Source organism: Budorcas taxicolor, chromosome 16 (genome assembly GCF_023091745.1).
Source record: "Budorcas taxicolor isolate Tak-1 chromosome 16, Takin1.1, whole genome shotgun sequence".
NCBI classification, from domain to species: Eukaryota; Metazoa; Chordata; class Mammalia; order Artiodactyla; family Bovidae; genus Budorcas; species Budorcas taxicolor.
The window spans coordinates 61,273,859-61,562,216 of record NC_068925.1 but is presented as its reverse complement, the minus strand read 5'-3'; the positions used below and the strand labels follow the sequence as shown (position 1 = coordinate 61,562,216).

Below are 288,358 nucleotides of genomic sequence, written 5' to 3'. Positions count from 1 at the left end.
TTTTTTTTAAGGATTCCAATGAAATAATACTAAGGATTTAGGTTTGAAATTTATGGAGAGTAAGAAAATAATGAGGCCCTATTTCCACCAGGGCTACTGGTTTGTAGCAACCCTGTGAGGTAGTTATTATCCCCATTTTACAGACAAGGAAAACTGTGGCTCTGATAAATTCAGCAACTTTGGGTCCCAATGCTAGGAAGTATGAGGTTATTTTAATTACAAGTCTGTACATGAACTTTTTGTTTTTGCCACACTGGTGGTTTACAAACTGGGTATTCTGAGTAAGAGGAAATGGGTATAACCAAACAAGAAGGGCTCCAGCCCTATATCCCTATCTGAACCAGAAGCAGCTATTTTTTATGTTTTATATGCTGGGCTTAAGACTAACTATTTTTTCTTAAAAGGTTTCAAAACTAACATATTTAAACTACTATTGTATTAATGTAATGTACTAGTGTAATGTAAACTACTAGTATTATTATGTATTAGGCCACCTACTTACCACAGTTATGCTAGTTTATCTTCGTCATTTTCCCCCAGAGAGAACAATGAACTTTATTCAAAATTACATAATTCTACACAAAACAAAAATATTTTTGCATAAAAGGCTTCAACAACTCATAGCTTACATCTTTTTAGCCTACGTAGCCCATGTAACCAACTTTTACAACATAAAAACATTCCGTTATATTTCCTATAAAGACTTCAGGATTCAATTTTTCAGGCAAGTATAGTTTTCATATAATGATGAAAATTTCCCATACTAAATGAATTGCAGCCTTGGTTTTCTAATTAAGCTCTAACATGAGAAAGCAACTTTACCTAGGCAATTGCAGTAATTAATCCACCAAAAACCAATAAAAGCACCCTCCATTTTCCTTCCCTATCCAGAACTGAGAATAAAAGCATCTAACAAATGTATCACATTAGAGATCTTAGTTGTTCTCTTAGGTAACACACCCAAACTAAGGATTATACTCTATAGGAAATTAATTAATTCTTTATAGGAAAGAAATTTTAAACTCATTACTTTTCAAAAGGAAAAAAAGTATCATTCCATAAGTGAAAATCATTTCTACTGCTATTAGCAAAAGAAGGGAATGAAAAAAAAAAACCTCAATAAATCTTTCTGAAACACATTAGTAAGAAGTTTCAGTTTATTTGTTTAGAAGAGTGTAAGTAGTTCTCTAAAGACTTTCGTTAAAAGCAGCTAGTAGTAAGATCATGGCTGTCAAACTGACGTCTTTCACAGAAAGTGGCTTTTCCTTTAAGTGTTTCTAAAAATATCTTAGGACAGTCTTATCATTCTAAACAGTCTATAATTATATACATATTATTTGCTGTCACTTTAAAATCTTGGGTAGAAAAAAGTACTAATAAACAAAGGGAGGATGAGAGTTTAAAAACAAACAAAACCCAGCCTTGATTAGTCTAATAAATACAGTATTCAGAATGAGTACACAGCAACAAAGTCCTCTCAATGAGAGTGAACATTCACAGTACTGAGCAAAAAATACAGACCTAAGAATTCCATTCTCTCGCTTCAATAGACTGGCTTATTCATAACCACATCTTAAACCAGTGTGCTTTTCTCAGCTCCCTCTTTATATTTAAAATGTAGTTCTAAGTTCCAGTGATTGACTCATTTTAATTTTTAGAAAAATGCTGGAAATTGTGAGCTATATTAAAGCAGTCTTATTGGAATGTTATTCCATTACAACTACAATACCACTGTACAGATAATTACTGCTTTGGAACATGTGGAGTACCTTTTAAAAATAATCTTCCTTGAGGTACGGTTTTGTCTGTTGAGGGTGGATTTGCCTAAGCTCAATTGGACCAAAAGTACAGGAAATAAAAGAGGGGACTTAGCTGGAAACTTGCAGTACACATAAAGTTATGACTATTAAGAAATTTTACTTACCTTTCTGTGAGATTCAAATTGACTTTAAATCAATTTGAAAAAGACGTCTCACAACTTTCTAGACAGCAGTAGGGCTGCTAGAATACCAAGATAATAGCTTCTCAAGTAGGCTGCTTTCCCAGTTTTGAGTAATTAAGTCTCCCTTCTTTGGGGTGGACCCACATGGTCTCCAAAGCTCCATCTTTACAGACATAATCACACCTCATAGAAACAACCAAAATAATTCCTACACACCACATTGTATTATTAGCCCTAGGCATCTTATAACATGGGAACATCACACAATAAAGAACATTTTCTTGAAAATGATCACCTATTATTTACTGTACCTAAAGTACACTACCATTAAGAATAATTGAGTGAATGCAAAAGCCAGCTTCTCTGGATCTTTAGTACTCCCTTTAATATTAATGGTGGTGATTAATACTTACGATACAGACTCACTAGTCTGCAAAATAACTGAAGTCAGTATTCATTAGATAAAACAACTATACCAATGGTTACTTCTAAATAACTTCCAAGAAATTATTACCTGAAAGTTTAAACAACAACAAAAAATTTATCTTCCACATAAGTTCTACAATAAAATAGTTTAAACACATGATTGATTCTGTCATACATTAGAAAATATTTTTCTTTGTCTGGCCTCACTTCTTTTTTTCTTCCCACTTTTGTCCCCTTCGATATATATTATGGATGCAAACTCAAGAATTCAAGGTATAAGGGATAATTTTGCTTCACAGATATCATGACTACACAGTATAACAAAAACAAGATAAAAACTGAATAGACCTGAACTTAAAAAAAAATACAAATTAGGATATGTAATAAGATTGTATTTGGAAAAATAGATATTTTCTCTACTAGAAACAGCAAAACATTCCACATTATTTTCTTTCCCAACTGCATGGTTAATTAGCAGACATTCCAATAGTGTGCATGAAAAAATTTCTAAGTCACAGGTACTTAAGTGATTTCTTCAGCAGTGTTCTGGCTAATTCAGTGGCCAAGAAAACATGACGTTTGGTCTCTAATTAGATGGAGTTAAGAAACAAAACCAAATTTCTGAGACTTAAGCTGATATGACTTAACAAAAATCTGTCGTTACATGAGCTACAAGTTTCCCTTCTCCCAAAAAAGAAAAAAATCGACTGCTTAAAAGTGTCCAAACTTCCAGTAAACTTCTAACAGCTCATTTTCAGGTGACCTAGGAATGGAGTGAGCCATCTGTAAAGCCTGAAGTGGTCCAAACAACACAGATAACTTCATGATGGCTGAAAACAGACGCTGGCCCCAAGTCAGGTAGAATACCCAATCTTCAGTGTCAAGGAAGGAATCAAAGTCCAAGCTTCTAAAACACGTAACGACAAGTCCAGGAACGTGGCCGAATATAATCCAGAAACGTGGGCTTCAAGGGGGGGAAAAAAAAAGGAAGAGTAGTTTATTTGTATGCTCTGTATATATGAGGTATGGGGTAGATTAAGGGGGTGCTGTTACGTATTGTACTGTCTTTTTAAAACTTTTATTATGTATTTGTTTATTTTTGGCTATACTGGGTCTTCGATGCTGCTCGGGCTTTTCTCTAGTTGTGGCGAGTGGGGGATACTTTCTAGTTGCGGCGTGCGGGCTTCTCACTATGGTGGCTTCTCTTGCTGTGAAGCAGAGCCTTTAGGGTGCAGGGGCTTCAGGAGCTGCAGCCCATGGGCTCAGCAGTTGTGGCTCCCAGGCTCTATTAACAGCTCAATTGCTATGGCACATAGGCCTAGCTGCTCTGTAGCATGTGGGATCTTCCCAGCTCAGGGATCGGACCCAAATGTCTCCTGCGTTGGCAGGCAGACTCTACCACTGAGCCACCAGGGAAGCCCACATCCTGTACATGTCCTAAATGCCTTCCAGCATTTAAGCTATAAGCAGCTCACTAATTCGAAAAAAAAGTCCACCATTTTTATCTACAGCACAGATTTACTTGCTTTAGAAGCTTTACATGAGGCTAAGTCCAGTAAAATTTACAAAACGGCATGGACTCCTGACCAAATTTCAAATAGACATTACCCTTTTTCTGTATCTTGCGTTTTATTTTATGAGCACCACCCAAAATCTAAATGGTGGTGGGTTAAGGATGATAATATACACAAATTACTATAATAATACAAAGTTTAAAATTTCTGAATTATCTAAATGAGGAAGAGGAGAAAGTTCAGAAATAGAAGAGACTGGAGCAAGAACTGGAAAAAGCTTCATGGGTGACACTGCATCCCAATTGGATTTTGATAAAATTTGACAGGTGAAATCTGAGTGCAAAGAGCAGACTGACGAGAGACAAGAGTTCAGAGCAACTGGTTCAAATGCACAAAGGGGATTCGTAGGGAATAAGGAGGGGGTTGAGAGCAGCACAGCAAGATCAGGGTGGGCAGCAGAAGCTTCGGGAGGGAAACTGGTTGATCTGATTTCGAGTATCTTTAGTTATGGGCTCCCCAGGCAGTGCAGTGGTAAAGAATCCACCTGCCAGTACAGGAGGTGCAAGAGACGCAGGTTCAATCCCTTGGTGGGGAAGATCCCCTGGAATAGGAAATGGCAACCCACTCCAGTATCCTTGCCTGGAAAACTGCATGGAGCCTGGTGGGCTACAGTCCATGGGGTCACAAACAGTTGCATGCCACTGAGCACACATACATCTTCAGATATAGGTGCCAGGGAGAAATACCCAGGCGGACGTATCAAGCAGCCCCCGCCCCACCCTGCCAATATTTGGGAGTTATCTCTAAGCAGCGAAAAGCTAAAGTTCTAAGAATGACACTCTCACATAATGACAAAAAAGAAAACAAAAACAAAATAACAGGATTGAGAAAGTAGCTGGCATAAGCACAAGTAAGACAGTGAGAAGCTGCTGGGTGACACGAGGAGCTCAGCCTGGTGCCTTGGGACAGCCTAGAGGGGTGGGATGCCAGTGGTGGGAGGGAGGCTCAAGAGGAATGGAATATATATATATATATATAGCCGATTAAAGCTGTAAGGCAGAAACCAACACAACACTGTAAAGCAATTATCTTCCAGTTAAAAAATAAAGGGAAATCGGCTCATAGGCACATGGTCTAGCTGAATGCTGCTGCTGCTGCTAAGTCGCTTCAGTCGTGTCCGACTCTGTGCGACCCCATAGACGGCAGCCCACCAGGCTCCCCTGTCCCTGGGATTCTCCAAGCAAGAACACTGGAGTGGGTTGCCATTTCCTTCTCCAATGCATGAAAGTAAAAAGGGAAAGTGAAGTCGCTCAGTCATGTCTGACTCTTAGTGACCCCATGGACTGCAGCCTACCAGGCTCCTCCGTCGATGGGATTTTCCAGGCAAGAGTACTGGAGTGGGGTGCCATTGCCTTCTCGGGAACACTGTTACGAAGAGTTTATTACTTCAGGAAGGAAGAGGTAAAAGAAAGATATTTGTGGGTTGGAATGGATACACATGCCACTGAGAAAACCCTGGAAAAGACCTGCACTTTCAGGGCACAGGAAGAATATTAGAAGGAGCTAAATAAAAATCAGATGAGGAGGGAAAAAAGACAGAACCAAGAACTAGGAGAGTTCATGGGAAGAAAACAAAAGAAAAGTTCAAGGACAGTACAGTAAGATTAGATAAGTTACTGCTTTTCTCCACACTTCTCTCCCCCTTAACATTAACTAATCACTGTCTCCACTACTCCCTTCCCCTTAATCCTGCCCACAACTCTCATAATCAGAGGACAAACAGGTTACTTTTCTACTCCAGTCTCATTGAAGACTCACATTTTTCAGAGGGCAGTGCTGACGTGCATACCACTCTTGAGAATAAAAACACAGGAGGACTCCATTGCCCGCAAAAAGGGAAGTCCACATCAGAACGTTCCAAATTGGTCTTTTCCGACTATCGTTGACAAGAAAGTTGAAAGCCACTAAAGTTATGAAAACAACAAAAGTTATATACAGTCATCAAAACAATCTACCAGGAGTTTAGGAGACTCAGATGTTTGCTATAATCATTCAGTTATCATAAATAGCTTCAACTGTGTATGTATAGTTCTATTCTGGCCACTGGTGATATAAGTAAAAACGAAGCTTCATTGTTAAAACTTACTAATCAGTGATTATTCGGAAATTAGTCAGTATTCCGAAAACATATATTCCATGAAAGCGTTCATATTCTAACTTGTCCCTCTCCACCCCACCCCAAAAAAGGGTTAGTTTTTTTCAGACTGTGAACACTGTGTTAAGAATGGCCAGGTTTTTAATAGTTTTTATGAGCTACCAAAGCAGTGGTATCAACAGTCTTCAAGAGGTTATTTATTTAGCTCACTTCCCAACGTCAAAGTGTAAACATCTTGCAACAGAACTGTGTATAATTACTCAGAATGAATGTTCTTACTATCTGGCAAACACAGCCTTGATATGGTACGAGTACTATCTAGTTTTCTGCATCAATGTTCTGTTTTCTTTTAGCATTATACTCAGTATTCACGAGATGCTCAGATACTCACTTCCAAAGAACATGAAGAGCACAAAGAGCACTGGATAGAAAAAGTTCAGGCACACAGCCAAGGCGTACTCGTGCACCACGGCCGACACGGCAAAGACCGCCAGCATGGCCGCTGCCTTGAGCCTCTTTGTGAAAAACTGCAGTGAAAGGGAAACATAACGGCAACTTTCAAAAAGTAAGTCATCGAATGTGCACTGCACAAGACACAATGAAAACGTACTAAAGGCACCCATTTAATTAGATCTGTTTGATTTTCTAAGTTTACTCCTCGGAGTAATACAAATGTACTAAAACAATGACAAAAAACATCTGTGCTTAAAAATCCTTATTTCACTACATGAGGCATTTCCAAAACTAATGTTGAAAGATTGAGCATATCTTCAAAAACATTAATAACTTATATCTGTAACACACTATGGTTGACAAAACATAGTTTTCATTTATAAATGGACACAGATTAACACTGTACAGTAGACTGGGCAGGTACCATTTTTACAGGTAACAAAACTAAGATTCAGAAACAAGGGACTTGCCTCATCCATAGTCAAACTACCCTTACAAGTGAAGGACACTCAAATATAATGTCATTTGTACCATGACACACTGTCATTCAGCCAATAGTGCCCTTACTTAACAATTCAAACCTACAATCCAGACATCAGTGTTAATCAGATACCAGTGTTAACTGACTACATTTAAGTCAGCCTAAATAAATTCTGTTGTAAAGAATGTCTGGAAGACATACATTAATAATTTATACTGGAGAGTTGTAAATTCGACCATAGGTGCTTTCTCCACTTCTAACAAAAGGAACAAAAACAAAAAACAAATGGAGAAAATTAGGGGGAGACTGGAGATTATCTATTATTATTATTGGAGATTATCTGACTCCTTAAAAAATATGTATCAACCATTACTAGTGGATCATTTCAGCTTCTCCAATGCCTCCATGCATTCTTACATTGCAGCTGTGAAATCCAGAGCAAAGACATGGTCTTAATCCTAGCACATGTACACACTGGTCCTCTACACAGTACTACTCAAAGCAGAAGACTTCTGAGACCTTAAGGGCTCACAAGAAAATTGCAGACAACTAAGGATAATTTCTTACAGCTGTACAATACTAATACTTTCTGGAAAAGAATCTCTGTTTCTTCAACAATTTCAACTAAACCCCACTGCTCACCCAGAGAAAGTCCTTGTAAGCATAGTAATATAGCCAGTCATGGACCACCACATTCCAGGTCCTGTAATAGTTAGAGTACGATGTAGAGTTCCACCAATCCTGAGGAAAAAAGCAAAGGTGTAAACACATAAACAAAACCAAAGCCAAACCTCCTGAATATTCCCAGAGAATAGACACACATAATGAGACATCCAGAGACTGTTATGATAAATTGCTGGTCCACCCACTGATGCAGAAAAATCTTCAAAGGCATTTTGGTTATTAGTGTTCAGTGTGACATTAATCCTAATTCAACGGATGATTAAGTTCCCAGGTTCATTGTTTCTCATCGTCATCAAACAAGTTATGATGGAAGGCACACCACATAATCATTCAAGATAAATAAGTAACCTAATGTTCATCTAAGTAACAATCACTTACCTTGCTAAAACACAATGAGAGAATTTGAAGGTCACACAGACTCAGACAGTGTGATAACCCTCAAGATCAGTCTGCTGGTATCATAAGCAGCAAAATGTTAGCTGTACAAGTGAGAGGGCAGCCACCTCCGAGTCATAGTGCTCCTTTAGACGTATCTTGTTCCCTCTAAGATCAAACCAGTGGAAGAAGACATCTAAAATTTACAGCACACTCACTGCTCTTTTTGAGAGAGGAGTGGAGTAGGCTTAGAATGTTGCCAAAACATCAACAAACAAAACTCTAGAGGACTTTGGGTAGGATTACAGACCACCACTGGGGGAGGAAATGGCAACCCACTCAGGCAATCTTGCCTGGAGAACTCCATGGACAGAGAAGCCTGGCAGGCTACAGTCCACGGGGTAGGAAAGAGTCGGACACGACTGAAGCGACTTAGGACAGAACACTATGAACCGATCTGCCTCAGCCTACAACTTAAAACCAACTTTGGAAGCATAAGAATGCTATCTGAAGCAGAATTAAAGCCTTTCAAAACAAAGGAGGGAAACGTTACTTCCTTCATGAACTGTTAAACAATCTTACATAGAACAATTTGCTGAGATCACTCCTACAGCACCAGACAGCCAATTTCAAATGAATAAAAAGTCAGCAAAGTCTCAGAATGCCCTCTGGACACATGCTTTCCCACTATAATCACCAGTATGGGATCCAGCAGAAACCAAATCTGGATCTAAGGGAGCAGATGTTAGAGGTAGCAGAAAAGACAATACTATGCCACTTTTATCAGCAACAAAATTTCTGACTTAATATTCGTAAAACCTGTGGGGAAAAATGACTTCACATTTATGTTAAAAAGCTAGTAGCCAACAATATTCAAATACTTAACAATGAGGAAACAAAACGTGAAAAGGAGAATGAGTCCAAGTACATGTTACCTTGTAAAACATCCTGTCACCAAAGCGTAACATCTCAGCAAAGGCATTGAGCCAACAGTGCAAAAAGGCAAAAAAAATAAGCAACAGTATCAGCACACCTAAAAATAAGATGAACAATATTAGAGTCTTTCCAAATAGCTCATATACCAGTAAGTTAATTACATGTTGTCATTTGCTTAGCTAAATTACTTTGTAAAATTAAAGTTATTATTCCAGCTTATCATTCCAGAAAGGATATGGTGTCTTTTGAAAGCTAATTATTTCAACCCAATAAAGAAATGACTTTCTTCCAAGTGGGTTTTATAGACGAAAATGACCCAGCTTGTTTTTAACGGAAATGCCTAAATGTATGGCTTAACTTGGTAGTAGACTTCTGTCATTCTAAAATACTCCATGCCTTTGAATCCATCCCACAACCTGGAAGCAACTTTCTAATACCTCTCCACCAGGCAAATGCCTGTTTATTTTTTAATACCAAATACTAAATGTCACCTCCACTATAAACAAAGTTCATCAGCACTTTATATACATTACACAGTATTTTAAAATATCCATTTATATGCCCATCCCTTTCAAAAATATTAGTCTACTATGTATAAGACTGTGTAGGAGAGACTATGACTGGCTGACCTGGCTGTAACACACAATCCTTGAGCTTACGGAATTTGTAGCCTAGTGAGGAAGATATACATAAGTAACACGTACTCTATCAGAAGGACAGATAGACTTACTGGAGTAAATCTTGAAGGGCAAGCGGGGAGTGGTACTAGAAAATGTCTGGGGCAGAGGGAAAGGAAGAGAGGACATGACGATACCATTCAATACCATTTAACGGGCAGAGAAAAGAGAAAGAGTAAGTAAAGGGAACTGAAAGCTGCTCACTGCTGTGTACGGCATGGCCAGAAAGACAGGAAAGTAAGAGGGGCGAGAGAGACTGTACCATGCGGTCAACAGCATTCAATGCTTCGAGATCAAACAGATCTCGAAGATCTGTGGAGATCAAACAGATTAAGGGCTAAACCAACTACTGGAGGAGATCAGTGATTTTAATAAAGGCCATTTCAATGGCCTGGTCCGATGAGGAGCAGGAGTACAGTGACTGAACAGTGAATGAGAAGATAAAGCATAGATATGGACTATGTGCATTCACTACAGTCAGAGAAAGCAAAACTTGAATGAAAGTGAGATGACAAATAGAAAGGATAGCCAGAGATAGGAAGTATGCTTCATTTGTGGGATATACGGAAAGAGATCAAAGATGGGTATAGGTGTGTAGATGAGTTTATAGTGAAAAGCAGGTCAATCAAAGGTACTCATATGCAATAGCTTTCTGCTTTCCTTGCAACTTCATGAATGACCATATTAACCAGTAACCACATTACCTGGCAAGATGGAGTTAAATATACATAAGATCAGAACACGAGCGCTAAAGGGCTCCTGTTTGATATTCCGAAATAAGGGGGTGCAGAGCCTTTCAAAGATGTAGTACACATAAAAAAGGCAACCAAAAACCTGGAACATAACAAAGATAATTATAATAATGGTGGCTTGATCAGGAAAGATAAAAAGTTATTTTTTTCCTTCAGAAGAAGATACCTACATGATCCATAAACTAATGTACACACACACACACACACACACACACACACACACACACACACACACACACACCATTTAACATAGGGTATAAGACTGAACTTTAATCCTTCAGAGATAGTACTCTGATAGTACTCAAGATAGTACTCAATATCTATCATACCCATTCTCAAGCCTTTACCAAATGGCATTTTTAAAAGATCAGACTTTGAAATCTGCTTTTCCTGTTACATGAAACCCATAACAAAAAAACCTATTTCATAAATGGGTATTTGATTGACACAAGATTTTAAAATTTGTTCTTCTGGGATTTATGATACAGATAAAGGGTTGGGAGAGTGTCAGACCACATCTACACACATATATGTATCAATAATAAAAAATAGAAAGGGAGGGGGAAATTAGTGTAGATGCAAACTGAAGTAACCATGTAGAATTACTTTAATTACAATAAAAATATTTATTATAGAAAATTACTTTTGATGTATTGGCAAAACAAATACCAGTCACTGTACTGGGAAGAGTTTCCACTTACACAAGATATCTAGAATAGTCAAATTCATAGAATCAGAAAGAACACTGGTAAATGCTTGAGGCTGGGGTAAGGAGAAGGGACGGGGAGTTAGTGTTTAATGGGGACAGAGTTTCAATTTAGGAAGGTGAAAAATTTCGAGACATGGATGATGGTAAGAGTTGCACAATAGCGTGAATGTACTTGATGCCACTGAACTGTACAGTTAAACATGGTTAAAACAGTATGTTGTACACTATGTGATTTTACCACAATATTAAAATACACACACACACACACACACATATATATACATAAAAGACTTCAGTAAGAGTTTCAGAGCTCCTGGTAGACATAAATTTACCAATATTTTAAATATATTAAGTTATTATTGTATTCAAATCCCCATCTCCTACCAACCAACAAACCTCAGGCACTTCAAAAAACTTACCTGTGCAAACTGCATAGTCACATAACCCCATCTTACAGTTGGAGTCCTAAAAAGGAAGAAACAAAACAACTTTCTCAATAAATAACCGAACTTTAAAAAAGATCCTCACAGTATTTTCCCCACACAGAACATCATTTTTGATATAGGAAATACATGTCTAAGTCTGTTGAGAATTACTGCAATCAAATCAGATTGCTAGCATCACCATTTGGGATTTCCCATGCCAGCAGTAGTCCTGCTCTGTACTCCTACAGGAACTGGCCCACCTAACAGCCTTACTCCTGGCACATTCTGGTGCTATCCCATTTCTGCTTCCTAGTGCCATTACCTGGGATAGTTGTCACGGTAGATGAGGGTAGGAGCAAACAAGAAATACAAGTACTGGTTGACTGTGGGTACTGGAACAGTGCCTGGAAAAAGGAAACTATATTAGACTGGAGGCTCTTCATTTCCTTTCAGCAAAACTGAAAGGGGAAAATAAGCACAGAATAGGGAAGACAAAAAGCTACCTCTCCTTAGCTCATGATGTTTCCTCTTGCTCTGGCAAAATGATGACTTCTTATCCCTAAATTAACTGAATATTACCAATCCCTCTGTGGGCTTCCCTGGTGGCTCAGACGCTAACGCATCTGCCTGCAATGCGGGAGACCTGGGTTCAATCCCTGGGTCAGGAAGATTCTCTAGAGAAGGAAATGACAACCTACTCCAGTACTTTTGCCTGGAAAATTCCATGGACAGAGGAGACTGGTAGGCTATAGTCCATGGGGTCGCAAAGAGTTGAACACAACTGAGTGACTTCACTTTTAATCCTTTTAAGTTAAGTTATTCCTGTGACTCCTTGATTTGGAAGGAGATGGCACATAGGCATAAAGCACATAATGGATCTATTAACATTCTACATAGGCAGAACACTCTCTGACATAAATCACAGAAAAATCCTCTACGACCCACCTCCCAGAGTAATGGAAATAGAAACAATAAACAAACGGGACCTAATTAAACTTAAAAGCGTTTGCACAATGAAGGAAACTATAAGCAAGGTGCAAAGGCAGCCTTCAGAATGGGAGAAAATAATAGTAAACGAAACAACTGAAAAAGAATTAATCTCCAAAATATACAAGCAGCTGCACGCTGCTCAACACCAGAAAAACAACCCAACCAAAAAGTGAGCCAAAGAACTAAACAGACATTTCTCCAAAGAAGACATACAGATGGCTAACAAACACATGAGAAGGTGCTCAACATCACTCATTATTAAAGAAATGCAAATCAAAACCACAATGAGGTATCATCTCACAGCAGTCAGAAAAGCCACCATCAAAAAGTCTACAAACAACAAATGCTGGAGAGGGTGTGGAGAAAAGGGAACCCTCTTACACTGTTGGTGAGAATGCAAACTGGTACAGCCGCTATGGAGAACAGTGTGGAGATTCCTTAAAAAACCGGAAACAAAACTGCCAGACGACCCAGCAATCCCACTGCTGGGCATACACACTGAGGAAACTAGAACTGAAAGAGATGCATGTACCCCAATATTCACCGCAGCACTGTTTACAATAGCCAGGACACGGAAGCAACCTAGATATCCCATATAAAATAAAATATGTAAAATATATAAAATGGGATATTACTCATTTCCCATTGGAACGCATCTGAGTCAGTTCTAATGAGGTGGATGAACCTGGAGCCTGTTATACAGAGTGAAGTAAGTCAGAAAGAGAAACACCAATACTGTATATTAAGGCATATATATGAAATTTAGAAAGACAGTAACGATGATCCTATATGCAAGACAGCAAGAGACACAGATGTAAAGAACAGACTTTGGGACTCTGTGGGAGAAGGCAAGGGTGGCATGATTTGAAAGAATAGCATTGAAACAAGTATATTACCATATGTAAAATAGATGACCAGGGCATCTATTCTACCAGTCTCCTTTGATGCATGAAGCAGGGCACCCAAAGCCAGGGCTCTGGGGTAACCCAGAGGGATAGGGTGAGGAGGGAAGTGGGAGGGGGGTTCAGGATGCAGGGGACACTTGTATACCTGGGGCCAATTCATGCTGATGTATGGCAAAAACCATCACAATATTGTAATTATCCTCCAAATAAAATAAATTAAAAAAAAAAATTCTACACAAATAATGCAAAGTTGCAAGAGTCTAATAATCAGTGTTTTTAAATTTGGGTTGCTACAAAGGTAAAATAGAAACAATCAGGAAATACCAAAAAGTCTTCCAAATTAATACAGACCATATATATATATATAAATATAGATAGAGACATAGATATATTTCTCCTTCCTAACAAGTCGGGTTTGTTGTTTTTTGGATCCTTGTATTTAAAACCAAACATAATCTCTACAGAATGTAATATACAATCAATCCCAGTAAACACCCTAAAAGGTTGAAATACCCTATGAACAATCCTTTGAATTCTGGAATTACATACTTGATTTCTTCTCGGCTGAACTGAGTACCCGAGGCACATTCTCTCTGACAAATGAGTGGGCCTTCATTATAAAACGAATCTGCAAAGGAGAGGGAAGGAAAGATGACTTTTCTATCATTGTCTTGTCTCCTATAAGCAACCACTGAACAGCACAAGATTATAATCACATAAAGAGCTATTAATTTTGTATATGCCAACTCAAGCTCACTTTAACGGACTAAAACAGTGAAGACTTCTCAAGAGGGATATGTTATTACTCAAATTATTTTGCATCTAACACCTCTATTACATGTATATTATAAATTGAAAAATTAAAAGCCTGTTCAAAGAAAGTCTCCTGAAATAGTCCTTTCTATCAAACAGAGCATTACAGACAACCAAGCAGAGTACTGCTGTTACTGCTGTTCAGTGGCCGTCATGTCCGACTCTTTGCCACTCCATGGACTGCAGTACACCAGGCTTCCCTGTCCTTCACTATCTCCTGAAGTTTGCTCAAACTCATGCCAATTGAATCAGTGATGCGAAACAACCATCTCAACCTCTGACGCCTTCTTCTCCTGCCCTCAATCTTTCCCAGTGAGTTGGCTCTTCACATCAGATGGACAAAGTATTGAAGCTTCAGCATTATCTATCCTTCCCAATGAATAGTCAGGACTGATTTCTGTTCGGATTGACTGGTTTGATTTCCCTGTAGTCCAAGGGACTCTCAAGTGTCTTCTCCAGCACCACAGTCCGAAAGCATCAATTCTTTAGTGCTCAGCCTTCTTTATGGTCCAACTCTCACATCTGTATAGAACCACTGAAAAAACCATAGCTTTGACATGATGGACCTTTGTCAGCAGTGATGTCTCTGCTTTTTAATATGCTGTCTAGGTTTGTCATAGCTTTCCTTCCAAGGAGCAAGTATCTTTTAACTTCATCGCTGTACTCACCACCTGCAGTGATTTTGGAGCTCAAGAGAAGAAAATCTGTCACTGCTTCCACTTTTCCCCCTTCTATTTGCCGTGAAATTATGGGACCAGATGCCATGAACTCAGTTTTTTGAATGCTGAGTTTTAAGCCAGCTTTTTCACTCCCCTCTTTCACCCTCATCAAGAGGCTGTGTAGTCCCTCTTCACTTTCTGCCATTAGAGTGGTATCATCTGCATATTTGAAATTATTGTTATTTTTCCCAGCAATTTGGATTCTAACTTGTGATTCATCCCGCCTGGCATTTTCCATAATGTACTCTGCATATAAGTTAAACAAGCAGGGTGACAATATCCAGCCTTGATGTACTCCTTTCCCCATTTTGAACCAATCCATTCTTACATTATAGATAGCCAATATAAGTCAGAAAATTCTGAAGGGCATACAAGCGAAATAAATCTTTTAGATGGTTGTATGACAAACAATCAATCTGACACTTTAAAAGTAGAGTTTTTAATGACAAAAATATTTTCTAATTTAGATAGCTTCTACAAAAAATGTTCAAGAACTAAATTTGAATTCATCCAGAATAGTTCAATTTATTTCAATTATCAAGAATTAGAGAACAGCGAAGATAGAACAAATTTTAAAAGATGATCTAGCTAACACTTTAATTTTATAATTAAGAGCCTAAAGAACTAGATATGAAAATTTATCCAACTAATAAACAAAAGTAATTGAATTATTATTATTAACTAAGCAAATCATTGCACTAGGCCCACTCAAAATCTTACCTGTTCAAGTATAACAATGAACCGGGAAGCTGGTGGTAGTGTATATGCTAACACAACATAAAGTGGTCCTAAACCTAGAACTCCAATCTGGAAGACTACAAAAAGGAAGCAGTGTATGAAAGAATAGACCAATGGATGAGAAGTCCTGTGATAGCCTCTGGCCCAGCGTTGAAACAGGAAATAAGGAACTATAAGTGTACATAAGAACATGGTGAACCACGTCCACATAGCAACACTAAGTTTCCCAAAAGCATAAGACATGAGATTGAACTCAAGCACCAGCCTGGGGAGAAAAAACAGAATACAGAAGTGGATTTTTTAATACATACTTATTCATAAAATTCAAAACTTTCAGACCCCAAACCCTCAACTTTAGCAAACAACACTAATAAACAGAAGTCATGGACATAACATTTGTGCTAAGCCTCCACTTCACAATTTATTTATTTTCTAAAAGCCATAGGATAATATGGTCTTTGAACATATGATATCTAAAATACTAAGACTCAGAACTTCCCAGTGAGTAGATTCTCACATTAATGGATTTTTTTTAACTCTGAAATATTCTATGGCAAAGTTAATACCTGAAAACAGCAATCAGTTATGTACAAACAATGGTTTTTCAGAAAGAAATAGTACAATCTGAAAATCTAATATACATCATTATCTCAAATTTCAAACATTAAATTCCAATAAGCTACCCTATTTTTAGAAACAAAATATAACACATACCACAGTAGAAAATTGATGTTATATATACAAAATTCTCTCCAAATTTTCCTAAAGGAAAATTACCTAGAAACAACTAATATGGTCTATTAAAACAGATCATTTAAAAAGTTGAAAGTAATAAAACTTCTAATATTCTTTTTGGTTGTACTTTTCAAGAGACAGGAATCTCACTCTTGAACCAGCTGCTCTGGGATTTTCTGAAGCAGTTTAACTGAATCTTTTTTTCCCCCCAGAATATAAATACAGGGAAAACTCTCAACACCCCATGCATCCACTAAACAGGTATGCTGTCTTACCTTCCTTCATCAATATAATCTACTGCAAGTGTGCTGAGAATGAAGAGAATGAGGAGAGCAATGAACATGTGATATATTGTTCTGATGTGGTCCACTTCTAACAGCTCACTGTAAATACAGTTCAAAGAAAATTAATATTTTTTTAATCAATATTTTAAAACACCAAATATTAAAGACTGTACTTCAAAGTAGTTCAGTTCAGTTCAGTTTAGTCACTCAGTCGTGTCCAACTCTTCGCGACCCCATGAATCGCAGCACACCAGGCCTTCTTGTCCACCATCATCTCCCGGAGTTCACTCAGACTCACGTCCATCGAGTCCATGATGCCATCCAGCCATCTCATCCTCGGTCGTCCCCTTCTCCTCCTGCCCCCAATCCCTCCCAGCATCAGAGTCTTTTCCAATGAGTCAACTCTTCGCATGAACATGCTTAATCCATGCTCCAAAAATATCTCAACAGTAATCACGAAATATTACTAATGAGTATCAATATTCTTATAAAGAAATGAATAATAATTACCTATTCACAGAGCATTTCAAAAGAATTGCTCATTACCTACTCAAAATACACTTTTAATTTTCAGTTCACAAATGAAGTTGCCACAATTAGTCTACACAGCCTATTTTTCCCCCATAAAATCTACATAACTGCTATGACTGATCCATATTGATACATGGCAGAAATTAACACAATATTGTAATTATCCTTCAATTAAAAATAAACAAAATAAGGAGGCTTCCCTGGTGGTCCAGTGGCTAAGACTCCGAGGTTCCAAGGCAGGGGGTCTGGGTTTGATCCCTGGTCAGGGAACTAGATCTCACACGCCCCAGCTAAGAGTTTGTACGCTGCAACTAAAGATTCCATGTGCCTCAACTGAAACCCAGCACAGCCAAATAAATAAATATTAATAATTAATTAAGGGAAAAAATTCTGCACAACTAGGGTTCTAAAATAAGTAAATTTGAGAAAACTATCAAGTCTCAAAGCCTAGCTAGAGAGATGAAGAAAAACTTATGTATCAAGAAGGCAGCAATACTCTCTCAAAAGGGTTTTACCTAGTTGGGAAAGTTTTGTTCCAGCTCTTTGGGTAACCAATTCTCTGAAGCACAACTTCAAGGAATTTATCAGAGGACCCATAACCACTCTTACATACAACTTCTCCTTTGAAACCAGACACAGAACCAAAAAAATCAAAGGAGGAGCATGAGATACAAAAAGAAGTATCAAAACTAATGGATTATATGAACACAGAACAAACAAACATTCATAGATTAAACAGTGATTCTAATAAACAGAATAACTTGATTTTTAAAAATTCAAACAAATAACCAAAACAACTAAAAATACTTACTCTAAGACAGATCGCCTTATAACAAAAATCTTTCCATGTTCTGGAGGTGCTCTCAGATCTCTGGGAAGATCAAAAATTAAAATAAAATATGAGTACTTCAAGTATTACAAGAAATTTAAACCTATGGATAAAGAGAAGGAATAAATACTACCAACTATAGCTTGTAATATTAATTAACTGCCTTCTCACTATGATCCAGGTACTGTGTTAGGGTTTTATGCATGTTAACGCATTTGCTCCTTCTGAACAATGCTATGAGGTAGGTGCAGATACATCTGATTACGAAGGAAGAGATGTTAGGCAAACCTAACCAGAGCAGCACTTAAGCCTCCTGGAAATGCGCAGCCACCCTATGGAGATAGATGCATTCCTGGAATGACAGGCCGACAACCACTCTTTCTTCTCCTAAATATTCCTAAGGACAAGACTCCAGTCATACTTTACTCAGTTCACATACTATTATTGATCTGTCCTCCAAAACGGCACTGATATTTATGATCCCTTGTGCCTCAGCTGGTAAAGAACCCGCCTACAATGAGGGAGACCAGGGTTTGATCCCTGGGTTGGGAAGATCCCCTGGAGAAGGGAAAGGTTAACCACTCCAGTATTCTGGCCTGGAGAATTCCATGGACTGTATAGTCCAGGGGGTCACAAAGAGTCAGACACAACTTTCACAACAACAACTCCTAAGGTCTTCCAACAATCCCCAACAGCCTCATGATCTAAAAAAATGCCTCCAGTTACTAAAACCTCCCATTTTAACATCTATCTCTATCATCTTCTTCAAGGTTTCTTGTAGTACCGCTAGCACTTCTGGTGACTCTCCTGATCAAAACTGTTCTCCAGAACAGCAGACTGTCAAGAGACCAACAAGGCATAAAACCAAGGAAAGCACAAAAGGCCCATTAGCACACACTGGCCTTTGGCAGCCCTCCCTTCCCTCTAAGGCTCTGGATGGCTGACCAATAAGAATAACTACTTGCATTGTACTTTATTACAAGTACTGTACCGAGCACGATAGGGTGGCAGGATTATGACATACAGAAGAGCACTGACGCTGGAGACAGACTCTGGGTTCAAATTCTCACTGTGTTATCTTGGACGTTTAACTGCTCTGTGCTTCAGATTCCCAAATTTGTAATATGCAGACAGTTATAACATCTGCCTCACAGGGTCACTGTTTTGTTTAAAGGTAAAGATTTCAACAAGCATTGGCCATGTTATTTTATGAGTCAGCATAGTCTTAAATGAGGTATGCTGTTTATTATAATCCACACAGTAAGATGAAGAAACCCACCCTTCAGTGGGTTGAAAGAGGTTAAAACAGCAATATACAGCTAATAAAAGGTGATGCTAGGGTGTGAACCCAGGCATTTTACCCACTGAGCTGTACTAGCCTATATGTGTGCATTAAAAGAAACTATTTGTACTTACTTAGCTCTGTGGTTGTTGTCTCCCTCAAAAATAGAAAAGGACGTGAGAGCACAACCACCATTGTCTAATGATGTGGATCTTTCGATGAGATTGGTCACAAAATCATCAAAGTGACTGCCAACTTCCTTCATAAAAAAGGGCTTCAATTCCTAGAATTTTAAGACAAAGAAAACCATTAAGAACTAACTAGTTTATGAGCTGTTAACATTTTTTAAAGAGTTCTCTGGTTGGTTTTTTTTGGCTGTCCGGGACAGGATGCAGGATCTTAGTTCTCCAACCTGGTTCCCTATGAAAAGACATCCTTGTTAAGTGAATTCACAGGAGTACAGAATTGATGATTTCTATATACATGTGACCTGTAGTTTCAGAAACTGCTACTGAAAAAGCAACATGATGATTTATGTCAACTAAATGAACTCCTCAGAATTACATATAAAACCAAAATGACAGAAATGCTAAAAATAACAGTATTTTCTTCTCTTCAAATTTTTATATGGAAAAAAAAGTAAAAATCAATATTATGTCACCATTATAAATTTTAAGTCCCCTTCTTTTCAAGCAACCCCTTCAGCACCAAGTACCCAGTGTTTATAAATCATGTCTTTACTGTATGATACCAACATTCATACAATATTTATTCCTACCTCCATAGCTATATATTTATCTACTCTATAACATATACATTTATAACAGAATTGTTTTTTAACACTTCAAAACTTACAAATTCATAGTTTTCAAAAAGCATTGGCCAAAAAAATTTCTTCAAGTTACAAGAGGCCACCTACTGTGGATGCTCAAATTGTAAATTGTGGTATTTTAAAACTGGCAGGACTCATGTATACAAAGAAAAACAAAGTATTACGTACTAATTTCCTCAAGAAAAAAAAAGCTCTCCCTTCTAATTATATTAGTTAGGTTGAACCTAAGCCTTTGACTGTGTGGATCACAATAAACTGGAAAATTCTGAAAGAGATGGGAATACCAGACCACCTGACCTGCCTCTTGAGAAACCTATATGCAGGTCAGGAAGCAACAGTTAGAACTGGACATGGAACAACAGACTGGTTCCAAATAGGAAAAGGAGTACATCAAGGCTATATATTGTTACCCTGCTTATTTAACTTATATGCAGAGTACATCATGAGAAAACTGGGCTGGAAGAAGCACAAGCTGGAATCAAGATTGCTGGGAGAAATATCAATAACCTCAGATATGCAGATGACACCACCCTTATGGCAGAAAGTGAAGAGGAACTAAAAAGCCTCTTGATGAAAGTGAAAGAGGAGAGGGAAAAAGTTGGCTTAAAGCTCAACATTCAGAAAACGAAGATCATGGCATCTGGTCCCATCACTTCATGGGAAATAGATGGGGAAACAGTGTCAGACTTTATCTTTTGGGGCTCCAAAATCACTGCAGATGGTGATTGCAGCCATGAAATTAAAAGACACTTACTCCTTGGAAGGAAAGTTATGACCAACCTAGATAGCATATTCAAAAGCAGAGACATTACTTTGCCAACAAAGGTCCGTCTAGTCAAGGCTGTTTTTCCAGTAGTCATGTATGGATGTGAGATTTGGACTGTGAAGAAAGCTGAGTGCCGAAGAATTGATACTTTTGAACTGTGGTGTTGGAGAAGACTCTTGAGAGTCCCTTGGACTGCAAGGAGATCCAACCAGTCCATTCTGAAGGAGATCAGCCCTGGGTGTTCTTTGGAAGGAATGATGCTAACGCTGAAACTCCAGTACTTTGGCCACCTCATGAGAAGAGTTGACTCATTGGAAAAGACTCTGATGCTGGGAGGGATTGGGGGCAGAAGGAGAAGGGGACGACCGAGGATGAGATGGCTGGATGGCATCACTGACTGGACGGACATGAGTTTGAGTGAACTCCGGGAGATGGTGATGGACAGGGAGGCCTGGCGTGCTGAGATTCATGGGGTCACGAAGAGTCGGACACGACTAAGCAACTGAACTGAACTGAAAATATCTGAAATAGCCTTTTTTCTGGATTCTGTTTTTGCTTTCCGGATTGTTTTGATTTGGTTTTAATATTTATTTGGCTGCACGGGATCCCGGCTGTAGCGCACAGGACCTTCTTCCTTGCATTGTGCAGGATCTGTCATTGTGGCGCATGGACTATCTAGTTGGGGCACACGGGCTCAGCAGTTGAGGAGCACTGGCTTAGCTGCTCCATGGCATGTGGGATCTTAGTTTCCCAACCACGGATCAAACCCACGTCCCCTATACTGCAGGGTGGATTCTTAACCACTGGACCATCAGGAAAGTCCTGGACTCTTAACAGTTTGACCACATCCTTTAAAAGCAAAGCCTTAAAATATTAATGTATCTAATGAAACTATGTGAAAGCTTTTCAAACTACTTTGTCCCAGAGTTCTCAAATGTTTGCATAGGGGGGAGGTGGGAGAGGTCTTGGGCAGTGAGAATACACTGAAATCCCAGCCCTCAGGACAGTGAAACTGAGCAGGATCCTATGAGGCTCCTGGGCACAAGTCTTTCTGTGTCCTAGTTTCTTGTTTGAAGGAAATAGGCTTCATTCAGCCTCCCTGACCTTCCTTACAAAGGTTCAAACAGCGGCTAATCATCGAAGGAATGGAATGCAGAAACAAGGGAGGGGCACTGAAGAAACAAGAGTGCAGGGACTTCCCTGGTGGTCCAGTGGTGAAGAGTCTGCTTCCACTGCAAGGGGCAAGGGCTCAATTCCTGGGCATTCTTGGTCAGCGAACTAAGATCCCACAGGCCACGAGAAAGTGAGAAAGTGAAGTCGCTCAGTCGTGTCCGACTCTTTGCAATCCCATGAACTGTAGCCTACCAGGCTCCTCGGTCCATGGAATTTTCCAGGCAAGAGTACTGGAGTGGGTTGCCGTTTCCTTCTCCAGGGGATCTTCCCCACCCAGGGATCGAACTCGGGTCTCCTGCATTGCAGACAGTCACTTTACCATTTGAGCCACCTATGAAAACTTACCACATTAAATCATTATAACTAGGCTCAATCACATCTTTATTATCAAAATAGGAACCATTACAATCAACACACTTTTGCCAATGAGAAAAGTTTGTTTATTCCTGTAGTGTAAAAATCTGTGCTTCAGGATTCAGTGAACTCTTGGAAAGCACTTTCTGTCTCCTGCTGGTTGTAGAAGTGTTTTCCCTGCAAAAAGTTGTTCAGATGCTTGAAGAAGTGGTAGTCAGTTGGTAAGAGGTTAGGTGAATATGGTGGATGAGACAAAACTTTGTAGCCCAATTAGTTGAACTTCTGAAGCGTTGGCTGTGTGACATGCAGTTGGGTGTTGCCGTGGAGAAGAATCAGGCCCTTTCTGTTGACCAATGCTGGCAGGAGGCGTTGCAGTTTTTGGTGCATTTCATTGATCTGCTGAGCATACTTGTCAGATGTAATGGTTTTGCCGGAATTCAGAAAGTTGCAGTGGATCAGACCAGCAGCAGACAACCAAACAGTGACCATGACATTTTTTGGTGCATGTTTGGCTTTGGGAAGCACTTGGAAGCTTCTTCTGGTCCGATCACTGAGCCATCACTGCTGGTTGTCATATAAAATTCACTTTTTGTCCCACATCACAAACCAATCAAGAAACAGTTTCTTGTTGCTGCACAGAACAAGAGAAAATGGAACTTCAAAACGACGATATTTTTGATTTGTGGTCAGCTCATTAGGCAAAAACTTTTCGAGCTTTTTCACATATCTCCAATTTGCTTCAAATGCGGAAGGACCAAAGAATGGTTGAGGGTGACGTTGAGTTCTTTGGCAACTTCTTGTGTAGTTTTAAGAGGATCAGCTTCTATGACGGCTCTCAATTGGTCATTTTCATTTCCGATGGCCAGCCACTGCAATCTTCATCTTCAAGGCTCTCAACTCCTTTGCAAAACTTCTTGAACCACCACTGCATTGTACATTCGTTAGCAGTTCCTGAGCTAAATGTGTTGTTGATATTTTGAGTTATCTCTGATTCTTATGACCCATTCTGAACTCCAGTAACAAAATTGCTCGAATTTGTATTTTGTCTAACGTCATTTCCTAGTCTAAAATAAGTATAAAATACACAGCAACTAATAAGTCATTAGTTTAAAAAAAAAGCAAGAAATGCGCATTAAAATAATGTATAACACAACCACATTTACTTAAGAATGTATTCCAATATCAAATGGCAAAGTTCAACAATGTAAAACCGCAATTACTTCTGCACCAATCTAATAGTACCAAACAGAAAAATTCAGGAAAGGTCACAAAGAGAAAGGAGATGCCAGTCCATATGTCCTACCAACCTCCCAGAATGCATCCTGGCTGAGTGTCACCCGTACCACCAGGAAGGACCCTGAGTCAGAGACAACCTGGAAACTGATCCCACCCCATGAAACCTGAGGCCGCGAGCCACGCGGCAGGGCAGTCCTCCTGGGCTCCCTCAGTCTCCCACTCTCCACCTGGGTGCTCCTTCCCAACAAAGTCTCTTGCTTTGTCAGCACGTGTGTCTTCTCAAGACAATTCACCTCCCAGTGTTAGACATCCTCGGGCCCTAGAAAGGGTTCCCCTTCCTGCTAGAGTTTTAAGGACAAAACATAGAGAACCTATGTCCCCTGGAAGAAATAAAGAGTTTTATAAAATTACTTGTTCACATTAAGGCTATTCAAATAGTATTTTTACTTTCTCTTGCTTGTTTCATTTCAATTACATGCCCCTCTTCATTCTGAAATTTTTCAATAGGTATGATGCTTTCCCAACCAAAAACAAAACACCCAAAAAAGTGGCACTCAAAAAAAAAAGGTTCTTTTCTTAGTAAACTCTATTAATGCTTTTGCACTAACCTAAAAGAATTGAATTGCTTAATACATCAAGGGTTTTCTCCAACTACAAAAATGTTGTCCAACGTAGAAATATACTGAAAGAGAAGAAAGGAGAGAATTCATTCGTTCCACTAAGTGCTAGGGACAGTTCTGGGCACTGTTGTGGCACTGTTTATAGCACTGGTGAGATATGACAATGAACAAAACCTAGTCCCTGTCCTCATGGAACTTAAAATCCCAATGAGGGTAAACAGGACATACAGGATCCCAGATGGTGTTAAGGCAAGAAATAAAGAGGGACTCAGGGAAACAGGGGAGAAGGCAATGGCAACCCACTCCAGTACTCTTGCCTGGAAAATCCCATGGACGGAGGAGGCTGCAGTCCATGGGGTTGCTAGGAGTCGGGCAAGACTGAGCGACTTCACTTTCACTTTTCACTTTCATGCACTGGAGAAGGAAATGGCAACCCACTCCAGTGTTCTTGCCTGGAGAATCCCAGGGACAGGGGAGCCTCGTGGGCTGCCGTCTATGGGGTCCCACAGAGTTGGACACGACTGAAGCGACTTAGCAGCAGCAGCAGCAGCAGCAGCAGGGAATGAGGGTGTCATTTTTCAGAGGTCAGGGAAAGCCTCAAAGATTATGATGACATTTGAGAAGATCTGTACAAAGTAAAAGCTCAAGTTAGTTGATTTATATGTGGGAAAAGAACCAGAAAGAAAAAAGCACACACGTAAAAAGGCCTGAGGCAGGAACACCCTGTAAGTGTTTGAGAAATAGCAAGGAAATAGGACATCACAGTTGAAGCAAAAGAGTGATAAGAGTTGAGGTCAGAAAAGAAGGGGAGGGTGGCAGGAGAGGGGTAAACCATTTAAGGTCTTAACACTTTACAACCCTACTCATATCAGTTCACTGAAATCTTACTCAGCATTACAAAAAGAAGCCTGGGATCCTGAGATGTGGTAATGGGGAATCAAGCCATTTCTTTTCACTAGATTCCTCATACCCTGGAATCAGTACCTTTCTCAATTAAGTACTGGGTCAAGTAGCATGGGGGAGGGGAGGGGAGAGAACATAATGTGTGTTACAAAGATATCAGTAAAAGCTGCTGAAATCAGGTCTTAATCTACCCAACTCAACTTAAACATACTCAGTCAGCTTCTCAAAGCACGAACTCTTCTTGCGCCTTAGTCACGTCTCACCCACAGATTAGCTGTTGCCACACGTGTCAAAAAACTTGCAATTTCCAAAGGCTACAGCAATCTCCTTATCCTCACCGTCCTCGGCAATCAGACCATTCTCGATCACCTTCCTTTTCCCCTCATACTCCAAAACCTCTACTGGAACAAACAATGCTGCCCACCATTCCAGTTCTATAGGGATCAAGCCACAGGCCGTGCAGTCACCCCACCCACATCCCCCCGCTACCCCCAGGGGAATTCAGAATGGAGAAAAACTCTGTGCTTTGGATATACAGACTCCTAGACAGTACGCTGATTGGCAGTAATCTTTCTATGCTTGACTGTATGTTTTTTCCAGGCAAAAATCACATATATATATACAGATCTCCTGACTTCTCCACCTGCTTCTTTTGAACACTCCCCTAAGAGTCACTGAGAGACTATGTCCTGGGCTTCAGGGCCCCTGAATAAGGTTCCTGAAACAAACTTAATGCACTTTTACATTTTGAGTGAACTCTTTCAGTGGAAGTGAAACTGAGCAGGACCCTGTGGGGCCATTCCAGGTATAAAAGCCTTTCTGTGTTCCCTATTTCTTGTCTGCAGGAAAAAGATTTGAGCTTCCTAAACCTTCCCTGCCATTCCAAAGAACGGATTCATACTAATTAGATGTTACTAATGCAGAAACACACACATTAAAAGATGTTTGCTCCTTGGAAGAAAAGCTATGATCAACCTAGACAGCATATCATAAAGCAGAGACATTACTTTGCCAACAAAGGTCTGTACAGTCAAACTATGGTTTTTCCAGTCGTCATGTATGAATGTGAGAGTTGGATCATAAAGAAAGCTAAACGTTGACGAACTGGTGCTTTTGAACTGTGGTGTGGGAGAAGACTCTTGAGAGTCCCTTGGACTGCAAGGAGATCCAACCAGTCAATTCTAAAGGAAATCAACCCTGAATATTAATTAGAAGGACTGATGCTGAAGCTTCAATACTTTGGCCACCTGATGCAAAGAGCCAACTCATTAGAAAAGACCTTCATGCTGGGAAAGACTGAAGGCAGGAGGAGAAGGGATGACAGAGGACGAGATGGTTGGATGGCATCACCGACTCAGTGGACATGAGTTTGAGCAAGCTCCGGGACATAGTGGAGGACAGGGAAGCCTGGAGTGCTGCAATCCAAGGGGTCGCAAAAAGTTGGACACGACTGAACAACTGAACAACAACAATGCAGAAACAAAGAAAAAGCAGTCAAGATACACAGCTCAACACTAAAACAGAATCCTGGTTCCTCCTCAAGGGATATACTGAGGAGTAATATAACGGCTCAGATGGTAAACAATCTGCCAGCAGTGTGGGAGACCTAGGTTTGATCCCTGGGTCGGGGAGATCCCTCAGGGAAGGGAATGGCTACCCGCTCCAGTATTCTTGCCTGAAGAATTCCATGGACAAAGGAGCCTGGGGAGGCTACAGTCCGTGGGGTCACAAAGAGTCAGACATAACTGAATGACTAACACTTCTGCTACTATTCAACACTTAACTAACTGATATCTATCTTCAAATTGTTCTTCAGGAACAATTCCAGGTGGAAGATGGTAACTTTAGGCTCACAGTGCAGACTGGTCCAACCAGAAGGTTGCTGATTTGAGATTCCTAGAATAGCACCATGTTACCTCTTTACCAATCAATCAGAAGAAAGTTACACACTCTATAGTTCTCTCCCTGTCACCCCAAAAGTTGCCTTTAAAAATTCTTCCCTGAAAACCACCAGGAGTTCAGGTCTTTTGAGCATGAGCCGCACATTCTCCTTGTGCAGGCAAGTACGGTAGAGAATCCCCAGAGAAAGAAAACTAGACATGGTTTTCTTGACAAAAGAGAAGCCATTTTTGGCCTTAATAAATTTTGTGATCTAAGCCTGGTGACAATGCTTGCCTTTGAACAGGTCTCAGTAATTAAAGATATTAAGGGAAGGGAATGCATGGAACAAAGGAAAAAAAGAGTCAAAAAACAATAGTTCAGCGATTAATCAATCCTAGTTCCTCCTCAAGGGATACATAATAAATCTTCCAGTTCAGCAGGAACTAAGGTCCTCACCAAGGTGGAAGCTGGAATCATGATGTTGATCTCCAATCAACTAAAGCTTCTATTGACCTCTGGCCCAATTTTACGCTGAATTTTCTTCAGCTCAAGCCCCTTCATGAGTCTGAATGTACCCTTGCTGCTGCTGCCGCTAAGTCACTTCAGTCGTGTCCGACTCTGTGCGACCCCATAGATGGCAGCCCACGAGGCTCCCCTGTCCCTGGGATTCTCCAGGCAAGAACACTGGAGTGAGTTGCCATTTCCTTCTCCAATCCATGAAAGTGAAAGTGAAAAGTGAAAGTGAAGTCGCTCAATCCTGTCCGACTCTTAGCAACCCCATGGACTGCGGCCCACCAGGCTCCTCCATCCATGGGATTTTCCAGGCAAGAGTACTGGAGTGGGGTGCCATTGCCTTCTCCAGCATGTACCCTTAGGTTAAAACTTTCCAAATTTCACTGTTGGAGAGACACTGTTTTGGGAAAGACCCTCCCCCAGAGTTTTCCAAGTAATAAATCACTCTCCCGTTCTTTGCCCTGGTTGTGTCTTTTGGTTCAACACTCACTCACCAGGGAGTGAACCCAGGTTTTTGAGTAACACCTGCTAGGTCCTCGCAATAAACCTTTCTCCGCTCTAAACTCTAACATTTCAGTTTGTTTGGTTTCATAGTGTACCAGGCACATAAACTTGGATTTGATAAAGGCATTTCTTAATGCTGATGACATAAAATATTTTATGGCAAGACAAGACAAACAAATTTTTTCTCTGCCTGTCCAAACCTCCTCCTTCACCTTTAGCATATATCATGCAACTGCATTAATCTGACCTCCTTAGGAGATAACATACCTTTCTAATCTCCTCCAGGGTCACAATTCCTTCAGAGATAACCTTCCCTCTTAATCTTGTAAAGGGCCCCAATGACCCATAGTTTCCATGGGGATTGTGTAAGCTGTCAACAATGTCATTTAATGCATAGCCTCTGACTCAAAATGTAACTATCTATGACCTCTCATAGGTGGAACGGTTCTTATTCTTAGAGCTTTCTGAGAGGCTGTTCCCAGGTTATAATCCTCAATGTGGCTCGAATAAAAGTTTTCATTTCTTTTTTAACAGGACTTTTCCATTTTTTTCATCAACAATAGCTTTGTCCTCTTTCTCTGAGGAATTAAAGTTGATAGAAGCTGCTGCCACTGGGACATAAGGAAGAACTCTATTGTTGACACTATTAAGTTTCTTTAGCCTCCTTCTTTCACATATCCAAGTACTGATGAAAAATAAAGAGTGACTGCTTATCTGTCATTCCTTTTGTAAGAGGGAATACAGAAAAACACAGAACAAGGAGTGTTCCACTTCAGCCTTCTTCTGAGTTTTTCTATTATACGAAATTGGTTTTAATAGACATTTCAAAACGTGACCACAATAAATCTGTTTAAAAATGTCTATCAATAATCTGAAAAGGAGACTGAAGGCTATAGGCTTTCTAATTTATCTTCTCAATCTCATCCCTATTAACAGCCAGCCACGTACTATGATTGTCCCAGCACAACAGATAGACAGAAGGATGATGGAAGGAGGCAGACCATTAACTAGAAACTATCTAACCACCTTGCTTTTCTAATCTATCAAAGAACCTCATTTTTTAAAACAAGCGGCTCATGAAGACAACCTCTAAGATTTTAATAATCTGGAACAACCACCATGAAACAAAGACCCTACTGTTAGAACACTAGTGATCAGAGATGAAGCTGGAGAAGCAAACAGGGTCTCCTTCATGACAGACCTTTAAGCCTTTTAAGATTTCATTCTTGGCCACACCACGAGGCCTGTGGTATCTTAGTTCCCCAACCAGGGATCAAACCCGCACCCTCAGCAGTGAAAAGTGAGGGGTGCTAACCACTGGACTGCCAGAGAATTCACTCATTTTAAGGATTTTTCATTTTATTCTAAGGACAACTAGAAACCACGATTTTTTAATAAGCACAAGGTTTACAAACATATTCAGATTTACACTTTAGAAGGAGAACGCTTCTACAATAAAAAGCCTTCTAAACAGAGGTTACTTTGGACTGAATCTTAAAATGAGAAAAGAGTAGGGTAAAGTAACGGTTACAGAGGTATGAAAAAAAGAGTAGGCTGAGAGAAAGAAACACCAAGTAAAAATATATACTCTGAGCACAGAGCACAAAATATTGTATTCTTGAGCTTCCGGGCTGGTGAACATATTACAATGCCGGGAGGATGGCACCCTCAGAGGGCATGGAAGCTCTGTGTCCCTTCCCCATATTTGCCCTGTGCATCTCTCCCACCTGGCTGTTCCTGAGTTATTATATCCTTTTCTAATAAAATGGTAACTTAGTAAGTAAAAAAGAAATTTAAAAATAAATTATACTCTGACTCCATAAGGTCATATCACTAGTTCATGAATTACTTGTTTCTCTGATTCACTGCCTGGCTTTGCACAGAGAATCTTTTAACCTCACAGTGGCATGGAACCAGAGACCTGACCATTTCAGGCAAAGCCGGTTAACACAATAAAATAGGTTAATACAGTGTTTAAATTGACTCTCCAAGAGAGGTCTCCCCTGACAATTCACTCTAAAGTTACTGCATCTTATTCTTTTCCATCACTGCACTTAAATGTGTACCTTCCCCACTTGGCTTTAAAACTATGTCTATTTGTTAACCACTGTACAGCCAGCTCTTAGCAAAGCGACTGCCAAGACAATAGGTGATAGACACATTTCCTAACAGTTTTTGAAATCAACTCCTGCCACCAAAACTCTTACTCATACAACAGCTCACTTTATTCAATGTCTATTATTAACATAAAGCAGAAAGTAGATACTAAAAATAATAATACATAGCCCTGACTTCTTTGTGGAAACTATTAAGTGGAAGGGAGTAAAAATCGTTATTATTGCCTGCAATGACTGTTATTAATTAAATGACTGCTTTATGCTAGATACTTTCTAAGGGGCTTTTATGTATTATTTCTAGTCTTAAAACAATCTCTGAAGTATGTAACAGAATGCCTATTTTACACATGAGAGATCTAAGCTTGAACAAGTCAAGTGATGTGACTTACCCAAAGTCACCACTTGTAGGCTACAGAACTAGGATCAGAACTCCAGTCTATGACCTAAGTTCACATTACATTATATTGCTTTCCACCATACTTTATATAAAATATTTTCTATATGATTAATGTAAGTCAAAAAAGTAAAACCTAAAAAGTCAATGATGTACGTACATGTAGCCTGAAAATGACAGGTAATACAGTAAAAAGGTGTTGTTTAGCATAAGTTTACAGTCCTAAGTAGTGCATTGTAATAAATTCCTCCTCCAAAGGAAAAAAAAAAAAAAGTCTTGAGTATAACTATTACACAGTCCTTAATAAGGAAGCCAAAGTTCAAGATAAACCAGGGACTAATGAAATCAGAGCTCTGAATTTTAATCCCTTTTTGTTTAAAATGAAATTCATCCTGGGCTATCTCCCAACTTAAGTTAGACTCTAATATTCTTGATATCACGTTGTTATCAGCCCAAACCGACCTGAAAGACACGTTTTAACCCCAATCTACTGAGGCAGCTCCCTCATCTTAACCATCCAAATAGTATACTGTACTGCTTCTCATCATCACTGCCTACCTCCTTCACGTCATTAGCCATTACTAAACGCCAGAAAATCAGAAAGGAGTAAAACTACATCCCCAGTAGTTACCAAATGATGTATCCATACAAATGACTATCATGAAATCATTTTTTAAATCACATTTTCAAAGAACATTTTAACACACAAAAAAAAAGCCCACAAAATGATGTTAAGAAAAATACACAAACTGATTATATACATTGATGTTGATTTTGCCAGTGTATCTATGACACAAATGCCTACATGTGTCTACTTGGATCTGCATGTACAATACAAGAAGGAAAACAAATTACTGGGAGGAAATAAACCAAAATATTATTTCCAAGTGATGGGTATATGGGTTGTGTTTCCTTTTTATACTTTGTCTCATATAAATTTTCTACATTGAGCCTATACTACTTCTACAATCAGAAAAAAACCTACATAGAGAAAATACATTCCTCCTGTTCTTAAAACAATCCTCCTGTTGTCATATGGTATCACAACATTAAAATAAAATCTGTTAAACCTTGTGCTTTCTTTTTTAATATGCCACTGATTTTTCTTTGGCACTAAAAAAGAAAACAAATATTCTAAAAGAAAATACCTCAATGGGTGATATGCAGAACATTACTAATTTTGATATTTTGGATTCTCATTAACTACAAAACAGAGTAACCATCACCTGTAATTTTTTCAACAGAGCTCTAACATCACATAATTTCTTATCACAAATACCAACTAACAGTAACCTCACTTTTTAGCTTTCAATGAACACTTTAAAGGCATCTAATTCAGTTGTTGCTCCTCTTGCTTATCTATTTTATATGTAGTATTATCAGCTAGCATGAGAAATGACTTCTCCAAAATCTCAGCTCCTAACGTAGTACCTGACAGACCAAGGGACCAAGTATGTGTTGTTCACAGAACTGAACATTCCCAAAGGCAGTATATGGGAGGGACATTTCTTCATTTTGTAAATAAGTGATGAAATCATAAAGAACAATGAACTTTCTCAAGGTTCCAAGTAGATTAAAGACTAACACATTTATGTATTTAAATAAAATAAGAAGAGGCAGAAAGGGAAACAGAAGAATGTAGTCACACTTACACAGCCAGAAGAAGGTAAGAAATGATCAGAAGACCAGGGGTAGTGAACTACAATAGACAGTTTTTGCAGTGACTGTTACCATTCAATCTATCATTTCCCACCCCCTTCCTTAGTATCAGGACCCTTTATTTGCTACCTGGGCACTTAAATCCCAAAATAAATAAATTTCCCAGTCTCCCTCTGCACCTTGGTGTGGCCAGGAGACTAAGTTCTTGCCAATGAGATACAAGCAAAATTGGTTTGACCAAACCTCCAGAAAACTTCCTTAAAAGACAGCTGGTACCTGTTCCTTGCCCCATTTCTTTCCCTACATCAATTCTGTTCTTTGAATCTCAGATGAAATGGCTAGAACCACTTGGACAATGAGAAAATGGATCATGGCCTACAAATGGTGAGGTAGGGAGGAGGAAGGAACCAGAGTTACTACACCAGCTGTGGAACTCTCACCTCCAGATCATTCCCATGAGAGGAAAATGTATTTCTATCTTGTTTAAGTCTCAATTATTTGGGTCCATCCTGTGTTATTCTTCAGCGTTACTGGTGGGGGCACAGACTTGGATAACTGTGATATTGAATGGTTTGCCTTGGAGACGAACAGAGATCATTCTGTCATTTCTGTCATTTTTGAGATTGCATCCAAGTACAGCATTTCTGACTCTTTTGTTGACCACGATAGCTACCCCATTTCTTCTGAGGGATTCCTGCCCACAGTAGTAGATGTAACGGTCATCTGAGTTAAATTCACCCATTCCAGTCCATTTTAGTTCGCTGATTCCCAATTCCAAAGAAAGGCAATGCCAAAGAATGCTCAAACTACCGCACAATTGCACTCATCTCACATGCTAGTAAAGTAATGCTCAAAATTCTCCAAGCCAGGCTTCAGCAATACATGAACCGTGAACTTCCTGATGTTCAAGCTGGTTTTAGAAAAGGCAGAGGAACCAGAGATCAAATTGCCAACAACTGCTGGATCATGGAAAAAGCAAGAGAGTTGCAGAAAAACATCTATTTCTGCTTTATTGACTATGCCAAAGCCTTTGACTGTGTGGATCACAATAAACTGTGGAAAATTCTTCAAGAGATGGGAATACCAGACCACCTGACCTGCCTCTTGAGAAACCTATATGCAGGTGAGGAAGCAACAGTTAGAACTGGACATGGAACAACAGACTGGTTCCAAATAGGAAAACGAGTACGTCAAGGCTGTATACTGTCACCCTGCTTATTTAACTTATATGCAGAGTACATCATGAGAAACGCTGGACTGGAATCAAGACTGCCAGGAGAAATATCAATAACCTCAGATATGCAGATGATACCACCCTTATGGCAGAAAGTGAAGAGGAGCTAAAAAGCCTCTTGATGAAAGTGAAAGAGGGGAGTGAAAAAGTTGGCTTAAAGCTCAACACTCAGAAAATGACGATCATGGCATCCGGTCCCATCACTTCATGGGAAATAGATGGGGAAACAGTGGAAACAGTGTCAGACTTTATTTTTTTGGGCTCCAAAATCAGTGCAGATGGTGACTGCAGCCATGAAATTAAAAGACACTTACTCCTTGGAAGAAAAGTTATGACCAACCTAGATAGTATATGTAAAAGCAGAGACATTACTTTGCCGACTAAGGTCCATCTAGTCAAGGCTATGATTTTTCCTGTGGTCACGTATGGATGTGAGAGTTGGACTGTGAAGAAGGCTGAGTGCCGAAGAATTGATGCTTTTGAACTGTGGTGTTGGAGAAGACTCTAGAGAGTCCCTTGGACTGCAAGGAGATCCAACCAGTCCATTCTGAAAATCAGCCCTGGGTGTTCTTTGGAATGAATGATGCTAAAGCTGAAACTCCAGTACTTTGGCCACCTCATGTGAAGAGTTGACTCATTGGAAAAGACTCTGATGCTGGGAGGGATTGGGGGCAGGAGGAGAAGGGGACGACAGAGGATGAGATGGCTAGATGGCCTCACTCACTCGACGGACGTGAGTCTGAGTGAACTCTGGCAGTTGGTGATGGACAGGGTGGCCTGGCGTGCTGCGACTCATGGGGTCGCAGAGTCGGACACGACTGAGCGACTGAACTGAACTGAACTGTGTTACTCTTACAGTGCAAGCTAACCTCAACTTACACAAATGATCAATCAATTTCTAGGCAGAAAACACTTAGACCTGTCTTTCTAGCAGTCTGCCAACAAATCAATAAACTGGGACTATCCAAAAACTTATTTAGTTTACTCAAACAAATCAAAGTGTGAAGAGGAGTACTCATCTGTAGACATTCCATTTCAGTCATATTCATTATGGATTGCTCCTTTAATGGCCAGGCAGCTGCATTAGATACTGATGTGAAAAATAAGATTAGAAATGGTATACAAGAAACAAGCAAAACATAAATGTATATTTTTAAGAAGTAGAAATAGAAAGTAAGTTTTCATCCCTTCCAATTTTCACATTAGACCTAACATTTCCCCTATAAAATCACGTACACTGATAAAAGTTCTACAAATATCAATAGTAAAGATATCCTCTTTTCTCTTCTCAATATACTCAATTTCCTCTGGAATTTGTCCTCAAATGTGAAAACAGGCACCCCAAGTCTAGGTTAGGGCGGTGCCATATGGCCCTGCCCTTCTGAACAAACTTCAATTCTCTTACTCATAGACCTGAAACTCATGAGCTTAGAAAGTTTGACTGGAAACCTTATTAACTGAAAAATTCAGAAGTAGCTGAACTCTTGCCATTAAACACCCTTTCCAAAGTCTGAGTGTTCAACTTCTCCTAGGACTGTATGACATACATTAATCCTTCAAATATACTTTCTCTTATACTTAAATAAGGCAAAGTAGGTTTTTGTTATTTGCAACCAAGAGAAAAAAAAAACAAACAATGTTAAAGATAGCTAATTTCTCTATTACTGCAGAGAATGTAGTTCTAATCTAATCATTTGAATCTCCCTTGGACTGTTCCAACAAAGACCCGTCTAGTCAAGGCTATGGTTTTTCCATTGGTCATGTATGGATGTGAGAGTTTGACTGTTAAGAAGCTGAGCACCAAAGAATTGATGCTTTTTAACTGTGGTATTGGAGAAGACTCTTCAGAGTCCCTTGGACTGCAAGGAGATCCAACCAGTCCATCCTAAAGGAGATCAGTCCTAGGTATTCACTGGAAGGACTGATGTTGAAGCTGAAACTCCAACACTTTGGCCACCTGATGCAAAGAGCCAACTCATCTGAAAAGACCCTGATGCTGGGAATGATTGAAAGTGGGAGGAGAAGGGGACAACAGGGGATGAGATGGTTGGAAGACATCATCGACTCAATGGACATGAGTTTGAGTAAACTCCTGGAGTTGGTGATGGGCAGGGAGGCCTGGCGTGCTGCAGTCCATGGGGTTGCAAAGAGTTGGACATGAATGAGTGACTAAACAGAACTGGACTGTTACAAGATCTTTAAAGGGTTGTTACAACACAATTACAAGGCTTTTAAAAGGTCATGACTGAGAGTTACACAATGCCGTATGATCCCACTAGCACCAGATTTTTTTAAATTGAGTATTTCAAAGTTTTTTATGACAGCATTTAGATCTAAAAGTGACTTTAAGAAATTCAATCAGTTCAACCCACTAATGCCATCATCTCTCTCATTTCTCTTCCCTTAGGACTAAAGAGTTTGCTTGACAATCTTCTTAACATCTTTACAAGTTCAATTCCTGGGTTGGGAAGATCCCCTGAAGAAGGAAATAGCAACCCAATCCAGTATTCTTGCCTGGGAAATCTCACGGACAGAGGAGCCTGGCTAGTCCTTGGGATTACGAAAGAGTCAGACACAACTTAGCAACTAAGCAACAAGAACAAATGTGAATTTGATAAACAACTAACTTTGGGACTAGGTTATGTCTCAAATATTGCATGATGATTAACAAACTATCTACTGTTTGTCTGAAACTCAAATTTAACCAAGTGTACTGTATTTATATCTGACAACTCTAGTTACATGGAGCTGAAAGAATTGCCCAATACAATCTATAGATTATCTATTCTGTTTACAATAGGAAGTAGAGAATTAGAAGCAAAAGTTTAAGTTAGCTACACAGACAATGATACATACTCTTAGACCTGAAGGGGAGCTTGTAGATAACTAGTCCAGTGTTCTCCCTTTAAACATTAAGGGAAAAGTGTGCCAACTGGATTGGAACATGACACCAAATAACAAATGACTAGAAAGACTGTTTATTTTCATTTATCTTTAAAATTATTTCTAAGACCCACAAGGGAAAAGAACAAGTAAATTTCATGGCTCTGAAAAATATTCACATACCTGCCATCTCAAAGGTCATTTCACATTAGTGAGTGTAGCCAATAAAAGAAAACAACAAAAAAATATAACCAGTTAGACATTATTGCTATGAAAGGGAGAATTTAAGTAAATAAGGTTACATATATAAAACACCTAGTTTAAGGCCTAGCACACAACAGGACTTCTAAATGGACTCCCTTCTCCTCCCTGCCCCTGTTTAGTCACTAGACTACTACAAATGTTACAGGAGCTTCCAATGTGGTCTCATCTTCAAACTCAACAGTTTCTTCAACTTTGGTATCAGTATAGCATTCCTAATACATCTCCCTCAAAAACACTCCAATTCGTTAATAATGGCAAGATGTTCAATCTCATTTGATATCAAATTGCCAATCAAAACACTCCTAAGTTAAACTGCCTGCAAGTTCACCAGAGGAATTTTGGTGATTCATTCAGAACAAAACAGTGTATAACAATTACAGAGTATATGCTAAGGGCATAAACTAAGAACTTAGACGTATAAAGTAGGACGGATAACATTTCAAGCTGGGGTTTCAGAAAACTTCAGAAGCACCCGCATTTGAGCGAGAATTTGAAGAATATATACGATTTTGATTGGTGAAGGTAGGAAGTTAAAGAAAATTTCACGCAGAGCTTCATGAATAAGGACATGAAGGCAGAGGAAAAAAATGCCTTACAATATAGCCCAAATTTTATTTTCTTATCATATCCCACCAGGGGCACAGATGTCAATCAAGTGTCATTTCCAAGATACAGTTTAAGTTGCTTACCTCCATACCTCTGCTCAAGCTATGCCCTGCTTATCTTACATATCTGGTTTTATCTTACATATACTGTTTTACAAAACAAGATAAAAATATCTAAATTTAAAGTATTCTATATAAATGCACGTAAGTGAAAACGTTAAAGTGTTAGTTGCTCAGTCGTGTCTGACTTTTTGCGACCCTATGCACTATAGCCAGTCAGTTTCTGTCCATGGAATTTTCCAGGCAAGAATACTGGGGAGGGTAGCCATTTCCTTCTCCAGGGGACCTTTCCAATCCAGGGATCAAACTGGGTCTCCTGAACTACAAGCAGATTCTTCACTGGCTGAGCCACCAGGGAAGCCCACACGCATGCAAGCTGACTTCAAATACAAGGCAGACCCCCCTTTTAGGGGGCTTCCCGAGTGGCTCAGTGGTAGAGAATCTACCTGCCAGTGTAGGAGACAGGAGTTTGATTGCTGGGTTGGGAAGATCCCCTGGAGTAGGGAATGGCAACTCACTCTAGTATTCCTGACTGGGAAACCCTATGGACAGAGGAAGCGGCAGGCTATAGTTCACGGGATCACAAAGACACAATTTAGCAACTAAACAACAATATAAATGTGTATATGCATGCATGCACATGTGACTAATTAATAAATGAAAACAGGGCTATTTCATCTACATCACTGGACATTTATATATTCAGGTTGGTTAATCAATTTTGGAAGTAATCTTCTTACTGGGAGATAGGGAGTCTGTCTGCCTTGCATTTGAAGCCAACTTACATTCAGGCACACACAGTAGTTGATTTTTTTTAATGAATTAATTTACTATTTTCGGCTGCACTGGATTATTGTTAGTATATGCAGGCTTTTTCTAGTTCCCATGAGCAGGGGCTACTCATCATTGCAGAGCAGAGGCTCCAGGCTCACAGGCTTCAGTAGTTGCAACACATGGGCTTAATAGTTCAGGTGCATGGGCTTAGTTGCTCTGAAGCATGTGGAATCTTCCTGGATCAGGGACTGAACCCATGTCCTCTGCACTGGGAGGCAGATTCTTACCCACTGTACCACCAGAGAAGTCCTTCATTTTTTTTAAGTGTTCTTTGTTCTCCAGATTTCTTGAAGGTGCTGGTGCATTCAAACTTGTAGAACTGTTTCCCTTGCCTGAAAGGTCTTTGTTTACTTACTTATTTCTTGGTTGTACAGAGCAGTTTGCAGAATCTTAGTTCCCTGACCAGGGATTGAACCTAGGCCACAGCAGCAAAAGCATTGAGTCCTAACCACTGCATGACTAAGGAATTCCCTGAAATCTCTTAATGTTTTTTGCAAATTGATTATTTCTATATGTTCTGTATCCCTAACAGGGAATCTCTAGTTTCAGATTCAATGTTTATTGAAGGCCCATTATTCACTATAAACCATGACAGATACTTTCATAAAGTACCTACACAAGCACTTTTACAAGCATCAACTGTACCATGTTCACTAAAACTGAGTTTTACTGGTGAAAGATGTATGACAGCAGAGGAAAAAAGTGATAATCTGGTTCTTAGGCAGAATGACAAGATGGTAGATCTTATTTTCCTGTTCATCACAGTTCAGTTCAGTCGCTCAGTCATGTCTGACTCTTTGCGACCCCATGAGTCGCAGCACGCCAGGCCACCCTGTCCATCACCAACTCCTGGAGTCTAGCCAAACCCATGTCCATCGAGTCAGTAATGCCATCCAGCCATCTCATCCTCTGTTATCCCCTTCTCCTCCTGCCCCCAAGCCTTCCCAGCATCAGGGTCTTTTCCAATGAGTCAACTCTTCGCATGTAGTGGCCAAAGTACTGGAGTTTCAGCTTGAGCACCAGTCCTTCCAATGAACACCCAGGACTGATCTCCTTTAGGATAGACTGGTTGGATCTCCTTGCAGTCCAAGGGACTCTCAGGAGGCTTCTCCAACACCACAATTCAAAAGCATCAATTCTTCAGCGCTCAGCTTTCTTCACAGTCCAACTCTCACATCCATGAGACTGGACCACTGGAAAAACCATAGCCTTGACTAGACGGACCTTTGTTGGCAAAGTAACGTCTCTGCTCTTAAATACGCTATCTAGGTTGGTCATAACTTTCCTTCCAAGGAGTAAGCATCTTTTAATTTCATGGCTGCAGTCACCATCTGCAGTGATTTTGGAGCCCCCGAAAATAAAGTCTGACACTGCTTCCACATCTATTTCCCATGAAGTGATGGGACCAGATGCCATGATCTTCGTTTTCTGAATGTTGAGCTTTAAGCCAACTTTTTCACTTCCCTCTTTCACTTTCATCAAGAGGCTTTTTAGTTCCTCTTCACTTTCTGCCATAAGGGTGGTGTCGTCTGCATATCCTGTTCATCACAGGATAATGTCAACTGATAAGAAAAGTAAATAGTTCTTTAAACAGTTTAGCATTAAAAACTGCACTGAATAAAACCGTTTACTCTAAAACTCTACATTTTTGTTTCTGGAAGAGAGAATTACTTACCTCTGCCTCTGCTGTCAACTGTATCTTCTTTGATATCAACTGTTTTAAATCAACCCGACCTAAATAAAGAAAAAATGTAATTTTTAAGTAGATGGGAGAGCTACCCATCAGCATTATTTAAACCATAAACTTAAAAAACAAGCAAAACATGACAAGTACAAACTTTGGTAAAACCACAAAACATAACACAACTTTTAAAAAGGAAGCATTGGCAATATAAATAGAAGGAAATTTATACATAAAAATGGTAAGCTGAAAAAAAAAAACACTACTATAGGTACATACCATGCTTACAACTGTATTAATCATAAGATGCTACAAGATCCAATTCTGACAGTAACAGGAAATTAGATTATCTGAATGGATCCTGTAACTATGACTAGTAAAATGTACAAGCAACAATAGAAAAATCAGATAAGTTGGATTTCACTAAAATTTTTTGAAAATCTTTTCTACTCCAAGGGGTATTATCAAGAAAGTTAAAAGATACAAAAGAGGGGAAATACTTGCAAATCTGATCAGGAACCCACATACAGAACACGTAAACAACTCATACAACTCAATGGAAAAGACAAATGGTCCAATCTAAGTGTCTGAACAGACATGTCTCCAAAAGATACACAAATGGTTGATACCATTTGAGAAGATGCTCAACATCACTGCCATCAAGAAAATGCAAATCAAAACCACAAACAAATATTGCTTTACACACAGTAGGATGGCTGTAAGTGCTGGTCACTGTACACTTAAGTTTATACAATGTTGTGTCAATTATTTCAGTAAAGCTAGAAAGAGCTGTACCAGCACGAAATTTTGAGAAGAGTGCTAGCTATTTCAGGGACTGGATGTGACAACTGTTTCATTATACAATTAGAGAAGTGTTACTACATACTTGTAAAAATGTAAGAATGGAACCACTTGGTACAAATAAAATAGTTTAAGTGAGGAGGAAAACTTTTGACCAGGATATGGAGAAATTAAAACCCTCCCACACTGCTGCTGAGAATGTAGTGCTTTTGAAAAACTCTGGAACTTCCTCAAAAAGTAAACACTGAGTTATTACCGTATGAGCCAGAAATTCTACCTCCTAGGTAAATACACAAGAGAAATGAGAACAGACTCCCTGTTCCCATTTATAGAAAAATTTTTAAAACCCAAACCCCCTGCCCCCGAAAAAATCTAACAAAATCACCCACAGCCTAATATTTTGGTAAATATCATCTGTTCTTTTACTTTGGTAAATATTAAATAGTAATATTAAATATTATAAATTACATATTATAAAAATGGAATCATTATGCACACTGTTTTCATTTATTATATTGTTAATATCTGCATGTCTTACATAGTGTTCTACATCAATTTTACTGGTCTACTATTCTATTTTTATGTCTGAAATAAAACTTATTTAATCCTCTATTTATTTGTATCTTTTCACAATAATCAACTTGGAAAAAAAGCGATGGAGCATGTGAAGGTCCAAAATATATCTAATAAAAGCCCTAAAATGAGAGAAAAAACTTGAAGCAATAATGGCTGAAAACTTTCCAGAAGTGTTAAAAAATGCCAGTGCTCAAAGAAAGATCAAAGAATCCCAAGCTGGGTAAAGATATATGATAGTAAAACTGTATAATACAGAGGTTGTTTTTTTTTATTTATCTTTTACACAGAGGTATATTTTAAAGCAAACTACAAAAGGCCCTCGAAAGCACCAAGAAAGAAAATATCACCTTCAAGAGAACTGCAATTATGCTGAGTATTGACTCATCAATTCCAACAACAGAAGAAGCCAGAAAGCAGTGCAGTAATATCTTTAATTGTTGATAATGGTGGAATTTATAACTGGGAAGGAGGCTGGAGGTCATACTGTGAATGGTCTGTATCATAACAGCTTTGAGGAAATTAAGAATTGTTTACGCAAAAGAGTAACTGATCTGATATTAGAAAAGTCCAGTCTCTGGCAGGAGAGAAAGAAAGGATCACAGAAGTGAAATGCAATAAATCCTGACAAGAAATTAATACTGCCATAAGTCAAAAAAAAAGGCACTGGGAGTGGACAGATGCGTTTTGAAGATATTCTCAAATTGGTACCTTATTAGGTAAGAAATATGAAGGTGAAACAAATACCCACTTGATTTTTCTATCAGTTGTAAAAAATACTTTTATTTACCTCTCTACTCGGAGAAGGCAATGGCACCCCACTCCAGAACTCTTGCCTGGAAAATCCCATGGATGGAGGAGCCTGGTAGGCTGCAGTCCATGGGGTTGCGAAGAGTCGGACACGACTGAGTGACTTCACTTTCACTTTTCATTTTCATGCACTGGAGAGGAAATGGCAACCCACTCCAGTGTTCTTGCCTGGAGAATCCCAGGGATGGGGGACCCTGGTGGGCTGCCGTCTATGGGGTCACACAGAGTTGGACACGACTGAAGCGACTTGGCAGCAGCAGCAGCAGCTCTCTACTATCTATGATCAGAGCACGGATTCATAAATAAATGAACACAGAAGCTTCTTCCCTTCAACTAATGACCACAGGGAGATGAGGAGGAAGACACCAAAGATTAATTCTCACTACTGTGCATCACTTCCAAAAGGAATGTGTCTATCCATAAATAACATCACCACCATTTCAAATTGGTTTTGATGAGTCAAGAGATTGGAAAGCTGGGAAAGTTTTTCCCAGTTAGACTAGAATCTCTGAAGACCCTACTCCAAGTGACAGTAAACTTATATAAAGTCAGAGAAAAATTTTAAATTCATTTTCTTTCACCTTAAAATTAACCTCATATAACATTCAGAAGAAAATTACTTTCCTGCTATCCACCGAAACTTAAATGTCATAAAAATCAAAAGAATAATGCCATAAAAGCAAATATCCAATGATTTAAAGACCTATATATAGACAACCAACCACCTGAGTAAACTCAAGGTTTCTAAATTTCTAAAATGTTGACTCTGAAGTAGTGATAAACAAGGACTGAGTGTCTTGCAGTGTCTGAAATATCTGTCTAAATCATTAATATCACTGTTAACTGATCATTAACTGTTAATACCTACTAGTAGACCCAAAGATAAATCCTTAAAGAAACTACTCTCGATTTTTTTTTCCTAACCTACTGATTTCTAAGAAGTCAGGCTTGCAACATTTATCTTCATTAACACTACCTCACACTTGTAGAATCTACGACACTGAACTGAATATTTAAAAACGCACTCCCTGAAGTATCAAAAATCTAATTTGAACCAGTTTTGATGAAGACCTTCCTAAAATTAGCACCTTTAAAAAGAGAAAGAGATTGTACTATACATAATCTTTATGTTAAATAAAAGATCATTTATTGTACCGTGCTATTATAATACTTTCATTGATAGTAAAATGGAAATGAGAGCAACAGAGCCTACACTAAACAGCTCCAGAAAATTATTCTTTTCTACCTGGGCTGCTTCTTCACGACTTTCACTAACTCTGACTCCTATAAAATCCTATACTCATACTACTAGGCCAAATTTATTGCCAGTGTTACCCAGAAGGAAAAGACAAATAACCAAACTTATTAAATTAGTAACTCATTTGTTCATTCAATTATATATTCACTCACGATGTAAAAATCCTCTGAGAACCCAATACATACAGGGTACTAGGCATGTATTTCAACTGCCCCCTCCTTTAGGATCTCAGGAGAAATATGCAAACATAGATAATTACAATATACAGAAGGGCTGTGGAATCATCAGGGTGGAGTGAGCTTTTGCAGAGGAAGTCAATATTTGATCTTTGAACTGAGTCTCAAATGATAAGGAAAAACCACAGTGAACAGGTACTAGGAAAGATTATGTCAGGCAATGGAAACAGCATGAAGACTTGTAAGGACTTGGGTCTTCTGGAACTCGACCGAGAGTCAAATGCCTCTAGGTGCCAAGCTCTCTCAGCTTTACAATACTGTACTTACGTCTCCCGCATTGGCAGGTGGGTTCTTTATCACTTGTACCACCTAGGAAGCCCTACTGTATTTAATAGAGACTTTTGCTAAAGGGCAGCTTTTAATTCCTTACTTTCTAGGTTACCAGTTACTTTCTAGATCAAAGCTGTCCAACAGATATATAAATGTGAACCACATATGTACTTTAAAATGTCTTAGGAGCCACATGAAAAAGCAAAACAGATGCAAGTGAGTCTGAAATGTGGTATGTATTTTACAGCTGTATTAAATCAGTTCAGACTAGCAACAGTTCAAGTGTTCAACCGGACCATACTGAACAGTATAGTCCTCGATCAGGTTTTATCAGCAATTTTCTTCTGTAACGGGCCAGAGAGGCTTTGGGGGCCATATGGTCCAGAAGCACTACAGGCATAAATGAATGAAAGTGGTTATGTCTGACTACTTCTGTTCTAGATGGCTAAGTTTACTCTAAGTCTGGCTGACATACACGCACAGTTACTTCTGATAATCCCATGTGACTATGGTGAACAAGGCTGGTGCTTCCCTCACAAGGGCATGTGTCTTGTTCCCCTTGCCAGATGATTCAAGAATGGGCATGAGCACTCAGTTAGAGATGGCCCACTTATAGCTACTGAAAAGAGTTTAGAAGGAACTTTTTAATAAATGTGTCAACAAATTTAAGAAAAACAACAAAAGATGATGTAGATTTTAGGGCTAGTAACACACAACCGGAAAGCTGTTACTATCCTGAAAAGCCAAGGAAAGTCAAAGAGAACACTTTGGAAAGAACTGAACAGAAGTGATGGTTACCCAGCCCAAAGGAAACTGACATGACAAAAACACTCCTTACTCTCTGCCCTTGGATCTCCTATCAGGGCTGTCCAACCCAGCCATGACCAAACCCTACCAGAAACAAGAGGGCACAGGAGCCACTGGATTGTGCCCTGGGGGGCTGACGCTATGGACTCTAAGCAGGGTAGAAAAGAATAAAGAGGCAAAGGGCAGACAGCATAATTTATAACCTAGTTCTGGCCAACGAGACATGAGAAGTCGGTTGGACAATTTCTAGAAAAGACTTCATTGCTCTAAAAAGAAATGTAAGGAAACAGGTTTTCTTCTGATGGAAATTACTCTTTTGCTTTCCCAGTTTTCTTACCCAGCCGACAGTTACTAACCCTCTGTCGTTATTTCCATCCTTTCCCCATCAGCAGCACCACTTTCCTGGACCTGCCAAGCCATATCCCAATCCCAGATATTGCCTATCTGCTTTTTCTGATTTTGAATTGCCACACCTTACAGAAATAATATAGAACATAGGCCCACTATATAAACTGACGCTGTCAAGTCTTAACCAGGCCTGCCATAAAAAATATAGTATCTGTCTTTGCCTCTTGATGAATTTCTGTAACATTCATCACAAGCATAGATCCAAACATTTTCCACCTTTTTCAAGTCCCAACCTTACCAGGTAGCCTTACCTTCAATTGATCATTTTAGGTACCAACTCCTAAAATGTCTTGTATTTTAATGTTCACTATCTTTAATCCTCTTCTCCACTACTCCTGTGTCAGAGAAAGGAGTAGCCCATCTCTTTTTCAAGACTAACCCTTTAAACTATTGCCTTGATCCTATATATGTCTTTTGAGAAACTGTTCAAATCATTCAACACATTGAGTAATTTATATCACCCACATTACACTCAGAGCCAATGTAGTCTTTAAAATTTTGCTGAAATTATGATATGGATGTCATCAATGGTACTCAACATCAAATCTGTGAATTTTTGTCAAGTAGTACATGTTTACTTAACATTTTAGAAACAAATATGTAACTGAAACAAGCCTATGACTTCACAGAATTTACTGCTTAGGAAGAGGACTTTTCAGTGATCTTTATAATAGTAAATACAGTACAGAGATAACGGCAAAATTAAAAATAACTGAAATTTTGGAAACAGTGCCCTTTGGAAACAAATGGCAGCTCATTTTCCAATGAACCTCATCTTTTGTGACCCAACCATGCTATTCTTTTCTTTTTAATAAATGTCCTAGAAAAGTGATTTACATTTTCATCTTCACTTTCTCACTAGTAATTCATCCCCAACCTGTTTTTCGAACTCCTCCTTTTCTAGAGTCACTATGGTCTCCAAATTTCCAAATCCTCATCCTCGTTAAAACTTGCTGCAAGAAGTTCCCTGGAGGCCTAGTGGCTGGGATGCTGGACTTTCACTGACAAGCCCTGGGCTCATCCCCTGCTTGGGGAATGGATATCCTGCATGTCACGTGGTAGGACCAAAAAAAAAACTTGCTGCAAAATTTCAATATTTATAAAATATTGGTCATACCTCATCATATTTATTCTTTATAACAAGCCAGTGAGATAAGCGCAGAAGCAATAGCACCCCACTCCAGTACTCTTGCCTGGAAAATCCCATGGACAGAGGACCCTGGTCAGCTGCAGTCCATGGGGCTGCTAAGAGTCGGACACGACTGAGCAACTTCACTTGTCACTTTCATGCATTGGAGAAGGAAATGGCAACCCACTCCAGTGTTCTTGCCTGGAGAATTCCAGGGACAGGGGAGCCTGGTCGGCTGCCATCTATGGGGTTGCACACAGTCAGACACGACTTAAGTGACTTAGCAGTAGCAGCAGTGAGATAAGAAGATAGGTAGGGGCTTCCCTGGTGGCTCAGTGGTAAAGAATCCATCTGCCAATGCAGGAGACATGGTTTGATCTCTGATCTGGGAAGATGCCATGTGCAGAGGCGCACCTGAGCCCATGCGCCATGGCTGCTGAACCTGTGCTCTGGAGCCCAGAAGCTGCAACAAGAGAAGCCACTGTATAGAGAGGCCCACGGCTGGCAACTGGAGAGTAGCCCCTGCTCACCGCAACTAAAGAAAAGCCCGTGCAGCAACCAAGACCCAGCACAGCCAAAAATGAACAAATAAATAAACGATAGTTGGTGTCTCATGTCTATTTTCCAAACAAAGAAATAAGATTCAAAGACACTAACCATCTTGCCCACAGTCCTATGGCCAGTAAATAAATGAGCCTGAAGTAAAACCCATCTTCTGATCTCTAGCCATGGAGATCAGGAAAAAAAAAACTGATCAGTCATAAAAAAGAATGAAATTATTCCATTTGCAGCAACATGATTGGACACAGAGCTTATCATACTAAGTCAGAAAGATAAATATCCTATGATATCACTTGTATGTAGAATCTAAAATGTGATACAGATGAATGAACTTACAAAACAGAAACCGACTCACAAACTTATAGAGAACAAACTTTTGGTTGCCGGGGGAAATTTCAATCGGGGAAGGGATAGTTTGGGAGTTTGGAATGGACATGTACACACTGCTATACTTAGAATGGATAACCAACAAGGACCTACTGTGTGGCACTTGGAACTTGGCTCACTGTTATGTGGCGGCCTGGATGGGAGGAGTGCTTGGGAGAGAATGGATACGTGTGTGTGTGTGTATATATATATACACACACATATATATATATACACATACACATATATATATATGTGGCTGAATCCTTTCCCTGTTCACTTGAAACTACCACAATACAAAGTAAAAAGCTTTTAAAAAATCATTAGTTACAATTTAAAAAACCAAGTGCTACTCATAGTGACTAAATTCTTAAAGATGACTAAGGAGTAAAAGGTAGTGACTAATAACCATTTTTCAAGTTTCACTTCTTTTAGCTGGTGTTTTCTTTGTATCCTTGTGGCAAAGTACAGAATTAGCTAATGCGTAGGCACTGACTAGCAGGTTTTTACTTCCTAGAGAAGTTCAAACTCATTTTAAAATCCTGGTTATTTTCTAAAAAAATCTCATTGACTATACCACAGAAGACCTTCATCCCAACTTTACCTTGCTCTCCACATAGATATACATAATCTAAAACCATCATGGGAAAGCCATCTCCATGTCCATAGGATGGATGGGTTTAGGAGTAGTCATTGGAAGAACCAATCATTTATCAATCTTAGAAGCAAAAGGGGAGATTAAAAAAAAAGTATAATCCATCTAAATCCTCTACTGCTCCACTGACCTCAAAAAACCTTTTAAAATTCTCTACTAGTCACATCTACACTATTGCAGAGAAATAGAATCTGAACTAGAAATGAGGGTGTAAGTATTATACAGAAAAGGAGATTTTAATAAATAATGTTGAAACACCTGAGTAGCCATTTCAAAAAACTGTAAAATTAGACCCCAGCTCACTTATTAAAAATAAATCTCAGACGGATCAAATATTTGAATCTTGAAAAACCCATAAAGGTAAAAAAAAAAATCATCCATTTTCCTTTTTCATAATCTTGGATGATTTCTAAGCATGACAAGACATCTAAAAGCAATACAGGAGTTATGTGATTACATAAAAACTAAACGTACACAATCAGCAAAGTCAAAAGATAAACAGTTAAAAATAGTCATAGTACATGATAGTCAAAGGGAGTAACTTCCTTAACATAGAAAGAACTCTTCACAAAAACAAAAGAAAAATAACAGCCACCTGATAGGGAACATAAATGGGCAAAAAATAATGGACAGAGCTTTTGAAGAAAAAATATAGTAAATATATGGAAAAAGTTTTCTGCCTCATAAGTCATAAGAACAAATTTATGCTATATATGATACTGTTTTCCACCCCTCAAATTAGCAAGCTTAAAAAAAGATTAGCATGACATATTAACAAGAGTACAGGGAAACGATATAGATAGCAGTATACACTGGTATACCATTTTTAAGAAAGACGGTAATATCTTAATTATAAAAGAAAAAAATCTTTGATCCTGCAATTTCACTTTAAAGAATGTATCCTACAAGCACAAGTAAGCAAGGACATGGTTTCAAGGATGTTCTCTGCAGCACTTTTTATAATCTAAATTCACGGAAGCAACCCAGATGTCCACCCAAAAGGGACAAGTCAAATTACTAAGCATTTATGCAACAGGGTTCTTCTGTAGCTCAGACAGTAAAGCACCTAACAGCAATGCAGGAGACCCAGTCTGATCCCTGGGTCAGGAAGACGCTCTGGAGAAAGAACAAACTACTCATTCCAGTACTCTTGCCTGGAGAATTCCATGGACAGAGGAGCCTGGCAGGCCACAGTCCATGGGGCTGCAAAAAGCTGGACTGAGCAATTTTCATTGTGCAACAGAAATGCTACATACTTTTAAGACAATTTTACTTACATATATTGAATTTAAAAGTTTAGAAAAAGCAAACTGCAGAAAAGATCCTAAGTATGATCCCACAAGTAGGAAAAAACAGAAAAGCAAAACATGATTACTTAAGGGAAGAATTATTACTTTATAACTTTCTACAGTATTTGATTTTTTTAAAAAAAGAGCATACATTATTTCAAATTTTAACATTAATAAGCCCAGTTCAGCCATTTGTTTCTTCATTAAATCAAACTGTTTTTACTTCTTCAACAAGGACAACTGAAGAGGAAATAGCCCCAATCCATCATGAGGACAACAGACTGAAATCTTAAAGGTATATTATAGGTAAACTGCAAAGGTAATAAATGGACGTACCAATCTCACCTGGTCTATAATTTTTAAGCTATAAGCAGATTTCTATCCTATAACTGAAATAACCCTGAACTACACTACTCAACCAGAGCTAACTTTGGTTTATTTTTTGTCACCACACCTGTATCAACTGTATGGATTGCCCATATACGCAATGAGAGGAATTGGTCCTATTACCATTAAACTTTTACAATATCATATAATCTTATTTTAAAATCAACAGAGATAACTTTTAATAGAAATGTTAGAAGGTTTGTCATAGATTAAAAAATTCCCAGCTGATGTAGACATAGCAGGGAGTTCCTAAATCTACTTTAGGATCTGCAACAGAGAGCTGCCAGCACCATCAGCAAGAAGATAAACGAATACCGTCCTGAACTTAGTGAAAGAATGCTTTAACAGCTGCTCTCCTTGGTTTTGCCTAAGAAAAAAAAATCTAAGTATGTCTGACAGCTGTAAGTCATCCATATAGGTACTGGGTTGACCAAAAAGTTTGTTCGGTTTTAAGTAAAAATAAGACATATTTTTCATTTTCACCAAGAACTTTATTGAACAACCTATTCACTAACCGAACCAACCCAGTAAGCAGTCAGTCAATGACTGCATATACAGTTAGTTAGACTCCAACCCCATCCTCTGATTTCCTTCTGCCTTTCCAATTTTGTCCTCTTGTCCGTAAAAGAAAAATAAAACACCACAAATCCATCTCTGAACTACCTTCTCACCCCACAATCCTCTCCAAAAGCGAACAAAACACCACACACGTTAACACTGTACAGTCTTAACTCTATGCCTTTGAAACCCATTCCTTCCTACCTGGCTTTCTTAAAAGCCCCTTCCCAGCCTTCTCCTCAAAGATCAAAGTGAAATTCTACTTCCTCTGTGAGATACTCCCTTCCATCCTAAAGCAGTGTTCCCCCTAATCCCACTGCAGGTGGTCTCGTATACCATTTAGTCACTGTATTTATTAAATTCTTTTTTTTAACACAGGACTGTTAACTCACTCTTTTGACCTTAAAAGCTATAAAAAGTACTACTTAATAGTCAATAACTTTATTGCTGCTGGTAATTATGCCTCTTTGTACAAAGCCTTTTTTTCCAAGTAAAGTAGAATCTGTCATCTCTCAAATGCCATAGTTTATTCAAAAGGTTATAACATCCATGACTGAAGAAAGGCTGAAGAAATAAGAACTCTCATACTGCTACTGGGAGTGCAATATTTCCGGAGGGCGATTTGGCAATACTCAGCCCAAAAATTTTACGAGCATTTATTCCCGCTGACCTAAAAACAATTTCTAGGGGCTTCTCTGCCAGTGCAGTGCTTAAGACTCTGTACTTTCACTGCAGAGGGCATAGGTTCAATCCCTGGTCAGGGAACTAGGACCCTGCATGCTGCCTGACGGGGCCAGTTCAGCCAAAATAAATAAATAAAAACAATACAGCCAAGGAAAAAAATCATAGACACACGAACTTCTGTTTATCTGCACTTTCTAAAACAAACATGTTTTGGTTTTACCCTAAGGGGAAAAAATGTGTTCTCAATCTACTTAGTTGATCAAAGCTCTACCTAGACCAGTCAGTTTTATGATAAGATGCATAAACTGAACGAAGGTGCCAAATTACACAATAACAATGATATTCACTTTTTTTCATCTATTTTTGCCAAGAGACTCTCAATTTTTACATGAGGCAGGTTGTTCTCTCTGTTCAAACATTTATGTATGTATCACAAAGAACCCTAAAATCAAATAAAACTAGAAGTCTACTAACCAAGTTAATATTTGTTAAACACTTAAAATAGTGCCTGGTATATGATAAACTATTAGTAGTTATTATTATGTATGCTCAAGTCACTGAGTCATGTCCAACTCTTTGCGACTCCATGGATTGTAGCCTGCCAGGCTGCTCTGTCCATAGAATTTTCCAGGCAAGAATACTGGAGTGGGCTGCCATTTCCTCCTCCAGGGGATCTTCTGGACCCAAGGACTGAACCTGCATTTCCTGCATTGGCAAGCAGATTCTTTACCAAAGAGATACTCTGGAAGCCCCAGTTATCATCATATTACCTTTACTCATTAATCAGCTATCAAATGAACAATGTAGCAAAATAAAAGGCAGTGAAGAATAGGTATTATCTATAAATTAATAGAAAGATAGACAATGTTCTCAACCTGATAAAGGGTACCTGCAGGAACCAACAGCTAACGTTAAGTATCAGAAAAACTAAAAGCTTTCTCCCTAAGATCAGAAACCACCCAAGCATGCCCAATGTGCACTCTTGCCAAGTCTATTCAGCATTTTACTGGAAATTCTAGCAAGTGCATTTAGGTAAGAAAATTGAAAATTAAGAAATAAAACTAACTCTTACGTCCAGATGGCATGATCTTGTATGTAGAAAATAGCATAAAGCACATAAAAAAACCTCACAGCTAGTAAATGAGTTCAGTAAGGTTGAAGGATACAGTATCAATATACAAAAACAAGCTTCATTTTTACTTTAGCAACGAATGATTGGAAAATGAAATTAAAATTCCACTTACAATAGCAGCAAAAGGAACAAAATATTCAGAAATAACTTAAATGTGTAAAACTTACAAACTGAAAACTATAAAACATTGTTGAAAGATATTAAAGACCCAAATACAAATATACTTCATTTTACTGTGCTTTGCAGGTATCACAGGGTTTGGTTCTGTTTTTATAGATTGAAGCTTTGCAGCAACTGTACACTGAGCAAAGATATCAACACTATTTTTCCCAACAGCATCTGCTCACTTCATGCCTCTATCATATTCTGGCAACTCTTGCAATATTTCAAAATTTCCACTATTGTATTTGTTATGGTGCTCTGTGATCAGTGATCCAGTGTTACTACTGGAAGAAGAAAACTTGAGAAAAACAGATGATGGTTAGCATTTTTTTTAAAGTTTTTTTAAGACTCCTTTTTTCTTTGATGCGGACCGTTTTTAAAGTCTTTATTGAATTTGTTACAATACTGCTTCTGTTTGGCTTTCTGGCAGGCAGGCAGGTGGGATCCTAGCTCCCTGACCAGGGATAAAACATGCACCCACTGCATTGGAAGGAGACGTCTTCAGCATTGGACACCCAAAAAAGTCCCAGTAAGAAAGGCTTTTTAAATTAATGTATGTGCCCTGTCTTTTTTTAAGACATAATGCACATTTACTAGTTTACAGTGCAGTGTAGGTCCAGGAAGACTCTACATGCCATGCGGCAACTAAGCCTATGTGCCACAACTACCAAGCCAGCGGGCTCTAAAGCTGCAACAAGAGACGCCACCGCAATGAGAAGCCCATGCACTGCAATTAAAGAGTAGTCCCCACTCGTTGCAACGAGAGAAAACTCACACGCAGCAATGAACACCCAGTATAGCCAAAAAAAAATTAAAAAAAAATTTTTAATGGCCAAAGGGTATGAATAGATACTTCTCCAAGGAAGATCCACACATGGCCAACAGATATATAAAAAAGTGTTCAACACTACTACATGAGAAAAATGCATAGCAAAACCACAGTGAGGTACCATCCTATACTTATTAGAATGGCTACTACTAAGACAAACCAGGGCTTTACTGGGGACTCAGTGGTAAAAAATCTGCCTGCCAATGCAGGAGACATGAGTTTGATCCCTGGTCCGGAAGATCCCATATGCCACGGAGCAACTAAGCCCGTGTGCCACAGCTATCGAGTCTGTGCTCTAGAGCCCGGGAGCTGCAACTGCTGAAGCCTGCAACCCCAGAGCCCATGTTCCACAAGAATGGAAGCCACCACGAGAAGCAGCCCAGACACAGCAACTAGAGAGTAGCCCCTGCTGGCTGCAACTGGGGGAAAGCCCTTGCAGCGACGAAGACCCAGCACAGACAAACCAACCAAAACCAAACAAGTAAGCACAGGTGGATGCGGTGAAACTGGAACCCTTGGGTGCCACTGGTGGAACTGCAAAATGGGCAGCTGCCACGGGAAGCAGTATGCCAGTTCCTCTAAATGTTAAAAATAGTCTGGGCATCACAGCCTCCATCTGAGCCAGTCTCTCGTAATAACGCTAAGTGTGTGTGTATATACCCTATTGGTTCTGCTTCTCTGGAGAACTCTAATACACATCCCAATTGAGAAGCTACTCTTAAGAGCTCTCTCTCAGACTTTAACCTGCGTAGGAATCACCTGGCGATCTTACTAAAATAAAATTTTTATTCAATTAAGTGTGCGATGGGGATTTCTAACAGGCTCCAGGTGATGCAAATGCCCCTGGTCCCAGCTTGGCAGGCCACAATGACAGGCGTGGCATGGTGTCCTTTAAGCCTTCACTATTCACAAGTCACATTTTACCCATCTGCTTACTCCCCCAAAGTGAATCAATGTTAAAGTAAATGGAGAAACACTATTTTCAGATCGGCATTACTTACATTAAAACAAGGAGGAGCTCAGACTTCCTGTTTCAGGCTAAATAATTCAATTTTCATTATCTGCACTAAAATCTGAACCGATTAAAACTTCATGAACTAAGACAATAAGGAGTGCTGAAAACATGTAGAAGTTATACATGTTTAAACACGTTCTTTAAAAAAAAAAAAAAAGGGACACAGAGAGAAAATCATCCGGTAGCAATTCAGTTCAGTTCAGTTCAGTCACTCAGTCGTGTCCGATTCTTTGCGACCTCATGAATCGCAGCACGCCAGGCCTCCCTGTCCATCACCAACTCCCGGAGTTCACTCAGACTCCAGTCCATCGAGTCAGTGATGCCATCCAGCCATCTCATCCTCGGTCATCCCCTTCTCCTCCTGCCCCCAATCCCTCCCAGAAGTTTCAATAAAAACAATGTGAATTAGCACCTAGTCCCTAAATCATCGAAGGGGAAGGTTTCTAACCAATGTTGGCTTACCATTCTGCACAATTTTCACATTTTAAAATCACACTAAAACTAGCTCATGTGCCAATATAAGTATTTTATAAATAGCTAATTAAGAGTCCAACAATCAAAAAACTTCATTATGCAAACTTAAGCAACAACATTTATATTTCTGATCCAGTAGCTGTATTTAATTTACAACTAAAGCTGAACAGGAAAAGCAAAATCTTTTCTTTATGAAAGAAGTCTCGGGATACCAAAGATAACCCATCTCAAAAAGTTTCACACCTATTTGTTAACCAAACAAGCTTCAAATTTCAAATCCTCACTGAAATCAAACCTATAAAAACATCACAGCAAAAATAAATAGCCTGATGCAATAGATCACAAGCGAAGTTGTGTTTACCAGTCTATCAGTCTTAAGCAGAAACCTTGACCTTAACAAACAAGTACTGTGTCAGTCTTCCTTGTATTCATGTTAAGCAAACTTGGACACGAGAACTACCACAATTCCCTCATCTGTCTCTCCCCCAAGATTTTTACCTAGGTTATGTACCCTGCTAATTATGTTCATTACGCTAATTACAACTATGAAAAGAGTAATTAGTAGCACTTATTTCTAATAATCTAATTATGTTAAAGCAGGGAGAGGGGTTCTCATTCAGTTAACTTGGAGCTCCACAAGGGCAAACACATCTGTACCGATCACTGCTGTAGCTGCAACACTTAGCAGAACACCAGTAAATACTGATAGGAATTAGGTAGTTGAAGAAATGAATAAAATGAATGAATGATGTCTAAAACATAGTACATACCCACAAAATGTTCAATGAATCGCTTTAAAAGGGCTTATTTTTCAGTTTCTTTGTTATCAAATAAATAAAACTGAACCATACACTGCAAACCCCACTCTCATCGGCAAACCCCACTCTCATCGGTAAAGCTCACCTCTGTTATGAGAGGTGCAGCAATTCACACACCAGCGTCACAACCAGCGTCGAAAGCAGCTCTGACAGGCAACAGAACGAAACCGAAATGTTCCTTCTACTCTCTTAATTTCTTTCTCTCCTCTGCGCTTTACAGTGCCTACCAGCATATCCATTTTTAAGAGCTTAAGAGGGGACTTCCTGGTGGTCCAGCGGTTAAGGTTCCAAGGTTCCACTGCAGGAGATGCAGGTTTGATCCCTAGTTGGGGAACTAAGATCCCGCATGCCTCACACCACAGCCAGTTAAGAGCTAAAGAGATGGTAATCCTTGTTCGGGAACACTGAATTTGCTCCCGATTTCATTAATTCACCTCAGAAAAAGTAAAAGCCTCACCATCACTAGGCGCCTCTCGGGACTCCTCTGCACAGTGTCTCTGGCATTCATCCTCTTCCTCAGCATGGTTACTGAACTTTGATAGCCGTTTTCGTACAGACATCTTTTCTTCACCCACTACCGTGCTGTCTAGGAAAGAAGATATCAAAAGCTTTATCTAAGGATACGGCATAGGTAAATTTCATAATATCACCATATTTAAGGGGAGGTGACAAATGATATATTTTCTTCCTTTTGTTATACGTTTAATCACATTTAAACATTTTCTGAGTGCAAGATACTGTAACAAATAATGAAGAAATCAGTCTTGATAAAATCATTGGCTGGTTTCAAAACAGAGCCCCCATTCTTAAAAAAAAAAAAAACTGAACAAACAAGACATAAGTACATAAAAAATTAAGAATTAAGTAAAGGGTAAGTTAAAAGATACCACAGGATAGAACACAATAAATAGTCAAGTCAGTGGTAAGAATGATACATACCTGAAGTGCAGAGACAGAAGAGATCATTAAAGGTGCAAAGGTTTCATAGGAAAGAATCTATGTGACCTGAGTCTTGAAGGATGAGAACGGAGGACTCCACGGGTGAGAAAGGGTGAAAGCAAGGTCCTTATAAAGCTCTGCTCAGGGGCCCATGACTGATCAGACTACTTTGCTAGAGGACAAGAAACAAGCTTCTGTTGAGTTTTACTAATTACCAAGACTCTGCTAGGTGCTTTAAGTTTTCTAATCTTCAAAATTCTGTTGAAAAAAAAAATCCTATTATTACTCCTGGTTCACATATGAGAAAAAATAAGACTCCAGGTAGTTATGGTCAATGCCTTTCAATACACCAGGAACATACCAATGGCTGGATGAGTTTATTAGGAATGTGTATCATGGGAAACTGTGGGGCATCCCAGGGAGAGAATATTTGAAGCGACTTATTTCGGGCTTGGGATCTGACTAAGTGATTTTGGGCAGAGTCCAAAGAAGCAGGGGTTCACTCTGGCTTGAGGGTTATCAGAAAGTGAGGATAGTTTGATGACTGGGTATGCCAACAAATCTTCTCTACAAGGAGGCAGAGTAGAGCTGGCTAAAGCTGTGACTGGCAAAATAGCAACAATCATTCCCAGTAGATTGGGGAGGGAGATGTTGGATTCTTTGTGACTTGGGCAACGATGATGATTACATTATCTTATTCCTGTCTTGATCCATCATGCTGACAGAATGGTCTTGTCTAAAGCTGATGTTCAGTGAAACCATTTATGTTCAACAGCATACCCTGAAGACCTAGCTGTCAAGTGCCAGGCTCGTCCACAGAAACTCCAAAGCCTAGCTGATTGCACCAGAGCAGCTCCAGGACTATTTGCTTCTTCTCATGACAGTAACTTGTCCAAGACCACAAATCTAATGGCAGGGTCAGATCTGAACCTGGATCAGATCCAAACTACAAACATCACCTGCTGTTTGGATTTTTTTTCTTAAGTTGATAATAGGAAAAGACTTGAAAAAAGAGCTGGGGTCAAACTGTAGAGACCTAACAAATTAAGACTTTTTTAAGGCAGTGGTAGGCCATTTTAAGCACTGACAAACATAATCAAAATCAAATTTTAGGCAGATCAATATCAAGACTATAATATGCTTACTCCAAAGCAGTGTTTAACTACATAGAAGTTTTCGGCAGTCTAAAGCAAAACATAATAAAGTATTCACTACATTATTTTAAAATCATAAGATTATGGTCTTTTAAAACAGTTATGTTAAAATGCCCTTTACATACAAAATGGAGTACACGGTGAATTTGATTGTTTTCTTAAATACCAATGCTCGGCAAAGTAAAAATCTGACAAATCTAGATCACTTCCCTTCTAATTTTTTTGTTGTTGAAATCAAATGAAGCAGAATTATGGAATAGTTCCAGGTAGCTCAGTGGTAAACAATCCACCTGTCAAGGAGGAGACCGATCCCTGGGTCGGGAAGATCCCCTGGAGAAGGAAATGGTGACCACTCCAGTATTCTTGCCTGGGAAATCCCACAGACAGAGGGGCCTGGTGGGCTACAGTCCAAGGGATCATGGATACAATTTGGAGACTAAACAACAATATATCAAGTAGAAATTTTAGGAGAACAATAGATCCAGTTAAGAAGAGAAACCTAGGGACGAGGTCAGGGTAACTGGTAAAATTTAAAATCATTTGTGTAACACTGACAGAGGAAGCTAGAAGAACATCTAATTCTTCAACGCGGAAGATTAGAGAACTGACATCTCAACTCTGAGGGAGGCCCTCTAGTAAGACAACAAGAGGTAGAAAAGAAATCAGGGACAAAGAAGAGAGAAAGAAAAGAACCAAGATGTTTCAAAAAGGAATTCTACAGGGGTTAACAGTGTGGAATTAAAAATAGGGACTCTTACTTTTGAGTCCTTACATGTTTTACGTGCATTATTATTTTAATTTCAATATAATCTTTAAAGTAAATAAACTATTTTATTCCCACAGTACTTTCTCTGGTCACCATGTCTTCTTATATACTCTTTCCTGTCTCAAAATATGGTTTAGGGAGGTGGTTTAGTTTACTCCAAATCATACAGGGATTCAAAACTGCAGAAAAGGGATTCAAAACCAGAACGACTGGATTCCCCAGCCCCCACCCCAATTAGCAGGTGGCCCTGACTCATCTCCTCTGCGAAGGTTTCTGATCACCTCACCTTCCCCTGTGGTCCAAATGCACCTTGTGTATCCTGTCACACTAATATACTCAGTGAGCAATACCATCTGCCTCTTCCACTCAGCATAAGCTTCTTAAAGACAGGGACTAAATGGTATTTTCTCTTTGAATTCCCCAAATCTAGTGGGAAGTATCTGAAATATGATAGGTATATATTATTACAGAAAGTGATGTATCAGTTAATACCACAACCAATTATTCTGAGTAATACGATACAGTTCTCTAAACTTAAGAGAATCAAAAGGAAAATCTACAATGGAAGAACACCAATGAACACCATCTTCACTGTTAACAGCTTTACACCTTCTACTCAACAATAAGATTGACAACTGTTCTTAATTGGGGGTGGGGGCCCCTAGACTAAGGGTCTGGGGAAGCTACTTTGGATATTTCAAACATAAACTGAAATAGACAATTATACATTTGTCACATAAAGCAAGCAGTACAGGCTATGTCACTTTGCTTGTGGCTTGAGACTGTATCAACTCAGTGAGAAATCAGTCAAAGAGGTTAAAAAAAAAACAACAATCAAGTTTGACAAACAAATGCTGTTAAACTAATCAAAAGGGGGTTAAAAATCTAAGCCTGAGTACACTGTAGAATAGCAAAAACTTAAAAGGAGTCCTTGGTGATGAGATTGAGAACCATCAACCTAGCAAGTAAAGGCTAACTTCACAAGCTAAAGCACAAGTACTGAGTTTGCACACACTGCCACAGATCAATGGAGTAAGCCAAACAAGAAAACACCAACTCTTCATAAAGACCTTTATGTCATAGTCTATACTAGTATCTTTGCCCTCAATTTCCTCCGTTAGCAGGAAAAGAGAACCATAAGACAGCAGGGAAAACTCAAGATGTGGTATCACAATACCAAGAGGTAGTCAATGTCTCTGCTCTATTACACTGCATCTTCAAGTAACTCCTCCAACCCCTGAATCCTTCATCTAAAAAGTTAAATACTGCTGCACACACACAAAAAGATAATAAAATGCTGGCGCTCTGCTGTGTATTAACAACCTAGTTTAAAAAACTAAGTGAATGCTATCCCTACATATCTGTGCCCTGTATGCCACATGACACAAATAGAAAGTTCCATTGTCCCTCCAACTCTACATGTTTGCTCTTAATAGGTGATCGATGAGGGTAGAGTTCCATAATTACACCCTTTCTCAAATGCAGCTCAAGCATCATATGGCTTCCAAGAAAACATCAATAAATTTTGTTACTGTCATACAGAATTTAGGAAGGAAAACTATTACCTATGCTTCATCTCAATTTTGACCAAATCCAAGATTATGAGATGTCTGAATTGAGTTCCTCCTGCCATCCATGTCAGTAACAGTACATGACTGTTGTGGCAGAAAATGGAAGGAAATTACAGTAACGCTCAGTTCAACTGTTTCTTCTCTACAAAGATGGGTCCCTTCAGCCTCTGTGTCGAGAGCAGACCACAGGAGGGCAAGAGTGTAAGCAAGGAAACACCTTGTAACCAGGTGAGATGAAGGAGAGAGCTGAATTTTTGACTGTTCGTTTAGATGGGACTGTGAATCCACTCTTACCAATCTAGACACAGGCAGACTACCTCAGCTACTGCCAAGTTAAAAATTCAAACTGTCATTAATTCTAAGTGGTTTCTAGGTGCTGGCATGAATTACTGCCCTTATAATGTGAGATCACAGTCTTTTCTTGCCCTTCTATTATTAACAACACAGGAGAGGAAGTTATCCTCCTCATTTCCTGTTATTTCCAAGTTACTGTTCCTCCTTCCCTTCCTTAAAATAGTCAGATTATCACACCTGATACTTTGTATGGACGGTCTTCCTGATCATTCCCGTGGTTTACTAAGACTGTGAATACATCACTCACTCCTCCTGCCTCCCTTTCAGTAACTCTCCCACACTTTTTTTACTTCAACATCCATGTTCCTAGATCTAAGCTCCTGGTCTCCAAGTTCCTAGACTTCCTTCTTTCTCCAAAAAGCTGTTCTTATGTCCCAGTCAAATCCTCCCCTGTAACTTACTGACACCAACAAGTGCACCATGTCCATAATTCTGATTTCCAGTGGCTAACCCTCTGATCACCACCAGTTCACTCACTATGATACCCTTCTCTCCTCACCAGACCCAGACTTCCCTGAGCTCCAGACTCCTATCCAAAGGCCTACCAGACCCCTTTATGTAGGTAGATGTCTTTGGGCATCTCAAACTTTAACAGGACCAAAAGTGAACTACTGATGTTCCCGCCAACTCCATTCTTCCCTCTTCCCTAATTCAGTTACTGGAACTAGCAGTCTTTGCCCAGATTAAAAACAAAAAACCCCAAGTTATCCTTCTTTACTTCCCTTAACCAAGCCAACAGCAGGGCCATTTTACTCTGCCTTCAAAATATATATCCCATTCTAACATCTTTTTACCCCATCCACCACCTTCAGCACAGCCTAAACCACCGCCACGTCTCACTGTAGTACCCTAACTAGTTCCTCTCCATCTTCTCCCTTCTGGTCACACAGGGCCCAGAGAAAATATTTTAAAAGGTAAATCTCAGCAGATCATGGCGCTACCTCAAAATCCTTTAAGCCCCAAACTGTTTCAAGTCCTCACCACTGTCGAGTAACTCCTCCACCCATGATCGGCCATTCCCTTCCCTGGCCTTCATCTCCCTACCCTCCACCTTCTACTCCAGTTCTCACTTGCTCTCCTCCTGTCACTCTGGCCTTTTGCTCTTTCTTGGTCAAGCCAACCTCATTCCCACTTAAAGGTCTCTGCTGTTGCCTCTCTCTGGCTCATCTCCCTCAGAACCCTCAAAGATCCCTCCTTTACTTCGTTCAAGTTCTCAAATGTCCCCTTCCCAGGGACTCCCTATCTACCCTCAACTAAAATAAACACTCACACCCACCTTAGTCTTATCACTTCCCCTGCTTTATTTTTCTTCAGAGCATGTGTGGGCTAATACATTAGAGGGTTAATTGCCTGTCTACACCACGAAATGGAGAAGGAAATGGCAACCCACTCCAGTGTTCTTGCCTGGAGAATCTCAGGGATGGGGGAGCCTGGTGGGCTGCCGTCTGTGGGGTCGCACAGAGTAGGACACGACTGAAGCGACTTAGTAGGTGTAGTAGTACTATACCATGAAAAGACTAATCCCCATGAAAAGCAGAATTTTGTCTTGTTCATCACTTTATCCAACTATCTAGAACTCTGCTTGAACAGTTGGTACTTAATACATATTTCTTGAATGAGTTAATAGTTATCAAGCATTTTCACACAGTAAGAACTTCCTTTCACATGTTCATGAAACAATCAAGAGGCTAGAATGAGAGCTGAAACTCATGTTCATTTCTAACTTTACCTTTTAATACTGAAAGATAAATATAGCAACCAGTTTGGGGTTTTTAAGTTGTATGGATATACCTAAAAATGATCTGTTGTAGAGCTTAAGATTTTTCATCAAAATCTGCCATTCTGGACCCAAAAACAAACTTAGACTATGAAAAAAACCTGCCAACAAATGCTATGATTTTTACTTCACTGGAAAACCTCTCAAACTTGAGAGACTGTTCTCCTGAAATAACTCAAATAATTAGAATGAACATTACTTTCTGATAAGACCTTTGTGTGTATTACCTCCTTTAAACTTAACAATAACCCTGAGGTAGGTAATCCTGCCCCCATTTTTAAAAAGAAAAAAGTAGTGACATCCAGAAGCATAATTAGAGACAATAATAAAGAAAACTTTAAAAGTAGGAAGAAAGGCGAAAGCAAGCACAGGTGTTTTCTCTGAAGGTTAAACGGCTCACATTTCTTATGAGTCCCCCAACACATCACTGCATCAGAGCAGACCTACTTCCCTGGCCACAGCAGTGAATTCGAACCACTAGAACTCCCCTCAAGTTCATGCTTTAATGACGCTGGCACACCTTTTAAAAGGCTATGGTCACTTAAACATAGAAGGCAAGGAAAAAAATCTTAATGTACACTGAAAAACAATTTTTTAAACTTCTGACACTAAACATATGTGTCAAGTTATCTGAAAATTCAGGTATTTTAAGCATCTCTTTCCACAATGATGTGAGATTTACTGTAAATAATACAGAGGTCTACCCCATTAGCTGTTCTCGCACGCGCACACACACACACACACACACACACACACAAGAGAAGGCATAACCAACCACTTGGAGAAGTTGGGTAAGTCCTCATAAAGGTGACATTAGAACCAGAGTTCAAAGAAGAAACGAAGTTTGCCAGGCATCAAAACAGAGCCAGATGAAAAGCACTATGAGAACACGAACAAGTACAGGCCTTGCTGTTATTATTTCAAACATTTTATTGAAGTCTACTACACACCAGGCCCTGGGATACAAAGATGACTGCCAACGGTCTGAACCCTCAAGGAATGAAAAATTAGCGGGAGAAAAATATAAAAACATAATTACGGGAGTATTACAGAATAGTAATTCAGATGTACGTACATAATGAAGAGAATACAAGTCTGATGCCCAATAGAGTTTAGGGGCAATTCGCAAGGGTTTGCTGAAGTAGGTAAAATCTAGGTTAGATCTAAAAGGAAGCAAAGGAAAAAGCTGGAGCACAAGGGAAATGGAAGGGCAAGGACAAAAAGTCAAGGGCCCTCCGAGGATTCTAAGAAGTCTGGAACTTAACACAAACAAGGAGTTGATAGAGGCTTTTAAACAAGAGTGACTTAATATTTGTCTGAGGTAGTATCTGTCTTTTAGTAAGAATTCAGGCAGCAAGGTGGAGGATGTGTTAAGAGAAAGCAGAGCTTGGCAGTGCTGGGGCCCAGGACAGGCTGCCCCAAAATATCCTCAATGGCACACTGACTGTATTGAAGAAAGAGCCGTTGTCAAGACAGACTTTGACCCTCCTCTCTGACGTGCTTTCCTAAAAGCAGGAAATAAAATCTCCATGTAAAAGATACCCTCCCTGTATGGGGAAGTAGAAAGACATCCTTATCACCAGAGATGGGGAATGCAGGGCCCAGAGGCCTACATAAGGAAACACCTGGCACTTCTTTGCTAATTTACTACCCAAGCCCAAACTTTGCTTAAGATTCTTACTAATCAAGCACCCAAACCTAAGTTTCCTTGTCCAGTCAATTCCTTATTGCTGGTCTAAAATATATATGAGCTGCCACCTTCACTCACTTCTTAGGTCCTGTTTCTATGAGAAATCCATGCCCACGAATTAAAGATTCTTTTTCTCCTGTTAATCTACTTTGTATCAAGAACTCAAGAGGGATTCAATCAACGATATACTCCAATATAAAATAAAGTTTTCATAAAAGGTTAATTTATGTTATGTATTATTTTATCAAAATAAAAAAAGCAAATTCTAGGGGGGGGGAAAAAGAACTCAAGAAGGGTGAAGGGGGAAATTTTGCCCTACTGGACCACAGGAAGAACAATGAGCTCTCACAAAATGATAAAAGCCTAAAGTAAGGCTCAAATGACATGTGCTTCTTAAAAGAAAAAATGATTTTATGAAGAAGAGATAAGAGAGATCAGATTAATTTACAAACATTAAGCTGAGGCATCTCTGAGACACCCAAGTGCCGACATCCAGAGTGCATGCATGCTCAGTCACTAAGATCTATCTGACTCTGTGACTCCATGGACTGTAGCCCACCAGGCTCCTCGGTCTATGGGATTTCCCAGGCAAGAACACTGGATTGGGTTGCCATTCCCTTCTCCAAGGGATCTCCCAGACCCAAGGACAGAACCTGCATCTCGCATCTCCTGCATTGGCAGGCTGATTCTTTAACACTGAGCCACCTCGAAAATACTACATCCAGAAGGCAGCTGGAAATACAGATCCCAAGTGAGTTCCTGAACTAAGCCTCCGGGTGTGCCATTAACCTAAGTAACTACAGGAGAAGAGAAATGAGTAGGTAAGTTCATACAATACGCCTATGAGTCAGTCAAGTGATGACGGTCCACAGGCAGATGAAGATACAAACCTGGACTGAAAACAGATGTGGGATTCATCGGTATACAAGCAGCAGCTAAAACCAAGCACAGGCAGGAAGTCTCAGGAGAAACCATAAGTCAAGAAAAGAGATTACTTAGAATATAATAAAGCTAACATTTGCCATAACTTTGGCTACTTTAACCCTCACAACAACCTATGCCAATAGGTGTTTTTTTTTTTTTTTTTTTTGGTGAGCTACACAGCTTGCAGGATCTTAGCCCCCTAAAACCAGGGGTTGAATCTGGGCCACGGGCAGGGAAAAGGTCCTAACCACTGGACCACCAGGGAAGTCCCACTATTACCCCACTTTAAAAGTGGTTTATGATTTTCCCACTACTACAAGGCAATTAAAGAACTGTATAAAAGGCCCAGGAAAGATGAGAGGAAAACCAGGAGCAAGCAATGTTCCAAATCAAGTTAGAGGATTCAAGAGGTAACCTACGGTCAATATCATGGAAAATTTACATAAGACCTTAAAAAGAGAAGGAAATGGCAACCCACTCCAGTATTCCTGCCTAGAGAATCCCATGGACAGAGAGGCTTGGTGGGCTACAATCCACGAGTCGCAAAGAGTCGGACACGACTAAGCGACTTCACTTTCACTTAAAAAGAGAGGGAAAATTAAAAAAAGAGGGTGGGACATAGGCTGTTTCACAATCTGGGGACATTAATAGCTACCATTTACTTGCGTTGGTTTCAGGAAGGACCAAGTAATATATTGAATTGGGTTGCAAAATGAGTTTTGAGGAAGTAAAAATCATGATCATAAGACTAGACTCAGACGTCCAGCAAGAAAGGAACCAGGCACTCATGTTTACCATGCCAGTTACATTTACAGGGCTGGGTGCCAGCGTCAGGTCATACCTCACTTAACATTTCCTTTTAAAAGATGCAAATGATTCGGAAATACTACTCAACTCAAAGTCACATGCCAGTAAGTGGCAATAGAAACATTTACACCCAAAGTGACATAAAGCTGACTAAATAGCTATTTTTAAAACACAACACACTGAACAATTATTCCTTAAGAACCCAATCAATTCAATGGTTTTGGTATGTTCAGTGTGGTAGTATCTAACTTGCCTTACACAAGCAAAACAGAAAAAACTGGACTGAACCACTGAAATGTATTGTGCTAGAAAGAAGCGTTCAAGTGTTCTCGGTTAGCCTGTCTGCAGTGTTCTTAAAAAAGCTTTCAAAAGAACCTGTAAATCTATAAAACATTGAACACCTACTCTAGGTGAAGACTTTGCTATAACACTCCCAGATAGAGTAGTGGTAAAGAGAAACACTTTACAGATGAATGTAACAATTCAAAACAGAAACTTGCTCTTCCTTCCTTCTAAAGGCTGGCCCTAGTACAACTCTGTATTTACATACCAAAGAACTAGGTCATTAAGTCAATCAGCAAAACTAAAGAACACAAATTCTCATTCAGATCTATAGGGTCAGTATAAGCACTTACCCTCTGTGGTAAATTCCAAAAATAAATTTCTCTAACTAGTCTTTGTTAAGGGGCTTCCCTGGTGGCTCAGATGGTAAAGTCTGTCTGCAGTGCTGGAGACCGGGGTTCCATCCCTAGGTCAGGACGATCCCCCGGAGAAGAAAATGGCAACCCGCTCCGGTACTCTTGCCTGGGAAATCCCATGGACAGAGGAGCCTGGTGGGCTACAGTCCATGGGGTCCCGAAGAGTCCGACAGGACTGAGCGACTTCACTTTGAACCTTTGTTAAAAACCTTTTCCTTTTCCAAGGAAACAGATAACCTTCTCTAGAGAATATTTTTCATTCAAAAGTCCCCTCCTCGGTCCTCCAACTCTTTCACTGTGCAAGGTACTGAGTCTTGAGAATTAAGACCTAAATAAGATGGACCAATCCAGCCTTCATGAAATGCTAGTAGAGGAAACAAGCACTGATGTAACTAATGCAGCTCATTACAACTGATAATGAACTGAAGCAAAAGAAAACAGAATGCTGGGAGGGATTAACCAGGACAGGGTGGGTTTCCTGAAGAGATATTTGGGCTGACACTAAAGGAAATTAGAGAATCAGAGGTGGAGTAAACCCCTAAAGACCAGGAGATAGTAAAGAGAAACTTTTTAAAAACAAAAATAAAGCTGGTATGGCTTGAGCCCAGAGACCCAAGAGAACACCTGCTCAAACTTTACTGGAGATGAGCGTGGCAGTAGTGTTTTGATCTTTACCCTAAGAATGTGAAATCTTTGCGAGCTCTCAGCACGTGATGCAGTGAGACACGTGCATTTAAAATAATTACGCATTAATGCTCCTTGCAAAATCCGTCCTCATGCCTAGACAATCCACAACTTCCCTAATAAGCCATGCATCGATACTCTCCAAGTTAAAACAAGGGGGGGGGAAATGCTTCAAGTTGAATTCTACTCAACAGACTCTGAAAAAACAGTAGCTTAAACAGCTAAGCATCCACTTTAATATTAAGTGACCAATACACTTAATCCATAGACAAACGTGGAAGATAGAATGCATCGTTGTTTCTCGCTTACAAATAATTTCTGAGTATACATATCACTTAAACTGCATGCCTATTAGCATTTAGGAATGACAGAAACTTAATTACATCCTAATACGGCAAAATAAAATATGAGCTACATTAAACTCATTGACACCCAGATTTACCACACTTTCTTCCCCCAAGTCAATCAGAAGCTGACTCTGAGTGCGTTTTTGGTATCGCTTTTTCAGGAATAAAATGTTTTCTAATTCATAACTTTCTTTACCACTGGCTTGATAAAGGCCACAGAATCTGAGGGTGGACACCAAACAAACCTCTAAGGTTTAAAAGACTGCCAGCCACCCCCGCGCCCCAAGGTAACTTTCTCGCCCGCCACAACCCCCAAAATGACCAGAACCCGCGGAGCCTCCCCCTCCCCCGCAGCCCCGGGGCAAGGCCAGGCGGGCGGGGCCGGAGTTGCAGCAGACACGTCTCTCTCCTTCCTCTTAGGCAGAGGTGGGCGGACCCAGGCGGGAAGTGAGGAGGGGGACAGGGAAGCATGGGCCGGGGGCCGCAGAACCTCACCACGGAGGGCAAATCCGAGAAGCTGTCCCAGCCCCGCTGGCAGGCAGGTCGGCTCCCCGCTAGCTCTTCTGATGCCCCAGGCTGGCAACGCAGCCAGCCCAACCGCAGACGAAGATAAAGCTCCCGACTCCTCCGCCTCCAGCCTCTGAGCCCGCTACGCAGCGTCACGCGCACGGCCAGCGCCGGCTGAGGATTTCATTGGTGGTCCCGCCAGCCTCCAGGCTCCGCCCACCGCCCACGGCCGCCCCGCCCCTTCCCCGGCGCGCGCGGTGCCCCGGGCTAGAGCCCGGGGCTGACGTTGGTCAGTTGACGTGGTTAGCTTCGTGCGAGCAGATTGTGACTCCCACGACAGCCGCTTGCTTTCCACTTCTGCCCAAGGGATCTAATGTGCTGCAGAAATAGGACCGAGCCAACTTGGGACAAACAGTTCTTAAGTATGTCTTTCAGGGAACTGGATAAGGATACAGTAAAATGAAATAACGAGGCAATTAATAAATTTAAAAGGGAACTTCACAGTTTAAAAAATGGTGCAGAGAGGTTTGGGACATAAGTTAGATTGTATGTATTTAGATCGCTTAGGTTTTAGGAAGATAAAAAGTCGGTCAGAAGTCTCTGACTCTTTGTAGCCCATCAATCTCCATCAATCTCCTCTGTCCATGAAGTTGTCCAGGCAAGAATACTGGAGTGGGTAGCCATTTCCTTCTCCAGGGGATCTTCCTGACCTAGGGATCGAACCTGCCTGTCTCCTGCATTGCAGGTGACTTCTTTTACGGACTGAGTCACCAGGGAAGCCCTTTTTGAACACCAGTTCAGTTCAGTTGCTCAGTCGTGTCCGACTCTTTGTGACCCCATGAACAGCAGCATGCCAGGCTCCCCTGTCCATCACCAACTCCTGGAGTTCACCCAAACTCGGGTTCATCTAGTGGGTGATGCCATCCAACCATCTCATCCTCTGTCGTCCCCTTCACCTCCTGCCCTTAATCTTTCCCAGCATCGGGGTCTTTTCAAATGAGTCAGCTCTTCACATCAGGTGGCCAAAGTATTGGAGTTTCAGCTTCAACATCAGTCCGTCCAATGAACATCCAGTACTGATCTCCTTTAGGATGGACTGGCTGGATCTCCTTGCAGTCCAAGGGACTCTCAAGAGTCTTCTCCAACACCACAGTTCAAAAGCATCAATTCTTCGGCACTCAGCTCTCTTTATAGTCCAACTCTCACACTCATACGTGACCACTGGAAAAACAATAGCCTTGACTAGACAGACCTTTGTTGACAAAGTAATGTCTCTGCTTTTTAATATGCTGTCTAGGTTCATCACAACTTTCCTTCCAAGGAGTAAGCATCTTTTAATTTCATGGCTGCAGTCACCATCTGCAGTGATTTTGGAGCCCAGAAAAATAAAGTCAGCCACTGTTTCCACTGTTTCCCCATCTATTTCACATGAAGTGATGGGACCAGATGCCATGATCTTCATTTTCTGAATGTTAAGCTTTAAGCGAACTTTTTCACTCTCCTCCTTCACTTTCCTCAAGAGGCTCTTTAGTTCTTCAATTTCTGCCATAAGGGTGGTGAAATATAGGTAAACTTAGGGTGAGGATATGTGAGACGGGAATGATGAGGGTAGCAGTGACTGAAGGGTCACACTGACAGCCTAAAACAAGCTAACCCAGCCCCTGTAATCACTCCACCCTTAGGGCAAGCAGGTTTGAGATGGCCACCCATGGCCTAATCAAGCAGCCGTGAACAAATGGATCAAGGTTACCTGAACTGGCTACTCTCCATGGATCTTTGAACAAGATTTGTATATTTCCCCTGGCCAGCCAGAACAGCCAGTGTTGTTCACCCCAAAGCAGAACCTGGCCTCAGCTTTCAATCAGTTCATGACTCCCAGTTGTTGGCAGACCCACCCAGTTTACCTCTTCTGATAGGAACAGAGTAAAAGGACAAAACAGGGGATTAAACAGTTAATCCCAGTAGGAATTAACTAGAAAGTAGTTGAAAGTAGTAAGTTAAAAAAATATGGGAGACCCCCTTTAAGTTAATGATTACTCAAGAGAGTAGATTTACTTAGCAACAAAACCATGCAGCAGAAGCACAAGCTATGCCCCAAAACAGTAAAACAGTGGTGGCTCGAGACACACATCCTGCCCAGGATGACAATAGGATCTGATAGATCCCAGTGGCTTTTGTCCTTCACCTCTCTAAATCACTTCTTATCTACCATTTTTCCTCAAGTGTAGTTCTTGCTAAAACCTAAAGGACTGGGGTACCAGAGCTCTTTGTTGTGTATGTGCTCGTCACATCCAACTCTTCGCAACTGCACGGACTAGATTCTACCAGGCTCCTCTGCCCATGGTATTTTTCTAGGCAAGAATACTGGAGTGAGTTGGCATTTCCAGCTCCAACCAGCTCTTTAGAGCTGCTAAAACAATTCCCAAACAGTTTCACTTCTACCGTTGCAGTTGCTATTTGTGTCAACTGGATAACAATAGAATCTGATAGATCCCAATAGAGTTTGTCCTTCACCTCTCCCCTTCTATCAGTTTAAGAGCAGTAGGAACACAGCGACTCCTTTCTTTGAGACTCAGCTTGCCACTATATACACACTTGTTTGACTCGTTTTCTTCCTCCATTTCACTTATTCATTCGAAAAATATTGCATTTTGTGTTCGGCACTAGGGATACTGTAGTGAATATAACAGAAACCCAGCACTTACGTGTCTAGTGGAAAATATAAATTTTTTTATAAAAGTAAATAGGATAATTGCAGGCAAAGATAAGTGCTAAGAAGAAAATCAAACAGGGAGTTCGTTTGTGGTCCAGTGGTTAGAACTGCAAGCTCTCACTGCTGGGGACGTGGGTTCAATCCCTGGTCAGAGAACTAAAATCCCACAATCTGAGCAGTGTGGCCAAAAAAAGAAAAACAGAACAGAAGAGTCACTAAAGGACTTTTTGAGGAGATGATCTGAACTGAGACTTAAATGAGGAGGAGCCAGCTATTCCAAGTACGGGGAAGAAAACCATTCTAGACAGGATATGGTGTGGAATGCAGATGCTGAGCAACTTTGGCTTATTTGAGGAACCAAAGACCAGGAGGCTTGAAACACTTTATATGGAGGGTATGAGACTGAGGTTGTCAAGTTAAGCAGAGGCCTAATCATGGGATTTCTTTGGAAGGAATGATGCTAAAGCTGAAACTCCAGTACTTTGGCCACCTCATGCGAAGAGTTGACTCATTGGAAAAGACTCTGATGCTGGGAGGGATTGGGGGCAGGAGGAGAAGGGGACAACCGAGGATGAGATGGCTGGATGGTATCACTGACTCGATGGACGTGAGTCTGAGTGAACTCTGGGAGTTGGTAATGGACAGGGAGGCCTGGCGTGCTGCAATTCATGGGGTCGCAAAGAGTCGGACATGACTGAGCGACTGAACTAACTGAACTGAACTGAAATTTCCCGTGATTCCCTTAAATTCTTTTATGTTGCTGGTGAGCCTGAAAGTCCACCAATTATTCTAAGTTGCAGATATATTCAAAATGTAATGTTAACTCTTAATCAGACAGTTTTCCTCATCATATGAACTGAATTAGGAATAATCAACATCCATGTTGATTTCTGTGGGTCCATGGGGTCTCAAAGAGTAGGACATGACTGAGCAACTGAGCACACACACGTGCACAGAAACGAATTTAGTAATGAGGTACTGTATAAAAGGGTAAACATGAAGTTGGAACATGAGGTTAGGAAGAGCCGTGGGCGTTGGGCACCTGCAGAGTATTATGAAAGGTGGACTACTTGGGGTTATGCTAAAGGTTGTTTTAGCAAGTAGGAGGAGGTAAAGAAGAGGTGAGAGGCCACTTATACTGAACCTCATGGTTTTAAAAGCCTTGCCTTGGACCATTCTGAGGAAATCTGATCCTAATAAAAGTAACATTAGTCTATTCCTAATTTTACATAGAAAGACAATATGACGCCTGTATGTATCAGTGAAGATTCACTGTTTTTTCTCAGTTTGCTTATGCAGTTGTGAAGTGCAAGAAGTTAGCCTGTTAAATGCACATGCTAGTTGAAACTATAGGAAATATCTTCTAATAAATATTGAAGATTCCAAGATAGGATTTAGAGCTAAAATTATGACCAGTGACTGACAACACAGAATGATAGCACTTAAAAGAGTTGGAGATCACTAAGCCTCTTTAATTCTATGGATGAAGAAACTGAAAGCAAGCAGGTTTACATGGATTTCTCAACTTCAATCAGGTAGTTAATGCAACAGTCTGAACTTGAATATCACAACTCTCGACTTTTAACCACAGGCTTTCTATAATATGGTGTAAAAGTCTGAGAAACCAGGTTAAATTTTCCTGAAAGTTTTCACATTTTCATTTCAATAAGTTTTTTTTTTTTAATGTGAAGAAGCATATTTGTGCTTAATGATTTTATAGTTAGTAGTTCAATTACTTTTGACAAATTTCCAATTTTTTGAAAATTTTTCTTTCTTTCTGTCAAGGGTTCCACTTTTTGGATAATCAACAAGGACCTTCTGTCTGCTCCATGTTATGTAGCAGGTTGGATGGGAGGTGAGTTAAGGGAAGAATGGACACATGTCTATGTATGGCTGAGACCCTTTGCTGTCTACCTGAAACTATCACAACATTGTTCATCAGCTATAATTCAATACAAACAAAAAGCTTAATAAAAAAATATAAAGAGCTTTATTTTTAAAGAAATTTCTAGAAGACCTATGCAATTTATAATAAGATCAACACCAAGATAAATCCATTTATTTTCTGAATATATTCCAGATGTCACCAAGAGTCTTCCTTTTGATAAAACAATAAAATCTACTTTCCTATCCTGAACGTAGCCTGGTTTTCTTCTGAAATGCCTCTGTCTACTATACATATTTTCCCATGTCTGGACATGGATAGCCAAAGGCAGAAGCGAAGTAGAAGTTCGAATCAAATGAGATATACTTGTGAGGCCTGACCTCTGAGGCTACTCCACCTGTCAACTTAGTCTACTTACTCAGGACACACTTCAAAGCATTTGGAAGGTAACTAAACAAATAAAGGTTAGAATGTTCTAGTTCACAATGCAGATTGTAAAGCAGTGACATTTCTCACCAGGAAAGACACAAACTAATACATTACTTTCCCAGGCTCCATCCTCCCCCTTATCAAAAATGCACTATGAGGAACTTCCCTGGTTGTGCAGTGATTAGGACTCTGCACTTGCACTGCTGAGGTTCAATCCCTGATCACGGAATTAAGATCCCAGAAGCCATTCGTCACTGCCCCTCCTCTAAATGCATTATATCAAACTTTCACACTCGAATGTGAGTTTTAGCTCAACTTACTGCATCTTCTAAGACAATTTGGATCTATATTCCCTGGTGGCTCAGTCAGTAAAGAATCCATCTGCAATGCAGGAGATGTGGGTTTGATCAGTGGGTAGGAAAGATCCCCTGGAAAAGAAAATGGCAATCTATTTCAGTATTCTTGCCTGGAGAATCCCATGGACAGGGGAACCTGGCAGGCTACAGTCCATGGGTCACAAAGAGTCAGATACTACTCAGTGACTAAATCACAGCTATCTCAGCTCTACTCTAAGTAAGAGTGACAAAAAGGTGAGGTTTCCAATCTCATCTATCACTGACATTGGTAGAGAACAAGAAAGCATTGTGGAGAAGCTGTCTAGAACCCCGGAAATCTCACTTGGTAGAGAACAGGCTATTCTGGCATTACGGTGTAATCCACATGTCTGTGCCTGCAGGTTAATTCACTGGGTAATAACAGAGTTCACTACAGTTCACTGAAAAGGTGAATGCAAAATTTTGGACTCAACGTCTCTGAAAACAAGAGCATATCTTTTCAAAGGAATTTTTTAAATATAAGTGAATTTATGTTATGCCAGCAGGACTTTCTTTTTAGTGCCCCATTCAATGCAATTTTAATTGGAATACTTCTGAATGTCCATTTAAATTGTCTTAAGGGTCTATGTCTGGAGAAGGCAATGGCACCCCACTCCAGTACTCTTGCCTGGAAAATCCCATGGACAGAGGAGCCTGGTAGGCTGCAGTCCATGGGGTCGCGAAGAGTCGGACATGACTGAGCGACTTCACTTTCATGCATTGGAGAAGGAAATGGCAACCCACTCCAGTGTTCTTGCCTGGAGAATCCCAGGGACGGGGGAGCCTGGTGGGCTGCCGTCTATGGGGTTGCACAGAGTCGGACACGACTGAAGTGACTTAGCAGTAACAGTAGCAGAGTTTATGTTTAAACAACATGTTTTTAAATAGATTACCTTAGAGGCTGATGAATCAAAATAATAGAAATAAGAAATATATACCTTCATCTCTCAGAGGAAGGGCAATAGATAAACCCACAGTAATGTCGTTATTGTTTTAAGATTGCTCTTTCTTCTCCTAGCTCAGGAAAATCTATTTAATAATTTTCTGAATGTCTCTAAAAGTCCAAATGTCATCTCTTTATGTCGAAATTTTGTCTGTTTTAATGAGATTTAATTTATAGCAAAACTCACCCTTCAGAGATAGTTAATTGTCCTATAAATTGATTTGATAAGCTAATCCCTGCTAATATTTTAACATGTATGAACTTATCAATATGTTCTCTAGTAGAATTACACTTCTAGAAACTTTTTGAAATAGTATCCTATCCAAAGTCAAGATTCTACTGGACATAATTCCAAGTTCACTGGCAGATCCATAATCAGAGTATTTTGGAGCGGGCAGATCTCAAAGAAGTTTTACTGCACAGACCTTTGACTAACAGTGCAATTCCTTAAACCAGTTTTACTGGACTGCCCTATAAAAGTTTCCCCTAGAAATGCAGAGGTAAATGAGAATTCCCCTTTCTGATAGTATATGTAAAGCTTTTCACAGATCAAAGATGAAAGAGTAGAAAATAAATCCCTTCAGTGTGAAAGCCAGACCATAGCATGTTGATATCTGTGCTTTCCTTTTTCCTTTTTAAAAAAATAACTAGCAGACATCCCTCTGTTAATTTTTAACCAGAATATCTTCAAATACAATTATTTGGCAAATGAATAAACATTTACTGAACACCTGCTATGTGTCGGATACTCTGCTGTGTGGCATTAAATGTGCATGAGCACATTTCATTATTCTTACTTTTCTAAAGCCTTTTTATAAAGCCTTCCTTTTATAAAGCCCATCCAGTGTTTATGATGTTTACAATCAAGGCTCTAAATTTCATATGAAAGTGAAAGTCACTCAGTTGTGTCTGACTCTTTGCAACCCCGTGAATTACACAGTCCATGGAATTCTCCAGGCCAGGATATTGGAGTGGGTAGCCATTCCTGTCTTCAGGGGTTCTTCCCAACCCAGGGATCAAACCCAGGTCTACCGCATTGCAGGTGGATTCTTTACCACCTGAACCACCAGGGAAGCCCCAAAATTTCATATATGTAAATATAAATAAAATGGTTACATGGTTTATATATCCATTAGGCCACATTCCTTGAGGTAGAAGACTACCTGTTTATTCTTCTGTCCTCTGAGCCTGAACCTAGTCCAATGCCTGGCACTTAGTAAATAGACTCTCATTAAATCTTTTTGGAAAAATTATTTTTAAAAATATTTATTTATTTAGTTGTGCTGGGTCTTGCTTGCGACACTTCGGATCTTCAGTCTTTCTTGCAGCATGTGGAATCTTTAGTTGTAGCATTCAAACTCTTAGTTGCAGCATGTAACGTGGAATCTAGACCCCTGACTAGAGACTGAATGGGAATGCAGAGTCTTAGCCACTGGACCACCAGGGAAATCCCTGGAATAATTTCTCAAATAAATTATGGAACATTTTAGTGGACAGATCATTTTGATTAGTTCTCCATAAGTGTGTCATTGATAGTAATGGTGTTTTGAGTAAAAGGAATTGATATGTGACCTTGTTCTCCCCAACAGTGCTGTGTAATAATGAGCACCCAATTGATGCTTTTGAACTACGGTTTTGGTGAAGACTCTTGAGAGTCCCTTGGACTGCAAGGAGTCCAACCTGTCAGTCCTAAAGAAAATCAGTCCTGAATATTCATTGGAAGGACTAATGCTGAAGCTGAAGCTCCAATACTTTGGCCACCTGATGCGAAGAACTGACTCACTGGAAAAGAACCTGATGCTGGGAAAGATTGAAGGCAGGAGGAGAAGGGGATGACAGAAGATGAGATGGTTAGATGGCATCACCAACTCGATAGACATGAGTTTGAGTAAACTCCGGGAGTTGGTGATGGACAGGGAAGCCTGGCGTGCTGCAGTCCATGGGGTCGCCAAGAGTTGGACACGACTGAGCGACTAAACTGAATACAGATTTAATTGAATGAGAAGCTTTTTTTAAAAAAAAGCATTGTGAGGGGTACAGAGCTGTATATGACATAGTTTTATAAAAAATTTTAAAATGTCTTATACAGCTCTGTACCCCTCACAATGCTTAAAAACAAAGAAAAAAATAGGGCTTCCCTGGTGGCTCAGACAGTAAAGAATCTGCCTTCAATGTGGGAGAATCTGCCTGCAATGTGGGAGACCCAGGTTCGATCCCTGGGTCAGGAAGATCCCCTGGAGAAGGAAATAGCAACCCACTCCAGTATTCTTGCCTGGGAAATCCCATGGACAGAGGAGACTGATGGCCTACGGTTCATGGGGTGGCAAAGAGTCAGACATGACTGAGCAACTAACTTTATAAAAATATATGTAACCAGAGACTCCACTTCCCTAGTCCCCAAGGTTGGGGTTTATGAATGCCCTCATTTTCCCTCGGAGTGTGGATACTGGATCCTAGTAGTCCGGGATGCTTAGAGAATACAGGGTAATCAGTACACAGAATTTCTTGCTGCTCTCACATGAAATGGAATGCTGACAGTAAATGGCAGCTGGCTTCTACAGGGTGCTGGCTGGTCCTCTATTCTGGCTTCTGCCACGGCACTGGCAGGATGCTTGTTCATAACAAGCTTCTCTAGCCACCTGCACTGCTGCCTTATGGGCCATAATCTGGCCCTTGACCCAGAATCAGGATGTGCTGAAGTGTTTGCCCCTTTATGGACCCAAGGCTCTGGCTAATTTTACTCTTTTCCTCTTTAGAAGCCTGGTAAGTTACTTCTAAATTTAGCTCCAAATAGAAAGAGACATTGTTTTTCTAGCCCGAAATTCCAGCCAAGCCTTCATCCTCAGAGTTATGACCATCTTCTAAGTCTCTGGGCCCCACAGGAGAGAAGAAATAGCTCTTTATTTATATTTATGGGCTCATGCCATACTCTCCATGGTTCCCACCATAGGAGTCAAAGAGTGGACAGCAACTACTTTTTGGCAGACAAGTAGGAGAGAGTCTAGCTTGAATATGACTAGCCCCCAGACTGCCTTTTTCCTACTGTTTTGTGAGCCTTCAAGCCTCTTTTCTCGTTCTTGGGTCCTCTGAGACAGACCTTCTATCAGTGTTGGGACACTCTTTTCTCTGGGTTCACCTTTGTTTCTTGAAAACTTCAAAATATGTCTTAGCTTTTATGGTTCATCCTTCTATAAATACGCACCTTTTCCAGAGTGAATAAAAGCATAGACATAGCTGGGCAGTTCCTTCTGGCCTTAAAAGTCTTTGATGATTACTTCCAGACAAAGTTCAGAGCTGCTGACATTCCCAGTTGATTGCAGGCACCTTAGAGTGAGTCTTGATGGTGCTTTCAAAAGTGTCATCTTCTTTTCCTCTTTCAGAAGTAGTGTCCTTGATTCTAGAAATCATGGAGGCAATCTTCACAGCTTTAGCCTACATCTCTGCCCTTCACTAAGAGCAGTGTCTCTGATGACTTGATTTCTCCATGACATCCATTGGAGATAAATTTTTGGAGCAAAGCCCCCAAATGTGTATGATATCTTAATAATTTTGAATCTGGAGACTCCCCTTTCTCTGAATCTAGTCTTAAAAACTTTTTGAACAGAGAGATCTGATGAGTTTCTATATTCTGAAAAATAATTTTATTAATTTTTTGGTCTTAAAGATCACTTCATGGCAAATACATGGGGAAACAGTGGAAATACTGGCTGACTTTATTTTTCTGGGCTCCAAAATCACTGTTCATGGTGATAGCAGCCATGAAATTAAAAGACACTTACTCCTTGGGAGTAAAGTTATGACCAACCTAGACTACATATTAAAAAGCAGAGACATTACTTTGCCAACAAAGGTCCGTCTAGTCAAGGCTATGGTTTTTCCAGTGGTCATGTATGGGTGTGAGAGTTGGACTATAAAGAAAGCTGAGCGCCGAAGAATTGATGCTTTTGAAGTGTAATGTTGGAGAAGACTCTTGAGAATCCCTTGGACTGCAAGGAGATCCAACCAGTCCATCCTAAAGGAGATCAGTCCTGGGTGTTCATTGGAAGGACTGATGTTGAAGCTGAAACTCCAATACTTTGGCCACCTGATGTGAAGAGCTGACTCATTTGAAAAGACCCTGATGCTGGGAAAGACTGAGGGCAGGAGGTGAAGGGGACGACAGAGGATGAGATGGTTGGATGGCATCACAGACTCAATGGACATGGGTTTGGGTGGACTCCGGGAGTTGGTGATGGACAGGGAGGCCTGGTGTGCTGTGGTTCATGGGGTCGCAAAGAGCTGGACACAACTGAGCGACTGAACTGAACTCAAAGTCCCAAATCCTAATGCATGCAGCAAAGTAGATGGATTGAAAAAGCATTATCTGAAGTGAAACAAATTTGCATGCTCTATGATTGCATTTGGATGTCATTCTAGAAAAGGCAGAGGTAGTAGGGACAGAAGACATGTCAGTGGATGTCAGGGACTGATAAGGCTCGGGGGAGGGACCGATTATAAGAAGATAGGGCAGGTTTTTGGGAGATGGGAAGAAATGTTTTATATCTTGATTTTGGTGGTAGTTCAATGACTCAGAACTCACAGAACTGTACTAGTGTACAGTGTTAGTAAAGAATGTTTTTTCATATATAATTATGATTTTTTTAAGTGGAGAAAACTGTTTTGCCCAACTGCTTTTAAGAACCTATGAACACTTCACCACATTACAAAGACATTTCCTACCTGGGGTCATCAACAACATTTAGGGCACCATTGCTGGAGCACTTTGTTGATATCTAGTCACTTTCTAATATCTGCTTCTTTTGCAAGACTTTAGCAATTTGTTTAAAATTTTATTTCTTTCCTGGGAATGGAAAGGTCATTACAGACAATACCCTCAAATTCTAGAAATCATTATTTCTAGAACAGGCTAAATGGCCTTTCCCATAGGTTATTATAACATGGGCATATCTCTGATGCCTTGTCCAGGCTTGGGGTGATTTGAGTTTTCTTGTATACCAAGACTTGCCACAGTCCATGCAAGGAGATCAAATCAGTCCATCCTAAAGGAAATCAGTTCTGAATATTTAATGGAAGGACTGAAGCTGAAGCTGAAGCTCCAATACTTTGGCCACCAGATGCAAAGGATTGACTCATTAGAAAAGACCCTGATGCTGGGAAGGATTGAAGGCAGGAGGAGAAGGGGATGACAGAGGATGAGATGGTTGCATGGCATCACCAACTTGATGGACATGAGTTTGAGCAAGCTCTGGGAGATGGTGATGGACAGCAAAGCTTGGTGTGCTGCAGTCCATGGGGTCACAAAGAATTGGACATGACTGAGCTAACTGAACTGATGTTTCAAGAAGAGTGCTGTTATTTTTTAGAAATCTCAGGGGTCTGAGTTAGAAACTTTAGAAACTACCTTCTGTACATTATACAAACTCTCCAGGGATGGGGATCAGAAAGAAGAAATTAATATCATGTCCTCTCTCCTGCATATTCTGCCAAGCACTCTGTATTTGTCTGGTTTTAAAGGCAAATAGCTTAGAATCCTCCCAAACTCAGACTAATCACAAACTCTAGTCTCTACCTACCATATTAGCAGGGACTTTAAGTATCTCACCCATTCATGTGCTCTAACCTATCTGTAGCATCATAGTCAATATCTAAAGAACACTCAATTCTTCCCACTTTGGGAATTTCAGTTGGTCCATAGTACAAGTATATGCTAAATGGAAATTCATCAATATCCTGGGATAAGGCCATTGGTAATATAATTTATTGTCTCCATGAACATGTGATACAAAGATTGTCCTACTTTTTCATCTTCCAAAATAAATTACACTAGTTCCAAACCCACTTACCAGGAAGTCTAGAATTGCTGCTCTTCAGGCTTCTTCCTCCCTCTGAATTTTCAATTAACTCAAGGCCTTAAGGAGTTCAAAAGATCAGTCTAACACCGTTCTGTGACAAAGACTGTTAGCTGATCATCAAAACTAAGATTATTAGATTTGGCATGTATATAAGATGCCCAAATATTACATGGGACATACTTATACTAAAAAAAAATTATTGTTTATCTGAAATTTAAACTTGACTATATTTTATCTGGCAACCTTACAATAACCATTTCTTCTCTCTGGATATACAGTGCTACTGTATTTCCCAGCTTCCCTTGCAGTTAGGTGGGGTCATGTGACTGGGTTCTAGCCATCAAAGCCTCTTAAGCACAATCTTCATTTCTCTTTTTCTTTCTGTCTGGCTGGGGAATCCATCTGGTAAAGATGATGGAACAGTAGGATGGAAAGAATCTGGGTACCTATCGCAACTTGGGTAGGAGCTGCCCTGGAGAACCACCAAGGACAGCCATGTGCCATGACTCCTGAACACTCCATAAACTGTTGTTTTTATTGTTAAGCCACTGAAATTGAACATTTATTTATTGCAGCAGTTTTACCTTAACCAATACAGATCTTTAGTATCTTGAAATGGACGAAATACCACTGTCATCTGCTCAGCTTCTATAACATAGACTAAGTGGCTTAGAAACAACAGAAATTTACTTCTCCCAGCTTCAGAGACTGTGAAGTCCGAGATCAGGGTGCTGGCAGGTTCCGTTCTGCTTCCTAGTTCATAGAAGGCCATCTTTTTAGTGTCTCTTCACATAGTAGAAAGGGGAAGGGATTTCTCTGGGGTCTTATTTAAAAGGGCATATATCCCATTCATGAGCGCGCTATATCTGTCATAACAATACCCTAAAATTTGTGATGAGCTTAGTGAATCAGCAGTGGGAAGATACTATAAACCTAGGAAAATAGAGATGCATATTATGCACTAACAAAAGATTTGATAAGGTGTCACTTGAAATAACTTAGAAGGATGACTGTGTGATTAAATGAATTTATAATTCTAGGGCAGAGAGGTTTAATCTTTTCATCTGTTTCTCTTTTTTTGCTTTCTTCTGTCCGTCCTTCCTTCATTTTCTCTTTTTGGTACCATGTACCCCTTTGGCAGTTTGGTGAAGAGGACAGACCCCTTTTCAGAGTAATATTTTAAATTTTTATTTAGTTTTTTGGCTGTGCTGGATCTTCATTGATGTGTGGGCTTTCCTCTAATTGTGGTGACTGGGGGCTACTCTCTAGTTGCAATGCATGGGCTTCTCATTACAGTGGTTTTTCTTGTTGCGGAGCACGAGCTCCAAGGTTGGTGGGCTTCAGTAGTTGCAGCTCCCGGGCTCTAGAGCTCAGGCTCAATAATTGTGACTCACGGGCTTAATTGCTCCATGGAATGTGGGATCTTCCCAGACCAGGGACTGAACCTATGTCTTCTACATTGGCAGGTGAATGGTTTACCACTGAGCCCCCAAGGAAGCCCCAGAGTAATATTTTTAAATGTATAAAATAAAATGTGTACAAGAATACCAAGTATATTGTTAAATACTTATCAAAATACTTTCAAAAAACAAAGATATAATACAGTAACATATTCTCATCTTTCTTAATCCATTAAGTATCTAGAAAGAGAAAGTGAGAAAGTGAAGTCACTCAGTCATGTCCGACTCTTTGTGACTCCATGGACTGTCGCCTACCAGGCTCCTCCATCCCTGGAATTCTCCAGGCAAGAGTACTGGAGTGGGTTGCCATTTCCTTCTCCAGAGGATTTTCCTGACCCAGGGATCGAACCTGGGTCTCCCGCATTGCAGGCAGATGCTTTACCATCTGAGCCACCAGGGAAGCCCATCAGCAGGCGCCTGAACAGGACTTGAACCCTGGACCCTCAGATTAAAACTCTGATGCTCTACCGACCGAAGTATCTAGGTACCCAGATATTTGATCAAACATTCTGGGTGTGTCTGTGAGGGTGTTTCTGGATGAGATTAGTATTTGAATCAATAGACAAGCAAAGCAGATGGACCTTCCAATGTAGGTAGGCCTCATCCAATCCAATGGAGGCCTGATTAGAACAAAAATGCTGAGTAAGGGAGAATTCATTTACTCTCTGCCTGACTGTCTTCATGCTGGGACATTGGTCTTTTGTCTTGAGACTCAGACTCAGGCTGGAAGTTACATTCTTGGCTCTCCTGGATCTCAAGCCTTCAGATGCAGAATAGAACTATACCATTAGCTCTCCTGGGTCTCCATCCTGCCAACAGCATTTCTTGGGACTACCGTAATTTCAAAGTACTGATTGGTATAAACAATATTTTGAGATATGTTACAACATGTATGCAACAACTATAATATTATATGAAAATGTTGTTGTTGTTGTTCAGTTGCTAAGTTGTATCCCACTCTTTGTCCTTCACTATCTCATGGAATTTGCTCAAACTCATATATATTGAGTCAGTGATGCCATCCAACTATCTCATCCTCTGTCATCTTTTCCTGCCCTCAATCTTTCCCAGGATCAGGGTCTTTTCCAGTAAGTTGGCTCTTTGCATCAGGTGGTCAAAGTATTGGAGCTTTAGCTTCAGCGTTAATCCTTCCAGTTCATAATCAGGGTTGATTTCCTTTTAGGATTGACAAATTTGATCTCCTTGCTGTCCAAGGGACTCAAAGTCTTCTCCAGCACCACAGTTTGAAAGGATTAATTATTTGGCATTCAGTTTTCTCAGCCAGCTTTTTCACTCTCCTCTTTCACCCTCATCAAGAGACTCTAGTTCCTCTTCACTTTCTGCATTACAGTGGTATCATCTGCAGATTTGAGGTTTCTGATATTTCTCCTGGCAATCTTGATTTCAGGTGTGATTCATCCAGTCTGGCATTTCACATGATGTACTCTGCATATAGGTTAAATAAACAGGGTGGCAATATACAGCCTTGACATAATCCTTTCCCAATTTTGAAACAGTCCATATTATATGAACCAAGTATTATATGAAAATACCTGGGACATAAATCACAGGTGCTGCTAATACTACTGTGATTTGTTGCCTACATTCATAATGAATAGAGGAAATGCTAACTTTCAGCTGGAGGTTAGTGATACAGCCACTATGGAGAACAATATGGAGGTTCCGTCAAAAACTAAAAGTAGAGCTACCATATGACCATACAATCCAACTCCTGGGCATATATCAGGAGAAAAACATGGTCCGAAAGCATACATGCACCCCAATGTGCCTTGCAGCACTGTTTACAATAGCCAAGACATGGAAACGACCTAAATGTACACTGACCGAGGAACTGATAAAGGAGATGTGTACATATATACAACAGAATATTAGTCAGCCATTAAAAAGAACGAAATAACACTATTTGCAGCAAAATGGATGGGCCTAGAGATTGTCGTACCAAGTGAAATAAGTCAGAGAAGGAGAAATATTGTATAACATCCCTTATACATGGACTCTAGAAAAAAAAAAGGTGATACAAATGACCTTATTTACAAAGCAGAAATAGACTCACAGGCTTAGAGAATGAACTTATGGGGGTGGGGAAAGGATGGGGAAAAGGGACAGTTAGGGAGTTCGGGATCAACATGTACACACTGTTATATTTTAAATGGATAACCAGCAAGGACCTACTGTATAGCACAGGGAACTCTGCTCAATGTTATGTGGCATCCTAGATTTGAGGGGATTTGGGGGAGAATGGACATGTTTATGTATGACTGAGTTCCTTTGTTGTCCTACTTGAAACTATCACAACACTGTTAATCAGCTATACTCTTTATATTAGACTATAAAAACTTAAAAAAAAAGATATAATTTGTTTCCCATATTGGTGGACACTGTTGGTGCTCTGCCCAGTCTCCCCAGATCCTTTTTAGGGGTTCCATCTGCTAATTCCACAGTTTCTATTACCTTTGCTTTGCCAGTTTTCACCTGAGATTTATTTCAGAGCACTATCCTTGGGCTACTATAGCCCTTTGTCTACAGATGTATAAATTTGGGAATGCTTGTGTGTTTCAGTTCCCAAAGGGTGAATCATAGTCATTGACAGGTGAGGATGATGACAGCCCAGTTTCTTTGCTTTGGGAATGTAACATATGCTCCAGTGGGATCAAACTGAGGCTGGAACTTGGCCTAAAATTTCATTCTGTCATTATTCTGCTTTTCCCTCAACCCTGGTTACTCACTAGTAAATCACTTGCACATGAATCCTCATTTCAGGGTTTGCTTGCAGAGAACTTGACTTAATACACCATCCAAGTTACGAATTCCTGGGTCAAAAATCCCTGCCCTAGGGAGAGTGGTTAGAAAGAGTTTGAATGCTAGTATATTTTGAGTTTTAACTTTCTGCTCTCAGCAAGTTATTATTCTTGAGAGAGATGGGCGTAGGTTAGAACTGAGCTGATCTCAATTCAGGCAGAGGTCATAGAGGATGAGGAACACCCAGATATCATGAACTTTATCAGGCTGGGAAATCCTACTACTTCTAGATTCCAAATATCAAAGGATAAGATAGAAAAAGCCTTGAGCGAAAAAGGCTCAGTGAGACTGTTGAGTAAATAACATGACAGCTGTGTGGCAACTAGGTAATTAAGGATGTTGTCTTCTCTGCCAACCCTTAAGGTAACTATCTTTTAGGTGAAAGAGCAAATCATAAGAAGCAAAGAAAATGACCCTGAAAACTGCATCTAGATATGGTTGCCAAATTTAGCAAATAAAAACACCGGAAACCCAGTGTTTTATCTGGCAACCCTAGGTCAGGTAAAAACTTTGAAAGTAGTTACTGGCACCTGAGTCTTTTTGAAAGCAAATAGATCAGAACGTCCAAGTCTTTGAGGGAATTATATTGATAAAGAACCCACAAGCCTAGTCTATAAAGCTTTTGCCTATCCAGGAAATTTTATTTTTTAAATTAATTTCTATTTCAGTATAGTTGCTTTTCTTCCCCAGTGGCTCAGTGGTTAAGAATCTTCCTGCATCGTAGGAGACTCAGGAGATGTGGATTTGATCCCTAGGTTGGGAAGATCCCCTGGAGGAGATCTGCCAATGCACTATTCTTGCCCGAAAAATCTCATGGACAGAGGAGGCTGGCAGGCTACAGCCCAAAGGGTTGCAGAGTCGGACATGACTGAGCAACTGAGCAGACAAGAGTATTTGCTTTATAATGTTGTGTTAGTTTCTACTGTACAGCAAGGTGAATCAGCTATATGTTTACATGTATCTCCCTTTTCTAGATTTTCTTCTCCTTTAGGTCACCACAGAGCCCTGAGTAGAGTTCCGTGAGCTCTGGTTCTCAGTAGTTATCTACTTTATACATAGCTCTAAGAGTGTGTATATGTTAATCCCAATCTTCCAGTTCATCCCACTATCCCCCTTTCCCATTTGGTGTCCATATGTTTTTATCTCTATCAGGAAATTTTAAAACAACCCTCAAGCCTCCGTGTTTGCATGGGCAGGGAGCACACAGTGAAAGTGCCTAAAGAAGACACATTCTTCAACGTCGTCTTCAGATGTGACCGTGAAGGATAATGGGAAAGGGAGAGGCTTGCAGAGGATGGAACCAGTAATTATAGAGAAAAAATGGTAACAGGAATCCCACCCAAATAGCAGGACCATAGTCTAACCAAGAACAATTTTTTCCACCCGAAGATAGATATCTATCTGCACAATGCCTGTCCAGCTGTTTTTTACAGTTGCAAAACCAGCAATCTCCTGTTCTTCGTTTTCCTGAATGAGGGTTTGTTTGTTTTAATGAGGGTAGTAATGTCCCAGCTCCACCACTGAATATAGGGGAGCGAAAAGGACAATTTACAGAAAACTTGTTTTTCTAATTCAAAAATCCTCTGATCATGAGAACCTATATCCAGACCCAGTGGAAAATACTGTGTCACCCAGAGATCCTGGATCTGAGATTGATGTAATAACTGAAAGATTACGTTAAACCACAGAGATTCTGAGGATTCATCTAAGACTAAGGCTAAATTGCTCCTGAAGTATGGTTCCAGACCAGCAGCATCAGTATCACCTGGCAACTTGTTAGAAATCCAAGGGAATTCCCTGGTGGTCCAGGGGTTAGGACTCTGGGCTCTCATTGCCAAGGGCACAGTTTCAATCCCTGGCTGGGGAACTAAAAATCCCACAAGTAGTGCAGGAAAAAAATTAGAACTCTAAATTTTCAGCCTCCACCCCAAATCAGAAGTCTGGAGGTGGGACCCAGCAAGACCTTCCAGCACCCTGATGCACATTTATGTTTGAGAACTATTGACTAAAGAAACAGCTAGTGTTAAGTAGACAAAACTAAGAATATTTACTGTCTAGATTCTGTGGTTCACCCACTTTCTCCTTGGCTACCATAGGAGCTGTCCCTCCTTCAGAGGGCTTTAGAAGCCATGAAGATCTGACTTCTGCTGTCAAAGCTTCCCTGAGGGCCCAGGTCACTGGCAGGTGTAAGGTACACCCTGATTTCTCTGACTCTAAGGCTACCACTGTATCAGGCCAACTCCTTCATTCAGTCACTGGACAAAGATTGTTTGTGCTCTTATTATGTTTTAGGAATTGTGCTAAGCACAGAAAAAAAAACAGCTAGTGTTAACTAATATAAGAAAAAAGCTGGTATTAACTAATAAAACATCTGAGTGGGCAATCCTCAAAGTGGATCCGTCTACTGTTCCTATTGTTTCACAGGAATACTATTGATCACTGGTCTAACTCTGCTGCTGCTGCTGCTGCTAAGTCGCTTCAATCGTGTCCGACTCTGTGCGACCCCATAGACGGAAACCCACCAGGATCCCCCGTCCCCGGGATTCTCCAGGCAAGAACACTGGAGTGGGTTGCCATTTCCTTCTCCAAAGGAAATTATGGTTTTTCCAGTAGTCATGTGTAGATGTGAGAGTTGGTCCATGAAGAAGGCTGAGTGCCAAATAATTGATTTTATATGATAAAATGTTAAATATTTTATACTATATTTTAATAGTTCATGTTAAACCTCTTAGGTAATTTTGATTTGTCTCTTTTCTTTTGGAAATCATCATTTTAGAGTAGGATTTCTCAACCTCAGCAATACTGACATTTTAGGCCTGATAATTTTTTGTTGTGGGAGGAGGCTATCCTGTGTTTACAGAATCTTTAGCAGCATTCCTGGCCACTACACACTAGATTCTCATAGCACCACATCCTGAGTCATGTCTCCAGACAATGAAAACCCAGAGGTAGGATTGCCAGAAAAGCTACAATATGCAGGACATGTACATGTATGTGGGACATACTTATGCTAAAAAAAATTCACTGTTTATCTGACATCCAAATTTAACTGGACAGCCTGTATTTTTAATTGCTAAAATTGGCAACCCTACCTAGAGGGCAAAATTGCTCCCAGCTCAGAACCACCTGAGAACTAGGCTGGAAATGGTTATTAAAGTCATAGATAAAAATAAAACCAAGTATAATTTAATATCCCTTTATTAGAGATACATTTTATTTATTTAAAAAATATTTACTTATTTATTTGGCTGTGTCAGGGGTTAGTTGTGGCAAAAGAGCGTAGTACCCTGGCGATGTGTGGGATCTTAGTTCGCAGGTGGCACAGTGGTAAAGAATCCTCCTGGTAATGCAGGAGATCCAGGAGATGTGGATTTGATCGCTGGGTCAGTCAGAAAGATCCACTTGAGAAGGAAATAGCAACCCACTCCAGTATGCTTGCCTGGGAAAGTCCATGGACAGAGAAGCCTGGTGGGCTACAGCTCATGGAGTTGCAAGGAGTCGGACATGACTGAGCACACACACAGAGTTCTCCGACCAGGGATGGAACCCAGGCCCCCTGCATTGACAGGTGGATTCTGGACCACCAGGGAAGTCCTAGAGATACATGCTTTAAAGAAAGACAGATTTGTCCATATATTCCTCAAATAAATAGCCAGACAAAAATTGTTTGAATGATAGGGACTCAGAAATGTAACTGGAGCTCTAGAAACAATATATAGTCTATGAAGGCAGGGATCCTTGTTTTTGTTTACTGATACATCCCACCTGCTTTGAACAGTGCCTGGCACATAGTACTCAAACAATACATATTGTAGAATGAATGAATGAAAGCATTGGGAGTGTTGAGTGTGGGATGAAAGTGTTTGCAAGACTGTATGCATGTGTGCGTGCTAAGTCATCTCAGTTCAGTTCAGTTCAGTTCAGTCGCTCAGTTGTGTCCAACTCTTTGCGACCCCATGAATTGCAGCACGCCAGGCCTCCTTGTCCATCACCAATTCCCGGAGTTCACTGAGACTCACGTCCATAGAGTCAGTGATGCCATCCAGCCATCTAATCTTCGGTTGTCCCCTTCTCCTCCTGCCCCCAATCCCTCCCAGCATCAGAGTCTTTTCCAATGAGTCAGCTCTTCACATGAGGTGGCCAAAGTACTGGAGTTTCAGCTTTAGCATCATTACTTCCAAAGACATCCCACCCAAAGACATCCCACGGCTGATCTCCTTCAGAATGGACTGGTTGGATCTCCTGGCAGTCCAAGGGACTCTCAAGAGTCTTCTCCAGCACCACAGTTCAAAAGCATCAATTCTTTGGTGCTCAGCCTTCTTCACAGTCCAACTCTCATATCCATACATGACTACTGGAAAAACCATAGCCTTGACTAGATGGACCTTAGTCGGCAAAGTAATGTCTCTGTTTTTGAATATACTATCTAGGTTGGTCATAACTTTTCTTCCAAGGAGTAAGCGTCTTTTAATTTCATGGCTGCAATCAACATCTGCACTGATTTTGGAGCCCAAAAAAATAAAGTCTGACACTGTTTCCCCATCTATTTCCCATGAAGTGATGGGACCAGATGCCATGATCTTCGTTTTCTGAATGTTGAGCTTTAAGCCAACTTTTTCACTCTCCTCTTTCACTTTCATCAAGAGGCTTTTTAGTTCCTCTTCACTTTCTGCCATAACGGTGGTGTTATCTGCATATCTGAGGTTATTGATATTTCTCCAGTCAATCTTGATTCCAGCTTGTGTTTCTTCCAGTCCAGTGTTTATCATGTACTCTGCATGTAAGTTAAATAAGCAGGGTGACAATATACAGCCTTGAAGAACTCCTTTTCCTATTTGGAACCAGTTGTTATTCCATGTTCAGTTCTAACTGTTGCTTCCTGACCTGCATACAGATTTCTCAAGAGGCAGGTCAGGTGGTCTGGTATTTCCGTCTCTCTCAGAGTTTTCCACAGTTTACTGTGATCCACACAGTCAAAGGCTTTGGCATAGTCAATAAAGCAGAAATAGATGTTTTTCCGGAAGTCTCTTGCTTTTTCGATGATCCAGCAGATGTTGGCAATTTGATCTCTGGTTCCTCTGCCTTTTCTAAAACCAGCTTGAACATTAGGGAGTTCACGGCTCATGTATTGCTGAAGCCTGGCTTGGAGAATTCTGAGTATTACTTTACTAGCATTTGAGATGAGTGCAATTGTGCGGTAGTTTGAGCACTCTTTGGCATTGCCTTTCTTTGGGATTGGAATGAAAACTGACCTTTTCCAGTCCTGTGGCCACTGCTGAGTTTTCCAAATTTGCTGGCATATTGAGTGCAGCACTTTGACAGCATCATCTTTCAGGATTTGAAATAGCTCAACTGGAATTCCATCACCTCCACTAGCTTTGTTCGTAGTGATGCTTTCTAAGGCCCACTTGACTTCACATTCCAGGATGTCTGGCTCTAGGTGAGTGATCACACCATCGTGATTATCTGGGTAAGACTGTATACTTCCTTGTAAATAATGTATACTGATATCCTTTCTCCAGGAAAAAGATAGTTCTATCTCTGCCATGTTCAGGACATTCCAGAAACAAGTTGAAAGAACTATAGTCTATGTGAGCTATGTGTGGGAAAGGGGTGGGGAGAAGAATTGGAGTTGATCCAGTCCTTCAGTCTACCTAGCCTCTTTTCTAAAAAAGAAATAGAGATCTAAACAAAGTATTTTGCTTTGACTTAACTACAGCAAATTTTTTACTTTAAGACTTTAAAATATTTTTATCAATAAGGGAATGAATTCAGATGCAATAAATGGCAGTTCAATCAACTCTGCCTCATTCCAAGCCTCTTCTTTCCCATTTGCCCGGAGTCCTCCCCTTCAGTGAGGTGGTACAAAAGTGCTGATTGGCCCTTAGGTTCTGTTTACTTCAAATTCATTAAAAACCTGGGGTTGGTTTCGGGACCAACTTCAGACTGGGGACCAATTCCATTTTAAATAAGAACTTTAATGTTCAAACTCATATACAGTGACATAAAGTTTTAGCAGCTTAGGAAACGAAATTCTAAAATGAACTCAAATAGTTTGGATTGATCTAGAACATGAAGATTAAGTGATCTCTTAATCGCACACATAGCACTATTTTAATCTTATATTATGACCTTGTTGTAGTAAGTATCTGTGAAGAAAAAGAATGATAACAATTGAAGACGAACTCATTACTTTATAATGGCTTGATAGCATTGTGAAAAACAGAAGTTCATGGACTGTGAAGCCAAACTACCTGAGTTGAACGTTAACTCTGCTACTTACTAGATGTGTGATCTTTAGGCAAATAATTTCATTTCTCTATGCCTCCATCTCCTCATCTGCCCATTTAACTGAGGAGTTATAAAAAAGGCACAATATTGAGCAATAAAAATAACCTTTTAAATAGGGATGGACCAGCACAACCAAACATGAATAAAGACACATTTTTTTTAAAGGGATGGAAGTGGGGGAAACAAGTCTGAATATTTACACTTATTTTTGCCCTGTGACTGATTTATTATCCTCACATCTCCAAGTATGCAACCTAGTTCATGTGTGCGAAATGTTTCTAGAACCATATAAACTGAGCTTTATTTATGTTCTGTTTAGAATTCTGAGGCATTATTACACTCTTTGATCTATGTTGACCAAAGAAAAATGTGTGTCTTCAAACGAGTGCTCTGGAAAAGTCCTCTGTAACAAATAGCTACAGATTTCTTCTATCCAAGGAGGACACCTAGAGGCTACTTTTGTGATGTGATTGCCAATCCTGAAATGCTTTCCAAATTGTTTTCTTCACAGATCCAATCATAAATCATTCATTGCAGGTCCAGTAAGTCCAAGTAAAACAATGAATAACTAATCTTTAAGGAGAGGAAAAAGGCGAAAATAAGTTACATTTATTTTCCAGGCACAGTAGAAGTACATTACCAGGTACAGAAGAACTCTTAAAGGTAATAGTTGGGGGGAACAGTTATAAAGGACATCTGGTGAACACTTGGGAAAATTTGAGTGTTAACTAAATGTTGGGTGATGTGATTGAGTTCATGATGATATTCTTAGGTGTAGTTAGGGCATTGTGTTCTTGTAGGAGAATATTTCAATTCTTAGGAATTTCAGACTGACATTTTCAAGGGTAATGTAGAATGCCTGAAACCTAGTTTCAGATATTTTGGCAAAAGGGAAGCGTGAGTACACATATGGAGAGAGCTGAAGCAGGTGTAGCAAGATGTCAACAGTTGGTGAATCTAGGTAGGGAGGAATATGGATCTTCATTATACTGTTCTCCCAATTTTTATGCACATCCATTTCCCCCCAAAAGTTTCAAATTATAATGTAGAAGCATTGAGCTAAGTCACTTAAAATAGTAACTGTAGGATGTGAAATTAATATATAGAAATCTCTTGCATGCCTATACCTAACAATGAAACATTAGAAAGATAAATCATGGAAATAATCCCATTTACCGTCACTTCAAAAAAGAATAAAATATTCAAGAATAAAGCTACCTAAGGAGGCAAAAGACATATGCTCAGAAAACTATAAGATACTGATGAAAGAAATAAAAAGATGAAACAAACATACATGGAGAGACATACCATGTTCTTGGATTGAAAGAATCAATATTGTGAAAATGACTATACCCCAAGGAATATATACCCCAAGCAATCCATAGACTCAGTGCAATCTCTATCAAATTACTAATGGCATTTTTCACAGAATATGAACAAAAATTTTTACAATTTGTATGGATACACACAAAAGACCACAAACAGCCAAAGCAGTCTTGAAAGAGAAAAACAGAGCTGGAGGAATCAGTTTCCCTGACTTCAAGCTATGCTACAAAACTAGTCATCAAAACAGTTTGGTACTGTAGGCACAAAAAATAGAAATATAGATCAATGGAACAGGATAGAAAGCCCTGAAATAAACTCATATACCTAATGGTCACCTAATCTATGAGAAAGAGGCAAGCATATACAATGGAGAAAAGACAGTCTCTTCAGTAATTGGTGCTGGAAAAACTGAACAGCTACATATAAAAGAATAAAATCAGAACACACCCTAACATCACATGTAAAAATAAACTCAAAAGGATTAAAGACTTAAATGTAAGGCTGGATACAATAAAATTCTTAGGGGAAAACATACACAGAACACTATGACATAAATTGCAGTAAAATCTTTTTCCATCTACCTCCTAAAGTAATGAAAATAAAAGCAAAAATAAACAAATGGGACCTAATTAAACTTAAGAGCTTTTGTGAAGCAAAGAAAACCATAAAAAAATAAAAAGACAACCCTTAGGATGGGAGGAAAGATTTGCAAACCAAGCAACTGATAAGGGATTGATTTCTAAAATGTAGAAACAGCTCAATATCAAAAAAACAAACAGTCCAATCAAAAGGTGGGAAGAAGATCCAAATAGACATTTCTCCAGAAAAGACATGCAGATGATTAAAAAGCACATGGAAAGATGCTCAACGACACTATTAGAGAAATGCAAATTAAAACTATAATTGGGTATTATCTCACACCAGTCAGAATGACCATGATCAAGAAATCTACAAACAGGGACTTCCCTAGTGGTCCAGTGGTTAAGAATCTGCCTGCCAATGCAAGGGCAGGTGGGTTTGATCCCTGGTCTGGGAAAATCCCACATTCTTCAGAGTAACTAAGCAGGTATGCTGCAACTATTTACCTGCACTGTAGAGCCCGCGAGCTGCAAATACCGAAGCCTGTGTGCCTAAAGCCTGTGCTCTGCAAGAAAAGAAGCCACTGCAATGAGAAGAAGCCTGCGCACTGCCACAAAGAGCAGGCCCCACTCCCCACAACTAGAGAAAGCCCTCACTCAGCACTGAAGACCCAGCTCAGCCAAAAAAAATTTTTTTTAATAAATAAAACATCTACAAACAATAAATGCTGGAGAGGATGTGGAGAAAAGTGAATGCTCCTACACTGTTGGTGGAAATGTAAACTAGTACAGCTACTATGGAGGTTCCTTAAAGTACTAAAAATATATATCTATAGCTACTATATGATCCAGCAATCTCACTCCTGGGCATATATCCAGAGAAAACCATAATTTGAAAAGACAGTGTTAGTCTCTCAGTTGCATCTGACTCTTTGTGACCCCATGAATTGTAACCTGCCAGGCTCCTCTGTACATGAAATTCTCCAGGCAAGAATATTGGACTGAGTAGCCATTCCTTTCTCCAGGGGGTCTTCCCAACCCAGGGATCGAACCTGGGTCTGCTGCATTGTAGGCAGATTCTTTACCATCTCATCCACCAAGGAGACCTCAACCTGAAAAGATACATGCACCCCAGTGTTCACTGCAGCAATGTTTACAATTGCCAGGACATGGAAGCAACTTAAATGTCCCTTAAAAGAGGAATGGATAAAGAATATGTGGTACATATATACAGTGGATTATTATTCAGCCATGAAAAGAATGAAATGCTTTTTGCAGCAACATGGATAGACCTAGAGATTGCCATACTGAGAGAAATGTCAGATAGAGAAAGACAAATATCATATGATATCACATGTGGCATTTTTTTAAAAAGGCTACAAATGAACTTGCTTACAAAACAGAAACAGAGTTACAGATGTAGAAAATAGACTTATGGTTACCAGGGGATAAGGAAGACAAGGGTTAAGTTGGTAGACTGGGACTGACAATATACACCCTACTATATATAAAATAGATAACTAATAAGGACCTACTGTGGGCTTCTCAGGTGGCGCCAGTGGTAAAGAACCTGCCTGCCAATGCAGGAGGCTTAAGAGACTCAAATTCTATCCCTATGTCAGGAAGATTCCCTGGAGGAGGGCATGGCAACCCTCTATAGTATCCTTGCCTGGAGAATCCCATGGACAGAGGATCCTGGCGGGCTACAGTCCACAGGGTCACAAAGAGTCAGGGATGACTGAATGGACTTAGCATGTATGCATGCACATAAGGACCTACTGATAGCCCAGGGAACACTACTCAACACTCTGTAATGGCCTATATGGGAAAAGAATCTTTAAAAAGAATGGAGATATATATATATATATATATATATATATATATATAGAAGAGATTTACTTTGCTGTACACCTGAAACTAACACAGCATTGTAAATCAACTATACCCCAATAAAAATTTAAAAAATAAAGAAGAGGCCAGGAAAAAAGTTAACTGAATTTATATCTTAACTTGTGACATCTCTTGCACTGCTTTGTTCTCCTGTGTTAGTATTTAACTTTTTACGTCTTAGATTCCCGCTGTATTGTAACCACTCACACGATTATCCACTGCTGTTTGTATCTCTCATAAGGGACACAGCAAATATGGATATTTGCCGATGCTAGAAAAAAATCTGATAGGAAACTTCATAGTTCCCTACTTATGCTCTCTCTGACCTTATTTAGGGACTGGAGGATGCTTCTCTCTGCCCTTTCCCCAACCCTCAGCTTCCTCTGGCTGATTCATATTCATCTTCCAGATTTCCATTCTAGTGGAAGCCTTCCTTGCTCTGCTTCTGTGCTCTTAGGTCATTTCCTTTCTCTTAGCACTCATCACACAATATATTACAGCGTCTGTTATCTCAGCTGAATACCCCATTAGCCTCTAGTTTCCCTGAGAAGGGAAATTTGTTTGCCTTTTTACAGCTGTAAACGTAGACACTGACACAGTATCTGGCACAGAGCAAGAATTTAGTAAATATTTAGTGAAAGAATGGCCAATGCTGGAGGGAGTGACTAGAATCTCCTGACCAATGCAGGAGACACAGGTTCAATCCCTGGGTTGGGAAGATCCCCTGGAGGAGGGCATGGCAACCCACTCCAGTATTCTTGCCTGGGAAATCCCATGGACAGAGGAGCTCGGAGGGCTGGATCCATTGGGTCGCAAAGAATCAGACACAACTGTAGCGACTAAGCATGCATGCATGTAAACTATACACATGTGTTTTATTACTTTTATATAAAATATTTTAAAATAGATTTCTATTTTATATAAAAGGATTTAGAAAAATATAATGCATTTATTATTGGCGTATAATTGCTTTACAATGTTGTGTTAGTTTCTGCTGTACCACGGAGTGAGTCAGCTATATGTGTACATATACTCCTCCCTCTAAAGCCTCCTTCTCACCCCAAATAATGCATATTAATCCTTGTTAGCTTGTTTACTATGGCTTAACTAACTCAGCTCAGTCTATTTTAGACTGGGTATTGATGTCTTTGGGGGAGTGGAGATAACTTTTGATGAATTTAGAAGTATTTGCCTTTCTCAATCTTGATTGGTGAGACTCTCAGAGTCAGAACTTTCACTTCCTCTTCACCACGTTTAACCTCAAATCCTTTTCTGCGAATTGTGTAGTATGCTCTGTTTTTGTTATTTGCTTTTTTAGTCCGGCTACATGGCTCCTTTTATCTGTCTCTTATTAAAATAATCACAGTTTAACTTTCTTTTTCAGTGATGTTTAGGTTGTACTGGTGTAGGTATTGTCATTGTTCACTCTCATTATCTGAATCCTTAGGAAATATGGTCATAATATGCACAATACTACTACTACTAAGTCGCTTCAGTCGTGTCCGGCTCTGTGCGACCCCATAGACGGCAGCCCACCAGGCTCTGCCGTCCTTGGGATTCTCCAGGCAAGAACACTGGAGTGGGTTGCCATTTCCTTCTCCAATGCATGAAAGTGAAAAGTGAAAGTACACAATACTGAAAGTTAAACTAGTACTATCTTCATATGAAGCATAATAGGCACAGCCAAAAGTGAATTGTTATAAGGCTTTTAAATTGCCCACTTAAATTGCATCAGAGTAAGGCAACAATGCTGCTGGGCAGGAAAGCTATGACAAACCTAGACAGTGTGTTGAAAAGCACAGACATTACTTTGCCAACAAAGGTCCATATAGTCAAGGCTATGGTCATCCCAGTGGTCATTATGGTCGTGAGAGCTGGACTGTAAAGAAGGCAGAATACCAAGGAACTGATGCCTTCCAACTGTGGTGCTGGAGAAGACTCTTGAAAGTCCTTTGCACAGCAAGGAGATCAAACCAATCTTAAGGAAAATCAACCCTGAATACTTGTTGAAAGGACCAATGCTGAAGCTGAAGCTCCAGTATTTTGGTCATCTGATGTGAACAGCAAACTCATTGGAAAAGTCCTTGATGCTGGGAAAGATTGAGGGCAGAAGGAGAAGAGGGTGTCAGAGGATGAGATGGCTGGATTGCATTACTGATACAATGGACATGAACTTGGGCAAACTTCAGGAGATGGTGAGGGACAGGGAGGCCTGGTGTGTTGCAGTCCTTGGGGTCACAAAGAGTTGGATACGACTGGGCAACTGAATGACTGAACAACAACAAGGCAAAATGGATGATCCTTACTGTGAACTGGTAATCAAGGTTGCAAACATCAGCCTAGGAGTGAAAACAGCCATCAGTGACTACATAGGTGGGGTAATTCGTGTTGGAGCCATCTGACAACTAAAACAGTCTTGCTTTTAGTATCTGTTTCCATCCTATGGAGGAGTTTCCTATTTAGTGGGATTTTTCAGTGCTACAACTCCAACAAACTAGAAAGGTTGATCTCTCTAGTACTGGCAGCAATCCCTAAAATGTCAGGAGAGACATAAGAGATTGGCAATGCTCAATTTTCAGAAATATATTCCTCTGAGACTATAATCAATTCCTAACCAATAGATGGAGCATTCCTGCTGGCTCAGTGGAAAAGAATCCATTGGCCAATGCAGGACATTCAGGTTTGATCCCTGGGTTGGGAAGATTGATGGAGTAGGAAATGACAACCCACTCCAATATTCTTGCCTGGGAAATCCCATGGACAGAGAAGCCTGGTGGGCTACAGACCATGGAGTGGCAAAAGAGACATGACTTAGCAATTAAACAACAAAAACTGATAGATAACTTGTCAGCATACATCCAAAAAAAGCAGTATTCACTGAAGCCATTTTTCATTGTTTTCACAATTCTAATATACTGTTGTCCATTTTATTTTATTATCATTTTAAAAATATTTACTTTTATTTATTTATTTGGCTGTGCTGGGTGGGTCTTAGCACACAGGGTCTTTCATCTTTGTTACTAACACAACATTGTAAATCAACTATATTCCAATAAAATTAAAATATAAGAAAGGAAAAAATAAAGTACCCTTGTTTCTTTTCTTGATAAGGTTATTAGTCAATGAAGTTAACTTCATAGACTTATATATTTTGGTTTTTTTGGTAAAGCACTGAAACTTTCGACTGAAAAAAATTTGCAGCATAAAAACTGAGAATATGCTTCACTCAAGGACATTAATTGAGGACTCTAGCTTGGGAAATCAGCCTCTCAAACAGCTTTGATGACTCTCCCAAAGAAGTAAGGGAGGAGCCAAGATATACAGAAAATTTTGCTGAAAAAAATGTAGTCAAACATTAAAAGATTACTGCTAATCACATAGGAAAAACAGACATCTCAGGTTAATGAGTGTGGGCTTTTTCTATGTATGCAAGAGTCTTGGCTTGTTAAAATTATTCCTTTGATATGGATCTTAATAATCTAGGGCCAGTTTTCTGTATTTCTTCATCCAAAATACCCCTCAGGGTACACCTTTGGGTATGGTTGCAGTGACTGATGGCTTTATGGCCACAATATTCTCTTTGTTTACTGAAAATGTAGGCAACATTCTCTGTCCATCGAACTATTTGAGAGTAAGTCGCTGATGCAATGTGCTATTTTTCCTTAGATGTGTCATTATTCCCTAGTATATGCATGCGTGCAAAATTGCTTCAGTCATTTCTGACTCTTTGCGACTCTATGGTCTGTAGCCCCCCAGGCTTTACTGTCCATGGGATTCTCCAGGCAAGAATACTGGAGTGGGTTGCCATGCCCTCCTCCAGGGGATCTTCCCAAACCAGGGATGGAACCCACATCTCTATGTCTCCGTCATCGGCAGACTTGTTCTTCACCACTAGCGCCACCTGGGAAGCCCATTCCTTAGTATATTCGTGTGCATTTCCTATAAACATTCTCCTATGTAATCACAACACAATCATTAAAATCAGAAAATTAACACTTGTGCATAGGGATCTTCTATTTCAGAAGCTATTCAAGTTTTGCCAAATGTTCCTTAGAAGAAACAGAGCAATCCAAGATGATGTTGTCTTTAGATTGTGATGCCTCTTTATTCTCTTATTCTGAAATAGTCTTTCCTTGACTTTCATGATGCATTTTTGCAGATTAAAGAATGTAGAATGTCTCTCATTTTGGATTTTCAATGTTTCCTCAGTCAAACTCATTTTTGGTAGGACTATCCATGTTTCCTATTTGTAACCTGTCAGCGGGATTAGTTATGGTGATGTCATTTTATTTTGATCACTTCATTAAGATGATATCTGTTTTCTCCATTGTAGTGTCTTTATTAATAATTACTTATTAATAAGTATTTTGTAGGGAGATTCTTGAGAATGTATATAACTCATGATGTCAAACTTTCAAATTATTTATCTATTAATTCATGTAAATATGGACTTATGGCTTCTTATTTTATTCAATAGTTTTCTCCATTTCCTTATCTCTAACATTCTTCTCAAATAGTGAGCAACCTGGCTCTCATTATCTTGAATATATTTACTTTTTTCATAATTATTTATTTTGATGCTCAAATTTTCCAGGTTTGTAAATGAGAGCCCTTTCACACCAACCCTTGTGTTCTTTCAACATGCCTCACTCTCTGAGCATTGCCTTCTGGCATAGCTCTAGAGTCATCTATTTTCCTGCCCCAGGCTTGTTTCAGACCATTTTCCTAAGGAACTCTGGTTCTTTTCAGTAGAGACTGGTGTTTAGAAGCCAAGATCTAGGTACTAAATGTGTTATTGCTATTGGGGTGTTTCTGATCTCAAATCTTTTCATGGTCAGAGTAGGGAATATTATATATTTTAAATTATATGTCATATTTCCTAATTACTAGTAAATACAGATGTACATTTCAATCTATGTAGATAGAAAAACCATCAATACACCCAGGGCTGGCATCATGGGTATGAGACCTGTGTGGTTGCACTGAACCCCATACTTAGAAACACAGCTGCAACTTTGTTTAAAACTCTGCTTTCACCATCTTGAAATTTTTAATTTTGAACAAGGAACCCTCCATCTCCATTTTGCGTAGGGCCCTACAAATTAAGTAGTCGGTTCTGAATATACATAAAACCTTCCAGTATAGTGTAACACCATAGGGTTCCTTTTAATTTTTCTCTTTCTGTATTTGTAACTCCTTCCTCTGGTAGTGAGAACCCTGGTTGACATTCTGAATAAATTATAAATTTACCTATTTGATTATGCCCCTTGTATGTAACTAATCTCCCATGACTGCTGCTTCCTCCCTTATGTGGATATGCTCCTCATAGCATTTAGACTCTGACACCCCAGGCTGAGTTACCCCTTCCACATGGTTGCACTTCTCACAATATTCAGGTTCTGACAGTTCATGCGAGACTGTTTCTCCATGGAGACACCCTGCTCAGCCTACTTGGGCTCTGACACTCCCTCTCCCCACTGGCTGGCTGTCTTCCCAACATGAATTCTTCTTCACCCTCCTGTGGCTCTGACAGCTCAGAATGAGCTCTGGAGGTACAGTTTTTATACAAACAAAGAAACAAATGGATATAGACTAGACTAGAGAGTATGAGTATATCATAAGAGTATATATTGTTTCCTGAAATGTTTAAATTTCAGTCATATACCAATGTGTGAGTATGTGAACATACATCCATGTATGTGTGTGTATCACTGGACTGTAATGTAAAATATATGCTTTTACTATGGAGCAGGGTAAAATAAAATTCAAAACCACTGATACATGCAGTATGATTCCAATTTTGCTTTAAAAAAATGGAATCCACCCCCACACACAAAATAACAACATGATAACACAGGGTGCCCACCCTAGGACACTCTGTGATGACCTAGAGGGGCAGGATGGGCAGGGAAGGAGGATGGGCAGGGGAGGGAGGCTTAAGAGGGACAGGAGATATATATATATATATATATATATATATATATATATATATAGTTATGACTGATTCTCAATATCATATGCATAAGCTAATACAGCACTGTAAAGCAATTATCCTTCAATTTTAAAAAAAGTAACTATGAGGTGATGGATGTGTTAACTTTATTGTGGTAATCATTTCACAGTCTAAACATGTATCAAATCATGTTGCATGCCTTAACCTTGTCTAGTTTTATATGTCAATTATATTTCAATAAAGCTGGAGGAAAAAAGTGAACCAACTTTTAGCAATTGAGGGGAGGCTTAAAGGACAACTTTGAGTTTTTAATCTATGTTCTGTATAACTCTAATTCTTAGGACAGAAGAAGTTGTTTATTATTTATTTTAAAGATAAAACTAACAAAAACATATGTGTATGTGTGTGTATCTATACACAAAAAATTGAAAAGAAAAACATCAAAATATTTGTCTTTTGGGTGTTATAGACATGGTACTACAGGCAGTATTTGGTATTATAGACAACATGGTGGTATTATAGACAACCTTTGCATTTTTCTGTATCATTTTCTACATTTTCTAAATCTCTTGAAATGAGAATTTATTGCTCTGGTAGTTTTCCATTTACATTTTCAAAAGAAATGTACTTGATAAATTATTTGTAGGAAAGATAGAAAGTAGAGATTTCTAATGTTCTATTTTACTTAAAGGCCACTTTGCATAAACCAGACACTGTACTAGAAGCTGGGGATACACTGGTAAATGAGACCAACTCTGCCCTCAGGGAGCTGAGAATCTAGTGAGGAAGACAGCTACAAGACAAGTAATTACAATAATGGGGGATAAGTGTTAGTAGTGGGTAATGAATTGCGTTGGAAGTGCATAGGATTTTGAAGGCGAGATAATCTAACCTAGATTAGGGGTTGGGAAGTCTAACCAGGGGAAGACTTGGGCTAAGAGACAAGTAGGACTTAGCCAGTCAACCTGAAAAAAGTACTACATTTTAGGCAGAGGGAACATTGAGAAATAAACTCAGCTTGATTCTTTTGTAGAAAGCAGAGTCATGAGAGATACAGTTAGAAAGCTGGAGAAGAAACAAGGAAGCTAAGGAAAGTCTGTCAAGCCCTCTCATGGAAAACCTGTGAAAATATCTTTGCAGCTTCTTCCTCTGCATTTGCAGCCTTTCTACATAGCTCAGGGGGAAATACAGTAGTTTTGAAGTCAATAATCACTTATTTACTACAGGAAGACACTTGTGTGTACAATAAAGGATGGCATTTCTATGAAATTGTCAGCTTTTTAAAAAAAGTCTTCATTTATTGCTAAAAGTTAATTATCAGTCACTTCAAAACATTAACATGTTGGGAAAGATCCTAATGGAGTATCATAATTTACCTGCATTATAGACGTCATTCTCCAACCTACCATTTATGTATGAGTGTGCGTTTCTTCTCAGTCATGTCCGGCTCTTTGCAAACTCATGGACTGTAGCCCACGAGGCTACTCTGTCCATGGGATTTTCCAGGCAAGAATACTGGAGTAGGTTGCCATTTCCTCCTCCAGGGGATCTTCCAAACCCAGGGATAGAGCCCGTGTCTCCTGTGTCTCATACACTGGCAGGCAGATTCTTGGCAGGCCCACGTATGAATGATACACATTAAATAAGTAAGACTGAAGCACGGCATTTGGCATTTGTATTGGCTGTATTGGTTAGGATCGCAACAACAACAAAAAATCTCAAACCAGCGTAAGCAAAAAATGGATTATAAATATAAATGCTTGCTTTTCACTCTGCTTATCAATTCCCTGTTCTTCGCTGCTGCAAATGAGGGGAAACATGGCTGCTGAAACATCTTGGACATTACATCTCACAGTCCAAGTTCTCAAAGAAAGGGTGCTGCTGCTGCTGCTAAGTTGCTTCAGTCGTGTCCAACTCTGTGCGACCCCACAGATGGCAGCCCAAAAGGCTCCCCCGTCCCTGGGATTCTCCAGGCAAGAACACTGGAGTGGGTTGCCAGTTCATTCTCCAATGCATGAAAATGAAAAGTGAAAGTGAAGTCGCTCAGTCGTGTCCAACTCTCAGCGACCCCATGGACTGCAGCCCTCCAGGCTCCTCCATCCATGGGATTTTCCAGACAAGAGTACTGGAGTGGGGTGCCATTGCCTTCTCCCAAAGAAAGGCTAGCCCCTCTCAATTTCAATTCCAAAATGTTTGGGGAAGGACTGGAATTGGCCATGCTTGGGTCAGCTGATCATCCCAAGACCAATCATTTTGGCTGGGGGTGAAGAGTGAAGCAATTTTGTGTTATTCTGAGAGATTCACATATATTAACTCCTCATACAACCTCTGAAGGTATACATTAATATTGACCTCTTATTATAGATAAGGAAATTGAGAGAGGAGTCTTCAGAAGGAAGGCATCAGTTCAGTTCAGTTCAGCTCAGTTCAGTCGCTCAGTTGTGTCTGACTCTTTGCGACCCCATGAATTGCAGCACGCCAGGCCTCCCTGTCCATCACCAACTCCTAGAGTTCATACAAACTCATATCCGTCGGTGATGCCATCCAGCCATCTCATCCTCTGTCGTCCCCTTCTCCTCCTGCCCCTAATCCCTCCCAGCATCAGAGTCTTTTCCAATGAGTCAACTCTTCACATGAGGTGGCCAAAGTACTGGAGTTTCAGCTTTGGCATCAGCCCTTCCAAAGAACACCCAGGACTGGTCTCCTTCAGAATGGACTGGTTGGATCTCCTTGCAGTCCAAGGGACTCTCAAGAGTCTTCTCCAACACCACAGTTCAAAAGCATCAATTCTTCGGTGCTCAGCTTTCTTCACAGTCCAACTCTCACATCCATACACGACCACTGGAAAAACATAGCCTTGACTAGACGGACCTTTGTTGGCAAAGTAATGTCTCTGCTTTTGAATATGCTGTCTAGGTTGGTCATAACTTTTCTTCCAAGGAGTAAGCATCTTAATTTCATGGCTGCAGTCACCATCTGCAGTGATTTTGGAGCCCCCCAAAAATAAAGTCTGACATTGTTTCCACTGTTTCCCCATCTATTTCCCATGAAGTGATGGGACCAGATGCCATGATCTTCATTTTCTGAATGTTGAGCTTTAAGCCAACTTTTTCACTCTCCCTTTCACTTTCATCAAGAGGTTCTTTAGTTCTTCTTCACTTTCTGCCATAAGGGTGGTGTCATCTGCATATCTGAGGTTATTGATATTTCTCCAGTCAATCTTGATTCCAGCTTGTGCTTCTTCCAGCCCAGTGTTTCTTATGATGTATTCTGCATATAAGTTAAATAAGCAGGGTAACAATATACAGGAAAAGGACATACTCCTTTTCCTGTTTGGAACCAGTCTGTTGTTCCATGTCCAGTTCTAACTGTTGCTTCCTGACTGTATATAGGTTTCTCAAGAGGCAGATCAGGTGGTCTGGTATTCCCATCTCTTTCAGAATTTTCCACAGTTTATTGTGATCCACACAGTCAAAGGCTTTGGCATAGTCAATAAAGCAGAAATAGATGTTTTTCTGGAACTCTCTTGCTTTTTCCATGATCCAGCAGATGTTCAATTTGATCTCTGGTTCCTCTGCCTTTTCTAAAACCAACTTGAACATCTGGAAGTTCATGGTTCACGTATTGCTGAAGCCTGGCTTGGAGAATTTTGAGCATTACTTTACTAGCGTGTGAAGGAAGGCATACATCATAGCAAATGCTGAAGTTAGCCCAAACAAACTGGTAGCACTTCTGGTATCCCCCACCCACCATTTCCTTTCTGATAATTCTTCCCATTACCCATCCAGAGAAACTCATGTTATTCTGTGTCTCGCGGTTTTTTTTTTCCCCCAGAGAAACTTTGGAGATCTTTTTAAGCCCTATATACCTATTTCATTCTTTTTTTTTTTTACCCAGTGTTTAGTATTAACTATTTCTATGTTGATGAACATTTACTCTGGGTTCAATTTTTCACAATTAAAAACAATACTGTGACCATACTTGAACATGTATCTTTGTGTAATTTTTAGAAATTGCTGGGTAAAAGAATATATGAATTGTATACACAGTATGTATACTGTTTTTAGGAACCAAGGTTATGTATTGACAGGTCCTGCTTCAAAAATGGGTTTCAATTTATGCATGGCCCAGTTTGTCCTTCATACTAACCTCAACAACTCTAAACAGGTGACTTCTAAATCCTGGGGCATAGATAAGAGTTAATGTGGGCTCAGAGAAGGGACATCTATTCCAGCATGTCAGTTAAGGCTTCTAGGAGGAAGTGACTTCTAGGCTGAGATGGGATGATGCTAGGTGCCAAGGAACACCGGAAATTACTAGGAAATCACGAGAAGCTAGGACAGAGACAGAGAACAGATTCTCCCTTGTAGTCTTCAGAAGGAACCAGCCCTGCTGACATCTTGATCTTGGACTTTTAACCTCAAGAACCATGACAAAATAAAATACTGTTAAGTGAGATGTCTGGATGGCATCACTGACTCGATGGACGTGAGTCTGAGTGAACTCCGGGAGATGGTGATGGACAGGGAGGCCTGGCGTGCTGCAATTCATGGGGTCACAAAGAGTCGGACACGACTGAGCGACTGAACTAAACTGAACTGAACTGAACCTCGTTCTCCAGTAGGTTAGATTGTTTACACTTGTTTGCTAAGACTTTGCCATAACAAAGTACCACAGAATGGGTTAGTTAACAGATATTTATTTTCTCAGTCTTCTGGAGGCTGAAAGTCTGAGATCAAGGTGTCAGTCGGATTGAGGTTTTTCCTTATTCTTAAAAAAAATTTTTTTCTTTTTGCTGTGCTATATGCCATGTGGGATCCCAGTTCCCTGACCAGGGGTCAAGCCCATGCTGCCTGTGTGGGAAGTGTGGAGTGTCAACCACTGGACCACCAGGGAAGTCCCTGGGTTGGTTTCTTCTGAGACCTCTGTTTGGTTTGTGAATGACTATTAAGAAATGAAATATTTTCTGCCATATCAGTAATCAGGGATGTCACAGTCATCAGCAATTGCAGCCCTCCAGTGTGAGCCAGTGAACCCTGAGGACACTCAGGAAGGAAAGAATACCTGCCATTTAGCAGCCATCAGACTGCAGCCACTCCCTCTGGTGAGCCCTGAGGAAACTCAGGATGTGAAAACACAGGATATTGGCCCCAGATAGCAAAGGTGCACGTCAAAGGAATGATTTCAGTGAGCCCCGACTCTTGCATCTTCCCATACATAGGAAAGCGCTAAATTCCCTAACTTGGGATAGCTGATTTTCTTTAATTTACAAAAATCTTTTGATTTTCATACTACTTGCCGTTTGTTGCAAAGCTTCTATATATCCTGGCTCCCTTCCCCACTCTCACCTCCTCAGAGCAATTCTTTCAGGGTTACTGGAGATGCTGCCTTTCAGGCTTGAAGTCCTAAAAATTCCCACCAAATAAAAGGTAACTCTCAACTTTCGTGTTATGAATATTTTTTAAGTCTACACTGTCTTCTCCCTGTGTCTTCACATACTCTTCCCTTTGTGTGTCTGTATTCAAACTTCCTCTTATAAGGACATCTGCCATACTGGGTTAGGACCCACCCTTAGGGTTTCATTTTAACTTGTTTACCTCTTTAAAGACCCTATCCTGAACCTTTGGCTCAGTGGTAAAGAATAAGCCTGCCAATGCAGGAGGCATAGGTTTGATCCCTGATCCAGGAAGATCCCATATGCCGTGGAGCAACCACGCCCGTGTGCTACAACTACTGAGCCTGTACTCCAGAGCCCAGGAACCCCAACAACTGAAGCCCACGTGCCTTAGAACCCATGCTCCACAACAAGAGAAACCATTTCAATGAGAAGCCTGCACACCACAACTTGAGAGTGGCCCCCACTTTCTGTAACTAGAGGAAAGCCTGTATAGCAATGAAGACCTAGCAGCTATAAATAAATAAATAAAAAGTGTTCTGACCTGTTTATTTAAAAACAGACCCTATCCTCAAATACAGTCACTCTGTGAGGCACTGGGGGTTAGGGCTTTAACATACGAATAGGGAGGGAGGTGTAATTCAGCCCACAACAAGAAGCCAATGGAAGAAAACTGATACATTAGCCCCAACTGCCAGACATGTGAGTGAGGCCATTGCCAAACGTGCAGCTTGGCTGAGGCTCTAGCCAAATGCTGCTACGTGAGTGAGCTTAGGTGAAATCAGCAGAACTATTCAGATAATCCACACAAATTGCAAGAAGTCAAAAATCACTGTTGTTTTAAGCCACTGGATTTTGGGATAGCTTCTTATTCAGCAATATATAACTGAAAAAAAAAACAAACCCATTTCACATAAATTCTAAACTGGGCTCAGTTCCACTACACCAGTTAGTGATAGGTTACCTGTTAAATGGATTGTTCAGTCAGCTATTTCATTATTACCATAGAAAAGAAGTGGTGCTAATTTCTTAATTTAAAATGAATAGACATTATTGCTACTAGTGATAATTTATATAGCATTTTGCCCATTGTTTGAGATAGTCTCTTAATAATTTATAAAGTTTTTTAATCAAAGCAATATTGAATTATAGACCCCTGGGACTGAAAGGAACAAGAGGTCATTTACTCCATCTCTTTATCTTCAAAGAGAATGACAATTCTATTCCGGCCAGATAAGAATCCTCCTCCTCACTGACATCCAAAAAAACTTTCAAAATGTCGATCTGTAAATGGAATGGTATTTGGCACTCTCTAGGCCTTTAAAGATTTAATACAATGATGCAGAGACAAACCACACTTAAAACTCAAAGTGCTGCATGCATAAACAGCTTAAAAAGAACAGATAAAAGAGATGTGATAGATACAGGCATCCTTTGAGCATATTGTGGGTTCATTTCCCAACTACTGCAATAAAGCAAATATTGCAATAAAATGAATTGGACAAAGTTTTTGGTTTCCTAATGCATGTGAAAATTTATGTTTACATTCTGCTGGTGTCTACCAAAGGTGCAATAGCATTATGTCTTAAAAATGCCACAATGTACATACCTTAATTAAAAAATACTTTGTTACTAAAAATGCGAATCATCATTTAAGCTCTCAGCAAGTCAGAGTAGTAACATCAAAGATCTGAATCACAGATCACCATAACAAATATGATAATAATGAAAAAAATTGAAATGTTGCCAGAATTACTGAAGTGTGACACAGAGACACAAATTCAGCAAATGCTATTGGGAAATGGTGCCAACAGGCTTGTGCGATGTAGGATTGTCACAAACCTTCAATTTTTTTTGTTTTTAAGCAGTATCTGTGAAGCACAATAAAGTGAAGTAAAATAAGGTGTGCCTGTATATATAATGGAAATTTATTTACGAAAACGAAGAAAATCATGCTATTTGCAGCAACATGAATTGACCTTGAAGGAAGTGTGTTAAGTGAAGTAAATCAGACAGAGAAAGAAGATTACTGTATGGTATCATTATATGTGAAATCTTGAAAAGCCAAACTCGTAAAAACAGAGGCTAGAATGGTGGTTAGCAGGGGCTGGGGGTAGGGGGAGAGGAGGATTGCTATTGGTCAAATGTACAAACTTTCACTTCAGTTCAGTTTAGTTCAGTTGCTCAGTTGTGTCCGACTCTTTGCGACCCATGGACTATAGCATGCCAGGCTTCCCTGTCCATCACCAACTCCCAGAGCTTCCTCAGATTCATGTCCATTGAGTTGGTGATGCCATCCAACCATCTCATCCTCTGTCATCCCCTTCTCCCCCTGCCTTCAATCTTTCCCAGCATCAGGGTCTTTTCCAAAATGAGTCCGTTCTTTGCATCAGTTGGCCAAAGTATTGGAGCTTCAGCTTCAGCATCAGTCCTTCCAATGAACACCCAGGACTGATCTCCTTTAGGATGGACTGGTTTGACCTCCTTGCAGTCCCAGGGACTCTCAAGAGTCTTCTCCAACACCACAGTTCAAAAGCATCAATTCTTTGGTGCTCACTTTTCTTTATAGTCCAACTCTCACATCCATACATGACTACTGGAAAAACCATAGCTTTGACTAGATGGACCTTTGTTGGCAAAGTAATGTCTTTGCTTTTTAATATGCTATCTAGGTTGGTCATAGCTTTTCTTGCAAGAAGCAAGCATGAGTAACTTCCACCTACAGGGTGAATAAGTTTTGGGATCTAATGGTTATTATAGCTAATAATAATGGAGAAGGCAATGGCACCCCACGCCAGTACTCTTGTCTGGAAAATCCCATGGATGGAGGAGCCTGGTGGCTGCAGTCCATGGGGTCACTAAAAGTTGGGCACGACCGAGCAACTTCGCTTTCCCTTTTCACTTTCATGCATTGGAGAAGGAAACCCACTCCAGTGTTCTTGCCTGGAGAATCCCAGGGACGGGGGAGCCTGGTGGGCTGCCATCTATGGGGTCACACATAGTCGGACATGACTGAAGTGACTTAGCAGCAGCAGCAGCAGCATAGCTAATAATACTGTATTATATACTTGAAAGTTGTGAAGAGAGATTTTAAATGTTCTTATAATAGAAAAGAAATGGTAGGACTTCTCTGGTGGTACAGTGGATAAGAATGCACCTGCCAATGCGGGGGACATGGGTTCCATCCCTGATTCGGGAAGATTCCACATGCCACTGAGCAACTAAGCCCAGCACCACTACTACTGAACCTGTGCTCTAGAGCTGGGCAGCCACAACTGCTGAGTCTGCGTGTTGCAGCTGCTGAAGCCTGCATGCCTAGAACCTGTGCTCTGCAGTAAGAGAAGCCACTGCAATGAGAAGCCCATGCACTGCAGCAAAGAGTAGCCCCCACTCACCACAACTGGAGAAAGCCCACAAGCAGCAAGAAAGACCCAGCACAAACAAAAATAAATAAATAAATATTATATAAAAAGAGAAATAATAATTACACACCCGCTGGAGGTATTAACTAACTCTATGGTGGTAATCATTTTGCAATATACGTGTATCAAATCAACACACTGTACACCTTAAACAATGCTGTATGTCAGTTAAATCTCAATAAAGCTGAAAAAAAATGAAAAGTGCTGTGTATGAAATTATATTTTTCTTCCAATTTATCTACAGAAACATTCTGAGTCCATGTAGATAATTTAGACAGAGGTTTATATAACTATACAAGTATATGCATTATATAGGTAAAAGATTTCGAGAAACATGATAGCTGCCAAATATTTGAAGGGCTGTTATGCGGAAGAAAAGTGAAAATTAATCTGTGTAGTTACTGGGTAGAACTAGGACTAGGGGTGAAACAGATGGAAATTTCAGGGTGGCACGTATCATTTTATCTTTAGGAAGAACTTTTTGACAATTAGAATTCTTGGAAATAAATGGGCACCCTCACTGGAGTTACTGTACAGGGAATTCCAGAAGATTATCCTAGATGATCTCTGAGGTTCTTTCCAACCCTATGACATTGAGCCATGTGTCAAAATTAAACATATTTGGGGGATATGCGTGAATGTGTGCTAAATCACTTCAGTTGTGTCCGACTCTGTGCGACCGCAAGGACGGTAACCTGCCAGGCTCCTGTGGCCATAGGATTCTCCAGGCAAGAATACTGGAGTGGGTTGCCATGCCCTCTTCCAGGGGATCTCTTCCCCACCCAGGGATCGAACTCACAACCTGCATCTCTCACATCTCTGGCACTGGCAGGCGGGTTCTTTATCACTAGTGCCACCTGGGAAACACTTGGGGGAATGTAGAAGAAGGTAATTGAATTTTACAGGCAAATAATCATTATCAGCTGTGGTTGTTTTAGGTATCGCCTGAGTAGAGTACAGGGGAACTATTGTGTGTCTATGGATAAGTCTGATTTTCCTAAGAAGGAGGCAAGATCTGAGTAGATTTTGTAGCTTGTAAATTCAAGTCCTGAATGCTGTAAACGGAGTCACTTCAGCACCGTATTGGGGAGAATCTGAGTATCGCAAAAGTGAAGCGAAAGTCACTCAGTCATGCCCAGCTCTTTGTAACCCCATGGACTTTACATTCCATGGGGAATGTAGGCCAGAATACTGGAGCGGAGAGCCTTTCCCTTCTCCAGGGGATCTTCTCAACCCAGGGATTGAAACCAGGTCTCCCGCATTGCAGGTAGATTCTTTACCAGCTGAGCCACAATGGAAACCCAAGATGAGTAGCCTATCCCTTCTCCAGGGGATCTTCCCAACCCAGAGATCGAACTAGGGTATCCTGCATGGCAGGCAGATTCTTTACCAACTGAGCTATTAGGGAAACCCTGAGCATTGCAAAAATCAGAGCTAAAAAGGAAGAAATCCTAAAGTAGGCTTATTGAATAAAATATACATGCCTACCATAGAAGGGGTGAGGGTTTGAGGAACATTCGGCAATTATAATCCAGGGTATCCTGGGAAAGAATTTTGAAACATCAGGTGAAAATTTTAGACCTTGTACATTATGAAGGGTAGGGGAAGCACAGTCAAAGCAATGACAGGAAGAGGTATTTTTGTTTTAGTGAATTGTTTGGTGCTAAAGGTGAGGAATCTCAAAAGAAAAGGCTAGTAGCAGGAGAACCCAGCAGAAAGATGACCCGGATATCCATACAAATGTAGAGAAAGAAATATGGACTAAGATGGGAGATAATGTAAGACTGGCAATAATACCCTGGAAATCCACATCAGTCAAGACAAGGATCAGTGAAGCACTGCTTACCTGTTCCTTGCTTCTGAAAATTGTGGTATTACTTCTATTACAGGGAAGGTAAAGATGATGAGTATCTTTGTCTTCAATGTGCCTTGTTGATGATGATGGGTTTGATTTTTTGTGCCATCCCCCGGCCATGGCTCAGGTGAGGCTGTCCCTATGCTACTGTGCATCATGCACTCTACTTTTTTTTTTCATCTGGTTTCTATACCTGCCTGGTCTTCATCTGGTTTTTGCACCTGCCTGGAGTTCACAGCTGCCCTCAATTAAGCTTGGGCTAGGGCACCCCACTCCAGTAGGCTGGAGTCCATGGGGTCGCTAGGAGTTGGACACGACTGAGCCACTTGACTTTCACTTTTCATTTTCATGCATTGGAGAAGGAAGTGGCAACCCACTCCAGTGTTCTTGGCTGGAGAATCCCAGGGACAGGGGAGCCTGGTGGGCTGCCGTTTATGGGATCGCAGAGAGTCGGACACGACTGAAGTGACTTAGCAGCAGCGGCAGCAGTACTACCTGGGATAATTTAAAGTGTTTCGATTGTCTCAAGTGTGTAATTCTCAGGTGAGTCACTTGGGCTTGATTTTATTGAGATGAAATAGTGTCCCACACCTAAGTAGGTAGGTTTCTCCCTGGTCTACTGCCCCTCACCCCCATTCTGAAAATTCCCATTTCACTTTGAAAAATCTCTCTTATATTTGCCTTAGTTTCGTGCTCCATTGTGTCTGACTTTTTGCAATCCCATGGACTATAGCCCACTAGGCTCCTCTGTCCATGGGATTCTCCAGGCAAGAATACTGGAGTGGGTTGCCCACTCCTCCACCAGCATCTTCCCAACCCAAGGATCGAACCCGCATCTCATGCATTTCCTGCATTGACAGGCAGATTCTTGACCACTGGGAAGCCCTTGCCTAAGTCTAGGCAGGATCTTAAGAATCCATGGTAGAGGAATCTTCAAAAAAAAAAAAAGGAATCTTCATATGCTAAACAAAAGTAGTATTTCACATATAATAGTTCGCATGTGCAGGTACTCGTGATGACCAGGTAGGGATGCCTAATAAAGTGATATATGATTCCATGTGTTTTTATTGGTAGATTGGTGTTTTTGTTTTTAGTTAGTCAGGTGGTGGTGGTGGGTGGCTCACCTGAATAAATACTGTAGAATTTGTTCCATGATCTAAGCATATAGCTTTTGAAAAAATTAGGCCTGGAAATTTGATGAACTTCTGAAAACATTACTTTTTTTTTGTACTAATAGTGCTTTTTATATGCCAAATATTGTTTTAAGCGCCTTATTTTACATTAACCAATTTAATTCTCACAACAGCCCTATAAGGTAGGTACTATTGCTATCACCATCACGTCACAGATGAGGAACTGATACACAAAGAGGTTAAATATTTGCCTAAGAACATACAGCTAACAAGTAATCAGAGCTCAGTTTTGAACTTAAGCAGTCTGGCTTAAGTGCCTGTCCTTAACCATTGCACTATACTATACCCATCCATTGCATACTGTTAAAGAATTAGCAGAGAACCCAGATCTGTTTCCAAGTGACATTCTCTCAGATAATAAAAATCAAACAACAAAACCAATTCTGTCTCTATGATCACCTTTATCCCTTATCAGTGATTTCTTTTTTTGTTTTGCAAACACTTTGGGAATTAAAAGGAAAAAAAGTATTTAAACACAGGAAAACTTTGATCCAAATGAAAAACTCATATTGTATCCGGTGCAAAAGCACAGTGTTTCTTTTGCCATTTGGTGGGCAATTTCAGTTATTTCTGGTGATATCCTGGATGGCAATGGAATAATTTCATAGAGCTTTTATTGTAGTGAATATTAATGGTTCATCTTTCATCCTGTTCTTGGAAAGATGTGCAAAGAAGAGCTCATCCACCTTTTCTCCTGGACCTTATCTTCCCAATGGTTGTTTTGTTGGTTTTTGCAATGGCACCTATACTCTGCTTTCAAGCAAATATTTAGTAAGGTAACTCCAATAACTGATACTTTTAATAAAGGACATAGGGAAGCTAATTGAATACCCAAAAATAATTATCAAGTTCCTTAAAATGTAAAAAACTGAATATTAAGATGCAATAGTGTGCAGTGAGGGGGAGATAAGTGAATATACAAATGTATGTCTGCGTGCCTGCGCTTTAAAAACATTTCTCTTTTCTGCCTGAGTCACTCTCTTTAGATAATACAGGCAAAATATAAGTAAGTTCTGACTCAGAAACAGGGTCAAAGGTAATTTTATTTTTCTCCTTTGTCATCAAAAGAAGACTTGACCGCGTGCACTGTATATAAAGCATGCCGGTGTGAAGATTAGCTTTACTGACAAGCGAAGTAAGGTTAACAGAAACACATACGTGGTCAGATGGTAAAGAAGTTCAAGAGGACTTCATGATAATATAAGAGGAGGAATCGGGTTATAACTGCTTCCCCAATGAGATTGTAAAGTACAGACAACCAAGGTGAGTGCAATTTCCCACCATGAAATAATTTCAAAAAATTACAATGAAATAATGTACTATATTATGTTCACGTAAACCTTGTATCATTTAATTTTGACTGTATGTCTGCTGCTGACACGGGTGTTCAAAGGAATCCTCCAGGGTATTTTAGACAGCCTCACCTGGATGGCAAGCACCAAACTTCTTGTGCTATTCCGTCCCAGCTGAGTCGGCTAAAGAACTGTGCACCTGGGGCGCTCAGCGCAACTGATTGATTTGACAGGTGGAGGGGTGACAGGGAAACCTTTAAACCGACCGACCCCCCAAAAGGCGGTAAGCGCGTTGAACCGAACTTGGGAGGGGTCGGCTAAGGTGGATTCGGACGTGGGAGGCCGAGCCGCCGCGAAGGAACAGAAGGACCTGAAGCAGCTGTAGACGTGCCAAAGAGGTGGGTACCTGGGGTGGTGGCGGGGGTGGCCCCACCCTGAGAGGAGGCGGGGGCGCGCGGGAGGGGCGGGGCCGCCGGGAAGCCCGCCCTCTGAGTAGCGGAGATGACTGGTCGGGTTGCGGGCAGGAGACGCTCTGTCCCACGCTCTCCCAGTGCTCGGTGGTTTAAAGATGGCGGCGGCGGCAGCAGCGGCAGCCTTGGGGGCGCGGAGCCGCGGGATGGGAAGGGAAAAGGAGAACCTGTGAGGCGTCGGGAGGCGGCGCGGCGCCTGCTGTGAGGAGTCGGGTGCGGAGCCGCAGGCGGCCGGACCGCTCAGGGCCGGGGCCTGGGTTGGGAAGGAGAGGCCGGAGCAGCGCCTGGAACCCCGAGGCCGGAGCCGAGGACGAATGTGACCAGGGGTCGTCGGGGGCGCGGGAGTAAGCGAGCGCAGGGATGGGGCAGCAGGTGGGCCGCGTCGGGGAGGCTCCGGGGCTTCAGCAGTCGCAACCCCGCGGGATACGGGGCAGCAGCGCAGCCAGGCCCTCCGGTCGCAGGCGGGACTTGGTGGGGCGCACCGCAGAGGCCGGCTTCAATATCTTCACCCAGCATGGTGAGTGTGTCCGGGAGCCGGCGTGAGGACGTGGGGGAGGCCGGAGGTGGAGTTGGGGCGGGGTGGGAGGCAGACAGGCAGCCCTAGGGGGTCGAGCGGGTGGAGGGGTGCCCGAGAGTGGGGGCGGAATCGGCTGCCATCTGGGCCAGTCACGGGAGGCGAGTCACACCCCTCCCCCTTCCCGTCTCCAGCCTGGCTGGCAGCTCCCGGGGGCGGAGGAGGAAAGAGAAGTGGTCTTAGGGATCTTGGATGGACTGTCGTCTACACTGGACACGACTGTGCGGCTCGGGGGGGACGGTGCATGGTATCCTCAGGGGAGAGGAGACTGAGGGAGGTGTGAGCTTAATCCAGGTGTTAGCATAAATCGCTTGTTACCGAAGGGACAGTGAATTGTGCCTCGAGGGATTGGTAAATAGGAACTGAATCTCAGGACGTAGTGGCCTGTGAAGTAGACGAACAAGCCAGGCAATGAGCGGTGTTAGGATAGTGAACAGTGCCCTGAAATCCCCTTCTATGGGAAAGGTAAGGATAGTAACTCAGCATTTGAATTTTTTTTTTTTCCAAAGTGGAAGTTAAGGGTTTTGCCAGACCATCCTCTGTTCTGCTCCTTTTGAAGTGAAAGTGAAGTGGCTCAGTGGTGTCCGACTCTTTGCGACCCTATGGACTGTAGCCTACCAGGCTTCTCAGTCCATAGGATTTTCCAGGCAGGAGTACTGGAGTAGGTTGCCATTTCCTTCTCCAGGGGATCTTCCCGACCCAGGGATCGAACCCGGGTCTCCCACATTTGTAGGCAGATGCTTTACTCTCTGAGCCACCAGGGAAACCCTTGGTGGGGTTTTTGAGTAGGACACAATTCTGAGATGGCTGGCAGGGGTTTGACGTTGGTGGGCATAGTTAGGACTTTGGGTAGGAACAAGTTTTTCTGCCAATCATGTGTACATGTATACAAACATATATCCTCTCTATGGTCTGGAACCTATTACTTTGGCCTCATATAAAGGTATTTTTAAGTTGTCTCCAACTCCAGTTTTTAATATCTCTTGATCATATAATACTCCAAGAATTTATGTATAATATACTTGTCCTACTATACTAATGTGTAACATACAGATGTACACAGAAGCAGAATTTAAGAAAGGATGAGATGAAAAAATAAATATAACAAGAGTTCTAATATATTCTTTCCTGCAGTCCAGGGAAGAATGGACTTTTTTGTACTCTTCTTAGCTGCACCCACACCTTTTGAGGCCACTTGTCTAAAGGAAGAAGGGGAAAAAAAACTGACCTTCATGGAGTTGAGACACCCTAAAATCTGAGGGAGGCTGAAGAAATAGATGTGACTTCTATATAAAGGACTGGATAGTTGAGGTTGGCTGAGCAGCGGCAAACTGGACTTTCACTGAAGAGGCATAAGGAAAATAGTAGAAAAGAGGGTGTTCTTTTCTGCGTAGTGTAGGGAAGAAGAGGAAGGAAATGTGAACTGTTCCTTAGAAATGGAGTTTTGGAGGAAGTTAAGACAAATGGTCTTATGCAGAGAAAGAGATGGTGAGTTGTATCAGAGTTCTGGGTTTGGACTTCGTGAACAAGCTTTCTTAATGGAAGAGAGGTGATTTGGGCCATTCGAGTGTTATATGTCTACTATTAAAGATGCTAGTGAGCCTCTCTTCCAGAGATATGAACATTTTATGAAGGTGCCATATAAGTTAGTCTTTATTGAAATCACTTCCTGCATTGCAGGAGAAAAGAATGGGTAAATAGTTTTCAGGGAAGAAATTCTCTAAGTAGCTTTGCATTATGGAAGGTGTTCAGTTCAGTTCAGTTCAGTCGCTCAGTCGTGTCCGACTCTTTGTGACCCCATGAATCACAGCATGCCAGGCCTCCCTGTCCATCACCATCTCTCGGAATTCACTCAGACTCACGTCCATCAAGTCCGTGATGCCATCCAGCCATCTCATCCTTGGTCGTCCCCTTCTCCTGCCCCCAATCCCTCCCAGCATCAGAGCTTTTTCCAATGAGTCAACTCTTCTCATGAGGTGGCCAAAGTACTGGAGTTTCAGCTTTAGCATCATTCCTTCCAAAGAAATCCCAGGGTTGATCTCCTTCAGAATGGACTGGTTGAATCTCTGCAGTCCAAGGGACTCTCAAGAGTCTTCTCCAACACCACAGTTCAAAAGCGTTAATTTTTCGGCGCTCAGCCTTCTTCACAGTGGAAGGTGTTAGTATGTATTAAACTTCGCCCGGTAGGCAGTGGTGATCCTCTTTGTTTAGTCTCTATTCAAGACCTAAGATTGTCTGAGGAGGAGGAGGTCATGAAGAAGGGAATAGGAAGAGATTTTGAAGGATGGATAGAATTTGGATCTATGGAGCAAGAAAAAGGGCAGGCTGTGCAGGAGAAACAACTTAAGTGTGGACAATTGAAGTGAACTTATTTTGTTGATGAAATAGTGAGCAGACATCTGTCATGAATGAAGTAAATCTTCCAGGAGTGAATCCTTGAACAAAAATTGCAGGAATCAAGTTCTGATCCTGGCTTCACCTGGCCGGGTGGTTTAGCTGCTTACTGTCTTTGGGTTTCTTGTTAAATGTTAGATTAGATGATCTCTAAGGTACCTTCTGACTCTTAAGATATTATGATTATAATTGAGAAGCAGTGGGAAGAAAACTTTGATTACGTTAGGTTATGGACTGAGTTATCGAAAATGTGGCAGAGGAGTTTATATCTTTTCACTTGATTTGTTAGTGAATAGGATATGTAAAGAAACCTAAGTATGAGGTGCTCAAAGACTTGGCCTTGAGTGGCGGCAATGAAAACAGGTGGGGTGAGCTTGAGAGATACTTCATTCAACAAACAAGTTTTTTGAGCACCTATTATGTACTGGACTCTGGGGATGCTGCTGTGAACATAACAAGGTCCCTGTCCTTTGTGGATTTTAAGGATCAGATCTTTATGATCTGATGTAGAGGATGAAGGAAGAGAGATGACTCTGGAATACTTAAGGTTATGAACTGGAGCCATTCTGTCTGGATTTGAAACCAGACTTGACTGCTTATTATCTGTAACCCTGGGCAAGTTATTTAACCTTTTTGTGCCTTGGATTCCTCATTTGTAAAATGAGGATAATAAGAATACCTGGTAATAATAGTACCTAGATTAATGAGTTAATATATGCAAGGCACTTAGAATATGCTTGGCATGTAGTAAGGGCTGCATATGTTTTGGTCTGGCCATTACTCCTCCTCCTATTATTAAAAATAAGGATGAATCAAAGACAAAAGATTTTGAAATTGGTTTTATTGACGTTTGGAAGTTAGAAGTTGATTGAAAAGATGGGAACATGGTAAGTTTGTTGCCAGAGACTAGTATGTAAAGAATAGAATTGGCAAATAATACCTAAACAAAGGAGAAGTGAGTACTATTTTTAGACAGATGGGTATTTATAAACTTCTAAAGCTCAGAGTTTCTCAACTTCTGCAGTATTGACATTTTGAGGTGGATAATCCTTTGTTATGGGAGCTGTCCTGTGCTTTGTAACGTGTTTAACATCATTCTTGGCGTCTACTAACTAGATGCCAGTAGCACCTCTTACTGGTAATCCCCACCCTCTCCTGTTGTAACAACCAGAAATGTTTCCAGACACTGCTAGATTGCCCCTAGGTGAGAACCAGTGCTTAGAAACATGATAAATTCTGGTTTGAATGAATAAATTGAGTTAGCTTCAGAAGCTTCTTAGTGGACCTATTGTTTGACATTTACACACAAAACCTGGCAACTAGTGTGCAAATCACTGTCTTGAATTTCAGTATTGATGTATTAGCACATAATTTCATATATGAAAGCTAGGCCTGACAGACTATTGCGTTTACATGTAGGTTTCAATGTAGATTAAATATTGTATGTAGTCAGAAATGTATGTACGTTATAGAAATGCTTTATCAGAGTCCATGATTTTTTGGTATTTTCTCATTGGAAATGAGAATAGTATTTTTTATTAAAATGTAAGTTGTTATAATAACTTGCCAAAAAAGCTTTTTGTGAATGTAATGTAGAAGGAATGAAAATAGTTGGGCTGTTTTTGGTATGAAAGAGGTGAGTGCTGTGACTTTTCTGAACTCTGTTATTGAACCTTTTTGGTGAGCTGACATTTCATGATCGGTAATCTAGTGTTGAATACTTTCGTTGTCTTTTTAATATCTGACATACCTCACAACAATTGAGTGATTTCACTTCAACTTTACTTTCTTCTCACACTCATTTGCTGTAAATGCTATTAAAAATAAACCTTAAGTTGTGAAGTTTTGAATAATAAAATTTTCCCCTTTTTAAATCAAACTCATCATTTTAAGTGGTCTCATTTACTTATTTAGGATCTGTAGTTCATGTTTTAATATTGCAGAATGCACCACAGGTTGAACATGATGCACTAGAAAAGAACAGGAAGGCTATTTGCAAGGGAATTTTAATTATGGTGACCTAGTATAGTGGTCACTGATTCTTACGAGAACTAAACTTTTAAAAGTAAGTCAGCTGTTACATTTTTATTAGCCTCCATATCTATGTAAGATACAAGTATATAGTTGTGTATGTGTGTATTTTTAGAAAAGTAACAATAATTTGTGGCACAGATTCTTTTATTACAGCCCAGTTGACAGTAAGGTCACAGTAAGGTTTTGAAATCTGAAGTTTCTCCTTAAGGGTCTTCAACCTGCTTTAATAAGGAAATAAAAGCCAAACAAAAGAAAAACCAGTATCTTTACCCCTTCCTATCCCTATACTGTATTGTTGTTTTCTTTCCTCTCTTCACTCTTTTCTATCAATATCAGTAATGATGATAATTTATATTTGTGTAGTTTTTTAAAGAGCTTATGAACACCTTTTATGTCCTTTATCTTATTTTGATCTTTACAATTATAATTGACCCTTGAGCTACACGGTTTGAACTTTGAGAGTCCACATGTAGGCAGATTTTTTTCAATAAATATGTACTGTAGTTTTATTGTGAGAGGTTGGATCCACAGATGCCAGCCCCCGATGTGGAGGACCCACCTGTAAAGTTATAAGTGGATTTTGACTTCTTGGAGGGTAGGCACTCCAACCCCCAAGTTGTTCAAGGGTGAACTGTACTCTGAAATAGGTGAGCACAGATACTAATCTTCCCATTTTATAGATGCAGAGTAGAGAGAATTGAGTGACTTCCCAAGTATTTCAGCACACAGCTCTTTAAGTTATGGTGCTGAAACTCAAGGCTTTGTCTCCACATCTTGCCATTGTGTAGAGATTTAAAGAACATAAGTTTTAAGATTAGGTAGAGTTGGATTCAGATGTTGCCGTGTCTTACATTAGTAAATGGTTATAACTCCAACCTCAACAGTTGAATTAAATAATAAAATTTTGTAAGGCTTGTAAGTAATAAATAGTAGTTTTGTTGTTGGCACTGTTATTTACCTCAAAATGATTGTGAAAATTACAAGTCTCATATGAAAATGTTGTAAGCTGTCGTAAAGCGTTCTGAAGTGTAGAATTGTCTTAGCATTTACATTTTAAATCTGTTTTCTCTAAGTCTGTTTTTCTCTCAAGCTACTCTTGATTCTTAAGGGACTTTAAGAAAGCAGCAGAAAGATAGGGAAATTTTGGGACTCTGAAATCACCTTAGGCCTGTCTTCCTTGGGGTTAAATGTTATCCTCTTAGGATGATTGGTTTTATGGTTCTTTCTTACTCTTGCTGTACTGGTGTTTTTCTTCCTTCAGAGAAGTTGAACCAGAAACACAAGCCAAGGCAAATGTAAAGCTTAGGTTGAGACCTAATTTTAAGCTGGCACATTCATTTGCTAGTTAGTATATAATCACTTTTTATGTTGTAATGACCTTCATTTAACATCCTTTAAGACCTTTTTGTGTCTCCTTACTTAATGTTAACCTCATGAATCTTAACAGGTTTCTTCTGCAATAGATAAATTTGAAGTTTCACTGTTGATACTTCACCTAATTATATAGAGCTGGTCTCAAACTTTTGGGTGGAGACCCAGATTGCTGGGTCCCACTCTGAGTTCTTGTTTAGGTCCGAGGTGGGATTTGAGCATTTGCATTTGTAACAAATTTCCGGTGTTGCTGGATGCTGCTGGTTGGGGCCCCAGGTTGGGCAGTGTTGGTAATGTGAGAGAGGAGTGGGGGATCAAAAGCAGTTCAGAGATTGTCCGTTGTCAGAGGGCATAGTGTGTTGACCCTTCTACTTAAAATTGGTTTATAAATCCCTTTGTTCCAAGTCTGGTGTCCACATGCAAGTGTCCACTGGTCTTATACCACCTTTTTGTGTCAGGAAAAGATGCTTTGGCCTCAACCTTTTTTTTGTTGTTGTTAATCTCTAAAAGTTTATATGTTGAAATTTTGTTGAGAGATGCACTTTTGAAAGAATTTTGTGTCAGGAAAAATGGAGAGAAGAGACATTGAGTTCTGCTGACAGACCTAGAGTGGGCCCTAGTCCCTGGAAGAAGCCGTGAAGAAATAATTGCCACTTATTGAGTGCTGCTGTGTGGCAAGCATGTTCTAAGTACTTAATATCAGGGTGTTTTTTTTTTTTTACTTAAACTCCATAAAATCCTGCTTGTCCAAATTGAAAAAGATTAGAGGCCAAAGACGGGATACCTATTTGTGATTCTACAGTTACGGTACAATGGTGCCTAGTTTCCTTTCGAGGTTTGTGTTTATGTACATATGTATTTGTATGTGTGTGTATATGGGAAGATTATTAGTTTTTCCTTTTTACCCCATCTCTCTTGAGACCAGTGATGAGGTTTTCAGCATGGTAGACCGGGGTTGGGCTTCTCAAGTGGCTCAGTGGTAAAGAATCCACCTGCCAGTGCAGGAGACAAGGATTCGATTCCTGGGTCAGGAGGATCCCCTAGAGAAGGGAATGGCAACTGATCCCAGTATTCTTGCCTGGAAAATCCGAGGAACAGAGGAGTCTGGCAGGCTACAGTACATGGGGTCGCAGAGTCGGCTGTGACTGAACACACAGGAAACCAGCATTGGATCTGTATATTGACTCTGTGACTGCGGATTGAGACTTGGGTATCCTGGTCTAACACAGGGAGCAGTAGGCAATCACAGTGCAGTTTGAAACCTCATGATAATGTTGAACTACTGGCCTAACCTCTAGATTTAGTATTACTAACAATTTCTTATTTAAAGACTGACACCCCCACCCCCGTTGATAGATTATACCTTTCCTTTTCTCTTTGTATTGGTATGTTTATAGCCACTTAAAGTGATCTGTTTATCATTGCAATATGCAACTTACAAGGATGTTTCTCCTTTTTAGGTAACGTGACAATCTTTTTGAAAAAATTAATGTGATATTCCAGAGTATTTTGTATATTTCTATGTTCAGTTAATAGTAATTGCCTGTGTTAATGTTGCAAAGAAAATTTTAGGTACAATTTAGGCAGAATTGTTGTCTCAAAGAATGATGCTGCTTTAGATACTGATGAAGACTCTGATGAAACAGTTAAAAAACTAGCCTTGTTTTGTGTGTCTATGTGTGGAGAAGTACATATTTTGTATAATAACTCTTGGTTATTAATCTCTGCATTTTGGGGTTGAGAGCATAACTTTAGTCTATAAATTTGTGATTAGTATACTAATTATAGTGATTTCTCAGTTCAGTTATTTTCAATTGAACTTTCACTCAAATGTACAGATTAATATACCCATTAAATATAATACCATGCCAAGTATAATTTTGGTTGCTTTAAAAAAGAACTCTGTCGAGCCTTTTCTGTCTCTTTGCTTCATGGTATAAATGTGCTGAGTCTATGGTGGTGGTACTTCAGGCCCTTCTGTAGTGAACTCTGCCAGTATTGGCTTTTGATCCAGCAGAACACAAAGCTCACCAGCAGGCCCAGGCAATTTATATTCCCTGACTTGCTTTCCAAGGAAAGGGAGGGTCTAGAAACCTTTCAGTTGATGTGGTCAAGGTCAAAGAAAATGTTCTGTTCTGGCTTAATATACAGTATGTACACAGACAATTTTGTTAACATATTCCTTTCTCTATGCTAATTCCAGCAAATTAAAATAATACTTAGTTAGGACTAAAGAGTGCCACTTAGCATCTTGTGGTTCCAGGTAATTACCAAGAAAACATTTTCTAAAACTAACAGTGCTAACCGGCACAATTCTTATCACTCATCTGTTTCTTATGGGGAAGAAAGGTTGATACTTGAAGGTTTTTGTTATATTAGCTTGCTTTTATTTTGAAATTTGCATTTTTAATTGTATAAAAATCTGTAAAGAGGTACGTGTGCGTACTTAGTCGCTTAGTTGTGTCTGACTCTTTGTGACCCCATGGACTATAATGTGCCAGACTCTTCTGTTTGTGGGATTTCCCAGGCAAGAATACTGGAGTGGGTTGCCGTTTCCTTCTCCAGGGGATCTTCCCATCTCAGGAATTGAACCTGTGTCTCCTGCATTGGCAGTTGGATACTTTACCAGTGAGTCACCGGGGAAGCCTATATATAGTACATATATCTAAAGCATATGTAGGTGTTACTTCACACTGTTACTTCTCCATGTTTTGCAGAAAGAAATGTCATTTGTGACTAGCATCTAGAATAAAGCATGCAATTTATTGTTTATGTATGCACTGAGGAAGATATTAAGTTTGGTAAATACATTCCTAATGTTGACAATTCATAGTCACAGTGCTACATCAGTAGTTGAGACCTCTGAGCATTGATTTTTGGTAAATGTAAACCTTTTTGCTGTGAAAAAGATGTGTTCTGTGGATACTACAGAGCAGTTCCAGATTCTCTCCAGATTGCATTGGGACTTGTGTTTAGCTTCTGAATCAATATATGTATTTTTAATATTGATAATCCATTAGCTAACTCTAAGACCAGATTCCTGTGCTATGTTTAATTCTGTGAAACTGAGATTTAACTTTTAAGGAGGTATGAGGAAAGAATATTTTCTTTGATAAATATGTATTTTTATCAGAAGTTAACTTTCTGATACTAATAAACTCTGGTCTCTTCACAGAAATAGACATAAAATGTGAAGAAAGCATTTTTTTTAAAGGAAGTATTTCAAATATACAGAAAAGTTCATATAGCACAATGTCCAGGTACCCATCACCCTGATTTAACAATTGTTAGTTATGTTACATTAAAAAAAATTATAGAGACAGTTGAATACGCTTTTCAGACCTTCTCAAACCTATTCTTCTCTCCTTATCCTGAGGTTAACACTACGCTGATGGTGTTTATCCTTCCCTTCCACATAGTTGGATTTTATTCCACTTGTAATTATCTAGAGAGTGTATGTGTGTGTGAACTCCAGTTTGTAACTTTGTATGTTTGAAAATTTACATAAATGCTATGCCAGACGTATCATCTTGCAGCTGTACTTTTTATCCTGTGTGATTCTGAGATATATCCGTGTTGAAACAATATAGTTCAGTATTCCATTGTATACCACAGTTTATTCAGTTTTCATATTGATGGTAGGTTGTTTCCAGTTTTGCATAAAATAGATGGTTGGAGCTGCTATTTGTTCTGACCAGAAAGCTCTTTTTAGTTATTTTTATCAGAGAAATATATGCGGACAGTTTATAAATAGTCAAAGATTATGACAAGTTTTGGCAGGGGCGGGAACAGCCCCATCCCTCTTCCCAAGTCGGCAATGTCCAGTATGGCAGCTACTATCCCCCTGTGACTTCAGTAAATGTTCTTTGTCCTAATTGAGAAGAGCTATGTTAAAATAACACTACATTTTGAAAACTCAGTATGTAAACAAGAATATAAAATATCACATCAATATTTTTATGTTCATTACATGTTGACATGATAGTGTTTTATATGCCAGATTAAATAGATTATTAAAATTTAATGATTAAAAAATTTAACTTCACTGCCATAATATGTAAAATGACATATTTTTGCTTACATTTGTGGCTCCCATTTCTGTTGGACAGTCTTGCTTTAAATGATAAGCTCTATGAGAGCAGGAACTTGATCTTGCCCACCACGAGAGCAGTGACAGGCACAAATCTGATGCTCGATAAATTTAAATGAGTTGATGCATTCAGCAGGTAGAGAGAGGCTTTTTCTTTTTGCATTGTTCACTTAGGGTGCTTTGAGTTTTCTTTGCTGTTACTGATTGGTATAAAAGTTACTTTGAATTTGGCTTCATTATCCAGTGTATGTTTTTCCTTTTACTACCCTATTTTTAGCTTAACTACACTTTCAAGTCTTAGGATATCATAATGTTTTCATTCTGTCTTTATCATTATATTTTTAATTTTCTATTTTGAAGTGAAGTGAAAGTTGCTCAGTTGTGTCCGACTCTTTGTGACCCAATGAACTATATAGTCCATGGAATTCTCCAGGCCAGAATACTGGAGTGGGTGGTCTTTCCCTCTGGGGGATCTTCCCAAGCTAGGGATCGAACTCAGGTCTCCCACATTGCAGGCGGATTCTTTACCAGCTGAGCCACAAGGGAAGTTAACGCTGTTGTTTGGGAAAATTCTAATGGATTTGTAAATTCTTTGATTTAATTATTTCAGGTGATCGGTTTCTTGAGATTATTAGGTGTCTTCAGAGAGAAAAGTCATCTTGGCCATGGCGTGTGTCAGGATGGCTTTAGCTCTGTTAAATTTTCTACCAAGCTGTTACTTTCTCAAGTCTGGGGTCATGGTTATCCTTTTATATTTATCTGTTTATTCTTTTTTCGTAGCATATAAAATCTTTTTATTTTAAAAATTCTTCCTCTTTTTTTTCCTCTAGCTTATTGGAATATAATTAACATAATAATGTATAAGTTTAAGGTACATATACAGCTGTTGATACTTCTATGTATTGTAATGTGATTACCATTATAGCATTATCTAACAACACTTCCATCAAGTCACATAATTATTCTTTTTTGTGGTGAGAACATGTAAAATCTACTCTCAGCAATTTTTGAATATATAGTATGGTGTTATTATAATCACTATGCTGCTGTATATTAGATCTTCAAAACTTCTTAATTTTATAACTGGAAGTTCGTACCCTTTGACCAGTGTCTCCTCATGCCCCTACTTCTTAAGGCCCTGTTAACCATCACTTTTCTCTCTTGCGTCTCTGAGTGCAGCATTTTTAGATTTCCACGTATAAGTGATATCATATAATATTTGCCTTTTTCTGTTCGGACTTATTTCACTTAGTGTAATGCCCTCAAAATTCATCCAAGTTGTTGCAAATGGCAAGGTTTCCTTCTTTCTCATGGCTGAAGTATTCTGTTGTGTGAATATATATACACATGTATTTATCCATTCATCTCTTGATGGACACTTAGGTTGTATTCTGTCTTGGCTCTTGTGACTAATGCTTAGTGAACATGGGAGTGCAGATGTACCTTCAAAATCTTGTTTTCAGTTCCTTTGGATATAAACCCAGAAGTCAGGTCATTGGCTCATATGGGACTTCTGTTTTTAGTTTTTTGAGGAACCTCTATACTGTTTTCTGTGGTGGTTGCACCAGTTTACATTCCCGCTAACAGTGCAGAACAGCTCCTTTTTCTCCACATTCTTGCCAATCCTTGATATCTCTTGAGCTTTTTTTGGTGGCTTTTTTTCCCCTCCTTTGGTTAAATGATAGCCATTCTAACCAGAATGGGGTGATAGCTCTTTGTGGTTTTGATTTGCATTTCCCTGGTGACAGTGATGTTGAGCACCTTTTCATATACCTATTGGCCACTTGTATGTCTCCTTTGAAAAAGTGTGTATTCAGATTTCTCTGCCCATTTTTAATTTCTTTCTTTCTTTCTTTTTTGGCCTCATGGTGCAGTTTGTGGGATCTTAGTTCCCGGGATTGAGGCCATGCGCTTATCAGTGAAGCACAAAGTGCTAACCACTGGGACCACCAGGGAATTCCCTGCCCATTTTCAGTTTTTTTACTTTCTTTACTTTTTTGGGTGTGCTGCATGCATGTTACTGCGTGTGGGCTTTCTCTGGTTGCAGAGAGTAGGTGCCACCCTCTGGTTGTGGTGCACGGGCTTCTCACAGAGATGGCTTCTCTTGTTGTGGAGCACAGACCAGTTTCAGTAGTTGCAGCGCCTGGGCTCATTAGTTAAGGCACACAGGCCCAGTAGTTGTGGCACAGCGGCTTAGTTGCTCTGAGGCATGTAGAATCTTCCTGGACGAGAGATTGAGCCCGTGTTCCCTGCATTGCCAGGTGGATTCTCATCCTCTGTGCCACCAGGGAAGGCCTCTGCCCATCTTTTAATTGAACTGTTTTTATGCTATTGAGTTCTATAAAATTCTTGCTCCTAAAGATTAAGAGCTTGGTACATAGATGCTCGAGAAGTCTGTCTTAAATGATTATTTCTCAATTTTTGTGTAATGCACCACGTGTCTGTGGTTTTTGGTTGTCCTTCTAGTTTAGGAAATTTTGACTCTTCGCTGGTTTCCACATTATTTGCCCTATTTTCCCTGTTTTCCTTATATTTATAGATAGTCCTTATTGATCTTTTTTCAATACCTCACCATTTTTTTTTTTTACTATTATAAAGTTTCATCAGATTTATTTTTGATTTACTTATGTTGAACTATAGGTATTACATACTCTCTGTAGTTACTTTTCCCTTAGCAGTTTTCTGTGGGTAATATGTGTGAGTAGGACTCTTGGTTACAAGTGGGAAAGACCAACTGCAGATTATGTAATGCACAGAAAATTTGTGTGGAGATAGTGGAGACTCAAGGACAGGAATGTAGTTAGGCCGGCCCAGAAACAGGAAGTGGAAGGCTGCTAAAATCTCAGGCAGTATTTATTTATTCTCTCTCTTGTTTTGTCTTCTGTTTGCTCACTTTATTATCTCTTAGACATTTAATTCATACCACGATTTCCTTTTTTTTTGGTAATCTTTTCTGGTCAAAAGGATGGTCCATATTAAACTAATACTTCTTAGTCTCAGTTACAGATTCTCAGAATTGGAATCACCACTGTGATTGGTGGTCAGATCACCTCTGTAACATTGACATTTTAGGCTGAATGATCCTTTGTGGAAGTTGTCCTGTGCATTGAATTTAGCAGTGTCTTTGGCCCTGTCAGCTAAACAGTAGCACTCACCATCTAACTGTAACAACCAAAAAATGTCTCTAGATATTGCCAAAATTCCCTTGGAGGTAAAATCACCCCTGATTGAGAACTCTGATCTAGAGCGTAATTTGACTGCTCTGGGCCTACGACTGTGTGAGAAGGATGTTTCAGAAAAGCCTTGTGAGCTAGACAGGTCCTCAGAATGTCTGAAAAGTATTTCTAGTTTTTTGTAGCAACTATGAATTTAACATTGTTTTTCATTATTTTAGGTGTTTCTTTTTAAAATATTTTTTTCTCATTTAAAGTATTTACTATTAATATGTTTCTTACTAAAATCTTAAACTGGCACTGTAGAACTTGCTGTTTTGGTCATTACTCTGAATCTCTGAATTTCTCAATCTCCTGCTGATTTGTTTCTTTTCCTTGAGGGTGAGTGTATATGTCTGTGAGGGTGTTGGTTGTTTTAAGATAAAATTTATGAATTTGGTAGCCAGATAGGCATAGGTAGAATATACTTTTTTTGGGGGGAGGAGGGGACGCCGCACAGCTTGCATGATCTTAGTTCCCTTGTCAGGGATTTAAACCTGGAGTTCTAACCACTGGACTGCCAGGGAATTCTCAGTATTCTGATGTATTTAATTTACAGATAGATAAACTAATGCTTAGGTAAATGAAACAAGTTGATCATGGACTTGTAGCTTAGTAGAAGAGCACAAAAAATTAGGGTCTAGTTTTTATTATCTTTCTAGGTTTAGTTTCTAGTTAATCTTTGCTTTTGGTAGTATTATTTATGTAATAATATTCAGTATTTACGTGCCAAACTCCATGCTTCAGATGTTATCTCATTAGTCCTTGGCAAATAATGAAAACGGGTCTCATAGTAAGACATGTCTAACTCTTAATGCTATTCTCCTAACCATGGTGCTTTAATAGTTACCTAAAAGCATTGGGAAAGGATTGGGTGCTTGTGTCCCAGACCCTTTATTCTATGATATCACTTAATCCTCAACACAACCTTGGAAGCTATACATATTTCCTGGTTTTACATATAAAGGCATTTAGCTGAGAGGGAGTAAGTATCTTACTTACCTTAAGGCCACATAACTGATAGGAAGCAAAGCCTGACTTAACTTTTGTGGTTTTCTCAAGTTTCTGCTGCACGTAGGGGGAAATACTCTTACACTGATGCTCCACTGTCTTCACAGAGCTTTCATGATAATAAAATAGAAGGAAAAATACAATATAATGTGTATAGTTCACTTTATTAAGGATTAATACATATTACCATTTTGTTTATTTTGAGACTAGTCTTCGTGTACTTGTTTGTGCCTCCTTAGGTATTTTATAGAATTGAGTTTAAAAGAAATACTAATAAAAGAGAGCTAGATAATTACTGTTAACAGGAAAATAGTTTTTTTTAAAAAATCATATTTAAGAGATTATTATTTATCCTATGAGGAATGACTTTTTGTTTGCTCCCTCATTTGATATAAACAGTTTTCACACTTTGTAGTTCTTGAAGCTTTTGGATTTTCTAGTTGAGTGCTTTCGATTATAACAGCAGTCAGTGCCATTTATAAGTATGCTAATATTGTGGTTGCTGGTGTTAGACTATGTAGGTTTAAATCCTGGATTAAATTTATGATTTAACATACCAATATTTTGATGTGAGTGGAAAATAAATAGCTTGCTGGGGTAATACATAGTTTCTAAGGTCTCTTAGGGTTCTGAATTTTTTATATGTATCTGTTTCCTCATCTGTAAAATAGTCATGTGAAATAGTCCCTGCCTCATAGAGTTATGAGATTATTATATGTAAAATCCCCAGAGGGTACGTGATAAATCTTAAGTCCTCAAAAATTGGGTTTCCCTGGTGGCTCAGATGGTAAAGAATCCGCCTGCAATGCAGGAGACTTGAGTCTGATCCCTAGGCTGGGACCTGGTAGGCTGCAGTCCATGGGGTCGCGAAGAGTCGGACACGACTGAGAGACTCCACTTTCACTTTTCACTTTCAGGCATTGGAGAAGGCAATGGCAACCCACTCCAGTGTTCTTGCCTGGAGAATCCCAGGGATGGGGGAGCCTGGTGGGCTGCCGTCTATGGGGTCGCACAGGGTTGGACACGACTGAAGCGACAGCAGTAGCAGCAGCAGGCTGGGAAGATCCTCTGGAGGAGGGTGTGGCAACCCACTCCAGTGTTCTTGCCTGAAGAATCCCCATGGACAGAGGAGCCTGGCAGGCTACAGTCCATGGAGTTACAAAGAGTCGAACACAACTGAGTGACTAAGCATAGCGCAGTATGTTTTTTTAAAGTTGCCTTTCTAACATGTTTGTTGCTTAATGTACTTAACAATTATGGTAATGTTAAAACTGAGATAATTTTGATACCTTAATACCAAGCAGTATATTATATTTAGGTTTCTTCTGTGTCTAAGTGTAATTCTCAGATTTCAGTGCTTCTGAATATATAGGTAAGTTTAATGTATAGTTTTATTTTGGTACAGTTGTCAGCATTCTGATTGGATATTTCTAGCTCTTCAGTTAGATCAGTCTTTCTTTCCTCTTTCACAGAGGGCACTTCGAAAGTATCCTGAAATGCCTTCTCATTCACATGAATAGAATAGTTGTAGGGTCCTTAAGAAAAAAAAAAAAAGAAATGGTGACGCGGTGGAGTGAACGCCAGTGGAAGCCTGTGCTGTATGTGGGTACTCTGGGGATCGTGACACTCCCGTGATGGGAATCATTGTAGACCTGGGCCTAATGGAAGCTGGAGCTAGTAGACCATTAGCAATCAAGACTGCATACTCCATCTTTCTCTTTTAGGGGCTGTAAGGTTTTGACAACTTTTTTTTTTGCTTTGTACATCTGTTCGGTTTTTCTTTCTTCCAGCTGGCTTTCTCTGTTTGAGCTTGTGGTATACAGAGTGGAATGGCTGCTCAGCTTCTTCATCATGACAGCTCTCAGTGTATTCTTTTGGCATTTATCCCTGCTGCTAAATGGCTCAGTCTTTTTCTCCTGTAAAATTTAAGTCATTTATTTACTGAATGCTCAGTACCTTTGTATAGTTCAGAAATCAAATGGTGCAAAAGTGTTTCTGAGACCACGTTTTCCTTGGCCAGTAAGATTTTGGCAATCCAAACCAGTTTCTTGTGTATACTTTCAGAGGTACGTGTGTGTGTGTGTGTGTGTGTGTGTGTGCGCGCGTGTGTGTATGCATGCATGCATGTATGGGTATCCCCCCAGTCCTTTTTTTCTTTAAGACCAATGGAAGCATATTGTATAGACTGTTTTGCATCTCACTCCTACCCCTCCTGCTTAATTTGCCTTAGAGATTCTTCCATGTTAATAAATAAAGAACTTGCCTTTTTTTTTTTTTTAATGCATGGCTTTTCATTGTGTGGTTGAATTATTTGTTTTCAAACGGTACTGTAGTGAAAAATATTTATCATTTTAAGCATATGCTAGGAATAGCTATAGAATAAAGGCCTTGAATTGGAATTGCTGACAGGATATAGGGATTTCAGAATAGCCACTTATTGAATAACTGTCTTTACCTCTTTGTATACTAAAATTCTGTGTGCATTTGGTTTTGTTTCTGGATTTTCTGTTCTTTCTGATTTGCCTCATGTGTCAATATCACACTGTTTTAATTATTGTGTTTTTATGATGTGCATTATAGCATGGTGGTTAATAATATATAGACTTTTGTGCTAAACTGCCTTGCTTTAAACCTTTACTTCCTTAGCTGTGTGATCTTGGGCAAGTTACTTAATATCCCTGTAATTCAGTGTCCTTATTTGTAAAATAGAGATGATAATACCTATCTAATAAGGTTGTTATAGAGAATAAATGAATTAATAAAGTGCTTAGGAATAATGTTTGCATGTTATTAGTGCTATGTAAGTATTAGCTCTTTATTGTTTCTACCATCCAGTCTGGCTAGTTCATTTCTCTGTATTTGCAGAATATTACTGGCTATTCCTCCTTGCTTATTATTATTTTTTTTGTATTAACTTTAGAGTCAGTTGGTTTGTCTAGTTAGGATAGAATAGTTTATGGGTTAGTAACAATAGCTCCTCCCCACCCAGTCTTAGGGGATTAACATGTCAAAAGTTTGTCATTCACACTACCTGTTCAGTGAAGATCACTGTGTGTATTGGGGGAGGGGGGTCTTGGCAGAGGTGGGAGAGGGATTCTGCCTGTTTGGAGCTTCCCTGGTGGCTCAGACAGTAAAGCGTCTGCCTGCAGTGCAGGAGACCTGGGTTTGATCCCTGGGTTAGGAAGGTCCTCTGGAGAAGGAAATGACAACCCACTCCAGAACAGAACATGTGTCCCATGGATGGAGGAGCCTGACTGAGTGACTTCACTTTTGTCACCCAGAGACCCAGGCTGACAGTCTTACACCATCACTCTAGAATGCTGGCAGTGGGAAGGAGGGATTGTTAAATCAAGTGCTAGTGGAAACTTTAAAAACCAGAAGAGGCATACATCATTTCTTATATTTCATTGACCAGAGCAAGTCGTTTGTCATCACATCATGCCGCGGGGATGAGGAAGGTACAGTTTTGCTACGTGCCTGGGAAGACGGAAAGCAATAATTAACTACCTTAGTTTGCTCTCTTGGTTGCTAAGTATTCCGTCATTCTTTGTGTTATATGCAACACACTTTTTGTTGTTTAGTTGCTAAGTCGTGTCCGACTCTTTTGCAACCCCATGGACTATAGCCCGCCAAGCTCCTCTGTCCGTGGGATTTCCTAGGCAAGAAAATAATGCAACACACTAAGCCATTCCTTTAGAGAGAAGACCCAAATTCTATCAAGTAACTATGCTGAGCTCAAAATCTTTAATCTCTGAGTCTGTTAGTCAGATTCAGGGGAGTTTCCTTTAGTCCAGACAGATGTGAATAAAAGATGTTATCAGCTGGTCTGTTAGAAAAGCATCTTAGTATCTTCTTAGGCTCTTTGGTTGTGGGAATGGAGATGTGAAAAGAACTTCCACTTTCAACTCTATATATGTCTATATTATTTGACAAAATTTTTTACAGTTAGCAGATACTGTATAAAGAGAAATATCTTAAAGACAACCTACCACAAAAGAATCCTCTTACATTCTATTTACATTAATTAAATGTTTAAGTGACACAGCCAGAGCTGGACTGTAATGTAAGACTTATTCTAGCCCACTGTGCTTTCCAGTGTACCAAGCTGTCTCTGTTAATGCATGGACTTTGGTGTTAGAGCTTTTTAACAATAATATGAATGTAGTTTTTGTTGTTGTTGTTATTTGCAATGAATACAGAAAGGAGAAAAGTTTACTTTGAGGAGGGTAATTTTGGGGAAGATAATGAGAGTGAAGAATGATCTAAGACAGTTCCCTGTGTTATTTGTACAGGCATAAAATTTTCATTTATTACAGAGATCTTGCTTCATCTTTAAACTAGAAAAGGGGGTGAAAAGCCAGGTATTTACTACTCATTTCCTTTATTTCTCTAAGGGGAAAGGAAAAAAATTAGTTTTTTTTTTTTTTTTTTTTTTACTGTAAAAGTGGCATATTTCATTATAGAAAAGAAAGAACATGAACAAAAAGTAAAACAAACCCCAAACCCACCTTCCTGTTCTGGAGTGTATCCTTTTAAACTTTGTTTTCATAGTTTGTGTTGTTAACTAAAAAGTATATAAAACGTGTGTGTTTAGTCACTCAGTTGTGTCTGACTCTTTTGTGACCCCGTGAACTGTAGTCCACCAGGCTTTTCTGTCCATGGGATTTCCCAGGCAAGAATATAGGAGTGGGTTGCCATTTCCTTCTCCAGTGAATGTTCCCGACCTAGGGATAGAACCTGGGTTTCCTGCATTGGCAGGCAGATTCTGTACCACTGAGCCACAAGGAAAACTGTGTATTAAACATTCATGAAGTTTTTTTGTTAATTATTTTTTTTTACTTTATATATTTCAAAACTTGTAAATTTCTCTCTCTTGAACTTCTATTTATCCTCATTACATTATTTAACTTTCATGCTTTTGTCTTAGATTTTTGTTATTCCTGTTTCTTTAGATAAGTTCTTCATTGAAGCCCTCTTCTGTATTCTTTGGAGCTCATATTAAGTATATTTAAGGCCAGGAAACATTAATAGGAGAGACTAGAAAAAAAAGCAGAAGGCATTTCAGCAACTATTTCGGGGTACTGATCAGGATACAGATCAGTCACTAAATCACTTACAGTCCAGCGTTGCTTAATTTGCTGATATAAACCAAAACTAAGAAAGTGTAACTTTCTATATGTGCATTTAAAAACCTTTCCCCTTTTTAAGCTGAAGTAAGATATTCCTATGGTCTTAATTTTACTTGGAATAGCACATACTTAGTATGAGGAACTGGCTCGAAAATAAAAGTGTGGAGGAGGACAGCAAGGTTATGTTCTATTCCCTTTAAAATGTCATAAGTCGTTTAACTTCTTTCAAGAAGAAGGAAGCGTGGGTTTGCTGTCTAGATTTTAGGTGATGATTTATAAAAGAATAGAGAAGGCAATGGAGCACTCCTACAGGGTTAACAGCTAACTTGCAGCTAATTTGTTACTATACATAGCAATGTGTAGAAGTGGAACAGAGGCTTCCTTTTTTCTTTTCCTTTTTAAAGTATTACAGTTTACTGGGTCTGTTGCAGTATAAACAATCAACAATATAAAATTGCATCGCATAATTTTATCCCAGTGTGCTAAGATTTAATTGTCTTAAGTCTTAAAAGGATTTTTTTCTCATAAATGTTCTCCTTTAGGATAGATACAGAATTTAATCATAACATTGTGTATCTAGTATACTTGTGGCTTGTGAAAGAATTTTAAAAGTTGGGCATAGGTAGCTGATAAGTTATTAAAAAATATAAATCTCAGGAAAGGAAGTTTTAGTTAAAATGATAGGAAATGGGGACATATTTTGGATAGAAAGCAGCGATTGCCAAAAACAAAACAGCAAAACATTGTTTCTAAAGAGAACATCTAAGTGGTACAGAAAAAACTGAACATAGCCGACTTGAGATGATAATCCTCAGAACCCCCTGCTTACAAGGTTGGCTCTTGACTGGCATCTGGTAACTTGGATTTTGAGAGAGTTTATTTCCACCATTCCCAGAACTGTGAAGAGTAGTTCACTGTCAAACTGTTAGCACAAACAATGTGGTTTATGCTAAACACCTACTTTCCTTCTGGGAATCCTACGAAGTAGGTAGAGGGTGTCTACGTGACCAGTCCTAAGAAAAACCTTGGATACTGAACCTCTAAGGAGCTTATTGGGAGAAGGCAATGGCACCCCACTCCAGTACTCTTGCCTGGAAAATCCCATGGACAGAGGAGTCTGGTAGGCTGCAGTCTGCGGGGTCGCTAAGAGTCGGACACGACTGAGCGACTTCACTTTTACTTTTCACTTTCATGCGTTGGAGAAGGAAATGGCAACCCACTCCAGTGTTCTTGCCTGGAGAATCCCAGGGACAGGGGAGCCTGGTGGGCTGCCGTCTATGGGGTCCCACAGAGTCGGACACGACTGAAGCGACTGAGCAGCAAGGAGCTTATTACTTTGTGGACAATATTTTCACGTATTGTTAAAACTGAAGACTGGAAGAAGCGTGTGTCTTTTGCGACTCCCCTGGGAGAAGACTCTTGGAAACTTGTCCCTGGTTTCCTGCATCCTTCACTCCATCTGACTTTTCCCTTTGTTGATTTAGCTCTGTATCCATTCACTTCAATAAATCATTACTATAAGCACAACTGTGTGCTGAGTCATCCTTGTGAATCATTGAACCTGGGAGTGATCTTGGGTACCACTGCCCACCCTCCAACACAGCAGTGGATCTGAGAAATTTAAACTGGATTGTACCATGCTCATGGGAAAAGCTTTTACATGGAAGCGAGCAATAATGTCGGTTTTTTTTTTTTTTTAATGTCTAAATAGGGCTTCCCCGGTGGCTCAGTGGTAAAGAATCCGCCTGCCAGTGCAGGAGACGTGGATTTGATCCCTGGGTCAGGAGGATCCCCTGGGGAAGGAAATGGCAATCCACACCAGTGTTCTTACCTGGAAAATCCCGTGGACAGAGGAGCCTGTGGGGTCACAGAGAGTTGGACACTGAACAACTGAGCACACATGTCTAAATAAATAAGTGAAATTAAAAGTAATTTGGGGGTCTGCAGGAGAGGGAAAAAACTCAATCTATGACTGAGAAACTTCTGTCCAAGATTCTATTATTGTGAAAATGGATCTTGATGGCAGGCTGTCTGCTAAGGTTCTGTACCTCATAGAAATTTTATTCTAAAAGGAGAGCTTAAAATGAGACAAGTATGATGCAATGCACTATGATATAAAAAGCACAGAGATTTTGGAGCTAGACAGATTTCAGTCAGAATTGTGGCTTATTAATTGTGTGAATTGTTTGAACTTGCTTATTTCCTCATTATAAAATGAGGATGATAATACTGGCTGTGTGGGTGGCTTGACTGTTAAACAAGATAATGTATACAAATCTTCTACCACTATATGTTGCACATAAATGACTTTAAAAATTGTTAGTCTTTTTCTGTTTTTCAAGATTTAGAGAGATTGGAGAAATTTAAAGGGGAGAAAGGAGAGAGGGAAGTGAAAGGTGAAGCTTGTTTTTCTCTTCTTATTGGTTTGATGGGAAATTGGGTAGGAAGGTTAGTGAGGAGAGATGAATCATTAAGTTTTAGAACATGGAATTTTAAATTTATCTTCAAAATCACACAGGAACTTTTTATAGTTTAAAAACTAAGAATATTTTAAGTGCAAACTCAAGCAGGGATGAGGGGAGGCATAGCAACTCGATGAATGTTTTTCTGTACCTTTGTGATGAGATTGTTATGAATTAGTTGACACTTGAGTGTTAGCAAGTTTCAGTAACTGATTAAACACATCCAGTCTCTCTCTAATCTCTCATGATGAATACTCCCTGGTGATAATGGGACAGTTTTGACTAATTTATAGGCATGATTTCCTATTAGAATTTTTAGAACCAGTGTTTAGAAATAATGGCATCTTAAAATAGAATTGTGTAATTCTGGTATATATGTGTTTTTGTCCTTTTTATAACTTTATTTTGAAAGTTATGAGTATAGAATAATTGCAAGAAAAAATGAACTCTTTTACTCTTTGCGCTGTTCCTCTTGTTGTTAATGTTTTCTGTTTTTTTTTTTTTAAATTGTTTACTTTTGGATGTGCTGGATCCTCACTGCTGCTCAGGCCTTCCTCCAGTTGTGGAGAGTGGGGGCTACTCTCCAGCTGTGGTGCTCGGGCTTCTCACTGAGGTGATTTCTCTAATTGTGGAGCACGGGCTCCAGGGCACACGGGCTTCAGGGCTTACGACACATAGGTTCAGTAGTTGCGCAGGCTCGTTAGTTGTGGCACACGGGCTTAGTTGCTCCATGCATGTGGGATCTTCCTGGATCAGGGCTCGAACCCTGTGTCTTCCGCATTGGCAGGCAGACTCTTTACCACTGAGCCACCAGGGAAGCCCATCCCAGGTTGTTAATGTTATATCTCGTTTGTTTTATTATATTGCCTCCTTCCTTTTCTGCCCTTTCCTCCTTTGCTTCCTCTGCTTAACTAGAAGTATGTATCAAAATCATCTATAAAATATTAAAAAGAAAAAAATGTGTTCCTGCTAAACCAAGGAAAAACACCCTGCCGGGTAATTTGGATAGGTACATTAGATTAAGAATTAGTTCACTGTAATATGATAATGGGGGCTTCCCCGGTGGCTCAGTGGTAAACAATGCTGGCAGTGCAGGAGATGCAGGTTCAGTCCCTGGGTCAGGAAGATCCCCTGGAGAAGGAAATGGCAACCCACTCTAGTATTCTTACCTGGAAAATCCCATAGAGAGAGGAGGCTGGTCAGCTAGAGCCCATGGGGTTGCAAAGAGCCAGACACATCTGAAGTGACGGAGGACAGCGCAGCCGTCGTAATAGATGTGAGGTGCTAATGTCACTGTGGTTTCAGTTTGCACTTACCTAGTGATTAATGATGTTGAGCATCTTTGCATGTGCTTATTGTTCATTTATATATCTTCTGAGGAGAAATGTCTAGTCAAGTCTTTTGCCCAAAAATAAAGCAGGTATTTTTGTTGAATTGTTGGCCTTTTTTAAAAAAATTTACTTACTTATTTTTGGCTGCACTGGATCTTGGTTGCTGCGCATGGGCTTTCTGTAGTTGTGGCAGGTGGGGGCCACTCTTCATTGTGATGTGTGGAGTTTTCATTGCGGTGTCTTCTCTTGTTGCAGAGTGTAGGCTCAGTAGTTGCGGTGCGTGGGCTTAGTTGCTCCAGGGCATCTGGGATCTTCCCAGGCCAGGTATTGAACCTCTGTCCCCTGTGTTGACAGGTGGATTCTTAATCACTGGACCACCAGGGAAGTTTCTCTTGGTCTTTTTTTTTTTTTTCTGTTGATCTTTTTTGAAATGTCTTTTGTTTCTTCATTTAGAATCATTAGTCTCACTCACTGGAAAAGACCCTGATGCTGGGAAAGATTGAAGGCAAAAGGATAAGATGAGATGGTTAGATAGCATCACTGACAGAGCCTTCTGAGTTCTTTGATCATCTTTATGATCATTACTCTGAACTCTTTCTCTGGTAGATTGTCCCTTAGTTCTTTAGGTTTTTCTCTTGTTCCTTTATCTGAAACATATTCCTCTGCTGCCTCATTTTGTCTAAATTGTTTTGTATTTTTATGTATGTAACAGGTTAGTTATTACATACATGTGTATGTAATAGGTGTGTAATAGGCTTGTAACCTGTATAGTCGGTTTCTCGACCTTGGAAAGGTGACCCTCTGTGGGAGATGTCCTAAGCGTCCTAGCAGTTCACGTCCCTAGCAGTGTCACCCAAGGACCAGGCACCAGCTGGTTTCAGGCTATTGTCTGGCTTGAGTTTGTGGATTTGGTCTGCAGGCTGCTGAACTGTAGTTTTCTTGGCTCTAGTGTCTGCCCCCTGGTGAGCGAAGCTGGTCTTGTGCAGGCTTCCTGGCAGGAGGGGCTGGTGCCTGCCCACTGGTGGGTGGAGCTGGGTCTTGGCCTTCTGGTGGGTAGGGCCATGTCGAGGGGTGTGTCTCGAGGCAGTTGTGGGCTTACGAAGTCTTAGGCAGCCTGTCTGATGATGGGTGAGACTGTGTGCCTACCCAGTTTGTTTGGCTTGAGGTGTTGTAGCACTGGAACCTAAAGGCTGTTGGATGGGGCCACGTCTTAGTACCAAGGTGTCAGCCTCCAGGAGAGCTCACTCAGATGAATTCTCCCTGGTATGGGCTTCCCTGGTGGCTCAGAGGTTAAAGCGTCTGCCTCCAATGCGGGAGACCCGGGTTCGATCCCTGGGTTGGGAAGATCCCCTGGAGAAGGAAATGGTAACCCACTCCAGTATTCTTGCCTGGAGAATCCCATGGACGGAGAAGCCTGGTAGGCTACAGTCCATGGGGTCGCAAAGGGTCGGACACGACTGGGCGACTTAACTTTCTTTATGTTTGCTACCAGTGTCTATGTCCCTAGGATGAGCCACAGCTGGCTCGCCTGCCTCTCCAGGGGACCCTCCAAGACCAGCAGGTAGGTCTGGTCCAGGCTCCTGTCAGTTTGCTGCTTTTGCTCTTGGTTCCGGTGCATGAGATATTTTATGAGTGAAGTGTTAATTTCCTCTAATTCTGTGGAGCTCCTGCAATCAAGCCCTGCTGGCCTTCAAAGCTGTATGCTCTGGGAGGTCATTTTCCTGGTGCTGAACCCTTGGGATGAGCTGTCTGATACGGGACTCAGAATTCCCACTTTGTGGGAGAATCTCTTTATTCTCCAGCTTGTGGGTCGCCCACCCAGGGATGGGAGGGTATGGAATTTAATTATATTGCAGGCCCATCCCTCCTACTTGTCTTGTTGTGGTTCCTTCTTTATGTCTTTAGTTGTAGAGGATCTTTTCTGGTGGGTTTCTGTTTTTGTCATTAATGGTTGTTCTGCAGTTGTGATTTTGGTGTGCTCCTGAAAGGAGATGAGCTTAGGGTCCTTCTACCCTGCCACCTTGGCTGCTCTCCTTTTTACGGTATCTACAATTATATTTGTCATATGTTGAAATCAAGCTGGGATCAAGATTGTCGGGAGAAATATCAATAACCTCAGATATGCAGATGACACCACCCTTATGGCAGAAAGTGAAGAGGAACTAAAAAGCCTCTTGATGAAAGTGAAAGAGGAAAGTGAAAAAGTTGGCTTAAAGCTCAACATTCAGAAAATGAAGATCATGGCATCTGGTCCCATCACTTCATGGGAAATAGATGGGGAAACAGTGGAAACAGTGTCAGACTATTTTTTGGGCTCCAAAATCACTGCAGATGGTGACTGCACCCATAAAATTAAAAGACGCTTACTCCTTGGAAGGAAAGTTATGACCAACCTAGATAGCATATTCAAAAGCAGAGACATTACTTTGCCCAACAAAGGTCTGTCTAGTCAAGGCTATGGTTTTTCCAGTGGTCATGTATGGATGTAAGAGTTGGACTGTGAAGAAAGCTGAGCGCCGAAGAATTGATGCTTTTGAACTGTGGTGTTGGAGAAGACTCTTGAGAGTCCTTTGGACTGCAAGGAGATCCAACCAGTCCACTCTAAAGGAGATCAGCCCTGGGATTTCTTTGGAAGGAATGATTCTAAAGCTGAAACTCCAGTACTTTGGCCACCTCATGCGAAGAGTTGACCCATTGGAAAAGACTCTGATGCTGGGAGGGATTGAGGGCAGGAGGAGAAGGGGACGACCGAGGATGAGATGGCTGGATGGCGTCACCGACTGGATGGACATGAGTTTGAGTGAACTCTGAGAGTTGGTGATGGACAGGGAGGCCTGGTGTGCTGCAATTCATGGGGTCGCAAAGAGTCGGACACAAACGACTGAACTGAACTGACTGATGTTGAAATGCCCCACGAACACTTTGGGTTTATCATGGGTTACTCCCATGAAATCACTGCAGAATACTGCTGAACACAAAGCCTGAGGCTTCAGATACTCTGCTTGGCCATGGGCTTGGCAGTCTCCTTCCAAATAATTTTCCTAATAAACTTCCTTTGCATTAAATTGTATTATTAGAAAACTGTTAAAGGAGATTGATTTTGAATTTCTAAATTGATGCTCATTTTATGTAACAGTTCTTGAAGGAAACTATACTTGAAATAGTGGAAACAATGTTTTATCAAGAAACAAATTTGACTCTTGCAGGGCCCCCGTTGAATTCACAATTATGAAATTTACAAAAAATTTAAAACATTTTGCTTTGACCATCGGACGCTTTTCAGGTAGGATTGTTAGTGAATTTGTTATGATCTAATATGTAAAAATTTAATTTAATAACCTAAAAAAAACCTGTTCCTCACCAGTCCACTAGGGGATGCTACAGTACTTAAGAAAATTGAGTTGCTATGATAGTTTGAAAATTATCTCTTAATATAATTATTACTTTCCTGTTTGCTTACATTTAAAAAGAATACACTTTTTAGGACTGGTTTGGGTTATTAATTTGACAGTAATAATCATCTTTCGGAGACTTTGCAGCATTTCAGCTTTATTAAAGTATAATTGACAAATGGAACTTGTGCATATCTAATTAAGGCATCAAATTGTATGTTTGCTATGTTTTAGTGTATGTTCGTGATACAACATGCATGATGTTTTGATGTTTACATTGTGAAATAAGCACTGCAGTCGAGCTAATTAACAGATCCAGCACCTCACGAGGTTATTTTCTTTCTTTTTTTTTTGTGGTGAGGACACTAAAGATCTACTGTCCTAGCAGATTTCAAGGATACAAATACATTTTCAACTCCAGTCCCTATGTGGTACGTTAGCTCTCCAGAGTTTATTCACCTTGCATAATTGAAATGTTGTACTCTTCGACCAACATCTCCCTATTCCCTCCACCTTGCCTGCACAACGACCATTCTGTTCTCTGCTTCTGAGTTTGACTATTTTAGACTCCATGTATAATTGAGGTTATGGAATTTCCTGCATTTTTTGTAGTCTGGAAATTCATAATGTGATTTGTCAGCTGCTTTTTCAGATAGTGTTGCTTAGACTTCGAGCATTTTAGAAAAACTGGTTATTTTTTCATCCTTAGAAGTAATGGTTCTAATTTATTTTGTAAGTTGTGTTCTTCCTTGGAAGGTCAGAAAAGCTGATATGTGGTTTTAATTTGTTACCGTTTTCTCCATTATATCATTATAACAACATACATCTTAGCAAGAATATAATATGACCTTAGTTGCATGTAATGCAGAGGATAATTTAGGCTAAAGGAATTCAGCAGAGTTTAATATTACCTTGATTTCTTTTTAGTAATTTGAGGAGACTGGATGCAATTACTTATTGCCTTAAAGAAAAATGTATAAAAAGTTGAGTTCCATTTTTAAGTTAGCAAAGACTCAAGAAAATAATTTAGACTCTTTTGTGTTTATTAGGAAAAGGTTATCACACTTAGTATTTCAGAAAATACTTTAGTTAACCAAAAATTTATTGTTTTTCCTAAGCCATTTTTTGATTTTTGTGTGATGTGATTGTATGAGTTTTCTACAAAGCATGAAATTCATTCCTATGTACCTTGAACATAGATTCTTTTTTTTATAGTTTTTTTCAAAGATTTTTTTTTTTTTTTTTTTTTTGGATGTGGACTCTTTTTAAAGTCTTTATTGGGTTTGTTACAATATTGCTTCTGTTTTGTGTTTTGCTTTTTTCACCCTGGAGGCCTGTGGCTTCTTAGTTCCCTGACTAGGGATCGAACCTCCACCTCTTGCATTGGAAGGTGAAGTCTTAACACCTGGACTACCAGGAAGTCCCTGAACATAGATTCTTTAAAGTGACTTGTCAGATGTAACTCATCAATTCATCTGATTTCTGCTATTTATAAGTACAACAAATGGGTCAAATCGTGATAGCATGATTTGAAAATAGAAAGTCAGGCAATCTGGAATAAGAGCAAGTATATATATTTCTCCAATGAAATTGAAAGTGGTATAGGAATTACTGAGAATTTGTTTTAATGTGAGCTTGGGTGATAATTTGATAGGATATTATGATGATAAGTGTTGTATAGAAGGATTGCACTGTATTTTCTCTTTATACCCCTGGCAAAATGGGGAGAGAGCTAGAGAGTGTTGGGATAATCTAGCCTTTTAGTTACGCATCTGGTTAGGTTTCCATGGTGGTTCAGTGGTAAAGAATCCGCCTGCCAGTGCAGGAGACATAAGAGACACAGGTTCGATCCCTGGGTTGGGAAGATTTCCAGGAGAAGGAAATGGTAACCCACTCCAGTATTCGTGCCTGGGAAATCCCATGGACAGAGGAGCCTGGTGGGCTGTAGTCCATGGAGTGGCAAAAGAGTCGGACTTGACTTAGGCTCCAGTATTGTTACTTAGTTGCTATCTTAGAATATTCTTTGTTACTGCTGTCCTGGTGACAGAATTTCTGGTAACAGTGTATTGGACAAACAACCTCATAGTTACTTAGTAAAGATGTTACCACACTTGGTGGTTTGATGGCTGTTTTACCCTGTCTGAATGAACTAGTGAATGTAGTTAACAGTTTGCTAGTGATACTAGAGTAAGATAATTAGTTAATATGATTCAAGAGTAAGGGAACATTTAAGAAGGAACATAAAACTTCTTGGTTGTGCTCGGAGAAATTCCTGAAGAATCTTATTAAACTATCCTAGGACATGAAGAATGTCATACTTTTACCATTAGTATTCTACATCTTGAAAATACAGAATGAACTGGGAAGGTTATGTTATTCCAGCATTAATATATATATTTTAGTTAATTTATTTTTTAATTGAAGGATAATTACAGAATGTTAATTTCTGCCAAACATCAACATGAATCAGCCATAGGTATACATATGTCCCCTCCCTCTTGAACTTCCTTTCCATCTCCTTCTACCTTCCACCCCTCTAGGCTGTTACCCAGCATTAGTATTATTATCAACTTTTAAAATGTTATTAAAATTAATAGAAAGTTAACATATTAATATAGTTCAAGATTGAAATTAATGCATTAATATAATAAATGAAAAGTTAACGTACTAATATAGTGTTAACACGTTAATACAGTTCAAGACTTAAGAGAGATACATTTAATCGTCCTGTATCTCTCTCTCCAGCCATCCAATTCTCTTCTCTAGAGGCAATCAATATTCCCAGTTTAAATACACTTTTAACATTTATTATTTAAAGGACTTCTTTGGCATGCATGAATAATTAAAGTCGATAGCATGGATTTTAGACTCAGACGTTTAAATTTTTCATTTACAGTTATCCCTCGGTATCTGCAGGGTTTTAGGGCCCTCTGCAGATGACAAAATATGAGGATGCTTAAGTTTCTTTTATAAAATGGTGTAGTATTTGCATATAACCTACACATGCCCTCTATGTACTTTAAATTATTTTGTGATTAGTTATAATACCTAGTACGTCGTAGATGCTGTGTAGGTAGTTGTAAATACTGTGTACAATATTTTCACCCTGAAAGTCTTTGCTGCAGAGAGTTTTGCTGCAGTTTTACCACACAACAACTTGATCATAAAATAATTTTGCCTCAAATGATAAAGTAGCAAAAAAAGAAAAAGAGACATTAAAAAGGGCCTAATGAAATGTGAAAAATTGAAAACAAAAATTTAAAGCAGTAATACTCTTATTATGAAATGTGAAAATAGAAAAATACTTGAATATTATGTGAAATGAGATAAGCTTCATTGTTACAGTTGTATTCAGATGTATTGGGAAGAAAGCAATACCTCTTTCTCAAAGTCAGTCATTAAGGATATAGGATATAATGTTGAATGTAAGTTCTTTATACTATAAAAAAATTTGCTGTTAAATCTCTTCAGGTCTCTCTGGAAGTAAAATGGACAAGGGAGATGGCTATTCCTTTACAATACATGAACTGGTAGTATTTGTCTGTAATGGTTAGTAATCTAATCATTCCATCACATGTCCATCCTTATAGTTTACCAGATCATTTAAGCTAGATTAAGTGCCAAATACCAAAATTCTGTCCGCATCACTTTCTTCACTGTTAAATAACAAGAAATTTTCACCATTTTCAGGAAACTTACACTCATCAAGAATCATGTAACCATTTCTTTTTGGGAGGATAGGAGTAACTTGAGTCGTCTTTTGTCTCCAGCTTCTAATATCAAGTGATAAAACTGGTAAAGATGGTATTACAGAACAAGCTGTTGTGTCTAAATTAGCTGAAGAATCAATAGTTAATGCTCTTGAAGACTGATGTGAATTATTAACCGCCTCTTTTGTATTTGCCATACCTTGGTAAACTTTTGGTTTGGTGGGTGGAAAGGATGACTGTGCCCACCAAAAGATTTGGAAGAACTGATAGGTTATCATTTTCTAGTGTAATAAATCCAGAACTGTTGATCAGTTATCTTTTAATGCAAAATGGCCTTATGGCCAATAGGTTGTTGGGCCAGATTGCTTGCCACAAAGTGTGTCATGGTGAAAATACCTAGAACCTGTAAATACAGTGTAAATGTTTTGTAAATAGATGCTGGCATGTTGCAGACTCAAGTTTTACTTTTTTGGAACTGTATGGTTCATCCTTTTCATTTGAAAAGACCCTGATGCACTGAAAGATTGAAGGCAGGAGAAGGGGACGACAGAGGATGAAATGGTTAGATGGCATCACCGACTCAATGGACATGATTTTGAGGAAACTCTGGGAGTTGGTGATGGACAGGGAGGCCTGGCTTGCTGCAGTCCATGGGGTGGCAAAGAGTCGGACACGACTGAGTAACTGAACTGATGGCTCCCCCCTAAATATTTCCATCCATGGTTGGTTGAATCTTGTCAGTGTCTAACCCATGGATATGTGGGCCGACTACATTTAATATTTGCACCATCTTGTTACTGGTAATGTGGCATTGAACAAGTGAAACTACCTGCCTTCTTGGAGACTATGTTGTAGTGGGTAGAGACAGGCTCTAAATATTTATTTACTATATCATTTACTATATCATGAGTTCTGAGAGAAAAATAAAGCTGGGTAAAAGGACAGAGTGATAGGGGAGATGCAGGTTTGGATAGAGTGATCAGAGAAAGCTTCTAGTAGTGTTGATCCCAACCAGAATTCTTGGCCTTCCCTTATCAAAAGAAATAAACTAGAGAGGCCAGACCAGAGCCTTTGTTGAGGGCTCTGTTGCAGCAAGGGGGGATGAAAACACAAAAGGTTTCCTTGCTTGGTTACTCACTGGTGGTGGTGGTGGGGAGTGGTGGGACGGTGGCAAGAGCATAGGGATTTGTCCAAGGATTGGGTCAGAGGGGTGACTTAGGTGTTTTGCCCACCCCTCTGGTGTTGTTGAGTGCAGGGGGTCATGCTCAGTTCAGTTCAGTCACTCAGTCGTGTCCGACTCTTTGCGACCCCATGAATCGCAGCACTCCAGGCCTCCCTGTCCATCACCAACTCCCGGAGTTCACTCAGACTCGCATCCATCGAGTCAGTGATGCCATCCAGCCATCTCATCCTCGGTCGTCCCCTTCTCCTCCTGCCCCCAATCCCTCCCAGCATCAAAGTCTTTTCCAATGAGTCAGCTTTTCGCATGAGGTGGCCAAAGTATTGGAGCTTCAGCTTTAGCATCATTCCTTCCTAAGAAATCCCAGAATGGACTGGTTGGATCTCCTTGCAGTCCAAGGGACTCTCAAGAGTCTTCTCCAACACCACAGTTCAAAAGCATCAGTTCTTCAGCGCTCAGCCTTCTTCACAGTCCAACTCACATCCATACATGACCACTGGAAAAACCATAGCCTTGACTAGACGGACCTTAGTCGGCAAAGTAATGTCTCTGCTTTTGAATATACTATCTAGGTTGGTCATAACTTTTCTTCCAAGGAGTAAGCGTCTTTTAATTTCATGGCTGCAGTCACCATCTGCAGTGATTTTGGAGCCCCCAAAAATGAAGTCTGACACTGTTTCAACTGTTTCCCCATCATGTTCTTTTAGCTCTTGGTTCTTCAGAAGTTGCAGTAGGGATTTGGGGCCTTTTTGCATCTTTTGTCCAGAGTTTGCCCCCCACTGGGCATGAGTGAAGTTATTGGTTGTCCAGGTACAAGCATTGCAGCAAAGGGTCCCAGGTCCCAGCCTGTCTAAAGATGACATTTCAGTAGAGAATTGAATGATCTGAAGGACTGTGACTTAGGACTTTCAGGAGAAGTATTCCAGAAAGAAGACCATCAGAGAGAAAATTCTGAAGGATATTTGTAAAGCAGAGGTTTTTGTCCATCAGGTATGGCAGAGGAGGCTAAACTGGCTAGAGAGGACTGGCGTTGGGGGAGAATGCTAGGAGATACATAGAGGGAGAAGGGAGGTAAAAGCCATGTGTAGGATGGGAATCTACTGTGGTAGGGGGTTAGATTTTAAAAGATTCAGTCTGGGGACTTCCCTGGTAGTCCAGTGGCTAAGGCTCTGTGCCCCCAATGCAGGGGGCCCAGGTTTGATCCCTGATCAGGGAACTAGATCCCATATGCTGCAACTAAGATCTGGCACAGTCAAATAAATAAAAATAAAAATTTTTTTTTTAAAGGTTCAGTCTGTCTGCTCTGTGGAGAATAAACTTGGGGGCAGAGGTGAAAACAGAGAGACTAGTTATGAGTCTGAAATAGCCATAGAATATATGGCAGTGTGCTGGATACAGTGACCTTTATCAAATTTAGTTTGGTATCATTTCTCTCTAGGATTTGACTTTAGGTTGAATAATAGGGTAAGAACGGAAAAGTGAATTCATAATGAATAGCTATTTTTAAATGGTAACTTTAGATATTATAGTTAAACTCTGTAATAATTTAAATTTGTTTGTATAGATCCCCAAGCATCACTTGCATCTTAAATACGGTAAGATTCCTCAAAGAACCTCCAATACCTTTTATAGTAATATTACAGTATATAGTAAGTTTTTTTCTTAGGTCTTCCAAAAAAGGCTGTGTTGCAGAGTTTTGCCAAATATTGAGTGCTATTTTTTCCTCCAATTTGACTAGGTGACATTTTGAATTTGAAGCTGTTTTGGTTTCTTCAGCATGTATCAACACGCTGAAAAGTATTTAAAAGTCAAAGTTCTTAGACTTTAAGCAAGTAGGTTGCTGGTGGTGAAAATAAATGGAGTATAAAAATGTCAACTTGTAAAATTTAAACTTTCAAGTGACTGATAAATATATCTCAATTTGTTGGCAAACCTGCCGTGTTTGATATTATGGAAAGGCGTTGCATCAAAGGAGATTTGAGGATCTGAGAACACTTAATATCCAACTGGATGAATAAAGGCACTTTGAATCAGAAATGAAATCATGGATAAGGGAGACGTAAAGATCAGACATGGTGAAGATGTAGGAAATACAAAAGCAAAGCAGACGTTGTGAAGCCTACATAAATAGTTAATGTTGGAAGGAGAAGAGGACTAGAGTATGAGAGTTAAAGGGAAAGCCAGTATATTGAGAGTTTATGAAAACTTTTAAATAAGGAATTGCTGGATCCAGTCAAGTTTAGGGACTATGTTGAAATTGAGATATGAGATAGATGGAGCTGCTGGGCTAGATAGCTGGTGTTTGGCATGTGGAATAAAACTGAAACTTTGTTCTCACAGGCTCCTCAGGTTCAGTTCCTGGCCAGGGAACAAAGCTCTCTCTTCTGGACAGCTCACGGCTGTCTCTCTGAATGATCTGTTTGTTTCCAAGGCAAACCATTCAGTATCACAGTAATCCAAGTCTATGCCACGACCAGTGAGGCTGAAGTTGAACGGTTCTATGAAGACCTATAAGACCTTCTAGAACTAACACACAAAAAAGAGGTCCTCTTCATTAGAGGGGACTGGAATGCAAAAGTAGGAAGTCAAGAGCTACCTGGAGTAACAGGCAAATTTTGCCTTGGAGTACAGAATGAAGCAGGTCAAAGGCTAACAGAGTTTTGCCAAGAGAATGCACTGGTCATAGCAAACACCCTCTTCCAACAACGCAAGAGAAGACTCTACACATGGACATCACCAGATGGTCAATACCGAAATCAGATTGATTATACTTTTTGTAGCCAAAGATGGAGAAGCTCTATACAGTCAGCAAAAACAAGACTGGGCGCTGACTGTGGCTCAAATCATGAACTCCTAATTGCCACATTCAAACTTAAATTGAAGAAAGTGGGGAAAACCACTAGACCATTCAGGTATGACCTAAATCAAATCCCTTATGATTATACAGTGGAAGTGACAAATAGATTGAGGGGATTAGATCTGAAGGGATTAGAGTACCTGATGAACTATGGATGGAGGTTTGTGACATTGTACAGGAGGCAAGGATCAAGACCATCCCCAAGAAAAAGAAATGCAAAAAGGCAAAACAGTTGTCTGAGGAGCCCTTATAATAGCTGTGAAAAGAAGAGAAGCTAAAGGCAAAGGAGAAAAGGAAGGATATGTCCATTTGAATGTAGAGTTCCAAAGAATAGCAAGGAGAGATAAGAAAGCCTCAGTGCAAAGAGATAGAGGAAAACAACAGAATGGGAAAGACTAGAGACCTCTTCAAGAAAATTAGAGATACCAAGGGAACATCTCATGCAAAGATGGGCACAATAAAGGACAGAGGTGATATAGACCTAACGGAAACAGAAGATATTGTGACGAGGTGGCAAGAATACACAGAAGAACTATACAATAAAGATCTTCATGACCCATATAACCACGATAGTGTGACCAGTCCTGTAGAGCCAGACATCCTGGAATGCAAAGCCAGGTGGGCCTTAGGAAGCATCACTACAACAAAGCTAGTGGAGGTGATGGAATTCCAGTTGAGCTGTTTCGAATCCTAAAAGATGATGCTGTGAACATGCTGCACTCAATATGCCAGCAAATTTGGAAAACTCAGCAGTGGCCACAACACTGGAAAAGGTCAGTTTTCATTCCAATCCCAAAGGAAGGCAATGCCAAAGAATGTTCAAGCTTCCGCACAGTTGCACTCATCTCACACTCTACCAAATAATGCTCAAAATTCTCCAAGCCAGGCTTCAACATTGTGTGAACTGTGAACTTCCATATATTCAAGCTGGATTTAGAAAAGGCAGAGGAACCAGAGATCAAATTCCCAACATGTGTTGGATCATCAAAAAAGCAAAAGAGTTCCAGAAAAACATCTACTTTTGCTTTATTGACTATGCCAAAGCCTTTGCCAGTGTGGATCACAACAAACTGTGGAAAATTCTCCAAGAGATGGGAATACCAGACCATCTGACCTGGCTCCTGAGAAATCTGTATGCAGGGCAAGAAGCAACAGTTAGAACTGGACATGGAACAACAGACGGGTTCCAAATCAGGAAAGGAATAGGTCCAGGCTGTATATTGTCACCCTGCTTATTTAACTTCTATGCAGAGTACATCATGAGAAATGCTGGACTGGGTGAAGCACAAGCTGAAATCAAGATTGTCAGGAGAAATATCAATAACCTCAGATACGCAGATGACACCACCCTTACAGCAGAAAGCGAAGAAGAACTAAAGAGCTTCTTGATGAAAGTGAAAGAGGAGCATGAAAATTTTGCTTAAAACTCAACATTCAGGAAACTAAGATTAGGGCATCCAGTCCCATCACTTCATGGCAAATAAATAGGGAAACAATGGAAACAGTGACCGACTTTATTTTCTTGGGCTCCAAAATCACTGCAGATGGTGACTGCAGCCATGAAATTAAAAGACGCTTGCTCCTTGGAAGAAAAGCTATGACCAACCTAGACAGCATATTAAAAAGCAGAGACGTTACTTTGTCAACAAATGTCCATCTAGTCAAAGCTATGATTTTTCCAGTAGTCATGTATGGATGTGAGAGTTGGGCTATATAGAAAGCTGAGCACCGAAGAATTGATGCTTTTGAACTGTGGCATTGGAGAAGACTCTGAGGGTCCCTTGGACTGCAGGGAGATCCAACAGTCAATCCTAAAGGAAATCAGTCCTGACTACTCATTGGAAGGACTGATGCTGAAGCTGAAGCTTCGATACTTTGGCCACTTGATGTGAAGAACTGACTCATTGGAAAAGACCCTGGGAAGATTGAAGGTGAGAGGAGAAGGGGAGAAAGGGATGACAGAGGATGAGATGATTGGATGGCCTCACTGACTCAATGGACATGAGTTTGAATAAGCTCTGGGAGTTGATGATGGACAAGGAAGCCTGGTGTGCTTGGGGTCCATGGGGTCGCAGAGAGTTGGACACAACTGAGCAACTTCACTTTCACTTCTCACTTTCATGCATTGGAGAAGGAAATGGCAACCCACTTCAGTGTTCTTGCCTGGAGAATCCCAGGGACAGAGGAGCCTCGTGGGCTGCTGTCTCTGGGGTCACACAGAGTCAGACAAGACTGAGGCAACTTGGCAGCAGCAAGCAGAGTGACTGAACTGACTAACACTCAAAAAAAGATCTCCGAATGTGAGTTCCAAAACTGTTATATTACACGTTATGTAGTTATAGCCTAGAAAGACATTGATAAGTTTCTCTAGTCTTAATTTCTAGTAATTTCATCTCCTTGTATAGGATTCCTATAGTAATTTCATCTCCTTATATAGGATTTCCTTTGAGAAACCCACTCAGGCATTCTTGCCTGGAGAATCCCATGGACAGAGCAGCCTGGCTGGTTACAGTCCATGAGGTCGCAGAGAGTTGGATATGACTGAAGCGACTTAGCAGTATAGGATTCCTAAGACTTATAAAGTAGCTATTGAGAGTTTCAAGTTGATATTTTAGAAGATAACTTCAGATATTTTATAAGTACTTACAGAAGGAACTTTATCCCGAAAAGTAGTGTATATTTTTATTAGTAAGTTCTCACTTGTTTTTATGAGTTTTTATTTTTGACATAGTCTTTATCAACAGCTTCTATCTTTCAGATAGTACAAGGCTACCCTTAACTCCAATTATATAATTATTTTTATTTCTATTTAAGTTAAAACAAAATAAGACGTAGCTTCAGTTTGGTTCATGGTATTAATAAGGTTTGAACTGAAAATAACCTTAGGATGATCTCTTCCTTTGCCAGCCTTAATTTTGCAGATGGGGAAATGGAAATAGTAGATTTTCATATCTATGATGGAGAAAAGATTGTACCTTAGGTCTTCTGATTTTTGATTCAGTGCTCTTCTGTAAGTTTTACTTCTGTTTGTTTTGCATTACGATTTTTGACTATTTCAATGGTACATTAATAAAGACGAGTTATTTTTTGTTGTTAAATTGCTGCTTTATAATTATCTTGAGTGGTTTGTGCATACATACAAAGGTGCTCTCTTTACATAGAGATGCTAACCGCCTTAATTATCTTCCTCCAAGTGGAAGTCAGTTGGACTTTCTAGGAATATAGTATCCAAACCATTTAATCTTAATTTCCAGCTTTCTGGTTGTGTTTCTTGCTTTCTTACTTATTTTGATTTGAATTAAATTTTGCATTGCTAAATTTATTTAGAAGAGTTAAATTTGTAGTGAATAAGTAGAAATTTTTTTGTTAAAAGCTTAGAAGGCCTTACTAATTTTAATAAGGATCAGTTTCACTTTATAGGTGGATTTATGACATATTTTAGGAGATTCATTATTATTTTTTTAAGGTATAGATAACTGCAAGTGGATTCAATGGTTTGGCTCATAAGAATCATTGAAACACTTGATTTGACAAGTAGCCGAGGATGTTTTTAGTAGCATTTTAATGTGCTAATTGTTTAAAAAATTAAATGGAGAATGTATCTTTATAATTTAAAATTTTAAATACCTTTATCCTTAAAATTTTGTTGATATTATTTAGCAAGCCAAATATTTGTAGATATGTAGAAACAAACTTTGTTAATTCCTAAGAAAATATTTACAGTTTCCAAAACTTTGAGGTAATGAGGCTGTTAAAATATGCATAAATATTGAACCCTAAAGCCACCTGTTGGTATGTAAAATGGTATATCTAATGATTTGAGCCAAAGTGGAGGAAAAAATGGAAGCTGGTTATAACTGAAATGTGCTCTTTGTGAAAGTGTTGTGAATGAAATTACTTTCTTGAGCAATGTTTGCATAGCCAACTATACTCAACATTGGTTATAAAATTAATGATTGGTAGGAAAAATCACAACTATTAAGTGGAAAGGAATGATCGCCTCACTTCTTGAGCACCCACCACCCGAGTCTTGAGTGATGCTCAGTGTTTTCCTTGATTGTGAATTTTAACCAACGGCTGTATGTAATGGGCTTCCCAGCCGGCTCAGTGGTAAAGAATCTACCTGCAATACAGGAGGCTCGGGTTTGATCCCTGGGCCCGAAAGATCCCCTGGAGAAGGAAATGGCAACCCACTCTATTATTCTTGACTGTGAAATCCCTTGGACAGGGGAGCCTGGCGGGCTACAGTCCATGAAGTTGCAAAAGAGTCGGAAATGAGTTAGTGACTAAACAGCAACAGTAAATTCTTTGTGATATAATCGTGTTCCCTTGATTAGTTGTATCCAGTTTGAGTTTTGAAAACTGCTGTAAGAGAAACATCTGTGCCTATCACTTTTACTTGAAAGATTTTAACTGGAAAGTACACTACAACAAGAAGTTGGAATTATTAGTAGAGTCACATATTGCTCTGTAGGTAGTTTCCAGTAAAAATAACACATAACAAATATGTAGTCAAAAGTTTCTGAAACTAAAAAAAGGATAGTTTCTTATACAGTAAATCAGTTTGATGGCAGAGTGGTTACATTTAGCATTAGTGGTATTATTAAACTAATATCAGTTTTAATGGTTTAAAAATAGTCATTCTGTTACTTTTTTACTTTTGAAACATCTTTCCTGGCCCTTACTTAAACATTTTGATGCAGTGGTTTTCTTATAGTAGTGTATTTAAGAAGCTGACTTAAATGTAATTTATATCTTTTTTGGTTTGTAAGTTTTATCTTCTCAATTCTGAATGTAGTGTAGTGGAAACAGTGACTTGGGCTCCAAAATCACTGTGGATAGTGATTGCAGCCATGAAATTAAAAGACACTGCTCCTTGGAAGGAAAGCTATGACAAACCTAGATAGCATATTAAAAAGCAGAGACATCACTTTGCCAATAAAGGTCCATCTAGTCAGAGCTGTGGCTTTCCCAGTAGTCATGTACAGATGTGAGAGTTGGACCATAAAGAAGGCTGAGTGCCAAAGAACTGATGCTTTTGAAATGTGGTGCTGGAGAAGACTCTTGATTGTCCCTTGGACAGCAGGGAGATCAAACCAGTCAATCCTAAAGGAAATCAGTCCTGAATATTCATTGGAAGAACTGATGCTGAAGCTGAAACTCCAGTACTTTGGTCACCTGATGGGAAGAGCTGACTCATTGGAAAAGACCCTGATGCTGGCATAGATTGAAGGTAGGAGGAGAAGGGGATGACAGAGGATGAGATGGTTGGATGGCATCACCGACTCAATGGATATGAGTTTGAGCAAACTCTGGGAGACAGTGAAGGACAGGGAAGCCTGGCATGCTGCAGTCCATGGGGTTGCAAAGAGCTGGACATGACTTAGGGAACAACAACTGGAAGGAACGAGTTAAGAAGGTAGAATCTGTATTCAGAAGTGGTTGCATGAAATTGAGATTGCTGAGAAGGGTGCATTGCAGGGTGTGACTGAGGTAAGGTTACATTTAGTTCTTTGATCTTCACAGCAGCCCTGATGTGGATAGTGTAAGCATGTTATATAGATGAACAAACTGAAGTTCAGAGAGGCTGGACAATTTCCCCAAGGTCACAAAGCCAGTCAGTTGGCTACCTAGGACTTAGACTCTATTACTCTGACTCTCACTCAGTACTCTATCCTCTACCATACTGTATCAATTTTCTGAAAGTTGGTGACTTGTTGTTTTCTCTTTGAACGTAAATGGCAGTCTTGAGTAAAGATTTTTGAGAAATACACATAAAAAATTACTTTCCTCTTCAGGAATCTTCAGAGACTAACTTAGGCATAAGGGTGATGTTAGAGGGGTTCGTTGCTACTGTTATTGCATAACTGATGTTATGGAGCACACACACACACATTAAACACTTGAATAAGACAGTTTTTGTTTAAACTCCCTTTTGTAAGGGGGTTTAAGGTGGGTGGGGGACAGGACAAAGAGAAATGTACTGTTCTTTCAGCAGCATGCCTGGACAGACAGCTGTGCTGTTAGAATGTGTCTGCCCAAATCCGTGTGCATTCTTTATGGTGGCAGTTTGCACCATGGCAAGTCTCTAGGAAAGCATAGTGGGCTATTGGATGGGGTCCGTTTGCGATATGATTCTCTTCTCTTTTACAGTAAGATAGTAAATATCGTATTTTTTTTCTTTGTGGTCTTACACATTTAGCTTTGTGGTAGGGTCCAGACTTTGAAGAGTTCTTAAACTTTGAAGGAAGAATGAGGGAATTAAATGTAATATGAACTCATACATTTATACATTTTTGTAAAAATGTTTGCCAGAGTAGAAAAAATTGGGTGTCTAAATTGCAGATTTTTTTTTTTTTCTCTTCTTTAAAAAGTTGTTTTAAATTGTGGCAAAATACAACGTAAAATCTACCATCTTATCAAATGTTTTAATATGCTCTGGTTTTATTTTGTTAATACGATATTCTGTTTAAAATGAATAGTTCTTTGTGGATGACTCTAATGCACTTTGGCCAGACGGACTCCGCTTTCCTCTGTTAGCACTCTTCTATCTGCTACTGGTACAGAAACTTTTTACCCTATGAGTGGAGTCTGGTGACAGAACAAGAGAAGAGGTAGACCTTCGTTAGCTCCTGATGTTCATATGGTATCTTTGAAACGTGGATCATACCAGCTCCTCTTTTCCCCATGAAGCCTTCATGCCAGCTCTCCAGAGAGATGTATAGGAAAGCCTGAATCAGAGTATAGCGAAGTCTGATCTTGTCAATTCCTTAGCAGCTTTTTTCATTTCTTACCATCTTCAAGATGAGGTCTAAACTCCTCAGCAGAGCATCCAAGGCTTTCATAATCTCGTGCCTGCCAGGTTTCATGCATGCTCTCTAGGCTTCGGCCATACTAAGATACATGTTGTTCTTTAAACATGGTCTATGCCTGGCAGGTAGTAGGTAGTCTAAAAATACTTCTTGAAAGAATGGAAAAAATACATGTATGTGCACATATGTACATATGCATGTATCTCAGTTGTACTTTTTTACATGTACTTTTATTCCAGGGCTGACTTGGCTTTCCTTTTAAGACTTGGGCTAAGAATCCTCTCTTAAGAGGCTTCTCTGCTTTTGGCTACACTAGCCAGCACTCTTGCTCTGAGGTACCAAAATATTCAGGCCACATCTCTGTATATAGCCACTAGTTACTCTTTTATTTCTCCCACTAACATGTGAGATTCTTGAGGGCCAGGGATCATGTCTTATTTACCTTATTACTCCCTAGCTCTTTACTTAATCTTCACAGGTACTTTCTGTTACAGAAAGTGTTTAAGATAGCGGTTGCTCTTGTTTCCTAATATTTACATTTTGTAGCGTTATATATTGAATATTCCTGGCCTTTAGATTTGCCTTCCCAAAGTGAAAGTTGCTTCGACACTTAACTTGTGAAATAATCAGTATTCCAGTGAGTATATATCTTAAGTCACAATTAGTATAATATGATTGCTTATTATGGGATGAGATGTTAGGAAGATTGGAATTGCAGACTTCATCTTCATGTGGAGGAATTATTTGAGCTGTTCAAATCATTGAACAAGACTATGTAAGCCTTACCCATCTAGAGCAGTACATCTGAGTTTGTGAATTTTAAATTGTTGACTCATTAAATTATTCCTAATTAATATGTAACTTTTAATGCACGTATTTCTTAGTTTCCACCCTCTTTTTGTCAGTGTTGCTTTGCTTTCTATTCTTGATGTCAAAAGTTGTGTCATCTGGATATTCCTTAGCATTTAAGACTTAGTGGGTGATACATCATCTGTTCTTTCAAGAAGGCTTTACTGGGACTTCTGTGGTGGGCTGGTGGTAAGTCTCTGTGCTCCCAATGCAGGGGGCCCAGGTTCGTTTCCTGGCCAGAGAACTAGATCCCACACACTGCAACTAAGACCCAGCGCCGTCAAGTAAAAATAAAAAATTAAAAAAAAAAAAAAGGCTTTACTTTAGATGTTCTTCCTTTTTTAGAGTCCAGAATCTTAATCATTCTACCATAAATTTTGACTCTGTTCCTAAATTTAGTTGTGAAATCATTAGGTGAAACGATATTCAAGGAGACTATGAGCATACTAAAAATGTCTTGGAATTTTTGGCATGAATCTAGGTACCATAAATATTTATTATATAAATAGCAACTGTAAAGCCCCAAATTTATTTAGATTTATTTGGGTAATTTAAAGGGCTTCCCAGGTGGCGCTAGTGGTAAAGAACCCGCCTAGTGATGCAGGATGCATACGAGACATGGGTTTGATCCCTGGGTCAGGAAGATTTCCCTGGAGGAGAGCGTGGCAAACCACTCCACAGGGAGTGGAATTGCTGGGACGTGTGATAAATCAACGTTAAGCTTATTGAAGAACCACCAGAATGTTTTATTCGGAAGCTGACCATTTCATATCTCTTCTGTAGTGTACTGGGACTCATTCTTAGGAGACAGTTCTCCCTGTAAGGCCTTTGCTGTGCCATTCCTGCTGCTCTGTCGTGTCCGACTCTTTGTGACCCCGTGGACTGTAGCGCACCAGGCTCCTCTGTCCATGGGATTTTCCAGGCAAGAATACTGGAGTGGGTTGCCATTTCCTTCTCCAGGGGATTTTCCTGACCCAGGGATCGAACCCATGTCTCTTGTGTCTCCTGCACTGGCAGGCATATTCTTTACCATTGCACCACCTGGGTATCCCATTTAACTAGTAATATATTACCTTGCATGAGTCTGTTAATTTCTGTTTGTATTTCAGTTCCTTCATCCTTGAAAATGGTGCTTGAGTTAAGATAATCTTTAAAATTTCTCCTGAGGATTCTCAGATGGCTCAGTTGTAGAGAATCCACCTGCCAGTGTAGGAGACCCGAGGTCTATCTGGGTCTTAGATACTTCTCGCTGTATTGAGTATTTTATAAGTATTTTTTATCACTGATAAGAAAGCAGGTTACTTTTAAGAATGTAGCATCATTTGCATGTAGATAATTATCTCTAGATGCCTAATAGAAGCTTGAAATAAAGGGGCGAAAGGCATCAAGGAAAACTGAACTGAGAACACACACAACTACGGTTACACGTAGCAGTGCAGTTACACCAGAGTGTATCACACACATAATGAGTAGGGATGCCAGGAATCTTGGATCCTGTGTGAGGGACATTCTGTTAGAAGGCCATAACACTTTAATAGGCCATAATGAGTTAAGGTAAAGAAGTTTTAGGAAGAATTTTTCCCTTGGTTACTGATGACTGAACAGGGAGAACAGTCTGAGTAGCTCTTATTCCCTGATCAATAGCTCACTTTTAAAGTGGTTATATAACCTGTTAATATACAGTTTACTCCAGCTTTGCAGGAAAAGGGCTGTCTTGCATACTTAAGTATTTTACAAGTTGATTTTTAGTACCTATTTTCCAGGTAGCCCCAGAAAAACAAGATTTGTGAGAGAGATAACAGTTTTAGTCTATCCTTGCTTTCCCCAGTGAATTACATGAAGTAATTGCTATTCAGTTAAATGAACTAGGAATTCCCTGGTGGCTCAGTGGTTAGGACTCCATACTTGCATTGCTTAGGGCACAGGTTCCATCCCTGGTTGGGAAACTAAGATCTTCCAAGCCACATGGTGCAGCCAAAAAAAGAAAGACAAATAAATTAAATGAATTAATTGCTATTAAATCCAAGGTTCCTTATTTTCCTGTTTATTTGGGTTTCAGTGGATAAAGAAGGAAGCAGTGTTAACAGCTCATTGCCCTTCTGATAATGCCCTTAGTCCCAGAACAAGATACCCCGAAAGACTGTAGTTGGAAGGGGATAGTATGTCATGACTATTCTTGGAACTTCACTTGGCTGTTTCTATGAGGCTTTGGCAGAAGCCAAAGGGTTGGGTTGGATCTCAGGGCATCTTTGAAATAATCAAGATGCTTAGTATAGCAGCCCAGCCTGCAGCCACTTTTTATTTGTTTGTTTGTTTTCAGATCTCTCTAAATCCTTGGTCTTCTTGATAGTAACATAAACCTGCACTTCACTGCTGCTGCTACTGCTAAGTTGATTCAGTCTGTGTCCGAGTCTGTGCAACCCCATAGACGGCAGCCCACTAGTCCCCTGCCTTTTCCCCAGGGTGTTTAGTTACAGATTTTCTTTTCTTATTGCTATACTCCTAAATTTGGTTCATCAAAATCTAGAGTTTTACTTTGAAAAAATGATCAACTACTTGTATTTTTTTTTGAATAGGAAAATGTAGCAACATTAAAAATGAGCTTCTTTTAATAATAGCTTAATAAGGGTTTTTTGAATAGCACTTGGTTATCCAGATATTTGCCTTCATTTCCCAAAGTAACAGATTCAGAATTTAAGAACTCTTTAATGCATGTAGGTAAAAAGGAGCTATGATTGATTTTAGTCTGTTTCTTATAACCTCTTTTGATTGTGCAGACTGGTAAGAATTTTTCTAGCCTGTAATCTCCTTTATTAATTTGATTCATCATTTCTTTCATCAGCTTTTATGTTTTACTGGCTAGGGCATGAGCTCACATTCTCATTTATTAGACTTACAGGAGAGCATGCCAGACAGTAGTAAAGCTTCCTAGGATGTTTGTCTGCTAGGAGATTAAAATTAAGAGCTAGATTCCTTAAGGACATCCATCTAGGGAGAGTACCTCCCCCCTCCCATCAAATAACTAATTTATTTCTTTCATGTAGCTTCAGATTTGTCTGTTCTTATGTTCTAAGTAAGCCACCAGATATTCGCTAAGCTTTTACTACTGAAATATCCTTGGCTGTGGAAGTCTAGCCTTTACCAGCTCCAAGTGACTGGTAGTGGTTTTTCTTTTCTAAGGCTAGTCAGGAAACAGAAGGCTAATTTCAAGGAGTAAAGGGAATAGGGTAAAGAAGCTGGCTCAACATCTATATCAGTCTGGTCTAGCATTTGTCCTTTTTCTCTCTGGTTTTGGCATCCCTAACTTCCTGTTGTTGCTGTGGCCATGCATGTTTTCTGCTTTGCCTATTTGTGCCAAAACCCAGAAACAGACAAATCCCCCCAAAACCCCCTATCCTTTATATTTTCTAAAAGTGCTTTAAGAAATTTCACAGGGAGTAGCCAAAGGAAAAGGCACTAAGAGACGGTCGAGAGATAATCTCTTTTTACTTCTCTGCTGTCTCCTTTTTGCTGAGAGTCAATAGAAAAGTTGAGGGACATTGAAAAAGAAAATTGTAGAAGGTTATAAGACTCTATGTGGACTGAATAAAGTGTAATATTTATATATATTTAAAAAATTTTCAAACTGATTCTCAGGTGTACATAAGCAGGGGATTTCAGGGGGGAATATCAAAGAAACAAACTATAGTACTTGATACAGGAATATCAATAACCTCATATATGCAGATGATACCATCCTAATGGCAGAAAGCTAAGAGGAACCAAAGAGCCTCTTGATGCAGGTGAAAGAGGAGAGTGAAAAGCTGGTTTAAAATGCAACATCCAGAAAACTAAGATCATGGCATCTGGTCCCATCACTTCATGGCAAATAGATGGGGAAAAAATGGAAGCAGTGACAGACTTTATTTTCTTGGGCTCCAAAATCACTGCAGATGGTGACTGCAGGGCTGAAGTTAAAAGACAGTTGCTTCTTGGAAGGATGACTAATCTAGACAGCATATTAAAAAGCAGAGGCATCGCTTTGCCGACTAAGGTTCATCTAGTCAAAGCTATGATTTTTTTAGTCATGTACTTCTGTGAGAGTTGGACCATAAGGAAGGCTGAGCACCGAAGAATTGATGCTTTTGAATTGTGGTGCTGGAGGAGAAGACTCTTGAGAGTCCCTTGGACAGCAAAGAGATCCAACCAGTCAATCCTAAAGGAAATCAGTCCTGAATATTCATTGGAAGGACTGATGTGGAAGCTGAAACTCCAACTCCGGGAGATAGTGATACAGGGAAGCCTGGAGTGCTGCAGTCCATGGGGTCGCAAAGAGTCGGACATGACTGAGTGACTAAACAACAGAACTATAGTACCGGAAAGGTTTTGGGTGTCTGCGGGTAGTAGAGATGGGCTGCGCTGCTCACTCCTTGATCCAAGATGAGGAGGGTGGGAGTAGGGGAGTAGGTATGTTCCCAGGGCCTGCAGGGGCGGGGAGGGAACGCCAGAGACAGAGGGGGAGAGCGTGTTGGCAGCAAAGAGGTGCGCCGCAGCTGTGTCTAAGGCGTATACCTAGGTCAGAATACAAAACAAAACAACAAGGAAAGGGTATTTTTTCATATTTATCTGAAATTTGATACAAATACACACAGGCACACACACAAACGATTACTAAAGGGAAACTGTAATAAAAATTCCATTTTACTAATATAGTTGAATCTTTTATCACCTTGTAAATAACAGTATCATGCTTCAGGGTGTTTTTGAGTGTCATTGTAATTTATTCTTTTGAAAAACATTTGATTTGCTTCTGTATAGTCAGTCACATATCCCCTTAGGTTCAAATGTCATGCTTTTTTAAATTAGTATCCAGATAAGACCTATTTATCTCAAGGATATTTTAAATAATTGATACAACATATCATATCTAATGTAATTGCTATGTATCTTTAATCTTCTCATGATCTATAGGTTCTCTGCCTTCATTCTTAATATTTTGTGCAAAGGAAAAGGTTATTTCTAAAAAGTCATTGAAGGGTTTGTAGCTTTAAACTTTCTTATGTTACTCTGATTATATCAGCTGCTTTCTAGACTATGCGTCAAACTTTCTTGATGGTATTGAAAGAATGTGTGTGGAAGTTTTTTAACTAAATATTTTATTTATAATTTATCATTTTTTTAAAGTTATTTATGATTTTTAATACGAGTTGCTAAATGTCCAGATGGGGCTTGTTGCATATTTATTTTACAGTGTAGAGTTCTCCATAATATTCTGAGTAGACATTTGTCTGACCCAGTATTTTTAGGAGAGATTTGCTTGCTTTTTGGCCAAAGTTAACAGAGCTAGTCCGTGTGTACTGAATATTTTTTAATAGGAATAGGTGAATAGGCTTTATGACATGATTTTAGGAACACCAGCAGTCTCTTTCTGTCTGCCAATTAATGGCTAAAATTCTTTGGAGGAATTTCTTTCATTTTTAACTGTGTAACCTATTAAGATGTAGATATCACTATTTAGGGAGGTGGTGGGATTCAGTGCCATTATTTGTGCATTAGCATGTTAATAGAAGTTACTTATTATATGATCTTTAAATTCTAATTTTTCTAGAGGCTTTGCCTGGGGGAGTGAAAAAGTGAAAGTGAAGTTGCTCAGTCATGTCTTGACTCTTTGAGACCCTGTGGACTCTAGCCTACCAGGCTCCTCTGTCCATGGGATTCTCCAGGCAAGAGTACTGGAGTGGGTTGCCATTTCCTTCTCCAGGGGATCTTCCCTGACCCAGGGATCGAAACCTGGTCTCCCGCATTGCAGGCAGCCGCTTTAACCTCTGAGCCACCAGGGAAGCCTGGGGGAGTAAACACCCTTAAGTTGTTGTTTAGTGAAAATAAATGGAGGCCATTCTCTTCCCCTAATACCACTCTCCAATCGAAGATAAAAGCACTGCAGTCCTTCAAATAGAAAGAGATTGACCTGGCACAGTCTATGTGCATTCATGTATGTGTGCATACAGAAAATAGTAGAAGTATTTTAGGGATTAAAGTCCTTGGGAAAGAAGGAGACATTCATAAGGGAAGTCAGGAAAGGGGTGTCAAGGACTACTCTATGACTTTGCTTAGAATGAGACCTGGTTAAGGAGTTAGCTTCTCTTGAAGTGCAGCATATACTAACTTTTAATTCAGTCTTTGTTTGGTCTTTGAAAATGCTGATAACATTATTTATTATTTTTAAGGTGAGTTGATTTGCTTTTTGCTTTGTCATGGATTGTTTTAAGCTTTTGCTCTATGATTACTTTTAGTGAGGAGAAAGGTATTTATGTGTGGTCTGTGTTGTGATTTCCCCCACTGTGGGGAGGTTTCTTAGCATCAATAAGGAACATTTGTGACCAAGAGTTGTTAGTTGGGTGACTTTATTGTTCTTTTTTTGGGTACATAAAAACTGATTCTGTGAAGTTTGACAGAGTTCCTTATTGTATTTTATGTGCATTTCTTTGTATGTAGGTGTAGTACTATTAAGTACATGTACTTTATTTCCTAACAGTGTAAAATGAACCTATTCTAACCAGATCTCTAGCTTAGATGTTAAGTTCCTTGAGCAGTCTATATCTTTCATCTTTGTATACCCCTTAGTATCTTGCCAATGGTAAAACCTGCTGTAAGTGGGTCCAAAATATGTGTTATGAAGAGGTTAGTAGAATTATCAATGAGCTTCTGCACACATTGCCAGTCAGCAGTTATGTTATATCACAATTATAGTCCCTTGAACAGAATAGTACAAAAACTTGAATGAATGAGGATTTCTGTATGTATTAATCAGTGCGAACAGATTACTGAAGTTTCCACTTTCTACTTAATTCTTTGTTCTCAAATACAACTATGTTGGGGATTTGTATTGTGTATTTTTTTTTAAAAAGAGGTACTATTTAATGTTTGGTCTTAATGAATAAAATAATTACCTTATTACCAGGTTTTCTATAGAGTTAGACATAATGAAATCAGTGTTCTTAAGTAATTCAACAGGAACTACTTTTTTTTTTTTTTTTCTATATTTGACTTTTCCCTGCTTATATTTTTCATAATCATTTAAAGTCTCTTGGTTTTGGCTTTTGATCCTTCTCCTGAAATGCTTGGTGTTTTGAGAGACTGGTTGGATTCCATATGTGTGCAAAAGGGTTTATTCTCATTTGTATTGTACTTTGATTTTCATCTGAAATTGCTGTTTTGAAGTGATATCTATCTAAGTCTCAATTTTCTGAAAAATTAAGGCAAGCAGAAAATAGAAAATTTCCTAACTCAGAGGTATTTTAATACTTAGTATGAGCAAGCAGACCTGTTTAAAGATAAGAATAGTTTCCAGATTAAGTTGACCTGTGTCATCCACTGTGACTATGTGGAAAAACTTGTCTCAGCTGTAGTGTGAGTCAGTATATTAACCAACTCAGTTTTGACTGCTTGATTATTTGGTCCTCAGAGTAGTTTTTACCGTTACTTATTGGATATTTTTGGCATGGTTAATATTACTAAATGAACTAGAACTTGGCTGAAAATTTGAAGCCAAATTTTACTGGATGAATAAGTCATGCTACTACTACTACTAAGTCGCTTCAGTCGTGTCCGGCTCTGCGCGACCCCATAGATGGCAGCCCACCAGGCTCCCCGTCCCTGGGATTCTCCAGGCAAGAACTCTGGAGTGGGCTGCCATTTCCTTCTCCAGTCATGTTGCTGCTGCTGCTGCTAAGTCGCTTCAGTCGTGTCCGACTCTGTGCGACCCCATGGACTGCAGCCCACCAGGCTCCCCCGTCCCTGGGTTCTCCAGGCAAGAACACTGGAGCGGGTTGCCGTTTCCTTCTCCAGTCATGCTAGTTAGTGTCATATAGCAGTGTTTTCATACTGTTTTGTTCACATGTTTCCTGAAAGGACTTTTGGAGAATCTAGGTTAGAGAATGTAACTGTAAAGGAATAGTATGAGGGAGATGTATGTATCTAATACAAACAGATGTTGGTCACATGAATCTATACATGTATTAAATTAATAGAACTGTACCCCAAAAGAAAGGAAAGTAGATGTGTACTCTCTTGCACATGTTTTGGGTGACATCTAAAAAACTTTTTTCATCCCAAGTTTAAATAGTTGCTGATTATATGATTTTTGATGTGTTATAAATAATGATATTTTAAAATAAAACTTACATTATTTTTTAAAAAAGTAAGAATCTAAATATCACAGTGATTTATCACTTACCATTACCATCTAACAGCTGAAAGGTGTTGGTTATTCTTGTTTTCTTTGGATTTGTGTTTCTGTCCTACTTCCCTTATTGAATTTTATCCTAATGTTGCATTTTTTTGACCATCCAAAATCATATCATAGTTCTCTGCATCTAAGATAGGTATATAAATTGAAATTGAATGTCTTTTAGTTTCTCTGTGTTTAAAAAGTTGTATGCTTGATTTAGGATTCTAACCTGTTAGTACATAAGTGTGTTAGTTGCTCAGTCATGTCCAGCTCTTTGTGACCCCATGGGGTCACAGTACCCCACAGTAGCTCTTCTCAGGCTCCTTTGTCCGTGGAATTTTCCAGGCAAGAATACTGGAGTGGGTTGCCATTCTCTTCGCCAGGGGATCTTCCTGACCCAGGGATCGAACCGAGGTCTCCTGCATTGCAGGCAGATTCTTTGCCACTGAACCATGGGGGAAGCCTGTTAGTACATAATCAAAACAATATACATTTTTGATATTTAAAAGTAAGATTTTATTGGAAATACATTATATCAGCTATTGCTGCAAAAATGCTGTGTAGCAAATAATCTGAAATTTTCAGTGGTTTGAAACAGCGTTTCTTTTTCTCTCATGAGTCTCTGGACTAGCTGGGCTTTGGTTGATCTCAGCTGAGTTTTACTAGGTTCAGCTGGATTTGGCTCCAAACTCTGAGGTCTGCTCTGCATGTCTCAATCTTGTCATGAGGATAGTGAAAACACCAGAGGGGTGAGAAGCACACATGAAGGCTGTTAAGGCTCTTAATTCACAGTTGGCATACTGCCCACACGGTTGGGCCAAGAAAGTCATATGACCAAGCCCAACCTCAGTGGGGCAGGGAAATATTCTTTCTCTGTTCTAGTGGAAGAAAAGCTGTGACAAGCCTAGACAGCATATTTAAAAGCAGAGACATTACTTTGCCAACAAAGGTCCATATAGTCAAAGCTGTGGTTTTTCCAGTAGTCACGTATGGTGTGAGAGTTGGACCATAAAGAAAGCTGAGTGCCAAAGAATTGATGCTTTTCAACTGTGGTATTGGAGAAGACTCTTGAGAGTCCTTTGGATTGTAAGGAGATCAAACCAGTCAATCCTAAAGGAAGTCTCTCCTATTCATTGGAAGGACTGATGATGAGGCTGAGACTCCAATACTTCGGCCACCTGATGTGAAGAGCTGACTCATTGGGAAAATGCCTGATGCTGGGAAAGATTGAAGGTGGGAGGAAAAGGGGATGAGAGAGGGTGCGATGGTTGGATGGCATCACTGACTCAGTGGACATGAGTTTGAGCAAGCTCTGGGAGATGGTGGAGGACAGGTAAGCCTGGTGTGCTGCAGTCCATGGGGTAAAAAAGAGGCGGACCTGACTGAGTGACTGAGCAGCAACAACCTTCTAGTGGTAGATAACTGCCAGGTCTTTGGGCCAAAGACTCGGATGTGTATTTTTGTAACAGGGAGGAAATGAAAAATTGAGAATAATAGTCCAGCCTGTTTTGTGCATTAAACAAAGATAACTTTATTGATAAATTTTTGGCTGTGCTGGGTCTTTGTTGCTGCATGGGCTTTTCTCTAGTAGCGGGGAGTGGGGGCTTCTCTAGTTGTGGTACATGCACTCTTCACTGCGGTGGCTTCTCTTGTTGCAGAGCATGGGCTCTGGAGTGCACAGGCTTCAGTAGTTGCAGTTCCCAGGCTGTAGAGCACAGGCTTAATAGTTGTGGCACACGGACATAGTTGCTCATGGCATGTGGGATCCTCCCAAACCATTGATCGAATCTGTGTCTCCTGCATTGGCAGGTGCATTCTGTTCCACTGAGCCACCAGGGAAGCCCTATTGTGTGCATCTTTTAATGAGATACTTTCTCTCATGTCTGTGGATTTTATTTACTAGAATTTCTGAGATATCTAAATTGAGATCAGAACCTGTAGAAGTTAGCCAGGCAAAATCTGGGTAGAAGCAGTGGGCCACAGTATTAGGGGGTGAGGGAATAATATTTGACAAAATAAAAGAGGGTTTGGGGAATTAGAGAGTTAGGTATGTCACAAGCATAAGATGAGAGGCTGGCTATTTACCAAAAAGAGAATGTGTAGTAGAATAAGGCCCAGGTCCCCACAGAAGAACCTGTTATGCCATGTGAGGGATATTAGACTTTAACCTGATGCAGTGTGGGGAAATCACTGGAAGGTTTTAAGCAGAGCGGTTATGTGATCAGATTTTCCTGTGCTCTAGAAGAAAAAATCATCTTTGTCTATTTGTGCATTTTAGATAGATGTTAGAGAGACCGTGGCAAAAACTTAGGTGAAGAATGAAGGTGGCCTAAACTAAGGTTGTGGAATTAGAGCCTGAAAGAGATGATGTTGAGGCACAGAGAATTAAAGTATTTTTATCTAGGGAGTACATTGGTCATTCTCTCATTTATATGCAATTTGAATGTTAGAATAAGGGCAGTTTTTCAGTTAACATCAGTCCTTAGTCTTTAATTTTTAAAACGGTATGAATGCTAGCCTGCTTGCATGCATGCTAAGTTGCTTCAGTCATGTACGACTCTCTGTGATCCTGTGGACTGTAGCCCGCCAGGCTCCTCTGACCATGAGATTCTCCAGGAGTGAATACTGGAGTGGGTTGCCGTGCCCTCCGCATGGGGATCTTCCTGTCCCAGGGATCAAACCTGTGTCTCTCGCGTCTCTTGCATTGCAGGCAGGTTCTTTACCAGTGGTGCCACCTGGGAAGCCCAACAATGCGTGTTAAAAAGGATTTTACTATTTACTACTTGTAAATTTTTTTGTTGTTCAGTCGCCAAGTCATGTCGGACTCTCTGTGACCCCATGAACTGCAGCATGCTAAGCTTCCCTGTCCTTCACTCTCTCTCTTGAGTTTGCTCAAACTCATGTCCATTGAGTCGGTGATGCCATCCAATTATTTCATCCACTGTTGCCCCCTTCACCTCTTGCCCTCAATATTTCCCAGCATCAGGGTTTTTCCAGTGAGTAAATAGTAAGGGATGTTTTTTTGAATCCCTTGGGAAAAAGAGTTAATATATGAATATGTCTTATTGAAGCTAGAGAAACACTGTTTAGCAGTTTGTGCAGTGACCTAGTGTATATTATCTATTTCCTTGGTTTAACTGTTCCTTCCACCATAATTCATGATATTCAGAATACATATTTGGGGGCTTCTCTGATCCCAGGGACGGGGGAGCATGGTGGGCTACTGTCTGTGGGGTCGCACAGAGTCGGACACGACTGAAGTGACTTAGCAGCAGCTGGTGGGCTCAGTGGTTGAGAATCCATGTGCCAGTAAAGTAGACACAGGTTTGATCCCTCATCTGGGAAGACCCCACATGCCACAGAGCAGCTAAGCCCGTGTGCTGCAACCACTGAGCCAGTGCTCCAAAGCCTGGGAGCTGCAGCAACTGAAACCAGAGAGTAGCCGCAGCTAGAGAAAAGCCTGTGCAGCAGCGAAGACCCAACACAGCCAAAAAATAAATGGATGGAATTATTTGTCTGGAAGAAAAATTCTTGAAATCGTTACTGCTAGGACACGACTGAGCAACTGAACTGAACTGCCAGCAAGATAAATCTGAAATTCTTGGTATGGCATTCAGTGTTCTCCAAGATTTGGGTCTTGCTTACCTTTCCTACTTGAGTTTTCTTAGCACTTCATTTGATGCATATATACCCTCCTCCACACAGAGAATAAGTGGAAACCCTGGGGTCACACTAATTTTTTTTTTCAGTTCCTATCATGTGATAATGCAGTTTGCTGTCATTAATTCCTTTATTTTTAATGCCTTCATCCTCATTCACTTTACTTCAGATGGTTGATAGAAAAATGACTTGTATGTCTTTAAACTGGAGGTAATAAATGAGGCCCAGATTTCATTTTTACAGTTTACAGATATATCTCAGGTACTTTTTATTGTGCTTGGTACAAAGTGGATGTTTGATAAATATTTGAATAATTAATACATTGATGAATTAATATTGAGAGTTAGGCATTTTAGAATCTCCTGTGGATTGAATTATTTTGTTTATGTGGGCACAGACATCATATACATTCCATGCAGAAATGTGTATGTGTGTGTGTGTGTATGTATGTGAGTGTATGTAAGCAGTTGTTGCATGCTTCCCTAGTCTCAGTGAAACAGCTGACTCCTTGGATTACAGAGGATTGTATTGTAGATCTTTAGGGATGATCTAGGTTTGTTTGTGAGTCCCTCCCTAGGAATGTTAGCTCTGAGCTTGCATTCAAGTCATTGTACCAGGTGTTAGTTACACTGACTTTGAGAATTCCATGAGGGAAAGAGGATTGGCACATTCTTTTCATCCCTCAGATATTTCATTATCTTCTGCTTACGTTGGCAGTGACAGATTTCTGTTAACATGCAAAGATCTTAGAATGCTGAATTCCACAAATTTTGTGTGTTTAGGCAGGTTATTAGTTTCCTCTAAACTTTTAGCACAATTCTTAACAGAAAGGTATTTATTTATATCTAAAATAAGTGTGGAAATTTTAGATTCTCAAGTTAAGATGCAAATTCTCATTTGTAGGTATTTCTAAAATTTAGTGTTCTATGATATGGCATGACTTTTTATTTTCATAACTGGTGTGAAAATGTATATGCTTCAGCTCCATTTTTTTCCTTTTTTCTCTTTATTTTAAAAATCATCACATAGTAAAGGTTTTTTTTTTTTGGTTTCTTTTATAGTTCTGTGATTTTAATCTCTGCAGATTTGTGTAATCCAATAATTAGAGCAATTACATCATTTCAAAAAACTTTCTTGTGCAATCTCTCTGTAGTCACGTCTTTCTTCCAGTCCTGTACCCTGGCAACCACTGGTCTGTTCTCTGTCATTATGCAGTTGACCTTTAAATATTAGGTTGGTGCAAATGTAATTCCAGGAAGACTGCAAGGTAATACTCAGTTAGAAAAACAATCTGAAATGGCAAATTTTGAAGGGATAGGCAGAGTTCCCACCATGTTTTTGAAATATAGATCATTTAAAGTGTTGTGTTAATTCCTGATGTATAGCAAAGTGATTCTCTTTGTGTATGTATATATCAATATATATGTGTGTGTATGTGTATATATGTATTCATATATATTTTCAGGTTCTTTTCCATAAGCCATTTTGAGTTTATTCTAGTATATGGATGAGGGAGTATTCTATCTTCATTGATTTACAGATGTCCGTTTAGCTTTCCCAACTCCACTTGCCAAAGAGACCATCTTTTCATCATTGTATATTCTTGCCTCTTTTGTTGAAGATTGATTTTAGGTGCGTGAATTTATTTCCAGGGTCTCTGTTAAGTTCCATTGATCTATATGTCTGTTTTTGTGCCAATATCATGCTGTTTTGACTATTGTAGCTTTGTAGTATTGTCTGAAGTCTGGGAGGGTTATGCCTCCAGCTTTGTTCTTTTTCCTCAGGATTACTTTGGCAATTTTGGGTCATTTGTAGTGCCATATAAATTTCAGTATTATTTGTCCTAGTTCTGTGAAAAATGGCATGGACAATTTGATAGAGATCACATTGAATCTATAGATTGCTTTGAATAGTATTGCCATTTTAACAGTATTCTTCCAATCTCAGAGTATGGGATGCCTTTCCGTTTCTTGACTCATCTTCATTTTTTTAAATCTGTGTTTTATACAGCATATAAGTCTTTCACCACTTTGGTCAGGTTGGTTCCTGGATATTTAATTTTTTATATTTGATTGTAAAAGAGATTATGTTTTTAGTTTTTCTTTCTGATATTTCATTGTTAATGTAAAGAAATACAGCCAATTTCTGTATGTTAATCTTGTATTCTTCTACCTTGCTGAATTAGTTTATTAGTTTTTGTAGTTTTTGTATGAAGTCTTTAGGGTTTTCTATGTCTAGTATGTCATCTGCATAAAATGACAATTTTACCTCTTACCTTCCAATTTGGATACCTTTTATTTCTTTTTCTTGTCTGATTACCGTGGCTAGGACTTCCAATACTGTGTCGAATAGAAGTGGTGAGAGTGGACATCCTTTTCTTCTAGATTTTAGTGGGAAGTCTAGCCTCTTTTTTAAACAGACTGATCTCTTAAACTCATAGGGAGAACATCAAGAAATCATCTGAATCAGAAATCCCATTATAAACAGCTGTTGCTGATAATTTGTGAAACAATCTGTTAGTACATTTGAGTCACTATCTTGTATAGGACTACTTGCCACTCCTTCACTAGCAAGATGTGATAATCTTCGTGTGCTCTGTTACTGTTACACCATCCATTAGTTTAGTTGTGAGAAGAAAAGAAGTTAGCAGAGACCCTCTCTGTGTATTGCAAAATTAATTGGTTTTGGACATCAGGTTCTAAGGATCATAGCTAAAAAGAGATTATCTGTCCTTTGAGTATGCATTTTAACCACATTAACCTGGATGAAACCAGTTTTCATTGGAGCATCTAGTATAGTCTGATAGAAAAGGCAGAAACTTCATTGCTAAGGTCTGAATATAGGGCTTGGTATACATTCCTTCTAATCAGTATTTTCATCTTCATCAACCAAATAACTAACTACTTATGTAGCTCTTATTTTGTATCAGACACTGTTCTAGCATCTTTACATAGAATAACATTTAATTCTTCTGCCACTTCTATTAAGAGTAGGTATTATCATGCTCTCCTTTTTGGATGTGGAAACTGAGGCATAGAAATGTTAGCTTGACGAAGGTCACACAGTTAAGTATAGAACTAGTATTCAAACACAGAGAATCTGGCTTGAGAGTCTGTGCTCTTTACTATGCTCAGTCAGTTCATTCAGTTGTGTCCGACTCTGTGACCCCATGGACTGCAGCACACCAGGCTTTCCTGTCCATCACCAACTCCTGGAGCCTGCTCAGACTTGGGTCCATCAAGTTGGTGATGCCGTACAACCATCTCATCCTCTGTCGTCCCCTTCTCCTGCTGCTTTCAGTCTTTCCCAGCATCAAGGTTTTTTCCAGTGAGTCAGTTCTTTGCATCAAGTGGCCAAAGTGTTGGAGCTTCAGCATCAGACCTTCCAATGAACGTTCAGGACTGATTTCCTTAAGGATTGACTGGTTTGATCTTCTTGCAGTCCAAGGGCCTCTCAAGAGTCTTCTCCAACACCACAGTTCAAAAGCATCCATTCTTTGGCACTCAGCTTTCTTTATGGTCCAACTCTCACATCCATACATGACTACTAGAAAAACCGTAGCTTTGACTAGATGGAGATTTGTTGGTAAGTAATGTCTTTGCTTTTTAATATGCTGTCTAGGTTGGTCATAGCTTTTCTTCCAAGGAGCAAGTGTCTTTTAATTTCATGGCTGCAGTCACCATCTGCAGTGATTTTGGAGCCCAAGAAAATTAAGTCTGTCACTGTTTCCACTGTTTCCCCATCTATTTCCCATGAAGTGATGGGACCGGATGCCATAATCTTAGTTTTCTGAATGTTGAGTTTTAAGCCAACTTTTTCACTCTCTTCTTTCACTTTCATCAAGAGGCTCTTCAGTTCTTCTTCTCTTTCGGCCATAAAGGTGGTGTCATTTGCATATCTGAGGTTATTGATATTTCTCCCAGCAATCTTGATTCCAGCTTGTGCTTCATCCAGCCCAGCATTTCTCATGATGTACTCTGCATATAAATTAAATGGTAACAATATACAGCCTTGACATACTCCTTTTCTATTTGGAACCAGTCTGTTGTTCCATGTCCATTTCTAACTGTTGCTTGTTGTTGTTGCTGTAAATAGGGTGGCTTTATTTGTTTTCAGAGTTATTAATTGTTCAGTTTCCAGGCTCTTAAGTGCCAGAGGTAGAATTTCAATCTCAATGCAAAATTGTCTGAGTATAGTCATGCATTAAAATTAAAAATGCATATAGTTTGCATTATGTAGTCTGTTTATCTGAGAAATTGAACATTTCTATCAGAGTTAAGATGAGGAGTAATAGTGGTAATAGATGTAAGTGGTTGGCTTAGATAAGCAAGTATTTATCAACTGTTAGATGTTAATTTTTTCCTATTCCCTATTTTCTAAATTGCTCCTAAATGATGTGGTGCTCAAAAGTCCAGAATTTAAGTTTTGTTTCTGTGGGTTTGGTATAACATTGCTTTTTTCAGCCTCTTACTTATTCTTCCCTGTCCTTTATTTCTTTTTCTCACAGTCTGGCTCAGCATTTAGAAAATGTTTTGATATCTGATTTGTATTCTTCCTCAGTCTATCCTGTAAATGTTATTCAGTCGCTAAGTCATGTCTGACCCTTCGTGATCCTGTGGACTGTTTGTAACCTGCCAGTCTCCTCTGTCCATTGGATTCTTCAGGTAAAAATATTGGAGTGGGTTGCCATTTCCTTCTCCAGAGAATCTTTCCCATCCAGGGATCAAACCTGTGTCTCGTGCATTGACAGGTGAATTCTTTACTACTGAACTACCAGGGAAGCCCATAATGTTATTAGTGAGCACGATATTCTGTCCTTCTACCATCAAGATGGAATTAGTGGAAATCTAGCAAAACTGATCAGGGAAATGGATATTAGTCATACTTTTGGGTTAATTTAAATACACAAAGCCACTACTCTTGACCTGGGCCTGGTGTTCTGGTGAAGAAGTGCTGCTGGCTCCTGCTTGTAAGAACTACATGTTTTTATCTTTTATACTTTTACCTCTAAAGTATTCTTTTTCCTTCCTTTCCGCTCTTCCTCCCCTCTTTCCTTTTTCCGCCTCCTCTTTCTTCCCTTTTCCCCTACGGCTCTCACCTGATCTTTGATCTTGTAACCTGGAAGGACCTTATTGGTAATGGTGGTAGTGGTGTTAAAGCAGAGTTTTTTGCTACACCATGTTGTAAATTAAGCTAGTGATAAGAATGAAGTTTGAAGAAAAAAACGAAGTTTGAGTCATGGTAGACAGTCATGTAATACATAGTATTTATGTAGTACTTACAGTACTGTGTATTTTCAGACAGATCTTCTAGTAAAAATAACTCTAATAGAGAGCTTTATTAACTAAGATTATCATTAAAATTTTTCATTGATTTTGTAATTTTATTGATATCTTGTTTTAAGCTGGAGAGTTTAGCAATGAAATCATAGGGATTGAATTCTGAGTGTGTTTTTATAGATTATTTGAACAAATATGTATATATGTATGTATTTATTAATATGAGCCCTAAATCAAAACTTGAACTTGTAACTTCAACTTGTAACTTGAAGTATGTTTTTTCCCTTCTTAGCTCTAGTCATTCATGCTTTAGGGAGAGTTCTATTGGTTTGGACAGCCAGCGCTGCTGAAATAAGGATAATGAATAAGGTCTTTGTTTCTTTTAGTTAAGGCCATTGGAAATATGAGTTCAGCCAGCAGGAAATAGCTTGCAGCCAGGACTCAAGTACAGGGAGTGTAGTGTGTACACACACACATGCCTCTTCACAGATGTTGGAAAACTAGCTCCACCAGTCTTAAAGAGAAGTCAGCTTTTTTGATTTTTAACATCACATGAAAGGATAACATACCAAGTTACCTGCAGGGCAGTGACAAGTGTCCTAAAAGGTAAGGTTCGAGGATCTTAAGAGCTCGAAGAAATATTTCCTAATGATACCCACATATACAGTTCTTTTTGTTGTTTGGGATGTTTGTGAGATGAGCTTTACGTTAAGGGAAAACTTCTGTTCAGCTCTTTCTTTCATATATGAGGATAAATCAGAAGGAAAGACACCGTCGGTTTTGGTCTAAATATAAGATTCTTCAAAGAAGAAATGAAAGTTCTTAGTTAATTAGAGAAAAGGTTATGTTTTTTAATGCATTTTGAGTTCTGGCATGACTTATACAAATTTTTAAAACTCTTCTCTGAGTTATTGTGCCTTGACTGTGGAAAAATTTGTAATTGCTCTGCTGCTGGAAGTAAATTCCAGAAATTTTCAGTTTCTTTTGTTGGAGTAGACTGGTTGGTGAGCACATGTATGTCATTCTGATTCGTCTCTTAGGTTTGACTTTAAATGTCATTCTATGTATAGATAGATGAATTGAGGTCATTCCACTTGCGGAGTCTGGCTGTCTTAAAATTCTTCTCCAGAAGGTTAGAAAAAAACATTTCTCAGTAGTTTCTGTACCACTCTCTATTGAGGCAGCCTCAAATAGTAAAAGGAGCATGGGCTTTGGGGTTATAGAAGACCTACACTTTCGAATCCTGGCTTCACCAGCTTACTTTGGAGCTTGAATAAGATACTTAGCATTTCTGAGCATTTGTACATTGGTGATAACAAAAACCTGTCCTTCAGGGCTATAGTTAATATAAATTGTAAAATATCAATGAAGATATGTAAAAGTGTGTAGTTTATAATGGGTGTTCCACAAATGGTAGCTATTATAATCATACTATAGAGGGAGCTAGAATTGCTTTGAGTTGTTTTAAATTTGCATGGAAAACATGCTTTTGGGAGTTTTGCAAATATTAAGTAAAAAATACTTGACTGCTTGCTATGTGCACAGTGCAGTTGTTAGTACAGAGAAACATTAGTGATCGTATTGTTGAATGCAAACAGGTATCTGTTTAAAGAATCTTATCTGCAAATGGCTGGGTGACTGTTTCCCAAATGCAAATACCTTAATACATCTCACAACAACTATACCTTCAAAAAAAGGACAAATGATAAAGTGAGAAATATTGAGAAGGGGATGCTATTAGGGAGATATTAAAGAGTTCTCTTAGAGACAACACAATCCCTGAGTTCCGCTTAACATCACTGCTTTAAACTCTCTTGAAAGAATTCTCTTTCAAGAATGACATCTGCATGTGGAACTAATTAAGCAAGGCAGATACACTTTCTGTTAATAGAAAGAGTTTTGCCCTCAAGCCCATTGAAGAAATAGTTAGCTAGGACCAAACTGTAGATCATACCTCCATAGTTGCATGAAAAGACCACACCTTCTAATAAAAAATAGGAGAAACACACAGTAGATAGAGAAAATGTGGCCCAATCAAAAATCTCTGAATATAATAAATTATAGCAAGTTTTTTGGGCAAGGTTTTGACAATTTTTTGGACTCCAAAATCAATACAGGTGGTGACTGCAGCCATGAAATTAAAGGATGGTTGCTTCATGAAAGAAAAAGCTATGACCAACCTAGACAACATATTAAAAAGTAGAGACATTACTTTGCTGACAAAGGTCCGTCTAGTCAAAGCTATGGTTTTTCCAGTGGTCATGTATGGATGTGAGAGTTGGACTGTGAAGAAGGCTGAGTGCCGAAGAACTGATGCTTTTGAACTGTGGTGTTGGAGAAGACTCTTGAGAGTCCCTTGGACTGCAAGGAGATCCAACCAGTCCATCCTAAAGGAAATCAGTCCTAAATATTCACTGGAAGGACTGATGCTGAAGCTGAAGCTCCAATACTTTGGCTAACTGATGCGAAGAACTGACTCATTTTGGAAAAGACCCTGATGCTAGGAAAGATTGAAAGATTGAAGGCTTGGGGAGAAGGGGACAACAGAGAGGATGAGATGGTTGGATGGCATCACCGACTGGATGGACCTGAGTTTGAGCAAACTCTGGGAGTTGGTTATGGACAGGGAATCCTGGCGTGCTGCAGTCCGTGGGATCGCAAAGAATTGGACACAACTGAGCAACTAAACTGAACTGATAGCAAGTTCTCCATTTCCTTGAAGGTGAAGTTGATAGTCAAGATTTGAATTCTGTTTTGTGGGGAAAATGAAGATCTGTGAAGGGAGAGAGGAGACCTCAACATCTCTTTCACAGAGACCAATACATAATTAAGTATGACATTTAAAAATAAAACTATAAGCTCATTAATTCCTGAAATAGACTTTGAAAACTTTGCTATTTGGTTTTAAGAGCATATGATGGCTACTTTTACTTTTGGGTAGTTGATGTTTTGCCCACAAAATGAGTAAAATGCTTTAAGAATGGATTATAACATGTTTCATTTTCAACTTTGTTCATCCTTGAAAATTGAAATTGTTTTGCTTTATAAAGGTATAAAAACTACTTACCTTTTGATAAAGTTGCTTTGAATTTCTTTCTAAAAAGCATATTGTGGGACTTTGCTGGTGGTCCAGTAGGGTAAGACTCCAGCCTTCCAATGCAGGGGGCCCAGGTTCGATCCCTGGTTAAGGGCTTAATCCCACATGCAACAGCTAGAGACCTGGCATGAGTGAGTGAGTGAGTGAAGTTGCTCAGTCATGTCCGACTCTTTGCGACCCCGTGGACTGTAGCCCACCAGGTTCCTCCGTCCATGGGATTCTCCAGGCAAGAATACTGGAGTGGGTTGCCATTTCCTTCCCCAGGGCATCTTCCCAACCCACGGATCGAACCCGGGTCTCCCGCATTGCAGGCAGATGCTTTAACCGTTGAGCTACCAGGGAAGCCCAAGAATACTGGAGTGAGTAGCCTGTCCCTTCGCCAGAAGATTTTCCCAACCCAGGAATTGAACCGGGGTCTCCTGCATTGCAGGTGGATTCTTTACCAGCTGAGCTATCAGGGATTACTTATTGACGTAAAGAGAGTTAACCTTGTACAAGTTTAGGGGCTCATCAGTTGTTTGTTTTTATTTCTGTACCTTTGACTTCTTGTTAGTCATGCAAGTCTTCCCGCTTGAGCTCAGCACATTTATTCTTTCAATGAATTTAGTTTCAAGGAAGTGACCACTTTTAGACTACAGAGGAACTAAAATTTTAAATTATGGTGTCAAGTTCACTAAGCACTTTACATGCATTTAATCTCATTTAAGGTTGCTGTAGAGTACTTGCCATTAATTTTCCTGTTTTACAAATGAAATTTGTAAGATATTTAAATAATTTAATGAAGGACACCTCACTTTTTAACTGGCAGAGCACAAGGTTTCTTAATACAGAGTCTGAAGTCTTGGGTTTAAAAAACAAAAAACTTGTTAACATTAGGGATTGAGGTCTTTGTGTAATCAGAGAACAGTGTTTATTCCTAAAGACCTGACATCACAAAAGGAAAGATGAAGATGTGAGTGTTGAGAGTAAAGTAGTGTAGTGTGAAATTGATGCTCTTTCTTCTTAGAATGCTGGGTTAGCTGCTCTGTTGGGAGGTTGAGGGTTAATAACAGGCACAATATGGCCTGAGATCATTTAGTTTTTACATAGCTTTGTTTCTTTGTCTCAATAATAATGGAATGGAACATATTTTAAGGACTGCCATTATATAAATATTAGTGAAAGTACCCCTGTCTTAAAAGGGGAAAAAGTGGAAGCAGTGAGATTTTATTTTCTTGGGCTCCAAAATGACTGTGGACGGTGCCATGAAATTAAAAAGATGCTTGTTCCTTGGAAGGCAAGCTATGACAAACCTAGACAGTGTATTAAAAAGCAAAGACATCACTTTGCCGACAAAGGTCCGTCTAGTCAGAGCTATGATTTTTCCAGTTGTCATGTATGGACGGATGTGAGAGTTGGATCATAAAGAAGGCTGAGCGCTGAAGAATTGATGTTTTTGAATTATGGTGCTGGAGAAGACTCTTGAGAGTCTCTTGGACAGCACAGAGATCAAGTCAGTCAGTTGTAAAAGGAAATTGACCCTTAACATTCATTGGAAGGACTGATGCCGAAGCTCATTTAACCTACTTGTATGATTATATTTGAAATGAGTTGCCTGTAGCTGGATCATATATGTGTGTTTAGGCTGTTGTCGTATAATGTAATTAATATGTGGATTTAGGTCTGCCTTTTTGTTTTTTTTTCTGTTTGTTCCTCTGTTTCCCTTTTTTTTTTTAGTTTTGCTTTTTTAATCTGTTGTGTTTTTGGCTGTATCTCTTTGCATAGGTTTTCTAGTGGTTGCTGTATGGGTTTCAGTATACATATTGAACTTTTCACACTCAGATTCATCATTTTACCACCTCAAGTAAAATATGGAAGCCTTACTGTCACACAGTTTTCTCTTCCCTCTTTGTTACAGTTGTTACATTTACATGCATTGAAAAGTCCCTGCAATGGTGTTAACATTTTTTTGCTTCTAACCAGTAAGCATATTTTAAAGAACTCGAGAAGAGTAGTCTATATGCTATTTACTATTTTTGTTTCTCTTTCTTTACTCCTAATGAATAGTTTCCTTCTGGTATTTTCCATTCTGTCTGAAGAGCTTCCTTTAACAGTTCTTTTAGAGGAGTCTGCTGGTCACGAGTTCTTCCTTTCAACTGAGAAGTCTTTATTTCATCTTAATTTCTGAATATTTTCTGTGATTATGGAATTTGGGGGTGACAGGTTTTTTTTTCTCAGCACTTGAGATCATGTTTTTTCATTTCTTTTTAGCCTTCAAGGTTTGAAATTCAGTGTTGTCAATATTCCAGTTCTCTTGTAAGTGTGATCCTGCAGTGAAGTAGTGAAACTCCCCACCGTACCTCAGTCTCTTAATGGATTTACTTCTGGCCTAGCACCTGATGTATCCTGCCTAGTAGATACTTTGCACATCATATCCACTCAGTAATTAACTGGATGAATGAAACATAATATAGATTAAAAGAGCCAATATTTTAATAATTTAATAAGTGTGGATGTAGAGTGGGTGGTGTGTTATTGTTTGTTTATATATAATTCTCAGATTTCAATGAGTATATATTTTATGAAAACAATTTAGAGCCCATCATACTAATAACTTTGTTGCGTTTAGTTTTATTGGCTCTCATTTATCATTTTTGATTATTTTTTCATGTGCACTTTCATTTTATTTATTCTCTAAAATGTTAAAGGTGGTATTTGGTGGCTTAGGTCATTAAAAACAGCATAGAATGAAAGAAGTTTAAAAAAAAATATTTTTAGAGTGTCTTTTGTTAATTTTTATAGTTTTCTAACTTAGATGGCTGTTGTCATTTAAATTCATTCCCCACAGAGCTGTTTGCATATTCTTTCAGTGCCCTTAATGACTTGATGAACCTTGCCTAATTTTTATTGTGGGAGTTGTGTAGGCTTTTTTCTTTTCCTTTTTTCTTTGAGCTGTGTGACTACAGACAAGCAATATTTAATGTAAGCTCCTGAATGTCCTGTCATTGTAGCTATTCTTTTCTTATCCACAATAATAAATGGAAAGTAATTATTGTCTGAACAATAGTTGCTTTTGTAGAAAAGTGTTGAATTATTGAGAATTTTTTTAGGGGTCCCTTATTCAGTGCTGGATAGCAGTTTAGAGGGGTTGACATGTTTCAGCAAAAAGTGTTTGCATTTGTGTGCGTAAGTTTATAACATAAATGGAAATGTCTAGTTGCTAATTAGGAACTGAACAACATAAACAGTACTGATTATATTTTTTTCCAACTTCACGAATGAACCACTTAATTGGCATTTTTTTCACGTTCATGATCCAGAATTTAAAAACTTACTGTTTATTTTCAGTTGTCCTCACTTAAGAGTGTGTGTGGCATTTGGCATGAAATATTATGCAGCTGTACATAGGAAAAGAACTATTTCTATGTGCTACTGTGGCGTGATCTTACAGTTAAGTGAGAAGAGCAGAGTGGAGAAAGAGTGTGAAATATCCTACTGTTTAAGAAGAAGGGCGGGGATGTGAGTGTGTATCCATTTACATTAAAACAGTGTAAGAATAAAGCATAGACTGCAGCCATGAAATTAAAAGACTCTTACTCCTTGGAAGAAAAGTTATGACCAACCTAGATAGCATATTCAAAAGCAGAGACATTACTTTTCCAACAAAGGTCCATCTAGTCAAGGCTATGGTTTTTCCAGTGGTCATGTATAGATGTGAGAGTTGGACTGTGAGGAGAGCTGAGCGCCAAAGAGTTGATGCTTTGGAACTGTGGTGTTGGAGAAGACTCTTGAGAGTCCCGTGGACTGCAAGGAGATCCAACCAGTCCATTCTGAAGGAGATCAGCCCTGGGGTTTCTTTGGAGGGAATGACGCTGGAGCTGAAACTCCAGTACTTTGGCCACCTCATGCGAAGAGTTGACTCATTGGAAAAGACTCTGATGCTGGGAGGGATTGGGGGCAGGAGGAGAAGGGGCCGACCGAGGATGAGATGGCTGGATGGCATCACCGACTCGATGGACGTGAGTTTGAGTGAACTCTGGGAGTTGGTGATGGACAGGGAGGCCTGGCGTGCTGCGATTCATGGGGTTGCAGAGAGTCGGACACGACTGAGCGACTGAACTGAAGGAAGGAGTGGCTAGGATAGAGGGAAAGGTACCTCATTCTGTAGATTCAACTTTGGAACCATGTAAATATTTTATGTAATGAAATAAAACATATAAAGCAGAACTGAAAAATTGAAAATAAAATGAAGCAGATTAACTCATGTGGATATCCTTGTAGCAGCAGTTCTCAAAATTTGATAGTGTGTTCAACAGATCCCTCTGTTGACATTTGCGCTGATGGTGCCAAAGCACTATTGATAAAACTGCTTAGTCCTTAGTAGAAATCAAGGTAGTGATATTAAACTGTACCTAGCCATCATTGCGTTGTCACCGCCACTCTCTTGCTAAGAATTTCCTTGATGAAGCAGTAAAAATGATTATGTTTATAAAAAATCTTGATTCTCAGCTACTTGTCTTAGAATGGAAAGCATGCAGAAAGCAGCTCTGTTGCTCACTGGATGCTGTGGCTGTTCTTAGAGAGACCTGTGTCCAGGTGTGCTGTGTTTCTAACTGAACTGGCTGCTTTTTTCTGGGAACACTTACTTAAAAGATTGAATGACAGACCATTCAGAATTGGAATTTGGTAGACATTGTCTCGAAAATGAATGAAATAAATTTGCTATTTCAAAGAAAACAGATAGGAATTGTTGGAAATGGTAGAATTTGGGCTCTTAAACAAAAAATAGAATTTTATAAAATTAGTAACAACCATTGTGATTGTGAAAACTTACCTGGTACTCAAAACTTTTGTGGTGAGATTGATGGTGATAGTAATGAACAGGATATATCAAAGTTACATAATAGAATATATCAACATTTAGTAGCTATATTTCCAGATGATCAATACATGATGTTAAAAAATGCAGAGTACAAGATAGACTTATTTCAAGTACAAGATAAAACAATAAGTTTTAGTTTGACAGATTATAAAAATTTTATCTATTTGGTTTCAGATTTCAGTATACAGTTAGCCTTTAAAGAACTACTATTTGTTGAGTTTTGGTGTAGTATCAGAGAAGAATATCCATCATCATCTGAAAGATTGTTAAAATATCTTTCCCTTTTATACCTCCATATCTGTGCACAGTTAGATTTTCATATACTTCAACATAAATAACATCACAGTGGATCAAATGCAGAATGAAGGTTCATCCATCTTGTTTTAAGATGGATATTAAAGATATTTGCAAAAAATGACAGTGTTACTATTACCTCTTAATTCTTTTCAAGAGTAATTATTTTTAATAAAATGTTAACATGAGTTTATTGTTATTTTGAAATTAATATTACAATTTCTGTTTTAATTTCAAATATGGTAGATAATGGTAGATACAGCCTACATAACAGAGGTCTTTGGAGAGTCAATACTAATTTTTTTTTTGTTTTTAAGAAATATTTATTTATTTGTAGCTGTGCTGGGTCTTTGCAGCGCACAGGCTCTCCGTTGCTGCTCATGGACTTTGCTCTAGGTGCGACAGGCTCTCTAGTTGCGGTGCATGGGCTTCTCATTGTGACGGCTTCTTCTGAGGCAGAGCACAGGCCCTAGGGTATGCGGGCTTCAGTAATTGTGGCTCTCGGGCTTAGTTGCTCCTCGACATGTGGGATCTTCCTGCACCAGGCATCGAACCCGTGTCCCCTGCATTGGCAGGTGGATTCTTGACCACTGTACCAGGAGGGAAGTAAAATACTTATTTTTTTACTTTAAAAACTTTAATTAGAAAATACGCATAGCATAAAACTTACCTTTTATACTGTTTTAAGGTATACAGTTTAGTAGCCTTAAGTACATTCAGTGTTACATAGCCACCCAAGTGCAGAGCTAGATTCCCAGAGCTAGAATAGCTTCTACATATTTCATATAAGTGGCACTGTACAATATTTGTCCTTCTGTGTCTGACTTGTTTCACTTAGCATGATGTTTTCAAGGACCATCTATATTGTAGCATGTATAAAAATTTTATTCCTTTTTATCGTTGAATAAATTCCATTGTGTGTACCATATTTTGTTTATTTGTTCATCCTCTGTACTCCTGGTTACAATATAGGAGGTTTAAAAAATGTAACTTCATTATTGATAATTTAAATGGCAGATTTACTGATTAAATAGTAAATCATATGGTATAGATTATAGATATCTATAGAACATGAATTATGGAGCCTCTTTCCCTTTTATTTTTTGTAATTCAGGGAAGGAGAAATTCAACCTGGTATTTGAAATTCTGAGTCATTGATTTGAGGTAACCCGTTAGTCATTTGACTCTTACTTTCCTCATTATGTTAACAGTACTGGCTTCATAAAAGGTTAATTTCTTTGAGTGCATAAGCTTTGTTTTTTAAAAAACTGTTAATTATTACCTACACCAGAGTCATTCTTTTTTTAAGCTTGCATTATAACTTTTGTAACATCTTTATTGAAGGCTGTGTCAGTTTTACTATCAATAATTTTACCCCGTTAACTTTTGTTGACCTGGAACCTAGCACAGTAGCTGGTACATAACAACTACTTAACAAATATTTGTATAATAACAGACATTCTAGAATTATTTTTGTAGGTTATATCCCTAAAGTCATCCATCATTGGTACATTTCGCTAGTTTCATTCTTATAAGGCTCTTGAGTTTTATTTAACTTTGTTCCTATATATTAACAAATATTAGGCTTTTACTTTCAAAACTTTTAAAGTTTTCAGTGCTATCATGCCATGTTTTTAACCTTTATTAAGCAATAGAGCCAAACTTTTACTGAAGGCCGTCATTTCCTGGCTTCTGTGTTTATGAATCAGATTGCAACTATTTCTTTAACTTTGGATTTGTGGTTTCTTGAACTACTTTAAGTGATGCAAAAGATGACTCTTGTTAGGCGTTTCCTCTCTTTTAAAAGTGTATTTGGTGTTTTATTGTAAACACGTTTTCTCCAAGGAAACTTCTGTACAATCTCACTCCATCATCACCTAGGAATGAAATCCCATCTACATGCACTGACGCCTGTGTATTTTATCATTTGTTACTCATGTGCGTTGGTTTTTACTTATTTAGTTTTTCAAAATATTCCAGAGTTTTTTAAGTAACTGCATTCTGACTCAATGTTTTGCTGATTACTAGACATTTCCCTTTAGGTAACTCTCCACCCACACTGGACTTGTAAATGTTACCCTGCCATTGGTCCCCTCTGGCCACAGAGTACATGAATAAGTGTCACATGCATGTGGTATTGCTTGTCAGAGAGTAGAATTCCAAGACTTCCTCCGTACATAGAACAGTTAAACTTGCGTGCTTCTGGGCAGAGGAATGGTCTTTGGGACAGTTCTGCTTCCACCTAATTGTTATGGCAGAGATCAGGACACATCGCTTTGCTGTCAATGCAGTGAGGCCTCAGAAACGGCTCTCCCCAGCTTGACAGGTATGATAACAGGGGTGATCATTTGGGGGAGGGTAGATAACCACAGTAATCAAGCATGAAAGAGATTCCAAAAAATTTGTACTGCTATTGTGGTTAACATCTTTATTCTTGGCCAGTGAAGCTTCATGTGTCTTTTCCCTGGTAGGGCCTTGGTAATGAAAGAATAAATGAATAAACGAATAATGTGCAGTATTTTTTAGTTTTAAGATATGTGTGGCTTGATATTGAGAACAATTGAATGATTTATCCAACCACCCTACATAGTTTTTAAAAGCACTATTAAAAAGTATTAGCTTCCTTAGGGAATTGCCTGGTGGTTTAGTGGTTAGACTCCATACTATCACTTCCATGGGCACATCTGGGTTTAACTCCTGCTTGGGGAACTAAGATCCTTCAAGGCACGTGGCATGGCAAAAAAAAAAAAAAAAAAAAAAAGTATTAGTTTTTAAGAATATGCAGTCAGACAGAGTAGAATTCTGGCAAGGTAAGTGTTTATAAAAATGCCTGGAAATGCCTGCCAAACTGAAATTTTTTATTAATTTCTCCAATTAATAACTGACAAATTTCTACTTAAACTGATAAAATTTATTGAATGACTAATTGGTAAAAGTATTTTTAATAAAATTAAACATTAAATTTAGGAATTATCTGTAAATTTGAGTTTGAGTCTTATTTAATCCTGATAATTTTCTGTACAAGCTACTCTCTCTAGTTTTACCTTATTTTTATTGTATTCTACAGGCATATCAGTAGAAAAAAATGACCTTTTCTTAATAGTCGTAATATATTTCTGCTGGGACCTATTTCTGGGTTCCATATTCCATAAATAAAAATTAGAGTCTTCTGCTGCCTCATCGTGCGTCCATGATGTGCCTCCATAATAGTGATTAATGAAGGATAACTCGCTATCTAAGGTACCTTATATATAGTAGTCACTTAACATTGTTCAAAAATGAAACCTTCCCAGCCTGCGCACCTGTATTTGGGCGGATGCAGTGGCTCTGAATCATCCGGATTTGTCTGTCTTAAGCTGACGAGGAAAGGAGCATAGGCTGGATCTACAGGATAACACCGTGGCCTTTACTTTCTGTAGGCCCTCCTCCCCTTTTTGTCTTCATTCCTTAGCTTTTTCGCCTCCATTTAGCTCTTTAACTCCTTATGATTTAAAACATGTTCATTCTCAAGAAAATGTTAGGATGTTTCTTGTCTTTGGAAAATTTGCTCTTTTGTTTGGTGCTAGTGGGTAAGATGGTGTTTAAGTGGATATCCTGTGCAGGCAGATTGTACAGGAAACTGACCCTTAGTTCTGCGAGAACAAAAGAGTGAGTGGGAAGAAAGCAGAAAGGAAGGAAATAAGATCTTTTGACCTGACCGAAAAGACTGTGAAACCAGAGATGGGGAGAAGGGGATTGGAGAATAAAAGGGATTGTTTTCCAAGTTTTGGTTCTTTTTGTACTTTGGCCTCTGAAATGATTGTCTTCCTGTATTTATTATTTTGTATATTTGAGAAATGTACAGTATTGTTTGGCATGTGTATGTGTTTTAAGTTTTCATAAAATTGTGCCGAAGGTCTCATTCTCTTTTCTCCTTTTGTCACTTAACATGGTTTTAAGAGGCTGACTTGCCTTTAAAAATCCTCCTTTGAGTTTGGTGGCGCTCCTCTCCAGTGCAGATGAATCACATGTCACAGACATATCCTTGCATTTTGACAGTCTGTCATTCTACTGGCATCAGTGCAAACTCCAGTTTAAATGTGCTTGTCTAATTTAAATGCTTTCTTTTCTCTGAAACCTTTTCTGACTGCGGAGTTTTGTCTTCTGTCCTCAGTGTATACTCTGTAAGTATAGCAGAATGTGTGATTCATTTATTCAATAAATTGTTTTTGAGAGCCTCTCATATGCAGTAACTGTTCTGGGTGCTTGGAATTTATCAGTGTACCAAGCAGATAAAAATTACCTGTCCCCATAAAACTAATATTCTAGTGGGGTGGGATAATAGCTCACATGAATAGCCACCCGGGAAGCCCATATATATGATGATAGACAAGCAAATTGCATTTTGGGGGGTGATAAGATCCATGGAGAGAAATTAGTAAAGGAGACACAGGGGATGTGGAAGTATTGTCAGGAACAGATGCATTTGAAAGTAGGATGGTTAGAGAATGCCGTACAAAGAGGGGACATTTGAGTGAAGGGCCGTGTCGGTGGCTTAGGGAAGGATGTTTTGGGCAGGTGGAAAAGCCAGTACAAAGGTCCTGAGGTGGGAGTGTGCCTGCCTTGTTCAGGTAACGGCAGGGAGGCCAGTAGTCAGAATGAGGTAAAGGAGGGAAGGAAGAGTAGGAAGATGAATTGGCCAAAGGCCCTCGTAAGGACTTTAGCTTTTTATTCTAAGATAGGGAGCTGTCAAAGAGTTTCACGTTTGGTCATCCTAGTTTATTTCAGTGTATAATACAGCTGTTCCTATTCACTATGATTATGTGCTTAAACAAGAAGCAAGATACCTGTTTCAGATTATCTTTTCAGGACATTTGGACATATCTTCAGGTTTGTTGTAACTTTTGTAATATAAAATGATTTAATTAGCTGTGAAAATTAAAAAACATATTCTTTTTAAGAGGAAGAAGGAATGTGAAGAAGTGAAATAAACTGTTAGGAAAGCATCTGACCTACAAGAGGAATTTTTGTCTATAGGATATAGACAGCTATGAAGCCATTTAAAAAACACTGGTTAATGCTATTTTAAAAGATACCTCATTATTTCCTGTCACTTGTATTTTTATGAAACTTAGTTGTTCATTCAGTCAAAATTGCTGAACACATATTATCTGACTCTTGCTAGAAAAAAAGATAAAGTTCTTATGCCAAGAAGCACATTGTAAAGTTGGGGAAATCAACATAAGTTGTGGATAAAAATAAGAGGTATTACTCTATCAAGTATAATGTATGTGAGGCTTCCAAGGGGAGGTTACATTGAAGTTGAGTGTTTTTAAAATGAATAGAAGTCAACCTGTCAAAAAAAAGAAAAAAGAGGGATGAGTTCACATTCTGGGAAGATAGAACTGTGTGAACAAAGGCAGAAAGGTAGGAAGCATCATGGTGTTTGTTCAAATTTAAAATTCAAGGCGTGGAATGGGAGAGAAGGGAAGCTGGAGAAGTATTAATAGGTGGAGATCTGATTATGAGACACCTTGAAGGCCTTGTTAAAAGAGATTTTTAGCTTGATGGTGAACTATTGAAGTGACATGGTCAAATTTTTGTCTTAAATAGATCACTTTGCCAGCTGTTTGGAGGATGGATTTGAGGGAGACAAGACTGGAGGCAGTAGTCCAGGTGAGAGATGTTGGGAATCTGAACTAAGACATTGGCAGTACAAGTGGCGAGGAGGGAGTGGATTGGAAAATAAAACCACGGATTCAAGGGTTTTTCTTCTTCATGTATGATAAAACCAAGTTTAAATTAAAAATGAGCGAAAGAGAGGGAGACATACTAGAAAAGAATTGTTACACGACAGAGGCAGTGCATAGTGGCAGAGTGCCACTGAAACCCATTTTTAGTGACTGAGAAATTGCTGCTGAAAGAACAGTGTGCTTTTGGTATGATTATCCTGAACTGTGAGAAGCAGGTGATCTTTAACTAACATGGTATAAGGATCGCCTATTTGTTTAGTGTCACTAAATTTAGGAATCACAAAGCCTTGAAGAAGAAACCAGGTCTTACAAGGCTTCAACCATTACAGGTGATAGAAACTCAGTAAATCATGTCCATTGCTGGCAGTGTTTTCTAGAGTCCTAATTAAGTTACAGTATTTTATTAAAAATGTATGAAAAGAAAATAAGGAAAAATTGTGTTTTTTATTAAAACAATTAACAGTGGAAAGCTGTTGCGTTGTAGACTGTACATGGTAGAACAAAGGTATCTTGGGATGCCAAGAATATTTTGTATTAAACCACAATACTTTTCTGCTTAGTAGATAATTTTAGGATTTTTTTTCTAAAAGCACTATTTCTATAATTTTCTATATGTAAATGGAGGGCCTGGATTAATACAATCTATATATATTTCTTAAAATCCCTGTTATCTTTTCTGAAATTTGTTTTATATGAAGATAGTAAGGGGAGAAAGGTACTTTGGGAGGACTTCACTTATAAAACATAACTATTCCTTCTTAAAACCACCATCATCTAGACAAAATATCTTGTATGTTTTATAAAATGAACTGGAATTTCTTTTTGAGGTTTGTTTTTTTTTCTGAGGAAACTGTTCTTCCTATTCATTTACCTCTGATTTTCATGCATAAACATCACAGCTAAATGCTCATTTTGTGTTCTTTTCTCTATCTTATGTTTTCAACAAGTAGGTTTCTCTCCTGCTTAGGAGTCATGCCATCTGCTCTTTCTTCATGACTCCACAACCACGCGTACAGTTTTGTTCCTTGCTGGAGGCATCAGTATAATGCCAACAGCTAAAATACTGTCTGTGGACTGAATTCAAATGAATTTCCAACTGTTGGACTTAGTGTAAACTCCTTTCTCTTTATGTCTTTCAGAAGCCTTGCACCGCCCCTATGGTTGTGATGTTGAACCCCAGGCCCTGAACGAAGCCATCAGGTGGAGCTCCAAGGAGAACCTGCTCGGAGCCACCGAGAGTGACCCTAATCTCTTTGTTGCACTTTATGATTTTGTAGCAAGTGGTGATAACACACTCAGCATCACTAAAGGTGAGCTTCTACGTAACGTCCTCTCACTTTTCAGTTTTTATTAGTGGTTAAGAAATAACGGGATCTATTCTGGGTTCTGCCTCTGACTGGAATTAGGTAGGTAATTTGGGCCCAGGTACCTCTGGTTCATTCTCTCTTTAAAACCTTTATAGGGGATAATGCCACCTTTTCTAATTCATAGGGTTTTTATTAAGGCTAAAATGAGACAAAGTACATTAGGAAAAAAAACACCGCACTATATATATATATAAACTCGACTCCTCCTCAAGATTCTGTTCTGTAGGTAATATGCCAGCCTCTGTCTGCCACAAAGGTGAGGTTTACCGTATGCCTCTCTGCAGTGGACTGTGGCTCCCTAAGAGGAGGCAGGTTTCCAGGCCCCAGTGCTGCTCTTAAGGGTCGTTTGTGGGCTGACTTCCTGTGAGAAGCATTCATTTACCAGTCTACGCTGAGATTAAGAACTTGTGCTCAAAATGTAAAACAACTACATTGCCAAGTACACTTACTATTTAGTTCAGCTGACATTTCTTTTTTTATAACAAAACTGAAGAAAGTGGTCCAGTGATTCACACTCTGGCACAAGCATCTTGCCTTGCTGTGGACCTGCTTTGGGCAGCACTGGCTTAGACAACTTATCTCTCATTTGTGTTTATATGCGTTAGTGAAAGGATGAGCAGGAAGGGTTTCTATTGCGGTAACACTCACGACAGAGTAGTAGTACTGTTTTCAGTAGTAAATCCGTAACAAAGAGAGCACCAAGAACATAATCATGTAAAAACCATCCCTTATTGGTTTTCTGAACGAGGACAGAAAATGTGGAATTTTTATGAGAAAGAAATAGGAGTGTGGGGCATTGTCATTGTATACATGAGTTGGATTGCTAATCTACTTATATTTTTCTTGTCTTTTGAATTTATGAAAGCTTCCTACTAGGAAAAAATAAGATTCTGGATAATCTTTAGCTACGTGAAAGTGTAAATTAAATGATTCTTTGTCAAACAATACTTCTCTTATTTGTAAGGTTTGAAATGAGATAGTAAATGAGAGTGGATCACCAGATTAAGAAGACAGGTTTCCACTCAAGGAATGTTACCCTGAAATAAAATATTTTTATACATCAATTTTTAAAATCCAGCCAGATTCATCAAAAGCAGAAATCCTTAAAACAGTTTCTGGGGTATATGTATGTCCCAGAGTGGGGATGATGGTATGTATACATGCATTTGATGGTATTTGTTTGTGTGTGGAACTGTGTTTTATGATGAGAGGAAAATTTTACACAGTTTTAGGATACAGGACTTGAGAAATATTTTATACTTTGTGTGGTAGGTAGTCTCTTTGGGCTACAACACAGTCTTTTACTTTAGGTGCTTCAGTGGGAAAGTTGGTGAAGGTGACTCAGAACATTCTTTCCTAGATACAGTTTTCATGTCAGTATTTTCCAAGATTGCTCAGTCACCAGGACTACATTGATAAAGAAAGCCTTTTGATTCATCAGTTACCAGTTATGGCAACTACTAGTATGCATCTCAAAAAGTGGGATTTCGTTTATCTTATAATCAATAGTGATTTCTTTTAAGGGCTTCCCTGGTGGCTCAGCTGATAAACATTCTGCCTGCAGTGCAGTAAACCTGGGTTTGATCCCTGAGTTGGGAAGATCCCCTGGAGAAGGGAATGACTACCTGCTCCAGTATTCTGGCCAGGAGAATTCCATGGACTGTGTAGTCCAAAACCTATGAAAAGCCAGGTTTTTATCCAGGTTCTTATTTTTAATTTAATATAAAATGTTGTCATGCTAAAGCTGATTTTTTATTTTAAAAGACAAAATATTTTTTAAACTTAAATAACAATACTTATTTTAGTTCTTTCTTTGAAGGCAATATTTTGCTTGAATTAAAAAATTAGGTTTCCTCTGGCAATAGGGTCAATGTTTATTCCATTGTTAATCTTCATGGTACTCAAAACTTCCAGAGTGGAAAATTCTCCTCCTAGCTGCCAAAAAAAGAGAAAAACAAATAGCCCAAAACCTAGAGTGTTCGACTATATCCTGATTATGATGACCTGTCATTATCAGTTCTTTGTAAGGAAGAATAATGTATAATAATGTACTTGGTAAAGAACTTAGTCTTCTCATTTTCTTGAGTATTAGAGAAAAGCTGCAGACTGACAAGTCTTATATAGCTTTTCTGACAGCACTAAGATTTGTTTTCCCTGCAGATATGATTGGGGAGTATTTATCAGCACATTTGTGCATTTCCACCGCCACATGTACACACACTATCTACCTATACATGTGTATGCGTGCGCACGTGCACATACCCATGTTTTTTCTCACTGAATGTCTCACAACCCAGGGTCTTGAGTGAGATAGTAGGGGCAAATAGAAAGTCATACTATGGCAAACATTTCTGTAGACCACTGAAAAAAGATAACTGGCAGAATAATAATTTTGAGTTTTTCCCCCAACAGTCTTTGCTTAATAAGTACTGGGCCACGTGCTTTTGATTGCTGCGGCTTTCTTCTGTTCTCTGACACTGAGGGGTGGATGTGAACTCTACAGGAAGGCTTGCATCTCTCAGATATGGGGGTGTAAGGCCTTATAAGGATTTATATTTTTTTATGACCTTGCCATGCAGCATGTGGGATCTTAGATCAGGGATCAGATCCATGCCCCCATGTATTGGGAGCATGGAGTCGTAACCACGGAACTGCCAAGAAGTCCCAGGATTCTTTAATTTAACGTTTACTGATAATGATCTCTCTCACCTTTCCTATTTTGCTTGGGCTGGAAGTACAGGGGAAGGATGCATGTTTAGGGAGTCTGAAGTTGATACTCACAACTTTATTCAAGAAATCAAGGACATTGAAATTGATAGCAAAGATACTCTGAGTAATTTGAGTCTTAGGCTCCAACTTTAGACTCAACTTCTCTTTGCCACGCACTAATTTGAGAGGAGCAGATGGGAGATTCATTCGTTATGGGGAATGAGAGGGAAATTATTTTAAAACTTGAGTCCTGGAAAAGATTGTGCTTTTGAGGTCCTGACTGCTGACCCCTACCTCCTCACTTTTCTTTCTGAAATATTGCTGATAGCTCTGTGGTCTGTGCTTTTTTGTTTTTTGTTTTTGCATTGATGGTTTTTGTAGCCTTGTTGCCAACTGAAATTTAGAAGTAACTTTGTGTTTTACATGTCTAATCCCTAATCCTTGATTGCTTTTAGCATTGAACCATATATATGTTCTGTGACAGACTCTTTTGAGGAAAAAATTAATTTCTTTTTTTTTTTTTGAGGAGTGAGACCATGTCCTATTCCAGACATTTGAGTGACCTTTTAATCTTTGTGTGCTACCTTAGTTACATATTTGTAGTTTCCTATAGTATAAAAGTTTTTGAAACCCTATCGATAATGACAGAAAAACATTTCTAAGTGTGCTTCTTTTGTTTAAGCTACAAGCTAAAAATATCAGTCATGCTATGATGATAGCAAAGTTCATTTTCATTATCTTTAAAAAAACTGTGTTGGTTTAAAAGTTCTTGATTCATTTTTTTCACTGAATTTCAAGCTTGACAGTAAACTGCTTCTGTTTCAGATAAAGTCTTACATCTTTTCTTTCCCTCTGTGATGATCTCCTGGCCAGGTGAAAAGCTCCGAGTCCTTGGTTACAACCAGAATGGTGAGTGGAGCGAAGTTCGCTCTAAGAATGGCCAAGGCTGGGTGCCAAGCAACTACATCACCCCTGTGAACAGCCTGGAAAAACATTCCTGGTACCATGGACCTGTGTCTCGCAGTGCAGCAGAGTACCTACTCAGCAGTCTAATCAATGGCAGCTTCCTGGTGCGAGAGAGTGAGAGCAGCCCCGGGCAGCTGTCAATCTCGCTCAGGTACGAGGGGCGTGTATATCACTACAGGATCAATACCACCACAGATGGCAAGGTAAGACTGGCCGGCAGCCACCTCTCGGTGTGAACGGGCCTGCTCTTTAGAAACAATATTCAGAATGATGAAAGAATACAATTTTTATGTCTGATATGAAGGAAACTAATCACTGATGTGAGTTTGAGCTGTTTGGCACATGAGAGAGCGCTTACTCTTTTCAAAACAGTATGGTAATGGAAATTAAAAACAGTATTACATTAAGAGTTTAAAGATGAGCTAGATTTGAAGGTGAAAAATGAAGGAAACAGCTGTATAAGTTAACCGTTATCATCAGTGTACAGATATGCACATATACATCCAATACATTGTGTGGAATTTTATAAATTAAACCGTTTATCTATGAAAATTATAATAATCTCTACCAGAAAGTTTAAAGAGTAAAACTTTAGGATTCTGAGACTGATATTGGTCATTAATGTATGTTAATGTAAATAGGTCAGTCAGTCATTTAGCACTTTGCAGGTTAGAAAGACCAACCGTATGAGAATGGCTAGGTTAGAATGGAACTGTCTTACTTTATGAACGGTAGAGAGTAGATTTATGTCCGTTCTTCTGTTGAACAGTAAATTTATAGTTAGGATGTGCAGGCTGAGTTGCTCTGTGGCCTGTGGGATCTCAGTTCCCCGACCAGGGACTGAGCCTGCTTTGCCTGCCCTGCAAGGTAAGTTCTTAAGTGTTGGACCACCAGGGAAGTCCTTGAATAGTAAATTTAGATTGAACTGTTTCTTCCACTTTTTCTCTCTTTATGGTATGCATAGTAGGGGAAAAGCATAGGCTTTAGAGCAAGCAGATCTGGTTTGCTGGGTAACTCCATCATTTATTCACATTGTGACCTTGCTTAAGCCTCAGTTTCCCATCCCATTTTATTGGCAGCATTCAGTGAGATAATTTCAATAAAAGATAATGGCTGGTAAAAAGTAGGAAACAGGAAATTATTAATTTTCTTTGCGTCACCCTATAAGACATATTTTTTTCTTCATGAAACCAAATAGAATCAGGTGAGTGATGATATAAGGGCCACTCAGCAGAATCTACTTCTGGTTGTCTTCCCAACAGAAGTGAGTGGATGTGTGTTCAGCAGACATGTACAGGAATGTTCATAGCAGCGTTACGTGTAGTAGCCAGAAACTAGAAACACTCAGCTGTCTGACAGCAGTGGACTGAATTAATAAATTGTGGTATATTTGTAAAATGGAATCTAACACAAAGTGAACGCAGCACTACTGCAAAAACCATGACCCAGTGGCTGCCTACTCTTGCAGATAAAATTGTACTGGAATGCAGATGCACCCATTTGTGTATGTGTTGTCTATGGCTGCTTTCTCAGTATTATGGCAGACTTGAGTAATGACAGAAATGCTGTGGCCACAAACCTAAAATGCTTAGTATCCGGCCCTCTAGAACAGTCATAGATGAATCTCTTACACATAAAGTTGAGTAGAAGGGATTAGTGATTACTGAGGAATGGGATGAGGGGAGTGGGAATGACCTCTAATGGGTCTGGGGTTTCTTTGTAGGGTGATGAAAATGTCCTGATATTAGTGGTAATGGTTGGACAGCCAATGCATTTATTAAAAGTCAGTGTATTGCACAATTGAAATTGTGAATTTTGTGGTGAAATATATGAATTATATCACAGTAAAAAAAGTTGGGTGAAAGAAAACAGGCACAAAACAATACTTACTGTGTGGTTCCATTTGCATAGGTACAGTTCACAATCTAAGCTAATCTAAGGTGTTAGAAGTCCGCAGAGTGGTTACCTTTGCGGGGTCAGTAGCTCGGAGGGCAGGAGGGAGGCTGCTGGGTGCTGGTAATACTATGATTCTCTTGGGTGGGAGATGTTTATCATGGGTGAGTTCACTTTGCAGGACTCATCTGTTCTCCATTTATTAATTGTATGCTCTTCTGTATACTCTAGAATCTCTTTTTTAAAAAAATAAACAAGCTCCCTTGGAAGATGAGGCTTAGAGACTGCTATCCTGCTTTATCCTTCTTCTTGCTTATCACAAATTAACTGCTGTTGTGTTTACTTTCTGAGATAAAACTGTGGCTCTTTTTAAAAAATTGCTTGGGCACTCAAAAGTGCCTCTTAATGAAATAAAAATCATAAGATATTTGAATATCCTCTCTACCAAAAAAATTAAAATCAGTGGTTTTCAAATTATGTTCTGTGTAAGATTCTGAGGTGGGAGTTCATAAACTTTTACAGGAAGCCAGTCCCCTCTTACCTACTTTAATCAGCACTTCTCTTCCTTTATCTTCCATATTTGAGCTCCTTAGTCATTTAGCTTAAAAATATTTGAAGACCAGTGATCTTGATGATCCTGAGATATAGAAGCTTTTCCCCTCAAGACTCGAGCTACTTTAGGAATCATAAGAAGAGTAGTTTAAATGAGATTAAAGTGAAGTTCTCTGCCCACCCCCACCCCCCCAACATCATGGTTAAATTCTTCCGTAATTCTTCCACTTATCTCAGTAAGATAATGCCTTATTTTCATCTTTTTTTAAATCAGCATTTTAAAAATTGAAGTATAGTTGGTTTACAGTGTTGTGTTAATGTGTGCCATATAGCACAGTAATTCCGTTATATGTATATCTGTGTTCTTTTAATATTATTTTCTATTGTGATTTATCATGGAATATTGAATATAGTAGGACCTTGTTGTTTATCCACTCTGTATATGATATTTTTCACCTGCTGTCCCCAGCGCCCATTCTATCCCTTCCCCGACTCCCTCCCTCTTGGCAACCACCAGTCTGTTCGCTCTGTTTGTGATTTTCTGTTTCATTGTGTCGTATTTTAGATTCCACATATAAGTGAAATCACAGGGTGTTTGTCTTTTTCTGACTGTCTTCACTTAGTATGATCACCTCTAGTTGCATTCATGTCGCTACGAATGGCCTTATTTTGTTCTTTTTTATGGCTGAGTAATATTCCATTGCCATACACACACACACCACATCTTCCTTATCCACTCATCTGTCAATGGACATTTAGGTTGTCTCCATGTTTTGGCTATTGTGACTAGTGCTGCTTATTTTCATATCTTGAGAGCAGTGAGATAATGACCCCTTTTCAGTTGGTTTATTTTTCTCCGCTCTGCTCACCAGGTATATGTAACTGCTGAGAGCCGGTTCAGCACCTTGGCCGAGCTTGTTCACCATCACTCCACAGTGGCTGATGGGCTGGTGACAACCCTACACTATCCGGCTCCCAAGTGTAATAAGCCTACAGTCTACGGTGTGTCCCCCATCCACGACAAGTGGGAAATGGAACGAACAGATATTACCATGAAGCACAAACTTGGGGGTGGTCAGTATGGAGAGGTTTACGTTGGCGTCTGGAAGAAATACAGCCTTACAGTTGCTGTGAAAACGTTGAAGGTGGGTTGCTGAGAATTACAGTTTTCAGGCATCTTTTTCTTTTGTGCTGAATCACTTGGAAATACCACCGTGCCCTTCTTTAACTTTGGAACACTTTCCACCTACTGGTGCCAAGCACATCAGCAAATTGTGATGATTAACCCTGGTGCCATTGCTGACAGTGCAGGGGCAGATTATTCACTGCAATGCAGTGAAACCCACATGTGGGGAAGGTTTGTCCCTGGGGGCTGTTGATAGAGATCTTGGTGGGAGGTTAGAAGCAAATTATAAGTTGTAAAAGCAAAGCAAGCTGTTTTTCTTCCTCAGAACAACCCCTGCTGGGCAGAATTCTCCATGCATTGTTGGAGAATCACTCTCTTGTTCTGTCCTTTGTCTCCCTGTTGCTTGCTTCTCCCATCTCCCTGAGATTAGATCGTCTTATTCTTCACATTCACAGGAATCTTCTTCCTGATGCCAGCCCTTCTCTCTCCTTTAAGCATCCTGGTAGTGAATTACAGGTTTTGTCACTCATCCCATTCTCTGAAGATTTTCTCATGTGCTTCAGTAACTCTGGAGGACTCCTAAGGACTGCTTTTCACCTCTGAGTAGTAGTCAGTTCTTTTACCAAGCGTTTATTAAGTGCTTGTTCTGAGTGTGAACCAGTATGCACAGCCTTGCAGACATATCTTGCTCCTTAAGGAATCTGTCAGGAAGACAAATATGTGAACAGCTAATTGTTCTGGCTCCTCTTTCAAAAGCTTAAGATATCTGGAAAGAAACTTTCAGAGAATGGAATTGTCTGTCCAGGTCTTTCGTGTTTCACGATTGCTGAATTTACTTACCCTACTAAATTTTACTTCAGTTTCAAATACTGAATAAATTAAAGGAGACCTTTTTCTTTCTTAATTGGACTTATACAGAGCACACTATGCAGTGATAAAATTTCTTGAAGTGAGTGCAAAAATATCCAAAAGATACCCTCTTTTAAAACTGAGGTTTTAGGAGTATGAGTTGACTCAAATGATTAAGATGGGGGCTTGTCCCTCTCCTCTTTTTCTTTCTTATCTTCCCCCCCTTTCCAGGAAGATACTATGGAGGTGGAGGAATTTCTCAAGGAAGCTGCAGTGATGAAGGAAATCAAGCATCCTAACCTGGTACAGCTATTAGGTGAGGGAGCTTGTCTGAACCATAGGTTTCGTCAAAGATGCTTGTCCCTCAGCCCCCTGTTGTCCCCCAGTCCTCCTTTTGTATCACCATGGCAGAAGCTCTCAGTATAAATCTATTTCAATAAATGGTTGTTATTTTAATCAGAAGTCTCTGTGTTTTAAAATTACCCAAGAAACAGTGACCTGGATTGATTGCAATGTATGAAACTGCCCAGCTTGTGCTGATTGCCCCAGATCCAAAGTTCAGAATCATTCAAAAGGATACTAAACCACAAACTATCCCAAAATATTTTTTACAAAATAAAGAGACAGTAACCAAAGGACTGTTGAAACAAATTAAAAATTGTGACCACTCAAGTGCTTTGCAGTGATCGATAGGCTTCTTACCTATTCAGGTCACAGAGAAATCTTTGACTGAAACAATTACCCTTTTCAAAATAGGGCCAGTTTCTTTGGGTGTTCATTGAGCCAAACTACCCCAAAGGAAATCGCTTCTTTTGTATTTTTACTGGGAGTCTGCTGTGTAGTAATGAAATCCTTGCAGTCAGGGCTCATATAGTCTTTACCGTGTGCACAATTGCTGTTACTTTTAGATAAACATTGTCAGCAGGAGGCAGTTGAGGATGTGAAATCATGGGCTCACACAGAACTCTAGAGGCATTGGTGGTCCTGACCCCTTATGGAATTAAGACAAGTGACTCTACCTTTGTTCAAACAGGCGCATTCTCAAAATGCATGTGAGTTTCCAAAGCATGGTATCATGGGAAGTAGAAACTCACTATCATCCAGCTTCTTAATGCTGCTGTGTTCTTTTCAGAGAATGAAATGGCAGGAAAGGAAAAGATTACTGCTGGACTAGATTTAAGAAAAATTGGCAGTTATTCTTGCCAAAGTGGTTGGAGTGTTTAAATATATACTAACAAAACAAGCTCTCTTTGAACCATCAGGTGTGTGTACCTTGGAGCCACCATTTTACATTGTGACTGAATACATGCCTTATGGGAACTTGCTTGATTATCTCCGAGAATGCAACCGAGAAGAGGTGACTGCAGTTGTGCTGCTTTACATGGCCACTCAGATCTCATCTGCAATGGAGTATTTAGAGAAGAAGAATTTCATCCATAGGTGTGTAAAATCCGATTGTCACCTGTGACTAACCAGGAAGCTGACATGCATATCAGATAACTCAGCAAAGTAGTTTTCTCTTTCACAAGGACCATTGTAATGTCATTTCCAACTTAGAAATCTACTCTGTCCTCTGATTGAAGTATTAATGCAGGGCCTTTGCTGTTCTCAGAACAGAAGGCTCTTTATTTTGCCCAGGACTAAGTCCAAGATCATTTTGCTCCATCTAGTGGCTTGATTTTAAAAATAGTTTTCTGCCTTAGTAAAGAAACTAAAACCTCTGTTACCCACCTCTGAAACTTATCCCAATGTACTTATAAATGGGAACTGGTTTTCTGAAGCCTGCTTTATTGTGGCATCACATAACTGCCTCTTGGTGAGCATTCTACAAGAGATGTATAATTAGTGACTTTCTACCATGTTAGCAATTTTCATGAAATACTACCATACCTGTCAGCACTTATCAAACCCTGCTTGCAGCACAAAGAGCTGATATGAGAGCATTCATGAGCATTTTCCAGGACCATCTGAATAGAATCACAGTAGGGCTTCTTTCCCACAGGGATCTTGCAGCTCGGAATTGCCTGGTGGGAGAAAACCACGTGGTGAAAGTGGCTGACTTTGGCTTAAGTAGATTGATGACTGGAGATACCTATACTGCTCACGCTGGAGCCAAATTTCCTATTAAGTGGACAGCACCAGAGAGTCTTGCCTACAATACCTTCTCAATCAAATCTGACGTCTGGGGTAAGGTTGGAAGGGACGTTTTTCTGTGTATCATCATTTTCTTTATACTTAAATGCTTAATTCTTTAAGAGCTGCTTTTTTTTGGTATATGATCAGTATCCTCTGCCTTTACAGCCATCCTTCTTCAGTTATTCAGCAAGCACTTATTATTAATAAATACTATCTGCTGGGCATTTGCAGGGTACTTACTATAGAAAGAAACTGTAAAGAATAAAGTTTAAAAAAACCAAAGTCCCTGCCTTGGGAGCACTCACAGTCTAGCTACTATATTGCACTGAAGTTCTAACGATCCTCTCTATAAAGCTCCCTATTTTCCACATTAGACTTTATTGCTTGTGTCTAGAGCCCTATGACACAGAGTGGTAACCTCTTTTCAAGGAAGGCATGGTGAAGTTTTATCTAGAATTTGTCTTCGTAACTGATCTTGTTTGTACTTCCCTGAAAAGGATTATTATTTAGTAGCAATTTGGGGGACAGAACGAGTCAGGATGTTTGGATTTTGGGCGTAGAAATAGTCGAGAGTTCTAGATAATGTTTTACCAGCAATCTCAAACTCAGGAGTAACCTGTGACAGAATCAAGCAAATTCTTTCTTCACATGTGAATTTTATTTGATTTCAAATGTGTCCATTTTTATATTCTTCCTTTAGTATTAGTGACTTAAAAATTGTGCAGCTCATTAAATAGATTGTAAGTTGCTTTAAGAATAGTTTTGATTATACCTCAAACTTCTTATATGGTCCTAGTTTATTCTCCCTCGTTGTAAAGGAAATCCAAATAAAAATTGGGAAACTTATTTATTTATTCTGGTCACATCTTGTGTGGCCTTTAGTTCCCTGACTAGGGATTGAACCTGTACCGCCTGCTGTGAAAGCATGGAGTCTTCACTGCTAGACCTCCAGGGAAGTCCCCAAAATTGGGAAATTTAAAGAAAACTGTCTTTAGATTATACCTAAACTTTTCCTGTGGAAAATATCTTGAAGAACAAGTCATGTTTTAAGAATTATAAGAGTATACTAATATTGTAACATTGTGAAATTTGAAAGAGAAGTTACCTAATGGTATAAAATAAATAATAAATCAGAAGAAACATAAAAGCTCTTTTTTTGCAATCCCTTCTGCAGCGTTTGGGGTGCTCTTATGGGAAATTGCTACATATGGAATGTCACCATATCCAGGTATTGACCTGTCTCAGGTCTACGATCTACTGGAAAAAGGATACCGAATGGAGCAGCCTGAAGGATGTCCCCCTAAGGTGTATGAACTTATGAGAGCATGTGAGTATTCTTGCAGGTTTTAATTTTGAAGTAGTTTAAGTTAGCAATTCTGGATGATTAACAACATTGAAAACATTTTTCCTATCAATGTTGTAAGATTGTATTCAGCCTCGTGACATAGAAGAGTTGGTCACTGATCAGCCAGCTGGGATACTGTGTGCTCTACTACTGAGTCATACTGGAATCCTAAAAATCATTGTCCATGGCCAGATACTCACTCAGTTTCCCAAAACATTTGCCTGTATAATAAGGTAATAAAAAATCGATTTGGAGATTAGGTTGGGGAGGGTTGCTCTCAGCTACACATAATGAGTGTTGAAGACTGGAGAATGCATGAAAGTGGCTTCTGTGATATGTAAACAAGGGCATCTGACTTCTTAAAGATGAAAAAGTAGGGAGGTGAGGAGTGAATTAAACTGCAAGGTATTTGAGTCTCATTATTTTCTCATTGAGCATTGATTGCCTACTGCTCTCATCAAATGTGAATTCCAGACTCCCCTTTTCTGATATACTGTTATGTTTTGGAATGTGTACAACTAATTGTGAGTGAGAGTGAGTGAGTTTGAAGACAGGTTTCACTACCTTTCATTTTTCCAACGGAAGAAAACTTCTAAACCATCTCGCCACCCCCTCTGCATCGCTCTAGTGGAGGGAACAGGGGCTGAGACTGCATAGAAGGACTGGCCCTAGGAAGTGGGTTCATCACACCTCTGGGGCTGGGACTAAGAAATAGCTGCCTCACTGTCACTGCAGACTTGCTGTAACTCTTTAGCTAGCACATGTCCCAGTGCATGGAACTCACCCTCAGGTGTGCCCTGAATATTTAATTTCTGCCAAGAAGCTTTTACTACTGTTCTCTTTTGGTTACGTAGGCTGGAAGTGGAGCCCTGCCGACAGGCCCTCTTTTGCAGAAACACATCAAGCTTTTGAAACCATGTTCCATGACTCTAGCATTTCTGAAGGTGAGAACCTGGTGATTTACTGTTGGTGGGGGCTAGTTCTGGGTGCTAGGGATAATAACATTCCAAAAATGATAGTGTCTTGTAATTTGGGACTCCATTTCAGGATATTGAATTAATTCTTGGCCTTTATTATTGTTTTCTTTTTTCTTTTGCTGTTTTAAAATGTATCTTTGTCTCTCTAGCTCATATTTTTAATAAGAGTATGAACAAAGATTTAGCTGTAAGGGTGTTACATCAGAGTGTAGTTTATAATACTGAAAAATTAAGAACATTTAAGTATCCAGTATGTTAATTATTACATCCCTATAATTAAGTAGTTAAAATGACATTCTTAAATATATTGACACAGAAAGGAGTTTAGAAAGAGAATGTTAAATAAGCTAAGCTATGAACAGTGAGAATCTTTTTCTTAGGTAAAAAACAAGTATATGGACACATACAGGAAGTTTCCTACTTCTGTTTATAATGTCTCTTTAAAATTATATGCAAAAGTCAAACAGTAAACATACTTGTTGGAACTTCCCTGCTGATCTAGTGGCTAAGACTGTGAGCTTCCAATGCAGGGGACCCGGGTTGGATCCCTGGTCAGGAAACTAGATCCGTCGTGCCACACCTAAGAATTTGCATGCTGTAATAAAAGATCCCACATGTCTCACTGAAGATCAAAGATCCTGCATGCTGCACCTAAGACCTGGTGAGGCTAAGTAAAAATAAATACTGAACACATTAAATGCCCAGTCAGAAAATAAATAAACTTACTTCTTAGGAAGGGAGCGACTGGGCTTCCCAGGTGGTCAAGTGGTTGAGAATCTGCCTGCCAGTGCAGAGGACGAGTTCGATCCCTGGTCTGGGAAGATTCCACATGTTGGGGGGCAGCTGAGCCTACGCGCCGTAACTAGTAAGGCCTGTGTGCTCTAGAGCCTATGCTCTGCAATAAGAGAAGCCGCCACAGCGAGAGGCCCACACGCTGCAGCTGGAGAGTGGCCGCCGCTCACCGCAATGGAGAATGCCTAGAGCAGCAGCAAAGGCCCCGCGCAGCCCACACTAAATACATAAGCGAATAGATGAAATTTAAGAGATAGAAAGGCTATTCCTCGAGAGCTAAAAACACAGAATTCTGAGTTATACTTGCCTATTAGACATTTTGGTGTAGTTCCAGAGTTGTATACATATTTTTTCAAATTTTTCTTTTTCTTCATAATTGAACAGAGCACTCACTACTTAAGTTCAAGTTAAAAAATGTTTGAAGAAGAAATTAGGCAAGTTGATGTTTTTTTCTGCTTCCTTTAGTGATTTATTGTGTTTTGCTAAGAAGAAAGGAAAAAGTACACCACCAGAGTTTAATGACAAGTATTTCCATGCTCGTCCTTCTATATATGGAACTTCTACAGGTTGGGGAGGGCACAGCTCGCCCTCTGGGCCAAATTAAGCAGCTCCCTATCAGAGCACTTTTCTCTGTACCGTTTAGTTCATGTGGAGTCAAATCCTGAATATCACTGGAATCTCATTGGCATGGCTTGAATTATGTGCTATTACCCACACTTGTGGGGGATCAGTTTTGAAAAATAATTACCAAAAATGTTGTAAATTACAAAATTCCAAAGTTTGACTGATCCATACTTCATTTTTGTTCAGGAATGAATAGCAAAGTGAGTCTTTGCCTTATTATTAAAAGCTGCAAATCCGATGGCCACTTTTAATCAGCTGAGGCTTACTAATAGGGTGAACACATTTTCAGGAGCCTCATTTGCTTCATCAGGATGAAATGTATCTAGCCTCCTTTTTTTTGCAAGGCACAACCTGAAAATAAAAATATCTGCGAATAGCTGTTTGCTTTGTTCAGCCTCTGAATAAGTTAGTAAATAAGCATATCCAATTGACCAGTGAACATATGAAATCACCCATCATCAGAGAAGTACAAAATAAAACAATGAATGGCCACTACACACCTACCTCTGAAATGCTAAAATTAAAATCAGACAAACAAACATCAAACTTTGGCAAGCATGCATGGTAACCAGGACTTTCCTATAAGTTAGTAGGGATGGAGACTGGGACAGCCAGTTTGGCCCTGTGACCCACCGGTCTTGCTCCTGTATCTAGCAGACGTGCACACCATTGTTGCAGTCAAAGACACATAGTAGGATGTTTCTAGCAGTGTTAATAACCCCAAACTGGAAACAACAAATATTCATCAAGAGGAGAATGGATAAATTTTGGTGTATTCACATATTTGAACAATACACAGCAACAAGAAAACCCCCTGCCACATTCAGTAATGTGGATGAATCTACAGCTAGAATGCTGAGCAAAAGTAAGCCCAGACTCAAAGGGTGCATACTTTGTGACTTCAGTTACACACGTTTCAGTACTCCTCCTTCAGGTCCTCTCAGTTGTCTGCCTGTTCTGAAAAGAGAAAACTCCCTTTTTTCTCTTTTGGCATGAAATTGTTCTTTTTCTCATTGCCCTGTCCTCCACACAGAGGTTGCTGAGGAGCTTGGGAGGGCCGCTGCCGCCTCATCTGTGGTTCCGTATCTGCCCCGACTGCCTCTGCTCCCTTCCAAGACCCGGACGCTGAAGAAGCAGGGGGAGAACAAGGAGAACATCGAGGGGGCACAAGATGCCACAGAAAATTCTGCTTCTAGTTCAGCACCAGGTACGAGTCCTGGGGAGGCAGAGGCAAACTGCCTTGTTTAAAGAGCCATGGGGCATGAAGCTTTTATTTCCACTTTCCTGCCCGTCTTCCTCAAGGAAAAGTGTGGCAGGCATCTGTTTCATTTACCACTCTAGTCCGCGGCTCTGCATTGCCAGTGTTAGTAGTCGTGATGTGTCCATTCAGCACACAACTCTGCCTCCCACTGCATTTCCTAGATTCCTGATTCTCAGATAGTTGCAGTCCTTATGGTTCTGGCAAAAATTTCTTCACTGAGTCTGATAGGTGAAGCCAGGTTGTGCTGTAGTTGCTAGGGAGAAGATGGATGTGGAGGTAAAAACCAGCAGGTTTATTTCTTTCCACTTATATCTCACATCACATTTGGAACAGCAGTGTGACATGAAAATGTGTTTATTAGTTTCCTCCAAGTCCTGCTAACACTTGACTTTTAATAGATGCCAACAACACTCTTCACAGTCCAGCCTTAGTAACTCAGGCGAGTCACTTACTTTTCACAATACTGATTGGCTGTTCTTTTTTTTAAAAAGCAGGGTTCATTAGAAGTGCACAGGCCCCCAGTGGGTCCCCAGCACTGCCTCGAAAGCAGAGAGACAAGTCACCCAGCAGCCTCTTGGAAGATGCCAAAGAGACATGCTTCACCAGAGATAGGAAGGGAGGCTTCTTCAGCTCCTTTATGAAAAAGAGAAACGCTCCCACACCCCCCAAACGCAGCAGCTCCTTCCGAGAAATGGAGAACCAGCCCCACAAGAAATACGAATTGACGGGTAACTTCTCATCTGTTGCTTCTCTGCAGCATGCTGAAGGGTTCTCTCTCACTCCTGCCCAGCAAGAAGCGAGTCTGGTGCCACCCAAGTGCTATGGGGGTAGCTTTGCACAGAGGAACCTCTGTAATGACGACAGTGGTGGGGGTGGGGGCAGTGGCGCTGCTGGGGGCGGGTGGTCTGGCATCACAGGCTTCTTTACACCACGCTTAATCAAAAAGACACTGGGCTTACGAGCAGGTAAACCCACAGCCAGTGATGACACGTCCAAGCCTTTTCCAAGGTCAAACTCTACATCTTCCGTGTCCTCAGGGCTTCCAGAGCAGGATAGGATGGCAATGACCCTTCCCAGGAACTGCCAGAGGTCCAAACTCCAGCTGGAAAGGACAGTGTCCACCTCTTCTCAGCCAGAAGAGAATGTGGACAGGGCCAATGACACGCTTCCAAAAAAATCAGAGGAAGGTGCCGCTCCGACCAGGGAGAGACCAAAAGCCAAACTTTTGCCCAGAGGAGGCACCGCTCTTCCTCTCAGAACCCCTACTGGGGATCCAGCCACTACAGAGAAGGATTCTCCAGGGTTGGGGGTGGCTGGAGTGGCAGCTGCCCCCAAGAGCAAGGAGAGGAATGGTGGGGCGCGACTTGGCATGGCTGGAGTCCCAGAGGATGGCGAGCAGACCGGCTGGGCTTCTCCAGCCAAGACTGCTGCGGTCCTCCCAACCACTCATAACCACAAAGTGCCCGTCCTTATCTCACCCACTCTGAAGCACACTCCAGCTGACGTGCAGCTCATTGGCACAGACTCTCAGGGGAATAAATTCAAGCTCTTATCAGAGCATCAGGTCACTTCCTCTGGAGACAAGGACCGACCCCGCCGGGTAAAACCAAAGTGTGCCCCACCCCCACCACCAGTGATGAGACCACTGCAGCATCCGTCCGTGTGCTCAGACTCCACGGAAGAGCCAGTCGCCCCGACTGCAGTCCAGCCCAAGTCAGAAACACAGGAGGGAGGGAAAAAGGCGGCTCCAGGGTCGGTGCCCATCAGTGGGAAAGCTGGGAGGCCTGGGATGCCTCCACCTCAAGTGCCTCTGCCCACATCTTCCATCTCGCCAGCCAAAATGGCCAACGGCACAGCAGGTACTAAAGTGGCTCTGAGAAAAACCAAACAGGCGGCCGAGAAAATCTCAGCCGACAAAATCAGCAAGGAGGCCCTGCTGGAATGTGCTGACCTACTGTCCAGTGCAATCACGGAACCTGTGCCCAACAGCCAGCTGGTGGACACTGGCCACCAGCTGCTCGACTACTGCTCAGGCTATGTGGACTGCATCCCCCAAACTCGCAACAAATTTGCCTTCCGAGAGGCTGTGAGCAAACTGGAACTCAGCCTGCAGGAGCTGCAGGTGTCTTCCGCAGCCGCTGGCGTGCCCGGGGCAAACCCTGTCCTTAACAACTTACTGTCGTGTGTACAGGAAATCAGTGATGTGGTGCAGAGGTAGCCACTGGTAGCCAGGTGGGAAGATGCACACGTTTCTGAGGGGAGAGGGAAAGGGACTTGTTTTACTTGTGTTCTTGTTTCAGAAAATGGAAGACTGATACTTGAGTGTGTTTCTGTGAAGTACCTCAGATCTCTGAGTTCTCACGTTTACAGGTTCATCTCAAAAATAACAAAAAGCAAAATCCATAAGAGGGAAAATAGATGGGGGGCAGGGCAGTTGTGGGCCAAATCAGAAGCTGCACTGAAGCATCAGGGACATGTGCCTGTCGAGCTACGAAGGACCGAGTCCAGCCCGTCCTTACCTGGAGTGATGTGAGCTGGCCAAACAGGGCTGTCCAGCGAGGCCGCTGGGTCTATGCCCAGACAGCGGGGTGGTTGTGGCTCTCACTTTGCACCATGGAAGGGAATTGACTAGGGGCTCCAGTAGGTACTAGTGGTACTGATCTCAGTGAGTGGGTGGGGACGAGGCCAAGAGGTTTTGTTCAAGGCTGTCGGAAGCTGCTGTTAGCCTTTCTTCCACAAGGTCACGGCTGCAGTAAGAGCTGCAGCTCAGATGGCTAGATGCAAAACTGGGAAACGTGGCCCTTTCTGTACATGCCTGTCCTTTTGTCTGTTGGTGTGTTAGTGGTGCCAGAGGTAAAGAACGCTAGGATGTGTGTTCAGGGAGATTGAAACCTCCTCCTACGTTGTATACTGCCTAGCAGAAGCCACTTCTCCCAGGCTAGTGTATGATTTCATAATGGGTGAGGATGGGCTTTGTGCTCATTGGTGCCTATCTGTGATCCATAGGCATAGGGGGTGTCTGGTGGTTTTTCTCTGCCCCTTGCTGGGCAGGCTGTCTTCCTCTGTCCTGGCAGCATTCAGGGCATTAACCAGCATTGAACACTATTGAAAATAACAGTCCTGGACAGGGCTCTCAGGAGAGTCCCTGCATACTGACATACTGGCCAAGGACTTGAGCAGCTATGTATGTTTCTTTATCAACTAAAGTGCCAGGGAAAGGGTGTCTTCTTGAAACCCAGCATTCAGCCGAGGAGCCTGGGACTGAGGGGAAAAGCTGGCTTGGTCCTATTGACTCTTTCTCTGTACCTTTCCGCTCCCTTATCACCTTAGACCCAATCCAGGTAGAGAGTGGGGAGAAGCATTCTCTCACTCTGTGTGGATTTCAAATGAATCACCCTAAGTTATTGTCACATGCTTTTCTTCTTTCACTGACTCCCCCTGCCAAGTGTTGTGCTTATTTGTAAAGATCATATTGGAAATACTCTTTGATATTTATTTTTTCATTTCACCTCTATTTAAAAATGCGTAATTGAAGGAGCAGGTCATTTTCAGGGGACGCCAATTAGATCTTGGAAACCTAACGGTTCCTTTTCCTTCCCTATTCAGTTATTGTTACAGAAGTTAATTAGGATCACTTCTGAATTTAGAACCAAATCTAATTGGTTAGATGTTATTAATACTCTCGATACCAGGTCTAAGTCCAGTGACCACTTCATTCTCTTTTTAAAACCTTATGCCCCCTCCATTCCTGCCTCCAAAGAGAATGCAATATTTTTTAAAAACTCATTATTTTTTTCTCCCAAAGGAATATTAACTTAGGAAGATAGGAATTCAACACTGGTGGACAGTGAGTTTTCTTCCTGGCTCTGTCATTGATCCACTGTCAGCCCCATCGCCCCTTCTCTTAATCTATTAAATGGAGGTAATGATACATGTTCTCAAGGATGTTTTGCAAGTAAGTGTATAATTATCCCTTTGAGAGCCTCTCTGGAAAGCTCTTTAGTGCTGTATTGTTATGTATGAATACATGTTTTTCATTCTCCTTTTTCATCATCTTTGCTTGGTAGCAGATGATGAACTTTAAAACTGCTGAGATTATACTAATCAGGCTAAGGGGAAAAATGGTTTTGGACAGAGTTTGGCATCTTTGACCAAGAAGAAATTTTAGTTTTCATTAGAAAGAAAGGAATTGATTCTTTCTATGGGTGTTCCAGAGGAGTCCCAGGCAAAAAGAATAAAAAGCAGGGAGGAGGCAGTATTGGGCATTCCTTTCAGGGGTTGGGTGGTCCCTCTTGACTGTTACTCGGTGGTGGAACACAGGCAACCAGAGATCTGGCTAATTTCTTTGTAATGTTTAGAAGAGTTCCCTTTAACTTGGATTTGAAAACCAACAGTCCTCTGGCCACCTGCTTCTTTGCCACTCTCCTTCATCATCTACTTCCATAAACTTGAAATTGTTTTAGCAATTAGCCTTTTAAGGGTGGGGCAGGGAAAGCTAAAACTTTAGAATATTATTATGCTGCTTTTTAAGTTTATCCCTGTCATTGTGGATGCAAGTTGAGGGATTAGAATCGTTTTTCAGGGGATTTTCTTTCTTTCTTTCTTTTTTTTTTTTTTTTTAAAAGCAAGGGGTCTTTTCTTGAGAGCTCTGAAAATAAGCCTTGGAGGAACACTACTGAGTGTATTTAAGCTCCCTGGTTTTCTCACCGAAGAGCAGTCTTTGTGGGTGAGGGCTGGGTCTTACTCAGGGGTAGCACCTGGCTCTGTCTCATTCATAGTAGGTGCTCAGTATGTCCATGAGTGGATTTTCATTTTTCCCTCAACACTGTCAAGAGTAGCATTGACTGTTGCAGCGTACTCCATCCACGTGATGCTTTAACTGCAACTTCAGGAGTTGAGGGCTCAGGGTTCGGGTTAAAGAGACACTGTCAACTTACTATGAAAATGTAACTTAGGTTTTTTTCCTTTTTCTACTTGAAAGGGACCAGATTTTTAAAAAACTAACCATATATAAATTTAAACATTTGAATTCAAAGCAGAGAAAATTACTTTTAGAAACTAAAAATGTAGTTTAATTCTGTCTAGTTTAAAAACAAAGCAGACAGCAGGAGCAAAAGCCCTTCTACAAGGTGTTGAAAACTTTCTAAAGTGGTTACATGTGTGCGTCCCTTTGGGGTTGCCACAGACGGAGTCTTCTCATGTACAGATCATACGATTTCAGTTTAGATTTACTACCTTACAATGCAGTGTTGTGTAAAATGCATCTTGTTTGTGCTTTACATGAAGTATTTTCTTAAAAGGCTTTGTGTACAATTAAAATGTGTATATTTTCCTACAGATCTCCATTGTGACTTACAGAGATATAGCCTTAAAAAAAATTGGTCCTGAGAAATTGATTCAGTGTTTTTCCAGGTAACCTCTATACATTGAGGTTATTAGGTCTCCACTAGACCCAGTGGCACCCCACTCCAGTACTCTTGCCTGGAAAACCCCATGGACGGAGGACCCTGGTAGGCTGTAGTCCATGGGGTCACCAAGAATTGGACACGACTGAGCGACTTGACTTTCACTTTTCAATGACTTTCACTCTCCAGTGGCTTTCATGCATTGGAGAAGGAAATGGCAACCCGCTCCAGTGTTCTTGCCTGGAGAATCCCAGGGACGGGGGAGCCTGGTGGGCTGTTGTCTCTGGGGTCGCACAGAGTCGGACACGACTGAAGCGACTTAGCAGCAGCAGCAACAGCAGACCCTTTTTTAGCTGAATTGTGGGGTTTAAGGTAGAATTTTTGTATACTTCAGCTGAAAGTTGACTGGTAAAATAGTGCCCAGTTAATAAAATGCTGACTTTGCTAAGGCACTACCCATATTTATTTAACAAAGTCATGCTTTAAGGCTTTTAAAGCTTTTGGGCTCTAAGGATACAGTTTAGATAAGTGATTAAGAGTTCAGACTCTAAAGCCAGTCTAGAAGGCAAGTCACAGTTAACCTTCCTCAGCCTTAGTTTCTTCATTGGAAAACAGGGATAATAATAGTAACTACCTCAGGGTTGTTGTAAGGATTAAATGAGATAATGTGTGTAAGATACTTAGCTTGAGTGTCTGGCATGTAATGAATACTCCACAGATGTTAACTACTGCTGTTATAAACACTTAATCCAATGAGCTTTTGCCAAGGATGTGCAACAAAATTTCCTGGAGTTTTAAAAAAAAGAACAACAACAAAAATCGTGATTCATTGGCCTCACCCTGTGGAATTCCCCGTGGGGCCAGGTCTCAAACAGTGTGTTCTCCAAGAATCTCTCTAGCACTGTGAGCAGTAAGCTTTTTTTCTTCACAGTTTAAGAAATGGGAAGAGAGGATGTTGAAGTTACTTGCCCATGAGCTCAGAGCAGTTACTTAGCGGCAGAGCCAAGGCTAGAGTGTGGTTCTTAATTCACTTTCTCACTGTGGGGTCTTGCCACCGTTCCTGTTGCCCTGTGAGACACTGCAGAAAAAGTGACTCAGACGACCTGTCTGCACGGGTGCTGCACACGTTCTAAAGCACACGTTCCTGGCACTCTCTGACCTTAAGGGCCTGGAATGTCAAGTAATGGCTACACCAGCAAAGCAGGCATTCAGTAGAACTCAGTAATTTAAAAAATCATGTGGGGTCATTCTTTTGCACAGACCTTAGCGACACAGCAATCTGCACTTTGTAATGAAGTAGCAACTTAAAGAAAAACCTAGTCCTACATTCCTTTTTCTTAAACAGAAACAAAAAACTTTATTGTTTCGTATCATTTTAGTAATTGACATAATATATGAAAGCACTTTGAGAAAAAGTAATATAACTATAAAGTTGTGTTATTAATGTCTATTTAGACATAGACATCTATAATGTCTATATAGATGTCTATAATTTAGACATCTAAATGTCTGTTTAGGTGATGATTGACTTACAAGTTTTGTGTGCAGGGGACCCGAAAATAGAGATACATAAACAATCAGCTCTGTGATTTATCGCATTTATAAGTATGAAACTGCCAAATGAGTATGTGCAGTTGTGGCAACTCTTTTGCTAAAATGGTAACTCAGTGCCGAATAACTTCCCAAAACTAGGGACCAACTTTCTGGCTTAATTATAAAACGTCAGCAACATGTACTCACTCCAGAACAAAGAAGCTCTTCCAGGGACCTTGACTCAAGAGTGAGGCGCTCTCACCCCCGAACATTTGTCCAACACATGCTCAGCCATTTCATGTCCTAAATATAGATGGTGGGAGCAGACTCGTTACCTGTTCAGGTTGACAGTGTCTTTCTTAACCTATGTCCTGTATAGTTTTGTTGTTTTTTGGGGGGCGGGGGGGGGGGGGTGATGGCTGTAGAACCAGTGCACTTTGGGAATTACTTTTCTAGGATTTCCTACCAATTATAGATGAGCTTGACATTTACCATCCTTTTTTTTTTTTTTTGTCTCCCAAGAGGAGTAGCGGAACGTAACTCACCTCTTTATTATAAAGATACTCAAGAGGAAGTTGCTTTGGTGGCCACTTCTGAGTTGTAGCTCACTGCTTTCGGGCCTCTCCTACTTCCATTTTTGCTACTGATGTCACTGTTACCATCAGGCTCTGCATTCAACCCCCCACGCCCCAAGGCATTCACGTTGAGCTGACAGGGTTGTCTACGTTTTTATTCTTGATGATTTTGAGGTTTCATCATCTTGCTTGCATTAACTCATTCTACCTGGATTTGGGGGCCATCTCTGTGTCCCAAGCATCTGTTAGGACCAGTCATCTTTAGGTAAGTGTCTCTGGACATAAATTTCTTCTTATATATTAATAGACTTCAGCTGTCTGTATCTCTGTGTCAGCTTCTGTCAAGCCAGTAGCTCAGTTCTTTGGTAACCTCCTGCTTCAGTTGGGGACATGTGGGAACAGGTGAGAAATAGGGAAAGGCAGCCCTGGGGTTGCCCATACCTTCCATGTGACCGCTCAGGGACATCTTCTACTAGCCAGAGCCTCACCAGTCAGAGAAGAGGCCTTGGGCTGGTTCGGAAACTTGTCCCACTCTTTTAACAGTGGGGAATTTATATTCTTTGGAGGGAGTTCCAGTTTTTCCAGCTACCAAACTTTTAAAAGTAAAGGCTGGCTTTTCTTTGGCAAGCCAGCATTGTTGCCTGGAGTGACAATTACCGTTACCTGCTTTGTTGCAGCTCCATGACAGCCAGACGTTCACTGCCATCCTCTGCCCTCCCGTGTGACTTGGGGGAGGGGGTGGGGAGGATCTCAGGGCTGTGGAATGGGCGGCGCCCTGCTCCCGAGCGTCTGAGCCCCAGTGGCCCCAGCCTGTCCTCTGTGACGTTTACTGCAGAGTCCCAGAAGATAGTCTCTGCCCTGGGGCTGCTGCTTTTCACACCACCTGCCTGAGCTGCGTGTGTTCTGTCTTGAGATAACAAGGGTGCAAGAGATTTCCTTCACTTCTGACTCCACATCCTAGACCCACATCTCCCTCGGAAGTTAGGGAAGACTCCACCCTGTGATCACCCACGTGACCATCAGTGTTTTTCTCCAGGTGAGGAGGCCAGCGTGGGGCATCTTGATTCCGGGCTGACTCGGACTGGCAGAGATCATTCCTAGAGAACTGTGCCTTTGGAGATGGGTTTTGTTTGTTTTGCAGAGGAGAGGATTTGTCAGCTAGGTTGATGTTGCCTGGTTATTGAACTAAAACTGGGGAAGCAAGCTTCCTGGTGGCGGTGGCTTAGAGCCACAGTGAGTGGGCTGTTCTCGCCACATGGGCTGCTGGCTAGATAGATGCTGCACGTTTCTGCCCCTGCTTGGTGAGCTGGTGGGGAGACGCTCTCAACTGGGCCCTTTCCACCCTCCAAGTGCACTATTACAAATTTGAAACAGTTGACCTCTCCTAGAAAATTTACACCCTTTCCCTTCCCCATTGCTCTGTGACCTGAACACAGCAGCAGGGCCTGTGACCTCAGCCCGCCGACACAGGTGACGTGTGCGCAGATCTTCAAACCTGCAGCCCATCTGTGGGAAAGGATGTCTCCATTTAAGCTGAAGGGCCGTGGTGTGCCCCTCGCCCCTCCCCACCCCCCCAACACACACTGTGTCTGTTCTGTGAGATTCTCTGTTCATCATTGTACTCAAAGCAGCAAGTTTCCAGATTCTTCCTGTCATTCAAGCTGCTGAGCTACTGTGCACACAGGGCTTGAGGTCTCTGGCGAATTCTCGCTAACTCTTCAGGACATGGGGGAGGTAGACTGTGAAATGCCAGCAGGCTTTTAGAAAGGAAATGCAGAGTTTGTCTGGTTGGAGCTTGCTTAGATTCGCCTCTAAGCCTCAGGATAGGCATTTTGAGTCATGTAATTAAGCAGTATAAACTCTTAATTGGAGAATGGGACTTCTGGCTAGTGAAGTTTTCACATCAAAAGATAATTTTCAGCATTTCTAACACAGCATAGGTAGGCCAAACAAATTTATTCTCGATTCAGAAGTTATTGGTGGAGAATCCAAATACTGTTCTGTACAATTCAGAAGTAGCGTACCATGTGTTATGAGTGGCAAGAATGCCACGAGACAGATGTTTCCAGTAGATGAGGGCCAGACAACCAGCCTTCCTCTGTTTTGACAAACCGGTTTTCACTGTGACCACTCTTGGAACTCCATCATGAAGGACATTTGCTGAGACTTTGAGAAGTCACCTTGATTAGACTGTCCTTCAGAGAAATTAGTATTCAGCAGCTGGAAGGACCCATGAGGTACTCGTCTTATCATTCTTTAGGGCGTATGTTTGGACACCACCATATTTCAGATCTGCGCCGAGGGTACATGTGATTCCACATTATGTACATACACTGTTGTTGTGCTAAGGAGGAGGGGAGTGGGAGGAGCTACTCAGATTTCCCTGTGGTGACTGGAAGCTGTGCCCTGGTTAGTGTGTGTGCTGTGAACAGGCTGACTGAGCTCTCTGTGCATGCTCAGAGCCCTGTCCCCTGGGTAGACCCCACACTTTACTTTCTTTGCAATCTTAATTCTGTAGTGACTATCAGTGGAGAAACTCCAGTGTTGTGCTCGCTTGGCAAAAATAAGTTTGAACATTTTATGGTGGTTGATAGAACTTTGTCCTTAAACCATATGATTCAGATTCTTTAGAACTTGTTTAATGTTTATACCAAAGGTCACGCTCTGCAGGTTATGTGTGAGGGGTCCAGAGGAGCACGTCTGGAGGGCCTACCCCTGGGTCCGTTGCTAAGGGGACACGGTGAGACAGTATGGGATTTAACGGAAAACACATCCGTCATGGGTCACACTACCAGTGTTGTCAGGTATTTGTTCTTGTTATTGTAATATATTTTCAGGTGTTTCGTTTTTCTAATTTAATACTTTCACCCTGTTGTCCGACTGTGAACTGCTAACAGTGTTAAACTTGATGTAAATAATGAGACCCTTGAAAGGGGAATGCTGTCTGCCTGTTGTCTCACAAGGCTTGCCAACTTGTGTTTTATTTTAAATAAAGGTTGCAATATTTTATTGTCAATATAGGCTTGTGACTGGAGTGTTTACCCAATAATTTTAATTGATAGGTAATTTAAGCATAATTTCTCTTTATATATATATAATGGTATCTGTACGGTAAAGAAGCTGATTTTGGCAAGCATCCCCTGAACATTCTTTCGAGTGGTTCTTTGTAAGTGTGGCTACTCATCCTCTGATGGATTAGTTTTGGAAATGGCCAGAGGATCATCTGGAGCCCAGCTGATACGTAAGGTGAGTGATGTGTATGAGTCTGTCCATCCATCCATCCAACATGAGCTGACTGTAAAATGAAACTTCATGCTCTCAAAGTTCATTCTGAGGACAGCTCCAAATGAAGTTCTAAAAATGTTTGGAGCCGAAGCAGCATTAATGGAGTAAGTGTAGAACCTCACAGGGAACATTCTAGTCTTCTTTGACTTGGTCTTCAATTTTTAAGAAATGAGTGATTTCATTGCTTTTAGAAGTAACATTTGAATTTTATTAATTGGAGGCTAATTACTTTACAATATTGTGGTTTTCGCCATACATCGACATGAATCAGCCATGGGTGTACATGTGTCCCCCAGCCCACACCCCCCTCCCACAACTCCTCCCCATCCCATCCCTCTGGTTTTGAATTTTTAATATATATATTTTATGAAGTGTAGTTGACTTACAGCGTTTCAGGTGCACAGCAAGGTGGTTCAGTTGTGTGTGTGTGCTTGCTTAGTCACGTCCCACTTTTTGGGCCCCCCTGGACTGTCGCCCACCATGTTCCTCTCATCATGGGACTCTCGAGGCAAGGATACTGGAGTGGGTCGCAATGCCCTCCTCCAGGGGATCTTCCCGATCCAGGGATCAAACCCGCATCTTCTGTGGCCTCCTACACTGCAAACAGTTTTTACCTCTGAGCCCCTGGGGAAGCCCCCATTCAATATATGTGTATATATAGATTCAGTTATACACAAACACTATTTTTTGATTGTTTTCCATTATGGGTTATTACAAGATATTAACGGTAGTTTCCCGTGCTGTGCAGTAAACGTTTGTTGCTTGTGGCATATCCGTGTTTTTAAATTAGAAGTCTAGTACTTGTATCTAGTTTGTTCACTTTTTCTGTTTCATATTCAGTGCTCCCGTTTCATTTGTTTTTCAATTTCTCCTTTTTGATATTCTTAATTCTTTATAAAGCGTAGTAGAAAAATTTTTGTACATACAAATAGTATGTATATTTTAGAAAACTCACGAATTTCTGCCTAGCTAAGAAATTTATGACATTTTGATTCCACTATTTGACTCAATATGAATAGAATGCTCATTTCTAATAGAAGTGACATTTTGCTGAAGGATGAGTAGCATATACTCAAGTGATGTGTGTATAATGTTCGATTAGAATGGCTGTTGTAGGGGAGCAGAATTTGCCACCCCAAAATGTGCTTCTTTAGCATAAGGATTATTTTAAGTTGGTTATCTATATAAGAAATTGCAGACACAGGTGAAGCTCTGAAAACTGAGTAAAAGTTATCCTTTTGTAAGAGATTTACATTTGTGAGGGAGCTCTCCAGTTGTTACAGTATCTCCCTTGCTGTTCCTGGAAGAGGAGGATCACATCTCTAGAAACTTAACAACAGAGAAGGTGGTGACTTATCAGTAAATCTGCAGAACCACCTTACATTGGTTTACTGTGCTCTTCCTGGTAACCGTCCATAACTGACCGCCGGCCCGCACCTCCCTGCCCCGCTGGACCCAATATCTGCTTTTGTCTTTAGCTGAAAATAGTATTTAAGGTGATAATTTCTGCCATTTTGAAGTTAGTTTTCCTGTGTCTCGCCCATGTATACATTTTATTAAACTTTTATTTTTCTCCTCTTAATCTATGTCAACTTAATTACTAGGCCAGCCAAAGACTCTAGAAAGGGAAAGAGGAAAAATTTTCCTCCTTGACGCTGTTAAGCATCAGTTTATACACCTCTGTACCCTCCACTGTCAGTCCTTTTCCCCCACACATTTTTAGTTTAGAAATTCTTGTTTCAGATTTTTCTGAGAACCTCCCATTGTTATCTTTTCCCTCTTTGTATTGCTTACAATACTTTCCAAACCCGAGGCTATGGCATTCGCCAAAAAAAAAAAAAATCATTTTAGAAACAAGTCATTAAAGCATTGGAGTTGGACTCCCTGAGTTGAATTCCATTTCTCCACTGACGAGCTCTGTAAAGATAATTAAACCTCTTACAGCCCCAGTTTTCTCAGTCATTAAATGGTGATTACATTGATCCCTAAGTCATAATGTTAAGGATTACATGAGGTAGTTTAATCCTCAGTGTTAAGAATTACATGAGGTTAGGCATCACATGTGGCACATGATGTGTTTGCAAACATCAAGTTACCTGAAACAAACCAGGAGTCTGAGAGAATGGCAGGAAAGGCCCTTCCTGGGCTTTGAGTATGGTGCCAAAGTTCTGTGTCCTGAGTACTTGATAAATAACTAACTCACTTAATTCTCACAGCCCTATGAGGTAAGCACAGTCATTACCAAGGTTAAACTGAAGTTATCAACAGCTTCCTGTGGTCTCACCAGCGGGAGGTAAGTGGCTGAGCCGCTGAGCAGTTTCTGGCTCCAGGGGAGTGTGTGGAATTACCGCAGCCTGTTGCTCGTTCTGGTCCCGAGGTATGAGGTTCTGACCCAGTATTTATGACATCAGATATGGCTGACCGGTGCTGAAAGGGTCAGCTGTCCCGTGGCTTTGAGACCTAAAGCTGTACAACGTGCCTTTTAAAGTGTGTGTACAGAGTTTAGATCCAGGTATGTTATAGGCTTGGGGGGGCTGCAAGACTGTTCCTGAGATGCTCTAGACTGAGACAGGCGCTTAAGACTGACCCCCCATTTCATTGTGCAGTTAGGCCAAGTTTACTTCTGTCCCATGGATGGTGCAAAACCAAGCTCCTTTCATTCATTTGTGTATTGATTGGGTATCAAATGTGGCTCAGGCTAGGTGCTCCTAACCTTGGGGCAGCTGTTGGAGTAAATTAATGTAATTGTTAAATGGGAGAGAACCAGAAGGGTTTCCCTTTTACTCGCGCTACTGGTGAGAGGGTGGGGAGGACTGTAAATAAAAGGGCCACCTGAGGTGATGACACGAAAGCAAGCCGTGTGTGATTCCAGAAGTGTGGTAGAAGGGGAGAACCAAGGGAAGGCGCAAAACGGTGAGCACCTCCTGTGTATCTAGAGGCACAATGCCCACAATGCCATTCGGTCCTCAAGGACGACTTTAAAGCTGGGAGCACAGGAGTGCTGTTTTCATAAATAAGGGCAAGATGCTGCGGAGGCCTCTTCAGTAAGAGGCAGAAATAGCCTGGCTTAGTTGATGTGGTCCCGCAGCAAACAGAGCTAAGTTGGCAGAGCAGGTGACCCCCCTGTCAGCTCTGGGTGCCAGCACACACCCTGTCTCCACCAGTCCCCATCCGTACCACCTGGCACATGTAATTTTGCTGCGGGAGCATGATTACTAGGGCTCAATAAGAAGGTAAGTAAGCCGAGGGTTTTAGAAAAAAATACAAAATTTTAATCTTTACATATGTTAAGGTCACTAATTTAAGTCTTAAAAATCTGCAGAGCAGAAGAAATCTTCACCTATACTGATTAAAAAAAAAAAAAAACTTCCCCTGTGTCCTTTATTCTGAGCTCTGGCCTGAGCTCACAGATAGAAGCTGCTCAGCCTTCCTCTGGGAATAACAACTTGAAAGCTCACCCACCAGCCTGCAAACATGAGGTCAGCCCCTGCCACTGGTAAGCAGAAGTTAGTCTTCCCCTTCTCTGTCACTGAGCATACTGTAGCCTCAGCCCCAACACCAAGGCCAGGCATCTGCAGGCAGATGCTAATAAATCCTTGGGATGTCTCTCCCGCATGACCTCCCCCAACCAGCTGGCTCACATTTCGGAATGTGGCTCTTTAAGGCACCACGTGATCTTAAGCATTGGCTCTATCTCTGATCTAAGGCCTCCCCTCTACACACCGCTTGTGTGCTCGTGACTGCCGGTTGCTAGCCTGCCCTTCCAACCCCTTATGTCCTGGACAGTGTGCTGCCACGACAGCCCAGGGTCCATTAGAGGAAGGAAGGCAGCTTCGGGAAGTTTTCATCTAGCCCTCAGGCAGGACGTAGCTAATTCTCTGGGAGATAGATTTGCATCCCTGAGATGAGAAGAGCTGTTCCTCCTTGGGGACGTACACCATCATCCTAGCAATTTCATCGAGGGCCTCTTCTGTATACAGGAGGTCCTGGCTCAGGAAAGCGTCGCGTGCGCACAGCCTCACGTGACGGAACTCCAGTGGCAGGAAGGGGATGAAGAGGTCAATCAGGTTTTCCTTCACGAGACGGCTGTGCCCAAAGCCACTGTCTGAAATCAAGAGCAGGGTTACATGAGTTCTGACCTGGGGCTGAGCCCAGCTGGAGTTGAGGTGTTCCCCCACCCTAAGGGCAACTCCGGGAAGGCTGTCTTAAGTCTGTGTCAAGAACTATGCAACTGTGTCTCCCTTCAGGGAGAGAGGGCCGAGAGGAACTAGGCGTGTGAGAGGGAGAGATTGCGTGTGCCTTCCAGGCTATGGTTTCATCTGATGGCAGAAGGCAGAGGTGCAGCGGCCCTGCCTACAACTGGAGGCTGAGCCACTGAGACTCACATAGTGAGACTTTTCTTCTTCAAGGGGTCTGTATGGCCAAGGCCAACTATTCCCTTTCTAAGGAATAGTTTTCAGAAAAGGACTTTCCTCATGCCTACATCAAGCTGACAACAAGAATATTATATGGCGCCTCTGTGGTCCTGAGTACCCTGTCTTGTCTCATGAGCACAACTTCCAGCACGTACACGTTTTTCTCTACCTCCCCTCTCACCAGAGGCTTATGTTCTGCAAGGCTGGCAGTCACTTACCTGTGGCTGCCACAATCTCAGCTTGGAGGCGGGACTCCAAGTGTTCCACCCTGACTTCTTCCCGGGACTGCCCAGCCTTAAGCAGGTTCAGGACCACCTCGTTGATGATATTGCCCCCAAGGTTACTGAAAGAGACAAGTCCTGTTAATAGATTCTGTTGGTGGGTTTTTTAAAAATTGGAGTTGATAAATAATGTTGGGTTAGTTTCAGGTGAAACTAAGTGATTCAAACTAATCACTCTGAATAACAAAGTGATTCAGTTATATATATATATATATACTGTTTTTTTCAGATTGTCCATTTTGGTTATTATAAGATATTGAATATCGACTGCTGTGTTATACTGTAAATCCTTGTTGCTTAACTTTTATTTACACTAGTGTGTATCTGTAAATCCTATACTCCTAATATTTATTCCCTACCTCCTGTTTTCCCTTTGGTAACCACATCTTTGTTTTCTGCATCTATGGATCTGTTTGTTTTGTACATAGAATAATTCTTATAGATTCCACATATAAGTGATAGGATATTTGTCTTTCTCTGACTGACTTCACTTAGTGTGATCTTCTCTAGGTCCATCCTGCAAATGGCAATATTTCTTCATTATGGGTCAGTAATGTGCCATTGTGTGTGTGTGTTCCTCACATCTTAAAACAATCATCTGTTGATGGGCATTTGGGTCATTTCCATATCTTGGCTTTTGTAAAGACTGCTGCTGTGAGCACTGGGGTGTATGTATCTTTTTGAAACAGTTTTCATAATTTCTGGCTATGTGCCTAGGAGTGGGACTGCTGGATCAGATGGTAGCTCTATTTTTAATTTTATAAGGAACCTCCAGACTTTTCCATAGTTGACTGCACCAATTTACATTCCTACCAACAGTATATAGGAAGGTTCGTTTTTTCCATACCCTCTCCTGCATTTGTTATTTGTAGACTTTTTAATGCTAGCCATTCTGACCAATATGAGGTGATATCTCATTGTGGTTTTGATTTGCATGGGATCGCAAAGAGTCGGACACCACTGAGCGACTGGGCTGAACTGAATAATTAGTGATGTTGAGCATCTTTTCATGTGTTTGTGGCCATCTGTATGTCTTTGGAGGAAGGTCAGTTTAGGTATTCTGCCCATTTCGGGGGGCTTCCCAGGAGGCTCAGTGACAAAGAACTCCCCTGGAATGCAGGAGATGCAGATTTGGTCCCTAGGTCTGGAAGATCCCCTGGAGGAGGACTTGGCAACCCGCTCTAGTATTCTTGCCTGGGAAATCCCATGGACAGAGGAGCCTGGTGGGCTACAGTCCATGGGGTCACAAAGAGTTGGACACAACTGAGCATGCACACATGCCAGTTTTCTGCGGGGGGGTAGTTATTGAGTTGTATGAACTGTTCATATATTTTGGAAATTAATTCCTTGTTACATTGTTTACAGATTATTTTCTTCTTTTCTGTAGCAGGTTGTCTTTTCATTTTGTTGATGGGTTCCTTTGCTGTGCAAAAGCTTTTAATTTTGATTAGGTCCCATTTGTTTATTTTTGCTTTTATTTCTTTTGCTTTGGGAGACTGATCCAAGAATATATTGCCACAATTTATGTTGGAAAACGTTTTGCTTATGTTCTCTTCAAGGAGTTTCAATGGTCTCATGTCTTAGATTTCATTATTTTTATATTTGGCTTCCAAATGCACAGTCTGATCACTGGAACCGTTGGTGACTGGAAGAAAGGAGGTTGAGGGGCCTGGGCCTCCCGTCCCCCAGGAAATCTTGTCACAACACAAGTCTGTACAGAAAAGGCACTGTCCTGCTTGGTCATCCATTTTCCCTGCCTTGCTCTCTTTTGACCAACACTGAGACTGTCCTATATGCAGAGTGCACAAAGATGGTAGGATGTCGGTCTTTCCCTTGACTTCTGTAATGGAAGGAGAGGCCCATGTGTATGATTCCAGGGCAGCTGGGGCCTGGGAATAAGACTTCAGAGGGCAGAGGAGGGTTCTGGGCACACACAGACCCCGCAGTGCTCATCAGACGTGAGGCAGGAAGGGCACACGTCCAGGCATGGATGGTCAGAGGGCTTGTGGGGGTCAGGAGCTGCAAGCTGCTTGGAGAGGCGTGTGGAGCAGAGGCATGGAAGGCAGGCTGAGGCTGGCATGACGCCTTTGTCAGCCAGTCACGTGGATTTTAGCTTATAGGCCACAGAGAGCCGTTGAAGGGTACAGGGTAACAAGGTGGTCTGATCGGCTTTACTTTCTAATAAGATTGTTCCCGGGCCCACAGTGGTTGGATTGAAGAGAAAGCTAGTCAGGGAGCTTTGTGCCATAGTGCATGTTTAGAGATGATAAAGGCAATGGAGAAGGGTTTAAAGTTAGTGTAGGAGGCACAACTGAGAGGACCCTGTAACTGATGGACATGAGAAGTAAGACAGAGGAGGTCACCAAAGAGAAACAAGTGTCTGCCTGGAGTGGCCCGCAGCCTGCTCAGCAGAAGTGCGCTTTAAGAGAAGAGTGGAGATGCCAGCTTGGATTTGCACATGGTTGAATGTTGTGCCCTTGAGTGTTGTGTAATTTCACTGGAATTGTGGGTCTAAAACACAGGAAAGAGGAATGAGTTAGAGTGATGAGGGGTAGAGGAAATCTTAGAGAGGAGAAGCTGGGAAGGAGGACGTGAAGCCAGGAGCTGGCGGCAGGTCATGCTCCCCGCTCCTGGCGTCCTCCTGTCTGCTTCACAGTACTCAGGTCCCCTCCCAGGCCTTCTGCTAGCTCCTTACCCAAACCGAGCTCTGCCCTGCTTTCCCCTCCAGCCCAGTACAGTGAGGGAGTATGAGTGACGGAAGCAGGGAGGCAAGGGAAAGAGCAAAGAGCCAATATTTCCATTCTGTCCTCATCAAACTCTTGAGTGGCTGACACTCAGGTACGTTAGCTCATCTGTCTGCTCATTCAGCGTTTGAGTGTGTCCTGGGGGCTGGGTTTGGGACACAGAGGAGGAGCTGGGTGGTTCTCTGCTTGCCTGCCTGCCTCCACGATAGACAAGGAGGACACCTCCTGGGGCAGGCATCCTTTCCTGCCAAGGGATGCAGTCTTCCTTCCTGTAGGGGCCAGTGTGCCCCTTACAGCTCCATTTTACTCCCGAGGCCAGGGGCCCCCAGCTGGAAGGCCTGGCACGGATGAGGGGAATCCCCACCCCTTGTCTCCTGCTCAGCCAGACTTCCTCTGACCTCTGCAGGTAGGAAAGCTGCTTACGTTGACTCTCCTCTACTTCCTGAAGCTGCGGTCCTCCTCTTCCCATAGGAAGGCCTACTGGGCAGGTCATCTTTGTACACGCCAGACCACAACTACATCAGCTGAGGCGAGACCTGCCCATCCTGCATAACTCACGGGAGGTAAAGGCAGGTCTACACGTGCACAGGCTGCAGGGCAGGCATCCAGGGTGAAGGGGAGAGGACCAGGATTCACTCAGCGCCAGGGGCACAGACTCCAGTGCCGTCCCCATTTGCACCCAGAGGGCCACCTGACCTGACGTCTGAGATCGCCACCTCCCTTCTGACTTTTCTCCTCTAGTGCCACAGCCAAGGGTCTCTCTTCTCCCTCCATGTTTCTGGCTTTATCTCACCCACCAGTACATAACCGGGGCCCCTTTTCTATTCCAACCCAAGCCCAACATTATACTTTTTAACAGAGCTTGCCCTCGCAGTGCTTCAGTTCCCTTGCACATCCTCCCAGGTCACCTGTGGACTGGGAGTTCTGAAGGGACGAGGGACGGAAGGCCCCCCTAGTGATGCGCCCTCTGCCCTGGCTCTGGGAGGGGAGAGCCTGTGGTCTTACCAGTCCTAAGACCACAGAGGATGGGACTCAAAGGATTCTCCAGAACCGTGCTCGCTAACCCCAGCCTGGACCGCTAAGTCTTCCCTAAAGAAGAGCCACAAACTCGACTTGAGCATTATCTCCCCAAGCCTTCGTTTCCTAATCTGTAAAAGGACAGACCTGAGGCAGATGATTTAAGAAGCCCTCCTTAGGTCACCTTAGATTCGATGGTCAGTCAACAGACATTTTTCCATGAGTACTTCCTGTGTGCTGGGGTACAAGGCCTTTGATTCCATGAACAGTTTACACTTGTATAGTTCTTCTAATTTTTAAAGCCCTTTCTATCCATTCTTCTCCTGACAACAGCCCAAAGAGAGCAGGTATTAACTCTCTTCACTTTATAGCTTCAGTGGGAGGACTGTGGCTCTGATCTTCAGAGCTCCGTGTGCCCGCCCAGCCCTGTGACACCATTCCCAGAGCCTCTATACTTGGTAGAAATGGGCAAAAGTAGTCAATGGTAGTTTTCTGGTACCCAGCCAGGGGCCCTGATGCCCTCAGGCCCAGAGGCCAGACTGGTTCTGAGGGTTGGGGTGACTGGCTGCACCCACACTCCCCACGACACTCCCTGCTTCAACTGCCGCCTCCTTTCTACATTCAGACACCACCACGTTGCAGGGGGCCAGCAAAGCCACTAGCACTTCCAACAGCACGCTCAGGGTTTGTTTCAGGGTTAAACCGCCAGCCTTACACCAGTGATTTGTTTACATCATCAGTGCTTTCCTTTCAAATGTAAGAGTCCTCACCACATAGGTAAGGTCACTGTAGAAATCAAATCCAGAGACACAGTCATCCCCTGCCCATCACCAGAACACCCGATGGGGTCTAGAGGTGCTGAGCCCCAGGGTCAGTCTGGCTGGCCCTCAGGCTCCAGACAGTCCACCCAGGCCTGTTGGGCACCACGGGCTCTCAGAGGCTGGGCCCACATCAGAGTCAATGGAACTGGAGGCCATGTCCTCGCCTCCTGTCACCACTGTGCGTCCTCCTCCCCAAGGGGCTCAGAGGCTCCTCCAGGGCCAGCAGGGTCTCTGCATCCCCTGCCAGAGTAGGCCCGGTGGGGGGCAGCTTCTCCCCAGACCCTGCCCATGCTCTGCCATCTGTCTGCTCATTAGGACCCTCTGGCCTCGGACAGGGCACAGAGGCCGGGGTAATGGGGGGAAGGGCAGGCGGTGGGTTAGACGAGGGCAGTGCTGGCAGGTCAATGACTAAAATATTACAACATCTGCCTAGAGATAGCAGGGTCACCTGGGTCACATTAGGAAATCCTGCCACCAGTGAGGGTGAGTTTTTCTATGTCGAGAACTGGTGGAAAAGCCAGTGTCTGGGCACCTTGGGCTAAGTTGGGGAAAGGTTGGCCACGGCCATTGCTAGGAGGCAGGAGTGGGCTCAGCCGAGGAGGAGGAAGAAACCAGGCAGCGGAGGGGGAAGAAGCTACGCACAACGGCAAAGGATCCCTGCAACAGGAAAGGGCACCCGAGGCGGCCGGGCTCCAGGCTTCCTTCCATTCTGAAGGAAGAACCTCCTGCAGCAGTGGTTCTGGGTCCCCACCCCTGTCAGGGCTTGGGGGGAGAAGCCTTGGGGATCCAAGATGACTCCTTATCTGACCCTGCATTTTGGAGCCCCCACCTAATTCACAACAGGAAGAGATCCATACTTCCAGGCTGCCTCAAAAGGGGGTAATACACAGCTGAGGAGGAGAGCTAATTCAAAGAATTTACTGTCCTTGCCTCCTAATTCTGAACCACTCAAACCACAGCAGAAAATCTTTCCCTGCTTTCCTCTTAAAATAACCTTGGAGGCTCCTGTGCCCTCCTTCACAATGCACTGCAGATCCTGTCAGCCTTACTTATATCTATTGAAATTATCATATGGTTTTTATCTTTCAATGTTAGTAACAGACCAGTGTTACTTACAGACCAAAATCCCAGCTCACTCCTTCATACTTGCCAAGCCTTGAGGGAAAACCAGACCCCTTAATTCTCTTCACAGTGAAAGTTGCTCAGTTGTGTCTGACTCTTTGTGACCCCATGGACTATACAGTCCATGGAATTCTCCAGGCCAGGATACTGGAGTGGGTAGCTGGCCCTTTCTCCAGGGGATCTTCCCAACCCAGGGATCCCGCACTGCAGGCAGATTCTTTATCAGCTGAGTCACCAGAGGGGTCCCCTAAAGCTGGGGAAAATCCCCAAGTGAACATGTACTGGCCTGCAGGGGGAGGGTGATGGCAGGGAGGAGTGGTTTGACTTCCACTGAATGCAAGATGCTGCTTGTGGCACTGAAATAGAAGCTGTGGTCAAAAATTTCCGCCAAAGCAAAAGCCCAGGGCCAGATGGCTTCATAGGTGAATTCTAGCAAATATTTAGACAAGAGCTAATGCCTATCCTTCTAAAACTCTTCCAAAAAATTGCACAGGAAGGAACACTTTCCAACTCATTCTATGGGGCCACCATCACCCGGATACCAAAACCAAACAAAGACAACACAAAAAAAAGAAAATTACAGGCCAGTATCACTGATAACATATGCAAAAATCCCCATAAAATTCTAGCAAACACAATTCAACACATTCAAAAGATCAAAAACCATGATCAAGTCAGGTGTATCCCAGGGATGCAAGGATTCTTCAATATATACAAGTCAGTGTGATATACTAACACTGAAAGATAAAAACCATATGATAATCTCAATAGATGCAGAACGAGCTTTTGACAAAATTAGATAACCTGTTTATGATAAAAAAAAAAAACTTCAAAAAATGGGCATAGAAAGTACCTCCCTCAACTTAATAAAGACTATATATGATAAACCCACAGCAAACATTATTCTCAATGGTGAGAAACTGAAAGCATTCCCTATAAGCTCAGGGACAAGGGGGCCTACTCTCAGCACTATTATTCAACATAGTTTTGGAAGTTCCTAGCTATGGCAATCAGAGAAGAAAAACAAAAGGAATCCAGATTGGCAAAGAAGTAAAATTCTCATTGTTTGCAGACGACATGTCTTCCCAACCCAGGTCTCCCGCATTGCAGGCAGATGCTTTACCATCTGAGCCACTAGGGAAGCCTGATACTGTACATAGAAAACCCTAAAGATACCATCAGAAAGTTACTAGAGCTAATCAATGATACAAAATCAATACACAGAAATCACTTGCATTCCTATATACTAACAATGAAAAATCAGAGAAACTAAGGAATCAATCCCCTTTACCACTGCAACAAAAAGAATAAAATACCAGGAATAAACCTACCTAAGGAGACAAAACTGTAAGACACTGATGAAAGAAATCAAATGTGACATAAACAGATGGAGAGAGTCCATGTTCTTGGGTTGGAAGAATCAATATTGTGAAAGTGACTATACTACCAAATGTAATCTACAGATTAAATGCAATCCCTATCAAATTACCAATGGCGTTTTTTACAGAACTAGAACAAAAAATCTCACAATTCATATGTTCCAATAGGCCAATGAAACAAGATAGAAAGCCCAAACCCATGCACCTATGGATACCTTCTTTTTACAAAGGAGGCAAGAATATACAATGGGGCAAAGATAGTCTCTTCAATAAGTGCTTCTGGGAAAACTGGACAGCTGTGCATAAAAGAAAGTAGAACATTGCCTAACACCATACGCAAAGATAAACTCAAAGTGGATTAAAGATCTAAATGTAAGATCAGAAACACTAGGACATAAATCACAGCAAGATCTATGACCTACCTCCTAGAGTAATGGAAATAAACAAGTGGGACCGAATTAAACTTAAAAGCTTTTGTGCAGCAAAGGAAACTATAAACAAGGTGAAAAGACAACCCTCAGAATGTGAGAAAATAATAGCAAATGAAACAACTGACAAAGGATTAATTTCCAAAATATACAAGTAGCTCATACAACTCAATGCCAGAAAAACAAACAACCCAATCAAAAAGTTGGCAAAAGACCTAAACAGACATTTCTCCAAAGAAGATATACAGATGGCTAACAAACACATGAAAAGATGTTCAACATCACTCATTATCAGAGAAATGCAAATCAAAACCACAGTGAGGTACCATCTCATGCTGGTCAGAATAGCTGCTATCCAAAAGTCTACAAAAAATAAATGCTGGAGAGGGTGTGGAGAAAAGGGAACCAACCCTCTTAAACTGTTGGTAGAAATGCAAACTAGTACAGCCACTAGGGAGAACAGTGTGGAGATGCCTTAAAGAAATAGAATTAAAATCATCATAGAACCCAGCAATCCCACTACTAGGCTTATACCCGGAGGAAACCAAAATTGAAAAAGACATGTACCCCAATGTTCACTGCAGCTCTATTTACAACTAGGACATGGAAGCACCTTAGATGTCCATCGACAGATAAAGGGATAAAGAAATGTGGAACATATATACAATGGGATATTCAGTTCAGTTGCTCAGTCGTGTCCGACTCTTTGTGACCCCATGAATCGCAGCATGCCAGACCTCCCTGTCCATCACCAACTCCTGGAGTTATTACTCGTTCATAAAAAGAACACATTTGAGTCAGTCCTAATGAGGTGGATGAACATAAAGCCTATTATAAAGAGTGGAGTAAGTCAGAAAAACAAATATATACTAATGCATATATACGGAATCTAGAGAGAGGGTGCTGATGAACCTATCTGAAGAGCAGCAATGGAGACAGAGAACAGACGTATGGACGTGGCTGGCAGGGGAGGAAGGAGAGGGTAGGATGTACGGAGAGGGTAACATGGAAACATACATTACCATATCTAAAATAGATTACCAATGGGAATTTACTGTATGACTGAGGGAACTCAAACCAGGGCTTGGTAACAACGTAGAGGGGTGGGATGGGGAGGGAGGTGAAGGGATGTTCAAGTGGGAGGGGACATGGGTCAACCTATGGCTGATTCATGTTGATGTTTGGTAAAAACCAACATAATACTGTAAAGCAATCATCCTTCAATTAAAAATAATTGTTAAAAAAGAAGCTGCTTGTGATGCATTCAAGTTGGGCCAAAAGGGACCCAAACTTGACTGCTACTAGAACTTGGGGAGGACTTTCTGTTGGAGCTGCCATAAAAAGATACAGCTGGACACTTGATTTCAAAATTCACTTTCTGCAAAGCCATTTCCAGAACCTGTGGCACACAGTAGAGCAAAACAGGAAATGGAGTGCAGTGTTTATAAAGTGATCAGTCTTACATTGTAAGGTTGCAAATCTCAACACAGGAGCTGGAAAGCTTTTCATCGACATTATACCCTGAATTCCAGGCCAGTGACTTCCTCTCATGATCAGTGAAGAAACAGACTTTCCAAGGCTGGAGAAAGAATTGGCCATGTTGGACTTCATGGGCAACTATCCTCCAACTGTTTATACTTTGGGAATTTTTAAGGGTAGTTTGTACTTAAATTTCAACTCATATGCTGACTTGAAAACTTAACACCCTTCTAAGAGTCCCTTGGACAGCAAGGAGATCCAACCAGTCCATCCTAAAGGAGATCAGTCCTGGGTGTTCATTGGAAGGACTGAAGCTGAAACTCCAATACTTTGGCCACCTCATGCGAAGAGTTGACTCATTGGAAAAGACCCTGATGCTGGGAGGGATTGGAGGCAAGAGGAGAAGGGGACGACAGAGGATGCATCACCAACTCGATGGACATGAATTTGGGTAAACTCTGGGAGTTGGTGATGGACAGGGTGGCCTGGTGTGCTGCAATTCATGGGGTCACAAAGTCGGACACGACTGAGCAACTGAACTGAAGAGGGGACTCCCAGCACGTGAACTACGTTTCCAACTATATTAGAGCTTTAGCAATCAAAGCAGTATGGTACTGGCATATAAACAGACACATAGATAAATGGAATAGAGTGGAGAGCCTAGAAATAAACCCATGCATATATGATTAATTTACAAAAGAGGAGCTAAGAATATGCAGTCTCTTCAATAAATTTATTAGGAAACCACATGCAAAAGAATGAAATTGGACCACTGTCTTATACCATACACAAAAATTAACTCAAAATGGATTAAAGATGGAGATAAGATGGTAGAGTAGAAGGACATGAGCTCACTTATGACAACTAATTGCTGAACAACCATTGATGAAAAATGCTGGAACCTACCAAAAAAGGTATCCTACATCCAAAGATGAAGAAGGCACAATGAGATGGTCCGAGGAGCAAAACTGTGATAAAATCAAATCTCATACTGGCTGAATGGGTGATCCACAAATTGGAAAATAATTATATCACTGAAGTTCTCCCACAGGAAAGTTCTGAGCCTCAGGTCAGGCTCCCTAGCCCGGGGACAAGGAGACACGAGATAATCTGTCTTTGATTCCAGTGGCATTTGGGCACAGGAATTGGCAACCCACTCCAGTATTCTTGCCTGGAAAATTCCATGGATGGAGGAGCCTGGTAGGCTACAGTGCATGGGGTCGCAAAGAGTCGGACTCGACTGAGCGACTTCAATGTTAAATGTTAATGAGGGAAACAGAAGCTGGGTCTTATCCCTCTGGTGGGCAGGGCCATGTCAAAGTGTCAAGGTGTTTAGCAGGTAGCTCTATGCTCAGGAAGACTTTAGGAAGTCTGTCTGCTGATGGGTGGGGCAGTGTTCCCACCCTATCAGCCTGAGATGTCCCAGCATTGGAGCCTACAGCCAGTTGGGTGGAGCCAGGTCTTGGTGAGAAAATGGCAGCTTCCAGCAGGGCTCACACCAATGAATACTCCCCAGAACTACCACTGCAATGGTGTTTGTCCCTGCAATGAGCCCCAGCCACCCTCCGCCTCTGCAGGAGGCCCTCCAATATCAGCTGATAGGCCTTGCCCAGGCTTTTATGAAGTCCCTGCTTTTTTCCTTGGGTCCCGGTGCACATGAAACCTTGTGTGTGACCTCCAAGAGTAGGGCACAAGCCTCAAACCTACACAAGCCTATTAGCCTCATCCACCAGGGGGCAGACAGCAGAAGCAAGAATTACAGCCCTGCAGTCTGTGGATGGAAACTGCAATCACAGAAAGTTAGGCAAGATGAGATGACAGAGGAATGTGTCCCAGATGAAGAAACGTGATTAAAACCCCTGAACAACAACTAAGTGACGTGAAGAGAGGCAGCCTATCTGAAAAAGAATTCAGAGGAATGACAGTAAGGATAATCCAAGAAAAAGAATCACTAGAAACAGCATGGGGTCACAGACCTAGAAGACACGTGACATGCTTAGCAAAGCCCTGGAAGAAGTAAAGAACAAACAGCACTTGCTCAGCGCTCCAGTGGCTGGGAATTCACTGCCAATAGAGGGAACATAGGCTTGATCCCTGGACCAGGAAGATCCCACTTGCCACAGCTACTGAAGCCCATGCATCTAGAGCCCTTGCTATGCAACAGGAGAAGCCACTGCAGTGAGCAGCCTGTGCACTGCAATGAAGAGTCGCCCCTGCTCACTGCAACTAAAGAAAGCCTGTGCACAGCTACAAAGACCTAGTGCAGCTTAAGAAAAATGAATAAAAGTTTAAAAAAGGATAAACAAACTGATGAACAATACAATTACTGAAATAAAAATACACTAGAAGGAATCAATAGCAGAATAACTGAGGGAGAAGAACACATAAGTGAGCTGTAAGACGGGATGGTGGAAATCACTGCCATCAAACATAAGAAAAAAGAATGAAAAGAGGACAGTCTAAGAGACCTCTGGGACAATATTAAATGCAGCAACATTCGCATTATAGGGGACCCAGAAGGATAACAGGAAGAGAAAGGACCTGAGAAAATATTTGGAGAGAGAATATTAATAGCTGAAAGCTTCTCTAAGAGAGGAAAGGAAACAGTCACCCAATTCCAGGAAGTGCAGAGTCCCAGGCAGGATAAACCCAAGGAGGAACATGCTGAGAAACACAATAATCAAACAGACAAAAATTAAAGACGATGAAAAATACAAAAAGCAACAAGAGAAAAGTAACAACATACAAGGAAATTCCCATAAGGTTATCAGCTCATTTCTCAGCAGAAATTCTGCAGGCCAGAAGGGAGTGAAACAATATATTTAAAGTATGAAAGGGAAGAACCTACAACCAAGAATACTCTACCCAACAAGCCGCTCATTCAAATTCAATGGAGAAATCGAAAGCTTTACGGACAAGCAAAAGCTAAGAATTCAGTCCACCAGACTAGCTTTGCAACTAATACTAAAGGAACTTCTCTAGCAGAAAAGAAAAGGTGACAACCAGAAACAAGAAAATTACAAATGGAAAAAGCTCATTGGTAAAGGCAAACATGCAATAAAGGTAGGAAATCACCCACACACAAATATATGATACCAAAACCATCAATCATGGGAAGAGGTGAGTACAAATGCAGGATATTGGAAATGCATATAAAAGCTAAAAGACCAGGAACACTTAAAACACTCTTGTTTGTAAATATACCAAAACCTCATAGTAACCACAAACTGAAAATCTACAATAGATACACAGGGAAGGAAAAAGAAATCCAAGCACAACACTAAAGTTAGTCACCAAATCACAAGAGAAGAGAACAAAAGAAGAAAGGAAGAAAAAAAGACCTACAAAACAAAACCAAAACAATTAACAAAATCTAAGAACATATATATCAATAACCAAATTAAACGTGAATGGATTAAATGCTTCAACCGAGAGACAGACTGAATACAGAACAAGACTCATATATATGCTGTCTACAAGAGACACATTCACATCTGGGGAAGCATACAGACTGAAAATGAGGGTATAGAAAAAGGTATACCATGCAAATGTAAATCAAAAGAAAGCTGGAGTAGTAATACTCATATCAGACAAAATAGACTTTAAAGACTGTTACAAGAGCAAAGAAAGGTACTATGTAAAGATGAATGATAGATCTAGGAAGATCATAACTATAAACATACATGCACCCAAATTCCTAAAATGGTTCTATGAAGACCTACAAGACCTTCTAGAACTAACACCCTAAAAAGATGACTTTTTCATTATAGGGGACTGGAATGCAAAAGCAGGAAGTCAAGAAACACCTGGAGTAACAGGCAAATTTGGCCTTGGAGGACAGAATGAAGCAGGGCAGAGGCTAATAGAGTTTTGCCAAGAGAATGCATTGGTCATAGCAAACACCTTCTTCCCACAACACAAGAGAAGACTCTACACATGGACATTACCAGATGGTCAATATCAAATCAGACTGATTATATTCTTTGCAGCCAAAGATGGAGAAGCTCTATACAGTCAACAAAAACAAGACCAGGAGCTGACTGTGGCTCAGATCATGAACTCCTTATTGCCAAATTCAGACTTAAATTGAAGAAAGTAGGGAAAACCACTAGAACATTCAGGTATGACCTAAATCAAATCCATTATGATTATACAGTGGAAGTGAGAAATAGATTTAAGGGACTAGATCTGACAGTAATCCCAGAAATAACACATACCTAAATGTCCATTGACAGAAGAATGGATAAAGAAGACTGATACGTGTATATGATGGAATATTACTCATCCATTACATAATGAAATAATGCCATTTGCAGCAACTTGGGTGGATCTGGAGATTAGTCAGATGAAGACAAATATCATATGATATTGCTTATATGTGGAATTAAAAAATGATACAAATAAACTTATTACAAAACAGAAACAGACTCACAGACTTAGAAAACAAACTAAAGGTTACTAAAGGGGAAAGGTGGGGGGGGGCAGAATAAATTAGATGTTTGAGATTTACATGTACACACTACTATATTTAAAATAGATAACCAACAAGGACTTACTGTATAACACAGGGTACTATGCTCAATACTCTGTAATAGCCTAAATGGGAAAAGAATTTGACAAAGGATATATGTATAACTGAATTACTTTGCTGAACACCTGAAACTAACACAACATTGTTAATCAATTATACTCCAATATAAAATAAAATGAAGAAAAAAATGGATTAAAGACTTGAACTTAAGACCTGAAACCATAAAACTCCTAGAAGAAAGCATCCGTGGTAATTTCCTTGACAGTGGTTTTGGCAATTATGTTTTTGGATTTCACACTAAAAGCAAAGGCAACAAAAACAAAAATAAACAAGTGGATTACATCAAACCAAAAGCTTCTGCATAGCAAAGGAAACCATCAACAAAACAAAAAGGAAACCTACCAAATGGGAGAAAATACTTGCAAATCATATACCTGATAAGGGGTTAGTATTCAAAATCTATAAAGACCTCATGCAACTTAGCAGCAAAAAATAATCTAATGAAAATATGAACAAAGCTCTGAATAGACATCTTCCCAAAGAAGACATACAGGTGGTCAACAGAGACATGAAAAGGTACTCAACATCAGTGATCACGAGGGAAATGCAAATCAAAACTACAATGAGATACCACCTCATACGTGGGAGAATGCCTATCATCAAAGAGATCAGAAATAACCAGTGTTGGTAAGGCTGTGGAGAAAAGGGAACCTCTGTGTATCACTGGTGGGAGTGTAAACTGGTGCAGCCACTATGCAAAACAGTACAGAAGTTCCTCAAGAAATTAAAACTAGGAACTAGGACTACCACATGATCCAGCAATTCTACTTCTAGATATTTATCTGAAGAGAATGAAAATACTCAAGGAGATATTTGTACCCCCATGTTCACTGTAGCATTATTTACAATGGCCAAGATAAGAAATGAAGTGTGTCTATCAATAGATGAATGGAAAAGGAAAAAAAAATGCATATATAATGGAATATTATTCAGCCATTAAAAAGAAGGAAATCTTGCTCTTTGCAACAACATGGGTGGATCCTGAAGGTATTATGCTGCGTGAAATAGGTCAGAAAGACAGAAAACATAAGATGAATACTGTACAAACTTCAACTAGTAACTCATGGGGATGTAATGTACAGCATGGTGGCTTTAGTAAATAATACTGCATTGCATATTTGGAAGGTGCTGAGAAGAGTACACCTTGAAAGTTCTCATCACAGGATCAAAAAGGCTTTATAACTATGTATGGTGACCTGGCATGCTGCAATTCACGGGGTCGCAGAGTCAGACATGACTGAGCGACTGAACTGAACCGATGGTGACAGATGTTAACTAAACTTATTGTGATCAGCTCACAATATAAACAAATAGCAAATCAATTATACACCTGAAACTAATATGTCAATCATGCCTCAATTTAAAAAAACCACTTAATGTCCATCTAAGAGGGGACTCCCAGTATCGCTCCCTCAGGAGGCCATGTACTAACTGGGGAGTCTAAGGGAGCCTCCCGATCCTGAGAACCAGGGAGGAGGCCAGATAAGGGATGGCTGGGTCTTCCCCAGGCTGTCCCGGGAGTTGGTTGGCCTGTGCTGGTGGTGGGGGTGGGGTCAGAGTCCTTCAGAAGTGTTTGGTCGAATCAGGGCAGGAGACCTAAGGCTCCCCACCCTTGCTGCCACCCAAGCAGCTGGGCTTCTGTTTTCTCTCCTGGAGTTTGTGTTGGTTTCCTTTGCGGAAAAGGGTAGGCAGCCTAGGAGAGCATGAACCCCACCCCACCCCCCTCAGCTCCCAAGCTTGGCACACACACTGCCCGGACAGGGTTCTTCCTCCCCTCACCCAGTCCTTCTGACTTCTGTTTCTCAGGCCTTACCTGAGAAAAAGAAAGATGGTTCTCTTGGACTCGGCTCTGCGGTTGCTGGGGGCCTGGCGTTCCAGGTGTGGCCTGAGGGCCTCCAGCAGTCCTGGGTGCAGCTTCTCAGCCTCGTCTAGAATGAACAGGGTCTGGCGACAGTGCTCCTGCGTCTTCCTGATCTTGTCCGTCAGCTCCTCCTGCACAGAATACGGGGAGCTGCTGGGAAGCAGTGGGAGGCACCTCCCGACCCTGAGGGCCCTAGTGAGGTTTTCCCAGGGTGTCTACAGTGGATCACCTGGAGCTGGTTTCCACCACAGAACCACCAATCTAAACCTCTGGGGATGGAGCTAGGCCATCCTCCTTTAACAAGCCTCCCAGGTGATTCTCCTGCACCCTGAGATTGAAAAGCCAACTAGTGGAGCCAGCCTGGGAAAGGGCCTTGGCAAATGGCCCCAGCCCTGCTTCCCCCCTCCAGGATGAGGTTCCATCCCAGAACTGCTGACTCACCCCCACCATGGGTAGCAGTCAGGCTGTCACACAGGGATGACAGGTAGAGACAGGCTCAGGTGCTCAGAGGCAGCCCTGTCTTGAACTCCCAGGAGCAGAGCACCCACCAGCTTCTTCCCTGAGATCTCAGCCCAGCCTGGTGCCCAAGAGACCCAACTCAAAACTGGGATTCCCCACCCCAGGCAGGATAGTAAGTCCTGGACTGAAACGATGCTGCTCTGCAGAGTTCCCCAGGAGAACAGGGCCAGCTCCTACCCCAGGGGGAGGTGTTTTTTTTAAAAAATTAATTAATTTTTCATTGAAGGATAATTGATTTACAGTATTGTGTTGGTTTCTACCAAACATGAATTAGCCAGAGGTTTACCCACGTCCCCGCCCACTTGAACATCCCTCCCACCTCCCTCCCCAAGGGAGAGGTGTTAGAGCAGAGCCCAGAATCTCCATCTATCTCTAGCCTTCCTGGTTTTTGACTTCAGCCCCATCTCCCCAGTGTGTGGGTGTGAGAGTGTAAACGTGTCAATTTCCACAGTGGGGAGGCTGAGAGTCACAGGTGTTTTACTGCAAAGCCAGCTAGCTCTTTCTTGGGGGTCCTGACCCGCAGCCTGCCCTGCCAGGCCACACTGAAACTGCCATGGCAATCTGTCCTCAAAGTTATGTAATCTTCCCAGGTCAACACACTCCAAATACTGAAACTGAAAGCCAAAGCCAGACACAGTCACCTCTGGCAGGCTGCAGGGGGGTTTGGTCATTGCATGGCTAACATGTCTGAATGAACAAAACCCAATATAGCAGAGCAGCAGAAACTCTTTGTATGTGATGAGTCCACCTGTGGCACGAAATGAGTACTTTTGGGAAGCCGTGGAAAAACCACTTATGAGAAGCCTCTTTAAAAAAAAATTGTGGAACATGCAACTTTCTGTCCAATATAAATTATAAAGACATTAAAGAGCACAGGGGAACAGCTTGAAGGAAGTACACCATGTGGGGTGATTACGATAAAGCTTTTGCTTGCTTTGTTTCACACTTCCTGAGGCACTTCCACTCCAGTTTACAAATTGAACATATGGATTCTCTGGTTAAGCTCAGGCCCTCTTGGGCCTCACCTGTTGAGTAGCTGTCTCTGAGGGTAACAGCATCATCCCTCCTGCCCTGCTGTCCTCCAACCCCCACACCCAGGGCTGGCTTCAGCCTCTCTCCCAGCACCCAGGCCTGTGTCTCGGCTGCCCAGGCCTCCGTCGGGCCCAAGCCCTCACCCAAGCTCCTCAGCACGGCCGGCCTCACCTCGTACAGGTCCACATTCTTGGGGTGAGGGAAGTGCAACGTGGAGATGAACACCTTGACACAGTCGCTCCTCAGCCCGTCCTGGTACAGGTTTTCTGCCAGCATCCGCGCCACGAAGTTCTTGCCTGTGCCAGACCAGCCGTGGAACGACAGAGCCAGGGCCTTGTCCGGCCGGGGCCTCTCTAAGTAGCCCCTCACCGCCGTCAGGACCAGCTCCTGGGCCAGGTGCTGGCCGTGCAGGCGCACGCGCAGGTCCGCCTCGAGGCCTAGGGATGGGGAAGAGGCCACGCTGAGCAGGGGCACACAGATGCATCCCCCCCAGGCTTGGGGATGGCTGAGAGTGAGCACCACTGACCATCTCTGAGGTGGGAGCCATCCTGTCTGGGGACTTCACGACAGGAAGCCACTGGGCAGACCTTGCAGTAAAAGAGATTCAGTGCTATTTTCTGAAGAGTTTGAGAAATCCACATTGATTTCACCCTTTCTGAAGGTTCTGAAGACACCCCCCTAGTAGGGTTGCAGAGTCCTGTCTGGAGGAGGAACCCAGCCCCCCACTACCATGAAGTTGCTCCTGCCTGGAAGTTTCAGGACCCCCTAAATATTTTATGGAGACCCCCTTATTTTATTCATTTCAATTCAATTCAGCCAACACCTACTGAAGCAGCTAATGTGGCCAAAGCCCTCTGCCAAGGCCTTTCTTTCAGCCATGAGGGTGCAGGGTATGGGAGGCATGGTGGAGACAGGGAGGGTCTCTACCATGCTGCCAGCTATGGGCAGACTGAGGTTGGGGCCCTATGCCTTGGCATTCTCCTGAATTGCCCGCCCCCCTCCCAAGATTCCTGGCCCTGAGGGCCACGTGAGGTCTAACCTGTGAAGTTGTTGATGATCCTGCAGTCCCCTCTGTCGCAGCAGTCCCAGAAGCTGCAGGACCACGTGCTCAAGATATCCAGGTACTGCTGGCCCAGCAGAGCAAAGCTCCAGCCTGGAAAAGGAGGAGCTGTGAGACAGGAATGGAGCCCAGGCTGGGCTGAACACTGCCTCCTTTCAAACCACTGGAGTGGTTCTTCCGTCCTCTCTCCAGAACCACTCCCCACCGCTCTGCCCTGGGCCTTCCTCTCACTGCACCTGGGAATGGGCTCAGGTGGGCATCTCTAGTATGAGGAAGTAGATGGCCTTGCTATAGATGCAGCTCTAGTTGCAGCAAAAGCTCAACTTACTCAACAATAAATCTTATTTTGTGCCAAAGTGTAAGTTACCCAGGCCCTGCCTGCAAGGAGTTTGCGGTCTCCGAGGGAGACTAACAGTAACGTGATTGCCATGCTTCCTACTTGCTCTGGACTGCAGAATCATCTGATCACGGCCAACCCCAAGTGTCTCAATTCTTTTGCTGCTGTTCAATCGCTAAGTTGTAACCCCATGGACAGTAGCCAGCCAGGCTCCATTCTTCTATCAGATGTCAATTTGAATATACTGAGCACTGGCAAAACCAAAACAAAAACCATTCACTGGAATTCAGAATTTTTGATTTAGGGACTTCCCTGGTAGTCCAGTGGTTAAGACTCTGTACTTCCAATGCAGGAAGCATAGGTTGGATCCCTGGTTGGGGAACTAAGATCCCTCATGTCTGGAGGCCCTGCTCTCCTCTCCACCCCCCAAAAAAGAACTTTTAATTTAAATGAAAGATGTTTCTAGCACTACTGCAGGATCATCACTACAGAACCTAGAGTTAACGACATCCACTGCTAGGAGTCTGAGACCACCAGGGCCAGGACATTGATTTGACGACCCTGCCTCACAATTTATCAGTGACAGAGAATAAATCAGAACTCAGGTCTGGGGGACTCATAGCCCAGCTTCGGCTTCAGAACTCAGGTCTGGGGGACTGGTAGCCCAGCTTCAGCTTCTGTAAGCAGTTGAGGAGGACGACAAGGTACCTGGGGGGAGTGCCCAACTGGGGATTTTCCTCAAAGTCATCAAGAATGTGGGCAAGAGCAGCTCCTTGGAATAATGGCAGGGCAGGTTCGGAGACAGCAGGGAAGTGTAAGCCGTGTCTGGAGGAGCCAGGAACGGGCGGGGAGTGCAGCCAGGACCGTTTGTCTGCATAAGGACGCAGCGCCAGCGGAAGTGATGAGGGTTCCTGGTTCCGAAGAGGCTGCCCTGCTCTTAGCTCGGCCGAAAGGCTGGTGATCGCGACGGCCCGGGACAGGCGCGAGGCTCTGAACGCCGCGGCCGGATCCCAGCGGGCCTCGCGCATCCCTCCCGCCCGCTCCCGCCCTCCTGAGCCCGAGGGTCTTACCCGGGGGCCGCGCCGACGCCTCCTCATCCTTCCCACAGCCCTCAGGCCACACGCGGCAGCTGAAGAGAGCCCAGTAGCGTCTGGAGAGCGCGCCGGCGGCCCGCAGTCGTTCCCGCAGGCCCTGGAAGGCCAGCCAAGCCCCGGCCGAGCCTGCCTCCTCGGTTCCCTCCCTCGGCCTTGCCTGGCCGCCGTGTCCCCACGCACTCGGGGGCGGCAGCAGCAGCGACAGAAGCAGGAGCCAGAGCAGACGCTCTGTGCCCGCAAGCATGACCAGGCCGGCAGCAGGTCCCTCCACCGCTGGGCCTTCCCGGCCCTTTCAGGGTCCCGGCCTGAGGGCGGGCGCCCGTACTTCCGAGGCCCGGATTGGCCGGGGATTGGCGTTGCCATGGGAACTGCAGGCGGGCCGAGCTCGTCTCCCAGGTGACCCAGGGAAGAGACCGGTTCCGCCCGGAACCGAAACCGAGTGGTTCTTGAGACTGCAAGCCGAGGCCACTTGCAGGCGCCGCCCAGCCGACTGGGGCCTCGCTGCCAGGCAGCAGTCTATTCTGGGTGATCGTGGTTGCAAAGGAGTTGAAGTCAGGCCTTGAAATGGCCACTGTCAATCACCCAGTTACTTTCGTTCGGCTCCGGTGGCCCGCCTGAGGGCTACGAAATACGGGCTCCCACTGGTGCCCTGTCCTGTGTCTGCAGATCAACTTCCTGCCAACCTGTTAAATGAAACCGGGCAACCGTCTCACCGGGAGCTTGAGTTAGCCAGGGGAAGTCAGCCCTGGGCCTGGCTTCGCTACAGAGGGAAATGAAACAGAGCAGCAAGCAGTCAGCAGGTTTCCACAGCTGGGGAAGCTAATGGGCTCGACTGGAGATATTTCGATTTGGGAAACTCCCCGAGTCATGGAAAAACCAAGAGGTCTCATGTCAATGTAATCACAGCCTGTTGAAAACAAGCTAGGCTGAGTACTGAATGCACTTTCTGGGCTTAAATTTGCAATTTTGAAATGCTTGTGACTGAACAGCTTTTCAAGACACCGCTGGCAGAAGACCTCTGGGCCTCTCTTCTCCGTAACGTGAGCATGTAACAAGCTTGCTGGATTTCCCAAGTGCTTACTGCATTTTTTTCAAAGATCACCTGTTATTGAAGCTACTGACCTAAGAGCCATCTTGTCCTGGAAGAAACTGGTGAATTCATGCTGATAAAATGACTAGTATTTACCCTGGTTTCTTAAAAAAAAAAAAAAAATCAAGTTTTAAGACTGTGGAAATAATTCTCTACTGGTAACTTTCATGGAGGGTTAACTGATAATATTTGAGATTTCATTTCACAGTATAAATAAAGCAGGTCTCTTGGAAGTTCTTGGACAATTTGATTTCAAGACATCTTTCTCCTAGAAGACTCAACGTTTTTTTTCAACCAAAGTCAGTCTCAGGCAGAAACAATGAATCCAAACACCAGTTCATGGGTAAGCCTCTATTTTCAGTAAATTTGTTATTTCATTCTCAGGGCTTGGAGACTCCTGGTTGTAAAGCTAGGAGCAAGATCTCATGGATGATGGAGACATCTAGTGGCTCTTGTGAAAACTACAGGCAGCTGTGTTTCCTTAGCAAGCACTCAATCCTCCTCTAGAATAGCCCAAGAACCATTGGCTTTGGTACAGCCCTGAAGCTTGTTAGAAATGCAAACTCAGGCCCAAACCTACTCAATCAGAATATGCATTTTAGCAAACACTTTCAAAGAGCAAAAGGGCACATAGCACCTTTACTGAGGTCATCTGGATGGAACCTAGCTTTGCAGTAGACAACCTCCCCACCTGCTGCAGGCCATCAACAGCAGTATCTGCCTTGAAAACAATCTTTACAACTGTTAACTTTATTCTCTTAATTCCTGGGACTTACAAAGCAGCTTATCTTACAAAACTCACCCATGCTAAATCAGTGGTTATGACCATACTTCTCTATTTTATAAAATGAGAGCTGCTAAAAATCATTTTTATAAGAAATACACTGGGTAAAAATAAGCCCATATTAATAGAACCACTCCTTCGCTACTCCCAGCTGCCTTTAGGCTTCCATACTGGTCTTTCTGGAATGCTTGAGAAGAAAACTAAGTCTGAAATCTCACCTAGAAAAGGATTGTATAAGGTGAGTCAGTAAGGAACATGTTCTAGGCTTCAGCCTCCCTTTTGTATTCAAGCACAAATGACTAAAACTGGCACAAACAAAAATGCTACAAATCAAGTCAAAATCTTGAGAACTCGACTCAGTTGTCTGGTTGAGGTTTATGATGTCGCATTTCCATTGAAAAATTTAGAAGTCTGGTGTCCCCAAAATCACTATCAGGACCTGGTCTTGTCTTCCAGGCCTCTATGGTAATGTGCTGACAAGTCCTTCGGGATTCATAATTCTTTGAAGAAGCTGCAAGAATGGAGTTAAGTATTAAACAAAAAGCACCTAAGAGTTATCCTACTGAAAATCTTGGTTCTGTCATAACCTAACAGGCAACTTCTGAAGACTGAGATGTGTAAAGAGAAGTAAAGTGTAATGAGACGTGTAAAGGTCTTATCTGTCATTGATTCTGTGAAACAACCCCTGTGGAAGTCTATGCAGATGCAGATGTAATCTTCTGTCCCCTAACAAAAATGGAAATCTGAATTGAAAACAATAGAAATACCCTGAACCAGCAGGTGGGGTGGGGGGATAATAAGAGGAAATGATACGTTGGTATTTATTAAAATCTTTATTCATTGTCTTTTTTTTCAGAATTGAAACCCATAGAACACATTAGGAATTTAGGTGCATATCTGTCTTGTTTGATGTCTTACCAAGCACAACCTCTATTTGTGCAAGAGCTCTGAGAGGAAATCCTTGGCAGATCAGAACCGAGGGTCGTGGTTCTTAACACCTCTCTCTTAAGCAAATAAATTACTTCCCGGTAAATTATTCCCATATTCCCCCCCTAAACATTTTGTATTTTTGAGTAACACCTTAGTTCCTTAAAAACCTGTGGCAGTACAGTATCCAGCCCCCACCTTTTCAACCCAGACTTGAGGAGTGGAAGGGAGGAAAACTGGCCCTCCCCTGCTGTACAGCAGTCTTACGAAGCGGGTCTATCTGCCTCGGGCACCGGCCCTGGCTAGCACAGTAGGTGTTTCCTGAATGGTTGGTCTTTATCTCACTTAGGTTCATGCTCAGAGACTGAGAACCTTTTACTAGCTTCAGGTTCTTCAGCAACATAAGTCAGTGTTTCCCTGTGTGAAAATAAATATTTTCTTGTTAGAATACATATATGACTATATACATACATATACCTTGACTCATGTTTCCTGAAGCCCAAGCTCACAAAATGACAGCTTCTGTTTACCATCATTTGAGGTGTGGTCATGGACTGGTCAAATGAGAATATGGAAGCCGTGGAGAAGAGAGGGTGAAGGAACATGCTGGATAGGAGGGGAAGGCCAAAAGCCTCTTTTTTTAAAAAAAAGAAGAAAGAAAAGATGGATTTCTTTGGAAGAACATGTGGCTTTCAGGTGACACTGAAATTTTGCCATGTAGAGGATTCATTTTGCCCCAAACAGTATACAGTGGATGTACCTGAATTCTCCCATTTCCTTATTACATTTCATTTGACATATTAATCCTGAAAGCAAATACAGAGAAATGCCTTATTAATATATTATTAAGCAATACTCTGAGCAAGTCAGATCCTATTAATTTGTTTTGCACAGAAAATTATTTACGCCAAACTAATAATACACCTTCATATTAAAGAACAATTTTAGGATGAAACCTCTATACCCATATTCCCCCAAACTCTGGAATAAATATATTTAAAAAGTAGGAGGAGTGCAGAAATGCTACTCAGTTCTGATTTTCTTAGTTTTAGAATATTGAAATGTATCCATGTTTATCTTTAGATGTTAACTAGGCATACCCAACTTAAAGACTAACCAAAAACCCTTCCAATGACCTGATTATAACAACCCTCAATTCTAAAAGATAAACCATAAAAAGGACAGTGTTACAAAACTTTAAAAAACAATATCTACCTCTTTTTTAAATCAGAACATAGTGTTTATGAATTTTAGAACTAAGAGCTTATGGTTGGTTTTCTCTGAGATTTACCTAAACACACTTTTCTCAGCTTAATCCAGTATTGACTTAGAACATAAATTTATATTCTAAGCATCAGTTCACACCACTCTCTTAGCACAATTCTAACTTTAACCACTATACATCTGAACACCTTTTAAGATATTAAAATAGGGAAGGAGAATGAAGCAGTGTTTGGAAAAAAGAATGAGATGTTTTCAAAGCAGCCTTCCCTCCTGCATTTTTCCTCAACAGAATCTTCTGCCTTCAGCATTATGAATAAAGTTCCCGAGTTTGAGAACAGTTCTTACTCATTCCACTGGGGCATACCAAAGAACAATATCATGTGTTTGAAAGAATTAGTTCCACTAACATTTATCAAGCAAAGCAGCACTGACTACCTTCTTACTGGCTCCCTGATGCTTTGAGGTGAGCACCATCCAAGGTATTCTCAAGCTCAAATGTGTACTTCCCTGGATGCACACAGTACATGACTTTAAAACTGAAATCAGTACGCCTTCCTGTTAACATTAGCTCAGTGTTTTGATATGTCTGATATGTCTTAAATCCAAAAGCTTTTAAAAAATAAGCCTATTCTGTGTACATCTCCGAATGTACAAACTAAGTACAAAAGTATCCTAATTTCATGTTACTTTAAAGTAGTTACTGGGTACTCAGTGGACTTTCAATTTGAGAAAATTAGAGCACAAATTCTAAACCATTTTTGAAAGGGTGGTTACCTAAAATTGGTCTCCAGTGGCTGGCAGTAAATTTGTTCAACCACACTTTAATTAAATATTAGTCTTTGCTTCACAGAAGTCAAAACCCGAAGAGTCCCCAGACAAAATGCAGGAGAGAAGCTTCCAGCTCTGAGGACGCACAAGTGGACCCACCAGGCCAGCTCTCCTCGCCCTGTATTTTAATGCAACTGGTTACATGTCAAAATCACTTTGCCAGAACACACAACTAAGCCTGTTTTAGCAACCTGATATTTGAAAGTGCTAATAGAAGACAGAAGAACACTCCCTCAGGGGTTCAGAACAAGACAGGGTATGACATAAATCAAAATCTTAAGGCTCTTCCTGGTAACCACCTTAATTTTAAGGCTCAGAAGGCTTAAAATCTGTGTTTCTAGCCTTCTGTGTGGCCCAAATCACTAGACAGGTCCAGCCACCAGCAGGATGTGAACTATTAGCTGTAGGAGTGAGCTGGCTTTTCTCCAAGAAAGGCACAAATAGGATCGCCAGTCTCTCGGGAACAACAGCTTTAACAACTAAGTACCTTGAAGACAAAAGTGAAAATTCATTTTGGAAATCAGAATGGCAGGGATCGCAGGCAACCTAACTCTTACGCAAGGCATTATTGTCAGTTTGCTTTGTTCATCTGCAAAGGATTTGCCTGTTTGGGGCAAAAAAGAAAGTAAACCTCCATAACAGAATTGTACTCGGGTTGTAACAGTAGGTTCTCTACAGACAATTTTTTTGGGTTAATTTGGACATAACCATGAGAATGCAACTCTTACTTAGGTACAAGTCATGCTTGCTTTTATATATGTTAAGAACTTAAATACAGCGGAACCTGTTTTTCACTAATTCAATCACCTCCTTGATTCTGGTTCTACCAAGCAGGTCTCTCTTCTTCCCTCCTTTAAGAATCATCAAAAGCACTACCACCTTCTTACTTAAAAGCCCAAACATCCTTCCTGCTTTTGTCCTTCCTTCTAATTCTACCTTAAAAGCATAGTCCCTCCAACAGAGCATACTACTTTGGCTCAACAGAATGCCGGGTTCCTTGCTGCCGCTCCCCAGGAAGCAGTAAAATCCCCAATTTGACTAATCCTGGAAAAAAGGACTCAAGAGACTGTAAAGTGTTTTTGGAAGATCTCAAGTGTGGAGAAAGGACCATAAGGATGAACTCCAAATACACACTCCAGAACCAACCCCAGCATTAACCCAGTTGAATGTCACACCTCTCTTCATCCTTTGGCATGAGAAATTAAGACTGACCAACTGTGCTGCCCACTGCTAGGATGGGCAAACGCCGAGGAAGTCTGAAGGTGGTTCAGCAGGTACGGTTCCATGGTCTGAAGCTTGTAAGTCTTTGCTTTAGCTTCTACTACAGCAAACACCAAAGAAATCCAAGGCCACCCTATCCTCTATTACCAGAATGCGCTGCTGGCCATTTCCAATCCATCTCATACCATCTGGAATTGGTTGTGCTGTTTCTCTATCTTTGTAAAAAGCAGTTTCACTTATTTTGTGGAGAATTACAAGTGCGAGAGAGGCATCCTGTCTTCCACCAACACAGTGTCCATCCCAAACTGGTCAGTGCACTGCTTGACGGTGGCCAGGATACTCAGGAGCCGCTGGTCCACAGCGTCCAGGTGAGGATCAGAGAGCACTGGGGAGATGGGGTCGTGGGCCATGGCGGATTTTAAGGCAGACTTCAGCACACCATTCTTCAAGGAGTTCAGTCTGTTCCAGGTGGAAACACGAATGCTGGGAGAAATAAGTTTTAGAACAGGTTACATAAAGCCTCTCACTGTCAAATGGAGACTGAAGCCTGCTTGGCAGACAAATATAAAGAAATAATTATCTAAAATATCTCAACTAGAAAAGCCATTTCTGTTTTAGAAGCAGCTCTACATTATGAGTGACATTACCACATTTTGATATTTCCTTCTTGGTAACTAACAAGAGATACACACAATATTTACACAGGTTCACTGCAGTGCTCTTTTTAACAGGAAAAATGTGAATCTGAATGTCTGACAACTGAGAAATAGTTGAATAAACTATGGTTCATCCATTCAATGAAAAACCATGCAGCCATTTAAAGTAGTTATGAAAATTCAGTGGCATGAGGAAATGCCCATATAATATTGAATCAGGGGGGAAAGTTGGAAGGAAAAACTGTTTTACTTCAAATCTGTGGGGAAAGAAAATGTGTGCATAAGCACACACACAAACATACACACACAGTTAGAATGAAGTCACTAGAGTGTTAACAGAAGGTATCCTTACATTTTAGCAAGTAATTTAAATTTCCTTCTTTTTATGTTTCTGAATTAAAAATTCTAGCATTAATCTTACAAATAGAACAAGTTTATTTTAAGGGTATCTATTTTTCTTAATTTTTTTGCCTAAAGAGGATCTTCTGTTTATTTTAGAAGAAAAGTACGAAGCCCCCTGTAGGTAATGTGGGAACTATTAGGTATGCGTTAAGGCCTGACTCTGCATGAGGCCGGCAGCCTGTTCTGCAGCCATCGGAACAGTAAGAAAGTAAGGATCTTTGGCTAAAGCATGGAAGGGATGGACAAGCACAGAGGCAGTGTGGTTTTCCAATTCTGAAAAATATGAGTGCCTAGAGCATCAGAATTTCTCCTGCATGACCAAAGTATCACTTGACTTCCTTTCAGAAAGCTCCAAATCCACTTTTCATGTATGCCCTGCTCTCGTGGACAGAGGTCCTCTAATCATCTCTTCTCTTGGGCTTTCTCAGTACAGGATGCTGAGGGAGATGCTTCTGGCTGCTGTACAGGGCAGGAGTGTTCGGGGAAGGTCACCAAATGAAGCTCTTCCCTGGCTGCATTCCCAGAGCAGGCAGGTCCTCCGTGACACCGCAACTTCAGCCTGGCTTGGTAGTAACTTTCCTAAGGCCCTCTTGACATGGAAACCAGAGCCCCAAGGCCACCCACCCATGCTGGTACCCTTATTCCCTCCACAGGCCCACAAATAAGTCTTGCCTGTAGCCTGGAGGGTTCCCTACTGAGTCATGGCTCTCTCTGTACAGGACACGACCTGTGGATTGCCTGTTCCTTGCCTGCACTCTGGAGGGTTGCTTCCTGCACGCCCAGCATCTGCGAACTAGTGCACTTCTTTGCTATCAAGTGGGCTGAACTACACCTTCTCCACCGAGGACCAAACCCAGGGGCAGGGGGTGGGGGTGGGGGTCTCTTCCAAATTGGTTACTCTCCCTCAGCTCTACTTGTGTATCAGAGGGTTTAACCCTCCTTTATATTAAACTTTCCTGTTGAACACACCATGTCTTTTCTATGTTCTGACTGCACCAGACTGACAGTACTAATTAACACAAAGACATCTTCCTTCAGAGATGCAGGTTCTGACAGGATGTATCACTGCTTCCTAGTATTAATGAAGATAATTTAAGGTAGCCTAGGTAACACTTTCTGCAGAATCCTGTTGTTATTTAAGAAAAAAAGAAAGAAAAGAAAAGTAAAACAGACCAGCTGCCAGAAGGGGCAGTCTTACACGATCAGTGTCTCTCTGGGAGTTGACCAGTAGTATCCAAGCAAGGTGGGTCCGAGCTGATTCGTAGTGCTCACGCTTTAAAGTCATACTGGCAATGATGATCTGAAAAGGAGCTCCTTAGAGCTCAGTCTTTAACTCATTTTCTTGATTTATTTTTTAATTTCTTTGTTCTCTAACACAGACTTTCAGAAAATCAATTACTAAATACTTAGGGAGGGCTTCCCTGGTGGCTTAAAGGGTAAAGCGTCTGCCTGCAAGACCCGAGTTCAATCCCTGGGTCGGGAAGATCCCCTGGAGAAGGAAATGACAGCCCACTCCAGTACTCTTGCCTGGAGAATCCCATGGATGGAGGAGCCTCGTAGGCTACAGTCCGTGGGGTCACAGAGTCGGACACGACTGAGCGACGACACACAAATACCTAGGGAGATAGCTATTTTTGGTTTACACAACTTCTGACTGAGATAAGCAAACCACAGGTGGGTTGTGGCAGTGAGAGGAAGGTACACACGGCAGAGCAACTGGGGCATGGCCTGCACTGGATTCTGCAGGGGAGCAGGGCCTGTATTCTGATATTGAAACAAACTGATATACATTATTAAATAAACTGATAATTTCCATTCATATAAAACACAAAATGCTGTCTAAGCCTTGCTGTAGAAATACTTCCCTGATCCCCTACATACCAGGATCTCCAGGGGGTTCTGGGTTAGAAAAGTACGCAAAGCACTGCAGGCAGATGCATTTGATGAAGTAACTTACATGCAACACTGATAGAGAGGGGCGAGAATGCTTCTCTCATCCAGCGAGGGGTTCCCAAAGCTGAAAATTAAACGAAAACTTAGCGAATTAGATGAAAGCACCAGTTCCCTTCTCAGCATCAAGGTAAGAACAAATGCTATAAGAAACCCCAACGTGATCCTAGATAATTTTATGCCCCCACAGCTCAAATCACTTAAATTAGAAATAAACAGGGTTTATGACCAATTAGACCCAGGATTCCTAACAGCCTGCACTGCAGCGTCGAAAAACAGATATACTCCTTTTCAAGGGTGCTTTCTCCTGCCGGGACTGCAAGGTGCTGAAGCGTGACCATTGTGACAAAGTGTGAAGTCCACAGATGGAGGAGAATCTGAAGACCCCCAAACTTGAGAAAGTTTTACGGGTGCACAGAGAAATAAAGGCTATTCATATTAGGTTCTCACAAACAAGGAGAAAGTCATTTCCTGTAAAAAGAAGTCATACTTGTCCTACTCCAAAATTACCGATAAGAAAAGACTTAGATTATCCTATTCCCTACAGCAAAGAAAAAACTGCTCACAGAGGCTGAGAAAATGGTGACTGGAAGCATATATAAAAATGCCTTAAGCAGTAATTCAAGAGTAAGAAAAGAACTGACTCTGGAATAACTGTCAACCTTCCACTCTTTTCCTAGCAGCTCACCTTAATAGCTGGAGGGTCTGGTAGCCCTCAGCACAGTGCAGGCCCTTGAATAAAAAAGGGCAAAGGCAATTATTTCCATGTGTATTTCCATAGCACACATGATCACTTTTACAAGTAAGGATATTCAGGAACTGAAAATACAGTGTAAATGAAAATGAAACACACGGCACTGGCCACTTCCTGCTGGCCTCGCACTCTCTGTAACTGTCACCACCTTCCATGGAATATGAGGGGCCTGGTGCCCAGTGTGAGGTGGTGGCCTGCTTAGCAAATGCTGCCCAAGCATTCTCTGCTGAGGATCCATGGCTCAGCTTATTCTCAGCAACCGACGTTAACAGTTAGCGACCTAGAGTCTGGACAGTTCTGGCTCCAAGGAAGTATTCTATCTAGCAAACATTTAAGTGTAACTAAAAGTAGGGCACTTAACTGGGTACCATGGGGAATGCAGAGTGCAAGCTGAAAATACAATGTGTTCTTCAAATAGCTCAGATCTAAATAAGGACATTTCATTTATTCAAAATTAATAAAATTGTCTTATTCAAGATAGTGACTTGTCTTTATAATCACTAAGCAACTGCTCTCCTACTCATAATAGAAAAAATCTGGGCCTAGACTGCTATAAAAATAGCAAAAACACCCTATAAAGTAAGTTAATTTTTTAAACTGCATGAACCTTTGGATACTATATATTTAACAGTAACTAAATTTCATATTCTGTTAATTATGTATTTCTCAAGATTCTAAACTAGTCAAGAAAGAATGATATAAGTAGCAATAAATACAAGACTTTGGTTTCCAGTTGTCTGTAAAGAGAATGAGAATCTTTGACTCCTTGGAAAAAATGACTTTTCTATTTTTATTAAAGTCTTAGATCCCTGAGGATGAAAGGAGTATAAGCTCTGAACAAGCTGGAAGGATGGGTGCCCATGGCAAAGACCCTGAGTACAAACAGGAAGGACGCCCTCTATCGAGTCTGTTCTAGAGTTCTCCCAGGACATCCTAGACAGCATCCTTCTTGTATATACAAGACCCCGAATGGAGAGGGAGAGTCCTGCTGGTCCTACCTTTTGGCATTATCGAGAAGGATGAGCATACTAGCGCCTTCATCGTCTTGGAAACTCTCATAGTGATGGCGGTCAGCATTGCCAATCAGGTAATCAAAGACAGCTGTATCAATGATGTCCAAGAGGCGCGGGCCGGAGTCATAAGGAGACGTTTTCTTCACAGCATCGCAGTAGCTCTCATCATACTCCCACCTGGAGGCAAGCAGCATGGGGGGTGTTTACTAATTGTCAGCACCACATGTAGCATTGTTTAAAACACAGAGAAGAGAAAGTCCCAGACTAGCAGGTTTCCCCCGAACCATCCATAGTCCTTTTTATTTGTGGACAGAACCCCTGGCTCCTACACAGGGTCAGCACCTGACTAGGTACGGGAGAGAATAAAGTAATGGCTCACAGGAGCATTTACCTGGCCAATTTGCCCTCTCGGTAAGTCCTGCCCCATGGGTGTCGGTGTTTCTGTAGAGGCCACACATCTGGAAGCCAAAGCGTGACAGACCCCTCCATTGTGTCTCCGTCAGCACAGGCTGGCTCTGTTTCTCGGCAGTAGTAACACTTCCCATAGAAACAAGTATTATTTCCTAAAGGAGAGAATGGAACCAAATACTTTTAGAGAAAAAGGATGACTCCAAATTCTCCCCCAAACAATGCAGAAGAGAGCAGCTCTATGTGAAAACAAAGATCCTGAATTGATTTTAAAATCTTTATTTTCTGTATAGGAAATAAAAGCACATGGTGTAAAAAAAATTCAAAAGGATATACATGAAAAGGTAACTCTCCTTTTCCCTCTCTGCCCTGTCTACCCAATCCCCTTCCAGAAGTCAACTACTGTCACAAGTATCTTTCTGAACTCACTTTAAGTAATGGCCTCTTCTCCTTTGACAGGACTGACATTTTGGCCAGAATGCCATGGGGAGGCAGAGAGGGCATAATGGCCCAGGACTTTGTTTACATACTGGTTGGGGAGTGGGGTCTTGAGCAAATGAGTTAACAGACTGAGGATAATGGGAACCAGTTTTCTGACAGATAGATAAAGGAGTTTAACACATACAAAGGGAAGCCAGAGTAAATCCTTCGTTGTTGAATTATAACTGGGGATACTAGTTTGAATAGATGGCTTAATACACAGAGATAAAGAAGAAGACAAAATACGAATGTGTGTGTGTGTATATCTATGCATAGATATACACACACACACGGATATATACCACATACGTTTTCTACCTCTGCCCCTCTAGAAAATCTAGAAACAGCGACACTCAGGTAGTAATGAATACACCTAGCACTCATCTATTAGTTTCTAAATATTGTTTTACTGCTGTATTCGGAGAAGGCAATGGCGACCCACTCCAGCACTCTCGCCTGGAAAATCCCATGGGTGGAGGAGCCTGATAGGCTGCAGTCCATGGGGTCGCTAGGAGTCGGACACGACTGAGCGATTTCACTTTCACTCTTCACTTTCATGCATCGGAGGAGGACATGGCAACCCACTCCAGTGTTCTTGCCTGGAGAATCCCAGGGATGCAGGAGCCTGGTGGGCTGCTGTCTATGGGGCTGCAGAGTCGGACACGACTGAAGCGACTTAGCAGCAGCAGTAGCAGTGCTGTATTAAAAATAACCAGGGTTCCCTGGAGAAACAGATGACCCGAGGGCAGGAGCAGAGAAAGTACAAGATGAGTCTGGGTCATATTGCTATGCCAGCCATAAGGAAGCACTCAGAGAATGACGAGAACATTCCAAATGACAGGAGACAGTTCGTAGGGATTCCCCCTCGCCAAATCTGCGACAGTTTGAGTATCAAAATAAATAATAATAACATTGTTACTGAGTAAACTAAGAGCCTGTATGCTCATAGTTTTATAAATAAATAAATAAACAAAAGTGGGGCAGGGTGAGGGGAGGTCTACAGGATGGCAACCAGTAAGTCTAGAAGAATTAGCAAATCACCATGTGACAAATGTCACAGTTGTAACTGATGTGGGCAAGAATTATCAATGAATGCTAAAACTGCAGGGCAAAAGTCTGGTGACGATATAACGTTTATACAGGTTTGAGTTTCTCCCTACAAAGTACTCAGTAGTTACTTATTAGTAAGTATAAAACACTGGAGAAACCTTGCAGACACTCACCACCTTAACCAAGTGATGAGTTAACATCACAAGTAATGGGACCAACATCATGTGCCTCCTGATACTATGCACTGAGAAGTGAACAACAGCACTTTGTTGGCATTTTCACTAAAGTCTTTAAATCATAATGAAACATGAACATCAGAGATGTTCCAGAAAGTAATCAGCCTGCCCTCTTCAAAACCATCAAGGTCTTGAAAAACAAGAAGAGTGAGAAACTGTTTCAGCCTGATGGAGGCTAAAAAGACATAATAAGTGAATGCAACGGAATACAATATCCTAGATTAAATCCTGGATGTACACAGGCCATTACACAGACACGTGGCAAAATGTGAATAGGGTCTATGTGATCAGCAATATTGGATCAGTGTTAATCTCTTGATTTTGATGGTTGAATGACGTTGTTAAGAGTGCCCTGGAAGTTGTGATATACTCACTCAAGTCTTAAGGGAGCATAAGGCAGTAATGGATATTCATGTCTGCAACCTGTTCTCAACCGATTCAGAAGTATTAACAACTGAGGAATCTGGGGGCAGACTCCAGATCATTTTCTGCAACTTTTATGTAAACCATAAAATTATTTCAAAATAAAAACTTAAGGTAGGTAATTTTTTTTTGCTCTCCACCTCTATGAAATATAACCATTAAATGAGCTAATTTCCTATACCTATAAAACCTCACATACTATTTTAAAACTGTTTATGTTGTTAAAACATTAACATGTATAGGGGTCCTTGAAGAGACAAACTTATTAGTATTTCCACCCTCTGGCCTACTACACACTAAATAAAAACAAATCCACTATACACACCCCTCCCCTAAAGTTGACTCTATCACTATTACTTCACAAACTCTGCCAGATAAAAAGAGATTTGAACAGTAATTGAAAGATACACCATCCTTATAATGTTTATCATATAAACTTAAAAGTTTAATTTGATCCATCAAAAATACCAATGGGTCTTTTAGCGGGTAACTAGATATGACAATTTTAAAGGTCAGAAGAAAAAATATAAATAAGAACTGTTAGAAAACTGTTAAAATAACTGCAAAGAGAAGGGACTAGATTTATCAGATATCAAAACATAGTATAATGTCTCATAATTAAAACATAGACCAGCTGATGAACAGATATAATGTCCGATGGAACAGAACAGAAAGTCTAGAAACTAAAGCTAAATAAGCTGAAGAAAATTTATTACAGGGGAAAAACAAGAGACTCTTTAATAAATGCTACTGGGGCAACTGATAGCCATCTAGGGGAAAAAATAACAACAGTGGAGCCATACTTCATTATAGCTCCAACAATATCGAAACCTTAATGTGAAAAATAAAACTACAGAAGTACTAAAAAAAAAATTTTTTTTCCATAATGTTGGAGTGAGCAAGGCATAACTATGATTCAAAATCAGAAAATCTTTCAGAAAAAGATGGATTGATACACTAAAAACAAAAAATTTCTATAAAGCATCTATAAAGCAATTATCCTTCAATTAAAAAATAAATTTAAAAAATTCTATAAATCAAAAAAAAAAAAGAGAAAAAACTAGGCAAAGGCAAAAGAAATTAAAGAATTGGGGAAAATATTTACATCTCACATCACAAAGAGCTATTATCCTTCCTAAGTATGAACTCTTATAAATCAGGAGGACCAATGATAGAGTTAAAAATGACTGAGGATATACAAAGATAAAGAAAATACAAATGGCTCTTAAACAAATAAAAAGATGCTACATATGAAACAAACAAAACCCAAAGTCTGGTAATATGTTGTTGGTGAAGCTAGGGGAGAGGCATTCTCATGCGTCACTGCTGAGAAGGTAAACTGGTTAAACATCTACGTAAAAATGTATGTGGCTTTGACCCAGCACTTCCACTTCCAGATATAGCTGATCATGCATGAAATATGTACAAGGTAATTCTGGGCAACACTGGTTGTAAAAACAAAATATCATAACTTTTAGGTCCAACAAGGGACTGGTTAAATGAACTATGGTACATCCATGCAATGGAGCACATTGTAACTGGTAAAACAAAAAAAGAATGAGAAAGCTCTTTATATGAGATAATAGAAAGATTTCCAAGATGTATTACATAAAAGAATAAGACGCAGAAGCATGTACAGTGTGACACATGTTGTATAAAATGGTAGTTAGATAAAAATATATATTCATATTTCATACAAGAAGGACATAAAAAGAAATTACTAAAAAAAAAAAAATTACTAATAGAGATTGCCACTGGGAGTAGGGAGAAGGAATGCTTGGATGAAAGTTTTTTCATTGTTCTCCTATGGCATTTTTAAAAAATCGTGAGTTGTGGGAATATATTATTGATAAAAAAACATACAAAACAAAACAAAACAAAACATTGCTTGGTGTAGGAAACTTGCTATCTATGTAATGAAATCCAAACTCCTGAGCTTGGTAAATAAGACCCTTTAAAACTGAATGAAGTCAGGTGTACAGTGTGATCTAAGTCAGGAGTAAGAGTGTGATCTAAGGTCAGGTTTGCAGGTTCAAAAAAGAGACTATAAACAGTCATTAGACTGTAAGACATTTTGCCTGATAATTTGACTTCTCTAAGCTTCCTCCAAGGAGCGGTGGCTGCACGGGTGCAGGAGGGCCTAGGGGAGCTATTCCACATTCAAGGTCAGGAGGGGTGGCGGTGAGAAGATACCCCTCATCCAAGGTAAGAGAAACCCAAGTAAGACAGTAGGTGTTGCAAGAGGGCATCAGAGGACAGACACACTGAAACCATAATCACAGAAAACTAGTCAATCTAATCACACTAGGACCACAGCCTTGTCTAACTCAATGAAACTAAGCCATGCCCGCGGGGCAACCCAAGATCGGCGGGTCATGGTGGAGAGGTCTGACAGTATGTGGTCCACTGGAGAAAGGAATAGCAAGCCACTTCAGTATTCTTGCCTTGAGAACCCCATGCTGCTAAGTAACTTCAGTCGTGTCCGACTCTGTGTGACCCCATAGACGGCAGCCCACCAGGCTTCCCCGTCCCTGGGATTCTCCAGGGAAGAACACTGGAGTGGGTTGCCACTTCCTTCTCCAATGCATGAAAGTGAAAAGTGAAAGGGAAGTCGCTCAGTCGTGTTCAACTCTTTGCGACCCCAAGGACCGCAGCCTACCAGGCTCCTCTGTCCATGGGATTTTCCAGGCAAGAGTACTGGAATGGGGTGCCATCACCTTCTCTGTGACAACCCCATGAACTGTATGAAAAGGCAAAATGATAGGATACCGAAAAAGGAACTCCCCAGGTCAGTAGGTGCCCAACACGCTACTGGAGATCAGTGGAGAAATAACTCCAGAAAGAATGAAGGGATACAGGCAAAGCAAAAACAATACCCAGTTGTGGATGTGACTGGTGATAGAAGCAAGGTCCGATGCTGTAAACAGCAATATTGCACAGGAACCTGGAATGTCAGGTCCATGAATCAAGGCAAATTGGAAGTGGTCAAACAGGAGATGGCAAGAGTGAACATTGACACTCTAGGAATCAGAGAACTAAAATGGACTGAAATGGGTGAATTTAACTCAGATGACCATTATATCTACTACTGCGGGCAGGAATCCCTCAGAGGAAATGGAGTAGCCATCACGGTCAACAAGAGTCTGAAATGCAGTACTTGGATGCAATCTCAAAAATGACAGAATGGTCTCTGTTCATTTCCAAGGCAAACCATTCAATATCACAGTAATCCAAGTCTATGCCCCAACCAGTAATGCTGAAGAAGCTGAAGTTGAACGGTTCTATGAAGACCTACAAGACCTTTTAGAACTAACACCCCCAAAAGATGTCCTTTTCATTATAGGGGACTGGAACGCAAAAGCAGGAAGTCAAGAAACACCTGGAGTAACAGGCACATTTGGCCTTGGAATGCAGAATGAAGCAGGGCAAAGACTAACAGAGTTTTGCCAAGAAAATGCACTGGTCATAGCAAACACCCTCTTCCAACAACACAAGAGAAAACTCTACACATGGACATCACCAGATGGTCAACACCGAAATCAGATTGATTATATTCTCTGCAGCAAAAGATGGAGAAGCTCTATACAGTCAACAAAAACAAGACCGGGAGCTGACTGTGGCTCAGATCATGAACTCCTTATTGCCAAATTCAGACTTAAATTGAAGAAAGTAGGGAAAACCACTAGACCATTCAGGTATGACCTAAATCAAATCCCTTATGATTATACAGTGGAAGTGAGAAATAGATTTAAGGGACTAAACCTGATAGACAGAGTGCCTGATGAATTATGGAATGAGGTTCATGACACTGTACAGGAGACAGGGATCAAGACCATCCCCATGGAAAAGAAATGCAGAAAAGCCAAATGGCTGTCTGAGGAGGCCTTACAAATAGCTGTGAAAAGAACAGAAGCAAAAACCAAAGGAGAAAAGGAAAGATATAAGCATATGAATGCAGAGTTCCAAAGAATAGAAAGAAGAGATAAGAAAGCCTTCCTCAGCGATCAATGCAAAGAAATGGAGGCAAACAACAGAATGGGAAAGACCAGAGATCTCTTCAAGAAAATCAGAGATACCAAGGGAACATTTCATGCAAAGATGGGCTCGATAAAGGACAGAAATGGTATGGACCTAACAGAAGCAGAAGATATTAAGAAGAGGTGGCAAGAATACACAGAAGAATTGTACAAAAAAGATCTTCACGACCAAGATAATCACACTCACCTAGATAATGATCACTCACCTAGAGCCAGACATCCTGGAATGTGAAGTCAAGTGGGCCTTAGAAAGCATCACTACGAACAAAGCTAGTGGAGGTGATGGAATTCCAGTTGAGCTATTTCAAATCCTGAAAGATGATGCTGTCAAAGTGCTGCACTCAATATGCCAACAAATTTGGAAAACTCAGCAGCGGCCACAGGACTGGAAAAGGTCAGTTTTCATTCCTATCCCAAAGAAAGGCAATGCCAAAGAATGCTCAAACTACCGCACAATTGCACTCATCTCACATGCTAGTAAAGTAATGCTCAAAATTCTCCAAGCCAGGCTTCAGCAGTACGTGAACCGTGAACGTCCAGATGTTCAAGCTGGTTTTAGAAAAGGCAGAGGAACCAGAGATCAAATTGCCAACATCTGCTGGATCATGGAAAAAGCAAGAGAGTTCCAGAGAAACATCTGCTTCTGTTTTATTGACTATGCCAAAGCCTTTGACTGTGTGGATCACAATAAACTGTGGAAAATTCTGAAAGAGATGGGAATACCAGACCATCTGACCTGCCTCTGGAGAAACCTATATGCAGGTCAGGAAGCAACAGTTAGAACTGGACATGGAACAACAGACTGGTGCCAAATAGGAAAAGGAGTACGTCAAGGCTACATATTGTCACCCTGCTTATTTAACTTCTATGCAGAGTACATCATGAGAAACGCTGGGCTGGAAGAAGCCCAAGCTGGAATCAAGACTGCCGGGAGAAATGTCAACAACCTCAGATATGCAGATGACACCACCCTTATGGCAGAAAGTGAAGAGGAACTAAAAAGCCTCTTGATGAAAGTGAAAGAGGAGAGTGAAAAAGTTGGCTTAAAGCTCAACATTCAGAAAACGAAGGTCATGGCATCTGGTCCCATCACTTCATGGGAAATAGATGGGGAAAGAGTGGAAACAGTGGCAGACTTTATTTTTTGGGGCTCCAAAATCACTGCAGATGGTGATTGCAGCCATGAAATTAAATGACGCTTACTCCTTGGAAGGAAAGTTATGACCAACCTAGACAGCATAATAAAAAGCAGAGACATTACTTTGCCAACAAAGGCCCGTCTAGTCAAGGCTATGGTTTTTCCTGTGGTCATGTATGGATGTGGGAGTTGGACTATGAAGAACACTGAGCGCCTAAGAATTGATGCTTTTGAACTGTGGTGTTGGAGAAGACTCTTGAGAGTCCCTTGGACTGCAAGGAGATCCAACCAGTCCATCCTAAAGGAGACCAGTCCTGGGTGTTCTTTGGAAGGACTGATGCTGAAGCTGAAACTCCAATACTTTGGCCACCTCATGCAAAGAGTTGACTCATTGGAAAAGACCCTGTGCTGGGAGGGATTGGGGGCAGGAGGAGAAGGGGATGACAGAGGATGAGATGGCTGGATGGCATCAACAACTCGATGGACATGAGTTTGGGTGAACTCCAGGAGTTAGTGATGGACGGCGTGGCCTGGTGTGCTGCAGTTCATGGGGTCGCAAAGAGTCAGACACGACTAAGCCACTGAACTGAACTGAAGATACGGAAACCCTGGAGAAGGATATGAGAACCCACTCCAGTATTCTTGCCTGGAGAATCCCATGGACAGAGGAGCCTGGTGGGCTACACAGTCCATGGCGTCGCAAGAATCGGACATGACTTAGCGACTAAACCACCACCACCACCAAGATATGGAAACAGCCTAAGTACTCATCAACATATGAATGGATAGAGAAAAGAAACGTGGTATATATATATGTGTGTGTATGTGTGTATAATGGAATATTATTAAGCCATAAAAAAGAATAAAATCTCGCCATTTGCAACAAAAATGATGGCCCTTGAGGGCATTAAGTCAAGTGAAATAAATCAGAGAAAGATAAATCCTGTATGATCTCACTTACAGAATCTAAAGCAAAACAAAAAAAACAAGCTCATGGATAGTTGAGAACAGATGGATGGTTCCCAGAGGCTGGGGGTGGGGGGTGGGAGAAGTGAGTGAAGGACATCAAAAGGTACAAACTTCCAGTTATAAAATAAGTAAGTTATCAGGATGTAATATACAGCATGGTGATTATAGTAAATAATACTGTACTGCATATTTGAAAGTTGCTAAGTGAGCAGATCTCAAAAGTTTTCCTCACAAGAAACACAAAAAAATTCTGTACTATATATGGTGATGTTTGTTAACTAGACTTATTGTGGCAAACATTTCACAATATATATAAATACTGAATAATTATGCTGTACATCTGAAACTAACATAATGTTTTATGTCAATTATGCCTCAATTAAAAAAGTTTTGCTAGGACAGCTCCTAAGTCTCAAGAAACCGGTTTACTCCCTAGATTACTGGCTTATTACAATGGAGAGCAATCAGCAGCCAGATGAAGAGATACACAGGGGGAATTCCTGAACAAAGAAGCTTCTGTCCTTGTCTGGGGCCTGGCATAAGGACACATAGAATCTTCTGGTTCACCAACCGGTAAAATACCCCATACCCTGTACTACTGGATTTTTATAGAGACTTCGTTACCTAGACATGATCAATTACTAACTCCAGCCATGATCAGTTATTTCCAGCCCTTCGCCCCCTCTCTGGAGAAAGAGCAAGGGTACAGTCCTGAAAACGCCAAGCTTCGAATTATGGCCTGATCGTTCACAGCTTCCATCCAGGACCCACCCAGAATCATCTCAATAGAATAAGGTATGCTCCTAGTGTCCTGAGGTAGGAATTAATAAGGGTTTCAGGAGCCATGTATCAGGAACTGGGGACAGAAGCCAGTATATCTATTTCTTATTTCATTCAAGGAAACAAAATACCCTAAATTACATTCATTATCTTCCTTTACTCTATCTCCCTAAGTCTGTTCCTTTCTGTAACAGCTTCATTATCTAGCTATCTAACCCCAAAATTTTAGAGTCATTCTTAAAATTTTTCCTTCTCTCACTTTCTTCTCTCACTTGTTGCACTTAGCTCAAACGTTTACCAAATTCTTTCCATTCTAATTCTTAAAGTGAAGTGAAAGTTGCTCAGTCGTGTCCAACTCTTTGCAACCCCATGGACTGTAGCCCGCCAGGTTCCTCTGTCCATGGAATTCTCCAGGCAAGAATACTCGAGTGAGTAGCCGTTCCCTTCTCAGGGGATTTTCCCAACCCAGGGATAGAACCCAGGTCTCCCGCATTGCAGGCAGATTCTTTACCAGCTGAGCCACCAGGGAAGCCCAAGAATATTGGAGTCAGTAGCCTATCCCTTCTCGAGGGGATATTCCCAACCCAAGAATTGACCCAGGCTCTCTTGCATTGCAGGCGGATTCTTTACCAGCTGAGCCACCAGGGAAGCCCAGACCTTAATTCTTGAGTATCTCCTAGATCACTCCATACCTGGTCCCTGCTTTAGTTCTGACTCACTGCATGTGAATCTACTACAACAGCCTCCAAAGGCTCTCCTCTCATCTTGCCTCTTCCCACTCATCCACCAGTGCGGCTACAATTAATTTTCTAAAACTCAAATCTCATTTTTCCATATTCAAACTCTTTCAGTGGCCTCCCAGTGCCTGAGGAGAGAGGCTTTACTTCAGCTGAATTATGCAATTTCCTGAGCTTCAACGTCCCTCTCTCATTTCTTCACCATTGTCTCTGCTTTGCCTTCCACCTGCAACGAGGTTAACTCAGAGAGCCTGTGAACTGGATGGAAACAAAATCACATTTTCCTTTTCATTAATTTCTATCTAAAACTTAGCATTTCCTTCAAGTATGATGGTAGGGAGCAAACCATAGTATTAGCATTACCTGTGATTTTTTTTCACCAGTAGAAATCAAACATTTTCATATCATATTAGCATTGTTGCAGATACTGCAAACTATCAATTATATTTATGGTCTGAAATCATGGTAGTTACTAGGTCACTCTGCTGCTGCTGCTGCTAAGTCGCTTCAGTCATGTCTCTGTGTGACCCCAGAGATGGCAGCCCACCATGCTCCCCCGTCGCTGGGATTCTCCAGGCAAGAACACTGGAGTGGGTTGCCATTTCCTGCTTCGATGCATAAAAGTGAAAAGTAAAAGTGAAGTCACTCAGTCGTGTCCGACTCTTAGCGACCCCATCGACTGCAGCCTACCAGGCTCCTCTGCCCATGGGATTTTCCAGGCAAGAGTACTGGAGTGGGGTGCCATTGCCTTCTCCAAGTCACTCTAAATCTTGTTATTTAATGTGTAAAATAACAAAGCACATGTTACTCTATCACAACATTGCTTTTCGTAATTTTAAGTCAAAAATATATACTTCAATATTGTTGGTTTTACTTATAAATCTGTGTATTTTATGTATTTAAGAAAGGATAGAAAAGCTTCTTTCGGCTGCCAAAGGAATCACTTGCCCAAAAAACTTTAGTTAAGTGTTCTTTTCCACTGTACCTTCCTGCAGGACTGCTATTCTCTCATTAACTTGGTTAAAACTATCACCCTGTCCCTAACTTCTAGACCCTCTTCTCTTCCCTTCCACAGTCCCACAGGCTCTCTGTAAATGCCTGGCTCCTCCTCCTTTAGACAAAGCTCCTTGAACGGAGGAAGGTGTCGTTCATTTTTGTACTGGTTTGGAGTCTGCCATACAGAAGTGAAACCAAATTTTGTTCAATGAATAAATGAATGAATATAAAAATATAAGCAGATCAAATATCTTAGAGTCTTAAAATCTGGGTCTGAATCCTGGCTAACAATCAGTAGATCCGTGACTTGGAGAAAGTCTTTTAATTTTTTTAAACTTCTTTTTCATGTCTGAAATGTGGATAAATCTCCCCTATTTATTGTACTGTTTGTCAAGACGATTAAATAAGGTAACTCTGTGAAAGTGCTTTGTACAGCTGCAAAGGCTACCCCAAATTTAGTTATACCGTGCTAAGGTCATTATTATTTAAAAACCTGTCTCCAGCGAATCCCTCAAATGGCCTGCTATGAAGTGAAAGCTAATGTCCATCCTAGAATTCACACAATGAAGCCCCAGTATGGTGGTACTGGGAGCTGGAATTTTGGGGAGGGGGCCTCATGATGGGATTAGTGCCTTTAATATTCAATAAGAAGAGACATGAGAGAGCTTATTTCTCTTTCATTCTATCTCTGTCATGTAAGGATACAAAAAGAAGATTGCTACCTGTGAATCACAAAGAGGGCTCTCACCAGACCCCAACCTTATGGGCACCCTGGTCTTGGACTTCCAACATCCAGAACTGTGAAAACAATAAATCCCTATTCCTTAAGCCACACAGTCCATGATATCTTGTTACAGCAGCCACACCAAGACACTGCCCTGTGCTGCAGGGTGTATCCAGAAGCTCTTCCCTACACATATGGTTCTGTGTACTTCAGGTGTGTGTGCCCTTGTTTCTATTTACTTCTTGCTATTCTGCCCAATGCCCATCCCTCTCCACTGCCTGGGCAGCACACACAGATTCTTCAACACTCAGTTGAAGTGTGAACAACCTCCTCTGCACTCCTTTCTCAGGCCTCTCCCCTCTCCCCACACCTTGTGCAGTCGGTATATGAGAGTTAACCTCCATTAGTCTCTAGATAGCGGGCCTATTCTTGACCTCCTCTCATCCATCAGGAATGCATGTTTACCTGAGCATAAAATTGGGCAAGCAAAAGTGATTAGAAAATATACGAAACAAATCAGTGACACTGTATGCTTCTGGTTATTTGTAAGAACAGCAGAGCCGTAGCCTGTAAGTGTAAATTCTGAATGATGAATCTGTCGCAAGTGCTTTAAATATTCAGTTTCATCTCATTATAAATGTAAATACATTCACTGTAGCAAAGCAAGGTGAAGTTCATCTTGCAATGTCTATTTCAACAGTCATATCAATGCAGAGCACTGTGTTACTGAAAATGTCATCATGAGGAGGCGCAGACAGGAGACCACAGCACCTCTGAATTCCTCCTATCCTCACTGCGTCTGCAAGGAGAACAGGAGCGAGAGTTCTATGCAGACCCCTCAACTCAGAGCATGACAGTGGAGAACAGAAGCCAGAAGGGTGGCAGTCAGTTCCACACACAATGAGTTACAGGCTGACCTTCGCAGAGTAGGAGGAGGCAGTGGTGATCTTCCAGGTACAACCCGGACCCTCTTACAGAGCTGCCGTAAGGTCTGCTCAATTTTCAGGAAGCAGGACACAGTTTCCAGGAAAGTACAGGGGCATGAAAGAAACCATCAAGGCAATGATATACAGACAATAATTGATTTAGGGCAAAATTTGAGTTTGAGATTTAAGATCAAGCAGAAGGAAATAAAATTATTCCCTAACCACACTACCATAAATGATCTCACTTCCAACTTCATATACAAAGTGCACATTAGGGAAAACTTTCCATTTCCTGCCATCTACCTTTAGATCTATTTCCCCCAGTAACCTGAGACCAAGCTGCCTGATTTGCTTTGCATTCCCTTGAGTTCTTCAATTCCTAAAAGTCATGAACAAGCTTGCTCTATGATGCCCCATTTAATTTATTAACTATTGCCTTATCTAAATGTCCTCTATAACCTTCTTACCTACGGTTAGGAAGGTGCTCAAGAGCTGCTCCGTGGCAACAGGCTTGATCTCTGTCCTCAGATTAACAAATCTGCCAACCACCAAGGGAGCTCGGCGGAAACCTAGAATCCTGGTTTGGAAGGTTGAACAGAAGAGAAAAATCTTTGGGGATATATTTTATTTTTGTTTATTAAATTTTTTAAAAATATATATATTTTATTGAAGTATATTTGTTTTACAAAGTTTCAGATGCACAGCAAGGTGATTTAGTTATACATATATGCATATATTTGGAGAGGGAAATGGCAATCCACTCTAGAATTCTTGCCTGGGAAATCCCATGGACAGAGGAGCCTGGCAGGTTACACAGTCCACAGGCTTGCAAGAGTAGGACACTACGTAGCAACTAAACCAGAATATGCATATATATTATTTTCCATTATAGGTTATTACAAGATATTGACTATAGTTCCCCGTGCTATATAGTAAATCTTTGTTGCTTGTTGTGTATCTATGGTGATGTATTTTAAACAGTAGGGTGTTTTTTTTTTTTTTTTTTTCTGGCCAAGTTGAGCAGCTTATAGGATCTTAGTTTCCTGACTAGGGAATTCCCTAAACAGAAATCTTAAAAATCACAGTTAATCATGTTGTTAGGTGTGTAAAGGTACTGTTGTGTGTGTTAGTCACTTAGTCGTGTCTGACTCTTTGCAACCCCATGGACTGTAGCCCATCAGGCTCCTCTGTCCATGGGGATTCTCCAGGCAAGAACACTACAGTGGGTTGCCATGTCCTTCTCCAAAATACTGTTGATTGCTGGCAAATATTTTTCAGAGGTACATATATTTATGAATTTAATATCGAGACGTAATTTATTGAAGATATATCTGGCAAAATGTGAGCAACTGTTAAACCTAGGGAGTGGGTCTATGGGTTCATTACAATGTTCTCTCTATGTTTGTTAGAAATTTTTCATAATAAGATTTTAAAATAAACTTAACAAAGCATTAAAAAAAAAGATTGGGCCTAAACCCACACACGATTTCAAATCTTTGCATAAAGCAGAATACTGATAGAAAACTACACAACTTAACCTAAAAGGATAAACTCGTAGGACAACTTAAATATGGATACATTTTAAGATACTTCTAGTGGTCTCAAAGTACAGCCTTATGGTTGAGCACTATCATTTTTTTAAAAAAGGGAATTTTCTTGCTAAAAAAAAAATACACACTCCCTGAATAAAAGTTGGAGGGGCAGGATTCAGAATACACAGAAAATTTATGGAAGAAAATTAAAATCATCCATAATTCCACAATCCAGAAGTAACCAGTGACAATCTGGCATTCAACCATATTTTTCAGACATGTATATACAGACATACACTCACTCGTGTGTGTATATACATAACTGAAATTACACTATGTGCAATTTTGCCTCCTGCTTTTCACTCATCATTGCATCATGAGCCTTTTCTGACTCTCTTTAGAAAGTTGCCTTAAGGTTTCTACAATTACAAATGACTGTGCAATAAATAATCCATTGTTCAGGGCTGCTAACTGACTCTCTATCCTAAACTCATTCTTAAAAAAGCCGCAAAAGCAAGGAGATCACAGATCAGTCGAAATAACATAAAAATTGAGAGAACCTTCTGAGGCCAGAGGAGGGGGTTAAATCCTAATGTAATGGAGAAACAGCAACTCAGGGCAGAAAAGTGTAAGGAGCACGGGGTGGGAAAGAAAGTGGGGAAGTATCTTTTCTCCCCACTGACCACTGTCAGACCAAAGAAGAGCATCCATTTAGTGTTGGGAAGCCATATTCAGTGGTACTTGGCCTGGCTGGGGCAGTTAACAAAAGGGATAGGGGGCTAGTCAGAGAATAGCTTTCAGACTTTGAGGGAGGGAAAGGCTTCTAAATACAAGACCCCAAAGCACAGGTCATAAATTGAAACATTATTTACTTCATTAATATCCAAAGTAGTAATTTCTGTACAAAGACAGCTTCACTCCAAGTTAACAAATAGGTGCTGTGCTGTGAAAAGATGAGGAGGTATCTCTGCCAATAATTGGGGGAATATAAAGGAACAATGAGATAACACTTCACATGTATCAGATTAACAAAAATTAGTATGTTGGATAATAGGAAATATTGGTATGGTTATAGGAAAAAGATCTTCAGGCACTGCTGGTGTCCATCAACAGAGAAACAGGAAAGGGATTAGGGATGAAGAAAACAAGGAAACAAATAAGGGCTTGCAAAGACTGATTCTAATGTGCAGTTAAGTGATAAGTAGGATTTATCCAACTCTTTCCCACTAGGTCTTAATAGGGGCAGTGAAAAGTCATGGTATTATGAATGAACATTCATTTAATTTTCCCTGTCATTAGATGTTTAGGTTGCTTTCAGATTTTCAGTACTGAAAATGCTACTAGCTAAGATCTTGCTATATGTATCTTTTAATTTCTGATTCTCTAGAGTACTTTTTAGAAATATCTTCCGAGAAATGTCTTAGATGTTTGCATTAAAAGGTAGCTATTCATTCAAAAGGTATGAACATGAAGATTCTGGATTCATGGTGCAAGAGTTCTTAAAAACAGAACCAATTAACAATGACACAAGCAGCGTATGGATGCCAATCTCTTCCTGCCGATAAAGTACCATCTTCTTTCTGCTCTTTGTCACTTTCAGGAGGAGAAAACAGTGTCCCATTATTTCACTGGATTCTTTTTGGTCGCATTCTGTGGCTTGTGGAATCTTAGCTTCCCAACCAGGGACTGAATCTGAGCCTTCCAAAAGAGTGGCATCCTAACCGATGGACAACCAGGGAATTATCTGGATTTTTTTTTATTACTGGTGAAGATGAACTCCCTCTGCCATATTTATTAGCAATCAGTAATTTCTATTCAGCCAACTGTGTTCTTAAACCATTTTCTACTAGTGTTTTAGAGTATATATAAGATTTTATAAACTTATATATTAAGGCTATTAATGCTTAGATTATATATTAGATTCAGGTATTTTCCTCTCAAGTTAGTTTGCTTTTAAATTTTTACGTTTTTTAACATACAAGTTAAATTTTTTTTTTTAGTTGAATCTACTGAGTTTTTAAAAATTTATTTATTGGCTGCAGTATGCGGGATCCTAGTTCCCTGAACAGGGATCAAACCCATGCCCTCCTGCAACGGAAGCACAGAGTCAACCACTGGACCACGAGGAAAGTCCTTCTTTGTGATTTTTAAATTATTGCTTTTATACCTAGAAAATCCTTCCTAATCCTGAAAAAAGATAAAGATTCATCTTTATTTTCTTCTAGTTTCCTTATAGATTCATTAAAAAAAATATAGTGAATAATTTCTTTTAAAGTCTATCAACATGCCCTGATTAAAGATCTGATCAGAAGGAACAACTGGGACACTAGACAATTCAGTTACAAGAATCCTGACTAATAACCAGCTTAAAAAGTATTAGTTTTCCTCATTAACTTACACATTTAGAATTCACATTTATCCTGGTTATTGAAGCTGTGCATATTTTGTATGAAGGAAAATAATATTTACATACATGTCATGTTATGTTTCTGGCATATGAGGATAAATGAGTATTACTTAAAAACAGAATCAAAACAAAACAAAAACCAGGACTGCCAGGCCCAATTAATGACCAGTTCAATTTAGGGATTTGAAGTCAAACTTTGGTTTTCTTCTTGCCATTTTATTTACCCAAATAATGAGGCACTCATACAAATTTAGTGGAAGCAATCAGTTATCTAAAGTAAGTTAACAAGTCAAAGTTATTACACAAGACCTCCCCAAGATATTTTTTAAAGGAAATGAAACGAATGTAACCCACTGTGATTGCACATACCTGTCCAAATGAAAGGCTGCCACCTCCGCATTGTGTCTATCATAACCAGCATATGGTTCCCCTTCTACCACATAGTCCCGGTTATACCTGCAGAGTGAATGGGAAGCACAGATGTAGACCTGAATTACATCAGCACCAGAGGTGACAGTGCAAGAGGCAAAACAGAGACTCTGCAAGCCTGACTCTGCTCTAGCAACCTCTGTCAACCCTGAGAACAGCCATGGGTTAGCATGGATCACTAGTAGGTGACGTGAAGACGAAGTGGAGAAGCAAACCAGAATTATACACCTACCTCTGCAATCATTCTATGAATAAAACACAGGTGTTATTTCTACCCTTCCTAGAGACTTTCAACTTAGCTTAAGTAAAACTATAAGGTACTTTTCTGAACTCTTTGTATCTTCAGCACACTGCTAAATCTATAGTTGGTGCTTAATAAATGTCTGCTGAATTGTCTATTAGACTAAACTGAAACAATGAAGACAAATATGTAATTAAAAGGCTTGCTTACCAGAATGGCTATGGTAAGGCTTATTAGAGAAGTTTAAATTTCTCAGGGAAAACAATGGTCCTGATATGTTTTAGGCTTTGTTAAATAAGTAGGAAAAGGAAAAATTTTTTTAAGTTATCTGAATAACTATTCTCTTTTTAAGTTTATGATGATGCAGTGGAAGGAATACTGGACTGCAGTGAGAGTTAGGTAAATCTCTGTCATTACCTGCCTGGGTAACCTTGAGTAAAACCCTTCTTTTCTGTGGGTCTTAGATTTCTTATTGATAATATTAGGGGCTGGACCAAAAAGAAGTTCTAAGATGTCTTTGCAAAGAGCTGACTCATTGGAAAAGACCGTGATGGTGGGAATGATTAAGGGCAGGAGGAGAAGGGGGCGACAGAGGATGAGATGGTTGGATAGCATCACCGACTCAATGGACATGAATGAGTAAACTCCAGGAGACGGTGAAGAACAGGGGAGCCTGGCACACTGCAGTCCACGGGGTTGCAAAGAGTTAGTCACGATTTAGCGACTAAACAACAACAACGAAGATGTCTTTCATCTCAAACTCCATCCTGATGATTTTACATCACATGCATGACATAAATGAAGGATAATGAAAACTGGCATATTTCTTTCTACTAATTATATAGAGATACAACTTAAACTTGTTAATGGGAAGAACTGAACACAATTCATCTATGACTTCTACTGTTCACTTGCATTTCCTGAATCAAAAGGAGACCTAGTAGGCTTTACAAGACAGACATAAGTTGAGAATGATGTGCAGAGGAGCCACTCCACTAAGGTCACTTGGATCTGCAAAGCAGAAAAGGCCATGAGGAAGTGGGAAACAGTACTATACAAGGCAGTGACCTTCAACATAAATGACCACAGAATATAAAGTGAAACCATATTCATAAAACACATTTTCAAGTCAAAGCAATGAAATATTTATGTTAGTAGACAGACATGCCTCAACACCTGATTGGACACCAGTTTCTTCTTAGCCTGGTCAATATACTCATATGTATTTTTTTGTTTCTGGGGTCAAAGCATCATTTAGGCTGCCTAGGATTACACCTGCTACCTCCAAATTAAAAGTCTCAGTTTTTAAAAGGACTGCAGCGAAAGCTGACACTATTCAAGCATTTCTCTCTCCACTACAGCTGCAGGTGACAGGCCTGGAATACTTTATTTCCCAGGACTGTAGCGGAGCCACAGAAGATTGTGGTGATATGCAGTCCACTCCTTTCAGTGAAATGCCAGAGAACTTTCCAGAACATGGAAAGGCTGCACAGAATGAAATGTAAAACCCTAGAAAAATTCAGAAACTTTGGGAATGGGCTGGAGAAACAGGAAGGGAAGGACATGGGAAAGGAAGAGGAATCCAAATGAAAGAACTGCACTGGAGTCCAGAGGTCTGAATCCTTAGTTCATGTTTCGGTTTTTGTGAAACATGCAAGTCAGAACCCTGGATTTCACTCTTCCCAGAAGTAAAATGAGTAGTTAAGACTAGTTGATCACCAAGGTCCCTTTCAACACTTCCTATGATCCTTCACTTCTCCCAAGCTCTGGGCCCTTGCCAGCTTGTTCTTTTCCCACCATAACTGCAGTTTTTTCCTATGAAAATCAATGTACTTCCAGAAAAGATACAGCTACATTAAAAAACAAAATTACTTTTATAATAATGTAAGGTAAAATGTGTAAATAAAGGCATGACTGTATTTCTGTACATTTCATGCACTATACAAATCTTCCATCTCTGACAGGAGGACATGGACAACCAGGCTCCAGAAATGCTGAACCACAAGTGGCTGTTCAAGAAAGGTGCACGTCTCAACTCAGCAGGAAGGACTTAGATCCTCCTCTCAACAGAGCGATCCATCTTAAGTTACTGACAGAACAACGAAATTCATACAGTAACTGCCGATAAATCACTCCTATCCTCCTGGTGAAGGACATCAGAATGTAACCAAGGACATTAATTTGCACTTATACTAGGACTAAATAGTCTCAGAGGCCCCTGGGGTCAGAATAGCAATTTGCTGGGTGTTTTCAGACTGGAGTCGATTTCTACAAGCACTTATGTGAACCCACTTTCCCCAGCCTGCGAGAGTGCCAGGGTGACTAGGGTGCTACCACCCACTGTAAGGGCCTCAGCAGCTTGCACAGGGTTGGGGAGGAACATCCCTGGAGCCGGGCAAAGAAAAGGGCTATTTGGGAGATGATGGGGGATGAAGGGGCTGCCTTGACAAGAATAAAGAACTGGGCGTAGAGAGGAGGACCAGGCTGTAAGAGGCTTGGCCATCAGGCTGCGGAGGCTGGGTTTTGTCTGGTGAGTAATGGGAATCCTTGGACGTTTTAAAGCTGGGGAGCACAGTGATGATACGGGTATTTGGGAGAAGAATGATAGTAGTTTTCAGGATGGTCTGGAAGAGGAAAGTATGGGAAGGCTGCGGTGGTAGTAAGAGATATGAGATGAAGCATCAGTGACTAACGTTAGCTCATGCGTTTATCTGCTGCCACTTCCCCTTCTCACCAGTCTGGCCTCTTCCACCCTCCATTTATATTATAACTTGTCTGAACACTGCAGACCTATCTGCAAAGCGCCTGAACTAACACTAACGTTGCACACCGTCAGTAATATCTGCCTTCTAACACTTCCTGCTGCCCCATCTCACCTTTAATTCCCCAGTGTATAAACAGTGGGTATGAAGAGGGTCTTTTATTTAAACATAAACTGCCTGCAATTCATCTCTTTTTACATGAACTTAATTCTTGTTTTTAGTTTGCTTTCTTTCCATCAGTCTGCTTATGCTGCTGATCGCTCAGGCTACAAATCAAGAGGTCAAGGATCACATTTCAAAAGGAAACTAGCAAATTTTTGAAAATGGATGATCCATATCTTCTCTCTTACAAAGGAAGACAAACAAATGTGAGAGGCTCGCATGTGTGTGGCAGAACACCAGCTGCTCACACTCTGACAGATCCAAATGCCAGCTCCATTAGTTACTGCAGGGTGACCCTGTCAAGTTACTCTTTCTACGTCTCAGTTTCTGCTTCTGGAAATAAGCACTGTAACTGTCCACGGTTGTGATGAAGGTTAAAAGCATTAACATACAAAAGTACTTAGTGTAACACCTGGCAAACAGTGTGCATGCAATAGAAATTAGATTCGAGGTCCACATAGCCATGCTTTTCCCACATTACCTGATTTCCAAATCTTCCATTTTACCTCCCAGTTCCAGGCAAATGCAGACCCCTTCCATTTCTGGAATCCCAATATACTAGCTCTTGGCTGCCTATTATCTACTGATATTTGGGTCATGAAGAGAGGTAAGTCAACTACTCTGGTCACAGTTAAGTTTTTGCACATAATCACCCCTTGTTTCTTCTCCCACACCAGCAAGAGACCCCAAGTTATGTGTTATAATTCTCTCCAAAGCTCCACTGAGGAATGAAAAAATGTTTAGTCCACAGATAATTTCAGACCTTACAAATTTTGAGAAAATGCACTGGTAACTAATTCCTGTCAAAAGAATATAGATTACCACCATGTTAATCTATTTCAAATTCATATACACACAGAAAACTTAAAAAAAAAAAATTATACTGTAGAATTGCCACACAAATTCTCTCTGTAGATCCTTAGAGAAGTCCAAAGAGATCACTGTCTAATAGTATATGAACTAGCTCTTTCTCCAGTTCAAATTTGGACTGAGGCAACTAAAATGGCTCAGCTCTCTGCTTAAAACAGGCAAAAGAAATGAGGTATTACTACACACATTAGAATGACCAAATCCAAAACACAGACAACACCAAAGGTTAATGAGGATGTGGAATAACAAGAACTCTCACTCATAGCTGATGGGAATGTAAAATGGAACAACCACTTTGGAAGACAGATTGGTAGTTTATTACAAAATTAAACATACTCTCACCATATAGTCCAGCAACTATGCTCCTTGGTATTTACCCAAATGAGCTAAAAACTTATCTACACAAAAACCTGCACACGAATGTTTATAGAAGCTTTACTCACAACTGCCAAAACTGGGACGCAACCAAGATACCTTTCAGTAGATGAATGAATAAACAACCTGTGGTACATGTATCTACACAATGGAATATCATTCAGGAAAAAAAAAAAAGAGCCATCAAGCCACAAAAAGACACAGAGGAACCTTAAAAAACATGAAGAGAAGCCAATCTGAAAACGTTACAAAAGGTATCACTCCAGCTATATGACATTCTGCAAAAGGCAAAACCATGGAGACACTAAAGAGATTAGTGGTTGCCAAGGACGCAAGGGGAAGAAGGGAAGAATGAATAGATAGAACACAGGGGACTCTGAGGTCAGGGAAACTGTCCTTTATTATGGTGTGACGGTGAATACTGGTCATTATGAGTTTATTAAAACTCACAGAATACACAGCACAAAGAGTGAACTTTAACATAAACTAGGGACTTTAGTTAATAAATTAATATTGGCTCATCAACTGTAACAAAGGTACTAATTTGATAGAAGACGTTAATTATAGGAGAGACTGGGGAGGAGGAGGAAGGACATACATAGGAACGCTCTATACTTTCCCCTCGATTTTTCTGCAAACCTAAAATTACTAAAATAAAGTAAAATAAAATAAAGTCTATTAATTAAAACAAAACCAAAGCTCAAGTGAAAGAATCATAGCTTTAGCACTAAAAAGGACTTAGGTTACTCATCCAAAACTCACTCCAACTCTGGGTGACTCCTACTCCACAGCATTTCTGACACGTGGATATCTGGTCTTTAACTGTACACTTTTGGTAACAAGTTGCTTATTTCCTAACCAATTCATTTTGTATCTCTAACATCTGGCACATAGTACTTGATAAATTTAGAAATCAAGGAGAGCTCTCACTGTAAAGTGTTCAATCTAATTTGGTACCAAAACATATTCCTGCAAGTTTCCCTTACTCAAAGAATCACGGAACATTAAGAGCTAGAAAAGACTTCAGAGACCTTCGGGTCTCTCCCTCCCATTTTACTGAAGAGAACAGTAGGAGAGGGAGATGAGCACTCAAACAAATTCCAGGTTAGAACCAAACAGCACAGATAACTTCCAAGATGAAGACTTACCGCTTAGGTTTGAAGACAACTTTCTGTCCTCCTTCAAGTATCAGTAAGGCTTTCAGTTGTGTCCCTTTATAACCCACATCCGCTTTAATGATTTTCTTGGTGGCCATGGCATGCAAGATTGCTCCCAGCTCTGGTGTCTCTTCAGGGTACACTTCCCGGGGAACCACCCACTGGGCTGCAATCTCCCAGGGAGACTGCAAGGTGTGGTCCAGCTTGGGTACCAGCTCCACCCGCAAGCCCGCCATCATTCGGTGAAAGGCCCTCTGGTCCTCCCGGTTGGCAGCTGACGTATCTAAGTTGTCAATCAGGAAAACTTTGGTGAAGATAAAGATGACAAGGAGAATTGCTAACAGCACGACTCGCTGCTTTAGCTTCATGTTGACCTCTCTTCCTTCTCCCCGACCACTCTCACTTATCAAGGAGAGCGGGTGGTGATGTCAGCAAGGAGACTCCATGATTATACACACTGGTCCATCTCTTCACTGAGGTGCCTCCCACAATTCCTGCAAGCCCAAGTATAGAGCACAGTTCATTCAGAAATTCTGTCCTTTCACCCCTGAATCTTTCGCAAGCCTCAAATAGATTGCTCACTCTTTTAGCTGGACTAATCCTATGTCTGAGAAGACTCAATAATTTAGAATGAACTGGTCGAAGGAAGGATGTAATAGTTAAGAACTAGGTACACTGAACATTTAAAAGCAAATACTCCTGTTTTAATAGGGTGCAGAGCCGTTTCGGAGCCATTTGGATGGCCACCAATTCTTAGAAACCAAAACAATGAGAAAAAGCACAAAAAAGTTAAACACTAAGATATGCATAACTCCTTAATTTTCCTTTTACCTTTCAAAACCCATAAATGACTTTTGATTATCCAAAACCACCAGTAATTTGGTAGCTTTCCAGTTATTGTCTCCAAGTACAAGTATTATGACATATTATAAGACAAGAACTCTTAAAAAATGCCAAAGAGGGTACTGTTACTGCTGCTGCTAAGTTGCTTCAGTCGTGTCCGACTCTGTGTGACTCTATAGACAGCAGCCCACCAGGCTCCTCTGTCTCTGGGATTCTCCAGGCAAGAATACTGGAGTGGGCTGCCATTTCCTTCTCCACCAAAGAGGGTCTGCTAAGTCACTTCACTCGTGTCCGACTCTGTGCGATCCCATAGACGGCAGCCCACCAGGCTCCCCCGTCCCTGGGATTCTCCAGGCAAGAACACTGGAGTGGGTTGCCATTTCCTTCTCCAATGCATAAAGTGAAAAGTGAAAGTGAAGTCACTCAGTCGTGTCTGACTCTTCGTGACCCCATGGACTGCAGCCCACCAGGCTCGTCCATCCATGGGATTTTCCAGGCAAGAGTACTGGAGTGGGGTGCCATTGCATCTAGAGGAGAGTAATAATTCCCTCTCTGAATTCAAATACCCAGCAAGCCTAAACATGTCATATCTGCTGCTCACATACTGAAATACAACACCCAGACATGTATCTCTACTTATCAGTCTTCTAATTATTTTTCAAAATTAAAAACCCTGTAAAATATGGATAATCAAATCTGGATAAATTAAGCAAAGGAAAAACATATCCCTATACCATCTGGCTATTAGGAGAACATGACCAGAAAATTAATGAAACCTGGTACTATAGCAACGTGACTAAATCTGGACTGGTCAGGCACGTAACAAAGATACTTATGCTACAGACCTAAAGAAGTGCTTCCTGTGTGGGGCCCACCACACTGGTCAGTTCTCAAGCTGAAAGATCCCAAATACAAGATTTTTTGCCAAGGTGTGAGAACATAAAATTCAATTTCATTTGCATGCTGACAGGCTGCTTTCCACTCCAGAGGGCCCTTTAAAAACATGCACAAGCTTGCTCTGCTATATGCCTACAGGCAGCACTGTGCTGGGATAAGCCAAAGATGACAAGAAGATAACAGGGTGTTGCTTCACTCTCCAATTCATTTAACAACTCAAACTATTAATTGAAGAAATAAAACCAATACAAAAATGGGGCAAACGACTCAGGCTGAGCCACTCCCAGCCAAACCGGAGACTGCGCCCCTATTAGCAGCTGGAAACACATCCCAGAACAGTCTACTAGAGCGGCAGTGTGTTCTCAGGGCAGCGCCTTGCTGAGAGCTTGCTGACACGCAGTTTATTCTTGGTGATTAACCACTCCTGTTTCATTTTCAGGAAGATGGCAAAGTGAGAGTCAAATTCAAATTCTAATTATCTCCAGCCACCTGTTCCGTTGCATCATCATCTCCCAGGGAGTACATAACACTATTAGCTGAAACACAGGCAATTCAAGTGTATCCAAAAGGTAATTGTGATGGTATCAAATTTGGTGTAAAACTCAGTAAAATAGTTCCCTATGATTACTGGTAACAGGGATGCTAGTAGAACAGATCTCAGAGATTTTTGCTGGTCCTAACATGACCTAGACCACACAAATTCTTCAGTTATTTGTTTAACAGTACAGATCTCTGGCTGCAGTGCTAAAATGCCATGTGGAAATCCACTGTCGGCAGTCTTTTCCTTAGCCCCTCCAGCTGCAACAGCCTCCAGCTGAGGTGCTATTCTGGCATAAAGGGGTCAGCTGAACAGCCTTTCATGTCCTACAAAACCCTCCTCAGGACTAAAGTCTGGTTAACCCGAGATTCTAATAATGCTGCTCATTTCATTTAGAATGAAGAAGGTCCTCCCTCGTGTTATATAAACATATCATATCTAAACGTTTAGCACAAAGGTTGGGGACAGGGAGGGGTTTTGTTTTGTTTTTAAATCACCAATGCAATGAGGAGTTTGAGTAGCTCCAAAATTCAGACAAAACAAACTGAGCGTGTGTGCTTCTCCAAGTTCTGAAATCTCATTACCTTTTGATGGGCCACAGAAGAATGCACTCATCAGTTCAGGGCTGCAAATACTTCATTCACTCAACTAAGAAATTCCTATTAAGTGACTGAAGGGTTCAACTGTTACCTCACTTCACTATTTACCTCTGCAGATTAGTTGTGAGGGTAGGTTTGAAGAAGGGGCTGAGCAAGTTTTTGCGTTTGCGATTAGTCACCACATCCTGGTAGAACAAGTTAAGACTGCAATTTGGCCCTGCTCTCAACAACTGCCGGGCATGTCCACAGCCACTGACTGCATTTAGGGAGGGCACCTTTTATTGAATCCCTGAAAGAACAGCCTGTTGGACCTGCAGGTCTTCCAATCCAGAACAGATAATGCAGCAAAATCATTTTTCTAATCACACACCATTTGTGAGTTCCATAAATCCCTTAGCAAAGCAATGATGGCATCGGCCAATCTATGTTGCTAGGCACCATTCTTACTCTCTTCCCTCCTCACTTGTCAGCTTCCGCCAAAACAGTGTGAACATGGTCCCCTACGTGTCATTGCTCATTGGAGCGCTCTCAAAATTTCTTTTGCTCTTATCTTTTCTTCCCATCTTCTCCTGTTTAAAGCCTAATCCAGCTTTCAAGGGCCATCTTCAAAGCCATTTCTGGTCCCTCCTTACTGTAGTAACCTCTCTTGTCTTTGGGCCAGTACTTAACTACATTCTGCCGTATCCAGTGTCTTCTTGTAGACTGTTCTTAATTCCCCTCTCGGAATTCTGACTCCTCACTGATCTTAGCTACTTTTGCACTCCCTACAGTACGTAGCATAGTAAAAATATCACCTGGCACCTTAACTTGGCTATCTTTAATCAACTACCCATTTTTAGGCAATATACTTCTCTACTGACACCATTCAATTTAGTTGGTAGTTTCGGAGGATAGTCTTTTTCTGAGTAAATATTGACAGCTCAGAAAGAGGTTTTCTTTTAGTTGGAAGGCTGGTACTCCTTCAGCCTACAGGGCAAGCACAAAGGTATTCAAGAAATTGACAATATAGAGTTTTTAGTGGAATTTATACAAAAAGCCTGTGAGTCTGCAAGACTCCTTTCCAGGAAAATGTATTAGATACCCAATATAGAATGACTCCTTCCTCTAGTGACGTAGACTCCTTTACTCTTTATAGTGATCCCTTCCTCTCCTATATCCTTGAGAGGGGAGAGTTCCCAAGACAGAGCTTCCATACTGTATTATCTTTTTAAAACGGCAGCATACCATCTAGTCTGCAAACCGGGTTTCTAAGAGGATCCCCCATTTCAGATATTAAGGAAATGAAAGCAACATCACTAGGTATATTCCAAATTATTCATGAAAACTTCTCTTGCATTCTCAGGAGTCTGCCTGCTCTATTTCATGCCTGCACTGCCTCATATAAATGCCTCCAACAGTGGAACACTGTCCAGTTATATTACGGTCATTTATTTTAATGTTTCTGTTATGCAGAACAGAGCCTACCTCAAAGAACAAATAGACTCAAGGTAATAATAAAACACAAAAAAATGTTCAGTATAAAAAAGGCAGAGCTAATGGTGGTCTTCACACTAAAAGCTGGCGTAAATTCCCAGACTGGAGTTGTGCAAGAGAGACGTTTATAAGAAATCTTCACAGTGAACCCTGGTTTCACTCTTGGCTGTATCAGTGAAATGAGGTTTGATATGGAAGCTGATATATCATTCTTCTCTCTCTTACACACACACACACACTCCTACACATACAGTAAGTGTTTTAGAAGGATAAACTTATGACTACATTGTAAATTGTTTTGGGAGAGGAAATAGAGGTTTTACAGAAAAAAGTGAAGTCATAGTATAAAGACTAGACCCCTCTGTTCAAGAATCTGACTGATGTCTGGAGGAGCATATACAGAAATACACACTAGTGCAAAGATCTGTAAGCCACTGTGTGATAAAATTCAATGTATGTGACTGCTGAGGAACATGAAAAGACCTGGCGCCAACACTTACTACCTTACCAGGGGCTCCAAACCACCAGCAAGGTACCAAACCTCATTAGTAGCTGTGCCACCTTGAATCTCCCTTTAATCAAGAGACCTCACACTACTTCACCTGAGGTCACAGAGAAGAAATCCCAACTTCTGTTCAAAGCAACTAAAAACAAAGGCTTCAGTAATCCCTGTTTTTTGTGTTTTCAATTCAATGGTCAAATAAGTTCTTACCACATGAAGGGAATGCAAGACATTTTGTAAGTGTCAGGTACCAGAAGGAAAAAACATTCAATATGAACATTTCATGCAGAGGGCGATTAACAAAGAAGATGGTGAAGGGGGTAGGATTTATTATATAACTAGCATATTATCATATTTACTCACACAATCTCCTTGCCCTTCATCCTGAGTGGAAATCACAAGGATCATTTCACGAACTTCTTCTTTGGTCATTGCTGGTTTCAGCAAACCTCTGAAGGTTAGGTAAGCATAACAGGTAAGACCTGAATTTAATTATCGGTTTTCGGGTGCCTGTCTACAAAGACAGAAACCAACAATTCTTTCCATCAAGAAGTGGAATCTATTTCTCCTTCCCTAGAATATGGATTGGCTTTGTAACTTGCTTTGATCACAGAATGCTGTGCAAGTGGCCGAATGCTAGGTGTCTTAAGAGACCTAGCAGCTTCCATTTGGGACCAAGCTACTATGTAAAGCGGCTCAGGCTAGACTACTGAATGATGAGAGGCCTGGTCTGCCCCTACTTATTCTGGCCACCCCAGCTGAGAGCCAGATACATAAGTGAAGCCATTTAGGGCATTCCAGTTCCAGCTGAGGTCTCAGCTAAATACAGCCACCCATGTGACTCCAGCCAATATCATGTGTGCAGAAGAACCAATCAGCTGGGCCCAGTTGATCTGCCTAATATGAGAAATAAATCATTTAGTCTTAAGCCACTAATTTGGGGGTAATTTGTAAGCCTAACATTTTCATGTCTATTCTGTCCATATCAACCATCTGGGATATATTAATTAACCATTTAAGTACAAATAAAAATTGGATTAATGAAGTTTCTTAAAGGTAACAAAAAGAAAAAAAAAGCATCTCAAATGGATCATTTACTAAAGTCCATTTATACACTATAGAGCAATTAAGGCTAATCCCACACACTCAGAGAGCTATACACACCCAGGTTATAAATTCTAGCCTTTAAATTTCAGTCAAAGCGTAAATAATAGCAAAAATTATAGCCCTTTAGTACCAAAATAAAATAAAAACGCATATTTTCACCTTGAGGCCAGTCTGATATACTGCCCTTTTGTTTTTTTCAATTGGTAGTGACCTTAGAGCACTTTGCTACATTATTATTAGCTGCCTCCTAGAAATAAATGCAGTATCTCCTGATGGTTAGTGACAATTCTTACAAGTAAAATAAAGGGCATTCAGAAATCTTTCCACTTAGCATTGTGAGCCTCTAGCTTAAGAAGTCAAAACCTCCAATACTAAGTGGTATCAAGTGTTCACTACTTAAATAAATCTCTATATCCTCAGAAAACCAGCCCACTCCTGTGCTGCCACCACTGCCTACAGCAGCATAATATTATTCTTTTTCATCTTCAATTGGGAGTCTTCCATTGAAACAAAACCTAGCAACAAATAACATCATTAATCAGTATCTACATATAGTTTTCCTTTTCACTTAAATAGGTTCTTAATTCACCTTCTTTCTGCTAACCTCCCTGGGCCTCCATTTCCTTATATGAAAAAGGAAATACAAACACTATTACCTGACTCACAGAATTGTTAAAAATGAATGGTACTACCAGGTGTATTGTGCTGAAACTAGTGCTTGGACAACCCATAGTAGTTGCTTGTTGGTTATTATTACCATATCAAAAACCCAAAGACGACTTCCTGAGAAGAAAGAATGGCAAAGAAAATAACCCTCATTGGTTACGCCGTCTCCTGGGTTTACACAGTCGGGGCTGAATACATGTTGCATTACCAAGAGTTCTAGTAACCTTATATTGCTGAACCAAAGACTTCCCTAAATTTGAGGAGTAGGTAAGACTGGAAGCAAGTAGGTTTCGTCAGAGTGGATGCCAGGTGAAGCAGAGGACTAGGAGGTTATGTCACTAATCTGGCCAACCTTAAGCCAATGTTTTTCTCGTCTACAAAGTTCAATTCTACCACATTCAACGTAAGTGAAACAGATGGGAAGCATGAACTTTTTCTATTTCATGAAAATGGCTGAATAGAATGCCCTTCACAATGTTCTTCAGTTTGGAAGATTAAATCTGTGTTTTAAAGGTGACAGCTTTGCATGTCCTAGAGCAGCCATGAAATTAAAAGACACCTGCTCCTTAGAAGGAAAGCTATGACAAACCTAGACAGCACATTAAAAAGTAGAGATATCACTTTGCTGACAAAAGTCCATACAGTCAAAGCTATGGTTTTTCTAGTCATGTATGGCTGTGAGAGTTGGACCATAAAGAAGGCTGAGCAGTGAAGAATTGATGCTTTCAAACTGTGGTGCTGAAAAAGACTCTTCAGAGTCCCTTGGCCAGCAAGGAGATCAGACCAGTCAATCCTAAAGAAAATCACTCCTGAACATTCATTGGATGGACTGATGCTGAAGCTCCAATACTTTGGCCACCTGATGCAAAGAGCTGACTCACTGGAAAAGACCCTGAGGCTGGGAAAGATTGAAGGTGGGAGGAGAAGGGGACGACAGAGGATGAGATGGTTGGATGGCATCACCAACTCAATGGACATGAGTTTGAGCAAGTTCTGGGAGTTGGTAACAGACTGGGAAGCCTGGAGTGCTACAGCCCATGGAGTTACAAGGAGTCGGACAGGACTGAGAGACTGAACAATAAAGCTTTTAGGATAAGCCCTGGAGTAACTTAAGTTATGGGTATAGAAAATCGAACTTCTACACAGTCCAAGTCGGTTCAAGTGTTATATATTCCTCACTGTTTTCACTTCCACTTAAATATTTATTCGCATAATAAATATAAACTTGTGTTATGTGAAAACCTCAAACAGTTCCCTGCGAAGGAAGGAACTACAATGATCGCCAGACATTAATGAAGTATTCTTCCGGGTGTGAGAGTAAAAATGAAACAGGCAACAGTGTTTCCTCCCTCATTGAAAAAAATTCAATTCCTGCAACCTGTCCCATTTAAATCTTGATTCAGGGGAATCCTCTAATGATTTTTCTTGAAAAGTGAAAAGACAAAATTTTCAGCTCATACTGCTAAGTGAGATTTGTTCTAAAAAACCAACACAGGCAGTGTTCACTGATCTAGAAACTCTGTGGAAATGCCTAAGAATTTGTATTGTTTCAAATGAGCCAGGTATAATGAATTATCAGATCTAACAATCATTTAAGGCTATACAGAATGTGATTACTATATACTGTGAAGTGAAGTGAAGTGAAGTCGCTCGGTTGTGCCCAACTCTTTGCGACCCCATGGACAGTAGCCTGTACCAAGCTCCTCCATTCATGGGATTTTCTAGGCATGAGTACTAGAGTGGGTTGCCGTTTCCTTCTTCAGGGAACCTTCCCAACCCAGGGACCAAACCCAGGTCTCCCGCATTGCAGACAGATACTTTACTGTCTGAGCCACCAGGGAAGAAATACAGAATTTCAAATAATAAAAAAATTTACTTCAAATTTCATGTTTTCTATCTTTATTGTTCTTGAAAAGGTATGTAAACTTCATTCAACAGTAAAAAGCTGAACGTATGAAAAAGTATGTAAACTTTACTCAACAGTAACACCTCACACTTTTAACCTTATGTTTTAGGGTCGGTCAAGCTGCCAGGCTACAGATCACTTTAGAAATAGGAACCCCAAGCAGGTCAGTGCTGAATTATGGCTGAGTGGCTCCCAGCATGATCCCTGGTTATATATGAACATAAATACAAGTGCACACATACATACACACATATATTTTTTGGCAGCCTGTCTCCTCTACCCTACTGTGAGTTCCTCAAGGACAGGGGATATTTTACTTTCTTTGTAATTAGAAGTAAGCTAGTACAGTTCAGGACACATGAGATAAACACTTACTGAATAAAAGGAGTGAAGAGTGAGGAAGGCAGACACCTTTATGGTTTTAAGCATTTCTTCAGCTCTTTGGTTTAAAGGTGACCTCTTTTTTTAACCAATATAGGGAAACTAAGTCCTGTAATGAATTCAAATATAAATACAGTAAAAATACTGACATATCAAATATTAATACCAATTTTATACACTCAATTTTAAACTGCTGCCTTCTATATACCTTGCTTCCACGTTTCATGGCCATTGATATTGCCAAGCTGGTGTATGGTGTTGGTTGGGACTAGGAGTAAAGATGATTTGGAAATGCTAAGAGGAAGATTGGAGATGGTCCAAGACATTGTCCAAGAACGATACACGACAGGGCTGGAACCAAGCTTTCAAGTGTTATTGGCAATATTTTCTGAAATGAAAACCAACACTGATATCTCCGTATCACTTTCTTTTTTATACAGAAAGAACTACAGGGACATAAACGCACCTGTATAGAGTGCAAATTCACTATCTAAACCAACGATTAGAAACGAGAACCACAGGTCTTTGGGCAGCCAAAATAATGGTCACAAAGTTCATCCACTAATAAAGAAAAGCCAGGCAGACTCTCACTAAGCTTATTTAGCTGTTTTACATTCAGTTTCAGGAAGCAGAGTTATCTGGGTTGCTCCTCCACAGAAGATTAGAAGCTGCAAAAAATTTTAAAAAGGGCAGCAGGGACACTAACAGCAGCAAAAGCATAGCTTTTTCACCCCTGCTTTCAGACAGACTGACTGCTGAAAGCAAATTCAAGAATTCAAAAAGCGGAAGGGGCAAACAACCTACATATGTCAATCACCTCCGAGCCCTGCAGGATTACTGTCTGTAACCATAATCTCAAATCAACAAAGGTTAAACTACATTGTTTAAAAAGCAAATGAAACATAAAATACATTGCAAAAAATTCTGTGCAAAAAATATAGCCAAAAAAGGATTTTTGTACACAATAGCCTATTCCCACGGTGGTAATATCATATTCCCACGTTGGTATCGATACATAAAGCAGAAAGTCAGCATTTAAGAGCAAAGAATGATGAAATGATAGACTTCACTGCCTCATCCTGTACTTGGATCTGTTCTACATTCATAATTTCATGTTCCTTGCCCTCCTTTCATAATGTACCCAAATTAACACCATCCCCTCCATAGGGCAGTTACCTTGCCAGAAAGTAGACTCCCAAACACACACGCCAAAGCTCAGTGTCTCTCTTCTGCATCAGCCTTCATTTCATATCTCACACTAGTATGACAGACACACCCCCTAGACTGACCACGTCCAGAGCGGGGCCTTCCCTCTCCTGATTCTGGATATGAACAAAATCACAAGTGAGAGCTTTGTATTACATTCTCTCCTAGATGGCTCTAGCAGTCAAGTTGACACTACAAGTTGGTCAAAAGCTGGTTTCAGCTGCCAAGTAAGGTCTTCTGTTTAGTACCCGAGGTCTGTGCCAATGAATTCCTCAGTCCTTGAGGGTTACAGAGGCAGTGTAAGGAAGGAAAAGAGGGAGAGATATACAGGTGTGATATGACAAGCACTTCAGGGAAGGATAAATCCCCTCTCCCATCCCCAGTACGAAGGACCAGAAGATGGACAGTCAGGGTCAGTGATACTGGCTGGCATGGTCAACACCAAGAGCTCGAGTTTTTTCACTAGTGCAAAAATAGTGTCTACCAGACCAACTACTAGTGAGCTGAGTCAGAGCAGGCTGCAGGAGCAAGTATATGAAGCTGCACCCAGGCTGCTGGCGGCGAGAACACCATCCAATCACACAATCAGATCTCAGAGCAGCTCCAGCAAGTAATACCCTTTACAGATACCCACCTCTACTGAACTACTTGCAACATGAATCTGAAACAATTTTCTTGGCTTTTTTTTTTCCTCTTGTAAAGAGGAACTAGACAATTAAATATCTGCACAAGGATGTGTCCTCCTCCCTCATACTGTTTTCCATTCATTCATTCAACCACCAAATATTTACTCCACATCTACTATCCACTATACACCGTTAGGTACAAAAAACAAAGCACATCAGTCATTATCACTACAACACTAAACTGTAGTTCCTCATTATAACTGTGCTTCCACCCAGATGGATCAGTGGTAAAGAATCCACCCACCAAAGCAGAAGACGAAGGTTCAATCCCTGCGTCGGGAAGATTCCCTGGAGAAGGAAACAACTCACTCCAGTACTTTTGCCTGGAAAATCCCATGGACAGAGGGGCCTGGCAAGCTACAGTCCAAGGAGCTGCAGGAGAGTCAGAGTGACTTAGCAACTAAACACATTGTAACCGTGCTTCTCAGCCCCAAACTACCTGGCACTTAATCCCAAAGTGGGCTGACATCAGCTTCAAAAGACAGTCTCCTTTTTACTGTTTCCAACTGTGCCCAGAGACTACAAAGAGCAGCCTCTTAATTCTATAAAGAGATTGGAGCAATCACCAAGAGACAACCACTGTGGCTGCTATTTTTAAGTTATCAATTCAAGAGCTGAATTGAAGCATCTGGCTTCAGGGTTTATGCCATTAAAATGATGGTCACACAAAGTGAAGAAAGCTGAAGACTGCCCTGCATGCAGAAGAAACAGAAAATTTCATTTAGAAATTCAAAATTCAGAAAAGATAAAAAGCAGCTTTAACGCTGTGTGAAAGAACTGGAGTCTACAAATAAAAATCAAGAGAATGGACTAAAAGTCAAGAAATTATCAACTCAGCATATAACTCTGTGACATTAAGGAGTACATGACAGAAACAGCGATCTGTTTGTTCCCTATTTCAAATTACCCTGGGCATGTTTTCCAATTTTCATTCTTTAATTTAACATAAATCGACCTTAGACTGGCTCTGCTGCAGTTGCTGCTGCTAAGTTGCTTCAGTCGTGTCCGACTCTGTGCGACCCCACAGACGGCAGCCCACCAGGCTCCCCAGTCCCTGGGACTCTCCAGGCAAGAACACTGGAGTGGGTTGCCATTTCCTTCTCCAATGCATGAAGGTGAAAAGAGAAAGTGAAGTCGCTCAGTCGTGTCTGACTCTTAGCGACCCCATGGACTGTAGACTGGCTCTAAGGCTAGGCAAATAATTTAGCATCTTTAACATCTGTATCTCAGATTCTCAAGGGTATGTTTTGATGATAAATAACAATATACGCAGAAGTGCTTTAAGGCTTGGCTCAAGAGTCCTGCATAAATTCAAGGACTGTGCTACACTGAGGTCTCCAGCCCAGTTTAAAATAACCCCAATGAAATATACGCATTAATTTACAACACAAGGAGGATAGCAATTGTTAGTAAACAGTAATCATAGTTACGGTTTTACATAAAGTCCTGCCATTTGAAAGCTAAAAGATCTCACATTCCTATTCCTTCTTTTCAAGGTGAGAAACCAAACCTTGGCTGGGTGGGGATGATACTGATACTTGGCCCCAGACTCAAGTCGCTGTATCAAGCATTTCTCATTTCCCAGAATTATAAATCCTCACTCCTCCAACCGACGATATGGCCGTTTCAAGGGCTAATAAATCCTTAATGACCAATCATGTCTTGTCCCCTCCACTTTCCCTCCAACATCCTCTACCGTTTCTCGTCCTATCCGGGAGACCTGCAGGTAACAGAAGCCTGATTAGAATGAAACTCTTATCAGATCCCACAATCAAGGACGCAACTTGACAACTCCTCACGCTGATCAATGGCAACGTTTCGGTTCTCTTTTAATTGCGGGGGCCACAGCACCCGGAAATGAAATCTCAAGCGCAACCCACTTTGCACAACCGCATCATTTCCTTAAGTTGTGCCCTACCGCGAGCGCGGGGTGCACGACTCCGAGGGGATCGCGGATCCCTAGGCACGGTTAGCCTGCCTGCCGCCTCGGGCCTGGAGGTCACTCGCGCCTCACGGCCACGAGGTGGGCCCGCGGGCGCGCGATCCCCCCACCCCGGGCCGCCGCAACGGGCGCTCGGCGGGACACGAGGGCGGCACCGGGGCCAGTCGGCTCTGGGGAAGCCGTCCAGGCGCAAGGGTGGGTCAACTCGACAGACCCCCGGCTGCCCGAGGCGCCCCCAGGTAAGGCCCGCGCCTCAGGCGGGCCGAGGAGGCGGCGGCCTCGGCCGCGTCCCTTCAGCCGCTTTTGCGACCGGCGGGAGCCCGCTCAGGGCCAACGAGGCGGGGCGCCCGGCCCGGGCCGGTCTCTAAGGCAGCCGCCGCTCGGGGTCCGCTCGGGGCACCGGTGCCCAGCCCCTCAGGGAGGCGCCCCGCCCTCAGACGGCCCCCGCCCGGCGCGCGCCACGCACCGCGCCCCGCCCGCGGACCTGCCCGCACTTTCCCGCCTCGCCTCGCCTCGCCCGGGGCGGGGGTCGCGCGCCCCACCCCGCCCCCACGCCGCTCACCTGCAGGGCCCTAGGCTCGCTCCATGGCCGCCCGCGCGGTGCGGTGCGGCGCGGCCCCGGCCGCCCCCGCCGCCTCCGGGGAGGGGCAGCCCCACGCCGCGCTCACCGCCCCCAGCCGCCGCTACTGCGGCTCCCGCCCACCCCCGGCCCGGCCATTCCCGGCCACCTCTCCCGGCGCTGAGCCGGCGGTCCCACACCCACCCCCCGCCTCCGCGGCTCGCGACTGTTGGTACCGTCCTAGCCTAACGCCTTCCCTGCGGCCAATCCAAGGGCTTCTTCCGCGAGGCCCCGCCCCCCCGTCCCGGTGGGCGGGTCTACCGGACCCCACTCCGGACCGCCCTGCTTAACCCTTTGCATCCCGGGCCGGCCCATCTTAACTCTCTCGACGCCGACTCACGCCTCTCTTGCTTCTCCCTGCCGCCCCACCCCGCTTACATGAATCGACCTCTCACTAGCCTTCGCTTTCTCTTTCCCGGTTTTCGTAAAGCAGATAGGCAGCCAGGCAGCGGGACTGGAAATCGCGGTCCCTAAGTTCTATTTGTGAGAAAGTTTCCCTCCTCCTTTTACCCAATTTGCCTCTACTTCACTACTTCTGCCTGTGCAAAAGTAACCTCTTGCTCAAAAGAGGCCAACCTTCCCATCATGAGAGCTCTTCCTTTGGACCAGACCAGAGATCCCCGCTCACATTTTGCAGCATTTAACAAATAGTGTGACTAGTTTGCTGTAATAGTTTCTGAACGTCTATCTTTTGCAAAGGACTGTAAGGCCCATGAGGGCAGGGCAGTTGTGCCTGGGTTTCCAATGCCTGACACTCAGTAGACTCCCTATATATAATTTTGTTATGTTTTGACCTTGCTGCCCGGCTTGTGAGATTGAAAGCACCAAGTCTTAACCACTGGACTGTCAGGGAACTCCCTCCTTGTAAATAGTCTGAACTAAAGATTCTTCCTTTTCTTAAATTGTCTCCTTTCCACTGACTACATACAGTGCATCCACTGTATAATGTATCTATTCGTTTATTCATCATATACTAACCTCGGACTTCAGTGTTCCCATCCCTGAAATACTGTAGTGCATATTGATCCATGTATGGGAAGATGGGGCTGCCTCTTCCGGCTTTCAGTTCAGTTCAGTTGTTCAGGCGTGTCCGACTCTTTGCTACCCCACGGACTGTAGCACGCTAGGCTTCCCTGTCCATCACCAAATCCCGGAGTTTACTCAAACTCATGTCCATCGAGTCAGTGATGCCATCCAACCATTTGATCCTCTGTCGTCCCCTTCTCCTCCTGCCTTCAATCTTCCCCAGTATCAGGGTCTTTTCAAATGAGTCAGTTCTTTGCATCAGGTGGTTGAAGTATTGCAGTTTCAGCTTCAGCATCAGTCCTTCTAAGGAATATTCAGGACTGATTTCCTCTAAGATGGACTGGTTGGATCTCCTTGCTGTCCAAGGGACTCTCAAGAGTCCTCTCCAACACCACAGTTCAAAAGCATCAATTCTTCAGCACTCAGCTTTCTTTATAGTCCAACTCTCACATCCATACATGACTACTGGAAAAACCATAGCTTTGACTTGACGGACTTTTGTTGGCAAAGTAACGTCTCTGCTTTTTAATATGCTGTCTAGGTTGGTCATAACTTTTCTTCTTCCGACTTTAGAGTTCATTTAAGCAAGGGAAAGAACTTCTTACTGGCTGTGTGATATTGGGCGTGTTACTTGATCTTTCAGGATATTGATTTCTTTACCTGGAAAATGGAAGTTAATCATGGGACCTACCTTACAGGGTTGTTGTGAGAACTGCATAAGGAAATGTGTGGGGAGAGGACTTGCAGATTATTGCGTAATGTTATTATTCATATGTATATTCATTAAGCACTTAGTATTGGGAGATCTTAGAGGAAAAATTGGTCTTTATACCTGTCCCAGACAATCTAGTTACAGAGGAAGCCCCTTTGCAGAAAGCATGAAATCAGTGCAAGAAGGCGTATGCGGTCAAATGCTAGAGAAGTTGTATCAGCCTTGTACTGGATGTATTTGAAAATGTTTGGAGGTCGTTTTCTGACCATAGAAATGAGCTGGGTGGTAATGAGAGTCTACCTGATTTCTCTACACAGGAACATTGGTCTGTCTGCAGTCAGCTAATCCTCCTGAACCTTGTTCATTATATCAGGAGATCATAAAGCAAAGGGCAAATCAACATTTCCTCTAAGAAACTTTGTCCCCAAAGGACTCTTTCTTACCTGTAATGCTGATAAAGACAGCAAGGATGGACTGTCCAGCTGGTGCTTGGGAGAAGCTCGGTGCACCCAGCAGTCTTAGTTCCCTAGTGTCTTTAGGGACATTCAGAGAGAAGGGTTTGTGACTTCTCCAGGCAACCCACTCCAGGGCTTAATTTCACATCTATCAAATCCTTGCATCCACCCCGCTGTGCTGCAGGACATACATACTCCTCTCCTGTCCTGGGTTTGGGGCCTCTGTGTTAAAGGTAAAGCTGTTCTGTCCCCCAGTTTTCTCTCTGCTAGGCCCTATTATCCAGGCTCTTTGTGCATGTATGTATAGCACTACACCTCAGGTTGTGTTTCTGCGCTCCTCCTGTAATGGGCCTTATTGCCCAGCCAATCAACAGTCAATATGTTCTAGTACTGTGAGGGATGCAGTCATTTAAGAAGAGGACTCTGCCTTCAAAGAGTTTACACAACTAGCACACAGGAAGCAGCTGCAAGGAATGCGGAGTACTTAAATTATGCAGCACAGGCTCTGTGATCACTGCAAGAATCAAGGCCCAGGAAGATAGTGTGGG

At 40.8% G+C, this 288,358-nt stretch overlaps 4 protein-coding genes across 6 annotated transcripts; 1 reads left to right on the top strand and 3 right to left on the bottom strand.

Annotated features, from left to right (window-relative positions):
• Nucleotides 1-2,739: 2,739 nt before the first annotated feature.
• SOAT1 (sterol O-acyltransferase 1) lies at nucleotides 2,740-67,432 on the bottom strand. Of its 2 annotated transcripts, none has more exons than XM_052654232.1 (16): nucleotides 67,297-67,432; nucleotides 55,548-55,672; nucleotides 39,863-39,921; nucleotides 19,490-19,638; nucleotides 18,056-18,115; nucleotides 16,705-16,812; nucleotides 15,677-15,959; nucleotides 13,974-14,052; nucleotides 11,852-11,933; nucleotides 11,524-11,569; nucleotides 10,348-10,477; nucleotides 8,966-9,063; nucleotides 7,614-7,712; nucleotides 6,429-6,564; nucleotides 5,701-5,846; nucleotides 2,740-3,332 (listed from the first exon to the last, which is right to left on the bottom strand). In XM_052654232.1, exons 2-16 carry the CDS (start codon nucleotides 55,648-55,650, stop codon nucleotides 3,276-3,278), a joined length of 1,635 nt encoding a protein of 544 aa, XP_052510192.1. In that variant the 5' UTR covers nucleotides 55,651-55,672; nucleotides 67,297-67,432; the 3' UTR covers nucleotides 2,740-3,275. The 2 variants fall into 2 exon arrangements, with proteins under 2 accessions (XP_052510192.1, XP_052510191.1); XM_052654231.1 differs by having other exon boundaries at nucleotides 55,548-55,676; nucleotides 67,297-67,388.
• A 46,377-nt stretch (nucleotides 67,433-113,809) lies between these two features.
• On the top strand, nucleotides 113,810-205,804 carry ABL2 (ABL proto-oncogene 2, non-receptor tyrosine kinase). Its single transcript, XM_052654230.1, has 13 exons — nucleotides 113,810-113,966; nucleotides 186,850-186,912; nucleotides 188,129-188,299; nucleotides 191,939-192,234; nucleotides 195,349-195,621; nucleotides 196,683-196,767; nucleotides 197,714-197,891; nucleotides 198,454-198,638; nucleotides 199,762-199,914; nucleotides 200,787-200,876; nucleotides 203,359-203,532; nucleotides 204,081-204,314; nucleotides 204,624-205,804. Exons 1-13 carry the CDS (start codon nucleotides 113,810-113,812, stop codon nucleotides 205,802-205,804), a joined length of 3,240 nt encoding a protein of 1,079 aa, XP_052510190.1.
• Nucleotides 205,805-217,682: 11,878 nt separating this feature from the next.
• TOR3A (torsin family 3 member A) lies at nucleotides 217,683-238,844 on the bottom strand. The gene is made up of 6 exons (XM_052654233.1): nucleotides 238,541-238,844; nucleotides 237,113-237,226; nucleotides 236,245-236,510; nucleotides 234,475-234,653; nucleotides 219,018-219,142; nucleotides 217,683-218,489 (listed from the first exon to the last, which is right to left on the bottom strand). The coding sequence occupies exons 1-6, from the start codon at nucleotides 238,806-238,808 to the stop codon at nucleotides 218,233-218,235; spliced, it is 1,209 nt and encodes a 402-aa protein (XP_052510193.1). The 5' UTR covers nucleotides 238,809-238,844; the 3' UTR covers nucleotides 217,683-218,232.
• Nucleotides 238,845-241,309: 2,465 nt separating this feature from the next.
• Nucleotides 241,310-285,830, bottom strand: FAM20B (FAM20B glycosaminoglycan xylosylkinase). Of its 2 annotated transcripts, none has more exons than XM_052653730.1 (8): nucleotides 285,794-285,830; nucleotides 272,244-272,746; nucleotides 266,626-266,712; nucleotides 262,785-262,894; nucleotides 249,805-249,976; nucleotides 249,399-249,590; nucleotides 247,654-247,713; nucleotides 241,310-245,121 (listed from the first exon to the last, which is right to left on the bottom strand). In XM_052653730.1, exons 2-8 carry the CDS (start codon nucleotides 272,618-272,620, stop codon nucleotides 244,890-244,892), a joined length of 1,230 nt encoding a protein of 409 aa, XP_052509690.1. In that variant the 5' UTR covers nucleotides 272,621-272,746; nucleotides 285,794-285,830; the 3' UTR covers nucleotides 241,310-244,889. The 2 variants fall into 2 exon arrangements, with proteins under 2 accessions (XP_052509690.1, XP_052509691.1); XM_052653731.1 differs by lacking the exon at nucleotides 285,794-285,830 and adding an exon at nucleotides 285,561-285,638 and having other exon boundaries at nucleotides 272,244-272,535.
• Nucleotides 285,831-288,358: the final 2,528 nt, after the last annotated feature.

Excerpts from the sequence above, each read along its gene's own strand:
- FAM20B (XM_052653730.1), bottom strand. The coding sequence starts at position 272,620 with ATGAAGCTAAAGCAGCGAGTCGTGCTGTTAGCAATTCTCCTTGTCATC. Across the intron at positions 262,895-266,625 it reads GCAGCCTTTCATTTGGACAG|GATTCTAGGTTTCCGCCGAG; the intron begins GTATGTGCAATC and ends CTTCCAAACCAG. Across the intron at positions 245,122-247,653 it reads CCTCTCTATCAGTGTTGCAT|CATTCGTGTTTCCACCTGGA; the intron begins GTAAGTTACTTC and ends TATTTCTCCCAG.
- SOAT1 (XM_052654232.1), bottom strand. The coding sequence starts at position 55,650 with ATGTCTGTACGAAAACGGCTATCAAAGTTCAGTAACCATGCTGAGGAA. Across the intron at positions 15,960-16,704 it reads GATTATATTGATGAAGGAAG|GCTGGTGCTTGAGTTCAATC; the intron begins GTAAGACAGCAT and ends TTTTCTCCCCAG. Across the intron at positions 6,565-7,613 it reads CTTACAAGGACTTTCTCTGG|TTTTTCACAAAGAGGCTCAA; the intron begins GTGAGCAGTGGG and ends CTTTCACTGCAG.
- ABL2 (XM_052654230.1), top strand. The coding sequence starts at position 113,810 with ATGGGGCAGCAGGTGGGCCGCGTCGGGGAGGCTCCGGGGCTTCAGCAG. Across the intron at positions 198,639-199,761 it reads AATCAAATCTGACGTCTGGG|CGTTTGGGGTGCTCTTATGG; the intron begins GTAAGGTTGGAA and ends TCCCTTCTGCAG. Across the intron at positions 203,533-204,080 it reads TGCTTCTAGTTCAGCACCAG|GGTTCATTAGAAGTGCACAG; the intron begins GTACGAGTCCTG and ends TTTAAAAAGCAG.
- TOR3A (XM_052654233.1), bottom strand. The coding sequence starts at position 238,808 with ATGCTTGCGGGCACAGAGCGTCTGCTCTGGCTCCTGCTTCTGTCGCTG. Across the intron at positions 234,654-236,244 it reads AGAATGTGGACCTGTACGAG|GAGGAGCTGACGGACAAGAT; the intron begins GTGAGGCCGGCC and ends TATTCTGTGCAG. Across the intron at positions 219,143-234,474 it reads ACCATCTTTCTTTTTCTCAG|TAACCTTGGGGGCAATATCA; the intron begins GTAAGGCCTGAG and ends TGTCTCTTTCAG.